The sequence below is a fragment of the Ixodes scapularis genome, unplaced genomic scaffold (genome assembly GCF_016920785.2).
Source record: "Ixodes scapularis isolate PalLabHiFi unplaced genomic scaffold, ASM1692078v2 PGA_scaffold7__128_contigs__length_106722199, whole genome shotgun sequence".
NCBI classification, from domain to species: Eukaryota; Metazoa; Arthropoda; class Arachnida; order Ixodida; family Ixodidae; genus Ixodes; species Ixodes scapularis.
Window position 1 is genome coordinate 26,408,310 of NW_024609882.1, and position 255,123 is coordinate 26,663,432.

Sequence of the window (255,123 nt, forward strand, 5' to 3'; positions counted from 1 at the left end):
AAGACAAATGTTGATTAAAAGTAACCCCTAGTATCTTAACATTATCTGTAAGTTCTATGCTTTTAAAAATATAAGATAACATTTTTGTTGTGTCTCCTTTTTTTTTCTTTTGGGAAGGGGGGGGGGGTTAAAATATAGTCGCCATAGTTTTAATGGTACTATTTCTAGCGTGTTGTCTCTAGATAAATTTTGCAACACTGTTAATGTCTCATTTACCCAGTCGTTAACGTCGCCTCCAGTCTTAGCCGAAAGAAAGAAACCAGTGTCGTCTGCTTATATAACAAACTTAGCTCGTGTATAGACGTTAGTGATACCATTAACATAAATGTTAAAAAGCAAAGGTCCTAAAATATCTTAACGAGGTTATACCGGAGACTTTTGGCCTTCTTGCTGATGAATAGCCGTTTAAATAGACATACATAGTTACGGCGATCCAAATATAATTGAAGCAACATCTTTGCTTGACCTCTAGGTCCGTAGATATTACGTTTCTTTATTAGTAGTGTATAATTTAAATAATCACAAACCTTTTTGGAATCTATAAAAATACCAAGAGCAAACGTTTCCCCGAAACTCTGTAGAATTATCTATTTTTGTACAAGTAAAGCAAGTTCTGTGGATCGAATTTTTCTGAAACCGAATCGATTATTAGTAATTATGTTATGCTTATTCACTAAATTGGAGATACGAACATGTATAGCTGTTTTCTAGATCCTTGGAAAATGCTGGCAGAGTAGAAAGGGGTCTGTAATTGCTGAAGTCGTTTTCGTTTCCCTTTTTCTACAGTACGGACATTTTAGCTATCTGCGTGAGCTGTTGAAACACCCCTTTTATGAGACACAAATTAAAATTATGAGTAAGTCAGAGAGTTATTAAGACTCCAACTTGTGCGATTCGCCACATCTGCACGGTATAAGCATCACAACTGTGACTGCAGCTGTTTTTTAACTCTATGAAAACAGTAAACACCACGGCATTAATTACTGGACAAAGAAAAATGAAGTCATTGTTTTGAAACGTCGTGTATCCACGAGCGATTTCTTTATAATAACTTCGAGATAAATCAAATAATCATTGAATTCATCTTCTACATTCACGTCAGTTAATTGCACACCAGCAAAACAAATTCCTTCGATGTAATTGCCACGTTTACCACGCTCTACAACTGAACAAATTCTTCGAGGTAGCGTCAGTGCCATTTATTGATGACTTGAAACATTCCTAATAGCACTCTCTAGCTTTCTTCGGACCTTTTTTTAAGTTGATTACGGAAAAATTGGAAAGACTGAAGGTTATTGGGATGTCTAGCCATCATAAACGTATTATAGAGTACTCTTTTTTTACGTTTATTTTTCCGAATAAGCTTTTCGTAATCCGGGGCTGACGAATACGTTCATACTTTACCCCTTTGATTCAAAATGAGAGAAAGAAGAACAATAAATCAAGCCATGCGAGTGCCGCCGGGAATTGAGAAATAAGAGGAGAATGATAATAGAGGGGGAGAAAGAGTAAAGTAAGCAAAGAAGGAATAGATAAAATGCAGAGAGGGACAGGAAAATAACGATTCTCTTTTAATTCTTTCGGAGTTCGATAGATGGCGTACCTCTCCCAAGAAGCCTCCGCAAGGACCACGCTACATTCAGTTTGCCATGAGCCATCCCAGCCGAACAAAGGCTGCGAAGTGATCACGTGACTACGCACCCTGCGCGCCGCTACGTCCCTCTGGAAGGTCACGTGATACTCACGCAGCATTGGATTGGCTTCAATGACTCGTAGCGTCTTCCCCAGTTCATGATAAGGTGGAACCTGTCGAAGTAAAATTTTGTGAACACAACAGAATCCCTAAACGACAACACCATGCAGCAGGTTTGCACCGGAAAGACTAATCACATAGGCAATTTGCAAAAAAAAAAAAAAAATTTCAAATGCTATGTGTAGGCTACACTTGTTGTCACGCACGTATCCGTGCCATTTGAAAAGCGTAGCGAAAGCTAAAAAGTGAAGGATGAAGGGATAAAATGCAGAGGTAAAGAGAGGAAAATTACGATTACGGTTTTCGTCCTCTTGATGTTCGATAGATGGCGTACGTCTCCCAAGAAGCTTCCGGGAGTAGGGCTAGTGACCTCCAAAAGACTCGAACGATTTATAAAGGAAAACGATTTACAAAGCGGTTAAAATAGTGTAGATGAGCTACAGCACACCAGTTTTGTCACCCAACCGTACTCGCGCAATGCACATGTTTTGAAAAGTGTTGAGGGAGCTAAGCTTCGTTGAACGTGTCGAAGTACGAATATGTGAACACAACAGAATCCCTAGACAACAATACCATGCAGCAGGTTTGCACCGGAAAGACTGAGCACGTACGCAATTTGCAAAAGAAATCTTTAAAACGCTATGTGTAGGCTACACTTGTTGTCACGCACATATCCGTACCATCTGAAAAGCGCAGCGGAAACTAAAAAGTGAAGTGTCAAGAAATAAAATGCAGAGGTAAGGAGAGGAAAATAACAATTACGTTTTGGTCCTCTTGATGTTCGATAGATGGCGCACGTTTCCCAAGAAGCTTCCGCGAATAGGGCTAGTGACCTATAAAAGACTCGAACAATTTATAAAAGAAAACGATTCACGAAACGGTTAAAATGGTGTAGATGAGCTACAGCACACCCGTTTTGTCACCCACCCGTATTCACGCAATCCACAGGAGTTGAAAAGTTTTGAGAACTATAAACCATTCTATGGAGCATTATGTAGACTAACTAGAGTAACTGTATATGCCCCTTTTGCGGAGCATTTAATTACTGATAATACTAATAATGATGATGATGAAGTCGTTGATGATATTAATGATGCTGATTTTCTCTGTGTATCTAGCGAGCTCAAAGAAACCTTGTGCCCTATCTAAGACCATGTCCCAGTGCCACCTCCAGGTCGGTCTCTGATGAATCACGTTGTAAATGCCGGCAGATGACCTCCTATCAAGGCTAGTCCCACACGTGCGCCTATTAAGTACGCTGTTTCCTGCCGTGCAACTAGATATTACCCCTGCTTTCACCTTCACCGATAGGGGTATATTACTTCATGGTTATTTTTCTTCCTCGCCCTAATTTATGCTTTCACCTCTACTACCTATTGCCGGGGGCAAATTAGAAAAAAAAGGAGCGGAGGTTGGAACTTCCAAGGGCCGCATGCAGGGATGATCAGTAAAAACCACGGAACGGGAGCGGAGGTTTCGATAATACCGTGTGCTTTGTCAAGGCCCAAGTCATTTAAAGAAACGTGATCAGTGGCTCTTAGCCATTGTTTGATATCTCGATCTTGTCTAAACGCGTAGTAGGAGGAAGCGAACACGAGACAAGCTCTGAGCCCCAACCACGGTGTAAGACAGTACGGCAAACCCTGAGACGCGGTCGACTAGACAAAGTCCTATTGGCGCGCGCCCGAATAGCCTCAGCCGACAACGTGTCAACCACAAAACGTGTCTCGTTCCCAATCCATCCGGACGCGCGCTCTTTCCGTTCGGAGCGTCTTGTCCAGACGCAGCCAACGCTACAAGCGCGAGCGTGTGGCCCTGAACAGTGCCTGCACTGCACGAGCGCGCGTGCTTGGCAGGAACGCTGAAAGCCCGGGGCTCGCGCTTGTACTGCGCCTGGACTAAAAGTGAAACGAAGTAAAGACCCCTTTCGGAAATACTGACGAGGGTAGAAAGTTGGGCGAGTTGGTGATTCATAATGATTAAAAAGCGCGACAGGACAACGGACACGGAAGGAGACACAGACACAGCGCTACTTACAACTGAACTTTATTTGCGGAAATACTGCCCTTTGTTGGCAGCTGTGAAATTCCTGCACAATGGCGGACTTAAACCTCAACGTCACGGCACACTGGAAAAAGAAAAACACAAAAAAAGGTGATGAGCGCAGTGGCGTGGCACTTTCGGCGCTGTTTGATTGGCTCGTCGGCTTGTAGTGTTGGCCGCGCTCCGACCTTCGCTATCTAATCGAATGACTTGCACGTTCTTCGATACAGTTGTTCCGCCATTGTGAAGGGGTTCCGACCTTCTAATAATCGGCATGTGAATTTCGAAAGGGGTTTGTACTTATAGCCTTGAAGGACGCTCGCTTGAACACTGCACCGGAGATATCTCCGCTTCAAGAGGTCTATAAAACTGTTGTTGGTGCCCTTTGAGACACGAAACTAAGGTCAATAAGGAAGCCGTGTCTAAGCAACACGCATACCGCAAGTGGAACATTCTACATACACGTTGCGCACTCAGAAAGTGACTTTAAAAACAAGCATTTCTCCAATAGAGAAGCATGGGATTGCGGGCCCGCGACAGACAGCCATTAGACGCATATCGAAGAGCCATCTGGTGGCGCCGCTTGTAGCCGAGGCGAGGTGTGGACTTTATCTGGCAGCTGCGACGCGCGCAGTGTCCTCACCAACGATCAGTGGCAGCCCTTACAAAACAAAAAAGATTTATTCACTCTATAGAAATCTTATCCACCTTTGAACTAATCTTTCAATTCTTTCTATCCAATAACGTCTTATTCATGATTGAAGACAACCCTGAGACTGGGGAAAACACGTAGGACAAACACGACGAAATCTCGATTTGATATTTCGTCGTGTTTGTCCTTCTTGTTTTCCCCAGTCTCAGGGTTCTCTTAAATCATGAACGTAAACCAGTTCGCCTGCGCCCTATCACTCATTTCAGAACGTCTTAATGACCATTTTCTATAAACTTTCTTTCAACCGAAATGTATAAAATACAATGCTATAGAATTCTATCGCCACGTCTCAATAGACTTTTGTCTCCATATTTCTATAGAATTCCTATAGATGAGACTCGATAGAATAATACGATATAGTGCCCAGCTGGAGCCGCCTTGCGGAGGCTGCTTTTTTCGACTGTGTCAAATAATTATCGCCTCTTGCAATGTTTTTTTGTAATGAAGATGCGGTCAACCAATCTTTAGAAACCACATATGGTATAAATTATTGGCGAAGAAAAGAAGCGTAGTACTTGTAATCTTTTCATCTTCTAGGGCGATCTTCGTTCAAACGGTTGCCTCTCAAGTGTATGGCGTATACAGCGGTGGAGTAGTGAACACCACGGAATTACTAGCATAACGTATGTGGCATGTGTATTTGTGATGTCTGCGTATGTGCACACGGCAAGTAGCGAGGGCATGTTTCCATGAATGCTTTGCGACAAACCTAAAATGAACGTTCAGAATTTAAAATTTTGCGAAAAGCTTTCGGATAGATATATCCGATAGATATGCTGTTGGAATCTTCATCTGTTTTCTACACAGCTTCTTTTTATATAAACTAAGTTCTACAGAAATCTACAGAAAAACCACCGAAAAGCTATAAATAGTGGATAGTAGAGTGGATACATTTTCTTTAGCGTGTATGCAGCCTCTATACACTATTCTCTATACAAATTAATCGAAACGTAATTTTTTGTAAGGGAGGCAATGAATTCGTTGGAAACTTCTCTTATCCCTTTCTACATTAGCAGAGCGAAAGCGGGAGAGGAGGTCGGCTCTTCATGGTTAGCTCTGCTAAAGTGGAAAGGGGTGGGAGAAGTTCCCCTGAACTCTTAATTTTCCACCAACTATATATAACCATGGCCCGAACTAAGAAGGATTAGAGAGCTTAGAATAAAGAGAGGGAGCAACTCAAACAATAAAGAGTGTTTGCAATTTAATAGGGGACATCTCCCGGACAACTCTTGTTTCCCGTGGGCACGCGTGCGTTGTCGCCTGGTAAGGTGGATAGCTGACAGAAAGCCTGCAAAACCAATATTTTTCTTATTGGCTCTGCAGAGACGCTTGTAGACGATCGACGCGTTTGCCTCCTCCTCGCTGCTGCGATTGCAAACACAGCTCATAAACCACGTGACTCCGATCGAACAATCTGAAACACTCAAATTTATAGATCTTTTCCACGAGGGCACCTCTATCTTGAATGCCGTCGCTTCCGGTATGGGCGAAAACATCGTTCTGCCGTCGCCACCCCGATAGAATACAATTAGGATATGGTTAAAATCGCGCACAAAGAGACGAGGACAAACGAGGAAGGAACACAGAAGACAGACAGGCGCGCACTCACAACTCTAGTATATTAAGTGAAGAAGAGAAAAATGAAGCACTATTATTTACAGGGGACAACGTCACCAGGGGGAAACAGATCATCCGCCACTGATCTCTATGACAATTGCTGGATCGCGCTTCCCCGCTTGTTCTCTGCAGCGCAAGTGAAGCCACCGGACTTCACTCGCTTGGGATACGATTTGCCGTTTTTGCTAGCCTTTGCTGCGGTTTTCCAGCGTGCTGTAGACACGTTTTCTACTCGTTCGTCGTCATTCGCCGAAGAAGTTTTTTTGAAGACTCTGTGTATTGTTGAGACTTGCCGTTGTGAACACGTGGAAAATTTTACGAAAGTGCAGTGTCGCAGGAAAAAGGCACAACACGTCGAAAGGAAGGGCTGGCGGCGTGTTCAAAGCTTCCTTGGCACGCCGAAGTGCCGTGTCTCTGTGCCTTCGCACGCTTGGATACCGACCAAGAACCGACGCCGTGTGTATGTGTTTAGCGAGTGCAATGTGCGTGAAGCTGTTCGTGCCTCTGGATCAGCGTCTTTTCCCCTCGCGGTTTAGGAACGAGCTTAATCCAGCGTCCACTAGCGACGGAAGATGGGGGGAAGGTACGTCTTTTTTTCGTCCTTAGACGATTTACACAATACCGTGCACAACAGCTCCTCATCATTGATCAGTGCTGGCTTATTATCAACCTACTTAATTGCACTTGACGTTTGAGCGCGGCTCGCCTAATTGTAATTGGTCAACGGCGCTTCAAAGATTTTCATTCTCGCCGTCTTGTACTTTTGCTTTCGAAAACCCCCCTGGCTCCACAACGTTGCCCTATTCGTGCTCCCACGGAATCTATTAGAGTAGATTTGGGACATAACCATGGTTAATATAGTACATAAGAACACGTACAGATCTCCCCCCTTTATTGATAGCAACTCACCGGAACAGCTGGACGATCCAAAACTCCGTGGCCGATATATATAAATGATCTAAAGGCATCTACGCGCGACACACGTTCAGAACTTTGGCGCGGCGTCAATTCTTGACCGGTATCCAAGCGTGCGAAGGCACAAAGATGGATCACTCGGCGTGCCAAGGAAGCTTTGATCACGCCGCGACAACGGCGACACGTTTTCGACGAGTTGTACCTTTTATACGGCTTCACGCACATTGCACTCACTAAACACATTCACACGGCGTCGGTTCTTGGTCGGTATCCAAGCGCGCGAAGGCACAGAGACACGGCACTTCGGCGTGCCAAGGAAGCTTTGAACACGCCGCCAGCCCTTCCTTTCGACGCGTTGTGCCTTTTTCCTGCGACACTGCACTTTCGTAAAATTTTCCACGTGTTCACAACGGCAAGTCTCAACAATACACCGAGTCTCAAAAACCTTCCTCGGCGAATGACGACGAACGAGTAGAAAACGTGTCTACAGCACGCTGGAAAACCGCAGCAAAAGGCTAGCAAAACGGGAAATCGTATCCCAGCGGGGTTGCGTCCGGTGGCTTCACTTGCGGGAGCGGCAAGCGCGATCCAGCAATTGTCATTGAGATCAGTGTCATCCGCAGTCAAATGATCGCAAGAAGGCAACTTCTTTTTCGCTCAAAGCTACCGACGGCTGGCTAACGCAGCGATCGGTCAGGCTCAAGATGGTGAACGCCTCGAGCACCTCGCGCGTTTGCTTTTCTTTAAAGCGGCCAATGATTGAAATAATACTTAAAAAACAAGCGACCTGGTGATGATTCATGGTAATAAAACCCGAGACTCAGGAACACAGAAGGGGACGAACAATGATTGATGTTTTTTCTAAAGATGGTGTGCACATACAGGTTTTACAGTGCACCGAAAGGTGACCTCCTACATTGGATGTTAAAGAAAGTTTATGCTCTCGTAGCCGGTCATTCAGACACCGTCCCGTCTGTCCTACATAGCACCTTCCACATGAAAGAGGAATGCTATATACAACGCCCGATGAACAGGGAACAAATGGCCGCACATGTTTTTTTATGGCACGTGTTTTTTGATAATTTTTCCGCCTTTTCACGAACCTTAGAACAAATTTGTCGCATTTTCTTAGGGGCTGATAGTACTACGGGCACACCATACCTGCTGGCCACTTGTTTTAGGTTATGCGAAATTTTGTGTAGGTATGGCATAACCACCACCCGGTTTTTTTCCACGGGGCGCCTAGTTTTTTCACCCCCTTTTACATTCTTTACCAGCGTTCCTATCACTTCGATTAAGACCTGATTCGGGAACCCTGAAGATTTTAGTCTCTCGATCTGGCCCAAGAAACTCCGATGAATGGCATGGAAACATGACTTTTTTAGGGCTGAGGTGAGGCAAGAGATAGCAATGCCTCTCTTCACCACCTTGGAGTGCGAGGATGTGTAGTGAACAATACCTTTTTTGGAACGTGGTGAGAATGCCCAGCACAAGTAATCGGCCTGCAATGAGAGGAAAAGGTCTAAGAATTGCAACGCCCCTTCGTTAGGCTTCTCAAAAGTAAAGGTGAGCCCAAAACCGCACGTATGAAAAATGTCCATAATCGTAGTAACTAAATCTTGATCCGCAGTCTTTTTGTACTGTAAAAGAAAATCATCTACATATCTGAACACGTTGGTGACAGGCGTGGACTTAATAGCTAAAGCAATGGCACGGTCGATTCTCGCAAGAAAAATATGGCTTAAGACTGGCGCGACACAAGACCCAATACACACCAGTCTAAAGCGATATTTTTCTTGCGAGAATCGACCGTGCCATTGCTTTAGCTATTAAAGGTACACTCAAGCGGTTTTTGGAGAAGCTACTTTTTGGTGCGATGGTGTTAAGGAAGTGTCAGTGAATGAGTATCTTCAGTTTTAGAAGGCAGAAACGCCTATTAATCACGCAGGAATAAAATACGTGCGGACTCTTTTCTGTACTTGCGAGGACCAATGAAATTATCGTATGTTTGAAAATTTTGGCGGTCTTTTTAAAGTTTCGCTAAAAAAACAATTTTCAGTTCATTTAAATATGTTGTGCATGATAATTTCACAAGACGTAAAATATTTCTAGTTTAGAGTACGCGATAGCGCAATTATCGTTTCACAAACAAGGGACTACGTTTTCTATTTGCCTTCCTCCGCGGGGGGTGAATTTCCCGTTCCCCAGGGATGCGCGGAAGCGCACGTATGTCCGCGCGTTGCAGGCCGGTCGTGCCGGTCGCGGGCCGGCCGGCTCCTTCTATCCGCAAACGTGGCGTCGGTGGTGATCGTCGGAATGGACGGCCTGGTGAAAGCTCATCGTTCCGCGTAAAAGCGCTATCCTTGACTGTGAATTTTCGTCGTGTTTCGCTATAATAACCCAGCACGTACTAGAGGGGAACATCCACCTACTCGTGCGGCGATGTCGTGGCGGCACTCTCAAGATAGCAGAAACGCCCGTGCCGTCGTGTTTGTTTACTTCGACTACAGTGGTGCTTTCTAAGCATTTGTGTCCTCGAACATCACCCGGATTTCTGATTTGGCGCATTCCATGCGTGTGCTCAAGTTCAAGGTATTACTGGCGCGTACCGTATAAAGGATACGAATTTTCACGCGTTTTCATCACCGGAGAAAAGTGATTAGTGCTAGCAATCCTGAACGCTCGCAACGTCTATCTGATCACGAAATCATATTTCTACGTTGCTATATCGCTGCTAAGATTACATTGTCTTTTATAATCGTAGAAAAGGCGTGTGGCGATATTTGTACTATTGCAATGTCGTGTATTAGAGTCGTGATCGTCCAAGACGGCGCTGCATCTTTTTATTTTCTTTTTTTCATTCGCTGTACCCTGCAAGCTATCAAGAAAAATAATAAAGCTTTAGACTAGAAAACTGTCTGTCTATATTCTGCTACGGCATTGAGTAGCAGTGCGTCCCCTTTTTTAGAGGGGCCGCTGACACAGCTGACGGCGGCGTACAGAAGCGGTCGCCGTGCTGACGACCCGCTGCGCTTGTTGTAGTGGTTACAGGTGTGTGTACGCGCGGCGCAGTGCGGTCGTTCCGGTTGCAACGGACGCAGTCGTAGGTACGCGCTCGTTGCACATGTCTGAACCAGCCTTCCCCCCGTTCTCCCGAGGCGAAAGTCAACGTGGCGACATCGTTTGACATCACGTACATCACGTACCAGAGGTAACGCTGCGATGTCAAACGTTGGTTTGGTTACGACTTGCCCCAACCGCAAATCGAAGAACGCCCGAAAAGGTCTGCGTTTCGTCGTCCTCGGAACCCGAACATGACTCCGAAGCGCTGCTATCGTCCACATCGCACGTCGGAGTGGCGTCATAGGAAATCATCCCCAGGTCGGCTGTCCGCCGAAGAACTTCAACCTCTAGCGGCGTCAGGTCCTCGAGCGTAGAGAACTCCGCCATGATCGAAGCTCGAATGACAAAGCGGTTCGGCCGATGCGGCTACCTCGGGATCACTGCGCGACGGAACGTCGTCCAACGCCATTGGCCCGAGATCCTTTTGATAAGCGTGCGACGACCAATAAGAGTGGTTTCGTTTTCGGATGGATCCGAGGTTTGGCGGCCTTCAATTACATTTTTATTAAAGAAATAATCACCGTATGACTATACTTTTTGGTTTTTAGGGATACTTAAGGCGTCTAAATTCAGCTGTCATTATCAAAACACGAACTCAAAGACCACTTGACTGCCCCTTTAAGTCCACGCCTGTCACCAACGTGTTCAGATATGTAGATGATTTTCTTTTACTGTACAAAAAGACTGCGGATCAAGATTTAGTTACTACGATTATGGACATTTTTCATACGTGCGGTTTTGGGCTCACCTTTACTTTTGAGAAGCCTAACGAAGGGGCGTTGCAATTCTTAGACCTTTTCCTCTCATTGCACGCCGATCACTTGTGCTGGGCATTCTCACCACGTTCCAAAAAAGGTATTGTTCACTACACATCCTCGCACTCCAAGGAGGTGAAGAGAGGCATTGCTACCTCTTGCCTCACCTCAGCCCTAAAAAATTCATGTTTCCATGCCATTCATCGGAGTTTCTTGGGCCAGATCGATAGACTAAAATCTTCAGGGTTCCCGAATCAGGTCTTAATCGAAGTGATAGGAACGCTGGTAAAGAACGTAAAAGGGGGTGAAAAAACTAGGCGCCCCGTGGAAAAAAACCGGGTGGTGGTTATGCCATACCTACACAAAATTTCGCATAACCTAAAACAAGTGGCCAGCAGGTATGGTGTGCCCGTAGTACTATCAGCCCCTAAGAAAATGCGACAAATTTGTTCTAAGGTTCGTGAAAAGGCGGAAAAATTATCAAAAAACACGTGCCATAAAAAACATGTGCGGCCATTTGTTCCCTGTTCATCGGGCGTTGTATATAGCATTCCTCTTTCATGTGGAAGGTGCTATGTAGGACAGACGGGACGGTGTCTGAATGACCGGCTACGAGAGCATAAACTTTCTTTAACATCCAATGTAGGAGGTCACCTTTCGGTGCACTGTAAAACCTGTATGTGCACACCATCTTTAGAAAAAACATCAATCATTGGCCGCTTTAAAGAAAAACAAACGCGCGAGGTGCTCGAGGCGTTCACCATCTTGAGCCTGACCGATCGCTGCGTTAGCCAGCCGTCGGTAGCTTTGAGCGAAAAAGAAGTTGCCTTCTTGCGATCATTTGACTGCGGATGATCTGTTTCCCCCTGGTGGCGTTGTCCCCTGTAAATAATAGTGCTTCATTTTTCTCTTCTTCACTTAATATACTAGAGTTGTGAGTGCGCGCCTGTCTGTGTTCTGTGTTCCTTCCTCGTTTGTCCTCGTCTCTTTGTGCGCGATTTTAACCATGTTCAACGTTTACCAACTCGCCCAACTTACTACTCTTCTACAATTAGGATATATAATCGTGTACCGTCACCTATTCTCGTTTTGCCTCCTTTCTTTTTGTTTACTATTTGCAGGATGAAATGCTTTTTTTGTTTGTTTGTTTTCGTCGCCCATACCTGGTATATCTACCAGGTGGCTGGGGACGAGAGTGAACGAATGGAGGTCTATACTGTTTCTTATTAGAGAATATTAGTAGATCGTTTAGATAACCCCAATATTGACACCCGATAACGATACGACGCGCGTGCGCAAAAGTGGCGGCGGTGTATCGGGTTTCGTTATCGGAGTCGTAGGAACAATCGACTAAAACTCTCTCTCAAGTACGTCTGCAGCCAACTTGCAGCCAAAGCTACAATTCGATGAGGCCAATCAAGCAGTGCCAACAGTATATCGTCACAGCGCTCGTCGCCTTTGTGCGTTTGCTATACGGAGCGCAAGTTCGTCTGCTTCTTGCACGGGGATTGCGATGACGTCAGAACGCCGAGTTCTTATTGGCTGGTTGAAATAATAATACTGGGTAACTCTCCAGACACCTAGCATTGAGGTCTACCCACTATCCTTTCAATGAAAGCCAATCAAAGCTCGGCGTTTTTCTGACTTCACCGCAACACCCACGCAAGAAGCAGACGACTTTACCATCGGGTAAACGTGTTTTTTGTTTTTTTTTTACTGATTTAGCTCGTGATTGCAAACGCACGACGAGCGCCGTGACGATGCACTTTTGACTGTATTGCAAAGCAAGTCTGCGCATGCGCAGTGCCGACAGCAGCGCCTTTCCTTCAATGTCGCCATTCAAAAGCGTGTGCACCGAAATGACAGGTGTGTGCACCGATCATCCAAGGACAGCCGACTCGTTACTTTCGCGAAATTATGTGTTGCGCCTTTCAGCTGGCCTCGCTAAAGCAAGCGCGCGATTAGTCTCGATGGCGAAGATTCCGCGGGCTCAAAAATGTACCCGTATTTGGAGAAACGTAGTACGCTTGATTGTAATTCTACTTACTCCAGGTGGGATTTGCAGAAATTCCAGCAGATTGGAATTTCTGATCGAGTACGTTTTATCGGCGGCCTCTGTGGTTAATTTCATGACAAAATAACTCCTAGCGCATGTTTTTTTTTGTTGTTTTACGCACCTTTATCCGTACTAGTCGTTTTACACAATATTTCCCAGACATCTTCGTTGCCAGTTCTTCCAAGAGCGACGTACATCGATCGGCATTGTTTCTTTTTGTAGAGTGGTCTTCTTAGTGACCGGCCGATCTCCATATTCTTGACATACTGCGCCACGCTCCCGGGGACAGCGAATGAATAAAAATAAATAAAATGGGGGGGGGGGGGGGGGGAACGGGGGTGCATATGTTTTAAAGAAGAAGGAAATCAATTTGCATATTGTGTTAGTTTTAAAAATGTTCTTCTAGGCTATAAGAAGCCGTAACTAGTTTCACAGAAGCAGGTCTACGTGTAATCGCCATGCAATAACGCATTTTACTGCTATCAAATATGCTACGTTGTAGTCTTTGAATAACCTGAGGTAACGTAAATGTGCAGCTTATGAAAGAAACGCTCTTTCTCCCTGTTCATCAGTCATATAAAAACAAATACTACGATCTAATGTTTGGTGACGCGTCATTATTTTTGTGACTGAACGCTTCATTTTTGTTCATTTGTCCTCCAGAATCACAAGTACCAAAATTGTTTTGCTATTTAATGCTTTAATAAGGCCCTCATAAATACAACTGATAGAGATCATCAGTGCATACAAGAGATAGCGGTTAGAAAATATTCGAAAGTAGTGCATCTCAATTGAAGACGTCGATAATCAGTGCCTCACAATGAAAGGAATAAATTTAACTGATTTTTTTAGTGGCGTCTCTTGCATGTACTGCCAATAGATCATTACGTTTTTGGACAACATGATTTTAACGAAGTTCGCTTCCATATTGCCTTTTTCTACAAATATCTGACCTCTTCGGAACCACATATACGTACACCGCCCGACACTGATAGCACGAGCGAGCGATAGGCGTTTATTTTATTTCATTATTTCACATCTAAAACTATATAATAATAAAATGAGGGTGCAGTGAAACGTACTTATCCTCTAAGCACCAGCAATTGGGTTCGAAGAATAATCAAAGCCTGTGCACTGGAATTTTGACGTCATCACAGTGAGATCGAGCGAAGACACCCCATAGGGTGCGAGTGTGGCGTCAGCGCTCGGCTGGACCTCGTGTCCAATCAACGCTCCGAAAGGTGATGACGTTCTATGGAGAAAGAGGGGAATGTTTACAGGCGTTGAGTATTCTAGTTGGCGTTGGCCAGACGCCTGGAGGCCCAGCCGTCGTGTCGTCTGTGTCTGTGTTCGAGCTGGCTGCGATGACCTCAAAATGCTCTAGTGCAAGCGTGGCTTTGCTTATTTTATACTCGTATTCAGCTCAAGAGTCCGGCGCCTCGCAGAGCGTTACTAATTTCTCCTTCCGTGTGTTGAATTGAGATATACGTACGAGTGACGGGGGACCCAAAAAGTAGCGGGAATAAACTTCTGGAGGGCGGCCGCTTTATAGCAGCGTTTATAGCGGCACTCCTTTCGAGTCAGTTTGCCGACCGGCGTCGTCTGCCAAAGTTCTGGCGGCATGTTGTAAATTTCTTCCCCAAGCGTTTCAAAACCATTGACTGTCTTTTTTTTTTTTTTGTGTGTGTGTGTGTGTGTGTGTGTGAAATGTTTGAGTTGAAGGAATTGCGTGTGGCCGTGAAATTTCGTTTCCTTTTAGAAACAACGGTGAAGGAAACTCTTGTAATGCTTCATACGCTTGCAAATGAGATGCTATGAAGAAATCGCAGATCTACGAGGGGTTTTCTCGCCTCGAGACCGGTGAACTATTGATCGACGACCAACATCATTCAGGGCAACCCTGAACCTCCTCATCTGATGAAAACATCGAAAAAATTCGGGCATTGTTCGTTCCTTCTTTGTTCCTCCCGGAGAAAATGTTAATCAGGGGCCCTAAGCTGGACGCTTGGCGAAAACGACGGCGAGAAATCTGGCGGCCGCGATTGGACAACACCACACTTGACCTTGGCGCCGGCCAATCATAGCAGGCGAATTTCTCGCCGACTTTCCGCCAAGTGTCCAGATTAGGGCCCCTGGTGTTTTACTTAAGAGTTTTGTGACGCTTGCACAACTCAGTGATGAAGAAACGCCCTGATTTCTAGGAAAGGAAAAAGACGGTGGGTTCCATCACGAGAACACCGCTCCCCCCCCCCCCCCCCCCCTCGCACCGCTTGATTTTTTTTTTTCTTTCTGCTCGACCGTATTAAAAAAGTTGAAAGAAAAACGTTCTGTGGGGATGTGAAAGAGGTCAAACAAAAAATGAGGCAAGCATTGACAGGCATTAATTTGATTGAGTTCCAGAATTGTTTCGAAAAGTGGAAAACACGTTTGGAGTCTGGACCGATGCGTTCACTCAAATGGAGCCTACTTTAAAGGTGATTAACGCAGAAAATTGAAAAAGTACATACACGACTTTGTAAAACTAAATTCCGGTCTCTTTTGGGTCCCCCCTCGTAGGTACATCTTAATTTTTTTTTTTTTTCTTTATTAAGACGTTCTTGTTTCAAACGCGAAACGCATCGTTTCTTCCTTCGACAACCAAATCTCGTGAGAACTACTTCGGTCACGAGGTAGTTCTCACGAGAACTACCTCGTGAACTATACACCACCTATACTTTTGTGGTATCAAGAACAAACTTCCTCTGTTCTTGATACCACAAAAGTATAGGTGGTGCTGGGTGAGCTGTGCCACCGTCCACAAATGTAAACCTATAGAACTAAGCACACTAAAATCACTGGCACAGGCACGTTTGTCAGAAATTAAGGAGGACACTTTTTATTTGGCTATGTACAGAATTTGCTCCGGCGCGCTTACGCAAACCGATTTGAGCCATAAAAAATAGATGTTACAATACAACACGTATCATTTAAAAAAGTCCTTGGTAATAAATGATGCACAATATCAAAAATAAACTATAAACACGCAACCAGTATATTACAAGCTGTACAGACGCGCGCTGAACCGCTGACAGACTGCATCAGGCACAACTGTACCATGGAAGCAAATCTGTCCGCGCCAACTTTGTTTTGTCCATTTCGATAAATAAGTTAATCAAAGTTGCACATCCAACGTCCAACCTCGACGAGCAGATGCGTCCAACTTTTCGGAGACAATCCTCGGTCCACGCATCAACAGCACTAACAACCTCAATTACGTTCTTTCGAATCCTTGGCGCACACTCTCAGTTGGCCTTGACCTGCTCATCCTTCCAGTGGGCGTCCGGCGAAGAACCGTCACATTTGATAACCCTAACCATGTTGGACTTGTAGGACCTGATGTAGAAGCTGAGGAACTGCACGAAGAAGATGACGCACTGGGACAGCATAAACAGGGGCAGCGAGGAGTAGGGCATGCCGAGCGTGTACACCAGACAGCAGTTCCTCACGATCATCACAATGAACTGCACCAGCTGGAACCTGGTGAGGTATTTCTTCCACCAGAGGTGCTTCTGGATGCCCGGTCCCAGGGCAGCCAGGAAGTAGTAGGCGTACATCATGACGTGGACGGTGGAGTTGAAGACTGTCTCGAAGCAGGCGATCGAGAATCCTCCGTACGTGATGTAGAAGTATGTGCAGAAAGCCACGGACACGTGGTGGAAGACGTGCAGACCGCTGACTTGGTTGAACTTCTTGCGAAGCACAAAGAAGACGGTCTCAATGCACTCCGAAAGGCGGAGCATAAGGTACCACCAGGAGACCTGGAAATAGAAGGACAAAAAACGCACCGTCATTAGTGGCAAATCTTTAATGTTTTGACCGATCAAACTTTCCGCAGTTTGAGTTTCGACCCTTTTGGTGAGAATTAAGAAATCTAGCATATGATATGCCCTCCACATGTATACATTTCAAGGATGCGTTCAGGTCTGCTTTCCGACTTCCAAACCATCTTCGACATAGTCATGGCGTACGGACACAGTCAAAATAAATGTACATTGTCGTGTCCGACGAGGTAAGAATATTGTTAAGTAGAACAAAACCAAGTTTTCACCACGTCAGGCTTCCTTTCTCTTTTTTTTTTTTTTTTTGATAGAGTTTGGTATGTCTAAACACTTCTCTTCTTTTGGTGTCAACTTTCATATTTCCTTAGACCCAGGCTGCTTCAAAATGTTTCTAAACGCAGATTAAAAATTACCTACGCCTTTCGGCTTTTCGGCCATTAAACGCGTAAACGGGAAGGTACCTGAAAGCATACTATTACTTGACATGACTGCCTTACTTAGAAGTAACACATTTACTTATCTATACCAATGAATGCCACCAAAAAGAATGCCTCTAGGCTTTTCTTTTCTTTTCTTCTTCTTCTTTTTTTAAGGGGTTTCCCAATAATTCTGAATAGAAATTGAGCAGGAGCAGTGCTTGGGTCATTTAAGGACCGAATACGTCACTACATCGAACGAGCCTCGTAATCAAGGTTAAGAAAGTCACCTGAAGCAGGAGCATGGTGGTGGGTCTCGTGGACAGGTCGGGACCCTGCAGGAAGATGTGGTAGTGTCCCGTGACGAAGGCGTAGTAGCCCACGCGCGTCGCGATGGCCAGGTTAGCCAACACCATGGCGGCGTTGTAGCACAAGATTACGTGCCGGAGGTCGAACGGCTTGGCGTTCTTCATCATCCGGGGACCCCAAATCTTGACAAAGTAGGCGTAGCACGATAGCACCGTCACCACGGCCACGGGACTTCCGATGAACACCCATCCTTCCACCCGGGGATCTCGGTCTGGCAGAAGCCAGTTGCGAGATTCCGCCACAGTCATCCTGCGAGCACAAGAAGGGACGTTTGGTCATTGGGAGAAAGAAATCACGCCCCGCCCGGTCATAAACCCCACATGCAGTGAACAGGAATTAGGAGTGCACATAAAGCCGAGGTCGGAGTTCGCTGCAGACATGATGATGACATGAAGCACGTTTGCTTCATGCATGTGCATGCTTCGAACATGTAGCGGAGAGAAAGTCGTCTGCTTCTTGCGCAGGAGTTGCGGTGACGTCATAAAGACGCTGAGTTCTGATTGGCTCTGATTGAAGGATAGTGGGTAGACCTCAAAGCAAGCTGCCTTGAGGTCTTCCCGCTATCCTCATTCAAAACCAATCACAGCTCGGCGTTCTGACATCACCCCAACTCCTGCGCAAGAAGCAGGCGAACTTGAACTCCGCATAAATACCAATGTGGCGGGACCGTTGTCCAAGAACGAAGCACGCTTCAGGCAATCTCTGCAAATTGTCTTTTGTATGATGCACTAGCAATATAATTGCGGCTTAAGGCAATAAAGGTAAAAGAGGGGAGGCGCAGACGAGCTGGTGTAAGTTTCTCTTTTTTTTCTTAAAACACCTGCCACCGAGTGGAGAGGATTGAAGCAATCATCGTTTCTGACGTTGGTTTCTGTCTTATTTTCCTCGCCGTTTCTACTTTGGTTGGTTAAAGTTTCTCCTCCCAGAAGTTGTTTTAAGAAAATAGTAAACCAATGAAGACGAGAGCTTCTGAATTAGACAACATGCCAAAATGAAGGGGTTGGGCTTCATCCCGTCAAACTCCTCGGACTTTTTTTCAGCCGACCTTTTTTTTTTTTTTTTTGTCAACATTGCTGATGGTGGAATTTACCCACAGTGTTTAACTACACCTCGCTTATAAATCAATTAATTTTTTTGTTTGCTTTGGGGGTGGGAGACTACACCTGAGGTGGGACGTGGACGCGTCCGTATTTCTTGTCTCAGAAATGAAAATACACGCATTTTAAGCACAAATAACGCTGAAACGTTTTAGTAGATCGCTCCGATACCTCAGTAACGATATACTCGATACTCCGCCGACATCTTTGCGCATGCGTGGTATCGTTATGGGGTATTGTTATCGGAGGTACCGAAGCGACCTTCTAAAACTCCCCAAAAGACTCAACCGTGTGGACTCTTTGAAGCCGCATCCGTTTATGACGTTTCCGATGAAACCGTGGCGTGATTTATGAAGATCATGAGAAGTGTACGAGTCAACATGACGCGTGGATAAAAGGCACATTCGAGTTTTAGAAACATTGTCTACTCTTCGTAGCGACTTTCCTGTTTCGTTCTGTTAGAACCGCTACATCTCGGTTGCATCGACTATCGCGCTGCCAACGTCAGAGGAACCGCGAGGGCATGCCGACAATAAAGTTATCGGCTGGGGCCCTTTTTTTGCATCAGGTACATGTACACACGATGTGTGAATACTGATTCATGGTAACGTAATACCACGATCCGCGACGCTGCTGGACCCAAAGCCTTCACATCTTCACATGAGAGACCATTACTCGAGTGTACGCACACAGGCACCTACCGTATCGCTTGCCACAAAAACAACGGTTACATTGACGCAACCTACATTCGAAGATCGAAATGACCCACCCGCAACACAGCTCGACGGAAGAGAGCCGGTTCTTCGCTTGCCTCAAACGATCGTCCTCACGATGCAATCTGGCGGAGGCATAAACCATCCGCGACATTCCAGAAGGAAATCATGCGGGGGCGGCAAAAGTGGTTGCAGGTTTTCCGGATTTGCGATTCCGATGCAAGGAGGACGAGCCACACAATCAGTCAGACCACGACGAAAGAAAAAGAAAAACATTCTTTGTTCGCGCGGGGGGAGACAGTGAGGGCCTCCCTTGGCAAACGGGAGACGGAAAACGTTTGCCGCCATGATCGCTTGTTTTGACGCCGTCTTCAAACACAAAGTCTGCGCGCTCGCTGGCCAACTCTAGAGTCCTTCATATAACCTACATCTTACTTTGACGTTACGGAGACACACATACACGCACGCGCGCCCCCTTACGCGAGTCAAGTCCGGGTTCAACGCACTCTGCCGTATGTGTGGCGCTTTGCGATTTTTATTGTGTGCGTGTTTTTTGTTTGTTTTTTACGTCTCCGCGGTGGTCTTGGGGATTCGCCTGACTTCCTATTCGACGTTCCAGCTACGCATGACAATATCTCATTTGCTGCAAAACATCCGGCGGTGTCAAGGGTGTATGCTCAGTTTGACTCACGGTACCGTCATGATATCTTGTTGCACCTTTTATTTCGTTTTTTTTTTTTACTTTGCCTAGCTTTTTATTTTACAAGTTTTATACTCGTCGAGACGTATTAAATGACAGTACCTCTTCTTTTTCATTGTAATCTGTCTTTGATTTAGAAAGCCTGACTGACCCGAGAAAGATGTTATCCTATAGCTTCTTGGTTCGTCGTTCTTAAAGCTAATTTCCAGCATAAGCTAGTTCTAAGTTATCATAGCTTCCAGGGAGGTCGGGCTCGTACACAAAGTCATTTCGGCACTTCAACCAGGTAAAAACCTCGTAAAAGCAGCGAGATCAAAAGTTCAGACCTAATATTAAAGTCAATCGTCCGAATGACAAGGCAGAAATCGGTGACGTCGCAAACCATCGCAGTGCTTGACGTCTATCGCAGCGACTAGACTATGAGCGGCTGCGACAGACTTCCCCGACTGTCGGCTCCGTGCTACATGCATATATACACCTTGGCATTGAGGAAACCGAGGAGTCCTGAATTCTGCGTCAGGGACATTTGACTTACAAAACCCGCCGCGATGATGGACGTCTCGTTCTGACGACACGTTTGCGTCGGGCGACGGCACCCCGATAACGACGCGTCTTTAGCTACAAGTAGCATACTTGACACGGCTACAAAACAACAAAAATTCCGCAGACATTGTAATTACGAAATCGATCTACAGTTCCAGGTGTTACACCTGGCACTGGCGCTACAGTTGCTAACTGCATGCGTCACCTTTCGAAATGTTGGCAAACGAAAGCCTGTCTTGTCTGTTTGTCTTCAATGTCCCTCTTTCCTTATCGTAAATGTCACTGGAACACGCCAGTGATTCATCTTAATAGGAATTTCGTTATAAAATAAAAGTCGATCACGAGATTTCTTGTAAAAAAATCGGTGATCACGAGATTATTCATATGAGCATCGTTAATTACGAGTTTCGTTATATAAAATTCGTTGATCACGAGATTCGCTATTCTAAAGTCGTTTATCACGAATTTCGTTATATAAGAGCTTCGTTGTATAAAATCGTCGATCACTAGTTTCGTCCTATTAGAATGATTGATCCCGCGTTTCGTCAGCGAAGAATCGTTGATCAATGCTCGCTTTGTCAAAAACTCCAGACAGCGTTTAAAATTCACGGCACGGATGTTTTGCACGACACACAAAAAACACATACATGAAGACAAAATTATATCTGCGAACAAGTCTCAAGCACGTTCGAAACACGTTGACTTCATCCATGCGTCTAACATACCCAAAGACAGTTTTTGTGCGACCAACCTGTCAGGACACGAGGGAAAAAAGAACACTCCCTAGACAGTACCCGAGGAATTTTTTTTTTTTTTATATACGACGTATTAGCAATCTGACCGGGGCTTAGGGTTAGCGGCTAACAAGCAACCCTCCCGAAGAAGCGCGCGAAGTAGAACGGTACCTGGCGGCCGGTCTCAGAGTTGCGTTGGAGCGGCGGCGGCGGCCCGTCGAATCCGGCACATTTAATCCGAGCGCGCAGAAAGAACGTCTCGTGTGCGTGCAGGAGGAAAAAAAAGACTGCGTCGAAAAGTCGGCTGGGCCGGGCCAGACGACCGTTTGCACGGCTCCATCCTTTCCACGCGCGGGCTCTCCGTCCAATTGTGTGTCACGGGGGGCTCGAAGGAGGCCACAGAGCGTCGATACGAATCGCATCTACGTCGAGATAGGCGCTTTCGTCCGGTGGTCCGGCGGCGTGGGCCTCGAACGTGGACTCTGGATTATAATCCGATGACTCAACGCCGTTTTTTTTTTTCTTTTTTTCCTGTATCATTTGGATCTACACCCAATCTGGCAAACGGATCAGTTCTAATCTTTAGATTAGAACGTACGCCTTCCGCGATTACAGAAGCAAATACCGTCCGGAGTGTGTGTGTTTTTTTTTTTTTTTTGATCATGTATGTGGAGATTGCTACGTCTAGGAAGACTTTCGAATTTAACGAAATGACCCGAGGGAGTTTACGAATAAGGGTGTCGTGTGTAAGCAACAAACACCGACCGCTGGCGAACTTTGCTTTCAAATTGTTTTCTTAGACACATTGGCCTCGCGCATTCATTCAATGTAATGACACCTGCGCTTACGTGGCTCCTATGTTTACGATTGGAAATGTAATGCCGCAAGGCAGAGAATAAAATAGCAATCGCAATAAAACATGTGACTTTTTTTAATGATTGATTTTGTAAAAGCATACTACTTTTTGAATGAAAATTTCCGCCTATCGGCAAGGGATGCAAGTCCAGAATAGGGTGCCTTCATGTCCCGCAAAGCAAACATGAAGGCACTCTAGTCTAGAAGGGAGAAAACGAAGAAACACTGACCGACATTTTATAAACACATTCGCCCTTTCACAGACGAATGGACGATTTCAGAAAGTCGCCGGTTGAGGAGGTTGGGGCAGGAGAATATGTGAACACGTGGTCAAGCGAGCACGGGCACTCCCTCCACGACGAAAGCAAGATCCGGCTGGGCTCCCCCAGAGTCTCTCTTGTTCCTTCTGTGGCTTATCTTTTCGCCCTCAAGTTCGCTCTGGAACGCTCCTTCCTAATCCGCGCATTGTTCACGTATTTTCATATCAGAACCTCTTGAACCGGCGACTTTATAAAACTGTCCATCGATTCAACAAAAGTTTCCGATCCGAAGACGTTGACTTCAAGCCAGATTTATGACGAACGCATACCCCTTTTTGCACGGCGCAATGAACCATTTTCGAAACCGCCGGTAGAGGAGGTTCTGGTATAAAAAGAAAATAGTGTGAGTACGTGCTCTAGCGAGCACGGGCACTCTCTCGACCAAGGAAGCTAGCTCTTGCTGGCTCCACTGACCACAAATGACCTAGATTGGGCTCCCGCAACGTCTGCGTTGTGCGCACTATGGCGCCTTTTGCCCTCAGAGTTCGTTCTAAGACTCTTCTTACCCCTCCTTCCTAATTCGCGCACTGTTTCATCCTGGTAATCTTCAAACCCCGTTTTCCGCTAGGTGGCGCCTGTTATTTCTAAAACTACTGATTTTTGCTCAAAAACGAGATGCCTCGCTTTCTTCTTCTTTTTTTATGGTGGCGTTGTCCTAGAGTGGCGTGGAACGAACTTAATCCATTATCCTAATCGCTCATCAATTCGCCATAATCTAAGTAGGTGCTGCCATCTGGGTGTCTGACTGGGTTCAAAATAAAGTGGCAAAAAATAACCCGCTTGCAAGTTTTCTCCGATTCGTTCGACGTCGGACACATCCTGTTGACTCACGGAGACACTGGGATCTCTCAAACATCGCTTTTGTCCCCATTGTAGAATATCTTGAGCCCCCAAGTCGATACAAAAAAAAAAAAACTAGCTTCCCTTTCTGCTCGGACAGCAGAAAGAGAGTGAGGGCGCGTAATCCACATACTCTCAAACCCATATTTCTGAAGAAAAAAAATTGGATTGGGCTTCCGACATCCTTTTACGAACAATAAAGTTGCTCCAGCATCGTCTCTTTCATCCGCATTCAAGTCCTACCCTCGACGTGCAAAAGGACTCTCTTTAACAAACAAGACACGGGCTTTCTTCGTCTTAAATCTCATTGTCTCAGGAGGCCGAAGGATAATTTGGCCCGAGAGGAACGCAGGCGCTTCCTGTTGTGAATGTCAAAATAGGGTCGCCCTCGGGCCGCAGACAATCGCCGCAAAATGTATGGTCTCTACAGGAGATAATAGCTGCCTTCATGGGCAAAATCTGCGCACTTGCGAGCGTCATGGGACGGAATCTTGGCCAAATATCTGACATACCATCCCATGACGAGAGAACAAAGAAAAAAAAGTTAATGAAACAAAGGAAAGCGCAAAGAATGCAATCTAAGATCAACTTGGCAAGTAGTAAACCAATCGTGATGACGAGCAATTTCTTTCGGTAGGCGCTTCCGGTAAAACTCTGCGAACCATGAGCGTGCATCTTATGTAAACCTTGTCACTTAGCCGGACAACGTTATGAAGAGAAAAGAATTGCAAACGGCTGCTTCTCCTTTCTTCGCGTTGCAAACATTTTTTTGTTGCGCGCAAACGAGGAGGAAATTTTGTCACCCTCTTGGATATTTCTCACCCGCACTTAGCGAAGGCGTTATGCGCCTTGAAGGGCGCATTATCAACAAAGAGTGTCAAGGTTGAGTGTTCGCGCTCGGAAATACAAAATACAATCAAAAGCGCTTGTCGTAGCTAGCTGTCTCGTGTAGCCTTACTCGGAAAGACACTACGAGACATCTACATCGACTGTCATTTTTCTTTTCTTCCCCGGGCCATCCTTCCAGCATCCTATGGAGTCAAGTGTCCCGCTGGAGAGGGCGACCAGTCAGGGTTAGTGGACGACCTTTCTCGCGTCCCATCCGTAAGGCTGCTTTGTCTTGTTCTGCTGTCTAACATCCCAAACCTACTCATTTCATGAAGTCAATAGGCTGGTTTTGACATCGTTAACGTTCTTGATGGCTGACTAGAACCTTGTCAAAGCTCCGTCAAGCAGCATTGGTGGTTGCCATTTCTTACATGTACACAGGGCTTGCACCCCCCCCCCCCCCCCCCCAAGCGCTCCCAAATTTGGCCGGAGCGCTGGGGTTTGCAGACAAGAATGGAAGAATGGATGTTAAGTGCATTTTAATGACAAAGTGGAGATTGAAAAACTGGTGGAAATTATCTATGGAGAACTGAATGACGTGCAACTAGGCTAGGTGGCGCAAGCAGCCGCCCGATATAATGCTCCATCCATCCATTGGAAACGAAGCGCGTGATTGGATCCAAACTCTCGCCGAACGCCGACGCAGCCTTCGCGGACTCGGAAAATTGGCGCAGCAGGTGCTTGATGGCGCGTCCTTTTGAAAAGTGTCAATTGGGGCGAGATTTAACGTCTATTTAAAACCCAGACAAACACCTTTCTTGCGTGATTATCAATCGAAGATTCCGACAAAATCATTTATTGGAAAAAACAAGATTGGTCCTTTTGACACTGATATGTGAAATCAATAAGAAAGTGTGAATATTTAAGCATACCCGCATGACTCTACTTCCATATATAGTCAGGGCACCAGGAGTTCAAGAAGTAAGGACTGTAACACTGCGCACATCTGTATGAATTCAAACATTAGTCATGAACCATCACGTACATCTTTCACCCATAAACTTTGAAACACATACGCCGCGTGTGCTAAACAATAACAGTTTCCGTGGAACCAACGTATCGTGTAGGAGAACAAGCTACGCCTAACTGGCGGCCGGAACAAAAATAGAACTCTCACAGTACCTTGCAGGCAGACTACCGGACGTTTCCTCTCTGATCCAGAAGAAAATCAGCAGGGCCACAAAGAGCACTGGGGAAACCCGGGACCAAAGCCCGATTCTTGCGAAAGAACACCGCCAAGAGCGAACTTCTCGCAGAGAGACTGCAAATGCTAGATCCGAGACCATTCTGACCAACTTTCTTTTCTCCGAGTCGCCACCAGTTCCCTTTCTCTCTAACGCTGTTCCCTTCCAGCGAAGATTGCAGAAGAAACGTCATAACAGGGCCCTGAACTAGGAAGAGACAGCGCCGTTCGGGGAGGAAGTAGAAACGCTTCAGACTGAAAGGAGAGGAGGACAACACAAAAACAATATCTGCCACTTCCTCTAGTCTGTTCCGGGCAACGCGAGCGAAGGAGTTCGGTACCTGAGGGCTTGAAACACTCGGCTTGCAAAGAAGCCAGAGGTGGACGCGACACAAGACTCAAAAAACACGGAACACTCGGTGACCGCGTCGCTCGTGACCGTCAAGACTGACAGCTGGCAAGTGTCAGATGGGACAACCCGAGTTGCTACTCCATCTTGCATCGAAGCGGCGAAGCGCGTTTATTTTGGGACGACCGGCGAAGCAGGAACGAAAGTAGGCCAGTTCCTGTGTCCGTGGAGCAGAAAGGTCCGCGAATAACCGCCGATGCCCCTTGCTTTCCCACGCTTTTTTGGAAGGCGAGAATTGACAGGCACTCTTCGATCGCACGGTGGGGAGGGGGGGGGGGGGGGGGGGGGGGGGGTCTTGTGGTACTTGTTAGTTATACTCACTGATAGGGTAAAAACGACAGGGAGGTCTTTCAGTTGTCCCAACTCCAGCCGGAGTTTCCTAGATTCTCTGGCACTGTGACATCTCGTGAGCTTTGAGGGTGCGTGCACGCGCAGTCGATGCATGACGAAAGGCAGCGAGCGCGTGCATGGGTGCCCGGCACCCGAAAGAGACGCCCTGCCGTTCTTATCCTGGCAGTGACCGTAGCCCGACGCGTCACCGGCTATGGAGCAACTCAGAGTACCGAAGGAGATGCAGCATGAAACCAACGTGTCATTCCAATGCACCTTTGAATATTCAAATCGCCACGCGTTTTTCATGTATAATAATTCGAAGCCACTTGAAATTATCGCTATGCTCATTTAAAGTAAGAAACGAATGCGCCTTTTTTTTTTTCAAATCAGTGGTGCAATCTTTCTGCGCGATTGGGTTCAAAGGAAAACAACGCGTGCGCAAGCTTCCCCGATCTCGAAAACGTCACCTAGATTCTGTTGGCTTATAGAGGCGCCGTGACCTAGATACGACTCCCCCAAAAAATCACTTTTCTCCTCATTGTGGATTATGTTTCGCCCTGAAGTTGACACAAAGAGCCATAAGGAAAATACCAAACTGATTTACTCTGGAAACCATATTTCCGAAAAATGTCCATTATCCATCCCGGAAAAATGGTTTTCCATTGAATCTTTGGCTCTAATTTGACATCAAATGATCATCATTAAGAGAGGCAATTAGTGAAAACAGTCTTCGCTCGGCGTGCAGCTGAAGCTGCCGCTTGAGCTACATGACCGAAGAGATCTAATCCGGGTGGCCACGGAAGCATGCTCATCGTTTGTTGTAGTACCTAATCTTAATTAGGTCAAAGCTTGCATGCAGTATACGGTATCTCAGAACGCAAGTAATGAGAAATACAATACTCACGTGTGTAGAGACATGGAGAAAAAACGAGCAAAGGTGACCGAATCCCTCCCGTGCGTTGCAACCAAACTGCGCCCACTCGAGCTGTCACTAATCGAAAAAGTCCTCCTTGTCGTGTCAAGTTGAGTATTCCGGTAGGCAGGCCGAACGCAGCCCGGATCGAACGCCTCGGATTCTCTTTTGAAGTCCCGGAGTGCGGTGCTCCCGCATAAAAATGCGCTCCAGGGATGGACTGCTGACGACAACACATACGTAACAGGTTTGGCGCCGAACGTCACGAGCGTCAGAGACCAAGCTGGCCGAACCTTGCAAGAAGATGAGCCGACTGCGCGGAGAGAATGAAGCCGGCCAGATAGAAAAGAAAAAAAAAAAAGGAAAGAAAGCCAAGGTCCCCTTTTTTTCTATGGGGCAGAAGAAGAAGCTGACCTTCAGACGTCCGGTTTCTCTCCCAAAGAGCGAGGTCGGCGATTATTTTTATTTATTTTTTTAGATAAAAAAAAAACTCTATACCGGCAGCTGCGGCTACCGTTCCCCTCACCTTGCCCGTATTCTGCTCAAAGACGAAAGTTTGTGGTCAAACACACACTCGCCTTGAAGTGGAGGAACGCATTCCGAGGGGCGAACCAAGGTAAAGTTCCAGGGTGTAGGGCCGATGGCTTATGATGCCAGCGAACTTTGCGTACCCGGAAAGCTGTGCGAGATACTAACGAGATGAGTTCAACATAGAGGAAAAGATATTGCCCATTTATGCCATTATGATCGTGTTAACGGTCGTAGCCGGTAACGCCCGCGGAAATTGTTCGCGCAACAACCCGGCGGTTCAGGCTTGCGGAAGACGTTTCCCGGACATTTCGTCGAACACCGTTTCATCGAAAAAGTGTACGCTTCATCGAACGCAGTTTACGCGAACTGTTGACGGCCGATTCGTCGAATTTTTCATTCCCTTTTGTTATAGTACGGCAGGTGCCTCCCCGCACGCAGGTATTTTGCCAAGTAATGACACAAATAATGACAACTCTTACGTTCCATTGCACATTTATTTTTTTTGTGACTTGAAAGTAGAGGCGCAGTGCCTTCGGGTGAGAGCGCGCAGCTTTGACATAGGACAGCAACAGGTCTAGGTTGTCGCCTTCGCACCAATAAACTGCCCTGATGAAAAACGAGTTGGGCGGGTGAGCTTGTAGCCATTCTTGGTGGAAAGCCTGAAACTGCAGACAACAAGGAAGTCTTCAAAACGTTATCTCGTAAGCTTTGGAATCGAAACCTATGTCAACTTGGAAACCAGACAAAGGGTTGTCGACTTTCCAAGCAGAAAACGACGCAGAACATAAGTAACGATTTAAGCCACACGTTCGGGAACCGAAAAGGATGTAGGCGGTAAAGTAGAAACCAGAACAGCAGTACACTTTGCAACCAGGAGGGTAGAATCGTCACGCGTGGTCATCGTTACGCAGTTGAAGTTGCGGCTTAGTTGCTGTGCCTGCCAAGCGTTTGTAATAATCGTACGGAAAGCACTATGAAACGCACTTCCATAGTTGCTGTATTCGGGCACTCAAAATAACAAAAACCTGTGCTGCTTGTATGTTTAGACGGCCATGATGCTAGCGCGCCTCATCTGGTGACTGGTCTCTTAGCTGTAGATGAGAAATTTAGCCAGTGCAGTACAACCGGTAACTTGAGGTTTTTAACGTGCACCAAACAGTAGCGATTACACGAACGCGTGCCGGTACGAAACTTATCCAGATTGGAACGGACAGGGGGTGGAGTTCGAGCCGATGAGGTTCTGCAGCGGAAGCTTTCGCTTCACGCTCCGAGCTGAGACGCGCTAGCACAATGAATATAGGTAATCCGTCGTTTTTGAAATAAATGGCGACACCTGGCAAAAAAAAAAAAAAAAACGAAGTTCGAGGATTCCGAAGGTGAAGCCGCGTCATAGAACAAACTTGGGGGCGAAGAGTTTGAGGGAGTCCAAATCTAGATCACTGCAGCTGGATTTAGCCAGCAGGATCTTTCTCTTTCGGTCTTGGGAGTGCCCGTACGGCTTACTGACATCCCAGAGCCTCCTGAACTGGCGACTTTCTCAAACTGTCCCATGACTTTTTTTTTTTCCTTTTTTTTAATTTGCTGTTTTTGAAGGCTCTGGTATGAAAGTGCGCGAGCACGTTTTCAAGCGATCGCAAGCACTCCTTCGGCCAAGGAGGCTAGACCCCGCTGGCATTACTGAACTGCACTGAACTAGATTGGGCTTCCCCAATGCCCCATGAATGCCTATTAAGGCCTAACCTTTGCTCCTCAAGCTCTTTCAAAAAAGCGTTTCTTTAGTCCCCTTCCGATGCGCGCATTGACTCATCCCCAAAATCCTCGAACCCAGTTTGCTGCCAGGTGGAGCCAGCCATTTTTAAACTGGTAAATTCCGGTTCTGCATTATATTTTTAATTCGAGCAGACAATTCGATGAAACGGCGTTTGACGGGCGTTCAATGAAACAGCGTTTGACGAAACGGCGTTCAATGAAACGCCGTTCGATGAAACGCCGTTCGATGAAACGGCGTTCGATGAAACGGTATTCAATAAAACGGCGTTCGACGAAACGGCCTTCAACAAAATGTCCGGTCCCACACCCATATGCCGCTTGCAAACAAGCGGTCATTCGCCCACACCAGGTGTGGGCGCTTCGAGTGCGCAGAAATCAAATTTGCGTGAGGCGAATTACGCTTCTGAGCGTGAGCAGCGCCATCAGAAGCGCCACCATGTGAACATATGAAGGCCCTCATTTTTTTCTACACTGTACCTGACCATAAAATTATGTATAAAAAAAAACAGCATCTACGTTTCTTTATATTTTTATCTTTTAGTTGAGGCACACTGTTTTTCTAAGATTGAACAACGCCAAAAGATGGAAATTTGACAGATTAATCAAAATTATTACTAAAAGCAAAGCGTGTTGGTGACAGTTCACCCTGAGAAAAGCAGGCCGAAGGTCGTAAAAACTGTACAAACACGCTGAAGAATGTGTATATTCGACCAGGTGAACAGGATGAAAGAACTTGTCGCCGGAGTTCCCCGCGTAGAGCTAAAATATTGAAAGATAACCGAGTCTTGGACATGGGCATGCGATCCAAGTGGATTGAAGTCGCATTAATAGTATTCAGTAATGAATTAACCTGTAGACATCTCAGCAGACGGAACACCTGCCAGAGCCAGTGGGACTTTTTTCTGCAGGTGGTCCGATATCCTCGAGGAAAACGACGCGTAAACAAAATTCATTTTTTCCATAATCAGTGAACTCCGTCCGTCGTTCATCTAACGTGCCTTCAAGCGATCTAGAAAACAGATTAGTAATGTGAAGTGTTACTGCACGAAAATAATTGATGATCCTCACATTTTTCCTATAGCAAATAAAAAAAAAAAAAAAAAAAAGAATCTTGACGAAAATATTCTCTCGAGAAGGGAAACAAGAGTTACCAAGTACAAACGCAAATCTCTATTTTGGAGGTTTGGGTTTGTCCTTTGTCCCTCTTGCTCCCCTTCTCCGGGAATTATTTTCGTCATTCTTGTCCAGCTCGCTTGCACCTTTCCATAATCATGCTGCTACAGGATCACATTCACAACTTTTGACGTTTGTATGTGAGTCTTTCAACCATCATATGAGAGCTGTTGTTTGAGGCGTCTTTAATTAGGGTTGTGGATGGGGTGCGATTGCGCCGGTCGTGGGCCTCTCGCAAAGAAGTATAGCGGGGCATCTTGTCTAATAAGAAGTTTTCCTCCGAACACAGCCTGTCGGTATACATGTTTCGCAAACCACACGTCAAGACAGGCATGTGCGACTCATGCATGGTCCCGATTGAGTTCAATGAAGAGGTCCAGACCGCTCATACCCTGCGTTTTGCATGTTGGTGCGCGCTGTAAGTCGCTCGGGGCTCTAGAACAGCCGTCTCTTCTTCGTCAGTCAATGGGTAAGAGTGATTTTAAGAAAAAAAATTCTATACCTGAAGATAACAGCCTGAAGCACGTGTGGGGAAAAGAGTTGGCTATCTCTGGCATTTCTCAAATACGTTTTCAATTCGAAGCATTCAAAACGCCTTTGTTCAGGACCGCCCAAAAGTACAGTGTGTCGCACACGCTACATACCAGCGCCTAACTGACTGTCAATGAACTGGCGGTATAACTGGGGCGGCCGCTGTCTGTGTAATGGCAACTGGCTTAATTGTCACCGCTGAGACCGGCGCTCTTGTTTCGCAGCCGCGTCCCTTGCTTCCACCTGTTCACCTTGCTGTGCACGCCATTTCCGCTCCTTCGCCGCTTTAGTGGTGCATAAAGTTCGCAAACAAAAGCCTACATAGTGTACGTGTAATCCGCTCTGCTACAGACAAAAATTCCCCGCTCTAGGGCAGTCGCCGATTGCACGCGGATTGTGAAATTGTCGACTTCACGCTCTGCTGAGGCTGCATTCAAGGCTAGAATACAACAGCGGAGCTAATCCTATAAATGCTATGCATTGAAAAAAAAAAACGAATATAGTATGAAAGTTTAAGCATGGCAAAAGAATAAGACTATGAGTAGGTATTTCTGGTACTGAAATCTCAAATATGATTTTAGCGCAAACATAGTTTACGTAAAGTACAAGCCCTCGTTTTCTGAAAGTGGTTTGTAACGATTTTCTAATGTATTCTGAAGTATGCGCCATTTTTGATTGGCCTTTGCACATGTGTTTCAGAGTTAATGAGGCAATGCACTCAAAGCTGGGACCCCGCAAACTCACTCCCCTTGAGTGCCAATCAAAGCAATATGCATGCGTACTCTCCACGTATGCAGAATCATTACCCCCCCCCCCCCCTCCCCCGCAACGCTCCTCTTCTTCAATAATGTACTCTTGATACAGTACAAAATATGTATAGGTTGATTGATAACCATAGCGTATGACAGAACAATCTAAACAAGATTTCCGCATCGTCCTAAATAGGTAAGGGCAATAGGAGTTATTATGCAGCACAGATGGGAAAGTTTCCAGAGCTACTAGGAATTCTGTATTCAGGACGAGGCAGGTACACAGTCTTTGTCGTTTCCGTTCTCCTAACTCAATTGTTGTGTCCGTTCTTGTTTATATTTTTTATCACTCTTCGATGGCATTCCTCAGATAACCGGAACCTTTTGAGTATCTCGGGTTTGGCGCCAGTCTCAAATAAACGGTTCCAGGGGGACGTAATATTGCGCAGCAAAAATTTGCCCCGACAATCCCCTGCAGTCCTCGAGGAGCGATGTCCAAGTGCACCGTGTTCATATCGTATACTGCACGACCTCAAGGATGTGCGTCTCATCCTTCTTGGGGAACCATTCTTCGCTGCTCATGCGCGCGTTATCTTTAGCAAACGGCCGCCATCTCTACGCCGAGAATGTTTCCTTCAGGGTCCACAGAGAACGCTAGAAGACGTTTAAGCCAATCCAAAGCCGTTTAACTGCCACGTGACCTTTCGAAAGGCCACAGCATCGCTCGGGAAATATATTCGATATAGTCACGTGATTTGTGCACAGCGCAGCTGGGTTAGCTGATATGGCTCGTAGTAGCGAAGACGCAGCTTCGTCTCCTACGCTATTCTTAACCTCCCTGATACCGACTTGTTTGACGGCGCCTGCAAAACAGCGGACAGTGCTTTTCTTTCCCGCAGGATCTGGTATTGGGCTGGTGCTCGTATTTTGGGTGTTTTGTTCTTTATGGAAAAGCACGAACTGCTGAACTTAGCGGGGAAGCTTATATGCTATATTTAAGGGGAAATACCATGTATTGCTGTATCGCTGAAATTTTTTAAACAGCAGCATTTCAACTGAAAAACAGTGTTGGGTTTACGAGCGTACAGAGGACCAAAACTGGTCCCGTATTGTTTTGACACCATTCAAAATCTCTACTGTTACTGGGAAGCTGTAATATACAAATTTTGGGGTTCAATTGTTTCAAATTCGCTTAGGCAATCTGTTTGTTTTTGTTTGTTTTTTGGTTGAACGTTGCGGTTTTGTTTGAAAATTACCGTTTCCTCGTTGTCCTTCTGTGATTTGGTAATACCCCGGAAATTCTTGGTATTCACGTTTATCGGTTTTGATATCAGCCTCGTTTATGTGAGCTACAGTTTCCAGATCCAGTTAGTAAAGAGAACTTCTTCTCAGTTTAAGAAAGCTGCAAACAGTAATTTCCCTGCACACCTCCTAGGGGGCGGGGGAGTGTACAACGACTCCTCTATTCTCAATGCCCCCCCCCCCCCCTCACCCTAATCCCATCCCCCTAAAGATTTAGACGACGACCCCCCGAATTTCAAGCCCTGGGGAAACGCCTGGCTGCAGGTGTTTTTTGGAGGGTCTCCTTAGTTATCAGAGACGTTTGGTAGATCGTACTTCACTTCGCTAGCGGGAGCTCGAGCCGTCACTTCCAAGCATCAATGGAGCACTTGCCCGCTAGGCCCACTTCTCCACAGCGCGTAATCTACTAAAACTCTATTAGAGAGTTTTAGTATAAGACCTTTCCAGCGGCAATCTCGTACGAAGCGATTTACAGCGTGAGTTTCTGGTTTTGAGAGTGTACGTCAGTGTTGCCCGACTGCCCTGGGCTATGGGTTTTCTCGTCAGTGGGCCTTAGCAGCCTGCGTAGACGCATTTTCGGACGCCGGTGGCGGTTAAAGTGCCTCGCTTTATTTATTATTTTTTGTTCAGTGGCGAAAATAATTTATCGAGGTCTTTAAGAAAGCATTGTACTATTTTTGAAAACAAAAACAAAACAAATGAAAGCTATTCTGGTGAGTCCGTGTGCTACAGAACAAATGCATCTGGATTGTTTGTTTTATTTTATGTTGATTGTTTTACGGCACTAAGCACTCAGCCGTGCCAATCTGCAAAGGTCGCCGTTGTCGAAAATATTTGACCACATATAGGATAGCCGAACTGCATGGGTATTCCCTACTCACAGCATGAAATTCAACGACTCTCATCAATCGAACAACATATATTGTATGAACCCCACGGTGCCGGTTATCCGAACAGGATTTAAAAAGAAAGGTCTCAAACGTTACAGCATATTCATTAATCATTATACAGTGTCGACGATAGTCAATTCACGACGATCGGACGGAATCCGGCTTGTTTTGAGGCACGTTTTAATGGAGAACTTTTTTTTTTTCTTGTTTGTTTGAACAGCACCAAAGCAAGCTCCGGACTCGACCCTGTCAGCTATTTTCCGCGAAGACCGTGAACATAATCGTGAAGATTTTCGAAGATTATCTCAACGGAAATAATCCTCGAAGGACGTCGAACGGTCCGCGTCGCGGGCTGCTTGACGTTCGCTTTCTTCGTTCGTCTTCTGCGAGGGCCGAGCACGCTACGAGCCCTGGTATTCCCTGGTCCTCACAGTGGAAGAAAAAAAAAAGGGGGTAGGTATCCTGAACAGGCAAATAAAGTAAAAACAATTTAGAAAATATTGCAGGTGGGGAGTCGCGTTGACCGGGTTTCCACAGCTCAGGCAGGTGGCAGAAATTTATGGCTGATAGGGGTCGCTCGAGTCGCAAAATGGCGTCGCCCAGCGGGCTAGTGCCGGAGTGATGGACTGCACGAGCTCCGCGCTAGTAAAGCTCTAGCTCTAGCGTACGATCTACTAAAAGTCCATATTTACAGATCCGAAGTGATATCATCGGCGAGCTCCCTTATTGTAGTACACCCCAAAGCCGAAGTCGCACTGCTTGTACATCATATACAAAAGACGCGGTCTGCAAACGTGATAACGAAATTGCCTGCGGTCACGCCTCAAGCACGTTCCAAGCATGTGTGCTTTATACGTACGTGTGGTAGGGGGTGTCCGCAGACAGTTTTTGTATTACCAATATGACGGGACAGTCGATGGATGGATAGATGGATGGATGTTAATGGCTATATACCCTTTGTAACGAACGGTAGCTGGCGCCACCTAGCCGAAGTGTAAAAATACCAACATGTGATTCTGCAGATATTTTTGTTCCCCATACGATGCATGATCAGTGTAACCACGGCTTGAAACTTCTATTGAGCTTGTAGTACGTGGCTGCGTTTCCTCTACAGGACCTCGAGGAAAAAAATAAGAAAAAGATCTATACAAAGTATTTACAAGAAATAAATATATATATTGGTTCGAGAAAGTGTTTCAGACAGTTCTTTTTTCGTGTACGCATGCGTGTGTGTAGGCGCGTGTGTGTTTGTGTATGTCTGTGTCTGTCAGTGTTTCTCTGTTTATGTCTGCCTATCTGTCTGTGTATGCTTGTCAGTGTCTGCCTGTACATTTGTTCGTTTTTGTTTTGTTTGTTTTGTTTGTTTGTTTGTTTGTTTGTCTGTCTGTTTGTGTTGATGAATCCTCGAGGATCGAAACCAGCCGTTTCTTGTTCGCCAATCAACGGGCGAGACTGCTTTTTGTTGAGAATGTAACCTCCAAGCTGTGACGTCCCATACACACTGGAGGTATGCACACATCATTGTTAAATATGCTTTGCACGTGTCCAAGCTGGAAAGCCGGAAACATAGCAACCCAGGCTCGATGTATCTATTAGACTTTTTCTTGCCATTAATATGTATAGAAGATAATCGCTCGAGATAGAACACGAACAGAAATACGTGCCGATAGTTTTTTTCTTCCTTGTTTTCAGGCAGATGTCAGTAACAGCAGCTGTTAAATCGGTAGGCCGTTCACGAAGTATGGGTGTCTTGGGACTCTCGATTGGCCGCTGGATAATCGAATTCTTAATTACCACAACTGCTCACTTTTGCGACATAGCGGAATTGAGAAACGCTTATTGACTCTTCAGCGAATGGCTCAACAAAATGTACTCGTAGCGTACGTGCAGTGTAAATTTGTCATGTGCTATCTCAGTGCCTTTCAACGTGTACTTTAGCGCGACAGTTTCCAAGCTCTTTGTGCCCTGGAAGACACGCACACAAAGTTTAGACAATCCGCTTCTGAAAAATGTGTTGTACCGCGTTATATAGTTTCACAACTAGACACTCGGAGTTCCCCTTTATATCGCCCACGCGAGGCAGCCACTATCCTTCATCCATGACTGGTTTTTGACGTGGAAGCTGTAATATTTTAAATGCATTTGTTTAGTTTCTAGCGTTGAATAATCGAACTCGGTCGAACACGTCACAACTGCTATATATGTTGGCACAAAAACAGCGTTTCTTCTGGTTGTGCACAAAGCAATACTTCAAAACATAAGGGTGATCAGTTTTTTAGAACACTAATTTTCTCAGCTATCAAGCTACCTAAAAAAGAAAAGTGAATATGTTGTCACTATGCAACACTATTTTTAACAAGGTATCTCAGGGAGGAGTACTCAGCACAATGTTATGCCTTATAGACAGGCCTCATTGCATAACCTTTCAGCATCTGTGCAATCTTCCGACCGCCGTGCAGGTTTATATATATATATATATATAAGACAGGCTACTGAAGGCCATCACTACTACCGTACAGTACAGGACCGTGGTTTGTATATATCACCAGGGAAGAAAACAGCGATGGCATTTTCCATGAAGCATACGCACAGATACGACATGCATTATCTTAAAAAGAACCCCCCATCTCATACGCCATGAACGTACATTTTTGGCCATGGGCTCTCTATCAGCCATTAATGTGGGGTCTCCATATTAAACCACTTGTGTAGCTCAGCTCGTTAATTTCTATTGTCTAAATGATGAGTGAAACAAGATGGGGATTATTTGTAGTGGCAATGATATGGCTCTATATAAAGCTCCGTTCGCCTGTGTCATGCGCCGCAGTCTGTCCGTCACGCGGAACATTTCCCGGTCTTGTTTGAAACGTCTCGAAGGCGCCCCAGCACAACCTCTTCGTGCCTGCTTAGGATCCCGAAAATGTATATCTCAACTTCTGAAACTCTGGCTAAATCACCAGCGATAGTTTCCCGCGACCATTAGGAACCCCAGAAATATTGCAAGCACATCTTCGATACAAACAGGTGTTTCTGGCAGGAAGTTTCAGAAATTCTTAAGGCTTGAATGGTTGAAAGAAAAAAAAAGGAACACTTTTTGGGAACAGATTGCCAGCCAAGGTCGACGTCTGAGATTGCGATAAACATAACATTTAGCGAAATATTTACTAACATTTTTAGTATCTTTCTCTAGTTAGTGAAAATTAACATATGATTTCAGCTAAAAAAAAAAAATTGTAGATCGTCATCAAAAACTCGTAAATCGGTTAATTTAAGGACCGGCGAGGGGGAGCGCGGGGGTACGTTTAAGTGACCGCGCTCGTGCTGGCGATGCGAAATTCGCAGACAAAATATTCTTGTCGTCCGCGTTTTCGCGTCGACGCGCTCCCCAAGTGCGTCATGTCGACCTAAAATAAACCAATTTAGAAGTTTTAAATGACGTTCAGCAAGTTTCTATTTGGAACCACACGTTTATTTTCACCAATTCAAAAGCTAATTAGTAAATTTTAAGTAATTCTTTTGCTAATTAGTTTTCTTGTTTGCTCGTTGCAACCTCTTGCTTCCGTTGTGTGTGACCGTGGTCAGTTTGTTCCTAAAAAGAAATGTTTTTTTTTATTAATTATTCTATTTTTAGGAGTTCTTGAGTCTTCGCATAAACATCCGGTATAAAATCACCGCCTGGTTGACAATGTAAAATAAGAAATACCGTCATCTAGCTTTGCTAAAATTACGACGCTTCCAGGAGTCTATTTTAAGTTCATTTCAGGCAGCAGTGATTCCGGAACATCCAACAAGGAAGTTCCCCAATAAAAACAAGCACACCAGAAATTACTACAAAAACAGCAAATCCAGCCCCTGTACTTTCTCTTATTTTTTTATGTCAATTTTATATTTATTTGGTTTATGCCTCGTTTGGTCACATCTGCACCAAACGTTCTACAATGCCCGCATATTCGAATATGGGGTATATCCAATATTCCTTTCACGGTTTCATTCATAACACTCAGTCTAGGTTCTAAGCTACCTCATCGGCTGCAAACGAACCTGCAGCTATTTGTGCAGCTGTTGTAGTACAGGTTGGTACTGGAAGCCCACGATGTTGGGTAATAATAATTGTTTGAGACCGTAAGCCTGCGCTCTCGAATGTCTTTTTTTTTTTTTTTAATTGTAGCTTTAACTTACAACTTTAATCTGTTCTCCCCTAACCTGGCGGGGCGGAGGCTAGGAGGTGTTGGCGGTGGGAGCTACGGGCTTGCCGAACGTATCAACCGCCTTCTTTTCATTACCTGGCCCCGCCCTCTGCGCGTGGGTTAGAGAGTTTAGTACTACGCGTTAAGCATGCCTGGGTATGGGCTGGAGCGTCATCACGTGGTAATCGATACACGACTGATTGGTTCAACCAGCACGTATACTTCCATTGGCCTGCTAGTTTAGGGGTGAACGGAATATAGCGCACGATGCTTTACAGGCAGTTTAGTACGCTTCAAGTCAATATACATCATCTCATTTGTTTTTCTTCTGACCGCTTCCGCATTATTGTAAATGCCTGTGCTGACAGAGTTGCTGCAGGTAGACGGCCACGAGAGCGAGGTTACTCTAGTTGTTTTTGTCTACTTGAAGCGAATCATGCGATCAGATGTACCGGTAATGAATATATTATTATCTTCGAATTATTTGGTCATAAATTTTAATTCCGGTTACCACGCGGAATATCCAAGGAACTTGAGGCAGTGTTACATCGTTTGCGGCTCGGCTTTGCGAATGTAAAATCGCACAGTTTAGAAAATGGACGAACATGAATCTGTGGGCACAACGTTGAACACGCACTCTGTTTCTGCGGTGAGTAGATCATTGAAAGAACCGCACTGAGAACTCGCCTGAGCAGGTGAACTTGAAACTTCTGTTTGGTCCTTGGACTTTTGCCACAGACGTTTACAGGGATACAGACGCTTCGCTTACCGCTCATAAAAAGGACACAGCCATAACGATCGCTTTAAGGCGCTACACTGCACTGCAATGCAAGATTACACATCCCAGCGTAACGCTTCTATATAGGTGTGCGTGTGCGTGTGTGTGTGTGTGTGTGCACGCGTGTGCGTGTGCGTGTGCGCGCGCGTGTGTGTGCGTGCGTGCGTGTGTGTGTGTGTGCGTGCGTGTATGTGTGTGTGTGTGTGTGTGTGTTCTTTAAACGGTGGTATGCTCTACCTCTACCTTCCGATCTCTGTAAGCTATTCTTGTGTATACTGTTCTATTTTCTCTATTTTTTTTCTTCTTTGTGCCGGCTTGCTGCACGCAAGCTGGCACAAAGCGCAGGTTGACCTTGTTGTTTCCAATTTGTACTTATACTCTCTCTCTCTCCCTGTATCTCTCTCTCTCTCTCTCTCACACACACTGACAAGCACACGTCCTCTTGACTGTCTAGACCAGGGGCGGCCACGCTGACCCGGTCTAAGAGCCGCAAACAAAACCACGAAACTTCCAAGAGCCGAGGGGGGAGGGTGGGGGGGGGGGGGGCAGCAAATTTTTGTTTAGAGCAATTAACAAAACTCGAACTAATTTCAATCTATCCGAGTCAAAAGCAGGCCAACTGTACGTAAAGTAGCTGTAGCACAAGACAACCAAACCGCAAACTGTCTATCGATTTAAAACGCCTTCCATTTCACCTTTTGGGGAAGTGCTCGCGTGATCGGGAGGGAGGCGGGATAGGGAAGGGGGGGGGGGGGGGGGGGGCGGTGGTAGTGGGGGAGGAAACAGCGAGCCGCACTTTAACACGCGAAGAGCCGCAGCTTGGCCACCCCTTGTCTAGACAAAGTGAAGATTAATTGAAAATTAAAGATAAATCAAAGGTATTCCCAGTGCATAGCGGGTTAGTATATATGTATCGGAACATCCGAGGGTGTACTTGGCGGCATAGGGATCTACTCAAGCATAAAAACAACACATGCACTAAAAGGTCTCAAACACTGTGTTTGAGACATTTTAGTGTGTCTGTCCTTTTTACCCGCAGTTTTGGGGTTTTTGGCATGCTTAACATTCAGAAGCTCGTTTGCGCCCTTACGTTCAGTTTGTGGATCTACATACTTCTCGTGCTGCGCTAGCAACGACTCAAAACAAGTTTCTTGTCGGGAAAGCTCAAGGTGCTATCAGCATTGTTCGAAGTTAGCTCAACATAAACTTGAAATATATATTAAGGTATTATAAAGGTCATGATTTGCGTTATATTCATATTTAATCTCCGTTCACCAATTAGTATGTCACATGTCGTAATTTGATCAAAGTCAGCTTGTAGTAGAGGGGGTTTTCCCTCTACTACGCAGCCTTCACGAGGAGTCGCGTTGCTCAGTGGGGTGAATGTTTTTACGAATATAAGAATGCTTCGAGTAGTATTGTACGTTCAGTGGTCGAAGGACTCACCTATATTTTCAGTTTTAAACAGTGTCACACCAGTTGTAGTTCTTCCCACTATAATTACAAATTTCGCGGCACCATAAAAAGTGAAAATTCACGTGCGCCCTGCTTTTACGAAATCGTTAACATCCCACCTCTTTTTCTAAAAAAAAAATGTAAATAAACAACAGTCGCAGACTAATATTAGCGCCGAGCTGTTTTGTCGGCGTCTTCTTCTGGTTTTCGGTCGTGACGTCAAGACCAGGATTTGCCTTGCCGTGATTGGCAGAATTCACTTCGCCGTGAACCGGCGATTGGGTAGACAAAGCGCAGACCGGATGGCGCGTTTCTGCTCGCGATTCAGGCGCGTCGGCGTCAAACTGACGTCATTTCCTGCGCGCGGGCGCGCGTTTTCGCGGGAGCGTTCGTTTCTAGCCGACCCAGAACAAGACGCGCGCGCCGAGGCGTCGAAGCGGCTCTCGCCCAATGAGGGTCGGTCGGACTCTCACGTGATCCTGCACGGTACGCTGTTCCGTATTCAGCACATTTCAAAGTGGTCAAAAGCATTTTTATTTTCGATATAAAAATGGAAAAGTTGTTTCTTTAGACACACAAACCCGTTTTATTGACTTATTTGTTCATTTAATCCTCCTTTCGTAGTATTTGCTTCAACATTTACATCGCGTGTTGAGAATTCTGTTATCTGGCAACGCTGATAACGCGCGCCCGGCGGTGCTTGGCTTTGTCTGCATGCGGGTGCCCCCGCGTCAGCTTCCGCGCCAGCGTTCATAGCGCGTCGCGTTTTCGCGTGCAGAAAAACGCGCCATGCGGTCTGCGCTATCAGTATACAGGAGGCTATGTTTCGACCAATCGCGATTCGACCGCAGCGACGCCTTTGGTCGCCCACGACGCTAAAAGACACTAAAAAGGCAGTTCGTGCAGAACCCCGAGAGTCTTTCCATCGTTCCCGAACTAATGAGATCAGAGCGCTAGCCGATAACGACGCCAAAGGACGAACCACGACGCAAGAGACGTGAGCCTAGCGGACAACGCCCTACATTTTTTGAGCTGTCAGTGACCAAAAGTGAGGGAAACCAAAGTATTACAAAGCTGTGTTTAAAAGGCAGATGTGCCACCTCTCAGACGAGCAAAGGCAGCAGCTCGGACCACGTGGAGCGAAAGCTCGCCCTTCAAATACCAGGGACCCAGGGTTCAGTCCTCCTTCTCACCCCTCACCGTTTCGATATGGATGAGCACCGATACCGGGGTGCGATCGTGAATCACTACTGCGTGATGCACGGTTAAGCCTGGTTCAGACAGTTGCGTTTGACTGCGTTTGACTGCGTTGCGGCTGCGAGAAACCAGGACATCCCTGCTGCTTATATCTCGTGCCAAGATGATTCCTTGAATTGGATTCCACGCTTCATACGAAGCACAGATGTTCCGATGACTCGCTTTCTGTTCTCGACGCAACGCAGTCAAACGCACTCAAACGCAAGTGTCTGAACCGGCCTTTAATGGGGGTCGTGCGACACTAAAGACCTGTTCACACGTACAGCGTAGCGCTATAAGTACCGCTGACTTCGCCTTATGCGCGTGTAGACGGAAGCGTTCACTAAATTCGTATCCCACCGTCAAAACCGTTACTCATGGCAGTGAGAGGGTCACCAATGGAATGAGCAGCTTCTTCTTAACCACTCTATTCTCGATGAGCCGATTCAAATTCGTGGTGACAAGCTGCTTTATAAAGACATTTCTTGTATAATGAGACTCAGTTATCCACGCACCGGCGAAGCAAACGCACATCTCCGCACCACCACCCCATGCGGCGTCGGTGCTTGGAGGCATTAAACTTTTCTTTTGTCTCGAAATACTTAAGAACGACAATTTCCTTATAAGAGGTACCTGGGGATACGCACGATTAAGAAGTTGATTGCATTGTCAGTGCCAAAGACTCTTATATTGGTAAGGGACGTTTTCAGTACGAAGACGCTCCACAGGGATCTCGACGGGGCTCAGAACGACCCTTTCGGAGTTTCAATGGACCGAAGTGGCTATAGTCATGGCAACAGAACCTGATCAGCCAATCGCCTTGCGAGGTTTTGGTCGTCTGTAAGTAAATGCTCGTTTGCGTCCTGTTATCAGGCAGGGAAGCTGTTTTCCCATGATTCAAACTCTGCACGAGAACCAAGAACACTCACACGCAACTCCACTGACCAAGAAGCTTCTTTGTCGCCGCGTAATTTCAAGGATAAAAGCTGTCGTTCTTTTTTTTTTTCTTTTTTTAGTCTCTCCTTCGCAAATCTTGATCACGAAGTTGTGGGGATTGCATTCTTGACGTTGTCAACAATGCGGTCCCCAGGATGTTTTCATCAAGCTTTGAGGCCCCCGTGGGGACAATATTTAAAATGCGGCTTATGCCGTGGACATGAGCGCAGCGTGAGCATTCAATTAGGACTCGTGACAATCAAGGTGCCTTGCCTCGACAAGCATTCGGGTAGTGGCCCGTGTCCAATCGCTGCAATGACGAATAACAATGTCTGGAACTCAGGGCGTGTCCTGTGCCTGGCCAACCCCAGCGCGTGGTTTTGATAACCACTGGCGGCATAGTATCGGTTCCAGGTCACGCGGCGGCTTGTTCTGGTTGCGAGTTGAGGGCATCAACGCTGGTCGTTTTTCTCGATTTTTTTCTTCCACTGCGATTGCGCGGAGGAATAAACTAACACGTGTTGCATATGTTATGGATGTCAAAGAACAATTCCAAGTTACTGAAACTACAAACATTGTTGCATCGCCCTTTTTGAAAACCTCCAGGCTAGCAGTTGTACTGCACTGGCTAAATTGCTCATTACATATTGGCGATGTGTGCGAAGAGAAGAGTCGTTGTAGTCGGCCTTCCGCAATTGGTCAAACGCTCACTATGACGTCTTTGATATGATGGTTTCTACTTTGATTAATGATGTCCAACTGTTAACCTTCGCGGTACTGGTTTAAGGACGCGATGACTGCAAGCTCCCACCGTTCCTTTAAAACACACCATCGAAATTCTCATCGACAATCGATAACCCTGGTTGTGACGTATAGGGACCATCAAAGGGAGTCACCGAAATATCTCGTCGCCAAGACAGCGGAGACACCAAACGGCCACCGGCCAAACGGCCACTGGGAGCACAAACACGCACACAACGTAATTACTTAGTACCCTGATGGACAGGCGTATACGTCCCTCCCTGCCTTGTAGAAGTCTTCCCCCGAGGTCAGCTTATCGAAAAAGCGCACCAGACTCTCACGGGTCTACACGTATATACACGTGCACGTAGAAGCGGAAGATTGCAGGTCTGGCAAATCGCCATTCTGGCAAAGAGAAATAAAAAATGGATATTTGTGTCTGCCACTGGGCGGAATGGCGTCCTTCGGCGACGAGGTTCGTGCCACCCACAGATATTAAGACGGGTGATGTTATCCGAGAACCGATTGCGCTCTCCGTCGGCCTGGTGAGCAAGCCAGCAATCTAAAGCCCGTGATTATAGAGCCGTTGTTCCAGTCAGCGATCCGAACGCCGGGAGCTATAAAATTTAATTCATGAAGCAACTGTACAATGCCGTTACACTCGTGGAACTTGCTCCTCGAGTTCGTTTTAAAGCATGGAAAGTTTTTAACGCGTTAGCATTAGAACACTCGTTTTGACGAAATCCCGGCGGCGTCTCTCGTTTGTCAGCGCCGGGGAGAGGGAGAAGGAAGGGGATAGGGTGACGCGTGCGACGCTCCCATCGGTCCAAAGCGCTGACGTCACCACGTGCGTCAACCTTTCCCTCTCGGTCCGGCGCTGACGAACTGACAGACACCGCCGGAATTTCGTTAAATCGACCCCTTTCGTTTTCGTCAAATTCACGTGCACAGCTGGCGCTGAACCAGAGAGGAGGAGGCGCTGCGCAACACCTCCTTGATAACAAAGCTGTACTTCTGAATGAGATGGCATTATCAGAGAAGGCCAACGCTGGACACGAATTGGAAATGAGCATTGCGTTAGCGCTCGGCTTCGAGTCAAGTTTAAGCCGAACGTTGATGCAATCGTCGTGTACAATATGTGCCCAGCGTTGACCTCCTCTGATGACACCATCTCATTCAACACTAAGGCTTCGTTATCCAGGAGGTGTTGCGCCGCGGCGCGGTGGAATGTGGGCGTGCTGCAGTTGTCGCTCTGCCGTTGCCGGTCGTGCTTCGCTCTGGGTTTCTGTTGTAGCGGTGCGTTGGCTGTGATGCGTGTGTGTAGTAAAAACGATGGATGAGGTTCCCTCCACGAGTAATATAAATGCGGTTCCTTCCACAAGTGCTATGGAAGTGGTTCTTTCCACGATTGATAGGATGACCGAATCCAAGGGCGTCGATGTACTCTGAGAGGAGGTACAGAAAAGGGGTGAAAACAATCACAGAAAGATTCATTGGTGGATTCTTGTGGAATCCGTTAGCATGACCCTTGGGGAACGCCACACACGTCCCCATTTGGGAAACGCTAACACTGACCCCGTAACTGGGCCAAAAAGAGGCAGCAAAAATTAGAGGAAGCAAAAAAGAAAGCCAAAATAAAAAGCCGAAAGAGAGAATGAGTCAGCGTTAGGGCATTTCCCAAAGGGGTATAGTATGTGGAGTTTCCAAGGGTCATGCTAACATATTCCTTAAGAATCTACCAAAGGATATTCCTTTTTTTTTTCTCTTAACGGCAACCCCTAATCTCAAGCTTTTCTCAGCTTGTCTTCCCGTCTGTGCATTTCCCCGCTAAAGTTAGTGGTGAAACTCACGTCACGTGACCTACTCACCAATTCGGTTTTCCCAACAAATTTAGCGGCCTGAGCACCAATTCAGTTTCCCAGTGGAATTAAGCGGACGAACTGAATACATTCCTTACACGAGGAACCTTTTTCCAGTGACCTTGTGCGCATGCGTACGCCCTCTTCCCTGGCCTTGCTTTTCCCTGTCGTCCTTTTCCAGTGCACCGTGCCGCTCGACCAACATGTTCAGCACCCATATTTGCACGGATTTCTTTTTTTTTATGAAAAACTTTTTTTTTTTTTTTTGGTATCGGTACTATAGAACATAAAAAGCAATGGAAACCGGTACAACGGCACGATCCTGTTGGCATGTTGGGCTGCCTCTCATTTGTAGTTCGCGGGCAGCTCCCCAGACGTCTCCCGTTACTCCAAAAAGGCAGAGGCTCTGGAAAAAGGTAAGGCCGCTCCCTCTATATGGAAAAGTAGCAACAGACTTTTAAGGATGCCACCTGCTATCTTGGAACTGCCAAAGAGCAAAAAATAGAGACAGAAGACTGTGCGCGGAGGAGGAGGGCAAAAAGGAGTGCCTATGCTGTCAGAGCGCAGTGGACGCTAGAAGCCTAGCTATATGTCGCCAGTCAAGCAATGCCGAAAGTGCAACAGCTCTGCTTCATGCTTCATCGTCTTTCTTTCGCATGCATATATTTTTTTTTGCGGTTCATCCAACTGAACGCAGAAGGTACGCAATGACAGTGCGCTTTTAGTCTGTGTGTTTGTGTCTGCGTGTCTAACCGTGGCTGAAACCAAGCATGGAAAGGCCGCCTGCTATCTTGAAGAGAAGTAGGCGGCGGTCGCTGCCGTCGAAAAAGCATAATATATAATGATAAAATGGTTGCGTGCCAGAAAAGGGAGATGTCGGTATACGGTTTCTTATACCGCTGTCAGACGGTCATGTTCAATTAGGCCTTCAAAAGGAACTCCTTTAAATGTCGGCGAACCAGCGCACGCCGATAAGCGGGAAATCGTGAGCTAATTTGCCGATTTTTTTTAAACGAGTTGGTTCTGAAGGCCCGGCTGACAGGAGTTTTATTCAGGTGCACTAGAAAAATATTCATTCTTGCATAGAATTGGTCTATGCAGTCAATGTACAAAAAAAACTCACTGAAGATAATATTCGAATGGAAAGCTCCTCGGATGCCTGAAACAGCGCTTCTTGAGAAAAAAAAAAAAAAAAAAGCCCTACGAGGAAACTTGCCGTAGTAAATAATGTATCGGGAGACGCTGAGTCAACAGCGCAATCAAATGGCCGCTCAACGCGCGTCGCTTCACCACACACCCTTGTGCTTCCTGTAGCCGATGCGGAACGTAAATGTCTGAACCGGAAAAGAGTTGACAATCGTGTGTGTCTACGTTGATAATATCGCTGACTGCCACCTTGGCTTCCGCCAGAGTCGGCGGGGGGAAAAAAGATCGCACGGCACGATTTGAATCCTTGACTGTATGGTATCTGCCATCCGTTGAATATACATCCGTACACCATTGCAAGAACCCTGAAAAGCGCGTCCTTAGCTAATATGAACGGCTGACCTCGAGGTTTATCAAACACCTTGGACGGTGCCGCAAGAGGGGAATAGAAAAATAATTATTTATGTATCCAAGATTTTTTTTATTATTATTCCCGGAGAAACTTGCATTAACCTTCATGCATCACTGTAAGAGATGTTCAAGTAGGAAAAAAAAAAGATTGTTGACATAAAAAAAAGGTAATAAAAAAAATTCTATTAAACGCAGCTTCGATGATGCACCAAGAATGCATGATTGTATCGTTATAAAATCAATTCCACCCAATCATGGGTCTCAAAAAGAAGGTGAAAAAGCGAAAACATCAGCCTTGTAGAAGTAGGATAGGATTTTACAGTTCAATGTAAAATGTTAGGTGTCAAACGTGTAAGGAAAATTTAACACATTTCCCTGCATAAAATAGTAAGCACCTTGACAGATTCGCCTTTGCTCTTTAGTGCTACTTCATTTTAGATGTTTTTTTTCTATATATCTACTGTCACGTCTTTAATAAGACGCTTCTTTATAACAATGACAAAAGGGATTCAAAATTTTAAAACAAGCTTTTTCGCAGGTTAATGACGTACCTGTTGTACTACTTTAACGTTGAATATGGTATATTATTATTGCGTTGTCACTCTCGTTGCTTTTTGCTTTTGCTTTTTGCTTATAAAGTTTAAGCTTGCACTCTGTTACGTGATGCGACTGGAGTAAACAATTGGAAAGGCAAGCACGTGTAGCCACTATGAACGATGTTTATTATTCAATTCAATGTAATCCACCTTAATTTGTCAATTTTACAATCGAAGGGGTTGGGGAAAAAACATTAAGATGCCGGATTTGGTGCGAACGACACTTCTATAATTAGACAATCCACGCATCATCAATCCGTCTTTGTGTTCTTTTAGTCTTACACGCGAAACGACTCGGCTTTCCGTCTATTGCCTATTTCCGACGCGCTCCAAATTCCCAAATCAACATATCGCAAGTAGTGAAAGTATGCATGTGAGCTGGTCAGGAAACATCCAAATCTAATCCCTGAGAGAAGAAGAATAACGAACAAGACGACACAAAATCGTCTATTTCATATGCAATCCGCGTTTTTACCTGTCAATCCCGCATGAGTGCAATTCTGGAGCACTAGGTCTAGGGAAACGATCTTCGTGCAAAAACTATCAAACAGACGGTCACATATGCGCAAGGCAATACGAAAAAAACAACACTTTTCTTTATTTGTTCGTCAGTAAAGCGAATAACTTCGAAGATATAGCGTCACGTGTCTGTCATTTACAATCATGTGAATTATATGCATCTAACAAAAAAGGCACCAGGCATGAGATAATGAGTGCCGAGATGTCAGTCCTACTTTATTTGCACCAATATATTATTAAAGAAATAAATATATAAAAACAAATATATAAATATTATTTGGCCTACCACTCTCGATTTTGTTTGGTGGATAAGATAAACCAGAGACCTCCGATAAAATAACCCCCCCCCCCCCCCCCTTCCCCGGCCAGAATATAAAATGTCGCGTCACGACCCCGCTTGCGCTTTTCACGAGGCTACAAGCGTCACCGATTCGACGGGGTTCATTCGCCGCGAATAAAATGTCCCGGAAACATGCGGCTGCAGCTTACGGCCGAGAAATTCTTTTGAGTTAAATCACAGATTATTTCCGACGAAAGCTTCGATCGATTGGAAACCGGTGAAGCAAAAACATGCCACAGCCTCAATGCTGTTGCCGTACAGCACGGGCTGAGCACCCCGTTGCCGCACACGCTTTTTAATTTTTTTTTTAACACCTAACGATAGAACTTTGGCGTACGTTTGATTAATTTATTGTAGGCGAGATCACCAGCAAACTTGAGCGTCAAAACTAGCAGTACTGCTCGAGAGATAGCCAGAGTACGCACCAGCGGGGGCTTCGGTACTGCTCAGGGGGCCCTAATGTGCGCATCGTGTATACTTTCCACTCCGAACTTGTTCCCAAGAAAACGGATTCGACAAATTGGCCGTCGACGAGTTGGCTTTCGACGAATTGGCCTAGAACCTCGATTCCTTTACAATGCCTTATTTGAGACATGCATTTTTTAAACTCCATCCGCTATATTTAGGGTTCAGCGTCTTGGGCTAAAACCGAATAAATCCGGTAAAGGTACGACAAATTCATTTTGGCAGTGCCACACGGCAACTCAAATGGCATTTAGCGTAAAGGTCCTCTTCGTGAACCTAAGTTCCCGCAACTCCTTTGCGGCTGTTAAAGGCGTACTCTTGTCAGCAGCGGTCTACACTAGAGAAGCGGGTTGAAATAAAACAAGGTACTGATATCTAAAATCAATGTTTTTGTACGTTTATTTTTGAAAAAGGAAACGGTGTTTCACGTATAATCTGTACAGACCTCACTTTACTAACAGTTTCCTGTACTCGCGGCCCCAGCTATCTAGCAGGCCTGGTCGTCCCGCTGCTCGTCTGCTCGCATCGTCCGCTTCGGCACTTCGGTTTTCCTCCTCTCGAGCTTCTTTACAACCATAGTTATCTAGCTTTTATTTCTCTACTTTATATTTTGACATCCTTTAATAGTATACTGCGAACTGTTTTTTGTAAATTTATATTTCTATATCTCACTCTCGCGTCGTGCGATATGTTGAAGGACGGAGGAGCGTCCACGACTATAGGAAGGGGTCGCCGCGCTTCCATTGGAGCGTTGAGGCGACCTGGGCGCTGATACGACTTAGGGAGGATTGGCTGGAGGACCTTCCACGCGTGCGAAGCAACCCAAGCGCGAGTATGACGCCGAACCGAACAGGGCAAAAGCGTAGCAGAAGCACGGAAAGGAGCGGGAGCTCCGAGCAGCTGAGTGAGCAACTGAGTGAGCAACTGAGTGAGCAACTGAGTGAGCCGAGTGAGCTGAGTGAGCAGCTGAGTGAGCGGGGACGCTCAGGGGTGCCGCTAATTGCCAGAAAACCACTTTGTTTGGGCTTAAAACGGACTTCGTTGTAATCAATCGACTCAACTCGTCATTTTATCTTTTCTAATATTTTGTTTGCTTAAGAAAAACTTTAAAACTTATTTATATCGCCAACATATTATGTTTCTGGCGTGAACGTGATTTAAGCGTTTGAACGAGATATGAGACTTCAATCGCTGAGAACATCGTCTGAATGACATTTAGTTGCGCTGTCTGGCACGATAGAACTTAAAAGTCATTTGAAAATCCTAAAGGCCTTTGGCGTAAAGGTCCTTTTAGGTCCCCGTCTGACAGAGGTATAACCGTATGACCACGCAGTTTTCAGCTTGTCTCCTAGACCGGCTCAACTTTAAACAAAAGCTCCGGGGGCGCCGGGGTCTTCTGGACGAAATCTGGATTTTTCACCTGATAGGGATTTGTGCGCCGTATTCTTTGTTCAGAGAAGAGAGTTTCATCGTGAACTGAACAATGAAAATCAAGGGCGTCCGTAAATGCCTCACATTTTGAACACCCCTATAGTATCCGTCTACAGGAGGGCATAAATACAATTATTTTATTGTCGTTTCTGTGGTCAACGCGAATTTACCACCTCTCGCAGTCGTGGAAATCAGGAAAAAACGCACTGAGGACAATGATTATAATGCAATTAAATGCAAAGGTGCAAGCGAGCTGGACAAAAATGACGAAAATAGTCTCTGGAGAAGGGGAACAGAGGGACAAAAGGCAAACAGAAATTCGCAATGCTTGCGAATTTCTGGATTTTGATATTTGTCTCTCCGACCGAAGTGGTAGTGAAGCTCGTGTTCGTCCTGTGTACAAACACGAGCACACGACAATAATGTCAGATCACGATAGGGCCCCAGTGCGTCTTGCAGAACAGGTCGCGTCGGCTGCCACAGTCAGCATCAAATAAGAAAACCAGTACCTGGTTTTCTTACTATTCATTTTAAACAAACGCTTTTAAATATTGCATTTTCGTTAGTATACTGGTTTGCGTTAATGAACCGAAAAAAAAACAACCGAACGAGAAGTGTATGAGTCTGTAAATTTTCACCGCAATAGACCGAACACTTCTGTTGGGAATAAAAACCGAAAAAAGTACGTCGAATTTCAAAATAATAAAAACCAAAAAACGCCAAACCCTAGCTATATTGTCAGTGTACTGTTTTGACGCTCTGCTGTTTTGTCGTGGTGCTGTTTTGACGCCGTTGTATTTTGTCGCTGTGCCCTCTTGACGCTGTGCTGTTTTGTCACTGTGTTGTTTTGACACTGTGCTGTTTTGACGCCATGCTGTTTTGGCGTGTGCTCTTTTGTCGCTGTGCCGTTTTGACGCTGTGCTCTTTGTCACGTGCTATTTTGACGCGTGCGGTTTTGTCACTGTGCTGTTTTGACGCTGTGCTGTTTTGACGCGTGCTGTTTCGACCGCGATGCTTTGTCGTGTGCTGTTTTGTCATGTGCTATTCTGCCATGGTGCCGTCACAACCAGGGGCCCTAATTTGAACACTTGGCGAAAACTTCGGCGAGGAGCTGTCTGCACAATTACAACATTCGGTCGCTACAAATGCAATCGTCTACCATTCGGCATTTTATGCGCACGAGAGATATTTCGAAGAATGATGAATAAAATTTTTAAAGGGAAGCTACGGAGCTTCTTGGAAAAAATGAGTTAGAAGTGAATTCTAGTGTATTTTTACCCCGTGAACCCGAATATCCAAACCATTTGCTGCGTAAGTATTGTTAAACGCGAGAAAAACGCGAAAGACAGTCGCTGTCCGTGACGTCATCGACGGCTCTTTTGGCTGCCCAAGGCTAGGGAGGCGGGGCTTCGGTCCTATTTTGAAATTGCTCGTATGGCTCTCCGGAGCGTCGCATTGAAATACAATTTTGATATCTGTTAATCTAAAGGCCAAATGAACCCGATTCAAGCGTTTTTTCTCAAATGTAGAAGTGCCCCATCTTCCCTTTAAGAGTCAGAGGGAGTCACGCTCCATATCCACATCTAAATTGCAATCAACACACGAATGGAAGACGACATTTGTCTTCAAAGAGTTCTCTCAAGACTCCAAGAAAGCGGGATCACCCTAAACGCCAAGAAGTGCGTGCTTGGTCAGGAACAAATTCAGTTAATGGGACACGTGATTGGAAGGGGCGTAAGTTACCCCGGAGAAAACCTCTCCAGTATCTTAAACATGCCTCCTCCTGAGAACACGACGGAACTCAAGAGGTCTCTCGGTATGGTTATTTTCATAGCAAGATTCATACTAAACCTGACCGACGTGATTCGACTCTTGCGAAAGCTGCTTCATATAAGAATACGGAATTCGTCTGGTAGACTCCTCAACAGTGACCGTTAGAAAGAGTGAAATTGGAACTCGCATCTTGACCAGTCCTGGCCATTTTTCTCCCCTACAAAATACAAAAGCCAGAATATTATCGGCCGATGCCTACAGCTACGGCATCGGAGCCGTGCTCATGCAGCGTCAGGGAGATGAAACCTTCCTGGCAGGGGCATAACTTTCAAGATATTTATCTAAAACGGAAAGGGGGTACTCGCCAATTGAAAAAGGAAGCACCTTGCGATTACTTGAGCTCGCAAAAAACTGAAGAACTATCATGTGGGGCTAACTTTCCACACCGAAACGGATCAGAAGCCTCTCATATAGTTATTCACCAGAAAGCCCGTGGACGACCTTACACACGGGCTTCAGCGAATGCGTCTCCGCATGATGAGGTACGTCTTCACATGGAGCATGCCTCGAAAAAAGACTTTCAGTCACTCTCTGTACACAACTTTTCAAGAATGAACACAGCATATGTATTGCCGAGGAGGTTACAGATTTTGAGCATGTTCTCGTGCAACACCGTACCGGCTCTAGATATTTGTCTAGAACAAGTGTCGGCAGCTCAAGAAATCGATCCCGTCTTGCATACCTCGAAAACATTTATTATTTGACGGCTGGTCCAAGAGCAAATCGCAAGCCCTTCTGGAATGCCTTCAAAACTGGCACTTCAAGGACGAACTCTCCTTGATGATGACATCATGAGAGCAATCGGTACCTAATACCTTTCTTGATAGGACCTTCGATACTACAATTTCTACATGAAGGGCATGAGGGCGTTGTCAAGTGCTCAAGGCAGGTTCAAGAATCGTGTAGGTGGCCTGGCATCACCAGGGACATCTCGGACATGGTCGAGCGGTGTTCAGACTGTCTACAGCAAAGACAGCACAGAAGTCAGCCGTTCACTCCGAGTCCGCTCCCAGATCATCCCGGGCAGAAAGTGACCACGGACTTCTTCGTCGAAGACAAGAAGTACCTTCCTGTCACTGATTATGCTTTTCGCTAATTTGGCCCTCCGCGAATGCCAACAACCAGAAATGGTTATTTTTAAAGCAAAATCTATAACTTTGCTAGACATGGCGTGCCTGAAACAGTCTTAACAGCCAATTGCCCCTAATTTGGATCGGTCCTTGTGACATTCAGCAAAAAATGGGGCTTTCGACAAATCACATCAAGCCCGAAATATCCCCAAAGTAACGGCGCAACAGAAACCGCTGTGAAGATAGCAAAATTGAAGTTCAAGAAGTCGGCTGACCCATATAGAGCTCTCTTGTTATACCGTGCAATACGCTGAATTCTGTATTCAGTCCGGCAGGACTCCTTTAGCCGAAAGCTTCGATCCCAGGTGCCAATCCCACCACAATTGTTTCAAAAGCACCTGACCTTTTTTTCTTGCGGCAGACTGAATGCCAATCAAAAGCCAAGCAGGAAACCGATTTCAACAGGCGTTATGGGATTAGACGTCTGTCAGAGTTCCAGCCATCACAAAAAGGCTGGATAATAGATTTAAAAAAAAAATCAGGAACAAGAGTGAGGAAGGTCGTCACGCCACACTCCTACATGAATATGCACAAAAAACGGCATCGTCAGACGAAATGCCAAGTCTTTGGCTCTTAATCGAAGCAAAAGCATTGAGGACGACGAGATATCTTATGACGGTTTACCGGACACAACTCCATACATCGGACGTCAAAATGACGAGCGTCTCGACGTCCGGGCTTTTGAACGTCGAGACACAGCTCAGTTACACCACGCGATCAGAAAGGCTGGGGAAGCCTCTGACTCACTTTGAACATTGAGGAAAAAAAAAAAAAAAAGGTTTAGTGTACCCGAATTCGAAGACGACGAAGCGAAGGCAGAGCTGGGGCTTCTTCTCGTGCGGTCTTCAGGCTGATTCATGACAGACTGTATTCATCGCTCAACCGCATATGTGCAAAGCTGAAGAAACACATCTATCGCCGCTAAACACTGGCGACTCACCAGCAGTTGAAAACGACAAGTTCGACCGTCTGTGTAAAGTTCCTGAAGGAAGCTTGTCACGCTTTGCTTAACCGCAACACCTTAGAGTCGGGGTCACACTCCTTATACATCCTGCAAAAGACAGTCTGCATACAGATTAGAACTCGAGTCATCCCGAGATTCATGCTCCTAATGTCGCATGGCAATGAGTTCAAAGAAAAACCTGGCACCCGGCATTCGAACCACAGATATTGCGGTGACTGGTGTTTGCATACTGTCTTTTGTATGATGTATGAGCAGTGTGACCCCGGCTTAAACGTTGGCGCATTACATTCTAGCCAACGTTACTAAAACACTCAGTTGAGAAACTCGCCGTCGAAACCTGGGCCGCTGGCGTCCACCGAGACCGAGCTAAATACGACAACAACGCCACTCTTTATCATTTGTCTGTACTTCGGTCACCTTGAGCTTTTAGAAAGCATGTTTTTGCGTAAAAACAAACGGAAAAGACTCTTTTTGTATGAAATTTATTGGAGTCTAGTACAAAATGAAGGGCGCGTGATGTTTTTAATATCTTTAGTTTTCAAGGTTTTGCGGCACAATTAATATCGTTTTTATAAAACCATGCCTCAGCGGTGCTTTCGGGTAGTGCGTCCCGATCAAGGTGCATTTTAACTTCGGTAGCAAGATGCGGCGCGTCCGTTGAGGAGTTGGGGGTGGCGCTCTTGTAACCTCTTCCACTGTATCTGTTTCGGCGCCAAAATGGCCGAGTAAAGCCAAAATAGAAGTAACGTGCGTTTCCACGAGTGGCCGCTGCGGGAGAAATGGCGGCGTTGTGTTCGCATTAGCTCGGTTCGCGAGGACAGATCGGGGCCATTTTTTCAGAGCAGTCTCTATGGCAGTTTCCCAACTGAGTGGTTTAGTAACGTTGATTCTGGCGTCCACGCTCATTTCCGTCAATAAAAGCAGACTATAGAACGTCATCGAGGGCATTTTGCCAATCGTGGAGGGCTAACCGCAGCGACGCGCTTCGTTGCGCACGTCGCTAAGAGACTCTCATTTTCTATAGCCCCTAGAGCGTTGTTCCGATGCGACGTCTCGCAATGACTATTCTCGGGGAAACTGCGTCATCGCAGGTTGCCCAATTGCCATCCGATAAACGCGTCACGTTTTCATCGATTCGTTTATCTTGAAATCGGTTTTCCCAGCTGAAGATGTAATCCGACTCGGACTGCGCGTTTTGTGATTAGGCCTGTTTCCCCGGGCATGGTCCTTAGACGTCTCTGGGCTGAAAACTTTCCGCCACGCTGGTGGAGAGCTTTTCCTGTGAGCAAACCGAGCCGCCAGATGACCTACTAAGAAAGCTGGCGATTAGATACAATGATTTAGAAGAAAGTCCCCCAGGCGGAGAAGATTTGCGCAAGAATAGACTCACACGAGATGGAGCGCAGTTAGCCCGCCTAGCAGGTGATTGGTGTCCGGTAAAAAAATTCCGTTCCACGCGAAGTTTTGTTAGCGGCCACCAGTCACGCAGGAGGTGCAAGTTGCTCTTAATTTTAGGTTGAAAAATTTACTTTTGCGTAAAGCCAGTGGTATTTTTGTTTTCCTTCTTTAACACTTGCCTTGACACTATTGTGCCTGTAACACGGTTGCGACTGTTCTCTTTACCGCGTCCCAAGTAGTCTCTAGATTTCCGCCTGATGACGTCATAAAAGTGTCATGCTGTCGCCTGCCGCGATCCTGGCGGTGTCACAGCAGCAGCGGTGCAAGTTGCTGACGCCTGTTCTGCTGCAGGTCGCTCTCCAGTGTGACAGCCCATGGAAGCTTCGGCAGCCAGGAGTTGGTTTAACCACCAACCTTCGACCACCAACCGCCAGGGTCGCAACATCCGACAGCATGACACTCCGGCTTCTGTGACGTCATTTGTTGCCTCTTCGGGACCACTTTTGAATATGTATGGAAGGCACATGCCAATTATTAGAAGGTCGGAACCACTGCACAATGGCGGAATAACCGCATGAAGGAAGGTGCAAGTCATTCCATAAGATAGCGAACGTCGGAGCGGGGCCAACACTACAAGCAGACGAGCCAATCAAAAAGCGTCGAATCTGCAACGTCACTGCGCTCATCACCTTTTCCTGTGGTTGTGTTTCTTTTTTTCCAGTGTGCCGTGACGTTGAGGGTTTAGTTCGCCATTGTGCAGGGACCCCACAGTTACCAAGTTCCAACATAGGGCAGTATATCGAAAGGGGTCTATGGACATAAAAAAGTGACCGAACCATAAATTTAAACAAAAACTCTTAAGATAGAATTTTTTGACAAACTTGCAAATTCAGACTGGTGAAGTTTCAAACAAAAATACACACCACTACGATAGACTTTTCTGACGAGAAGACTTGCAACTCTAAACCTCTAAAATTCAACAACAACAAAAAAAAAAGAAAGACGCTTGGACAAAATTGTTGCTAGAAAGAAATTTGTTTCAAGATGCGCGGCCAGCGCACATTGGGGTCTTCAACCCACCACAGGACAACCCAAGATGTCAACGACCGTGTCATATCTTGCCGGAACACCGCCAACACTGCAGAGTTCAAGACGACAATGTACAAGGCAATTTCACAATTGCGCACTTTTGTTTCCACAGTCAAGGCTCGTACGCCGCGATCCGCTCGAACGCGAAGTACTTCGCAAAGAATTAGTGTAAACGTTTATACGTGCCGGGGACATTGAACGACGCCATATATACACAATTGTCCCGCACGTGTCCCGACGTGGCATTCAAGGTTGTCTCGCCACTGTCTAAAGGCAGTACACATAATCTTAATCACGGTGTCTGAGACAGGCTTGACACGGCGAATCTTGTACACGCATGGTACGCTTTCGACAGGCGGTAACCTTGAATGGTTTCGAAAGAGACACCCCTCAGTGGAAAACGCTGTACTTGTTGCTGCTGTCTTTTTTTTTTTTTTTTCGCCGACTTTAAGATTAACTTTTAAAGCAAGCAAACATGCCAAATGAAGACAAAACAAAACTGCTTCCTAAGTACATCGAAGATAACAAAAAAATTCGACGAGAAAAAAAGAGAAACACAAGGTTCAATTGCGTAAACGCGTAAACATCTAATGAAGACTGTCGCCCAATCCGATTTGAACGTGCGTCATTCAGGCGTCATAAACTGGCGAAAAGAACCGCACTAGCTCTGTCTTTATCGATGTTGTTGCGATTATATCTCTTGCGAGTATGTTGGTTGGTGCTAGCAGAAAAAAAGCAACAAAAGGCAGTCTATGCATATCTTCCCAGGCACGCAATCTTAGGGTGTGGTTCCTGTCTTATTGGTTCGAAGCACTTTGACTTCAATTAGGCATAATTTGACATGTGTCGTTGTATGATGACGAAATATAATAATAAGAGAGGGTTTCCTAAAGAAAAATATATATTAATTGCATTTGCGTTTTGTTAAGTGTCTTTTCTAAGGCCCTCGAAGCCTTCCTATGCTAGACAAAAATATCTCACAAAGCCAGTTTCTTTTTTTTAATTGAGTTTTAAGGACACTGGAGCCGTCATCGCACTGAATGCACCTTTTAAACTCTACACCGCGACTTTGCCCCTCAGTGACGACGCTGAGCGGGCCACAGACAAGCGAGACCTTCAGTGTGCTACGATGAAGTGGTTGCTGTCATCTTAAGGATATTTATTATAGGGGTGATAGTTACATGTTATGTAGATTTTCATATAAATCAAGGGTCACAATATAAGAATGCTTTTTCATCTTGAAGAACAAGTGTGTAGGTACACTCGTGGGATGTCGTGCAAGCAGCTTCAACGCACGACACACACACATGCACAAAAAAAAAAGAACTCATTCCTTCGATAGGGTCTTTCAAGCTCAAATAACTCCGGCAATTAGATAACTCGAAATTCAGATCGTGAGCAGAAATTTAATATCACTTAATCAGTCATCCGGGAGATATCGTATCATTACCATGCTAAATTGCAGCGATAAAAAGGATTCGCTCGCTGAATAAAAAAGAAACGTATGTTAAGTACAGCAACATCAGCGGCAAAATCGAAGACGTAAGATGTGCGTGATTTTTATATATCCTTCTATTCAAGATCTCCCGGAAAAGGGGACTGAATGTGAATAAGAGACTCAGTAGAGAAGCATTAGCTATGTTGGGCAAATGTGTGCAAGAACGTATCATTCAACATATTTCGTACGTTTTGAAGAAAATTCGATATTTTAAGAGTGTATACCCTTCAGCGAGTGTCAGCATGGCTCGTGCTGCAGAAACTAGGGCCGTGCATTCAAGATATCGCCTTATGGGTGGTGTTGTATGGATTATAGCGTTGCGCCTACCGCTCCTGCATTGTTTTTTGAAATCCAAATTTTGGTTCACTATTCCTTTAAAGACCCTAGGCTAGCAGTGGAACTGCACTGGCTAAATTTCTCATCTGCAGCGGAGGCAACGGACGCCCATTATATGACTCTCTAACCGCGCCATCTAAACAAGCACACAACACAATTACATGTGCTTCAGATGTCAGCATCCTCTTCTCAAGCAGTTCGGGTGGAGCAGCATGCAGTATCTACAAGGGCGAGGAGGCCCGTGAACTAAAGACCATAGACAGCCGATAGAAGCTCAAGGAATCCCGTGCTTTGACTGTTCACTATTCTTCACGAACTACTTACCCCTCTAGGAACACCATGACTGGTGCAGTGCAGCGGTTCTAAAAAGCCAAATCAAAATGGTCGAATCGGTATGTTTAAGCAATAGTACCTTACACAGCCTGGAATAAACTATGGTGGCATGTACCTCTAGTCATTTAGTAGGATGCGACAGGGCAGACAGCAGCCAGGTAACGTGAAGAAATTGACTGTGAGCACTTTAATCGGGGAAAACACGCCTCATACAAAAATACCCTAAAGGAGAGGTCTGGTCAAGAAAAGAGAGTAAGGAATACGCAGACTTCTGGAGTGGCAACTATTCAACTTAAAGCAGGTGCTCTGCTACGCTCTGGGTTGACGTACTGGCACCTGCCTCTTGGAAACCGCGCAAGCTCATCCAAAGTTTCGCTTGCGCCGTAAATGCAGGATCCAGCGGCAAGATTTCGAAAAATCCCGAGGCTGGTGTCAGTCACCAACCCTGCTGACCTTGGAAGATCCAGTATTAGGAATCACGAGCGACGAGACCTTTATCGCCTCCCCTCCTTGACGCCCCAATGAAAGCAAAAAAAATACTTTAATATCTTCAAATGTTGCTTCATGTTTGTTTTTAACCAAGCCTATAGGACCTAGAGAATATATCTGTGTTAGCAAAAGCTTTTCAACGCGTAAAAGTATGTTCTAAACATGGCCATTCGACCTTCCTCTCGCCTTTTCTGAATTTGACTCACGTACCATGACGTCAGAGTCCAGAAATCATTCGGACCTGGCAATATTGGTCGCCCTGATAGATTACCGCTGAAATTAGATGCGTATGGCGCCCCAAGTGCACATCAAACAAAAAGCATCTTCCGGTGCAGCCGACCGCACTTCACTCTGCGTGCAAAAGCTACTTGATGGGCCCGGTGACCTTTTGATTCGTGACCTCATGCAGGCATGCCTCTTTCTGTTCCAGAAGTGTAACCAGATATCTCATTTTGGAGAGAAAGGGGGAGGGAATCGGGGAAGAGGGGAGGACGCGTAAGGGAGGGTAATGATTTAATGCATTCTAGTATTTTGCCTTTTTTATGAAAAAAAGTAAGTGCATGCCTCATAAAGGTTACGACCAGGTTGGTTTTTAGTGCACCTTGATTTCGAAAGCCCTTGGGTTAGCGAAGTAGAATCTAATGAGTTGCTGCAAAACTGCAGAAAGTGCACATTGTTCAATATCTACATGGCGTCTTCAAATAAAGGTTTAAAAGATGTGTCCTCAAATATAGTGATAATGAATATTTAATGTTGTGACAGTCAAAATCGTAAGTTCGAGTAACCCCAGCATAGACAACTTCCTCGTAAAGGTTCTTATTGGGCTTCAGGTTTAGACTCAGACTGGAGTGCTCAGTGACGCGCAGGTGCCAACCCCTATTGTGTGAGCGTTCCGGAGAAACGAAGCAACCAACACCACAAGAAATGTAAAGCTGCATTACCTCTCTGTGGCCGCATGCCATGGCGTTCATTTTTTTCCTTCCCGCAACGTCCAAGACTGCCCAGGAAAGGCGGTGGAGTAACGCTCTCCCGGAGCTCCATTCAGAAAACGTCCGTGAAGCATGTCCAATGCGCACACGCTGCCATTCTTTTTACGCGGAAAACGCTTTCACCTGCACGCAATGTTTTTGAGACTCGTGCTTATTCTCTAGGCGCACAGCTTCTCCGACAATGCGCTTTAAAAACGCATTATGCACGACCGAATACCAAGGTAGACGGTAAACTTTCCTGGTAGCTGTTCTTCTACAGTCAGCACTCCTGTTATTTGACGTAAGCTTGAATTGCCATAACGTCGCACACAATAAAGTGTTGCGGTTGGATTTGTCAAAAAAGCAAAAAAGAAAAGACAGCTACGGCATGCGTGCTACGGAAGACACGGTGAAAACCCAAAAAATGTTTTGTGGTAATTGTCGAGTACAGAAGGACGCGCGCAGCCTCCCGATGCATGTCCAGTCCAACTCAAAGCCACTCTGCCTTTGCCTCTTACTATTATAAATGTGTCGAAAGTTTTTCGCCTTTCGATTGTGCGTTATACGACTGCAGTGAAACCTCCGTAACTCGGACACGCAAAAATGGAAGAAAGGCTAGCGAGCGCCAATCTACAGCAAACGTTCCATGCTAGACATTATTTGTCATGGGGTAATGTGCTTTACTTTCTCCTGGGTACGCTCTCAGGAATGTCTTCATGCTTACTTCTTTACAATGCACTATAGAACAACAAGCATTGATGCTCCTATAATCAGCTTCTGACGAAAAAGATGAACGGTACAACATTTTTATGGTCACATTTAGTCAATGCGGCAGGAGCATCCAACCCATTTACCGCTGATCATTAGTGGGTAAGCTAATAATAGGAAGGTTTGTGTCTTTTTAACGCGAGAGCGTTAAGGAGCTCGTTCCGCAGAAAAGCCGGCGTCGGGGGACGGAGAGATCTTGATTGGTCGATAGGGTCATGACTTCACAGCCACGTGACCTCACGCAGGAATTTAAAACAACCCAGAACGCTCCCGTAACGTCACGAGTGGGATGAAAGGGATTCAATCGTGACATGCAATGCGAATTAAATGGTTGCCGAATGTTTCAAATGATTTCACTTCATGAATTAGTTCTTGGCGCGATTTGAACCCACGACCTTTTGCTACTAACTAGGTAAGCTACGTTTGCACGGCTTGGGGACGAGGAGGCGTTTATATGTTTTGCACTCGCGTTCAACCTTTTTTTTTATTTTCTTTTCTGATTGCATTGAGGTGCAGAATTAAAGCAGGTGATCTTCGCACAGAACTAGCAACACATAATGTTTCTATTGCAGCCAACAGAACTAAGCAAAAATACTTGCTTCGGATCGACTAATGAAAAAAAGGAAAACGAAGTAAAGCGCATTTAGACCGGTCCCGTCTGAAGATTCGAATCAGGAAAAAGGACTCCGAAAAGAAAAAGTTTCCTTCGGGTCACTACAAAGTTCTCGTCATATCCGAAACTTGCAGCGAGATTCTACAGAGACTGTCCTACGTCCAGAAGCTACCTGAGGTATCCCCCCCCCCCCCCCCCCCCCCGAACACGACAGCGTAATAACTTCTACAGAAAAATATAGAAAGACGAGTGTAAAACCTGTAGGAAATTCCCCAGTCTCCAGAAAGGCAATACAACAACGACAAAAAAGTCTCAGACATCGGCCGCGTAAACGAAATGGATAGGTAAAACAAAAGCGGTCCGCTGTTTTTCCCAGAATCGTCACCGAGACACGACAACAAAAAAACCCCGCTCTTTTAACAACCAAAACGTTATCGATATCGATGCGAGCTCGGAACAAAGAGCCGTTATAAATAATTCACGTCGTAGCTCATCCCCGCCCAAAATCGCCGGGAACTGACGAAAGCAGCCGTCTTATACTACGTCGAAACGCGATAGCGAGCCAAATCTTCTGCTAGATTTTCCTCGACGATTCCGGTTCTCTTGTCCCCCTATTAATTCAGCTTTGTGGCGACGTAACGTGTGCGAGCGCGTAAAACGTGTCCGACGACTGCATTGACAAACCGCGAAATAAATTCAGCAATTAGGTCTCTTCACTCAATCCCGGATAGTAGTTGTGTTGCAAACGAGGGTGCGATCATTCCGATAAAAATTTACTAAGAAGTGCGACTTTTGGCTTGGCGACAACCTTTGATGAGCACATTTTTCGCACCTCGTGGTTCTTATGTGACTACAATAAAAGACAACAAAGACAAGTCAATGTAGATCACCAAAACGCTCAAGTCTTTAATTGTCACCACTGCGACCTTCATGTCATGTTTTGTCTTGCTGGCACGAAAGCTGTGTCGTCTGTTTCGTCCGTAAGTACAGCGTCACAACATGACGCTGTAATACAAAGAAACCGTTGCTAGTGCCGTTGTTACGGACTAATGCGTGTGGTCTGGACGCAAGGTTAGAAGTTGTCTTATCAAAAAGGGAATATTTTTGTAAGCATTTTGTCTGCTCAATATCACATCATTCGGATTTTTTCTATCGTCTCAGCGCTGTATAGCCAATATAAAAGCGCGTAGTAAAGTTTTATAACCGGTTTCCGATTTGCTAGCAGACGACACGATGGCTTTTGCGGGTCCAGTGGTTCTTTCTGATGGAGCCAGCGACTGCGTTCAATTAAGCTGTTGACGAGCGAAGAAACTTCTATTTTCAGGGTGTAAACATTGTGAAGCCAAATCGCGCATAATGGTAACTTACAACGACGACGTGAATTGTATTAACGTCGGAGCGTAGGCCTGCACGCGTTTCAAGAAGTTATCATGGCACAAAAGTTCTTTCAGTGCAGATTTGTGTGATAGGACGAACTCTCCGTAGCAGATACGAAACGTGGTGCTTTAGCGTAGAACTACGTCTTTCTCCGCACTTGGAAGGGGATGCAAATTTGGGAAGTCGATATCACGCAAACTATATTTCGTTTCAGCTTTCGTCCGAGCGCAGCCAAAGCTACGTGTGGCCGGAGCCAATCAGACGCCGGCAATAGGTCAGGCGATCTCGCCTGCACCTTTGTATCACTCCGCTGCGCCGCCGGTCGTCCGCGCCGCCCGCGCTCGCCGAGTATTTCGTCTGCTACGGGTGTATCAACGGTATCGACTGCTACAGGCTTAAAAAGTGCCCTTTCACGTTCTGAAATTTAGTCACAGGGGATATCAGTGCGTAGGCTGGCCGCTGCCGTCTGTGTCCGAGCTTTCCACCTGTTCGGCATAGTTTTGAGATGTAAAGTACAAGGTTGCAAGGTGCCCGATGACCCGGCCGTTGGTGTTTCCTTGCATTGTCTGGATATATCAGGGCTCGAGGCGCAGTCCTTTTCACCAACTTATCGGCGTTCAATGTGATCGGCAGGTAAAGAAATGCCCTAGGTTCGCCGCGTATCAGTGAATTGTAGTGGCCCGGACGCTTTTCTTGTTTACAACGCATTCGCGGTATACGACGCGGCCGGAGTCTCCTGCCGAATTTGAAAGCAGACATTCATCACGACCTCTCATGCTAGACGCCCAAACGTGCCTTTGCGAAAGGACGTTTTGAAGGGACTCGGTGAGGAAAGCAGCGAAGCACATTATTCGGTTATTACGGTAATTACGGGAACGAAATCGCACAGAAAAACTGAGCGCTTCAGCAGTGTCGGCGGATGTACGTGCTTTCACCAAACCACGTACTAGCATTTACATATATTAATGAAACCATAAACTTCAGATATTTAATTCCTTTAGTTGCAAATAATTCTCAGCAATACATATCTGGAATATTGTGCGATGTTTACGCACAAAACAATTATTTAAAAAAAAAAAATCTTTTGCGGACTACCTTGTGGTGCGTAGGAATGCTCTTCTCAAAGTTGCGAACCGTCCTCAGCCATTGGCTGCGCTCGGACGGAAGCTGAAACGAAGTATAGGTCTCGGAAGTGACGTCACGCACGTCAAAATAAATTATGAAGGGGTGCAAAGTTGGGAAGTCGATGTCACAAAAACTTGGTCACGGAATGTCACGAAAACTTGCTCACGGAAGTGACGTCACGCACGTAAAAATGAACTTGGAAGCGGGTGCAAAGTTGGGAAGTCGATGTAATGAAAATTCGGTCACGAACGTCACCAACTTAGTTTGAACGCGGAAATAAGAAAACAAAAATTGCGGTGGCTTTGCTCGGCTATGCCAGGATATACGTAGCGTGAGCTTATGCGCACAAAATGAGAGGCGCTATCAAGCGGCTCCGGTGCAGCGTCAGACTTGGCTACTGTGCAACGGAGACGCACAGCTGGGCACGCGGCGGCGCCAGTGCGTCTGCCGCGGCTATGACGTCACTCCTCTGGAATGCGCAGACCGGCGAGGCGCGCGCGGCGGCGGCGGCTCCGGCGCGCCAGCTGTGCGCCGTGTGTCGTCACTGCTCCTCGCGCATGCGCAGCACGGCTCTTTAGGAGCCACGCGAAACTGCTCAATCTCGGCCAGTGTAGCTCACGCTACAAAAGAACATGCGAGCTCTCATGCGTGACGACGTACTCCTCGCATCGCGGTACACCAATAGGGAATTGTAGTAGACCGTTTTTCTCCTCCGCTACGGTATCCGTGAAGAAAACGCCGCAGCTGCGCGTGCGCGCCGCCAGCTTTGTCTGCATAGTTCGAGGTCTCCTGGCGGATTACGGAGCGCTATCCGGCTGCTTAGCGGGCTGCGGAAACGGTCTGCTACAATTCCCCATTGACGCGACGAACCCGCTATCGCGTCCGCCACGGAGGCACCATCGGCTCCTTTCATTGATGTGCGCTTCTTCCCGAAAAACCATCGTATCGTGTGTTTGAAATGGTCCAGTAGCGCGCCCAGATTTTCTCCGTCAACTTACGTCGCACGCAAATCCGCATATGCGGCTCGGAGATGTCGGCGCGGGGGGCTGCGAAATTGCTTCCACGTTGCTCCGATCCACGGGCATTCACTTCTTCAGCACCTGCCATCGTCATGCGGCACAAGTAGGTGGCCGTATCTCCAGCTGCCACAAACAACATATATGAGACGAGTGGACAAGGCACGGCCTCTCATTTATGTCACCCCCCTTTCATTTCTTGTGCCACCCACAGGTCCACGGAAATTTATGCAGCATAGTACACCTATGCACCGAACTTTTTTTTTTTACGTTTGTGACATGGAGTGTGTTTGATTGGCTTGATTTTCGTCATATATGCTTATGAGAGGACTGCTGAAATACGTCAGACTCGTTTGATTATAATGATGATTTTAAGATTACCTGCTTAGTTCAATTATACGTGGATAACAGTAACAATAGGTATATAGCGCGGCGTAATTCAGTTAATGTAGAGTGACATTAACAGTCTATCGTTCGCGTATTGAAATGATTTACATCTTGGCGTGTTTTCAATTGGCGAGGTTGCTCACGTTCCAAGTCGGAAAAATTGGCGACCACATGGCGTGCTTCGGCACTCAAGAATATTTCTGTGTTCCGGGGACACAAGCTGATACTCTCCGTGTCCGGTTTGTTGAAAATGCATAAGGAAGTAACAATTATCCTCTGATATCATGGCCAACAACAACAACAAAAAAAAATATTTTGTGCGTACTTGAGTAGCCTTGACCACTTCTTATTTTATCTAAAAGAAAGTGCGCGAGCTTATTTGTGATTCTCACAAACAATATATGTCTACATCCACGTTGAAAACCGTATACTATGAGGTGCTGATAGACTCGAATTTTCTATAGATATACGCTCACTGTTTCCACAATGTGCGGGTACTTTTTTTATGTACAAAAGTAGTGCATTAAAGCAGGGATCACACTGCTCGCACATCACACACACAAAAAAAAATGCACATATAATGACAAAAGCATCTGAGGACACGCCTGAAAGCGTGTTCGAATCAAATTAGTTTAATACATGCTTCAAATATGTTGGCGGACAATTTTTCTAAGACCAATATGGCAGGATTATGATACAAAAGAGCAACGCGGCTCTTATGGTATTAGCATATCTGTCCAGTCGAATATTAAATCGTCCGGATGTTGTCATTGGCTTTTTAAAGCTAATAGAAAACCTACGAAAACCTTGTTTGGCCACGTGAGGTAAAACTGCGGGTACCGAGCAAGCATATACACGTTCCGCCAAATATTAGCTAACGTGATATATGTTTGTTGCGCGGTATTACTACCCAAGCCCGAAACAAAGATCCGATGAAATCAAAACTCATTATTATTATTTTTCTTAACATGATCAATTGGTAATTTGAACAAACAACTTTTAACTTCATTCATCGGCACTCGAGATTTTTTTTTAGATGGGCTGACGTTTGTGGTCTTGTTGTTTTCTGAACGTGCTGTAGTATTTACGCGATATTTATTACTTTTATAGTGCAATTTTATATCCGTGTTTTTATTTTAGTTCATTTTGAGGGGAAAACGGGGGGGGGGGGGGGGGGGGAGCAAAATCATGCTTATGATTTTTTTTTTTTTTTTTGCCTCAGAAATGACTTTGGGTAGCTAAGGTTGACACTGCCTGTGATCTTTATTGTAACGGCTTCTGTACTGTTTTTTTTTTATTCGGAAACAAAAATATTTTTTATCAGTTAGTACGTAGTAATCAACGCGTTGAAAAAATAAATCTCAACCTTTGATGGAAATCGAATTGATCGACATGACGTGATTTGATTAGTGTCATTAATTTATAATATTGGAATATTTCTTCTGAAATTACGTGCAGGTTAGTTTGACAAAACACAAAAAAGAGATCGGCCAATTTCTTGTAGAATCCTCTATTTTTTTATTTTTTTTTTATTTAGAGGATACTACAAGCCATCGAAGGCCCAAGTAGGTGTGGGATACAACATATACATTCACACATAAAACGAAAGCAAATAACACGACATTAAAAGGTTTACAACTAACTAGCAAATATACAGGATATATTATTTTAAAAAAAAGGGGGAGGGGGGGAAAGCAAGCATCAAGCAGTATGTAATTCCATCATGCACTAATACAAAATGACCTATCCAGATGTAGTATGAAGGTTTATACAATCCTAATGTCCATGTAAAAAAGATGAAGATATTACCAATAGTAAAGATCTATAAACATTCTAGAAAGAGTTATATACATGGAGACAGGGGACGGGACAACACAGGCCCTGTCTTTACGTATATAACTCTTTTTAAACCTACATCATTACCAACGTGCTCACTAACAAGTATAAACATTTTTATGTGTGTTTGTGGTCGACGCGGGATATAGTATAATTATTAGACAGGACATTTTCTCTTCCGGGCGCACACATTGCGCTTTCAATATTATAGCTTCGCAATAATATTTAAAGTATCTTAGACAATAAATATTCAAGACATCAGAAGGTCAACCTTGAGGTCACCCAGAAGGCAAATGTAATAAGTGGAAACCAAATCTCCAAATCTTGCCTTAAACCAATCAAAAGAAAAAAGTTTATTTTCTGAGGTTTTATGCCGTACCACCTGAAGAAACGCTACAATGTTTCAATGTACACTCTTAATATTTAAATAATACCTTCAAATTCCATGTGGCCCACACCATACTTTTAAATGTAAACGGCTATTTATCCAAGTTACAGAGAAGACGCAAGCCCGAGCTGGTGAACTTTCAACATTTGAAAACATGAGACAGGAAGGACTTTCGGGGCGTATCTGCACTCAAAAAAGAAGTAAGAGACAAAGACCTAGCCTTGTTACAAACAAATAAGTCGGCGAAGTTTGGGGTATTACCGAGAGCAGTGTTTTAATCTAAGGTGCAAGAGGTGTTTGAAGGTTTATTCAAATTTAATCAACTGAACGTGGAGAAGTTGAAAAAAGAAGTAATGGGTATACTGAAGGACTGTGAATCTTTTGACATAAGGAAGTCTCTCAGAGAGAGGGCCCAGAGTTCGTTTTCAGTGAAGTCTTCCTAAAGGATCACAAGGTAGGCTTTCTATTAAGGATCGTTGTGAATGAGATGGGAACTTGCCAGGGTGCTTTTTCTAAGTTTCTGCAAAAATGTTTGGTGGCCGTTGAATTAGTAAACCCATTGGTACTGAAGAATTCTGATGAGTTTGTGGAGGTGTTGAAGGACTTTCATGATAGGCCGTGTAAATTTTGTTCGTTGGACATGTGCTACTCACTAAACCATGCAGTCAAAAATGCTTTTTTTAGCGTAAGGGAATGGTTAGAAAATAACTTATTTAGATTTCAGTCAGCGTCAGGCATTGACGTAGGATGTTTTGTTAAGTTGTTGAAGAGGTATAGTTGAGCTTGACCACGGTGGGGTATGAGGGATGCGAGTACGTACAAAAAAAAAAAAAAAGAAGGTGTTTGTATCGGCTCGGCGATCGCTCCGGTTTTGTCCGAAAATTATCTGAGGACTCTCGATTGAGACTTTGAGAAGTCTTTAAGTGGGGCGCAGAGGGGAACAGCGATCATCAAAAGGTTTCTTGGTGATATTTGGATTTGCACTTAAAATGAAATTTCTGAACGGAAAGTTGAACTCAATGTTCAACTTTGAAATCAATAGAAGACTTAAGGTTTTCGATGGAAGGGCCATGCAATAAAAGCTTACAGTTCTGGATCTTAGATTATTTCAAGAGGGTGGCCTGTGCTGGGGTTACGGGAAGGCCCAGCCGAAACCATTGTTGCCTTTTGCAAGCTGCCGCACCAAAACACTAAAAAGAGCAGTCGTAATGTCGGTGTTGCACAACGCCTTGAGAGAGTCATGTGCACATCGTTTTCAATTAGCTCTGATGAGCCAGCAGTTAAGATTAGAGATAGCGGGTTAGCCATCAAAACTAGTAGCAAAAGTTTGTTGGAGGCTGACAGATCGGATCAGTCGTAAGGAAAAAAAGGCTTACAGATCGGATCAGTGGTAAGGAACAAAAGAAGAAACAGCTGGAGGAATTCGTGGTGTTACCTTTTTTTCATGCCTTTTCTCATAATTTGAAAGTGGCGGCACATCGTTTGAGTGTTTCGGTAGTTTTTAAATTGGATTTTAAGTTAAGTATTTTGACGCTTTTTGCGAGGGTTAATGTGGGATGCGCAAAGAAAAACAGGGCAGGAGAGGTGGATTGTGAGGGAGAGATCGTTTACAGTATTCCGCTCAAATGCGGGGTGTGGGTCAAACAACGAGGTGTATTAATGACCGCAGTGCTGAGTATACGAGAGCAGTGGCATCCAACTTGCGGAATTCGAATATTGCAAGAAACGTAGGTGAATGCGACGACTGGAAGCCGCTGTGGAAAAAGACAACGATGTTAGCGAGGGAGAGCGATGCAGCTGAAATAAGCCTTATTTCAACTAATAACATAAACAGCAGAACCAACTGCATTAGTAACCCGTCAACTTTTATACACGAGCCAACAAATAGATTTCTAAGCCTTTGTAGTGTGCGTTTTGTTTGTGCGAGCCATGCTTTCCAGTTTTTTGTTTTTGTTTTTGGAAGTACGTGTTTGTTCGCAGCTGTTTTAAGGCTCTTCAAAAGTGTTTTGTTGTATTTTGTATTCATTTTCTTTTGTTTTAGAGAGAGAGGCTTCTTTGTGTGTGTGTGTGTGTGTGTGTGTGTGTGTGTGTGTGTGTGTGTGCGTGCGTGCGTGCGTGCGTGCGTGCGTGCGTGCGTGCGTGCGTGCGTGCGTGCGTGCGTGCGTGCGTGCGTGCGTGCGTGCGTGCGTGCGTGTGCGTGTGCGTGTGCGTGTGCGTGTGCGTGTGCGTGTGTGTGTGTGTGTCCCACGCTTTGTCCAGTTTCACCGGAGTTTCTGTGGAGCGGTTGTTACTTCCCGCCTGGTGTTGGCGAAAAGGTTGTGGGTTGGGGGAACTAATCGGATCGGATCGGATCCGATCCGATCCACTGGGACGGGGCGGTTTGAGATGGTCAATCCGAGTCGAGACTCTCCATGTATACACCAACTCATGTTTACAAACAAACCGGAGCGCCCCTAGCGGACGCCACCAGCGCCGCGCATGCGCGATGGGGGTGTGGGCAAGAAGCTCGCCGTCGCCCATAAACAAACCATTGGAATGAGATGTTGCCGGCGTCGGTGCGAGTCCCCGCTCTCTTTTTTCGCGTTAGAATTGTTCATTCTACGTCTCCCTGGCAGTGTCTGACTACCTGAGCGGCATCAGCGAAATTAACGAGGCTCCTTACACCGCAACACTCGGCGTGAATAATGTGACATGTGGCGATTCATTCCGCGTGGACGCCGCAGAATGGGCACTAAAGCCTGATTCACATGGTAAGGTTCTGCTCGCTACTTTCAGTCATGACGTCGCTCGGGCTGAAAAATCCTGAACTGTAGCTGAGATGTCGACGTTGATACTGAAAATCGCAATCAGGATCGGACCGAATGAATCAGGCATAACAAGTCGGTGATGGCCACGGGTAACAATTATCAACATTTCCTTATATCTACTGTTTACACCGACGCGCCACCCGAAGCAATAGGCTTCATTCAACCTTAAACGTCTTTTGAGGTCTGCACTTGTTATCGCAATTACCGACTCAACGGTTGGTCTACGGGCCGCTGTCGTTTGAACGAGCAGACGACAAGCAGAAACACTTGAGAGAGCAGACGACAGCACGAACGATGAGGCGGCCGTTTGAACGTGATGACGCACTGAACGTAGTCCGCAGGTGGTCCGTGCAACTTGACGGTTTTCCCGTGTTCATGTTGGAACAAAACAAATAAATCTGACGACCACAAGTATCCGTGAATTCAATCTAAAGTGCCTCCCGCCCAAGCAATCGTGGTCCAACGGCCTCTGTTTTTCATTTTTCACGGCCCCTATTCACGTTCTCGGACAAACCGAGCAGGCAAAAAACGCATGAAAATTAACCTTCAAACCTTTCCCGACTCTCTTGGTACAGCCCCAGTCGCGGCGTTTTGACGAGAAGGCAGGTTTTTGTCCGGTTTCTTCCAAAGTATCACAGGAAAGCACGTGCCCCATGACGGCTTCCGCCCACAGCCCCAGACCGGAAGTGCGCCCGACGCGCCTCCACTGCGCCATGACGTAACAGAGATAAGTTAAAAAAGCAATGTTTTGCACATACAACTATGAAGACTGAAAATGGGCCAGGTGTATTAATGCCTACGTTTTTCTAAAGCCATGCATTTCATCAACGGATCGAGTGCTCGAGCGACGGATTACGGGAGCTTTGCTTTGCATGCCGCTAGGCAAACCGGACACCTCGGAAACAATCTGAAGGCCACGAGGTTTGCATTGTGATCCTTCGACACGAGGTGCCGCTACTAGTCGATCCGAATCCATGTAAACGTAGTGGTTGAAGTGGATCTGAGGCGCTGCTGTCACATCCATGTAAACGTAGCCATTGATCTTGTTTACGAACTGCGGAGGGAGTTTGGGAAAGGGTGGTGTGAGAGAGTGTTTGACAGTGTGACGTCACGCGCCTGTGGGATGGTTGTATGTTGTCCCTAATAAGCGAGTCTGGGGGAATAAATGTTCGGCTGAGTTTAAAACCTGTATCTGTGTTGTCCCTCTTTTTTTTTTTTTTTTTGTCCTGCGTCTTGGGTTTTAAAATGTTGGCTATTTATTTTCTAATTGCACTGTCTAAAATAAAAGCCTCAAGCCAGGGAAAAATATTATAAACCACGTGATCATTAGAAGCTTTTTGCCGAGTTCCTAATCGAGAACGGGCTCGCAACTTTTTACGGAAATTTGCCCAATATTATTCGATAGTTACAGAACCGTATTGAATCAAAATGAAAGGAAGCCTATGCGACTAGAAGCCAAACGACGGCAGGCTACCAGTTCAACCCTTCAGCTCACACAACATTCCGTTCGTTTGCGAGCTCGGTTAAAGATAAACTGCACACGTACAATGAATTCCACTATAATTTCTAGGTCGCACCGCCGACGGCACGCTGTTCAATCGAGCTTGTCGTCGTTGGCAGGCCTTGAACCGTCGTTGATCGATAATAAACTGCTGCCTGCAGTGCTACAACTTCAGATCTGAGTACCGCATAAATGAATTCACAGTGTCGAATCTTGAAGACGCTTATTGCATTTTTTTTTTCTCTTCTTTTATGCACCGACTGCTTCGAGGAAAATGGTTGGAAATAGACCCTCCCACACTTCGCTTCCCCATAACCTTGCAAACAGGGCATTACAGCCTCGGGAGTCAACTGGAGATGGAGCTGCCGAGCACGTGACCGCTCTCCCCAAGGGGAGTGCACTCTGACGGTACGTTGTCAGATGCCTCAGCCTCAGACCTCAGAGCGACCTCAGAGCAACCTCAGAGCGACAAGGTCAGCAAAGAGATCATTTAGAACTAACGCTTATAGTCGCGTACAGAGCGCGACAAAGTTAGCGCGAACAAGCGATCGCCGGTTTTTCCAGTTTTTCTCTTTAAAACCAAGGGATGTCATCCAAGTTATTATTGCTACGGAAAGAGCTCACTTTGTTTAAGTGATAAAATTTCATGCTCGCTAATACTATTTCGAAGTAAAATGCGAAAATGCGCCGATGTCGTGTTCGCGCTAACAGTGTCGCGATGTGTACATTTTAAGAAATGCGAGCCGTACGTGGCTCGTGACGTTCACGCTCCCTGCTTTGCGATTGGTCCTTCGACGTTCCTGTCGGCCAATGCCGCACACTCACTGGCTGCGGGACTATAATTGAATACTCGTGACTCGCCACGCCCCGCAATTATAAGACTGTCCGATACTTTTCATGGCACTCTGAGGGTCCTATGACGCTACGTGCGCGGGAATGGGACCAATCAAACCACGTCGAAAGCGCCGGTCACTGGGTCTTTTTGTTGATGATTAGCTCAGCGATGATAGAACATGTATACACGAACGGAACGAACATCATGATGGCGCACTTTTGGCGCTGTCCGATTGGCGTTCGCCTTCAGAAAATGAGGCAGTTTTGAATTTTGCGTTTATGTCTGGAGGTTGCGTGAAAATGGTATACACGTCACCACTGGATGGTGACATACCCTCACTCGTGCCGCGAACACAGCTCTCGCGGTTTGTGCATGTGCAACGGTTCCGCTTTTCGCGTTTCGTCGATCCTCTTATATTAACTTACCGGAGGTGTTTTGTTCTCGATACAAGAAGAGCATGCTTCGAAATGATGTGCACATGAGCGCAGGAACCGGGTTTAATGAAACTTCCGTCATTCAGTGCAACATGAAACATACAATGAAACTTGCGAGCCCTTCCCTGCCGAAAATGGCAAACCTGCAGGTAGCCTGCTGAAGACGGGACGCGTAGACTGGGCCAAAGAAAGACGTTGGAGTCGTTCTTGAGACAATGAACTCAGTTTCTCGGACGGCGGTGCCTCACGTCACGTGACATTAGTCGACGAGAGCTGCGTCAGTTTCACTCCATCTATTGGTGGCCGACAGCGATACTGACGCGCGCAGAAACCAACAGGCTGCCGATTGCGATGAGGATAATGACAATCATCACTATTATGATAATTTAAGGCAGGTGTATCATGTCATTCAATATACCATCTCGGGTCGAAAAAGTCCTCGAGGCTTTTAAAATGGTCGTCACAAGATAACACTCCAATCTGTACTCAACTATAAAATTTAAAAAAATAAATAAATAAATAAAGAGTTTCAGCATAGGGATGCCCCTTAGAATTTATAGTTCGCCTTTGATACTAATAGGTGCGCACACTGTCCGAACAAAGTTATTCCACCGAAGTATATTATAAACAAGCGCGTTCGCATGCAAGCTTTTTGTAGACATGGGGAAGAACGTTCGAAAGTTGCATAAAGTGTGCGACGCAGCTAGCAGCTGCATGGTGCAGCTGCTTGAAAAACGAGTACGCTAGTGATAAACAAAATTTGCCTCACATGCCGAGAGATTGTAATCATGCAACCATGCTGTGCGTCTGAAATGAAGGAATGAGTTTCTCGATAAATAAAACTGTACCGTTTTCCTCCAGCTGCGAGACGACACACTAAGACAAAAGAACGCCCGTTCGTAACCTACAGTCAATGGCGCATTTACGAAAAAAGAAAACACAACTACATAAAACACATTGTACGTACGAAATATATATGTATATATGCATGTCATTTTCGTAGATCCGACACACGCAACCTTCAGATATAAAAATTAACACGTCTTCACAAGTTGTTGAGCGTTACCACGCGAGGCCTAACAGAGACTATATACAGGGTGCGGCCGTAAAAACTTTCACATTTGGCACGCCTAGCAAAAATCGAATTTCAAACATACATACGTGAAATTGGGCACATGAACGTCGTTTATTCCAAAGTTTTTTGCCTAATTTTTTCAGACGTCAACTCTGGAGTAGCGAATTATTAGAAAGATAACAAAAATGGCAGACGTGCATTTCCTATGGCCTATACCTGCCCGTTCGCCGTCTGCTATCTGGTTCGCGACGCCGCTCCCAGGTGGCGCACTGAACGCAAAAACGCGGGGAAACCCGCACGAAAGGCTGGTGTCGGGCGAGATAATCACGATAAAAAGTGATTTGAACGAAATATATGAGCGATTGTTGAAATTACCTGTTTCAAGTCAAGCTCTGACAGATCGTCATGCAAGCAAAAAGACACCATGATGCGACGAGATCATTTATTTACAGCTGCTCGTCTTGTTGACAATTGCGGGTCGCTCTCGAAGACAGCAAGCACCGCTTCAATGAGCTCCTGATTTTTCAGTAGGCTCTCACGTTCACTGACTGAATTCTTCTTTTTAAAGTCTTCTCCACTCACAAAACGATCCGCCCAACTCAAAACAGTCGGGCGTGAAGGCGGGCGTTTATGAAATGCAGTGCGAAATTTTCGTTGTGCTGTGGCCACCGAGTTCCGCTCCACGTACCGCGTGACTGCCTGGGCACACTCACTTGCCGAGTATTGCGGCATCGCAGGGCGACGCGGAAAATATTTTGACAATAACTGCAGAAGATAGTGCAACAAAAACAGTAAATAGGAACAATCAAGATGCCTCAGCAGCGGCACTCTTGATTTCAAAGTTGAGCTTTCACAGGGAACGGACCCGTCAACAGATAAGCAGACGACAAAGGAAGGCACACGTTCGTCTGCTTTAGAACATATTTTTATTAAACGAGGGCTTCCGCCAGTTTCTAAACTTCGAGAAAAAGGGCATAATCGTTCACATATTTCGGTAAGATCACTTTTTATCGTGATTATCTCGCCCGACACCAGCCTTTTGTGCGGCGCTTCCCGCGTTTTTGCGTTCAGTACGCCATCTGGGAGCGGCGTAGCGAATTAGATAGCAGACGGCGAACGGGCGGGTATTCGCGACTCCAGCAAAACGGACGCCGCCAAGCGGGAAAACCGGGAACCAGTCGGTCCAGGTCGCTCCGCGCCCCGCCACGTCTCTGATGGCTTTCGCGGACGCGTGGTGTCGGCGCGGGGGCGAGCAATGTAATTTGACGAAGGTCCGAAAATTTCTTAAGTTTGCCTGAGTGTTCATTAGTGTGGTGAAGCCTCAGTAGATTGTTTCTTTCCATCACGTGTTTGAAAGCCCGTTTACTCCACAACACACGGTCGCGTGCTTTCAATTTTTTGGATGAGGAGGAATCACGGAAAAACGTTTTGATTTCTCGTCTGTCTCTAATCACATTCAAAGTGACGACTGCTTGGTAACTGATAAATAATTTCTTTATAAGGATGTAGAACAGTGGACTGAGGTCGACAGACGAAGTGTTTCACTGGAGGGAACACCAATGTTGCAGTCAAGTGAAGGGGAAGGTTCGATAGCTGCTTTCCTTGAGTTTGGTTGTGCTCGATTAGCTTCAAGTTAATTTGAGCCACTAACGCCGGCCGGTGCGTTGGCTATTCATCTTGGCGGCTTTTCGCCGAAAAAGACCACATTGAAAGAGTTGGGCTAATTTCGCAATTACTTGATTCAGAAAACCTGCTCGCTGCATATGATTAATCAGGGAAATTATCTGCTTTCAAAAGGTGGGGGACGCTTCTCGCAAAGTTGGAAGCTGTCACGTCATTAGGATCTATCGCGCCTCCAATATTTATATTATAACCCCTGTCGAAGCCAGCAGCAATACACGTCTACATTGCTCAGGTTGACCGGCCACAAAAAATACTAATTTTATCCATTCAGGGTTCAAAGTCAAGTTCAATGCAGAGAGGTCTGAGTGAATCTCCGATGAAGACTCTCCTCAGTTTGTCCGCATTCGTCTCCGTTCTACCGGCTAGAACCATTTGGCTAAGTTTAAGTAGTATCTCTCTGTCTGTCAAATATACTTTTATTCAGCAGTTCACCTAATAGTTAGTTAACTAAGTTCATATTTCAACCCGACGAATATACTAATATCGCTTTAGGGACATAGTACGTAATATGATACATAATCCGCATATTCGTCAAAATGACTTCTCGATTGCTACTAAAACCTGAATTGAAATACGAGTATCAGCTGCTTAGTGAAGCGCCAGCGAGTTGACATGCTCCTTGGCTCAAGAAGCGCTTGCTTAATTTTCGTAGTTTTCCTGCAGCCTGTGTTCTTGACCGAGCACACGACTGGAGCTTTTTCTTGAAACGCGGACAGGCACAAAAGCTCCATTTCGCGGACAGATAAGTCGCATGGTCGAGGCACGCGAGTTAGCTAAAAATTACTCTCGGTGGAACAATTTTGTAGCCCTCGCCGCTTTCCTTAGATGATCAAAACTGATTAGAGTCTACTACCGTCTCTCCGGAGCCCATCGTTTCGGTTTTGATCGAAGTCTCCGAAACGAAAGTTTGACATGAAAAGAAAAAAAAAACATCGGCAAAACAAAACTATGCTCGGCAAGTTTATGTGCACCGGCTACACTTAACTGTCTCAGTTCAAATACCCATAAAATTGGGCATTCAACAAAATAAAATTTGTTAAATTGAATGCGCCACCCATTCAGGCCTAGCAACCGCCTGTTCTCCCGAGCCGACGCGACCTGGACTCAGCCGCCATGTTTGTTTGGTGGTGGCGCCCCCTATAGGTCGCTGGAGTCGCGAATAGGCCATAGGAAATGCACGTCTGCCATTTTTGTTATCTTTCTAATAATTCGCTACTCCAGAGTTGACGTCTGAAAAAAATCGGCAAAAAACTTTGGAATAAACGACGTTCGTGTGCCCAATTTCAGGTATGTACGTTTGAAATTCGTTTTTTGCTAGGCGTGCCAAATGTGAAAGTTTTTACGGCCGCACCCTGTATATATATATATATATATATATATATATATATATATATATATATATATATATATATATATATATATATATATGCATGTCATTTTCGTAGATCCGACAAACGCAACCTTCAGATATAAAAATTAACGCGTCTTCACAAGTTGTTGAGCGTTACAACGCGAGGCCTAACAGAGACTCGCCCCCCCCCCCCCCCCCCCCCGCTTTTTTTTCCTCCAAACTTGGGAGGGACAGACTTTGAGTTACAGGTTTACGTCATTATTATATTGCATTGAAAGCAAAACTTGACAAGTAATCATTAGAAAGCCTCATGCCCGATTAACATCGCGCGATGTTACTTGCAATTTCGCAGCGCCGATATTGAGCAGCTTCCACCACGCTCTTTTTGCTGCACGCGCAACGTGGAAACTGCGGGATCGCTAGTAAAATCAGGCCATGTGAAATAGTCATATGCGAGAGTGGAACTCCACATCTGGATATATTTACTTTACCTAGAAAAATTTTAATTAATATTTTACTAGGATACGCGGGAACCGCCAGATCAAATGCTCGGTTTGATGCATGGATTGCTGCTTCGGGCCGGGAAAAAGACACGCAAAACACGTTTTAGCGATCTTGTCAAAGGAGTATCTGTATGTGCACACGCTATTATTTTGTTCAATCCCCTGGAACCCAGCATCGGAATTTGTCGAATGCTTCTCCACGTCAAACGGAAATATTTGGTAACGAGCGTTAAAAATCGAGGGAAGAAGCCGTGCTATATATATATATATATATATATATATATACAGATCGTCAACCGTATGCGTATCTGCAAACACGCCTGAAACATTTTAGAAGCATATTTGCTTTGTACACATGTATGCATCAAACGCGTCTGTGGACAGTCTTTTTACGACCGTCGGGACGAAACCAAGTACTAAGAGGAAAACAGGGCCCGCAGACTGTCTTTAGAGATCCATCCTGATTTGAAAACGCACAACAGACGAGGACAGAGTAAGAGCACACGTACGACGGACAAGCACAGTGTACGCCCCTATTAGTATCAAACTGGATGCTGCGTTAAGGAAAGGCTTAGGGAGCACTGTGCGTCTCTTCGAGCGACTCCGTCGAACCCCCTGGCAATTCCATTGTAATAGGTGCGGCTGTTCTCCAGTGTTCGCGGTGACACAAACATTTTGCGCACGTATACACCAACTCATGTTTACAAACAAACCGGAGCGCCCCTAGCGGACGCGACCGACGCCGCGCATGCGCGATGGGGGTGTGGGCAAGAAGCTCGCCGTCGCTCATGGACAAACCATTGGAATGGGATGTTGTCGGCGTCGGTGTGAGTCCCCGCGCTCTTTTTCGCGTTGGAATTGTTGATTCTACGTCTTCCTGGCAATGTCTGACTACTTGAGCGGCCTCAGCAAAATTAACGAGGCTCGTTACACCGCAAAACTGGGCATGAATAATGTAACACACGGCGATTCATTCCGCGTGGACGCCGCAAAATGGACGCTAACGCCTGATTCACATGGTGAGGTTCTGCTCGCTATTTTCAGGCATGATGTCGCTCGGGCTGCAAAAGCCTGAACCGTAGCTGAGATGTCGACGTCGATATTGAAAATCGCAAGCAGAATCCGACCGACTGAATCAGGCATAACAAGTCGGTGATAGCCACTGATAACAATTATCAACATTTCCTTATATCTACTGTTTGCACTGGGCCTACTTACCCGAAGCAACCTTCAAACTTAAACGTCTTTTGAGGTCTGTACTTCTTGTCGCAATTACCGGGTCAACGTTTGGTCTACGGGCCGCTGTCGTTTGAACGAGCAGACGACAAGCAGAAACGTTTGACAGAGCAGACGACAGCTCGAATAGAAGGTTAAAAGGCGCGAACAAACAGGACGAAAAAAGACACACGTACGACACGGACAGGCGCCAACACAAGTGACAGCTCGAACGATGAGGCGGCCGTTCGAACGTCATGACGCACTGAACGTAGTCCGCAGGTGGTTCGTGCAACTTGACGGTTTTCCCGCGTTCATGTTGGAACAAAACGAAAAAATCTGACGACCGAAAGTATCCGTGAATTCAATCTAAAGTGCTTTCCGTCCAAGAAATCGTTGTCCGACGGCGTCTGTTTTTTTCTTTTTCACGGTCCCTGTTCACGTTTTCGGACGAACTGAGCAGGGAGAAAACGCATGAAAACTGACCTTCAAACTTTCCCGACTCTTTTAGTAAAGCCCCATCGCGGCGTTTTGACGAGAAGGCAGTTTTTTGTCCGGTTCCTTCCAAAGTGACACAGGAATGGATGTGCCCCATGGCGGCTTCCGCCCACAGCCCCAGACCGGAAGTGCGCCCGACGCGCCACTACCGCACCGTGACGTGACAGAGATGAGTTCGTGGGCAAGATCTTGGAGGCTTTCCACAAATACTTTACGAGGGGGAACACAGGACACTCCCCGCGAATACAATGGCCTCGGGGATGACAGGTTTTGCGCGCTTTGAATGGGTGGATGTGTCATGGCGTTGTGGTTTTCTCCTTTAGGATCGGATGGTGACTAGCGCCGTCTCTCGGTGCGGGATATTTTACTGCCGGCCGAACTTCTTTCAGTGTGCGCACGCTCTTCAGTCGCGGCGGCGTAGGTCGTCTGTTGAATTTAAAAACCAGCGGACACTTTATTGGTGACTCTTTTAAAGGGCGCGTATACGTACGATAAGCTCTATGTCTACGTTGTGTTATATAAACCGCACGCATGTAGCTCCATCAGCGAGTATCGAAATTTGTACGGGCGGTTTTGAAAGATGTTCTAATAAGTGTGGTCAGTCGTAATCGCACTTCAAAGCAGTACGGAGCAACTAATATTAAGGAACTATGTCGACACGAGAAGCACGTTCAGCAGGCACAGCAATATATTGTCATATACTTCACAACAAAATATTTGCTACTATATATGATTATCGCTAAGGCGCCCGAGAAGGCACTTTGAGATTAAACGACCCTATTTTCGCGAGCTCCGTATGTCGAGAATATTCCAAAGTGGTGGTTTTGGCAATGTCTGACTGGCGCAAAATTCTGATATTAGGAGTGGGGTTCTGTGTATTAGATATGAGACGATCTAATCGAGTGATCCATTTCTCAGTATTTTCGAAATGCGAATAGGTGGTGCTTGGCAGCAGCCCAAGGCAACAGAAAAAAAAAATATTCAAAAAGTTGGGAATAATTTTTATTACTTCGTGGATAGTCAACATTCTTCCTAATAGACCATGCTGGCCTTGAACAAAGTTGGTTTGGATTATATTATTATTTCCACAATGATAAAAACTCAGATTCCACCCATAAATGTCATTCGGCAATTTTGTTTTGTTGAAACAATATTTATTGAACATTGAACAAATATGTACAGCTCTGCATTCAACAAACACAGATCTCTGTTTACAGACAATAACGCTTTGAACAAATATATACAGCTCAGCATTCAACAGACACGGATCATATATATGTTTTACACACACATTTTGAATAAGGTCAGCATGAGAAACGTGACGCCGAAGGTGTTTACCTACGCGATTTGATCTTGAGGGAACCGAAAGAATGACAGGTTTTTGCACTGCAAGGTCCGGTTCTTGCAGTGGAGAACGGAGCACACTGTCCCTCCTGCCATTTTCACGGATTGTTTACAGCGGCGAACGCGTCATACTTAGTGTACTACAAAAGGACACTGTAGCGTGTCATCCGTAGGGAAGGACGCTTGCTTTTCAGATCGTTTCTCGGGGAGAGACAAGGAGGTTAGAAGTACAAGGAGGGGGCACGTTGCAATATTGGTGAAGCCTAGTCATAAAAAGTTTAAACGATGTTGTGACCAACGTGACCGTAGATCTCTCTGGCGATTGGTGCGCGTGTCATGTCACGTGTGAGGTGGATGGTTGATTGTAGAAGAATACCTTGCAGGCTTGCGCGCGTTCCGTCCGGTAGGTTTTGTCGGATGGAAGGCTAGACTGTGGGTCACGTGATCTGGTCACGTTGGCCTGATAAGTGAGGAGAGTAAGGAGGAAAATGGGAAAGAGGTGAGGCGTCAAGGGAGCATGGCTTGTGGAGGCTACGCGGCTTGCGTCATGCCCTCTCCTACCCTTCTATCCTCCTTGGGGGGAGGGATGCATACTAGCGAGTTCGTTTCACACGCACTGGCACCGTTCGAGTTATCTCCCAGAATGCACCGCACTCACGGAGTGTCGCACGGTGAACTGGCCGAACTGACCTCGAACGAACTTGCCAAATGCACCGAGTCAACACCACCTAGACAGAAGGCCTCCGCATGGTTTCCTCTTCTTCTATGAAACGTCATCACAGTCGGATCGCGTTCAGTCGGCTATTGGACCCGAGCCCGACCTTCGACGCGCTGATTGGCCACGAGCCGCAGCCGAACACTGACGCAGCACTCGTGCCCAATCTCTCGCCTCGATCGATCTGACTATTGGTGAATTCGGGTGGTCGCCTCACTCCTCTGACCTCAATTCAGCAGAGCGCCCCCTCCTCGCCGCCAGAGCTACTCGGGATCCTTTTCAGCCGATCACAACTGCTGGCTTCAGAGCGCTCCGGGATTCTCAGACCAGTCACGGAATTAAAATTCTTGGACATTGGTAATGCATTAAAGACAACACGATCTTACAGCGTACGGTGGACGATTGAGTGAAATTTACGCTCGCAACGTGATGAAATAACGGTTTTGACGTAAATTGGTTTACTCGTCGGCATGTAAAAAAAAAAAAAGGAAAACAACAGTATGCGAATTGATTTTTTCAGAACGGAACGAAAGCCAAAGCTTGGAAACAGTTGTCAACTCATCGCGTTTTCGACAGTGAACGCGCTGCGATGGCGGTCATGCGTACGACTGAGCAGGCGAATATAAAATGGTTAATAAACTGTACTTTTCTCACAGCAAAATATTGTGCAAGCATCGCAATGTGAGAGAAATCACTGTGCATTATATTCGGCTCTTCCTTTATTTTACAACACAAACCTTTGAACGCACTTTTACCAAACCTCAAAAATCTCTTGAAGCGACTACAAAATCCGGTAAAACAGCGGCGAGCTCTCCGAGCTGTTTCGTCGTCGGTTAGGCTTAGCGGATTCACCACCGTGAGATGAACGATTTTGTGAAAGTACTGGGAACACTTCACACGTCGGCTTTTCCTGTTACGGTCGCAAACGAATGTCGTTCCGTCCGTTGTAATCCTCGCACCGTCGAATGCACAAGCACTTTGTAGAACCACACATCAATCACCGTCATGCCGGACCCCGCACACCACCACAGACCACTGCCGGCCATCGTCAACAGAACCACGTGATCACCGTCCAGCTACCACGTGATGCCTGCGCCGCTCCGCACTCCGACGGCTAGAGACGGAGTGCCAGAGAGCGCTCTGAGAGGGAGAGGCGCCCTCGGAATGAACCACCCGATCAGGCGACAGCACTCTTTCAACCACTCGATTACGCGCGCTCTGGAAAGAGCGCTCGAGAGCGCGCAGAAAGAACCACGCGAATTCGCCATATGATGACGCGTGTGGAGGCCTTCTGTCTATGTGGTGTCGACCGAGTGCAGAAGAGTGATGCTGCCGCCATCTATGTTGTAGAAAGAGAACCGACCTCAAACCGGAACTAGCGCATTTCTGTTCGACGTGATAGGTGGGAATGCGATAGTGCAGTCGCTACCAACGTTAATCTATAAACGTTGGTTTCTGCAACAGTTTTTATTTGTGATGATATCAAAGAACTCGGCTGTCGTAGAAATATTTACAGACGGCGTAAAGTTTCGCAACCAACTGACTACAAAGCAGCTGGGGTTTACACTGGAGAAAACTGCTGGTGCTCTTCGCGCAGAAGCTTGATCCGTTTGAACATGGTATCATGCGTGAACCACTCAAAGGGTACGCGCGGTTTAAAACTAGTCTGTTGGAATATCCATCAAAACGTTTCGTGCAATTTTCGATTTCGTCGTTGCCGCTGGATCAGCTTTTAGCCTTGGTGAGGGCGCCGAGAACGAGAGCTTTCTCGAACTAAATACGACGGGGCAAGATAGCTGACGTAGGTAAATGTTAAACATGATGATGTTGCCCAAGCCTCTGGTAAAGTCGCTATGCTTAGCTTTCTCGGATGCTTACTGGGCAGTGACAGGGTTCTGCTGGGGGAGCTTTGTCGACAGATGTTCAATTTTTCACCCGCACACGGATGGTGATAAAGATCACGGGGGCCGCTGATGCGTTTGTTCTGAGCATTTTTTTTACGCACTGGTATATTTCAGCGTCTGTACGTCAACAGAGCGACTAAAAACTTCCATATAGAGCTCGGGTTAGCAATTCCTTCCTTCATGAAATATCAGACGCTCACAATTCAAGCTTGCGTTTGATTCCGTTGCCCGCGGGACGCGATTTCTATCAGAAAATCTACTTTTTTTTTTCCTTTCGGTTCCGCTGACCGACTTATAGCAGACGAACCCTCGTCGTCTGCTCCCGCTCTTCGCCGGAGCGATCGAGGCATGACGGGATTGCATTTTGGCGCACGCTCGATTTTCTCGGTGCAGCGAGTGCATGCACGCGTGGGGTGACGGCGCTGAAACGAACTCGAAGTGTGCAACCACTCGTGGAGTGCCGGCCGAAACGAACCCGCTCCACGCTGCGAGTGGGCACGAATGGACACGAGTGCCGTGAAACGAACACGCTACTAAGACACCCTTCCCTCGCACTGACTGAAGCTGGGTTGGCGCTTTCGAAGACAACGTCACGTGTCAGCACGTAAACATTTAAGATGATATTTAAGATGTGTAGTTTTGACAACAAGGGTGTGAAGTGCGCATGAGCGATCTGGAGGGCGGGATGCTCTTTTTTTCTGTTTTCTGAGGTTTCAATAAACATATCAGTTGCGAGTGAGCGCTTGTCCATCGTACGTGTTTTCTTTTTTACTCTGTCCTCGACTTTTGCACGTTTTCAAATCAGGACGAATAATTACCAATTACCCAATTTTTTTTCCGCTTGTGTTTTCCCCCTTTTAGGAAACCATCTTTGCACGTCCGGCGAACTGCGCATGCGCGAGCCTTCTGTTGTAGCGCATGCGCAGTTCGTACGGGAGGGCCCATCACAAAACCAACTCTCTATTTTTTCGATGTATTAGCGGTGTGGCCGCGACTTAATTAATGGCGACGTGGCTCCCGAAGTGACCGCTGTCATCACCGAGAAGTGACAAAGTTCGACTGCACGGTTGTCTCGATCAGATATCCGGGTCACCAACATGTATAGAATAACGTGCCTCTACACGAAGGAATCATCGCTTCGTGCTATGCATACGAGACAATTGCTAAGTCCGATAATACACTAATTGATCTTATCGTTGAAAGTGAACGTGGGAAACGATGAAAAAAAAGAACAGCGACATAAAAAATATGTGGCGCTGAAACTGCGCCGCAGGAAGCCGATCGGGAAAACCCGTCGCTAAATTCAAGGTTCTAAAAGAGTTTGCGATTTCGTGGGGTGAATTGCGTACCAGTTCGCACGTTGTTACCACATTGTGTCGTCCGTGATAATCGAGCAAATCATTGGACCGACGAAGAAATAGACGATGTCGAAAGCACTCGGTTAGGCGTTACTAATGCCATCGATGACGCAGAATGTGGCTTAGAGCATTGTTTCACTCAAGTGTACACCGCGGATGATGCCGTCAAGCCGCCATACACAAATGGCCCCGGAAAAAACGACCCCGGGAAAAAAGGCGCCCCATAAAACTAGCACCGGAAAGAATGGTCCCAAGTGACGAGCAGGAAATAAAATGGTCCTTAGTGGTAAAGCGAAACAAATGTTTTCTGTGAAACCCATTTCGAAATTAAAGATCATAACCTCGCAAATTTCCCCAACCCAGTAATTACATACCGGATATAAATAAAGCACCGTAATTTATTTTAATTTTTTTAATGCGAACGCGATAACTGTTTCATGGAGTGAACCGACGTCATCAGCTTTGAAGCCGCGGCACCTAAACTCCCCTGTCCCAATGGAGCGAAGTGAAGCCGCGATTTGATAGAGACGCTCCCATTGGCTGGCCCGCACCATCAAGGAACGAGGTTCCCATTGGCTCTCGCGCGGCGTAGTTCCAAAAAACGCCACCAGGGAAGCCCCTCCATCGCGGCGCAGCGCACGCAGCGGCCAGGCCGCCGGGAAAACTCCGAAGAGGCCGCACGGCCGAACTCAAAGCGGCGCGGCCACTTCAAGAGAGCGCGCGCTCGGCCGTCGGCAGCAACCTCCTCAGTAGCGAAACGTGGCCGTCCACGCCACTACGCCGCAGACGAAATAAGGGAGCGGAATTTAGTGATGAAAAGAAACAGTTAGATGCTTTTCAACGCACTGCCGTCAACGTCATGGGTGCATGCGCCAATGTTAGAATCGAATGGCATATGGTCGACAGCACGCAGGAGGCCCTCAATTACTGTTATCTCAGCACCTTGTGCTCCTCGTTGAGGTTCTTGAAACGGCGCTGCAATTCGATGAAAGCTGACTTGCTCTTCTTCTAGGTAGGAGCGCTGAGTCGGTACCGGGCCATATCTTAATAATTAAGGTCGATTCGATGGCCTTCCACACTGTAGAATGGCTCATGCCTGTGACGTACAATTTTTCCGAACCTTCTATTCCACCTGGGGCCCTCGACTCGTGAAACAAAAAGTTGGAGCCGAAAGTTCGCGAGCGCGCCAATTGGACGTCGGCGACAAAAACGCGAAGTCATCGTCGTGATTCTCCAATCGGTGCACTCCGTCTACTTCGGCCCCAACTTTGAGTTCGATGAGTTTAGGGCCCCTAGTGTGTCGAACTGTATCAAGCTGTTTAATTTCGCTCTAAAATAAACAAAACAGTCACGACATATTAAACCAGAATACGACTAGGGTGTTGGGGAAATTATCGAGGTTAAAACCTCCCATTTCCAAATGGGTTCCGCAAGAAGTAAATTTTTATTCCTTTCCCCGGGACCATTTTTTTCCTCCTCGCGACATGGGGTCATTTCTTTCCGAAGCCATTTTTTCCGCGATCGTTTTGATTTTTTTTTTTCTTTTTTTTTTGCCATTTATTTAGGAGTCCTTCTCTTCAGAGCAATTTTTTTTTCTTCCGAAACCCGTACACGTTGACAAGTAGGTGCGCGCTTCAGAACCTATTCTGGGCACCCTGGAAGAAGAAACGCCCTGCTGGTATGGTGCCTCGATCGCGTCTCCGACTGGTGTGTTTAGCGTCCTATCTCACCCATACATTAAAAGTGGTCCCCAAGTGGCAACAAATGACGTCACACAAGCCGGAGTATCATGCTGTAGCCTGTCGCGATCCTGGCGGTTGGCCGTAGAAATGCTGGCGAAAAGCACGAGCGAACGCTATAGTGTCACTGCAGGGCCGTACCCAGAAAAAAATTTCGGGGGGCGGGGGGGGGGGGGGGGGGGGGGGGGGGGGGGTTTCGGGGACAACGGCGGCCATTTTGAAAATGTCTATTGTCTTATTTTCGCCTATGAATCATGTGCATCGGTGGCATATGATGGAGAGTTATAGCAAACCGGAGAACCGGTCCCGGTTTGGTACCCGGTAGCCGACCGGCGCCACTGCGCGTGCGCAGAGGTGGAGATTAAAATCGGCTGGCTGCAAGTGCACCGACCAGGGCCGTACACAGAAAAAAATTTCGGGGGGGGGTCAGAACCCCCTAACCCCCCCCCCCCCCCCCCCCCCCCTGCTTACGGCCCTGTGTCACTGTCGTCACGGCGTCCCAGGCGTCCCAACTTGCGGCTGCTTTAGCTTCCGTGGACTGTCATAGTGGAGAGTGACCTACAACAGAACAGGCGTCTGCCATTTACATCGCAAGTGCTGAGACGTCGGCAGGATCGCGATCGGCGACAGCATGGCACTTCTGTGACGTCATCAGGCGGAAATCGAGAAACCACTTTTTTGGACGCGGTAAACGCACCAGTCAGGGACGCGTTCCAGGCACCATACTGATCGGGAGCCGTCGGGTGACTACGAAAATGTCCCACACTCCAGGCAAAAAAACGGTGGCGCCCAAAGACCGTGGCACAGCCACTGACAGGAAGATAACGGCAGGAGCTCCTTCGGTTGTTTTGCTTCCAGCGCAAGCTTCCTGCCTTCGATGATGCTGCGGCCTCTCGTGAGCTTCGAGCGTGCACGCGAAAGCACGACAGAAGGCCGCTAGTGCACACGTACACTGCACTACACTTTTAGTCCGAACACAAAGTTCCTGCTTTATCGCAGATTAATCTCTATAGATATCGGCAGGCCCCACGTATACGGCTTACATTTGTGCGCCCGAATGAGCACACTCCTTCACATCTTCGCCACCCTGTTTCGATCTGAATGAGCATCGTGTATACCGGCGTGCGATCGTGTATCTCTACTGCGTGGTGCACGTTAAAGGGGCGATGCAACAATTTTTGTACTTTGCGCAAATACGGCTTACAACGGATCCCTGACGTTAATGACCTATGAAACACGCGTTTGTTTTTTACCCCACGCAATAAAAGTCCCAGAAAAAAAATTAACAAAAAACGAGCATCTTTCACCCCCTCAACTCGCAGCCAAAACAAGCGGCCACGTGATCTGGAGCCGATTTTATGCCGCCAATGGCTGCATTTCCATAGATGCGACCGCATCGAGTCGAGATTTCACGATTTTGATTGGTAGCAGTTGGGTAGAAGAGGAAGAAGTAAGAAGACAGGCTGCGTCTGATTGGTCCCTGCTCAATTCAATGCGCTACGATCGCATTCATGGAAACGTAGCCAATGTTGATCATAGCCGCGCGCTGGGGTTGGCAAAGCACAGGACACGCGCTGAGTTCCAGACATTGTTATGGCTCGGCTACTGTCGTCGTTGCAGCGATTGGACACGGGCCACTACCCGAATGCTTCTCGAGCTATAGATTATCACGAGCCTAAATCGAGTGCCCACGCAATGCTCGGGTCCAATCTATGAACCGCATTCAAATATCGTCATTTGGTTGTACTTCAATCCCCACGTTACGTCATCAAATTTTGTAAAGGAGAGATTGAATGAAAATGATCGCTTTTGTCCTTGAAATCACACCTTAACAAAGGAGTTTCTTGGCCAGTGGCGTAGCGTGCGAGTATCCTTGACGAGTCCCACTAGTGCCAGTAAGCTCGTGCAAAGTGAAGAACATTCCAACTGAATATTGTTGCACCGCCCCTTTAAAGACCCCGAGCTAGCGGAGGTGCTGTACAGACTAAATTTCTTATCTACAGCGCCAACCAGTGTCGCCGTACCTCAAAGGCACACCGACCTTCCACTGTACAAACACAAACGTCTCTTCTTTTTTTTGTTTTTCTTAAATTGGTAGTTTTGTTGACAGCCTTTTGATTTTACAATAGAAAGAAAGCCGACGATTACTTGTTCACGCTAAAGGGTCCGTTACACTCGGACGTCGAGCGTAGCAAACGCAGCATAGCGCAGCGTACAGAGCTACCTATTGATCGCAGATAGTTCCTGATCGCCGGCCAATCAAAGGCCCACCGTTCTGCGCTACGCTACGTTCGCTGTGCTCAACGTCGGAGTAGAACACACTAAAAAAAGTCTGTGCGTCTACTTTCACGCACAACACTCGGAGAGCCAATCAGCGCAACTTACGGAGGCAGCTCAGCGAATGACGATGCCGAAACATATGTTTAGACCAAAAAAGCGCAGTCTGAGTTGTGACATTAAGCAATGCAAAACGTCACGCCTGCATTGCTTAATGTCACAACTTAGTCTGCGTTTTTTGGTCTAAACATGTTTCGGCATCGTCATTCGCTGAGCTGCCTCCGTACGTTGCGCTGATTGGCTCTCCGAGTGTTGTGCGTGAAAGTAGACGCGCAGACTTTTTTTAGAGTGAACAGAGACTTGACGGGCGTCTCGCAGGGAGCGTGCTAGAGACCGAGCATCAGAAAGAGACGCCCCGACGTTCCCATCTTGTCAGGTGGCTATCTCAGACGTGTGAGCGGAAGAGGTCAGCGGTTCGGACCCACCTATGGCTTACCCAAAAATAACTTCGAAACTTCGCGCAAAGCCTTTTTTTTTTTTCACTGTAAGTATGTCAGCGATCACGATCTGCAATGCAGGTTTTTACGCCCATTGGATGGTTACGATCCGAGGTCAGCACTGACCTTTTGGGGAGGCCGACGGCAGATCAAATCGGCGTCTGTTTTCGGAGTCCCCCCCGACCCTCGAAGCACCCAGCACGTCTTGGCGAAGTAATTCGAGATGGAAAGTTATTCTTGGAAAGGCAATCTTGACGCTACTCGAAGAAATACCCGCAGTGGTCGGCCGTCCTTCCCGCCAGATTATATCTGCTACACACGCGGCGAAAGGGGTAGAAACATTTAGATTAGACTGTCCCGTCTGTTAGTGACCCGGTGAAAGTAACATTAACATTTATCTTATTTGCGTTCCCTTAATTAGTTTCTTAGGAGTATGCCGTCACCTCGACGAGTTGCGGTTGCGGACAAGTGAGCAGTAAATATTGACGGCGAGATTCCTCGCATAAAGCCAGACAAAGCAAGGACACGAACGGAAATACTACCTCAAAACTCCAGTCGATCAGAACCGCTAATTTATTTATGTCAGTGTGCGCATGCGGAATGGGTGGCCTTGTGCACCCATTCCGCACGTGGAAAAAGCACGTGGAGCGGAAGCTCGCACTGCAGGACCAAGGGATCCTGGGTTCTATCTCCACCCCTCTTTCCACTTGAGCAAAGCGGCTGCTGAAGAGTAGGTCGCCTCCTCTCCAGTGTTCGCTCTGCTACAGTGCAAAAAGTGTGTGTGTGTGTGCATGTGTGTTAACCTGCCACCAACTATACACCTTTTCTGTGTACTGTCGTCCCCAGCCACCTAATAGGTGTATCCGGTATGGGCGGCGAAGGAATTATACAACGTTTCAACCTGCAAATAGTAAAAAAAAAAAAAAAGAGAGGGTAGGCAAAACGAGAATGGGTGACGGTTACGCTTATATCCTAAATGTCTTCTATTGGCGTGGCGACGGCAAAAAAAAAATGTTTTCGCCCATACTGGAAGTGACGACAATTCAAGATGGCGGCGCCCTTGTGAAAAAGGTCTATAGGTGAGCATCGTACCGGCACGCGGTCGTGTATCCCTGCTGCGTGGTACGCATTAAAAGCTAGCAATAGTACATACACTGGCTTAGTTCCTCGTCTACAGTAAGAACACCAGACGCCTCTTGTGGCTGGCTAACTTCCCGATGTCTAAACAAACACAGAACAAAATTGAGGTGAAGATGATGGAAGGTTGTAGATTGTGCTTGCCCATCTGTTATTGATACCGAGAAAGAAATGTTTATTTTATTTTCGATCACTTAATCAGTTTATTCTGCATGCCGTCAACTACGGTCAAGGAAAGTCCTTTGCGGAGAAAACCAACCTGCTCAGCTTCAGGCAATCACAAAGAACAGTAATTAAAGACGGTAATATTTTTCGCTTGAAACCAGTCAAGACAAGGACACAAACAAAAATGCTACTGCACAACCGAACTGGTAAGAACCGATTATTGGTTTGTATCAGTGTGTGCTTCGTACGCACAGCTGACCCTGACTACGAGGCTTCAATGTGCGTCTATTCAACCGTTGACAACTGATTATGATAGTAAGCACCGTTGTCGGAAATACTATAAACAGTAAATGACGACGCTGTCATAAAAAGCCGAGCTAGCTTACACTCTTTAAAATTTTAATAGGAATATGCTTAAAGAACTGTTTATATTTGACGTAGGGTACGGTCATGCGGGCAGTGTGCGTTTTGTGTCAGCTGCTCAATGTTGTGGGATAACCATAGCCTCCTCTATGCTCACAAAAGCACTTCGATGACGGAGCCATAGAGTGCCCGATCGCAGATTTGGAGCGCGAGGATCTGGTAGCACAGAGCATTTCTCGGGGAGCCTGTAGTCAGCGCACAGCTTTTGCAGCGGCGAGGACCCGAAACATGGTTTTCAAACCAGACGAGAAAAGAAGCGGTAGCCCGAGGAACGCGAGAAGCACGAGCGGACATTCCATCGCTCGGGGCAAGTGTATTTCGGCGTCTCGCCGCAGTGGGGCGCCCGTCACATGACTCTTGCACAGCCGTTTATACTGGGAGAGTTTGGCCTTCTTGAGGAGATTTTGATCAACGTTGATCTTGACAGACTGGCAACTACAACAGCGTAGTAAAGTATGACAACCGGGGGATGACTACTTCTGTCCGCCATTTTGTGACTCTGACTCATAGAAACCCTATGCGATTTCTTAGGAATAAACCAGACAAAGAAGTAACGCCATTTTGTGCTATCTCTAAATCCGCTGGGTCTAGCGGGCAACAAGCTCCACCCATTGGCCAAACTCTCTCAGTATAAACGATTCTGGACTCTTGTCTGCCGCTCTAGCTTTCCACTTTCGGCGGCCGCGTCTCGTGGCGATCTGCCAGGCTAGAGCCAGCCTTTGTCAGTACAGAGGAGGCTATAGATAAACACAAATAAAATCAAGTAAGAGCAACGGGTAGATTTATGTTTCATTTGGTTTCTTCCTTTATTATGTTCCATCGCAACAGCATAGTATGTTTCAACGTACCAGTAAACTTTCTTTCTAAAACTTCTTTTCTTTAGGTTCGTTCGGCATTCTGTTAAACAAGAGTGAATTCACGCAGGATGGGTCTAACTAGGGTGCCTTCATGTGCGCTTGAAGGACATTGAGGCACCCTAGGTCTAACTAACTGTTGTGTCCCTGGTGTGCTTTTTATCACATGTTCCTCTCGCCCACACCCTCCAGAAGTGTACTCTGCACGCATAATCTATCTTCGGTGCATTCCGAACACCAGTCACTTATGGCGAGGAAAGCAAGCTCCTGTCATAACGAAGTCTTAGTGGCAAAGATCCATCAGCCACTTTTGCCTCTGATGCTGTAAGTTCCTTGTATTGGGAGCAGATTCAACCGTCGCGCCATTAGCAGCTAAGCTGAGAATTAAATTTCTCGCGAGCACAGCTAGACACAATATGGATGATTTGTTTGCGTTTCTAACGCAGCGTTAGGCTGGTGCTCGTGTTCAGCGAGTAAAGCCTGGTTCAGACAGTTGCGTTTGACTGCTTTTGACGGCGTTGCGGCAAAGAGAAACCAGGACATCCCTGCTGCTTATATCGCGTGCCAAGATGATTCTGTTGAGACACAAGCTCTTGCGCCGGCATGGTTGTCCCGGCATGTGAATCCTAGAATGCACGCTGCAATAGCTCCCCCCTTTAAAAAGTCCAGAAGGGAACATGTTCAGGGAATGTTCATGATGTCTGGGCATGTGGTAGCAGAAAACGTACGCGGGAGGATCGTGGCTGTGTCGAAGCGTCGCGTGAAGAAGTGAAGTCCTGTGAGCGTGCAAAGATAGCAGTGTTGTCAAGAGATTGGGTATATGTTTCATGTGACGATTCTTGGTAGGCTGGTTTCAAGCGGTCAATGAATACAGTTTCTTGTCGGCCATTAATATCAATCGTGAAAAGTTTATCGCCACGAGTTATGACTCGATATGGGCCATCGTAAGGGTGTTGAAATGATTATTAAAATACGACGACCAACCAATCCCTAAATCAGGGGCCCAACGTTTCGAAGCCGGTTCGGCTTCTTCTTCAGGGGCGACTATGGAGGAAAGGAGCCGCAATCTTCTTTTTCCTCTATGACGGAGGCGAATGTGCATGATCCCATCTTCTTCCTCTTTGATCGTTTTTTGAAGACAATTGGTGGAGTCCGTTCACATACACAGATGGCAGTGCACCAAGAGACCTATTAATGTTTGTTGGCGTGGTCTGAATGTGCCAAGATTCAAGGAAGAGCCTCCGGCGAGGATTAGTTTCAATGTCCAGGATACGTGTGTTTAGAAAGTCAATGCGGTGGTCATTGACTTTCTAAACTGTGAAAAAAATGACCACCGCATTGACTTTCTAAACACACGTATCCTGGACATTGAAACTAATCCTCGCCGGAGGCTCTTCCTTGAATCTTGGCACATTCAGACCACGCCAACAAACATTAATAGGTCTCTTGGTGCACTGCCATCTGTGTATGTGAACGGACTCCACCAATTGTCTTCAAAAAACGATCAAAGAGGAAGAAGATGGGATCATGCACATTCGCCTCCGTCATAGAGGAAAAAGAAGATTGCGGCTCCTTTCCTCCATAGTCGCCCCTGAAGAAGAAGCCGAACCGGCTTCGAAACGTTGGGCCCCTGATTTAGGGATTGGTTGGTCGTCGTATTTTAATAATCATTTCCCCAACCAGACAGACTTCTGTCAAATGTTTACTTTTAAGGGTGTTGAAGTGGCCTTCGCAGAGCATCGCGACGAAGAAAAACGTGTGTGCATGAATGTAGATCGGCTGAGACATAGACGGTTGACCGTTGTTGGGGGCGGGGAGGGGTAGGTCGGATGGCACCTAATATGGGGTACGAAACGTCTGCAACTAGGAATATTCAACGGAATGTTCTTCGAAGGCCGATGTTCAGCGCCAGGGATTCTTCTCCGTAAGTCGCAATCGATAATTTATTAGCAGCTTGTAAAATGTAAGGAGTCTTCCTCCTAAGTTTTGAGGGCTCAAATGACACTGGTAGAACACTCACCTCGGCCCCTGTGTCAATAAGGAAACGTAATCCTGTATTACGACCGACGATGAAAAACAGGCGACTGGGTTGTAGGTTGCCACCACTATAGATGCCTCTAGTGGTGGACAAGTTCGTTTCCCGACACCGAGCAAGGTTGGTTACATCGCCGAGCGTCGTCACCGAAAGTTCTGTGATACCAGCACAAACCTTCGTTGTTCTGGCGTTGACGCCTAGGAGGGGAAGAGTATATTGGCCGTGAGGTTGAGCGGCTCTGGTGGAGGGCAGGAGGTCGGGAGACGAGAGCTGCTACTTGCGCTGTAAGCTCGGATATCTGCTGACGAAGTTCCGTAACCACAGGAGATGCCGGGTAGTCGCTGCCTGTGTGGTGTGGTCTCGTCGTCGCAGTCGTTTCTCCAAGCATCCTATCGATCGAAGATACGATGGGAAGTGCGACTTCCATGATTCTGTCGGCCAGCTGAGCCAGATCGTCAAGGCTCATGGATGGGGTGGAAACGAGTACCATGCGTACGTTTGATGGTAGCCGTTGAAGAAAAAGCTCTCGCAGCAGGGAGGTATCAAACGTTGGCAATCTATCACCCACCAACTGCTGCAGTCGTCGAAGAAGCTGGGAGGGCGTTCGGTCCCCGAGCTCTTCGGAAGTAATTAGTTGCTGGAGCCGTCTTTGCTCCGATGCGGATGTTCTTTTGATCAGTTCCGAGCGAAGCTTGTCAAAAGGCTGATCGTCTGGAGGCGAGAGGATTAAATCTCGAATTTCCATGGCCACCTCGGGAGGAAGAGACGCTACGACGTGATGGAATTTCGTAGCTTTGCTGGTGATCCGAGCGGTGACGAACTGTGATTCCACTTGCGCGAACCATACCAGAGGATCCGCTGGCCAAAATTTCGCAAGTCGAAACGTGACGGCGGCGACATTTGTGGTAGCGGTGTTCTCGAGAGCCATAGCGACGTATCACGTCCGGGTCACCAATTGTAGAGACACAAGAATTGGCCGACCGACTGTTACGATAAGAAAAGCATTTATGGAATCGCCCGTGGCCTCGCAGTCGGTCCTCGTAGCTCGAGCGCTGCGAGCCCGAGCTCTTGCGCCGGCATGGTTGTCCCGGCATGTGAATCCTAGAATGCACGCTACAATTCCTTGAATTGGATTACACGCTTCATACGAAGCACAGATGTGCCGGTGACTCGCTTTCGGTACTCGACGCAACGCAGTCAAACGCACTCAAACGCAAGTGTCTGAACCGGCCTTAAAGCACCAATTCCTAAAGCCCCTCGATGTGTTTGCGCTCGTCTTGCAAGTAGCGTCAAATGCGCGAGTGCACGAGGCCAATGTCTCGAGCGGCCCTTGGAAGCAAATGGCGGCGCAGCACTGAAATGAGCGGGCCTTGGAAGCGAATGGCGGCGGAGCACCCGCTCATGGCACGTGTCTCGAGCGCTTCCACAACAATGGTTGGCGGTACTTGTAAAAAGCGCTTTTATCAAGGGGCTTTACCAATTCCAACATCGAAGCGACCCTAGCGGCGTAATGCCGCGCAAAGCATCCTGTTAACCCGTTGGCCACTACGAGCCGGTTTCGATTGGCCGACCTAACTTCGCGTCATCTACCTCAAGACCAAATGCATTGTGTTGCACTTTCCAATATTCGACTTTCCTTAAGTCTATAATACTGTATGCGCTGCTATGGATGGAATGCTGCGGTACGTTTAATTGGGCTCTCGACGTGCCCGAGTTTGTGCACAATTACACACAGAGCGAAGATGGCGCATGCAGAAGAAAAATGTATAGTGGGCCGGTCACCCTTCTTGCATCGGCTTCTCTATGCCTATGTAAATTATCTGTGAGCCAGGAGATTCATGCTATACTCTGGGCCGATTTGCTAGAATCAGCGCCTTAGCTAATTAGAGGTTGTGTGCAAAACTCCCTGGAATCAGCGTCTTAGCAAAGACTGTGTGCAAGAGTGCCTGCCAAGCCTTGGGCGCGCGAGCTTGAGACTCGGCTTCACGTGCCATTCCAATCGTGCGCTATCTTCGGCAGTGCTTTTTTTTTTTTTTTTTCACACGCTGAATGTAGCAGGCCGGCCCTGGAGTGGTAGGCAGGCCGCTAGACAGGCATGGGACGCGTCGGGCCGATCTTCCTCGTTTTATACGACCGCTGGAGGTCCGTGTGTTTTAAACGGGGCTGTCACGAAGATGAATGGGTGCAATGCAAGCGAGCGCTGACTTTATCTTCATGCAGTGCTCAGATGCACTACTTCGTCGGGGCAATCGAAATTGAAACAATGCCCCTCCCTTCCATGGCCAAACAGCTCCCATAATGCAACGCGCGCTGTGTTGCATGCAGGTATTTTTGGAAATGATTGAGTCTTCCTCTCGATCGAGGAAGATGAAGTAAAGAATACAGATCACGGGTATGGTGTGCAAGAAGGGGGAGGTGAGACGATCGCGCCTGCGAAAGTGACTCAGTGATTCAGCATGTGGAGCTATGGTGCGTTATAGCGGGGCGGAGAGCCATCGATAAGTAGAGTACATGTATAGGCTCTCTACGGGAGCCAGACAGAGTTGCGCGTCTGTTTTCCACGTGCCGCCGCGACGCTATTCGCCGAAATCCGATCACGTGAGGAGCAGACTCAAATGCTGTGCAGGAAAGTATAGACGTTGCACGCGCCCCGGCGTACCTTTCCCTGCTTTTGAGCGCGTCACGCGCCTCGAACGCGCGGCACCGCTATTCGCCAAATTCGGTCACGTGGAGCATGCAGGCTCCAAATGCCGTGCACAAAAGACGGCGTTACGAGGACGAACGCGCAACTCTGGCTCCCGTAGGGGGCCTATACAGGAACTCTATCAATAAGTAAAGCCCCTATAAAAGGTATTCACTGGACGCCGTATTTGAGGGCGCTGCTTAGAGCGCATGCTCAGAACGAGCTCACATTATTAAGCTGCCAAGACCTTCAATCTTGATGGTGCGGAGTGCACGTTGCAAAACAACTGCGGAACCTTGCCATCAGCACGTGCTCAGCGGTCGCGCACACAGCTATGGCCGCCAGTGAATACTCACTATACAGTGCTCTACCCACTATATCTTGGAAAAAGTTGCGCCACCCACTGTTGTGAAAATGTTTGAGACACGTGCCGCGCGCCACTTCTGGGAAGAACATGGCGTCCGAAATCTAGCTCAGTGCTGTACTAGCTGTACTGTGCCGCCATGAAGTTCCCAAGGGCTGGCACGTAGCACGTGCCTCGTGCATTGACGCACCTTGCGCTACTTTTGAAACATGAAGGGGCTTTATCGATAAGTGAATAGCAGCGCCTCCCTGCACTACAAGTGAGTGAGTGAGTGATTTATTTGCACCTAAATTGGTGCGCACACGCACCAATTAAAGTACATCGAGGGGCTTCACAAATCTACCATGTATATCTTCACTGCAGCCTGTCTTCATTGCGTCGAGCTCAATGTGCCGTGCCCAATGTCATTATGGCTAACAAGCAGCGACAAAAACACAGTTTCGTCCCAGGCTGCACGACATGGGTTAAGTATCCTTGAGATCTGCAGGCAGAAACGCGACATTGTTTGGTGTCCCAAAAAAGAACTCGAAAGATTCGTAACATGGGAGCGTGCTATACTCTACGCGCCGACAAATGCTTAGAAACAAGGTTAGCAGTAAGCGAGCTGAATTTCGGAGAGATTCATTACGCGGCACATAACTATTGTGGTCAACGGGGAAGACATGTTCTTCTTCTTTAGTATTCACAGTGCGGCGGAGTGCCGTTGTGGCGCTTCTACGGGCATATCGAAGCGCGCAGTGTGCTGAACAGCTTCGACATTTTCTTTCGCTGTACGAAGCGAGTGATTGTCAAACTTCCCCTTCTAGCCCAACCTTCTAGCCCACCGAGCTCGGTGTTTTACCCAGCACCACGGGCATTGTGCCAGGTAAAACACCGGCCGAGCTCGGTGGAAAACAAGCTGGACAAAGCGCCCCCTGTAGTTCAATCTCTTCTCAATAGCGATATCACTGTCCCTCCTCACTGGCTCATTAGAGGCAGGGAGGTCAATAGAGAGTTTTAGAATAGGGGGCCCCAACGCTTTGGGTAACCCAAAGCTTTGGGGTACCCAACGCAACGACACCTCACGCAGCGTGCTTATAGAATAGGGTTTGTGACGACGCAACGCGGCACGCTCGCCTTTTTCGCATGCAGCGCCATTGTGGGCAACGAACGAACTTCTTAACAGTGAAAAATTATTAAAACGCAAAACATTTGCGCCGAAACGACACTTTATTGTGGCTTGCGGTTCAAATAATAGGGAGGGTAACACCAGTTGGGAACGGCACAGGAAGGCCCATCTGCCGACCGTCTCTGAATCAGAAGATTTACTTCTCTGGTCAACAAGAGAGTGCACGCCCTCAAATACCAGGCTATCATGTGAGCCAATGGAATTATCTGAGAACTGGACGGGCCATTCCCCGGTCACAGGCACGACGCTGGTAGGTGTAGCTTGCTTTTAGCCCATCCTGTAGCTGAAGCAGCACGACAGTTATAGAGAGTTTTATAATCGGGGGTCCCAAAGCTTTGGGGCCCCAAAGAAATAGGGGCTCAGCACTGCGCATGCGTAGAACCCAAACTCCGTTTGGTGTTTTGGGTTGGCTCGCGCCCCCAACGTGAAATTTGAGAAATAACGTGGGGCCCCCAATTGCTTGGGGCCGGGTTGTATATCGGCAAACATGGCGGCGCCCTTTTCGCTCGCTTCGGTGCAAATTCGTCATGGTCGCTGCAGTATTAGCCAATTTCGTTGCAAATGAATAGTGCAACCGGCTTTCGCTTTGCTTAATCTCGCTCAAGTCACAAAGAATGAGCGGTGGGCTCGCCCCATTTTAAAGATCGTACCTGATTCTGGCAGTTCCTAAGCCTAAACATACGTCGTAACTGTTGACATGGTGACGTATTGCTACTCTGCGGCTAAAGGCTCGTTCACACAGACCCGTTTCTTTCTTTTTCTTTTTTTTTACGTTAAGTTACGAAAAGTAACCGGGAAATCTGTGCTTCGTATTAAACTGTGCCAGCAGCAGGTCGACCCGGTCGCGGATGGCCCGCGTGGGGAAATTTCTTCCGATTGCTTCGGGGACCCTTTCGGCCATTCAAGTCCATCTCCTGGAATCCTGGAATGAGTTAGTGGCATGCACTTCGCGTAGCACATAAATGTCATCGTCGATCGAGAAGCGAACGCGCCCGGGAGCCTTCTCTTCCTCCATTTTCTTTTGGCCTTGGATCGGCCTCGACTCGTTCGGCCATCCCATTTCGGGTATAGCCGAAACAATCCAATCCGTAGCGCTCTAATTTGGCGCTTGTTCTCGTAGTAACATAGAGAGTTGAGCTAGCTTGTACATAGAAGACATACCTAAAACAGCGCACAAGCACAGGAGGAAGATAACAAAACACAGGAAGGGGCGCTGACTCCCAACTTATGTATTGTGAAAGAAAGAGAAAGAGGAAGCTTCAGATATGAAGCCCAAGTTGTTGTTTTTCTTTCTTCTTCTTTCTCATCTTTGTTTTCTTCGTGACCTTATACTGTCAGTTTTCTCCTTTTCTACTGCAACTTAGTAATTTATATGTCTTTATTCTTTCTTCTTTATACCTTGTTTGTGCGCGTGGGCTTCATGTCTGAAGCTTCCTCTTTCTCTTTCTTTCACAATACATAAGTTGGGAGTCAGCGCTCTTTCCTGTGTTCTATTTTCTTCCTCCTTTGCTTGCGCGCTGTTTTAGGTATGGCTCGTTCTCGATATTTTTGGGTGTGCGCTTTGACCATATGCAGCCGAAGATTTTGGCCTTCAACTATGCCAAGACTGAGACGAACGCGAGCGCGCATACTCTGCGGGCAGTTGCACTATTTAGATCTGAGCTGGAGCGACTTTGAAGCCTCGAAATACTTGTTTTCAAGATGCAGGTATCGTGCCACCGAGTAGCAATACGTTGCCATGTCAACGGTTACCGCGTATGTTTAGGCTTAGAAACGGCCAAAATCGGGGACGATATTTAAAATGGGGTGAGCCCACCGCTCATTCTTTGTGATTTGAGCCAGATCAAGCAAAGCGAAAGCCGGTAGCATTATTCACTGGCATTTAAATGGGCTAATACTGCAGCGACCATGACGAATTTGCTCCGAAGCGAGCAGAAAGGGCGCCGCCATGTTTGCCGACGCAACCCGACCCCAAGCGCCAACCCAAAGCCCCAAAGAGATTTTGGGTTCTGCACATGCGCAGTGGTGAGCCCCTATTTCTTTGGGGCCCCCAAGCTTTGGGGGCCCCTATTCTAAAACTCTCTAATGACTGGTGTTTCGCAAGGCAGTATGCAAACAGGCAATTAATTGAACGAGGCTATCACTGGGATTTCTGAGGATGCTATATAAGCGACAGCTTGCCAGCTATTTTTATAAATCCGGTCTTTTTTTTTTCTTTTTATATAATAGAATTTGTAAACCGCACGTCGTTTTCTTTATTTTTTTTTTAGGACATAGCAGTTGAAAAAGAAATGTTCTTTTTTTTTAAACTTTAATCAACGTGTTTAAGTGCTCTTGGCAGGCTAAAAGCAAACACATTTCTCCATTTAATAAATGCATACTGAAAGAGTTGGAAAATCTCGTTCCCTTTCAGAGAGCTACCAACAAATCAATTCTGCCCAGCGTACTAAACAACCAAACACCAACCAATTTGTTTTAGTTTTCTTTTTGTTTTGCCACAGGCTATAATCAAGCAGGTGAAGATTTTCCACGAAACGGGCTTCCAGGCCTCCAATCTTTTCTTCTCTTACGTCAGACTCGGTGTGCAAGGAAACCTCTTTGACGCACGTGCCGCGGCGACCAATCAGAAACGCAGGCAAATCCGCCGCGGGCTGGTCCTGCCCGATCGCCGATCAGGAGATGGCAGATAAACGGAGGGGAAACACGTTCATGGCGTGGGAATCTTTCTTTGTTAACTTTTTTTTTTTTTCATTTCTTCTTTATTTGTTTGTTATTGAGCTGCCCGGCAGGCAAAGTCGTCTATTTCGAGCCTGCATCCATGGCGAGGCGGTAAACATGCTGCCTAGGCAAAATGGACCTAAGCGCTGCTTTTAAACAAATCGAAAAAAGAAATCTGTTTCGCGGGCTGCGACACTGTAACTCACGACGAAGGCGCGGTTACTCGCGTCTCCAGCTCGTTGTGCTCGCCCTCCCGCGGCGGAAACGGGAAGCGCTCTAGTGAGGGTCCCCCGATTCTCTTGCTCAGCGGGCACGGCGGAACTGCTCGCGATCATCCATGGCTCGCGAAATGTCGTTTCCGAATGCAAACAACACTCCTCACTGTCCCAACGTAGTGCTGCAGCCGGTATGGGATTGTACCTTATTGGAGAGTTTGAGTATTAGTTTGCGTGCCCCACGTTGTGCACGCCATGCGCCAATCCAGGACCGCTAGCTCCGCGCACGCGTAGTGTGGAACATGGCAAGCTAACGCAAACACACAGCGCTTGCGTTCGCTCGTATACTCAATACAAAATCTCACTACTGTTTTACCGGCTTCCAACGCCAAACGAAAGGTGCTGCAGTGAGCAGACGTACAAGCTCGTGAGAGCTTTCCAGTTCGAAGGCGTTTCTTCAAACTGGAAGGGCTGATATTGGCAAAACGACGGCGCGTAAAAATGAAAGTAACTAAATGTTATGAAAAAATCAATAATCAGAAAAATGTTTTATATTATTTTGGGGCATTTGGTCTGGAAGAATATTGGCGGCGACTTGGAAGTTTTGCCGATTGTCAAAAGCCGCGACTTTGATAGCAAAATATGCTTTATTCACAAATAATGTAATTTTACATGGATTTCTCACATTAGCTAGAATGTTTTAATTGATTTTAGACTATTTTTATTTTATTACTTTGTAATTTACTTTGTAATTAAAAATGCTGCAATTGGCACCAGTGAAAATAATTAGCACACTTTTGATTGTCATACTTGTTCGCACGTTCGAAACTAGATTATAAGCAACAAATTATATTAGAGCTTAGAAAAATTACGTATTAAAATATCTGAATTTAATATTAATATTATTAATACAAATCGCGGCAATGTATGCCCCCCATTAACGCCACGATCACAAAAAAATACGCCATTTAACCATAATATAGTCTTTCCAGAAAGGTATCAATTTGTTTTCTTTTTAGCATATGAAAAATTTTGACATCATGATCAAGAAAGACAGACAGTCAAACACTGGATGCAATATAAAGTCCTATACGTCACGAGTTGCTTTATTACACACACACACCTCAGCTGTCTGACTCGGATTCCGTCTTTGGACTGTTGTAGTGAGAACAGCGTTTATTAATTTATACGTTTTTTGTTCATATTGTAGAAATTTGATTTATTCTGTTATTCTTGTGCTGGGAATAATGGTAAAGCAATTAATCATCCAAATGTCATCAAACCCATTAAAAGGCCAGCAGTTAATTATTTTGCATGACAATTATCTGAGCGAGAAAAGGCAGCGAGGACGCACAAATATCACCACTGATTTTTTCAACAACTACACTATTCTAGAATCTTTAAAGGGATACTGAAATCTTCGAAATATTTTGAAATGCCTGGAACGAACATGTATATCACAAAATAAAGTTTCCGCGGACAACTTCTTTAACTAAATAATTACGATGCGACACAAGTCTTGAGTTATGAAAGAATCCCAAATTAAGACCTATACCGAGAAATTAATTCCAAAATAGAGGTTAGTTTCGGTTCGCTCCAGAATTAAAACGTGCCTCCTGGCGTAAATATTACGCTAAACACCGTTTTTGTTTTCGGGATAAAGCGGTGACCTGCACTCAAACACCCTAGCTTCCTTGTATTAGCAGAAATAATCTGTGTCGCTCAGTGAAGCCAGCACATTAGACAGGCAGCAGCGGCACACATCTGCGAACCTCACTATAACCGCCATTTTGAAAAACGAGTGGCGCCACCTATAGTGAGTTGGAGTCGGGAATAGGTGTGAATATGTTTTGTGTGGAAATATGAATAGAAACACTCGCCTTGATCGAAAGTTATACGAACAAAAACAAAATATTTTTTTACGGGATATAACCTGTTTTCATTTAAAGGTAAAATATCGTCGTAATGGGACATTATAGCATTCGATTGGTCAAGGCAAAAAACAGCAAGGAGCAAAGTTCGAAGTATTTTCCCCACACCCATCCTTTCCTGGTTTGATTGTCGTATTTTCCGGGCTATCACGTTTTAAGCGGTCTGAATTACACAAGGATTTGTTTATCTCCAAGATCCATTCTTTTTGGCGAGACATGACGAGCTTTGTAAATGACACGAAACCGCGAACGATGTATGGTTAAGGACGTGAACGAAGAGAAAAATAACACGTTTAGGGCGGACGCCCGAAACGTTGTGTTAATGTTAATATTACGTTAATAATGTTAATGTAAATAATGATTTGTGTATTATACAAATATTTTTGTGCGCTCACAAAGTCCTTCCTCCTTTTGCCCGAGATGCCGAGGAAGTAGACGTAGACACGTAATTTGACGTAATAAGAGTTAAGAGGGATCGCATTTAAAATACAGTTATATTTAGCAAAAAATAGAAATAAATGCCTTCGTTGTTACCAAGACAAAAAGTACATAGTTTGCGATTTTAAGCTCCTTACACAAACAAGAAAAAGTGCAGAGGAGAGCTGGTAACGAAACATCATAGTCTAAACTCTAAACCATGTCTCAGCGTCTAGGTTAAAACTTCTACCTAGTTTCTTTACCAACAAACCAGGCAGCAAACCAGCACAAGTCGCTGGATGACATCCCTGTTTTAATAAACGCCTACTTCTCTCTCTCTCTATCCGCACACCATAAAAAAAAAAAAACTTTGAAGGCTGCGTGTGGCCCGCACATGCACCGCATGTTGTGTACCCACTGAACTTGTGCTATATTCTTCATGAACCATGATCAGTGAATCACTGATTAATGTGTCCCTTGCGAGACCTTGAGCTCGTCCATATAAATAGCTCACGGCTTTGTGCGAACAAAAAAAAAAAGAAGAAAACAGTAAAATATGCAACGGCGAAATCCAAGGACGACTAAACGGCTGTCCTCATAGAGGCGGTATTTTCTTGACCAGTGTCGATCCGGCACGATCCGCTGCAGGGCCGAAGAAATGAGAGTACGCGGAGCAGGGAAGATATAGGTCTTGACCCGGCGGTAAGGTTCCCAACAAAAACTCCGGCGAAACATTTATTTGTACTTGTCTTCACGGTGTTTTTTTGCTTGTCCGATGGTGCCAGTCTTTGCCGAGGTCTCGAGAAAACGGTTCTACACGACGCGACGAAATTAATACAAACAAGCCGTCGAATACATGGAGCTGAATGACTTCAATTACCGAGAACGGGTCCCATTTTCCCACTGAAGTTTTCGGAAAATCACTTACATTAACTTTTGAATAAGATAACGTTTCGTTCTAAAACTTTGACATCTTAGAGCTACATTTAAGTGGAGAATGAGCGCTCGGCAATGCGTAATTTACTTTTCCTGCAAAAAAAAAACACACAAGAAAACAAGAATTTTTATTTCCACACACACTTGCGACTTCCTAGGACCGAATGCCTTAAAACCTATTAAAATCGCTTGCGACCGGAGAGCACTAGAAAACACTAGAGAGCCTGTATTACAGAGGGTTATTACCTGTAATACAGGCTCGATCGGGGTAAAAGCGAGTAGGCAGGCGAGCTGGTCAAGGATAAACGCGGTAATTCTGGAGTGAGGCGACAGAAAAGGGGACGGACAAACACGAAGCTCCGAAAAGTAGTTTTGTGTCCGTCCGTCTTCAAGTTTTTGTCCCCTCGTTTCAGGGTTACCACGTCAATCGAGGTCACGTGGTTTATGGGCCGCATTTGCAATACGAGCTGCGAGGAGGTCACCAAAGCGTTGATCGTCTGCAAACGCCTCCACTTTTCCTCCTGCATTCCTCCTCGCCACGTGAAAACGCAGCGTTTGCGCACTTGCGACCGATCGCCACACGAGGTGTCCGCCATTGAATTGCAAACGCTCCCCGATGTTTTCAGGTGAGCTGTTTAAAATCTAGGCCGCTCTAGGGAACACACTGGCAAGCTAGCGCGGAGACCCTGGAACTGCATTTCACTATAGAGCGAATGTTTTCGCGGCATTTGCAAGGTCAAATGTACGTACTATACCTAGGAGAAATGGTCGTTTATAACGTTGACAAAAAGCTTTTCAAAACCAAGAAAAGAAAAGCGAAAAAAAAACCCAAAAAACATAGGACTGCCAAGTATTCTACGGCTACCCGATGGGTGGCGCCAGTGCATTCTCTCCTCGTAAGAGATTTTAAGATGTTTGATGGCACACGGTCTTAAGAAGTCCCATGTGTGTGAACGGGTCCTTATAGTAGTACACCTCTGCGGGGCTCCAACCCAAGTGGTTAATTTCAGCGCTCGTCGATACCATGTGTCTTTGTAAAATGTAAAAAAAAAAAAAAGAACCGGTGTCATGTTTATGCTACCAGTGTCGAGCAGTGTATACCTCCCTCGTCATCGTCGGGTTCGATAAAACTCTCTACGAGAGCGTGGTGGAGACATGTGTGTTCAAGAGCGCATAGAAAACCACGGTGCAGGAGTGCAACCAGAGCATCTCGGCCCCTGCTGCCACGTCTCAACTCGCGCGGTGTAAGCACGTGCAATGGACCATTGTCTGGATTCTCGGTTAGAGCCTAGGTTAGAGTATTTTCGGTACGAAGATGCCTGGGCGTGGCATGAGCGAACGCGAACATTTCTTCGAGTGACGATACTAGATTCTGTTGGCTTCATTCACATGCTACGGTGACCTACAGATTGAGCTCTGGAGAGATCGCTTTACGCTACTTGTGCCTTGGCGTTCTCCACCCAAGTTATACATGCCTTGCACCTACGTCACATGATGACGTCGAACACCGGTATCCACCATGCTGGTGGTTGACTCGACAGCCCTTCGCAGCGAGAGCAATGGTACACTGCGCCGCGCTCGGCTGTAGCGATTACTGCTTATCCTGACGATCGTCCAATCGTTTCGTCAGCAAGTCCCGCGAGACAGAGTAGCCGTGAAGTTTGCGAAAGTACGAGCAGTAGGAAGGGGATGCAGCCGCGGATTACCGAGTTTGCGGGACGCATTTCGTAACCACGAGCGACGGCACTTTTCTACCGTTGTTTACGTTCACACACGCCTTTGCATTGGCTGTTGCCCGTTCGTGGTGTAGATGGCCTTTGTACTTCATTACACTACGCCGTTTCCACGCTTCGAGCGCACCTTAGGGGCTCCCGGGCCGAGTACGGGTGATTGTCGCAAAGCGAGCCCGGCCAGACGGCGATCGGTCGGCGGCGGCCCCCGTGTGCAAGCTCGCCGAGACGCCGCCGCCGCCGCGAGTCATCGGTTTGTGCCATCCGCGAGAACGGTAATCTTTGCAAGGAGCGAAAGTATGCAGGCGAGCCGGTTAGGAAACATCATAATATAAACCCTCCATTATTTTACTTGCCCTTGTCTCAGGGTTTAAATTATGACGGTAGCCTTGCGTTGTTTACCAGTATATTTCGCAAAATCGTAACAATTTTTCTACAAGCAACTCTTAGAGCCGCTCGTCAAATGTTGAAGCACGCGATTCAGCTTTTCTTTTTTTCTTTTTTTTTCTTTTTTTTTTTTTTCGCGACACGACAGTTTTTATGTTTTAAAACTGCATCGGCGGCATATCGAAACTTTCTGCTCGTAGCGCGATCGCACCAATGCCGAAACATTCTGCACGTACTGGCTAAACGTCATCATCGTAAGCTCGGCACGTTTTTCCAAGTTTACATGTAACATAACTGGTACCTTTTTTTTGAAAATATGGTGCATGTCAGCGCATGTCCGGGCACTTAGCGGCATCCTACGCTTTGGTAAGCGCATCCGCGCGGTGTGAAGTCAACCACCAATATGGTGCGGGGCCCCGTTCTTCCCTAGCATGACGTCACTTGCAAGGCATGTATACTCCTGTTCCAGATTAGGGAGTTTTAGGGAACCGTTTTTACACATCCAATGCGGTACGGTGAGCTCTCCGGTACGATCTGCGCGTGTGCGAGTCCTCTGCGGTAGCATGTGGCAGCTCGTATCAGAGGGCCTATCGCACCGTATGGGATGTGCAAAAACGGTTCCCTAAAACTCCATGGTATCGCAGCAGACGCTACGATAACATGGAGCCAATCAAGCAGCACCAAAAGTGCATCGTCACGGCACTGGTCGTCTTTTTGCGTCTGCTACTCCCGGCTAACAAATCGAGGATGGATGGATGAATGGATGGGTGGATGCTAACGGCTGCACCTTTTATAACGGGCGGTAGCTTGCGCCACCGCACAGCAAAAAAAAAAAAAAAAAAGCGCAGAGTTGCGGGGAATTTACCGTGCGTGATTGGTCTAGCCGGAGATAGCAGAGGCACGGAGACGACAAGCGCCGTGGTGATGCATTTTTTGGCGCTGAGGTCGGACGGTACAACGAAGCTTCCCCCCTCGCTTTCTGCGCCTTTTGTTTCCCCAGGTTCCCTATCAAGATGGTCCTCCGACAGGGGGCGCTGTTGTTCTTCGGAAAGAAGAGGATTTGCCACTTTCCGACAGAACTTTTGGAGACTTTGTTCGTTGATTCCTCGGTAGGAACCTCGAGGAAACACGCGACGCCATTAGGAAGGGTAAGGCGGAAGCCACTTGGTGTGAACTTGAGGGCGAAAAAGATAAGTCACAATATGGAAGAAAAAAAAAACGATGTTTCCGGAGCGCCGTGGCGAGCCAAAAAGGGTCTGCATCTCGTTGTCACGCCAAGAAAAAAAGCGCAAGGGAGAAAAAGAAGTAATTTTCGGGGTTATACACACGTGCACGTCTTGATGAAATAACATCTATGTTAATCTAAAATGAACCAACATTTAATTCACCACGTATAAAGGGGTAAATTAATAATAATCCGCGAAAAGCCGGACTTTTTTTTTTTTTTACTGCGTTTTTTTAGAATTCGGAATATGGTGAATCGCCAGCCTATCAGAGCTATCTTCACGTGCACAGCGCGATATACTGTTAGCGGGAACACGACTTTGGCGCTTTTTGCGTTTTAGTCTCGAAATCAGGCATAAAAATGCACAGCCTAGCTCACTACTCCAACGGAGAACTTTCCATCACAATGGTACATAGTTTTGATGACGGTTCTTTAATGAAAGCAAACCAGAAAAAAAACCGGCGATGCCTTGTTCTCACTAACAGTGTCACGGAGTGTATACATATTGTACGCACTCTGCGTGCACAGCACACCAGTCCGCCGGCATAACCGGACGGATAGATGGATGCAAGGGCGTACCAACCGGGGGGGAGGGGCGCTCGCCCCCCCCCCTTAGTTCTAAGAGGGGGGGGGGGGGGGGCAAGGCATGTGTTTTGCCCCCCCCCCCCTGAAACAGCCTCCACTGGGCAGGGCAAACACTGGCCGGCAGCGCCCAAGGGATACCAAGCTAGGGCACCGCCCCCCGGCCATGGGGGGTCTGGCTTGCCCCCCCCCCCCCCCCCCCGCCCACTCAAGAGCAAGTTGGTACGCCACTGGATGGATGCATCCAGCTAAAACGTTATAAATGAGCGATAAATTACGTTACTCAATTATATTTTTTTTAACACACAACATTTTCTTTATATTTATAATATTAAGGTTAGGCCTTTTCACTAATTTCCACCAGGGGGTGTGTGTCGCATTGAGCAAACACGAAACCCGAGAAGTCCCCTGGGAAGCCATTCAATGTGAAAACTTTTAGATTCTAGTTGATCAAGTCCCACGTCGTTCGAATGCCTTATTCTAGGGATCTAATTCAAACCGGGATTAATAAAAACCCACTCAAAAAGACAAGGAAGCGTGGACCAAGACATCGACTGATTGCACTAGAGAGCCCAGCAGACGTCCGACAGTCGGGACAAGCATCAAACTTCCGATGGCTTCCGTTGCGCCAGGCTTGGAAAGCATAAAGGTAGGAAGAAGATACCGGCTCAAGCCATTATCATTAGGAGCTCAGAACGCTTAGAAGAAATAAAGCGAGTATAATAAAAAGGGGTGCACATACACCGTTTTGAATTTCGTTCTGCCCTCTCTGTGTACTAAAACTACAAAGTGTTAAACCAACTTCAACTTCGTCCTCGCCTCCTGGGTAATCTCACGTGCCGTACATCCGAACGTCACAGTGCGTAAAGCGTACGGAGGGGGCGCCACATATTTCCGGAAAGGTCTATTGAAGAATCTTAGATTAAATTGCGATTTAGTGGAGAAGGGCAAAGGCTCTCTTATCGCCGCTAAGCACAAGCATTCATCTACCATTCTCCACAATCAAAAGTTATCATCCAAGGGACGGATAGATGGATGGATGAATCCGGCTGATCCCTTTGGATCGGGCGGTAGCTTACGCCACCTAGCCATTTTGTTTTACCATTTAAGCTTCCGGACATTTTCCGGATGGAGACGTCCCCTAGCGGCGGACGTACAAACTTATTTCGGAGGAACTTCTTTACTGACCTCCAAGCCAGCTATGCCTACCTGAAGAGCAGCCGACGAAAGTGTCGTCTGCTATGCCACCTGTACCCGTCTCTTCCGAAGCACATGCGAGCCACCGCCGCTAGAGGGAATAAAAGCTCACGCATGCGCATTGCGCTTTCTCTGTCACAATGAGCTAGTTTGATGCGCGCAGCTGTGCAGACGGGCACGAAAGTAAGTAGAACGCAGGATTACCTTTTGTTCGAAACGTAGGTCCTCGGCTGCGACGAGAGTACGAGTGTCGTTTTCGCATGTGTGCTCAACACTTAAACCTACCCAACACCTGTAAAAAAAAAAAAAAAAAAAAAAAAGTAAAAAACACGTGCGCCAAGATTTATTTTTGCAAAAAATAAAAACGGGTAGCCAGACGGTCGTGTCACGATCGTCGGAAAATATGATGCATTGTTCAGTCGTTGCAGAAGCGGTAGGCTAATTAGCCATGGCATTGCGCGACTGCCAATCTGGGGTCTCGAACGCGGATGGCGCAGTCCCGACAATCTGCATACCTTCCAGTTGCACCACGAACGTTTGCACCATGTGCTGCGATCGCTGAGGTGTCATTTATAAATGGCATAGCAAGTCAGAAAGAGTAAGAACGGGGAAAAAAAGAGCTTCGAAGCGAGCATTGTTACCCTGACTTGTTATTGGGTGATTTCAGATAAGATCGACCAAAGGGTGGCTGGTCGACATTTTTAAATCAACTGATGTTTTTTATATGCTATTGTCTAGTGTCTGGTATGAACGAATCCACACTTAGTTTTGACTAGAAAAAAAAAATTGGGGACAGGAAAAATCGTAAGGCATGAAGAGGTGGACAGTGGCATTAACACGCACTGATGGAGGGGGCACGTTTGAGAGTGAATAACTAAAACGATAACATTAGGAGAATTTTAATACTTTTTAGACGCAAACTATGGGTACAGCTTGCTTGTAATATAAAATATTATTATGTATTTAAATTATATTTAGATTTCTAAAAAGTGCCCAGCATGCCTGCTCGAACGACAAAAGGCAAAATTTGGAGGCCTGTATCTCATGAAATATTTTAATATTTATTATATAATTTGCAGATAGTATTCTAATTATACATGTATTTTATATAAAAATTAAATGAGGTATCTGAGTGATACAATAGTTGAGATACATTTAGGCAAACATGAGTAAAAAATCAAACAACAAAAAAATCCAAAGCCAATAATAAAAAAGAAACACCACCTTCGATATTTCTTCTTTTTTTTTTTAAATTTGGGTAGCCTGTTATACTCGATTTCGGCATTCATGTTTATTAAAACATGTTGCATTATTTTATTGAGAAAGAAGAAGCAGCTCCCCAAAATAGGGGTCCTTTTCCAAAGCCTCACTTAGCAGTGCCCTATACAAGAAGTGACTCTAAGTTCCAGCTTCATGCAACGAACACACATCTTTTATATACTTTTTATCCGGGTGAGGTTATTGATAACCAGAAAACTCGTTCACACAATAAAATTGAGGAGAAACTACTGTGTACGAAGAGCTATCATATTACGAACTAGCCACTGGGAACAATGCTCACTTTACTTTCCTATGGCACTATATGCGACTCTCCCTTACCCGCTATCTCCATCTCTCTTTCTTATATATATCCCTGACTTATATCCAGAATAAAACCATATTCAAGCATTCCCTTTCTGCGTGATAGTGGTTTGTGGCTAGCAACAATCATTTCCTCGCGAAGATCACGATTATGGCGCAATGGTTGACGGAAGTAGCAGGCGACACTCGTCGCTAGTTTTGGCCAAACGGCCGATACAATCTTTTTTTCGCATTTCTCCGCTCGGTGTCAAGATGAGGGGGTTCGCTTCAACCAGCAAATTTGATGCCCAAGGACTGCTCATTTGAATGCAGGGACATTCAAAACCTACTATTTTACTTGGTGATAGCTTATATTCTTTATCTGATCACCATATGAGAATTTCCGAAACGTTATCCTCGCGTGGGATAAAATATCTCGGCTTGCCACGATCCATTCGTACACCGAGAGTATCGAAGCTCTTACAGTCCGGCGCGGTGACACCGCTCACCTGAAGTGGTTTGTCCCCGAAAATACATAACTAACCTAAATAATTTTAATATTCTATCTTTAGTTTTGTTTGTGGAAGTGAAGTTGTTTCTTTTATTTTAAATATAAATTATACCGAATAGTAAAACTTCGCATTGCATCATCTTTTCTCGAATCATATAGTCTCTAATATGATACCTCTTCGTACGCTGCATGTAAAATGCTGTATATAGTTTCTCCTCACTTTTAGTATGTGATCAAATGCTCTAGTTGTCAGTGACCTCATCTGAATAAAAATATATGATGTGTGTTTGTTTCTTGAAACTGGAACTCAGAGTCGCTTCCCGTATAGGGCGCTGCTAAGTGTAGGCTTTTAAGAAGGACCCTAATCTGGGGAGTTGTGTCTTTTCTCTCAGTAAAACGATGCAACATGTTTATAATATAAATGAATGCCGAAATAGAGTATGACAGGCTACCAAAATTTAAAAAAAATATTGAAAATGGTGTTTTTTTTTAATTTGCATCGGAATTTCTCGTTTTTTATTTTTCCCATGTTTGCCTAAATATATCCCGGCTATCGCATCACTCGAATACCTTATTTACTTTTTTTAAATAATAGCCATATATAATCAGAATACTACCTGCAAATTATATGATAATTATTAAATTATTTCATGAGGTACAGGCCTCCAAAGTTTGCCATTTGTCGTTCGAGCAGGCATGTCTGGTAATTTTTAAAAAAATAAATAAAATTTAAATAAATATTATGACTTTATATTACAAACAAGCTGTACCCATAGATTGCGTCTAAAAAGTATTAAAATTTCCCTAATGTTATCGTTTTAGTAATTCACTCTCAAACGTGCCCCCTCCATCAGTGCGCGTTAATGCCACTGTCCACCTCTTCATGCCTTACGATTTTTCCTGTCCCAAAATTTTTTTTCTGGTCAAAATTAAGTGTGGATTCATTTATACTAGACACTAGACAATAGCATATAAAAATATCAGTTGATTTAAAAATGTCGACCAGCCACCCTTTGGTCGATCTTATCTGAAATCACCCTATTATCGGGTGAAATACCATGGAGCCTCACAGAACCGTGACTTAAAGGGGAGGATTCTTTTATTGGTTTTTAATTTGCACCGAACCTGAGAATTTCGCTCTATTTTAAAATTTGTAAGCAAATTAAAATTATAAAAACAAGTAAAAAATAACCTCCTTCGTGACGTCTTTGGTCGCTTGAGTAGCCGTGAACTAGAGGAGGGGTAGTGAGCTCAGCGAGCGCTCATCGCTGCCGCACTCTGTGTCGAGGGCTCGAGAGGGCGCTGCTAAAGCATATTCTGGATAGGCTGTATGAAGCAGCAGCCAGGGCGGCTCGCATTGCATTTGCTGCGCGATTAAACACTAATTCGGCATGACACTTCATCGGCCACAAACGACAGCAAACACGGGATAAAGATCAGTTCAGTACGGGAGCCACTTCGTGCTGCCATACCGCCAAACGGCCAAACCACAAGCCAAACCTGCTCGCCGAAGGACTTTAGAACGCTCAGAACCGGTCGGATCCTCGAGCCCGTGTATACGACCGCAGCGCCACCGCGTGATTGCGGGACCTTTCTACGCCCGTCGCTCGTTGGTGCCTGATCCCACAACACATTTCTAGTTTACCATTTTTTTAGACCACCTGAGACTGGGTGGAAGGAACACGACGACGTCTCAACTCACTAAAAAAATGGTAAACTTACACCAACTCGCCTGCGCCCTAGCTGTTTTTTTTTTTCACATTTCTAGTATGCGCCGCCTTTTCCACCACTTGGTGGCGAGTATCGACGGGTCATATTTTGTTTCTTTTCTGATCTAAAATACAGAAAAAAAAACTTTTATAAATAATTGAAACGGTACGCGCCACTTATATTTTGTTTTTCGACTAAAAAGAAGCTTTTACCGGCTCTGACCAGTAGTAAGCCCAGGACTAAAGACTTCACATATCGCGCGCTTTTGGCACCGCGGGGTCGCCCCCGTAGGTGGAGGATGTCGTCCGGTTAAAATATGTAAAATACGACGCACTGATATTTAGTTACTCTCTTCGTGCGGCTTGCCCGAACACCAAGAGACGTGACACCGCAAAAAAAAAGGTAGACGCTTAAATGTGATTGTAGGGCCCCTTTAACCGAAGAAATGACGTTGAATAACAAAAGTAAATTATAAGCATAGCTCAATTTATAAATATTACTTGCGGACTGGTTGTAAGCGGGGAGTGTACTTGTGAAATGAGTTTCTTCGTGTTTCGCTCTATGTTTTGTCTTTTGTGTAGCCTATTTGAAGGGGCGGTGCATGCAATGATTTTCCAACTTTCAATTAACTGCGGGGATTAGTCTGTGTCACCTAAAGGATGAAGAGCCAAAAAGGTTTTGTGTTGCGTACGTTAATATATATATATATATATAACTAATTAAAATTTGGAGTACCCCTCCAATCTCACAGCGTCTTTCGAGTGACGTTATTCGGAGCACCACCTGATTTCTCGTTGAGTTCTGTCTTCAGGGTCCCTGTCTCTCCGCGCCTGTAGAATCTTCGAGGATTAGCATTGCCGAAGGCAGCGGCGTGCGACCGAGACAAGAGACGGTTTTGCCACTGGTCTGACCGCGAGTGTAGCAGAAGGAGGGGGACGGGATTTGTTTAATTTTGTTGAGTTTTGTGTACTACCAATGATGGGGCACCGTTGTTCCCGTAACGGCTACACAAAGCTGAAAAAAAAAAAAAAATTATACGCAGCAGAGTTGCAGTATTTCGAGAGAAGGTGACGCGTTTTCTCTCACTTGTGCCAAATTAAACAATATAAAAAATACAAGCTGCAAAATATTGCAACGTTAAAAGCGAGGTCGTCTTCAGTCCCTATAAATGAGATTCAACAGACCTATTGCTAAATTACCCAAGCATCAAGAAGCATGCAGGGAAAGTAGTCACACGCGCTGCGTGTGCTGGCGCTGGCGGTAGCATCTTTTTAAAGCAGAATTCTGAAACAAGTGACAGTTCGCACGGGCGATCCGCAAACGCCTTTTTGCTATGATTTCTTTAAAAATATATTTAATACAGGTAAAACGAGCGAGCGCATCGCGTGTAACTGCGTTCCCTGCATGCTTCTTGATGCTTGGGTAATTCAGCGATAGGTCTGTTCACGGAAGGGCCCTCGAAATGATATACGTCTTAATAATACTGCCCAAAGTAGTGCTTTAACTCAAATTGGTTCTCTGGATTACATCAGTCCTTTTCAAGGGCCGCAGGTTCATTCACATGACCGCATGATTCATCCGGCCAGGCCAGCGCAAGAACTTGTGTGCGCTTGTCTGCTTTTATATCTGTTCCCAGTCTTTTTTTTATTATTTTTTTTTTTAGAAAGAGAATTTAAGTAGATTGTACGCTGCAGAAAGTGTGCCCGGCGGACGCATGCTCAATCCATGCTTCGATGCGATGGCTAGCAAAGCGTAGCTCTACTTCTTTTTTTTTTTTTTTTTTTTTCCTTTTTTTTTCTAGAAGAGAATGAAACCGTTCTGATGAGTATGTATGACTTATCAATTTTAGAACATAAAATGTGTTTCTTTTTTTTTATTATTTTGCATAGTCGCATTTAGTTGTCCGGATTTTGTCCTACTGTAAGCCATACTTGGGTAGTAATTTGAATACAGAAATTAAATTACTGTAATTTAATTACTTTTTGGTAATTCGTAATTGCAATAAATTACTTTTGGCTAAAAGGAATTATACTTGTAGCTTAATTACTTTCTAGCGTCAGTAATTGCAAAAATTTCAGGCACAATGACAATTACTTTAGCAAGACATTGCGGCGCCGACGGAACCTCACTGAAAGCCTCAGCGCTCGCACAAGTGGCCTAGCGCTCGGTGACGTATACTCTCGCACATAGACACGCACACAGATACTTGTTGCTTGCAGCTTTGTTGCTTGCACTACCTGCTGAGAGAAAATCCTCTTTGGAACCTACCTCAACGGCGCCATTTGGAGCCGTGTGCGTTGCGAGCAGAAAACAATAGCATTAACATGCCAAAATATTGAGAGGAAAAAAATAGAGTTTCAGCTTTCAGCTGAGGGTGAAAATTTTAATTGTCTATGATTTTTTATTTTTTTTTATTTTTTGCCAGTTGTTTTACGTTTCTCTTTCAGTACTGTAGCATATTTGTTTTGCATTATTTTCAAGTTTATTTCCTGTTAGTTTTACTTCGGATATTATTTTCATAAACCTTTTGGAGACTGATCTCGCACCTGTGAATATTGTCACCATTGATTCGGGAGCCCCGATTCGGTTCTTATATATTTCTGAGCCATTCGAATTTCAACTCAATGTAAATAATTTACAATAACATGATGTTTGTATGTGAATGTGGCCGTATTAGCCCGTGTGGATTGTCGTATATTAACACTATTGAAATCTTCAGACATGACTAATTGTCGCATTTTTATTAGCCTGGCTAACAAAAGTGTGCCAACCCAATTATTTTCTTTAGCGATCTGGCGTCTTCGAGGATATGTGTTTATGATTATTTCTTGAAAATAGAAGAACTGAGGACTTCAGTGCCCCTAACTGTCAAGTTCTATCATTAATTTAACGAAATTCATAAAAGGAAAGTACAATACGTTACATTTTGCAGCGATGCTTAGGCCTCCTCAAACATTGGGGCAAGGAATCAGCAAATGCGTCGCATTCTGTACAGCTCGTTTAAAGTTATATATTGCCCAAGTCGCTGGGCCATATATTTAATAGTATAATTGTATATTCTGGTTAAACTAATTTTGTAGCAAGTAACTGTAATTGTAATTACATTACATTTTGGACGTAATTTATCCATGTAAATGCTGTAAGCAGGGAGCACATATGCCGCACAAACGAGCATCGGCCCTTGTCACGTGACCAGAAAGACGAGGGATAATCCGGCCACCAGCCATGATCCCGTTGCATCTGATTACGTCACAATCCGTACTTTCTTTCGTTATACACAAATATTCGTGATATCTCACACTAGAATCGTACAGTAAGGAAGGGTATACAGCATTAAAATTCCGCCCTCGCTCCGATTAATGTAATCATTCGTTGCTTTTCACTTTCTTTTTTTTCTTCGCTTTTATTTTGTTTTGCTCTTCCGGTACATGGTTTTCGGAAAATCCGCTCCTGCTTACCTTGCCGGGGGGATTCCGTTCTTTTTCGTCCTACTTAGGTATTCGTTCCTCCAAGGAACTCTATTCTCCCCGCGCAAAGCAGGAAACGCGACGTACCGCACGCGATTCGAATGATTAAAAAGCTGTTTCCTCCGCCAAGTTCGTATGCCGCACACACGTTGCAACTGTGTGCATATTTTCGCGTGGATTATCAATCATCCATTCCTGACTGATTGATTAGGACGCATGGCGAATCCACAACAACTTCCTGGGTCGACCACCCCCTCGCCCGAGTTACAGGGCTGACGATTCAGGGATGCCTCGTAATATGGGGCTTCTCACTTGGAAGCGCTTTCACGTGGCTAGAAGTTGGCGAGGAACTTGTCAGAAAGCACAGGGTCAAGCTGGCTTTAGGTTAATCGCGTCTGGGAGGAAAACGACCAAAGCAATTTTCTTTCTGGTGTGTAAGAGACTTCATGATGTGTATCTGCTTCAAAAGATGTGTGGTATTAAAAAAAAAACTAATATTTATAGTAAGTTACGAAGATACTTTACGCCATAAAACAAACAAACAGAAGTCATAAAAGGCGTCAGAGTTACATGTAAGAAAGCTGCGCACATTTTTTAAACAGTCTCGTTGGGGCACTTGTGTCGACAAATTAATTTTACGCGACAAAAATTTAGAGCAATATTGACGGCGCGAGATTTATTTTAAATTATGGGCGCAAAGTTCATGACATCACGGAATGGTCATACACTCTTTCACCCTCAACGAGATGGACCAACAACAACAAGAAGCTCCTGGTGGTGTTGGATGGACATACACTGTCACCACCTCAGCGTGGTGGCCAATCCGACCCAGCTCTCCTCCACGCGCCCGAAATGCCGAGAGAGAAAACAAGTGGAAAGGAGGTGACCACCGGCTCAGCACCGGCTAAGTCGCGTCTCGCGCCGACAGTATTGCTCTATTTTTATTTTTTATTTGTTCGCATAAATTTCTTTTTTTGACACTTGTGTCCCAATGAGACAGTTAAAGAAAAAAATGTTTAGGGGCTTTTTAAAGATTAAATAATAAAAGAATGTAATGCTGGCTAGATATAATAAAAAGGTAATTCATTTTATTTCGACCAGATTTTAAAAAAGGGGCGGGGGGGGGGGGGGGGGGGGTCGTTGTGAATTAAGGGGGGTGCTTCAGAAAAACAAGGAAAGGGGGGGGGGGGGGGGATTCACTGGGTACGGCAATTTTCACCAAATGAACGTTTTGTGCTGCTTTTTGCAAACATTTCCCCTAATTTCAATTACCGTACCACCGTCACCACCGAAACGCACATTCACCTCCTTCCGTTTAAACATAGACCACGGGGAAAGAAATGAAGATATAAAATCGCTCCCTCGGGCAAAAGACGCCTTCGTGCGCCGTTGGAAGCTGGTCGAACTTCCCAAACGAACGAAAAACCAAAACCAAAGACACGGCACTTCCGATGAGAGAAGGAACGTGCGTGCACTGCTTTAATCGCACGCGCTCCCGTGCATTTGACTGCGTCGACTTTACAGAAAGTTGTTATCCTAACACAAAAGGAAGAGACCACAGCTGCATTATTAGGAACGGCTGCAGATTGCAGGGCTGAAGATTGCGTATGCTGCAGATAGCGGGCCGTGCGGGCGCGTGCTCAATCCATGCTCGAAGTGGCGGCACGAGCTCCCACAGGTAACGCAAATCTCTTGCGTGCAATCTACGGTTCCTGGTGGTCCATTTGTCTGTGTGTGAACTTAGTGAACTGCGAATGAGTAGAGCGCGTAGGGGCTAGCGCATGCGGAGCGGCTGGCCATTTTTGAAATTCGCGGGTCAAGAAGACCCAATGTTGACTACCAAGGTGTTGAGGCTAGCTAAACTCCTAAATGCGAGGAATGCGAGGTGGAGCAAATGTAAGCAAGCAAGCAAGCACTATACTGATAGAAAATACTAAAATTTTACTAGGTACTAATTTTTATTGAACAAACTTAAGCTATTTTATACTTTATTAATTGACGACGCAGCAGCTAACGGGCTAACGGTACTTGATATGATAATATGCATTCTGGAATCCAAGACAAGCACGGTATGGTTGCCCCTTTTGCCTGTGTTTACAAACAAGTCGCACATTTTTATTTGTACATCTTGCGATCCGATGCACGGTAAACAAGTCACGCAATGAACAACAGCAGGCCGTTTTTCCACAGGTACGGAGAGTCAAATGCTACCTTGCTACAATTTTTCTTTTAGTGTAAACAGCTTTCACAAACTATCGTTTCGGTAACAACTGTTGTCGGTTACGGGCTATCTTTGACAATCTTCTTGCAGGTTGGTTCACCTTGATTTAAAAGGTGCAGCTTTCAAGGTATCTTTCTACGAGCAGGTAAGGTCATCATATAATATTTTAGCTGCATGGGTAAAGTGTGATTTGTGTGTGCTGTTGCTCTCTTCCAAACTCAGTTACTTCCATTCCTGAGAAACATCGGAGCAACCGGTGTCCTCATCGAGTACGAGGACACTTTTCCCTACGCCGGCGACCTCGCCGATCTCAAGCACCCAGAAGCCTACTCGCAGGAATGCATCCTGCACATACAGCAGATCGCCAAGCTCTCCGATCTCATAGTTGTGCCTCTTGTACAGACTTTCGGCCACTTGGAAGTGAGTTGAGTGTGTTCTTTCGCCTTGTGTTGTAAGCTTGTTTCTCTCGGCCAGGGGGCGCCGGTTTCGTTATTTTTGTTTTGTTTCACAAGTATATCAACCTGGTGAGGCACAACGGAAACGCGACCCAAGAATGTCCGATTTTGCTCGCCAGGGGCACTGCTCAAAAATTCAGAGCTCTCGGCCTATGTACAAAACGTGGGAGTAAGCGACTGATTAACACTAGAACTGTCCAAGACTGAAAACTTCGTTTCTCATTAATTATTGTGAATGTAAGAGTGAAATTATTTCATCCGCACTGTGCATCACAAAGTTAGACCCGAGGCATTAATTGTGCAACACCATTAGCAAATTAAAAAATTAAAAATTAAAAAAAAAAGGTTGGGGGGGCATTTAAGCAGTTCCTGCGAGTTATGAATACGAAAGCATGCCACCGGTGACGTATTGCTTCCGCTCTCGTGAAGTGGCCGCACCGCGCTGAGCTCCACCGTGCTGCATCTCCGGAGTCTGCCAATGCCGGCTTTGCAGGCTCCACAGCCAGCCGCTTTCTTTTACCAGCGGCCGGGCCACAGCGCCACCATGAAGAGGGCTTTTCTGGTGGCGTTCCTTGGAAATACGCTGCGTGAGAGCCAATGGGAGCCTCGTTCCTTGAAACTATGAATCGCGTGAGCCAGTGGGAGCCTATCCATCAGGTTTCTGCTACAGATGACTCCATTGGGGCAGGGAAAGGTGCTATTTGGCGCGGCGTCAAAAGCTGATGACGTCGGCTCGCTCCATCGGGCCCCGTTTAATGCTTTTTCGCATTAAAAAGAGCAGTGGATAAGTGTTTAGATTTCATAACACAGATAGTTTGGATGGTATTCTTTTAACCATTTGAGTAAGATCCAAACAAACTGGCAATTAGCACATTGAGCCATGTGTACCTCCTCCTTTTTCTTCAAACTTTTTTGTTTCATTTTTCAGTTTGTCCTGAAGCTCCAAAAGTTTCTCGAGTTCCGAGAGATTTCACGGTATCCAAACGTCCTCTGCCCATGCCATCCAAGTAAGTGCACTCAAATAAAACTGTGGTCGCTACCACGTCTTACGTTGTTCCAACTACCTTTTATGCCAGAGTCGCTATCTCTCGTGGAAGAGATGGTTTCGCAAGTCATCCAAGCTCACAGCGACGTACAATGGTTCCATCTGGGTGCCGACGAGGCAAGTCTTTCGATCGCCGCGCACCCTCCACAAGACGGCAGTAAAAACACAACTTTGGATTCCTTCGCCCGTAGGTCTGGCACCTCGGCCAGTGCAACCGCTGCAGGACCGTGATGGCCGAAGAACAGTGGAGCAAGGACCACCTGTTCGTCGACTACGTTGCCAAGCTGGTGAGGACATTGCAGAAGAGGTACCCCAACGTCCGCTTCATCATTTGGGACGATATGATGCGCGAAATGGATCCCCAAGTCATTACAGGTTTGTGTGGTTTCTTTATGTAGTCACTGACAAGATGACAATGACGGGGCATCTCTTTCGAATGACCGGTTTCCAGCACGCGCTCTTTGCCTTCTGCTACGCTTTGGCTGTGCATGCTTGCTCAAGGCTCTGGAGATGCCAAACACAATTGAAGGTAGGAAGATCACGCTGAAGACAGGACTACTGAAGGACTTCCATGCTGTTCTCGTCCTGTTAGTAACTAGAGGTAAAGGGTAATCTAGCTCCTCATCTGCTGGACATCCTATTGAAGCTCTGTGTGGGATTATCAAGTTGTTTGCTTGTTGCCGTTGTGCAGTTCTGCAGTTAACCCTTTCACTGCCAAAGATGAGCCTCACTTGTCCGGCGACGTGATTTTTTTTTTGGTGGTTTTGAGCAAGCTGGGAGCACGAGAACACAGCCGGCTACACTTAATTTCGCGGTACACTACCAGTATAGCCAGGGCTATCTGTCATCATGCCAAGAGTTGTACAGCAGTTAAAGAATTAAGAAATATTGGGGAGTTTTAGAGTAATATGTGCAATTTCGGCGCGCACTATGCAAGAGTGATTTAGAATAGTGTTTCTCTGCCGCAATGCGAAAACACAGAAATCCTAGCATCTCGCGCTGGCAACGCCGCATGAGACGATAGCAATCTTTATTTCACACGGGAAATGCTGTAACTTGAGAGGAAAAAAAAAAAAACGAGCTTTTTGGTTTAGAATAACTTTTTAGATTTGTTTAAATATGAGAATGCAACGCGAGCAGTCGACCGGTCGTGTCCACTTGCGTCACCTCGGCAAGAGGAGTGGTCCCGTGTGTTCACCATCGTACAACGCAAGCAGCCAGCAATCGTTGCCCACTTTGCTGGGTCTTCCAAACTGTTTGTGACCTGCACCTCCCGTAGGAGTGCAATGTCATCGTGTATTAAAAATCACGGTCGAGAGGATGTTGCCAACGTCGCGCTCACGACAACCGCCAAAGCGGTCGCAGACGCGGTCCTGGGAGCCGCCGTTTTACAGCAAAGCTGTTAAGGGCTAGGTCCCACACTATCATGTTTGTGGACAAGCGGCGTGCCGACACAAAATTCGAGCCAGTTCACTGTCACCCTCACTCTCGCACGACGAGTAAAGCCGCCCATTGTGTTCTGTGCCGTCTCTCCCACAACGCTGTCGGTGACGAAGCCCAGCCGGTCTATTGTGCTGTCACGCAGCTTCACCCTCTTCCCCGGCGTCCGCATCAGGAACCACCGGCATTCGTGCCATCGAGCACGCCCCGTGATTGGCGCGGCCCTACTAGAATAAAACGTCATTGTCTCACCTACCAAGCGTGTGTGTCCTGTGTCCCGTGAAGTCATATTGCGCTATCGCTCTTATCAGTTGCCCTTTGGACTCACGATGGGTCGGCCGCATGCCGTTTGTTCGGAGGAAGAAGAGCGAGAGTGCAAGGAGGCGGCGACGTGTGCAGCAGCGTGAATGGTTGCACAAACGCCACGAAGCCGCTATCGCCTCAAGTTCCACTGCGTCGAGTGGTTCCGAATCCCCTGCGAAAGAAGAGCAGATCGCTCACCTGGAACGCCACCGAGAACAGAAGTGGCAATGTGATTGGCGCTGACGGGCCAATGCCACGCGCCGACGGGCCAATGCCACGGACGACGATCGTGCCACGGAAGCCATGCGCAAGCGCGAGGCCTGGCGATGGCAAGACGCCACGCCGACTGAACGGTCTTATAAATACTTCAATCCCACCATAGTACAGCTTCGCTGGTCTTCCATCTTCACCGAAGTGGAAAGGCTGAAAGCTCTTCTACTCTCTCATCTTGGCTTTAGCCAACTCTTCGCGCATCACAAATCCTCCTTGGAGGAACGCAAAGACTCTTTGCATATACACGCTCAATTTCCAAGAAATAGCGCACACAAAGCCCAAAATGCGGTTAGCGTTCAGTGCATGCACGGTGACAACAATGCTATTCTTTGCATACGCATTTGTGCACCCTATTCTAAAACTCTTTGCTGCCACTTCATTGTGCACAAGTAGTAAAACCAAATTTTAAAAAGTTCATTCAAATCATCAACTGTCGCTCCAGTATTCTTCTCTTATATTTCTCCAGGGTCTGGATTGAACACCCTTGTGGAGCCGATGGTCTGGCACTACTTCCCTCAATCAGAGTTCAGACTCAAACAAAGTAAGTTGTTTAAAGGGATACTTCAACGAAATTAGAAATATTCCCGTCGTGTTCAAAAATAGGTTGAATATGATCCAGAATATCCGTAAATGACAATCGCACGTTTGTATTTCGAGCCTGGTGGCTGTATTTTTCGTTATAAACGGCCCACTCTAGCAAGCGCTCAGAGAAGGCCCAGCGGAGACCACGTGACATCCAACGCAATCGTGACGTAGGTCGTCTCAGGACGAGCAAAGCTACGGCGAGGCTGACGTCGAGAGGATGGCCTAGTCATTCCAGTCACCAAAGCGGCTGCTTTTGTACGAATTTTGAGCGTCGGGTTAATGTTCTGTAATCTTGTAGGGGAGACAATAGCGACTTCTGCGACACACAAAAGGCATTCTTGGGAAGAGGGGTGTTCCTCCTGCCCTCTTCTCTCGTCGTGGCCGGAGGCGAGACAATTTCCATCACTAGCTGTCAAGGTTTCTAGACAAGCATTACAAGCGAGGCGTTAGCGACATCCACCAGGTGATCTTTGCTAATCGTTTAATTTGTTTTAAAATTCCTTTTCGTGACTTTTTTTACCAAGATATTGGTATGTTCGACGTGATGCTGCTCCTTTGAACACATATAGACCAAAAAATGAGCGCCAAAATTTCGTTGTAGTATCCCTTTAAAGTAGCTTTGTATGTCAGGAAACAGAAGTAAATGCACTGTAACTGCAATTAAGCATTCATGGTGCAAAAATATCTCCCCGGCGGCAGACTGTTCTACCGATGCTCATGCTGTCCGATTGGTTTCAGATCTGTGGGACAAATACCTGGCGATGTTCCCGAATATCTGGATCACCAGTGCGTTCAAAGGAGCCACGAAGATTAATCAGATGCTCACACCAGCTTCGTTCCACATCAGCAACCACGAAGCATGGAACTGCGTCCTCATGGAAAACGTACAGCATGCAAGCTCTTTCAGGGGCATTGCCCTCTCCGGATGGCAAAGGTAAGTCTTTACATAAGTCTTTTATGGTGTGTATTATTATACTGAATGCTGTTTCATTGAACATTATTTAAAATGCGATGTCCTCGCAAATGCACTGAATTCTTCCTATGCTTTGTGGAAGCAGATTCGACAGGCTAGCCGTATTACCACCGGTATCAGTAAACCAGTGAGTAGATAACTTTGCTCGCAGGTATTATGCTCTTCGAAGTGCACATGGCCAAGGCTCGTAAGTCAGTAATTCTCGTAGTGCAATTAGCACTACGGTGAACCAAATCTGAGGGGTTCGAGCATCGTCACGAAAAACCATGCAGCAATAACATAATCACTGCACTGTCACAGCATAGTGGATCTCATCCGACATTTCCCTTCTTTTGAAGCTCTCTTGGCCGGTACACAAAGGTTTGCTTGCTAAGCAATTTTCACTAAAACTTGGTTCCATAAAACATTCCAGGCAGAACTTCATTCAACAAATTGGCTCTCGTCATAACAAGCTTGTTGCTTTGCAGCGACTCTTTGTAATCTCAAGCCCATGCTTTCCGATAGCAAACAACTTGCAAACTTCAGCAAGTTGACCACCCCCCCCCCGCAATTTTGATGTGGTTGCTCCAGGCCTGAATAACCTTTCCACCCTTGAAGGTTTGACCACTTTACGATGTTGTGCGAGCTCCTGCCAGTGGCCCTCCCGTGTCTGGCTCTGTGCCTCAAGACCGTCATAGAAAGATCAGGCAAGTCATGCAATCCAGCTTGGGCTTTGGAAGAGCTTCCTCTTTCGATTGAGCAAGTAGGCTTTGTGAATGAGGAGCACTAATTATATAGCAGTGTCCAGTATGTGGCCTTTTCGTTATTTTTTTTAGGCCTGACAGCAGAGGCCTGCAACGACGTTGCGCAGGCCATTGGCCACTATGGAAGCATACCGTTGGACGTTTACCCAAGGTACCATCATTTACCGTTCATCTGCAACTCCCCGACTGTTCTTGTAAAATTGAAGGGCTGGGGTCCCAAAATTAGTGCATTCCTCAACGTTGACTCCGAGATAGGACACCTAAATTATCAAGGACAGCGTCATTTACCCAGTGTAGAAGAACGAGTAGGTTTAGCCAAATGGAAACCTTTTGATTGGCATAACCCTGGAACGCATCACATTCTTCCTTCCAACTTTATTTTATCGGAAAGAGAGACCATAATCTATTCGAGGGAACTGAATGACGTTTCCTCAGAATAAAGGTGTCAATTTTTTTTTAATTTCCTTGAGATAAAAACATTAATTTTTCGCTGTAAAATAACAATTCAATAAATTTAGCGGTACTTTTTTACCCAAAAATTTGTGTGAATGAAACAAAACTTTCTCAGTCAAATTTAACAGAATAAGCTTTTTATAAAATTTTTACTCATGTAAACTTTTACTTATATACCTTCTGAAACATGACTAAGGAAGCCATTGATGGGCAAAATACAGTACACACCTTTCCAAAAGACGCTCCTAGGCCGCCGCCACGTTGCAGACAATGATGCAGCTGGTGCGACTCTCATGCCTCCGATCAACTAAAGATTTTCTGCCACTTTTTGACCCTGGAAACCTGTTGAGCACGATTCTCGACCCGTATTTTGCAGTTTTGCACTCAGTTTTCTGGCCTCTTTTGAATGTTTCCACTCAAATTTTCTTATGCACGCTGCGCATCCTTTTTGTGTCATCTTCAACTGTGCCTGCCATTCAAGTGTTTCTGTTCGACATTTTTCACGGGAAACGAAGGAGGGCAGGAGGGGCAGGACGTCGAACGGCCCTCGACACTATCTTTCAAAGAACGACGACTGTTCTCTGCCCTTCCGGAGATAATCCGCGTAGAGTCCTTTTCAGTCGTCACCTGAAATAGTCGTTCGGGTGGGGGTTGGGGTCGGGCAAGTCGGCAACAGAGGATCGGGTCTGTTCCTTTGCTTTGGTGTGAAAAAATTAAGTTCTCCCAAAATGTGCCCCAAAATGAAGTCCTTTTGGATTCCATCTGATCGTCAAGATGCGACTGTTGTCGACACTGCGGTGCCGTGTCATTTGAGGTCATTCTCAAATATATCCTTTTCAGATAATGCTGCACAGTTAAAAACAGTCGTAATCCCGAATTAAAAGATATTGACCGGAGTTGCTCTTTAAGAAGGTTGTTCTTATAACTCGGATCAGAGCAATCCCGTCGGGAACGCATTTAAAAAGGATACGGGCCATGAGTCCGATGACTGTGCTTTTCCTACCGTTTCAGGCCTCGTGCCGTGCCCCCGGCACCCAACTTTCCCGGGGGCAACCTTTACGTTTCGGTCTTGCACCTGGCCAACGTCATGGCAGAGCTGGAGCAGGTTCTTGCAAATCCGAGGCAAGTTTGCGGCACAAACTCCGGTCGTAGTCCCGTCGTGGTGCCTGCAGTGTCGCTCTGGCTGGCATAGTTTACCGCGTCCCCAAAAGTGGTCCCTCAATTCCCGCCCCGACGACGTCGTAGAAGTGTCCTGCCGACGTCGGCCGTAATCCCGGCGGTGGCGGGTGCAGCAGACGCTCATTCCGCTGCGGGTCGTTCTCCAGCTTGGCGTTCCACGGAAGCTCCGGCAGCCGGGAGTTGGGACGCCACGATGGCGGAGACGCTTTCGTCTGCTCACAGTGTTTTGACGGAATTTGTACGACCGATTGCCAGGATGGCGGCGTCCGACGACGTGACACGCCAGCTTCTGCGACGTCGTCCGTCGTAACTTCGGAACCGCTTTTGATGTACGCACGGAACAGTATGCTAAACGCAATGGCTATGCTAAATCTGGCTGGCCTAACGTAATATCCCCAAGGATAGCCCGAGAGATAGCCAAGCTAATATCGAGAGTGAATCGGGTGAAGGTAAGAAGTGGGCTAGCTTTCAATGTACAACTAAAAAAAGTTTTTAAAAAACGCTATTTTTAGATAATGTTTTTCTGCCAAACCTGTTCATCGCAGCAACGAAGCAAAGACAACTGTACTTCCCAGTCGGCAATGTTCGCTTTTATTCCGCCACAGCTACCTAGCCGCATTTACGCCGAGTTTATCGTTGATCCGAACACTACAATTACCGGGAGTGGGCTATTTTTCGGTGTTTAAAAGGAAATAGCAAATCAAGCTAAAAATAGGGAGCGGGTAATCTTTGGGGGGTGGGGCACCTCTCAGGATACTACGGTACTCAAGCCAAGGTTTCGAGTCAAATCCTCTCTTCCCCGTTTCTAGCGTCCAAGGCGGGTTCCACGAGTACCTGGTGGCCCACAATCGGACGAACCCACTGCACGTGGACCAGTTCATCAACACCGCACGAAAGTATGTGGACTTTCACAAGCGCGTCCAACAAGAATAGTGTCGTGCGTGTTGCCTAGGGAGTGGTTGCCGCCTTTTGCGGTGTGAAACCGAAGTTGGTTAATGTTTTAGCGAGTAACGCCTGCTATCTTAAGGTGCAGCTAAGAAAGTGTTTAATTGTAAGCACTAGAGTCACTGATATAATGAGAAAAGCAGGGTGTCAATTGATGAAAAGAAGCTTGCGCTGGAGATGAGGTGACTGAAGGGCCTCCATGCTGTTCTCCAAACTAAAAAAATAAAAAAAATATTTAATTGCCATTTTTTTTTGGCGTGCAGTCATCTTGGGGCAACAGGGTTGCCAACTGCAAGACTGCCCGCAAAGTCTCCGCCGAATAATCACCCCAACGTTTCTTCTTCCAATTGGCAGGCTGCTGGTGAATGTGGAAGCACTGTACAGGGACATCACCAAGGAGCTTTCGGAGATATATCACCAGGGCACTGTGGAGGAGTGGCTGTCCACGTACGTCAGTCCCTGCCGCGAGAAACTCAAGAAGCTCGTGAGCGACGCCGACCTGCAAATTGCAGTCAACGTGCCGGTGTGATAGACGCATTGGCGAGCGCCACCCACGTCCCGGCACCGTGACACGGATGTGCACGTTCAACACGACATGCCGTGCCCCTTAAACTGTGGTCGTCTCCCCCTGCAAAGCGACGTTCGCTTGTCCGAGAACCTGCCGCAAAAATTATAACCTCGCGCGACGGTGGTAGTGAAAACAGCATTTTTTCCGCTTGGGGTGAAAATCGGGTCGGTTTGAGTCGTTAAGAATGGCTTCCTTCGTAATGTAATACTGTTGAGAAGCCACCATATTTGTAAAAAAGTTGCCATGTGCAAAGGGCTAGCCTGCCTAGTAAACTACCCATCAAACATAAAACTTTTGCCAAACACAAGGGTTTGTAAAGTTCTGCCATAGCTTGTCTCATTGTAGCTACCCTCTTCTTTTAGTTAAACGTAACTTGTGCATGCCATGGGATAGTGTTTCTCTGCTGGCTAGAGGTGGGCACCCACTACTTTTGAAGTAGTCGGAATTACCGAACTACTTTTAAAGCAATTATGAAAGTACCTGCATAGTTTGTTAGCTGTAATGTGGTTCAAAGGACAACCTGCAGTTTTCACTCCAGGCTCCTCCCTTTCTGTGACCGAGCGACCCAAATTCAAGAAAGCTCCATCGAGTCTCCCAAAATGTTGCTTTTGCATCTGTCTTGCCTCCTTCTCCCGTTGCGGAACATAAATGGGGAGAAAGCAAAAAATGTTTAGCCTTGCTGAAGAGAAGTCAGTCAGGGTTATTTATAGTACCGTACTTCAAAAGTAGATGCCTGTCTCTGCTACTGGGATCGCCTGTGGCAATGCAACTGCTGTGCAGAAAAAGCCAAGTCACTAGTCACTAGTGAGAAATATGTCATTTGTCATTAAAAATAAAAGAAGCTGAAGCGTGCAAAGAATGTTATGTTTGCAAGGTTCTTGTAGGCAAGCACAAGTTAATCCTCTGCGCTCGGGCATTTGCGTTAAGAGTTCCAGCTTATTCTCAAAAACGAGCTACCCCAAAATGAGCAGAAATTCGCAGAACTACAAAGGTACACGACATAAAGCCAACGCCTAAATCGAGAGAAACATGCTGCGGGTTTACGACAGTGAAGCAACTTTAGAACACGGCTTTCTTTCTGTTTCCACATAATATCCATTTTTTGTGACTGACATCTCTGTTTACTTGTGCTTGCCTGGTATGTATGTATTACTACCACCGGCTGCAATTAAATAAATTAAACGTGTACAGTCCACGCTCGCGACTCGTATGTTTGTACGTCAACCAAGGGAACAAGTCGTACGCAGCAGCAGAAATTTATGCATGAATAACCATACAACTGCCAGCGTCGCATACATCAGTAACAGGTAAAAAAAGAAAAAGTACAGTTGTTGAGAATTTGGTATATCATGTCCTTCTGTCAGTTGGATATTGTCGTCCCTGGTGTCATCACTTTCATGCGGATGGCAATTCATGGTTACGGAACGTGCAGTTGCTTCGATGCATAAAAACGGCATAAGAAAGAGCACTTCGAATAATAAATAAGCGAACGAGCAAACCACAACCGAATGCCTCTTCCCCTTCCACAACGATTTGAGTAACACATTCAATTTGTTGCTCGTGAAACAATTGGGAGACGGGGTCGCAGTGAAAAGACCCAGGGCGAACTGAACAACTTTGCAACTGCCGCCTCCTCGTTGCTGCGGCCCCAAAACTTCGACGACCATGTGACGAGGGTCAAGGCATCATTCGTGTCTTTGACATCTGTTCGTTGTGGTCCGGGCAAAAGGAGGGAGTTCAGATTTTGACCACTTCCGCAGTTGTGTCGTTGACGATGCTACCGGAGTAAGAGCCCTTGTCGACCGGCCTGACGATGACGCGCGCAAAGGATCCTCCCACCAGTCCCTTAACCATGTGCTCCGGGTTAATGCAGACGCATCCGTTGACATCCTAAGAAAAACAGAAAAAACAAGTCAAGCGCATGCACGCACAAACGGGCCCAGTCTCAGCGCGGTGGGCCAAGCTATCCAATCCCAAAAAGCATGCGGTATGTCGATGGTTGAGTGGTACTGCTTAGTGCCTCGGGGCATTGCCACTGTAATATAGTTAGTGCGTACAAATCGCCCTCACTGGGCAGAATTACTAATACAGCGCCATGCCTAATTCTTATCACAAGTAAAGTCCCTCGTTTCAAATTGAAGCGCCGATGTAGAACACACCTGCCACACTCACAGAAATCGGCGATTGCAAGCTCACAAAAAGGAAACCACCTTAAAACCAGCCGAGTTCACTTTGTCATTCTTTCGGAACCGCAAGGCGGAAATTCTGATTTGTAACAAAACAGAACGGAAAAATAGTGTGCCTAGATTTGATAGGGTAACCGTTCGATGGCCACGTTTGAATTACAAACTGCAAGAAGGTGACGAAAAGAAGAAAGCACGAAAGCGTCGACGGGGCAGGCGCCGTCGCTCTTCCGTTTGCTCGCCTTCTTTCCACGTGACTGCACAACACATGTGCACTTACGACCAATCTGTGTAGGAGCCGTCTCCGTGGCTTCAGTTTGGCTTGCTTCCTCTTTTAAGTCTAGACTCTCTAAAACAGGATAGAGAAACGGAGGAATGGATGCATAGCGGCAGTTGGACAGTGAGTTGCGCCACCTAACCACGTGTTTTTTTTCTTACTTCAGATTATATTGTTTAAGCCTGTTTACTCAGATTTCACAGCTATCTGTTTAGTTATATAAAATCAAATCCCAAGTGTCATTTTTCTCCCTTAAAATTGAGACCAAGTATCGCAAAATGCCCCTTTTCTGAAATATATAAATATAAAAAAAAAGGACAAGTCGCAGTATTAGTTCATGCTTTTAAAGAGAAAAAAAGGCACACATGGCTGTAAGCTTGGGTTTTTTGTGACGCTTAGGGTAGATTGATTATGTTTGCGCCATAAAATATGATCTTTAGTGCCCAACGTCTATCAGCAGCTACTTTTTCTTTTTTTCACCGTAATTTTTATACATTTGAGCTTTTGTTCTGTATGAGATGCATATTCTGCACCAGGTGCATACTCTAGCTGCACATATAATTATCTCCTTCACAGCACACTTTGAAAAAATCCTACAAATAAAATCACTATTCGGCATTCAAATCGATATTTGGCTTCTGTTTTTTAATTTGATTCGGTGTTCGATTCGACAACCACTATTCGGTATTCGCACACCCCTAGTGTTTTTGTAATTCTGATATGAAAATTGCCAAAAAAGCAAAATTTAACGTACAAAAAAAAATTATTCCCAGGCACATTGGATTTGGATACTTTGAGAGTGAATCGAGCGACACAGTAATGATTCTGTGATTGGTTTCCACTTGCATTGAAAAATTCCAGCACGTTAATCTTGTAATGACAATACGGTGGGTACAAACCCTAAGTAGTTGTATGAAGAAATCAAAGCTAAAAACAGCACTGGCAAAACGGCTATTTTACAAAATCCAAATAGCACAAAATTCCTTTAGGAAATCTTTGGGTGCCCCTGAAAAACTCGGCTGCTGTGCAACGTGGAACAGCATCTGTTATTTTTTTTCCTAATGTGCCCATATTAGTAACCCCCTCGCCCTATGCTGGCCCTCACCTTTTTGTGGGTGGGCTATCTGGCTCCCACACTCAAATGAGTTTGAGACCCCTGATCTGCATTATTACTCAAAAGGCCCACTCAACTGGAGCATGGTACTATTATGACCCATTTAAGCAGTCCATTTAAAATCCTACCATGTTACTCAAGTAGTCCGTGAGCATCGTAAGGTTTCGCAACAATACTGCAGCTCCCGGAAGAACAAGCGCCAGTAACTAGAATGTGCGAATAGTAATTCAAATCGAATAGCACTGCACCATTTGTAACCTTCACAGTGCTAGGAAAAGCCAGGGCATAACAACTCTCTTTACAGCATTGAAGCTATGGATGACACAGCGCAATCTGATCCAAAGAACGATTTGCGCACCTTATCAATGACATGATTGGTCTCAACCACTGCCGAATTCATAGACGAGACCGAACCTGGAGTTCCACATAAAACCTTTCTTTCCTCGCAAGTTGCGTTTGAATTCACCTTGATGAAATGGCGAAGCCCGGAGGGCAGCACAAGCAAGTGTGGCGTGACTTCAAGGCACCCGCTACTCTCCAACGAACTGATGTCGACATTGACGCTTTCGGACGGCGGATAGAGTGGATAAAAACTGCAGAGAAAAAAAAAACATGCAATGAAAGTTGGCACAATAAAATTCTCTTACCAACAAACTAGCTTAAGCATGCAACCGCATCTCACCTGTGCTGCGTCAAGACGTGCTTCGCAAGCCGGGAAAGTCGGTCTGACGAGCCAGGCGGACTACAATCAAAGGGGGAGGGGGGAAACATGAAGCGCAGAAAGATTGAATTGCACGCAGCCACAGTAATGCGCGAGAAAAGAATCTCATAGAAGGATAGAAACCAGGGTTGCCAGGTGTTTCTACTCTGACCCGCCAAATTTCAACGAGATATAGCCCAAAAATAGCCAAGTAAACAAAATTGAAGAAAAAAAAACACTGACCTTTTGAAACGTTTATTTTAAACACTAGACACATACTATGTTTTTATGCATCAAATAGAAATTCATGCCACTATTTCTTGCAGCACTGTTCTTTGCCCCACAATCCCAGTTTAACATACAAAATGTTCTTCAGTGTTTCCATCGACATCCTGTTTCGCAAGTCCGTCTTTGTGAGGGTGACCTGACTGTCGCTTTTGGTAACGTAAGCAGTGATACGGCCAGTTGCAATAGCAATGGAAACATGTTGTGTGCTCTGCAACGGTACCGAAATGCCCCATAAATGGCGTTCCTTGGATGTTCGGCAAACTTTCTGAAACGCCTGTACAAGCACATGACAACATACCTTTCACTGTATTAATGGGATGCTTAGTATCGGGGCATGGTGATCAGAATGACGTCACGGGAAAACTATGCAGAATTAAACACAAACTACAGGTTACGCATTACAACAGACAACCTAAAGAATGCGCAGAACAGGTGCTGTTGGGGCCTCAAGGAATTGCACCGTCACTGGTTGAGATGGAGGATCCATCTCAACCAGTGAAACGTGTCCGAATGCAAGCACACGCTTGCATTCGGACAAGATTCGGGGGTAAACAATTGCACAAAGAGCAGACGAATTTGCTTGCTGTCGCATACTTATCATGATTAACAGACTGAAGCGTCAAATGTTTACATAACTTACTCTAAAAATACCATTCTTGAACCTATAAACCCAAGTGCTTTGAGGCATTTTCGTATGCCCAGGTCAGAAATAGCCCAAACTAGCCAAATAGCCAACTACCATTTTTCCCCGCCAACTACAAATAAAACTAGCCCAATTTGGCTATTTATAGCCCAACCTGGCAACCCTGATAGAAACAGACAGATACCGCGTCGATAGGTAACCTATCGACGCGACAAACATGCTGGGTTACAGCGACAATTCGGGTCGTCATGAGTAAAGGCCGGTTCACAAATTTGCATTTCAGTGCGATCGACTGCGTGACGACGACTCAGAATCGCCTACGACGAGGGGCCAGTGGTGCCATCTACTGGGCTGCACAGGAAACAATTCCGGCCTGCACATTACAAGACCGAAGATGTTTCACCGCTGGGCACTCCAAAACACTGCGAGATCAACGGCGTATCGACATTGGGCAAAGTGGATAGAGGTGGGCAGAGACTCGAAATCTACAGGTGAGGTAGGTGGGGGCGACGTACAAGGACAGCTCCTCCTTGCCCATGTGCAGCAGAATGTCCACCCCCGTGACTCCGACGACCACGCCATTGATGTCGAGCACGCACGGGTCGGGGACGCAGTGTATCCTCTGCGCAGAAAAATCGAGCGTGACTCTCGGCCGCTTTCCGTGTGGGGACGTCAGTTTTGGGTATGGTCCGCCAAAGTGAACGACGGCGTGTTTGGAAAGTCGCGTCCCCACGTCGCGTACGTCGGCGCTACATGCACCGTGGTCGGTTGCAGGTTAAGAAAAATGAGACAGGTCCCTCGCACAAAGCTACACCTTTACTTTTGGCAGCCGTCACGTCAATATCGTTACCATACAGGGCATTTCTTTTTTTCTTTTTTTTTTAAGCTTCCAGTTTTGTATGGAGAGGGCCGAGCAAGTTGCACTGATGCGGCCTGCGCAGGTGAGTTATACGACCAGGGGGACATAGTATAGGTGGCTAATTGTAACGATAAGCTGGCTAATTAACTAAAGGATGTTAATTAATGTTTTAATAATTAGAAATAAACATGATTCCAATTAGAGACTTGCTGAGCGTCATTGAAAACCATGAAATTAGTCAATTTTAGAAAGACTTGGAGCGTGTGGGAACCACAGTAAGGCGCCAAGAACCACTTACACAACAGGTGCGAGGCTACCTGTGCGATAACTTGCCAGCGCAATTTTCATGTCGCTTGTCATACATGTTTTCTCGTTGCCAGCTTTGTGCCCATTGCACAAGCGATAACTTCAGCATGCTAACGTGCTTCCCACGCACTCATTTTCTTCCTAAAAATTAACAGATTTAGTGGTTTTCGATGACACTCATCAAGTTTCTAATTGGAAGCATATATTTATTTATACTCATTAAACTAGCTAATAACCAATTTTAGTTAATTATCCGACATATTGTGACAATTAGCCCCTTTATAGACCAGTGTCTGCTCTGATCCATGGGCGCCACCATGTTTGTTTATGCTGACGCCACGACACAGAAGGTGGGCTGCACTTTTTGCAAGACTCCATTTTTTTAGAAACCTTCGCACATAATTATAGTGCAAGAATGTCAGAAATGCGTAGTTACGACGCTCCAAGAACAACACCGATGCCAAGAGTGCTGTTAAAAGCAAAATTCTTGTTTTATTATTTTCCATTTTTGTCGCTGGGGGCTAGGATTCCGGACACTGGTTTATAACATGTCCCCCTGGCCGCATAGCTTGTCTGCACAGTTCGCATTAGAGTAGCGTTCATGGATTTTTTTTTTAAACAAATCTGTAAAGCCTAGAAATAAAGAAACACTTCTAATAAGTTGTGAATGCAAAAGCATGAATGTCATTCTTCCGCTCCCTTAGTTTGTCTGCGGCTTACTGGCGTGAACGGCCACGTTTCGCCACTGCCGAAGTAGCGGCCGACGACTGAGCGCGTGCTCTCGTGAAATGGCCGCACCGCGCTGCGCTGAGCTCAGCCGTACAGCCTCTCTGGAGTCCGCCCGAGCGGGCTGTGCGGACAAGCCCGCACTGCCTCATCTCTTGCCGGCGGCCTGGCTGCTGCGTGCACTGCGCCACCATGGGAGAGGGCTTATCTGGTGGCGTTTTATTTAACAACGCCGTGCGAGAGCCAATGGGAGTCTCGTTCCTTGATGAGCCGCGCCATCAACTTTGGCGCAGCTTCAAAGTTGATGACGTCAGTTCACTCCATGGGACAGTTAATGCTTTTGCATTGAAAACTACCATATCACTGAGCAAATATGTTACACGTGAAACGTTCCGGTATCGCTCCGGAATGTTACCGAGCCCAGCGCCCACGTTCACGGTGCTCATCAAATAGCTTAACACATGTCATGTGAACTTTATAGCAGTTCTTAAAATAAAATACTAACGCCAGCCCCCTTTTTGTTTCTCACTCCACCTCGACTACTTTTTTTGGTCACGTGACCTCTCCCGTCAGCCAATCATCATCGAGCTTTGCGGCTTCACGTTTATCTCACCTTCACTTTTGCGCTTTATCAAAATCTGAACACCCGCCTGACTAGACGAAGAATGTTTCACAATAAAACATCCTGTATAATGAACCATACCTATCAGTAGTAAGACCCAACGCAGCTTTTAGTGTCATCTTTCATTCTCTTTAACTTGCCAGACCATCCTTAGACCAAAATGGATGTAGTGTATCCTTTTTACGGTAAATAAAGACAGTTTAACATTAATTTCAGCACTTTGTTTTAAGCAAAGAAAGTAATGAACAGAGATTAAATTAACATAAATGCGGCAAACAAAAAGCCACAGACCTTGTGGGTCTTTTCCAGTCTGAAGGGCGGCGTCGGAAACACGTTTTCGTGATGAACGTCCCTGTGTGACGGCACCAGTACCACTTGTGTTCTTGTTCTGCATAGAGAAAGTACATAAGTATGAATCAAATTTCACACTGTTTTTATTATAACACAGTCGTCGTACGCTTTTCATTTATCTTCGGGCACTCCACCAAAAGTTGAATTGGCGTTGAAAGTTACTTTTAGGAGGCGAAACGTTTTCTTGGAAACCACATGGCGCTCTGGTTTCACTGATTTCGTAGTGGAGTTCAAAGCTCAAGTGAATTGAGAAAATGAAAAACCCAGTTTAATTCCATATTGCAAGTGTTTAATGATGTGCAATTTTTTAGGATTGGAATAAGATTATCCGCAGGTCCATGCATGTGAAGGAGCCAAGCAAACGACAGCTTCCGGATAAATTTATTTTACAAAAATCTGATCTGTACCAGAATCTGGGTGTATGAAACGCCCAGATTCTGGGCGTTTCATACACCCAGACCCAGATTCCATTGGTGGGATCAATAAAATGATCTCACCAAATGGCAGCAGAGATGCCTTGCTCCTACACACTATACACCTTTTACACAAGGGTGCAGCCATCTTGAATGTGGTCACTTCTAGTATGCATTAAAACATTGCTTTGATCTCTCCACGCTGCTGGAAGGTGTTCACGAAAAATGCATGATTGTCACAGATTCTTGTTTTGCCTCACCTATATTTTCTCGCATATTCCAAGTTGAAATGTTTTATTATTTTTTCGTCCCGCATACCAGATACGGAAGCCACGTGACTGAGAATGAAAGGAACCGAAAAACGTCTATATCTGTGATTTGTAGCCTTTCGTGGAGCACCACAGTGATGTCTCGTTAGCATGAACCCTGTTAACACGGATACGACGCTGTATAGACAATACTTTTGTGGACAATCTCGGTAAACATGAGGTTTTGTCTAGTTATTATGAATGACTCACATTATGGGCTTTTTTGGAGGAAACAGACGTCTTTATATTAACGAAACAGGACTCTATTAAAGCCGTCTATCGAGTAATATACTTGTATCGGGCATTAAATATTGCTGTAGTAACAGTACACTCAGCCTGCGGCAGCGTTAAGAGAAAATTTAGCTAGCCACCATTTGGGCATTAACAAGTGTTTGGCGGTGGGTTTAGAAACCAGCAAGGGCAGATTTATTGGGGGGGGGGGGCAACCAGTTGTTCTAAGCTCCCGAAGGTCAACTTTGTTTTAATAAAATCATTGATATACATCAGCCAAAAGTTTAGTTTCTTTTGACATAGCAAATATTGGGTCAACAAAATAGATCTGAGCAATGTTTCAACTGTAATGTCATATCTCAGCAGACTCCACTCCCCCCCCCACGCCAGCCGAAATCTGCCCCCGGGAACCGGGCATAAAAAAAACATGCGATCTCACCCTTCCAAGATGTTTGCCAGGGCATCTATCTGCTTCTGGAAGATGGTCTCGTACAGGTCAGGCAAATTCCCTTTCTAAGAAATAAATTAAAAATATTACAAAAAGGGAAAGGGGTGCTTGAACCTAGCCAACACTTTGTGGGCGCTGCTTCGAACTTTTAGAACACTTTGCACTTCAACTCGACGTACCTGAATAAGCTCGTGGTTGCAGTCCACAAACGGCCCAATCTGACGGAATGAAAGAAAGAAATATGGACATTAGGCAACGTTTGCAGGCCAAGTAGGTGAAAACCTAATCGACGGCACCATGCGGTAAAATAGAGCCCACCACTGTGTCGTCCGCCTTGCATGCATTATCGAGATAATAAATTACTGTGGTCACTGACACGATGAGAAGGGAACTGTCTCAGTTGTCCCACCTCTAGCATGAGCTTGCTACCTTCGAAGCACAGAAGAATGCAACTAGCGCATGATGGAGACACCCTGCAGTTCTGTACAGCGATTAGTGCCCCCAATTAAAAAGCATTTGGTCAGAAACACTTATTCGCAACTCCAGCAAAACGGACGGCACCACGTGGAAAAACCGAGAACCAGCCAGAACAGGTCGCTTTGCGCCTCTCTGCATCTCTGGCGGCTTTCGCGGACACGTGTTGTTGGTGCGGTGGCCAACAATGTGATTTGACGAAGGTCCGAATATTTCTTAAGTTTGCCTGAGTGTTCATTAGTGTGGTGAAGCCTCAGTAGATTGCAGGGTGGCGAGATGCGGCCGAGCGAATAAGGAAATGGTCGTTCCCAAGCAAGCCCAAAAAAAGTGGCGCGACCTTTGTGAAGAAGCCCAAAACAAGCGAAAGTTCAATGAATGTACACATTCTTGAAAACCGTTTATTAATAATAAAATGAGAAAGAGAACTGGCTCAAATACGAAGGCGAACTCGCTCAAATACGAAGTCAGCGTGCCATGCCACTATCCGCCGTATAGTGGCATGGCACGCTGAGTAGCATGCTACAGCTTGAGCTCCAGTTCTGGCATCGTTCTTGGAGGCGACAACTTGGTGAAGCCCATGGTAGTGAAACGTGCACTGGAAAGTGGCCGAGAGTTCCTCATGTGTTTTTCTGTTGCTATGTGCTGAACGAGGTCAGCATGATCAGCACGGATCTCGCACTTGCGGTACTTGCACGCTGCTTTTTTATCGTATCCGGTGTCTGGTCGTAGCCAGTCCTTAAGCTGCGTTTCCTTTTCTTACTTTTTACAATATCTTTTGCCATACTTCGACCACTTCGAAGCCATTTTGCACAAAATACAATGCAACTAGGAGTGTCGCGAACCGGCCGAGGTTCGAGTTCGACCAGGTTCGACTTTTTCGACCTTTTAGTGGAAATTTCGACGAACCTTGTATTGAGGTTCGACTCATGTGCGCATGCGCGACAGGCTGGCCAGTTGGCTTCAGATTGAATGGTGATGGCCAAGGAATGAATTAAGGGCAGCGCTGATTAGTTATTTCAGTTAATACACTGCAAAAAAATTAAGTTATTACCTTTCTCAGTGATTAGAATTTGTTTCTTTTAATTGCAACTGTTCATGAAATAAAATAACCTTTGCATAAAAAAAAAAGTTCTCCAAACCTAGATATGCTTGCATCAAGGTCTGGCCACACTGTCCACAAAGTCGAACCGGTCGAATCTGGTTAAAAGTTCGAAGGTTTGTCGAACCGGTTCGACCCAGTCGAACCTTGGAAAGTTCGGCCTAAAAATCCGGTTCGACAAAAGTTTGCGACACCCCTAATGGCAACTAGACACGACAACCGCAACTACCGACTGGCAAGATGGGCAAGGTGCCTAAACATTTGTGAATGGATAGTAATAGTTTTGTACTTTGTGACGGACGGTAGCTTGCGCCACCTAACCGCTACGCCAAACGGTCATGTTGTTTGTCACTTTTTTGACGACAAATGCGCTGTCAGTGAGCACGACGAGCACTAAAATAACAATATTTGCAGGAAAACCCGAATAAGCCCAAAAACCGCAACAAGCGACTGGAAAAATCTACCAGCGACTCGACGAAAAAAGAAGCCCAAATCCGCTTATAATAAGCGGAACTGGCCACCCTGGTAGATTGTTTCCTTCCATCACATGTTTGAAAGCCCGTTTACTCCACAACATACGGTCGCGTGCTTTAGATTTCTTGGATGGGGACGAATCACGGAAAAACGTTTTGATTTCTTGTCTGTCTCAAATCAGATTCAAAGTGACGACTACGTGGTAACTGATAAGTGGTTTCTTTATAAGGATGTAGAACAGTGGACTGAGGACGACAGACGAGGTGTTTCACTGAAGGGAACACCAATGTTGCAGTCAAATGAATGAGAAACTTCGATAGCTGCTTTTCTTGAGTTTGGTTGTGTTCGATTAGCTTCAAGGTTGAGCCACCCATGCCAGTCGGTGCGTTGGCTATTCGTCTTGGCTGCTTTTCACTGAAAAAGCCTCTGGACCACACCAAAGGAGTTGGGCTGATTTTGCAATTACTTGATTCTGGAAAACCTGCTTGCTGCATACGATTAATGATGGAAATTGTTTGCTTGCAAAAGGAGGGGCATGCGTCTAGCAAAGTTAGAAGCTGTCACACAATTATGATTTATCGCGCCTCCCAATATTTATATTATACCCCGTCAAAGCCAGCAGCAATATACGTCTACGTTGCTCAGGTTGTTTGGCCACAAAACATACTCAATTTCTCCGTTCAGGATTTGAAGTCAAGTTCAATGCAGAGAGGTTCAGCGTGAATCTCCACTGAAGACTCTCTTCAGTTTGTCCGCATTCATCTCCGTGCTGCCGGCTAGAACCATTTGGCTGAATCTAGGTAGTATCTCCCTGTCTGTCAAATATACTTTTATTCAGCAGTTCACCTAATAGCTAGTCAACTAAGCTCATATTTCAACCTGAAGAATATAGTAATAGTATCGCTGGGGTGGCACATAGTATGTAATATAATACATAACCCGCATATTTGTCAAAATAAATTCTCGATTGCTACTAAAACCTGAATTGAAATACGTACGAGTATCAGCTGCTTAGTGGGGCGCCACCGGGTTAACATGCTCCTTGGCTCAACAAGCGGTTGCTTCATTTTCGTAATTTTCCTGCAGCCTGTGTTGTTGACCGAGCAGACGACTGGAGCTGTTTCTTAAACGCGGAAATGCACAAAAGCTAGATTTCACGGACAGATAAGTTGTATGGTCAAGGCAGGCGAGTTAGCTGAAAATTACTCTCAGTGAAACGATTCTGTAGACCTCGCCGCTTGCCTTAGCTGATCAAAACTGATTAGAGTCTATTACCGTCTCTCCGGAGCCCATAGCTTCGGTTTTGAAGAAAATCTCCAAAACAAAAGTTTGACGTGAAAAGAACAAAAAGCACCGGGAAAACAAAACTATTTTCTGCAAGTTTAAGTGTACCGGCTACACCTAACTGTCGCAGTTCAAATACCTATAAAATAGGGCATTAAACAAAAGAAAATCTGTTAAACTGAATGCGCAGTTCAGGCGCCGACACGACCTGTTCCCAGCCACCATGTTTGTTTGGTGGTGGCGCCCCCTATAGGTCGCTGGAGTTGCGAATAGCATAGGGCAACAGCTGCTGAACATTTCTTTGTCTCCTATGTTATGTAGTGCGAAAGGCTTTATTTGTGACAAAGATATTTTGTCTTTTTCTTTTCTTTGTAGGTATATTTTGGAGGAGGAAAAAATAGATACTCGTTGCCTCGCCGGTAATGGGAAGACCCGCAATTTGAATCCTGGCCCAGTCCAATTTTTGTTTTTAAGGCGACTTTTTTACCTCTATTCACATCTGATCGGTACAGTCCATTCATCCGCATATTTTAACTCTTTCCTTCCCAGAAGCCATGACCCACAATACATCTTTGATACATAATACAGTGGAATCTCATTAATTCAAACTCTTATATTTCGAACTCGCGGATAATTCAAACTAACATGCAGGTCCCATCCTACGTGTTTCTAGAAAGGAAACTCCCAATAATTCAATCTTTGCATTATTCAAACAAAGCTTTGGTCCCCCTCAGATTTAAATTAACGAGATTCGACTGCAATACATTCATGATACATAATAAAAAACCCACCATAATGCAGACGTGAGGTTGGTGTTCCGCCAAGTAAGCAGTGAAGTCAGTCAAGGGTTCAAAGCTCAATGTATCCGAAGTTGTGTACGGACCACAAGCGACCACCAAGTGCAGAGGGCCTGAAGGATATTTGCACAAAAAACTGACATGTGAATATCGTCTTCCATTAAAAATGGCTACTCCCACATTTTTGTGCAGAAATGATACAATTTGTAACTAACAAACATTGTAACACAGTCCAGTGACCAAGTCAGCTTTCGGCACAAGCCAGTGGTTTTACATTGTTAGTGTGTGGTTAATCTCAAAGGAAGCATCAAATTCCCAGGATAAATGGCCATGTGGTAAATCCACATCGAATCAGTGGAACATTTTGAAAAAAAGATAAATAAATACATTTGCTTTACCTTCGAGTTGTGGTGCTCCGCTTGGGAACGGAAGCATTTTTCCCTGCACGGAAGGATGATGGCCGCCAGAAAAAAAAAAAACATTTAGAAAAACGTTTTAAGAGCTTAAAGGGACACTGACAATCCCCAAAAAATCATTTACCCTTTCCCAAAAAAACACTAGATTATGATGTCAAGACAATACCTGAAATGTCTCATGCTCTGCGCCAACCCCTGTTTACAAACAAACCGGATGCCCCTAGCGGCACACCACCGGCAACGTGCACGCGCGATGGGGTGTGGGTAAGAAGCACCGCATCATGCATCAACAAATTATTGGAATGTGATGTCAGCGTCAGTGTGAGTCCCGGTGCTCTTTTTCGCGTTCGAATTGTCGATCCTATGTTTTCCTAGCAACGTCTTACCACTTTACTGACATTGCGTAACTAATGTGACCTGTGGCAATTCATTTTGCATGAACGCCGCAGAATGGATGTAAAGCCCGATTCACATGATCAGATTCTGCTCGCTATTTTCAGTTGCAACATCACTGGGGTTGCAAAAGCGTGGACAGTAGCTGCAATTATCGAAGTTGATACCAAAGATTGCAAGCGGAAACCAAGCGAATCACGCATAACATGTCGGGGATGGCCACTGGTAACAATGATCAACATCTCCCTATATCTAGTGTTTACATCAAGCCTACTTAGCCCAAAAACCTTCAGACTCAAAAGTCTTTTGAGGCCCGCACTTACTTCTTATCGCAATTATCGGGTCATTGTTTGGTCTACGGGCTGCTGCTGTTTGAACGATCAGGGGACAAATTTAGCAAGCAGACGAATTTGAAAGAGCAGATCACACTTTGAACGATCCCACGGCCGTTTGAACATGAAGACACACTGAGCCCGGGCAGTCCGGACGATTTGACAATTTTCTCGGATTCGTGTTGGAACAAAACAGATAACTCTGACAACCACAAGTATCAGTGAATTCAACCCAAGGTGATTCCTGCATAAGCAATCGCGGTTCGACGGTGTCTGGTTTTTCCTTTCTACGGCACCTAATCTCGTTCTCGGACAAACCAGGTAGGCAGAAAACACATGAAAACTGATCTTCACACCTTTCCGGCCCTTTTGGTACAGCCCCAGTCATGGCTCTTTGACAAGAAGTCAGGTTTGAGTTTGGTTCATTCCAAAACAATGCGGAAACGCCTGTCCCGCATGGCGACTTCCGCCCACACTCCCAGATCGGAAGTGCACACGAAGGAAGCGCCACCATCGCAGCGTGACATAATGGAGTTGAGTTGGTGTACAGAGTTGGGTATTTGCCGGGAAGACCTAAGTCTATCCGAACTCAAAAGACCAGAGCCGGAGCACTTCAGCGTTGGAGAGCATGGACAACACGATCAGTTTCTTCAAATTAATTAAATATAGGCATTTCAGTGGACATAAAACCTACAACAAATGGATTCTACTTTGTACTTTTGGTAATAAACATACCTGCAACCTCAAAAATATTTCATGCACCATGTGGTACGTCACTATAGAAGAGGCAGTAAGAGCAGACCCGAATGCTAGATTCTTTAATGGAAGTTTTCAGGCAAACAAGGCCAGATCTCGAGCTGCAAATCTCTTGTCTGGGTATTTAGACAGTTTTAGATTGCGTGATTACTTTGTGAGGCGTGATTACTTTGTGAGGGTTCTTTAAAGATGGGGCAGTTGCCGAAAGGACCTACCTCAAGCAGTTCTTCCAGCACCAGATTCTGTCCATTGGCATTGGCACCCTTGGCCACGATTACCTGCAATGGTCGCATGCGTACCAACTCCTAAAGTTAAAATTTCCAAAGAATTTTGGATTATAATTGGGCCAAAACGAATTAATGGTTCTTAAACGACAAACAGCACTTAAAAACAATATTGTGGGTTATGCAATAGTTTTGTTATCTCTCTTCTAGCTCTGCTAATCGAATAGGAGGGAACTGTTGCATTTGGGTTTTGTGAACTGACATATGTTACTATGCAATAACTGCAGAAACCATCTGAATTTTCCAAAAGGAATACAAGAAAAGGACGCCAACTGGGGTTATCACAGCCGATTGCCTTGAATTACCAAGGCTCCAGATATTAACTAACAAAGGATTGTACCGTAGTGCGGTCGTGTATCACTACTGCGTGGTGCACGTTAAAGACCCCAGGCTAGCGGCTGCACTGCACTGGCAAAATTGGTCATCTACAGCGTGTGACGTGTCGCAACTTTGAAATGGCTGAACATGGTTAAAATTGCGCACCACTACACGCTGTATAAATATCCACACAACCCCAATTATTATTAAAGCGTACAAAACCATAAAATAACTAATCAGTAAAACATATATTGCTACATTAGGCCAGAATGTATGCAAGATGGCATAAAAATGACCTTATAACCCTGAAGAGAGAATAAACAAGAAACGACTGGCAACAGAAACCTCAATTTCGAGATTTCTGTTGTGGGTCATTTTTTCAATGTCACCACTTGTGACATTAAAACATTTACAGAAAGCTACAAAAATATACAGTGTTGTGCAAAGCACATCTAAGGAGTTCTCTAAGTACAAAGTAAATGAGAGGGGATGTGCTTCAAGTAAAGTCTTAAATACACTGGGCACGATGTACTTGAAGTACAGTGCTATAAATAGAATGTACTTTCAAAGGGAAGTACAAGTACCTTTTAACACAATCTCTTATGATACCCTTTCATTCCCCTATACAGTGATATTTGAACTGGTAGAAATTGCCCCAGGGGTAATCGGAAGCACATCGCTTATTTACGTAAATGGCAGCGAATATTGGATAAAGTCAAGTGGCCACAGAGTAGTTATTTTCGGAAATGGTGCCAAATTCAGGAATCCCTACGACTTCTGAATTTGGCGCCGCTCGCATTGATTTCTTGCCCCCAAGGGAGTTAAACGTATTAGGAGAAAGCATGACGTCGGCCCCGTAGCTTCCACAAGCAATTCTCTCGTGGATGAGTGTCCTCTCCTTAATGAAAAAAACAGTGAGTGTGCAGGCAAACTTGTGATAATGAATCATAATGTGACACCTGAGACTGTGGTGCGGAAAAATTAAGGAACATTCAAGTCAAAGAAAAAAGACAACAGAGGAGAATGTCTCAAAACATAGAGACTTTCTCCTTTGTTGCCTTCTTCTTTGATTTGAAAGTTTTAGTTTTCCCGCACCACAGTTTCAGGTGTCACAGGTGTCACAGAGAATGTACTCCAAGTAAAGTACAGGTTTTCTAAAGCTACTTGAATTAGTATTTTAAGTACAATGTACTTATACTTCTGAACACTGGAAATATAGCAGACCAAATTGCAGCAAGGTCACTATGTTCAAAACTCTTCCCTAGAATTCACTCTTCTAAGGTTTTATTGTGCACCTATTTGAGAAAATGTGGGCCAAGACAGATTAAAAAAAGGCGGTAATATAACTGCTGCCTACCTGTCCGGGGAACACCGAAAACTGCTTGAGCCTGGACAAATTGAGCTTGACCGAGTGTCCGTAGCTGCTCTTGGAGCCTTCAAGGATCAGCGAGTTTGCATTTATCTTCCCCGAGCTGTCGCACAGGACTCTCCCCGTCACAAAACTACCCTCCTGCAAACAAAATTTGCGAAGTGTTGGCAAGATACACACCAACGTTCGTTGGTAAAAAAATCGAAAAACCAGACATGCATTTTCAGCACTTATATATTGATGTTAAACAGAGTTGAAAGTCTCATCATTGTTTCTGAAATAATGATATATCTTGCATGATTCAATTGTGCGACCAACGTTTCAGAGGCACTAAGGAGATAGTGAAGTTCGCGAAAATCGAGTCATCACAAAAATGAAGACATTGACAGTATGTAATCAAAGTTCCTCCGCCACTTAAAAATATAAATATGCGCAAAGCCACCGTTAGCAATAATGCCAATGAAGCACCACTGGGGATAATGACCTCCTGTGAGCCAAAGAGCAACAAGGGACCTGTAGCTCCCAAGACACAGCCGAGCTCTATCGACGTGAGGGTTAAACTCGGCGCGGACGACCACTACGGGAGACAAACGTGCTGTTTCTTACAAATGGCACGATTAATGCGAAATACATACAGGTCTAGGACACAACACCTCCGAAACGTACAGCGGACTCTTGCTAATTCAAACGTTCTTATTTCAAACTTGCGGATAATTCGAACTAACATGCAGGCCCCGTCCTATGCGTTTCTAAAAAGGAAACTCCCGGTAATTCAAGCTTTGCATTATTCAAAAAAATTTTGGTCCCCCTCAAGTTCAAATTAACGAAATTCCACTGTAGTATTATAGCCATAAAACATAACGTAAAAAATCTCTTCAGTGACCCATAAAAAAAAAAAAAAAGCTAGTCACTGTTGGCCTTAGGAACGCAGGGCACGGCTCATCACGTTCGCACGTCTCGCCTCGTGATTCGTTCCTCGATGTCCCCGTCAACTAATGACGCAATCCGATAAGCTGCGGAGCGACGACAAGACGCTCGGGACTTGCCCCACCCTGCGCTTCTTAAGCCGTCGGTTACTATGGGAACCGTTTTCGAGTTACACTGCTCAAGCTACGCCGCTGCGGCCTGCCCTCACCATGACGACGCTCTTGATGTCTTCAAAAGGCCTGTCCTCCATGTCGTCGAGATACAGGCTGGGAATCCGCTCGGCATAGTCGATCAGGGCGTCGGCTTTCTCTATCAAATTCTCAAACATGTACGAGCTGGAAACCCCAGCACCGAGTGGCCTGACCGAGACGGTGGCACCGTCGGTGCAGTGCCAGTCGGCGGGCTCTCCTTCCTGGTTCCGCAAGCGCGCAACGACGTCGCCGGCGTTGGCTCGCGAGGCGTACTTTGCCGCCACACTGAGTCTGGAGAATGAGGACAAACCAAAACAGGTGAAGATGCAAGGGTGACGAGGTAGGAAGCCTTTTGTAGTTCTAAAACCCGGGATATGAGCACAGTGAAAGATATATATATAGGCGAAAGCGCATAGCACGACAAACGCTGCGACGCGATCGACCGGATAAAGTTCTGTCGGCATGCACCCGAGTAGCCTCGGCCAACAGCATGTCCGCCGTCCAGATGACGCAACTGTGAAAAAAAAGAATGGGGAAAAAAAAGTGTCTCATTCCTATGGCGCTTGGGTGCACACTGTTTCCGCTCAAAGCATCTGCTCTGGCCTTGACGGACGCTGGCTCGAACATTGCGCTAGAGATTTCTCCACTTCAATGTATTCATAAAACTGTTGTTGCTCCCACTGAGGCACAAAACTGGAGTCAATGACGAAGCGGTGTCTAAGCAACATGCGTTACACAAGTGCCAAGTTCTATGTGACATGGCGCACCCATATAACGACTTTAAAACCAAGCGCGTCTCCCGTAGAAAAGCAAGAGAAACCGTGCCAGAGACAGGCTGCCATTAGCCGCATGTCGAGGAGCCATCTGATCGGACTGCCTACAACCAAGGCGAGGAGAGGATTTTAATCTGGCTGCTGCGACGCCCGCGGTGTCCATGCCTATATATATCTTGCATCGTGGATGTGAGTAAGGACAACGACGAAAAAATCGACAGCTGCACGGGAACATTTATTCGAATACAGACCCGCACTGTTTTTGTTTTTAGTCTTGTCTTTTTTGTTACAGATTTGTTTTTTGTTTTTTTTTTAAGCACAGCTCTTAAGTGCTTGTTTTCGGCTTGAGCAACGTCATCGTCGGCGTAACCGTGCGGTGCATTATGAGATGCGTGACGTCACTGATGACGTCATCAATGACGATGACGATACCAATGACGTTAGCAGTGACGTCATCAGTGACAATGATGATGTTGATGATGTCATCAGTAGTAATGACGATGACGTCATGAGTGACGATAACGATGACGTCACACATGACGGCATCACAACGACGATGACGTCACGGTCATCGTCACAAGATTTTACCAGCGTCACGTGACCCCCGTGACGTCCGAGCGGCGTCGCCCTCGGCTCTGAGCGGCATCGCCCTCGTGAGCCGAGAGTGACGCCGCTCGGAGGGAGGGGTAACTCACAGGATGAGGAGGTGAGGAGGGGTATACCAAATACTTTACTAGGGGGAATACATTCCACTCCTATCAAATACAATAGCCCCGGCACGGACAGGTTTTCTGGGCTTAGCGAGAGCCACCTATTGTCGGGGAGGTCTCGGCTGTGGGGCGATAAATGATGATTATGATGATGGTTGTTCTACATACCAAATTCATTGTTGTAGAAATGCTCGAGACACGTGCCGCGCACCACTTCTAGGAAGAACATGGCATCTAAAATCTAGCTCAGTGCTGTGCCAAATACTTGGCTGCGCTGTGCCGCCATGATCTTCCCAAAGGTTGCACGTTGCACGTGCATCGTGCATTGACGCACCTTGTACTACTTTTGAAACATAGAGAGGCTTTAGGTGGAATCGGAGACGACACCGCCGCGGCCACCGCGAACATCCATGTGCACATGCGCGTGGACTGACGCGGACATCCCCTCCGTCAGGGCTGGATTTGGCGCTGTAGGCGTTCTGTCTAATGCAAATGAGCGGAGTGGAATGCATTTCCCCTAGTAAAGTATTTGGGTATACTTTCCCCTTAGTACTTTTCCCTCCTTCTCCTCCTCAAGAGCTGCGCTCTAATTCGGCGTTACAGGGAGTTGTAAACGGCTTTCATTTTAGAGCGCAGCTCTTAGTTTCCAGCTTGAGCGGCTTTCATTTTAGAGCGCAGCTCCGTTTCCAGCTTGAGCGGCGTCGCCGTCGCCGTTGGCATAACCGCGCAGTGCATTATGGGTAAATTGCCCGCTAAATCTAGCAGAAAAATTTCCCCGCTAGATCTAGCGGAAAAATTTAAATCTAGCAGAAAAATTTCCCTCCTAAATGTAGCAGAAAAATTTCCCCGCTAAAGCTAGCGGAAAAATTTCCCCGCTAAATCTAGCGCAAAAGTTTACCCGCTAAATCTAGCGGAGAAGTTCCCCCGCTAGATCTAGCGGAAAAATTTCCCCGCTAAATCTAGCAGAAAAATTCCCCCGCTATATCTAGCGGAAAAGTTTACCCTCTAAATCTAGCGGAAAAGTTTCCCCGCTAGATCTAGCGGAAAAGATTCCCCGCTAAATCTAGCGGAAAAGTTTACTCGCTAAATCTAGCGGAAAAGTTACCCCGCTAAATCTAGCGGAAAAAATTCCCCGCTAAATCTAGCGAAAAAATTTCCCCGCTAAATCTAGCAGAAAAATTTCCCCGCTAAATCTAGCGGAAAAGTTTACCCGCTAAATCTAGCGGGAAAAGTTACCCCGCTAAATCTAGCGGAAAAGATTCCCTGTTAAATCTAGCAGAAAAATTTCCCCGCTAAATGTAGCGGAAAAATTTCTTTGGGGCGGGGGGTCACGTGACCCCCGCTAGGTCACGTGACATCCCCCAGGTAACGTGACCTCCTCCCCAAGGTCACGTGACCTCGGGGGGGGGGGGGGGGGGGGGGTGTCACGTGACCCCCCACTAGGACCCCCCCCCCCCCCCCAAGAACACATGACCCTCAGTACCCTTCCCTCCTCCTTCTCAAGAGCTGCGCTCTAATTCAGCGTTACAGGGAGTTGTAAACGGCTTTCACTTTTTTTCTTTTTTTTAAATTGGACATCAACTGCCATTGAGACCAAGAAAGGTAGACCTGAAATAGCAGCGAGCATAATTACTGAGCCCATCGCACTACCCAGACGCTTACCCATATCAGCCGCTGCTCTCAGCACGGTTGATATGCTCTAGACACGCATGCACTGGTGAGACGCGGCACAGAGGCATGCGGTAGACACGATAATCAAGTGATCTCATCAGGCATACAAGACCCTGGTTCTGACTAACCACAGTAGCCACCCTCCTACAATTTGTACAATTTGGTCATGTTTTCTCGACTTTTAACTCCTGCCAACGCCGACATAGTCTGGAAATTTAGACGATGTCAGCAGTCAACCTGCCAGCGCATTAACCGACCAGCACGGTTCACGAGCAATCTCAATATCTTGTTTCACCTCAATTTAAAGCGCGGTCGCCGCCACGAGCCTGTGAGACCAACCAGCGTCAAAGCGTGACATCACGGCATTCGTCCATCTTCCTGCACATGTTCTTTCATTGACTAAACCACTCAAGTGCAGCAAATGTCTCGTGACTTGCGCTTTTAGGATGTGTCTGTGGTTGTATTTGTTCGAGCCTTCCACTGTGCTCTGACCTAAATAAAACAAACTTCAAAATGAGAAGCTGTGAAATACATATTTGTACCATTCTCCTTTCCTCCTACTTCTCTAAATATTAGGATCAGCCAATAATAAAATGCTTTAATTTTTTGCTCTGACGCGTGGACTGACGCGTCTCGGCCATCTCCGCGCAGGTGCGTCGCAATTCTTAGCAAAACTGGCACTCTGGCGCAAGATGTAGCAGACTTTCGTTCATGGTCAATTAGGCACAAATGGCGCAGTACTTCCACTACTGCTCAGTGCTCTGAGGGCCATCTGCTGTTTTCGTGACAAACAAGATGCCAAAGTACTCACACTTTGGGAGAAAATGATGCCGGCGAAAACAAGGGCGAGGCGCCGGCAACAGCACCAGAGATCCGCCGGGCACTTGGCACCTCTGGTGTTCGTTTCCGCTTTTGCTGTTGATTAATGCAAGCAGAGCAATCAATCAAAATCATTATGATGCCGTCTATAACGGATTCAGGTTGAGTGACTAACCTGTTGGTTCCCTCCATAGCCATCCAAGATGTCATCTTCAGCCCCGTTGCTTCTACGAGAGACAAAAGAAATGCCACGCCGAGAAAGCTTGCACATCTGCGCCAAAGGTTAGCAGCCAATGTTCTGATGATACTGGCGTCTTCAGAAATTTTTCAAGGCTCTCTTACTATTCTTGACGGCAAGAAAAAGAATGACTTGTCGTCGTTACTCACTTCTTTTACCAGCATGTTATTTATTTTGTCACTTATTTTTAGAAACACAGAAAGTAACAGTCGCTATCACTCTAGCAAGCATTAATGAAGTCCTCTTCGCTTAAGCATACTACATCTTACTACAGGCATCATACATATGCCTCTAAGCCAGTGGTCCTCAAATGGAGATCCGCAGATCCTTTGGGGTCCCTGAAGGCCTTCTTGGGGTCACTGCAGCCTTAGACCATGAGTCGAGTCGAACACTAAAACTTTTTTTTTATCGATGCTGGCTGCCCCACAAAGCTAAATAGACAAAACCATGTGCACTGCGTGGGCAGGGTTGATTTTTCTCTGTTTCAGGACTGAAAAGCTGGTTTGCACGCATTTTGTTTCCTTTATTTTTCCTTTTGTCATTGCAATCATCCAATGCCGCCCCCTGCCCTCCCGGGCAGATGGGATCCCCCTTCAATTTGACCAATCCAGAAGGGGTCCAAAACATCTGCGGTTGAGAAGCACTGCTCTAAACCATCGTCAGATTAAGAAATTCCTCTTGTTTCTGAATCACTACAAGATGTTGCTGCTCACACTACGCAAACATCCCTTGATCACCCTGACCACGGGCACCAGCAATGTGGAGGCGGCTTACGCATTGGCAGTGAAGATTCTCGGCACAGGCTTTTTGGAGACTGGAGTTCTCGATGTTCTGGATGCACTCTTTGCCAATTCCTGAGGCGGGAGTAAGAAAGTTGACAGAGCCGCTTCACACCCGACAAATTAATGACAATACGGAGAGCTGAGGCTTCAATCAAGGTGCCGCTAACTGTAACGATAAGATTAATATTTTCTCGAGCTTCACCTGGGACAGGTGTGTGCCCAGTACCGGCCCGTTTAGAACTCAACGATCAGAGATGGACCCATATATCCTGTGTGCGTCAGTGGTATTAAGAAACTTCAACTTTGTTCAGTTGTAAGAATTGAAAATACCGGCCAAGTCACGCAAGCCGTTGCCCGATTCTGAGGACTCAGCCGTTCCTGGTACATCGACGAAAATGAGTGTTTAAAAAAAACAAATAGGAGATAAGTGGTATGCTCATGTGTTAGGGTGCTTTATAAAGGTAGATCTCCATTAAACAACGATAGATTGTGTAATAGGGCAATGTAACAGCGATCACAGTAGGAAAAAGACATATCTGAAGTTCTTTATGGACCGGCAGTGGGGTACTATTGACCCCACTGGCGATCCATAAAGGTCCGTACCTCTAGTTCCATTTGTTCCAGCAACTCCACCGTCATGTCGGCAACGTCGGCGTTCCTCTTCAATGTGTACGCGACCCAGGCCGACGTGATCGCCTCTGCACCTTGTCCGTACACCATGCATAACTCGCGCACTGCATGTCATAAAAGTCGATCATTAGCCCACTCACGATCACGGTGTAATACCGCAAGGAATTATGTACACTTACGTTTCTTCAGGCATTCGGGCGTTACACTGTCCGCACCAAAGATCTCCAACTCGGAAAGAAACGCAGAGTCTTCGATGAAATCCATCGTAAAATAATTTCCAACACCAATTCAGAACCCTCCCATACGCACCCAGAGACCCCCAGTTCCCGCCGAATGAGAGATAAGGTGGCTTGGCTCGGCTGATGTTGTCTAAACTAGGATTAAAAAAAAAAAAAAAACTGGCTAGCTTGTTAGCTTCTTTTAATATTGAAATATTTGAAGGCATTATATTTGAAACAAACCGCTTAGTTTTTTTTTTTATTTAACAGTATTTTTCGGCTTTGGTTTTTTTTTTTTTCGACTTCAACTGACTTCGACTTTCAGTGTCACGTGACGTGAGTAAACTTCGCAACGTGCTGAAATTTCGTTGAAAATTGAGGAAGTTGATCGAGCAGTAACTGAGGGGATGTTCACGGTGTTCCAGCGATCACAAGTATGTCAACACTTTTTTCTGAGACATTATTATCCAACGGACCTCTTATTCACCGACTGATACAAGCGTTGAATCGTAACGATGTCTGGAAATCTCTGGGGAGCGTCATTCCAAGCTCGTGCCTCAGTAGCACGTACGCTCCGACGTCAGCGGACGATCTCGTCTTGGCGCTTCAGAACAGTTTTGTCCGCACATCGGAACTGATACGGTGGCTCGAACTTGTGGACGCAATCGACGCCTTGTTACTTCTAAAGCCAAGCGAACCGGTGGCGATCACTCTACAACCAGAACCGTACCTCCAGCTAGAAAACGGAGAAGAATCCGTTTTGCGGTTGACATGTCGCGCCTCGTCGTTTCCGCCGCCCAAGTACGAGTGGTACTTCAACGGCAAGCCTCTAAGCAGTCGAATTCAAGCTGGGCCCGTTCTCGAACTGTTCAATCTGACGACAGATCACTCGGGAACTTACAAGTGCCGAGCTTGGAACGCGTGTGGCTCCGAGTCGTTCTCCAACGACTGTCAGGTCGTGGTGACTCCGTGTCGGCGTAAACTCGTAAACAATCCACCGACCCTCTACGCAACCGACAAAGTCGCGCTGCTCATCAGTAACGCGAACTACGAACACGATGAAAAACTTTTTCTGACCGAGAATGACGTCGAGAGCCTGGCAAAGTCCTTGGCGGCGCTAAACTTTCGTATCCTCGCCTTCAAGGATTTGGGCAAGCGGGACATCATCAACGCCGTCCGAACCTTCTGCTACTTTCTGCAGAACGGCACGTACAGCCTGTTTTACTACGCGGGCCACGGTTTCAAGTGTTGCGGGAAAGACTACATTCAGTCCATCGACTGCTCGAACGAGTGTTCGGTCGAGGACTGTGTCTGCTTTCAAGATGTAATCGCTTGCATCAAGTCGACGCCGTCGAGTTTCAACCTGATCATGTGGGACGCGTGCCGCGACTGTAGGGAAACATCGCTGGATTCGAGAACTTCCATCGTCCAAACGGATCCCCCGCATGGAAGTCTTCGTGCCCGGCGTAGCTCCGTTGTGGTCTACGCCACGTCCCCGTACAATTCCGCGGTTGAGGTGAAGGGACACCAAAACGGACTGTTCATGGAACATCTCAAGAGACACGTCGGGCGGACTGTTCCCGTGCACAAAGCGATACGCTGCACCCTTCGCGACTTCGAAAGTCACGCGTTGTCCGACTGGCAGATTCCTGTGGTCAAGTACGACATCGCGGGGGACCATTCCCTCTGCGACGCCATCTTGGACGGACCTGGCTACCGCGGCAACGAGGTTTTGTGGAACTTTGTCAGTACGCTGCCTCCGGACGAAGAGTTCCGCGTGACAGAGACCGGACTCCGTCTTCGCGTGACTTTTTCTTGCGATCGTGAAGTTTTCTGTAATTCCATGCTGGTGACGGCTTCCTTGTTGCCCCCCGTGCCTAGTATACACATTGACTTGCAGACCCTCGTGTGCGACGGTGCCCGTGCGGTGAACCTGTCTACAGCCGTCTTACGAGTCTCTAATCTCCAAACACTGGTGTCACCGTTGCGGCTCAGCGTGGTACTGAGGGACTGGGAGTCTAAGAATGTGGTTTACCTGAGGAACTTGCACTGTGGTCACCCGTTGGTTGCAGCCTGGAAGCTTCGCAATTCCGGTTAGAGATAGCCTGTACCATAGCGCGAGGGCTGTAAAGGACTGAAACCTCGGCAAAGGAAGAGGGATATGCATTCTACCTTCAAAAATCAATGGTTTGGATTGTCACCATGGACGTAGTAGCAGCGTAGCCAGCAACAGCATGTCATTTCTAAAATGAATTTCGTGCCATGGAACTTATCTTGCCCACCATGGAGCCTCATTATGGCGAGTGAGTTTATGGCAGTTGTAGGCCGTTTGAATGCAGTGACCTGGCACGTAGCCAGGGAGGGGGGGGGCGGGGGCGGTAGGCACCCATGGGGCCGCCCTTCCCCCGAAACCTTCTATTTTGCTGGGGCCTCCACTCCCCCCTCCCCCTCATACAGCATTTTGTCATGGGCGCCCCCCCCTCCCCCCCTCCAAACAAAATCCTGGATATGTGCCTGGCAGTGACTAGTTTTTTTGCTGTTTTTTAACTGACATTTAGTAGTATCTAACAAGAGTTTGTTAACATTCTAAACAAGAGCAGTAATTAGACAAATGCTCTCAATCATTTGCTAAAATATTTTTTTTTTTTAATCGTGTGTGTTCCTAGTCTTTATGCGATGCCTTGACAATGGTGCCTAAACTACACAATAAAATAAATTATATTCCACACTTTCATTTCATACAGATTAAAGCTTTGTGCTGTCTTGTAGGTTTTTTGTTTCCTGTCGGTTACAGCCATCTTTTATTATGTCTCGGTGTTCCATAACCAGGATGAATGATGGTATGGTTTTAAAATGTTTTAGTAGCTAGGATACTTTTAAATCAAAGCACCACATCCTTTAGTGGTGTCTTCTTTTCTAAATAAAAACTTTAGGTTCACTCAAAAATTTCTCAATTCTTTTGCCTCATTACAAGTTTGACTTGAGTAAACTGCTGCTGTTATGATGGCCAGCATTCCTCATTCTATGATGTTTTCTTGATATACATATCTGTAGGCCATTGGTATTTTCTGCGAGTATTTATTAGCAACATCCCACGCAATTTTTTTTTTTTTTTTTATTTGTTGTGCCCTTTAAGCAACTCGTAAGGATAACAGGAGTGGGCACCGAAAACCAAAACAAGTGTAGCGATGCACCAAAAAAAAAAATAGTATGGAATGCTGTTGGTCCACGGTTAGTCAGTCTCCAAGATATGCATACTGCACGGAAGTAACTGACAAGTGCACACAGCACCGACATCCCCAATGTCAGCAACTCAATAGACATTAACTTTTTCAATGAACGGATGTCCAGCGCCCTGCAGCCTGCTTCCACAGGTGTTCTCCAGCCATTCGACGCTTCAGTGGAAAATGCTAACTGGAGCCAGGCTGCGGTGAAAGTGGACAGGGTTGAAGGGCCCAACCTTCTCGTCGTACGCACTTCTCCAGTTCGAGGAATCAAAGTAGCCATACCGAACTACCTTCCGACGCTCCGCCGCCGTGAAAGCGGGGTTAACTGTGCTCTGACGCATTATGTGCCATATGGGAACCGAATCGAGCTCCTGCTTGGGCCTTGCTTTCATGCTCTTGAGCTTTAGCTCTCGGGCAGTGGGTTTCTGTAGTCGAACAACGTCCGACTTTCCCCCCGTCGCCTTGGCCCGTCGTCGTCGCCTGTAGAGGTAGATGAACCACCGTACGAAGATCTCCAGAATCTCGAAGATGACCAGGAACGAGAGTCCCAAATACATCCCCATGAATCCGCCAACATTGCTCAGGGTTGTGGCGTCCTGGAAATAAATTAAATACGTGCATTGTCCTCAGCCTGAAATTATGACACTCGGAAAACAAAAATAAATCAAAAGTTATCGAATGGGACTGACCAAAGCGATAGAATATTTAATGCGCGTCAGCAAAAGTGGCGCCAAGCCGCCGTGGTTGGCCAGGTTGGCACGGCACATGCGCAGCGCGGACATTCTTGGGATGGATCATTGCTAAGCTATTTCACCGCGAGGAGAGGCGAAAAGGCAGTTGTGCATTGTTTCATGCTCGGGAGGTGCACAGTAAAACACTTTCCAACTCACACTTAGCTCCGGAACCTTGGTGATGTTTTCCACAATTATTGACTCCAGGTATATGACCACTTTTACGAGGGCCCTTGGAAAATCGGGTACGGACAGCCACAATCGTGGATAAAAGATATAGCATTAGTATTATCATTAAATAAATAATTACGCGCGCTTCCTTTTTTTTTTCTTTTTTTTTTTTTTTAACAGTTAAAGTAACGTTACCTGTCATGCAGCTCGTTTTTATTTTCCCCAGGTCGCTAGAAGAAAAAAAAGAAAAAAAGATTTCGTAACTTTCGGAGTCACCGAAGGAAAACAACTTACCAGTCTTTGAGCCCATCCAGTGCGCGAAATGGATGTCTTGTAAATTTCCTGGCTGTTTTGTTTGATATGGAGAGAAGGAGCCAGATAGCGAAGTTGTGACGCGTGCAAGAGCAGGTGAAGTGTGTCTCACCTGCACTTGAGAGGACAGTCGCATCTTTTGAGGCTGCGGTACGATGAATCGGTGAGGATCGTGCTGGAGCAGTTTTTTTCTGGAATGCCACGTCATCATCATCATCATTATTGTTGTTGTTGCACGTGTGTTCATTCATACGTGTGGTTTCCTAACGAGTAACGTACCTATCGAAATAAGTAGCGTAAGTATGTTACCCGTTACTGTTTTGAAAAAAGAACGTGTTACCGCCAAGACTGATTGCAACGAGCTCAGAGACTCTTCAGACTTGGGATAGTTATTTTCATGAGGCCACTGCAGCATTAGATTCAGTCACACAAGCCCTGGATGACTTTGGCAGACCTGAGTTGTGACGTGGATATGCTAGATTTTTTTTAAAATTGTTATTGTTATTATTGTTATTTTTGAGAATGCTACCAGCTCCACTCAAGGAGCTATTGTACGAGTGACTACAAACTAGAAGAATGAGGAGGGGGGAAAAAACGGGAAAGGCAGTGGCACACCAACAGAAAAACTACCTAAAGTACCGAAAGAACTTCATAGCCTCCACAAAGTGTTAAAAAGTCGTTGTAATGGGGTTCGCCAACACGCTGTGAGCTCGTTCTGTGCATGTGCTCCAAACCTCGCCCCCAAATATGGCGTCCAGTGAATACCCGTTCTAAAATTGCGTATTTGGCTCGTCCCAAACGCAGAGGGGCACGCCAATCAAATGGCGACATAAATAACGCGCGATGACGAGGCAACCAATTGGGTGCTATCATTGGTTGAGGTCGGGGAAAAACAAAGGCACGTGGGCGTGTTTAGGGAGTAAACAAACGCACGAGGCGCGCTAGGAGTAGAGGAACGTTCATACCGTATAAACAATCATTCCTGGCTTCGCGATAACTTGAGTTCCTCTTACCTGATGCGCCGTTTTTTTTTTTTTTTTTTTTTTTCTTTTTTTTTTTTCCGACTTTAGTTCTAATAAACGAGACTTCAGTCTTCGTGTGCTTCTTCCCGTAAAGATGTCCAATGTAGAAAATAGTCGTCTTTGAACCTGAAGTCTTTTAATTTCCGGTGATGGTGATACTTAATGCCTGAACAAATTTGCCGTATCTCGAGAAATGTTAGATTAATATTTTGCCGCCATGCAGGGGCTCCGGAAGTATATCTGATGTGTGGGGGTGACGTCTGGGGTCTCATGTCGCATTGTGTATTCCACCTCTCTCTCGATCTCTTTATATATATATATATATATATATATATATATATATATATATATATATATAAAGGGCGGTGGGGTCGGTCGGAACAGCTTTGAGTATGGGGGCATGCCCCCCCCCCCCCCCCCGCCCCTCCCCTGGTATCGAACCTGTGGGGGCGACTGCCCCTCTGGCCCCCCGGTTCCGGAGCCCCTGCCGCCATATCTTAAAAGCAAAGCATAGAAATAGTTCCCAGAACTAAATTACATGGACCTTCGTTATTACATACGCGATTGGTATCACCAGGCCGAAGAGTGGGTTATGTGATTACAATTTCGCTCGAGACTTCTTGCAAGTTCTGAATTATCGTGATGTAAAGAACGTAATTGTTTTTATACGTTTATTTTAGCCTGTTTTTGTTTTGTTTGTGTGTTGTTTTTATTTTGTAAAAAAATACTAAACTGATTTTAAAAAAAGAAGTGGACATAACAGAACATGCAGCCGAGCTGATGAACTTCCAGCGTCTAAAAAAACCGAGATTGAGGAACAAAACGAAAAATAGGGAGAAAGGGAGGGGGGTCTGCATTTTATGTATTAAAAAGGAGTGGGAATGGGCTGTCTCTGGCATTTCCCAAGGGCGTTCCAAGTGCATCCTCTTTGGGCGTACTGTATAGGAGGCCACTCAAGGGCAGATTGTGAGGGATTGGTGAATACAGAGTAGAAAGCCCGCACAGTGTAACGTGACGTCACTGTCAAAGAGTCACGTGGCTAGCTCATGAAGTCACTGTTGCGTGACGTCTTCGAGGCTACTGTCCACGGACGCAAAATCCGTGAGGTTGACCCTAATGCCATGCATCGAAGAATTCAGTGCAAACATGCGTGCTTACGTTTGGTTGATTTGCACTGGTCCGCAGTCATATTTGGAAATGGCGGTAGCTCTTCGCTCACGCAGCCACAGTCCTGCTCGATGGCGCGTTGGGAGCACATCATGAAGCACAACTAAAACGAGAAAGATCCACGCATCGCATCCGTTGTAAAAGTGCGCTAAATTAGAGTAGGAAACGTTCCCCTTTTCGAGGAAAGTCACACTTCAAAAACAAGTCTGGCCACCGTGGGTTGTAAACGCTTTGTTGGGTCACCGGTTTGACAACCTTGGGTGTGCCTTAGCAAGGCTCGGCCTTCGATCGTCGACCAACGGACGACCTACTCACAGCAGCAGCGAAATGGCGGCGCCCAGAGGCCGACTTACAAATGTATAGATAGACCATTCCAACAGCTCGCCTCCCGAGTGCTGTCATGTTTGTTCGCTGGGCTGTGGGAGCCCCAGTGACTCGGCATTTCATAGACATAAAACTGCAGGGACAATGAACAGGCTAAAAACGTCGCGCGCATTGGTCCTACGGAGATGGCAGTTTAATTAGGGTGCCTGGCGCGTCCCCGACCAACACCACCTAGAGTAATCAAAGCCTGCGCAGTAGAGGTGTGACGTCATCACAGTGAGATCGAGCGAAGACAGAGATTGGATACGAGGGTTGTGTCAGTGCTCGACTGGGCCTCGTGTCCAATCAACGCGTCTAAAGACGCTCGGCATCGCGCTCGCGGGTCCAATTGATGACGTCCCACGGAGTGGGGCGTTCGGAGGCCTTCATTATTCCATGGTCTGTTGCAACTCAAGAAGAGCGGGAGGCGGAGTCCTTCCCACTTTCCAGATTAGCAGAGCAAATGCTGGAGAGGAGGAGAGCAGACTCCAGCGATCCTGGCGGTGTTGCAGCAGCGGCAATGCGTGTGGCAGACATCTGCTAATTCTGCTGCACCGTATACGTGACTCTCCATGTGGATGATCCACGAAAGGTTCAGCATTGGGACCTCGCAGCGACAGTGGCGTTCGCAAGCACTTGGGGCATTTATTGCGTCAACCGCCAGGATCGCGACATCTGACAACATGACGTGCCGGTCCCCGTGACCTCATATGTTGCCACATGGGGGCCAGTTTTGATGTGTGGGCGGGATGGGACGCTAAACACACCAGTCGGAGACGCGTTCCGGGCACTTTGTAGTTTAATGTCATCCTCTAGATGTGTTCCGAAGATCTCAGCGGTTAGTCTATCGCGTCTAAGCCGCGCCCACCCTGTATAGATAGATATATCAATCTTTGCACGGCAACGGTCGTACCTGTTGGAAGTAGGTATTGTCAGGTCCCAAGTAGGCTCTCCACATCTCTGGCCACTCCTTGACGCAGCGGTCCTTGTAAGGTGCTGGCAGTCTCTCCATCATCCGCTGTGCATTTTTTTTTTTGTAAAGATATTTATTTGTAGGCGTCGTTTCGGCTTTTTGACGCTTTCTTTTGAATCGGATTTAGCATTAAGAAAGAAATCGGCGTTCACTTCAACGCAGTAAATTCAGGATTAACACAAAACCATAACATCGGTTAAAAAAAAGAAAAAGATACTGCAAGTAGCAGTACACAAAGCAAATTTACGCGAGAGAATGTGCTCGAGCACAAAACACTTGACTGCTTTCTGAAAGCGCATTCCCGGTGTTCAATCGAAACTTTGGTCTCGCCAAATATTGAGGGTTGCGAGTGGTCTATTGGTCTATAGGTTACGAGATGTCGCCGCAGATTATCCAGTCCTCTCAGGGAAGACGTACGTTCGACGCATGTCCTGAACTATTGAGTCTGACGGATTCATCGTAATAGTAGAGCTTATGAATATTCAGCACATTATATTTTTTAGCAGGTTTTCTGCGTGCAAAAGATGCAGTGCATCGGCGTCCTCTTTTTAATGTGTTCGCTGGAACCAAATATTACTCTCTTTAGAAGAAACGGGCTGTCACTCCCTTTGCACGCGACTGCCTCGGGCCCTCACCATCTCGATGCCAATGTAGGTGGTCATGTACGGCGCCAGGTACATGCCGTCCTCGTTGGGATCTGGCCGCACGCCGCGCCTGTGCACCATCACGATCATGCCCATCTCCAGACTGGAGCGAAGGTACTCGTCCTTCTCAATGTCCATTACCAGAGTCAGCCCTGGAGGTCAAAAGAATGCCAGAGACGTCGATCCCCGGATCAGGTCGCGGTGTTGCGCTCCATGATTCCAGTCCTCTTACTCTTAAACATGAGGCTATGTATAAACAAACGCCTACGAATCTCTATTCTCGCAAGGCCCCAGGAGATACCACCAAGGCCCCTTGATGAAAGGGAAAAGCTTGTCTTATAATCATTCGGAGAAACCCGGCGATCGCAGTTGTGCGCGCATTACGCGTGCACAGGGCCAGCCCTATGGGGGTGGGCGACCTGGGCATCAAAAGGGGGCGCTGCCGCGCCCCCCCCCCCTTTTTTTTTTTTATTTGTTTCTGCTTTTCAGTTTATTTGGACACGGCGCCCGTCACGACGCTATATACCCGATCGCCGTTCGTTTTTGGAATGTGGTTATCGTCTGACAAAACGCACGCGTTTGGCCACTACTCAGATGTTTGCTAACAACGTGATGTCGTACTATAGTAGATAGGGGCGTGTAAAAGGGAATGGGGGGGGGGGGGGGGGGCGCCACGGCCGGAGTTTGCCCAGGGCGCTCGATGGCGGAGGGCCGGCCCTGCACTTGCGTTATGATTTATTATTATGCATGCTTAGAGCCCTGCACAGATAATGTTCTGGTCATCCACATCCACAAACTATCCTCATCCGATCCGCATCCGCATACTTTGTATCCGAATCCAAACAGCCTCCGCAAAATTCGGAATTGAAATCCGCCCCGCAATCCGCCCACCAGTGTTACATCATGAAATCAAAGGTACATTTAAATTAAAAAAAGAATGGCGTTTGGGTGGTACTTTTCACACCGTTTGCTTATCTCTGTACAAAGAACTCTCGAGTCAAAATACGGTGAAAGTAATTTTATCGTAATTATTCTGGTTTATCGTATTTATATCATAAGCGATTATCCTTCCAGAGACACTTCGAGTTACCGGAGAGATGATCGCAGTTGAGATCGTCTTGGGAGTCTCGATACTCTGCCCAAAAGGTGCGAACACAAGAAACTTTTTTTTTTCTTTTAAGTCATACAATTTTTTTTTTTTTTGACGACACGTATATTCTATTTAAAAAAAAAAAAAAAAAAAAACTTGAAGGGAAAATTAATCGCTGTAAACTTAAACAATGTTTTGAGTACTCACCTCCGACTTCTATCGTTGGCGCGTTCAGTGCCGCATATCTCGGCATCGCCGCACTGGCGGATGCCATAATGCGGGGCAAGAAACGTTCCCAAGGAGTCGTAAAACGCCATCCGCCCGGCACACAAGAACACGAGACGTACCTTAAGTCGGATAGCCAGCACTCTGGAGCACACAACCAGCAGACCCAACGCGGGAACGGCCCCCGAAGAGCACTTTCGCCAAAGTTTCTGATTACTCAGTATTATGGCCGCGGAACCTGACGCTCGGTAGATCGCGCTGCATTATTCACAGTGGCGCTACCCACGACAAAACAGATGAGAACGGATTGGCGTCTCATTCAGACGTCCGGCCTGTAGCACGTGCTCGCTGCCTTCCACCGTGCTTTGGCTGCGCGTGCACGCTCGAGGGCCGAGGCTCACGAGACGCCGAAGCGCTATCGAAGGCATGGTCGCTGACAAGCTGAGAACGGCAGAGGGGAGCTACAGTTGTTCCCGCCTCCAGCGCGAGCTTCCCGCCTTCGACACCGCTTGGACATCTCGTACACGTGCCCAGCGCGCGCGCGGAGCCGAAGCACGGCGGAAGGCACAGAGCGCGTGCTGGAGGCCGGGCGCTCGAAAGACGCGGCCCGCCGTTCTTGCTCTGTCAGTGAGTATAGTGAGCGGTCGCTGGAGGTGGGACAACTGAAACTATTCTTTGTCGTTCTCATCCTGCCAGTGACTGCAGTCTAAAGTCGTCCTCCTCTAAAACCAGAATAATGGCATAACAACTCTTGTTGTTTTTTTTGTTGTTTTTTTGTGTTTTTTTTTAAATTTAATCAGCTTTGAAAGGCGTACTTCAATCTCATACACACACCACGCATAAAAGATGGTAGGATAACCACTGGGAACTATTGGCTTGTAAGTTAATTGTAATGAAATAAGATTAGCCGGCCAGATTGTCAGCAACCTGGTCAAACTCACCGTCCACTGGAAGGTTGCTGGCGGAGTACGAGATCTTGGTGGCGTTGTACTTCTTGCAGAAGATGCAGTAGCAGACGCCAAACCTTTCATTTAACTCAGCGTCGTACCAGCTGCCACAAAAAGGTAAGCCAACGTAAGGATACTAAAATAAGAACTTACCATGGATTTCTGACCCTTTTGTGTACACTCGAACTTGTACAAGCACACTCATCAACATTGAAGGGTGTTATAGCACAGACAGAGGCTCATATAATTTAATAATAAGAACTAGCAGCGAAACTTGACCACAACTTTGGTCACAGATGAGAACCTCCCAAAGTTTGAAGGTTCTCGCAAACTTCCCGAAGTAGAAGTTCCGAAATTTTCGGTCCTCACTAACGTTCCAGGCTTTCACAATGTTCGCAACTTTCGAAGTTCGTGAAAGTTCGCGTTTGACGGTATCAAACTTCTGTAAAGTTGAAGTTCGAAAAAAGTTGAAAATTTCAAACTTTCTTCGAGTTTGTGTTTGCGAATTTCCGAGCCTTCTAATCTCATGGAGGTTAAAATCCTACACATTCAATTTGTTTTCCCACAAATTTATTAATAAAGATACTATAGCGATCTCCCGACTCAACGCTGCAGCGAATCCGGCGAAGTCATCGCTGCTACAAGCATTGTAGTCTGGTGAATTCTCTTAGATCTTCAGTCTTTTACCATGAAATGACTCGAGAGGCCCAAGAAGCCGACGACGACGACGAAGGGAACAAGGAGCGGAGGCGACAACGAGGAAGAAAAAAAAACAAAAAAAACAAAGGACTGATTGAGATAATGGTATAATTTGTAGACCCCTACATACAACGGCGGTCCTACCTTATGATTATATGATTACTTTGATTTTTGTCGATCGGACATAATTGAGCCAGCGCGGTGCGAGCGTGGTCGCCAGTAATTTGCAACAGCTGTTTGGTTTTCAAGACAGCTAAAACGGGTGCTGATTGAAGCATAATTTGGAGGCTAAACCTCGTAGTAGTTTTTCATTTATGTTTTAATCGTTCGAAGCCTACTCGTTTCCCCGTAACTTTGTAAACAGCGGAAGCTACGGCGGCTCCAGCGAACCAACCAGGGCGTCGGAGTGGTGGACGTGACAACGTAAATCCGAGTGCACGATAAATTTGCAAGAAGCCGCCACGTGCGTCGCTGACCCGTGAGGTTAGACGCCCTAAAGCAGCGCCACCGCACTGGCATGCACCAGAGTATAAAAGGCTCTGGCATGCACGTGAGAAAGTAGAGACGCAGGACAAACTCCTCTTACAAAGCCCTCCACCCTTTCCATTTTAGCTGGGCAAACGCTCGAGAGAAGGCGAGTGGGGAAGAGGAAACCACCAATCATGACGAGCAGGGAGATAAAGGCAGAAAGCCTTCTGCATTTCTCATACCCTGCGCGCTGTTTACAGGAAGCCTCTTTGAATGGACACGCTCCATTTTCGCCGCTCCGACAGCGTGCTCCCCCCCCCCCCCCCCCCCCTCTCGCCTTTTTTTTTTCTCTGTTTCACATTTTGACCGCCAGGCCGCAACTGTTTGCGTTGCAGACTGCGGTGGCGCTTTCTCTGGAGTGACAACTAAGTTTCTCGGCAGCACTCACCCGTCGTCCAGGCAGTTGTCTCCTTTCACGGTGCAATTGAGCACCATGTCTTGTTTAGTGTGCACCAGCGAGTTCAGAGTGTCGTTGAGGTACCGCGCACGGTTCAGGTACGGGTACAGTATGTCTCTCGTGAAGTTTCTGGCCGCGTCGGCGTCCTTTAAATAAAAAAAGGCAAAAAAAAAAAAAAAGCGGCAAACGAAGTTGAGTCAGATTGATTGAATGGGATGCTGTCTCCCCCCGATAAGGGGTATTCACACGAGGGAGAAATCCCGGGGATTTCTCCCCGGCACGCGCGCATCACGAGATGAAAACGCGAGGCTTTTGCACATCGCAAAGCCTGACGTTTTCGTCGTGGGATGCGCGTGCGAGGGAGAAATCCCCGGGATTTCTCCCTCGTGTGAATACCCCTATAGAAACGATTTGGCCGGTGCATACACGACCGCTTACAACTTAATAGCCTGCGTCTATTGCCATTCGCACGAGGCGAAGTGTCTGCTCATGTGCCGCGTGTCGACGGCAATTAAAGCCCCTTCGTGTTTCAAAAGTAGCGCAAAGTTTGTCGATGCACGAGACACGTGCAACGTGCAACACTTGGGAAGGTCATGGCGGCACAGCGCAGCATTGAGCTAGATTTCAGACGCCATGAATTTCCCAGAAGCGGCGCGCGGCACGTGCCTCGAGCATTTCAACAATGAATGGCGCCACTTTTCCCAGGATAGAGGGTCTTTAGACGGCAATGCCACTGCAGCGCCAGCCCTCGTGTTCAATTCATGCTCAAAATGCGTGCCCGAACCGAGAAAAAAAAAAAAAGTTTTCGGCATTTGTTGCGTGAAGTAGTTCTTACAAGATTTGGTTGTCGAAGGAAGAAACGATGCTTTTGGCATTGTAAACGTACTGTATCTTGATAAAATAACGTAAAGCTAACCTAAGATGTACCTACATATATCTTAACTCAGCGCACCAAAGGAAAGACTAGTAACGTTCCGCAAAAAAAAAAAAAAAAACACTTTTTTTTTTATTAGTACGGTGTTTGAAGGCTCTGTCTTTGTTCCGTCGCTCTAATTAACTCACGCGTGCTGTAGCTTTTTTTTTTTTTTTTTTTTTTTTGTACAAGGTTACGTGGACACGTCTGCTCGATTCTGGTTTCTGCTTTGCAGTGACAATGCGAGTAGGGTGACCACCCCACCCGCGACGCGCGGGACTGTCCCGCATTGAAGGCTCGTGTCCCGCGTCCCGCGAGAAATTCCCAAATCTTCAAAGTGTCCCGCATTTCACACTGTCGTAAAATTCACTCTGGGACTGCATGGTGCTGCCGAACCACGGGGCACGTAATCGTGCGAATCGCAATGGTACGCTATTTTCTATCCAAGCATTGTGGGGAGTGACCGTCGTTTTTGCAGGAGATCCGACGCGGATGCTCCGTTGTGCATCTCCCCTTGATGGCTAAATATTGTAAGAAAAATTGCTCGCCAAAAGTTTAAATATAAAATATTGTAATTATTTTCAAATTGCTCTATCAATGTGAAAGGGTTGCCGTGAGTTTTGTTTTTAATGAAGACAGCCAACGCAAAGCAAAAAGTCTGCAACTCACAACGGTCGAAAAAGAACATAATGTTAAACTTTTGTGTAGGACCATGTTAATAAAAGTAAAGGCCCGTTCACACTCTTGCAACCGAATACGACCGAGAGAGACAAGACCGGTTTTTAAGCCTGTTGCGACGTCTTAGGACCAGCTCCGCTCCAGCGCATCCGGTCCTAAGAGGTCGCAAGAAGCTTATAAACCGGTCTGGTCTCTCTCGGTCGTACTCGGTTGCAAGAGTGTGAACGGGCCTTAAGGCGCGTTCACACTCTTGCAACCGAGTACGACCGAGAAAGACTTCTTGGGACCGGATGCACTGAGCGGAGCTGGTCCTAAGAGATCGCAAGAGGCTTAAAAACCGGTTTGGTCTCTCTCGGTCGCACTCGGTTGCAAGAGTGTGAACGGGCCTTTAAGTGTTGACAAGAAACAATAATAAAAAAAAAGATTTACTGTTTCTTATTTCCATTTGATGCACTGAATTCTGCCACAGTCGATTTTTATTTTTTCAACTTCGACACATTTAATAACCATATTTGGCATAAACCAATATATCACTGGGAGTGAAAATTATTTAAGCTTAATTGCTGCAATACAATTAGCAGGTGTATAAACAGCCCAGGATATTCAACGTTTTAACAGAGGTTCGGTTCGTAGTGTGCGTGTTAATAAATTTCCTCCACCCTCCGGCCCCTCGTGTCCCGCATTTCGCTAGCAAAAAGGATGTCACCCTAAGTGCGAGTGCTCGCACGGTTGGTATTTCTACGCCACCTATTGGAGGCCAGCGTGGGGCACGCGTTGGACGCAAGGGCTGCGTCTGTGTTCAGCTGGAAGTCGTGTTCTCGCTAACTGAACAGCGCGCCGGCCTCCCACAGGTGACGTCAGGAAAATCCAGCACAACGGCCTTGTTATCTGGGAGTTGTTTTGTCAGGCCCCAATCAGAACCGTGTGTTCTGAGAGAATTTGAACAATGAGCGGAGCCTCTGACCCGCTAGAACAAGCCGACGTCGCGGTAAGGCTAGGGTTGTGCGAAATTTAGAATAGCAGTCTCGAGTAATACGCTATTCGATAGTCGCTTCGAGATGAACCGCCATATTCTTACTTTTCGAAGTGTTGGCCGTGGCGGCGGGTTAGCCCCCTGGAGGGCGCTTCCGAGTCACCGAGCACGTTTGCACTGCGGGAAGGGAAGCAAGGTGGAGCGCAAGTTCGTCTGCTTCTTGTACATGGGTTGCGATAATGTCAGGTGACGCCGAGTTCTTATTGGCTGATTGAAAAAAAAAATAGTGGGTAGACCTCGAGGCATCTAGCATTGAGATCTACCCACTATCCTTTCAATCAAAGCAAATCAGTGCTCGGTGTCGTTCTGACGTCACCGTCCCTCCTGCGCAAGAAGACGACGACTTGCCTTCCCCATAACCGGGGAAGTCGCGGGCTCCGCGGATATTGCTTCCCCGCAGTGCACAGGTGCTCGGTGAGGAACGCACTCAACGGGGTAGGGTGTGTTAGATGTATGGTGCGTTATGTCTTGACAATCCGTGTTCATCGTTTATGCTTGTTATATTTTATGTCAAATTGGAAATTTAAGAAGGAATATTTGCATATTGCAATCATATTTAGAAATCCTCTCGGATAGGATAGCTGCGCCAAATCCGTCGCTTACATGCCACAGTCAATTAATATAGTTATTACTAACTGAGCGTAGAAATGAACAAATAGAAGAAACTATCTTATATTCGATTTGAAAATATTCGACCAAAACCACCATTCATTTCGAACTTGCTTCGAACTCAAAATCCACTATTCGCACATGCCTAGTGATAACACATCATGGCATGTTATCTTTTATTGGGAGATGGTCATGATTTGTTATGCGTCAGCAACACAAGATGGCGGGGAAACATTGTCGCGGCTACTTTTTGCGTGGTCGCGGAAAAGACACATGACGACTTTCTTTTTTATATATTATCTGCGGACGTGGCCCTGACCCGGCAACTCAACAGCCCGTGTGGCCGACTTGAAGCCTGAAGGCTACGCGGCCGTCTCCGTTGGGAACCAAGGGTCGAGGGCCTTCAAGAGTCCTCGTGTCCGGGCGTAAGCCTAACACACCGAGCTCCATTTTGAGCTCCCAGCCCCTCGCTCTCTCGGGACGCAGGGAACCCCGTTCGGGGCCATGGAGGTAAGCTTACTTCCAGTTTGGAGGGACACCCCCTAACGATGACCAAAACCGAAACACGCTATTAGACGTAAAGGACGGCTCATTTGGCGCCAACAGCTGTTTTAATTCACCTGTGGGGGCGTTCCTTCCGGCTTCGCTTGTCGCCTCTTCTCTCTACCTCCATGTTCGGGGTCTCGATTACCTTGTGGTGAACCGCCAGCAAACTAATAATTTATTTTCTTGCAACAATAACATTTCTTAGGTTGTCACACTCCCAGCAACTGGTTGGCAGGTTAGGGCGTCTATAAAAATTGCTCAACTCTCCCAGGGTATACGACTCTGCCCCCGATTTCTTATTACCTCTTTAATTTGAAAGCGGCCGGGCACATTTACGAGCTCGTAAAATTATATATATATAAAGAAACCTGTCGGGAGTGAGTCGCGGTGCGAACTTACCATAGGACCCTTCTGCTCGCAAAGCTCCTTGTAAGGGGATTCCTCTTGCTGGGTCGCACAGAAGACCGAAGCCTTCATCGGATTCAGGTTGCAGAATGTCACGGCAGGCAGAATCAGGGTGGCGCCTTCCGACATGGATATCGACACGATATCTCGGTACTCAAAGTGGTTTTGGAGTGTTTTGCCTGCGTGATGGACATAAACACACGTGTCAGCGATGTATAAGCGACCCAGGCAGTCGCCTCTGATCAGGACATTTGGAGGTGCGTGAAAAACATCCTCGCGTGTTCCTGACGCAGGGGCATCACTAGGGGTGTGCAGCTGGGCAGTGAAGGGTGGGGGTGTCGCGGCGAGCCACGATAGGCAGGGGGGTTGCCGCGGTGTGAAGTTAGTTTTTAACGCTCCGTATGACAAGGGAGTTTTGCTCCTCCACTAAGCCCTCCGCAACGAAGATGTCACTACTGCGCCTGCGTGCCGATGTCATTGACTGAAAAGTTCCGGATTTCGTAGTGGGTTGCGGAGAGCATTGCGGGACGGCGAAAACCATCTACGAAAACTCCCTATCGCGCGCTCCGTCGCAACCGGCCGATGGGGCCAATCAAGCAGCCTCAAAAGAGAAACTTTAGGGCGTTTGCTGACTTTCTGCGTGCATGTTAGTGTTGCCTCCGGTTAAACCAGCCAACCCCGGTGAATCACTCTGAACGTGAGCAGAGCTTTTAGTCTGTACGTCTCTGTATGCGTTTCTTGTGAGCTTTTACTGCGCTGACTTTTACAACCGCTTCGCGAACGCGTCAATCGGTCACTGTGCGCTTCCATTGCAACCTTGGATTGGTCCTGGACCGTGATTGGCGTCAGAGTCCGGACCACGGTGGAAATAAAGAGGTGTATATTACGGCGCCGCCTCGTTATGGAGCAAATGTGGCGAAGATTCGCTCGCATTTTCGACAAACACCCGTGAGATGGCGCAACATGTTTAGGGAGAATCTTATATGGGCACTAGGGGGCTGATGAGAGCTAAAGTCACTGGAATCAGTGTCTTTAATGGGAAGCACTCGAGGAGCCGTCCTTATATTCGCGCAGGTGTTTATAAGGCCGCGCAGCGCGCGACCGCGCTTTTCCGAATTGGCCCCTAAACCGAAAGTACCCCTGGCGGGAAATGCGCGAAGCCCTAGCAAACTTTTGCCACCTTGACTGGCCTTAGTCAGACATATCTCTCCTCTTCCACCGTGGCCCGGACAGTGACGAAACAAAATATGAAGATCGATTAAATGTTGGTTTCAGTGCATCGCGGTATTCAGGTAGCTAGCTTCACCGATGCTGAAAATGGTGAGGACAAGGAAGACCACGTAGACGGTGCAGAAAATCCAGAAGCGCCATCGGTTCTCGATGATCACGAGCCGGTCGATGCCTGTCGTGGACTCGGCGAACAGTTCCTTCAGCTTGGCCAGAGGCTCTTTCTCCCGAGATTTGAGGCGGCACATGTGGGCCGCCTGCCGGAACCGCTGGAGAAGCTGACGCCGACGCTGGAGGTCCTTGATGTGACTGCGGAGACAAAGATCTGCCTAGCGATCATCCCACGCAACAACTGTGTTGCATATTATTATTATTTTTTTTTTTTTTTATTTCAGACAGAAAAGTGTGAAGCAAAAGCAGACAAATTTGTTTCTGACGGGACCCTCCACCTAGAATAATCACTGGAAACCTCCTCTTCGTACTCCATGGAACGTCATGGGAGTCTGATGACGCCAACTCAACAATCGGACCCGAGCTGAACGCCGAGAGTCTTCCGACGCGTTGATTAGACACGAGGCTCAGCCGAACGCTGACGCAACACTCGTGTCCAATCGGCGTCTTCGCTCGATCTCACTCTGATGACGTTAGTGCACAGGCTTCGAATATGGCCCGTGGTCGGGAGGATGGACGACTCCCCAACACTAGAGCACGGACCAAGTTTTTGTCTGTCACTTTAGGAACCGGGTACCATTTAAGCACACACAGACGGGGTTGGAGATTACCACAAATAATAGCAGGGGGTGTTAACAATGAAGACTATAACGGTAAATATCTATCCACAACTTCCACTTGCCTTTCGGACGTCCAGATGTCGTGAATGCCCCTTCGCGGCGCAATCACGTTGCCATAAAACCAGCCCGCGTCGGAACGTGGGTACGCCATATCGAAATGAATCAGGGGACCCCGAGTTCCGCGAACTCTTTAGTTTCACACGCTCACGCCAGCCACGCTCGATACCGCCAGCTCCCCGATCGGCCGGCGTGACCGCGAACCGCGGTCGCTGTTGATCGATATGCAGGCGTCAACGGTCAAAACTTTAACGACCTCTGGCATTGAGCTCGTAGAGCCGATTGAAACCAATGCGGTTATTGATTGCTCGTACCCGCAACTGTGGCGACGCGCCCGTTAAGGCGCACAGCAACCGCTCGATGCAAAGAGCACCCTACAACTCTAATTTCTATAATTCAGCGTTTATTTATCTTTTTTTTTTTTTTTGCAGGGGATTGAGCGCTTATCGTTGTTCGTTCAGGCTTTTCTTTTTTAAACGACTTTACCGCGCAAAGCCAGGCAAACATCACAAGTTAGTTGGTTGCTTGAGCCCCTTTGCGGTATACTTCGGGTTCTGTCAAGGCGGCGTAAATTTTCAGTGAACAATATTATAAGCAATTAGAAAATAACAATAACATTGGCAACGTCACCGTCTGAACCCAACTCAAAAAAGCGCGCTTGGAGAAGTGTGTACTGATATATAGATCGATACATGAACGTTCGTCTATCCGGTTAAGGCGGTAACTTGCGCCACGTAGCGCCACTTACCTCGTCGCACCCCGCACCTCTCGAATGTTGAAGAATGCATTGTCCAGGTTTCAGCACGATTCCGGTGCGAGGTGCAGTCCTCTGATTACATGTTTTGTTCAACTCAAGAATTGTTTTATGATCAGAGCTGTAATCAACGAGTTTTAATGCCCATATAAGTTTGGCGAATTCAGCAAAGTCGTCCATAAACATTGTGCAGGAAAAGAGAAACAGGAAGCAAGTTCGCGTAAATTTCCCATTTTCATCAAACCAGCTGTTTCATTCATTGCTCGGCAAGTGGCTCGGCAACGACACTTCTACTTCAACTTGCTCTTTAGGTTAGTACAAGAGGTGGTTAATTTGACACCTTTTTATTTGTAAATGGTATACTTAACGCCGGTAATCTGTGGCAGATGCCAAGGCTACGGGGAAAAGCCAGAGTTTTTCCTGTACTACGTTCTGGCTACTCCAATAATTAATTCTTATTTGTTTCCTTGTTCGAGGGGTGCTCCCGGGAAACTGTAAGGTGTTACCATCAATTTCCAGGTTTTAATAGCTGATCTCGCTGACTGCCTGTTACTTACTTCGTGTTAGTTACTTTTCCCTCTATCTCCCACTGAACTCAATAGTTGTCTCGTATAGGTGGTATTCACTGGACGCCATATTTGAGGCGACTGCTCACAACGCATGCTCAAGAGGAGTTTCCCGTTAGCTTTCCGGCAACCACAAGAGCGGAAGGAGAAACACTCTTCTCGAATCCCGGGGAAAAGCTCACCGGAGAAAAGCTCACCGCAAAACCGGCGGATGCGGAGAAAAGCTCACCGATTTTTTCTTTTCATATGGAGGCTGTTGGATCATGCGTAACATATATCAATTTATGATCATTAAAAATTATCAAAGAATATGTCCTTTTTGTAATATTTGTTAAGCTTATTGGGTATATTGCTCCCAAAATAATAATAGCGGGAGAGTGTTTTCTGTGGTTCACTCTCTAAGCAACGAAAGCGTAACTGAAAACTTTATGAACTTGGAGAACAGGAGCAAGTTCGAAAACTTAATGATGTCTGCCTAAAACCTAAAAATCAAAACTGTAAATATCGAAAATCCGAAAGTGCATGAGCAACAACGCGGCACCTGAAATTCTCTATGAAACTTTTGTTAACCTTTGAAAACAGGATAAAACAGTCATAGAATATCAAAGCTTTTTTCTTCCACAGAGATGCACATACGTTTTCTAGCCGTTCGTGCTGGTATTTCGACACGTTGCCTTTTTGTGATTGTGCCCTTCTATGGTGAGTCACCCATGACCTTCGGAGCTGCACACTGTCACCGTTGTTACTCGTGACCTATATAAGAAGTAGTCTCCTGTAAGGTAGCGAACAGGGCGAGTTGGCAAACTTTATACACGATGAAAATCGCTCAAATGACAACGACGGAGTGAAGATAACAAACACGACAGGACGGAGTTGTTCTCGCAACTAAAAGTTTCTTAGTAAAATTAACAGAAAAAAAAACAGTAGCCATCAGCTGTCAATAAATTGTTTTTTACCGGTCTGCTATGTTCTGATTTTATACTTGCGGCTTCATTAATAAACATAATGGGTGATTACTAATTTCCGAAGAATTAGTATATATGCCCAATGAACTTCAATAATATTACAAAAAAGATGACATATTGTGTTAGCGAATTGTGTTAAATTGGCACGTTTGATGCAGAATCCGCCTGGTTAAAAAAGCCGGTGAGCTTTTCTCCGCATCCGCTCAAAGGCCGGTGAGCTTTTCTCCGCATCTGCCGGTTTTGCGGTGAGCTTTTCTCCGGTGAGCTTTTCTCCGCCGCCCCTCTTCTCACCGTGGCTTTCCTTTTGTGTGTCCTAGACTTCCCCAGACATCACTATTCTCCCTCTAGAAGATTATATAAGATCAACCTGTCACTCAAAATTCGTACAAAAGCAGCTTTCCCTTCTCTCCTCAGTAGAAATGCGAAAGCAGCAGCGACCTTAGCTATGGCTGCCAGTGAATACCACCTATACAGTTCTTGATCAACGGCAACTTTCACTCCACATGTATTCCAGGTCCCCAAGCCATCCCCCACTTTCCACATCATAGACACTTCATGTAAGAGGATCACTGACCCGATGGAGCCCAGCGAAATCTGGATTGATGTGCCGTTCGGCAGGCTAGCGGCTAAGGTGTGGGGCTCGCCCTCAGGCAAGCCAGTGCTAGCACTCCATGGCTGGTTGGACAGTGCTGCCACCTTTGACACCCTCGCACCCCTCCTGAACCCTAGCCTGAAGATTGTTGCACTCGACCTTTCCGGCCACGGCAAATCTTCACACAGACCCAAGGGCTCGCATTACAACTACTTGGAGTATGTTGTAGATGTACGGAGGGTAGTGCACCATTTCCAGTGGGACCGCTTCTCCATCTTGGGCCACAGCATGGGGGCCTCTGTGGGACTCCTGTTTGCTGGCTTCTTCCCCAGACGTGTAGAGTCCCTAGTGACCCTTGATGTGATCATCCCAATGGTGACCCCTGATGCCCATCTTCCTTCTGTCATAGCAGGCGGTATCGTCAAATTCCTTAAGCTAGAAGCCCGGATGGGCAGCCCACCCACATACAGCCAGGAAGAACTACTAGAACGCTTGGAGGCAGCAAACCCTGGGCTCTTGAGTGAACGCTCCAAAAGACTTCTCCTTGCCAGGGGAGCTGAGGCTGTACCGGGTGGCGGCTACCAGCTGAGAAGGGATGTCAGAGCCAAGACCAGCCGGACTTTCGGGCTGCCATTAAGCGTACAGGAAGAGATGATGTCTGGCTACACTGGAGACATACTGATTTTTAGGTCCACAGATAATATCCTCACTCAGGGCTTGAAGCCCCTCGAGCAGAAGTTCCGAGAGTTGTACAAAAAGTGCTGCGGACGGTTTGAGTATGTGGAGTTGCAGGGAGGACACTACGTGCACCTGAATCATCCAGAGCTTCTGGCCCCCACCATTAACAGGTTCCTTTGTGCCCCATCGAGGGCAAAACTTTAAAGGTCTTGAGATGTTTGTACTACTGCCCTTTCAACCAGATTGTGGATTGAGACAAGTTCCATGGCAAGCAGACAACACTGCATGAAGATCAAAGCATTGTCTTATTTTTACTCGTAGAGAGGAACAAAAGTAGTGCATGCATAAATCAATCTTGCTGCTATCAAGGTCCACATGCTACTTTTTGCAAGCACGAAAATGTTGAATAAACGCTCAACAATTATTTTTAGGATCTCAGAATGCTTTCTTTGACAGCTTACGAGGTCACACAAAATGCAGGAGCTCACTTCAGCATGTTGAACCGTACCGCACGCACACATTTTACATCTTGTACTTCAACTTTCCAGCCCTGGAGAAGAGACTTGCCCATCCACTTGTGTATACTTGTCTGCACCTCAAGGCAGTGCACCGCATTCCGAGCCAAACAGTTATGCATGGCAAAGTCTAACATACTTACAGTACTGATACGGTTAAGCACTTAATGCGGAGCGCAAGTTTGTCCGCTTGTTTTGCAGGGGTTGTGGTGATGTCAGAACGCCGAGCTCCGATTGGTTATGATTGAAGGATAGTGGGTAGACCTCAAGGCAGCTAGCTTTGGGGTCTACCCGTTATCCTTTAATCGGAGCTTGGTGTTCTGCAACACCACAACCCCTGCAAAACAAGCAGAGGAACTTGCGCTCTGCATAACAGTGCGATGGCAACACCTTAAGTTGTCTGTTCACGATGAGAAACGTAACTGGGCACCAACGGCAACATTGGTCTCCAAGGGGAAGCTAGCAATTCATCCTTGTGCCACAAATAAAACGCCCCCACCGCTTCTTGGCAGGCACCTATCATGCCCACGGAATGGAAAGAAGCCCAGTTCGCGGTGCCCTACGGTCACCTGGCTGCCAAACTCTGGGGGGACCAGTCTCTGGCGCGCACCAATGTCCTGGCTCTCCACGGATGGAGAAACAATGCGGGCACGTTCGACACGCTCGTCCCTCTACTCTCCTCAGGTCTGGATGCTCTGCTTGCAGACGGCACCCGCATCGAATGCATGCTGGCGCTCTTGCACACTCCTGCACTCTTTTGGGAAGGGCCGCTTGTGCAAATTGTGCAAGCGGGACGCGCATCGCGCAGGGACATGCATTTCGGTGATGGGATTCGGCAGTTGTCCGAGCATCTTTGGTGTGTCCCCAAACTTTGAGGACTGCTGTGGTCGCTGACAAGATGAGAAAGGCAGGACATGCCTCTCGGATGCTTGGCGTCCAACGTGCGCTCGCTGCCTTTCGCAGTGCTTTAGCCGTGCGCGCACGCTGGAGGCTGTCAAGACGCTGAAATGTTGTCGAAGGTTGGACGCTAACGCTGCAGGCGGGACAACTGAAGACCTTGCCTGCCATTCTCCTCCTGCCAGTGACCATAGTCATGTTATGCTATGCTTCGTTTTCGCTGTTGCACTTTCTTCAGCATGTGGCCCCACAAAAAAACAGGTGCAGTATTGAAACGTTCCAAGGCCACACAACTGCCAAAACGGCACATTACGGAACGGGATTAAATTCTCAAAATGCGTGTTACAATGTGAAACGTTTTGCCTGTGTAAGCGGCCTCTTGACCAGACTTGTTTGCAGGAATGTTAACTTTTTTCTGCACATGTGCTTGCAGCTTTTGTACAGATTTTGCCATCTCTCAACCTTTTACCTGCTTTGGTGCGGTCTTCGGTGTTGCGACGTGTTTTATCAGTACTGTTGCAATTTTTCTTCGTGTTTACCCCTTCCCTTCTCAAGCCATTTTTGCTCATCTTGTATTTTCTAAAATATACCTGCAACATGAGTCTCATCATAATGCTAAAGGGATTCTCTCCTTTAGCAGCACTCTACTATGGGCACAAACAGCATTAAGGACGAGAAGAAGCAGACAGGACGGACGCTGACTGGCAACTGATGTTATAATACTCAAGAATAAGAAAGAAGAGCAAGAAAAACGTAAGTGGGAGATATAAACGAGGAATACGACAAAGGACCTGCGAATCTGGAGTAAAAATTACTATAGACAAGGGAAGATAAACGTTACTATACTTAATGTAAAAGAAGGATATGAAGAATGAACTGGCAAACAAGTAAAAGAACTGAAATAAATAAAGAAGATGGTTCATCTCTATATAGCTTTATGAACAGAGGTTCAGATAGAACAATTTCTAGTATAATAATAATAATACCTTTATTTGGCCCTGGAGAGCCGTGGCACCACGGAAAGGCAACAGCCCGTACCACGGAAACCCGCGGTGCCGCGTCTAATGAACACTATGATGCGATGAGTATATATACATACATGCGAAATGACGACGAGATAAATTGCTGTTATTGCGGAGGATTTGCAAATGTCCAGATTTCGTTGAGGCGGGTCAGCAGCGAGCCATGGGGATCTGGCATGCTGTTCGATCGGTGCATGTAGCACAAAGGAGTCCCAGGAGCACCATGCTCATGGGACTTCTTTGTGCTACATACACCAGTTCTTTGACCGAAGTGCTTGGGCGAAGCATCAGGCACCAAAGAGGTAGCCCAGTCAAAGTGGAGAGTTGCCTCCTCCGAAGTACTGAGGCCCAGGGCTCGGATTGAGGCACCGCCGTCGCCCGGTGTATCATTCTCTGAACGTCGTCGTTTCGCCCACAATGTCACGGAAGGGGCACAGACACATGCATCTTTTTTGGATAGTATAGATTTTGCTTCATATAGTTCTCTTGAGTACTTGTCGTGGAGCGGCTTAAGGATTTGAGCGTCTGCAAACAAGGGGTGCCCATTTGCAACCTCGAATGAAAAAAAAAAAAATGGAGACTGTAAAAGCACCTCTTTCTTTGCAGACACTCAAGTCCTGAAGCGGTTCCACGACATGCGCTCGAGAGTACTATTTAAAGGACACACATGTCGGTGCCCTTTCTGTGACATTATCAGAAAAGGAATTGTTGTAGAAATGAACCTCCTTTATTTTTATTTGTTCTTTTACCCATTCGCCAGTTCATTTCTGAAGCTCTTTGTCATTCCTTTCTTTTACATGAAATATAGTAACTTTTTAGCTTATATTTATTTATAGTAATTTTTTATTAGATTCGCAGCTGCTTAGTCTTCTTTTTTATTTGCTTCTTTTTATATCTCCCACTTACATTTTTCTTTCTCCTCTTACTCTTGCGTATTAAAACGTCAGTTGCTAGACAGCGTCCGCCCTGTCCACTTGTTCTGCTAGCGTTATGTCCATAGTGTTTCTAGCCTAACAGTTCATTTTGTTGCACCGTCCAAGTAGCATTCTCAACATGACAGCAGCCCACCTGATGTCCATGTTGAAGAGTAGGAAAATTTAAACATTAATCCCATAGTCTGGGTGATCATATCGCTTTATTTTTGAAACTTGAATATACTAATTTAGTTACTAAAGAAGAAAACTTGGAGGACGGTTAAAGGGACACTGACAGAATATTTATGGTCGTCAAGGTTTTTACTTGGTACATGACATACGAGAGCCGAACTGCCCAGAACACAATTTGCGGCTCGAAATTTTTCTTTCCGCCCGAAAACCGCCGATCAAGAACTGGCTGGTTGGAGTCGCGCTCACTCTCTTCTCCGTGGTCACGTGCTGCTTTCTATGGTTTAGACACGACCACCAAATATAATCGAAGTCGTGGGTCATTGATGGCACACACTCAATATTAAAAATACAAAGGAAATATGATACCAATCATTTGAGACATGCGGCGACATTTTATTTGCCTTACACTACACGTTTTTTAATCACTTTCATTTCATGCTTGACGTTGAGTTTCACGTGAAGGTTGTTTGAAATTCTCGTGCGAGGTCTTGTGGCTGCAACGTCTTGACCCCATTGACCAATCCGGATTTTTCCCGATTGGTCCCACTATCCCCAGTCATGCCACCGTCTCTGGCGTTTCTGCAACACAAGCTCCTTAAAGCTATCGCATTAAAAAAGGTTGCACAGGAGCTGACAGCAGCATGAGGTCCAATTATAATCATTCCTAATTTGGTGGCTATAACTACATCAGATGCATTCCGTTCAGGGAGGGGACTGTACATGGCATGTAGCTTGCCAGTCAGACGGTCAATGTAGCCTGCTCATATTCTACGATCTCCTCAGTTTTACGTATCAATGGGTTGCAGCGGACTCTACAAGCCATCGGAGCCAGTTCAGCACTGCTTGAGAGTTCCGTGCCCTTCCAAAGGGGCATAGAGTAGTGGTGCAAAACTATCGATGATATCGATAGTCGCCAAAAATCTGACTATCGATAGTACTATTGATAGTCAACTATAGAAAAACTACCGATAGTTGAAAATCGGAAATTGTTAATCGACTATCTGACAACTATCGATAGTCGACTATCGTAAACCTATCGATAGCACTGCCGACGGTTTACTATCGATAGTTTTGCGACACAAGTAGTTTGCATCGCTCCCTTTTTTTTTGTCTATTTCTTAAATGGGACACCAACTAGCCCAAGCACTTACCATCCAAACTTTGGTTCAGCTTTCAGTGATAACGAAGACGGGAGTTTGGGCGAAGAGAGGAGGAAGGGAGGCGAGCAGCGGTGCGGCAACTGTGTTTGCTCTAGTGATGCAAAACTATCGATAGTCGCCAGAAATCTGACTATCGATAGTAAAAAAACTATCAACAATACCATCGATAGTCGACCACCGAAAAACTATCGATAGCCGACTATAAAAAAACTATCAATAGTACTATCGATAGTCGACTGTCGATAGTTCTGCAACACTATCGATTGTTTTGGAAAAACTATGGATAGTCAATTTATCGACAGTTTTGTATCACTATAGCGTAGAGACATGCAGGGCACAAAGCTATGCGATATGTTCAAAGCACTGGATTAGCTAAGATGGCTCATTGCGTCCACTGCAGTCCATCAAAACGAGAAACTGAGTATTCGCAACTCCAGCACGCTGCTCGTCCTCTCGTGGTAAACGAAGAACCAAAGGGGCGGGGATGGCAGCAGAGACAGTTGCAGGGACTGTCGGCCTTGGTGCTGCTGTTACTGCACGGTTCTGGTCAGCGTGTTCATGCATCATGCAGTTTTAGCAAAAAAGGCGAGTGCGTTCAAATAAGAATTGTTGCATTCAGCTTCACATCTCTTAAAAATCAAGAAGTTTGTTCTTAACGCAGCACGTCAACACTACCGTCACCTGTGATATGCTCCCGCCCCGACTGCTTCGTATTTGTAGCCAAATAAATTTTGGCACACGGACCAGCGTCGGCGGGCGGGCGCTAGGGAAATCCTGGAGAATCAATCCCCCTTTCTTCCGCTATCTATGCAAAGTGCAGGTTCATCTGCTTCTTATGCAGGGGTTCTGGTGACATCAGAACGCCGCGTTTCGATTGAAGGATAGTGTGAAGACCTTAAAGGGCAACTCCGCTCAATTCCAAAAAATTTAGGCTTGCACGCGATTCAAATTCACAAAGCACTACTAAACAACTCTACGTCTTCGGATTCGCGATATGTGGAATATTATTTGTGTAATCCTAATTTAAACATCAGCTGATACCGAAACAGATACTTCGGTTGCGTCAGACAAAATTGGTCTCGGGTCGTCAAAGTCATGGCCACGTCACGTCGAACCACGTGATCTTGTGACGTTCGGGAGGGAGCGAAGGACGGGACACGCGACGTGGGCAGGTCGCTTCGCATGGCGTGGACGGTGATGGCCCGGGAAAGAGGGAGAAGGGGAGAAGACGAAAGAGGAGAAGGGGAGCGGAGAAACAGACCGATAAGCGCGCAGGGCAGTGCAAACTAGCGCATCCGCGTTACGGTGATCACGTGAACGCCCGGTCAGCCAACACCGGGAGGAGAAACTCATGACGTCATCGTTCAATCTCGCTCTAAGAAGTAAAAACAAACAAAATGTGAGAATGACGTAGTCATGCCTCTGACGCAGTGGCTCAACGTTTGCCGCTCAAACTTCGTCGCATTGACTGCACTGACGATTGCGCCTCACGTCGCACGCTAGAGTTGGCAGATTTCGGTGACTTGGCTCACTTGAAGGTTTGCTGGCTAGTTTATTAAATATATAGACTGAATTAGAGCGTAATATTTCACATGGGGTCTTCCTATGTGATACTGAAGAGGGCTACATAGTTTTCTAAATATCAAAAATGAAGCGGAGTTGCCTTTTAAGGCAGCTTGCTTTAAGGTCTACCCACTGTTCTCCAATCAGAGCTCAGTGTTCCGACATCACCAGAACCCCTGCAAAACAAGCAGACAAACTTGCGCTCTGCATAAGGTGTTGGAGCTGTGAATAGAGCAGGGGTGGCCAAACTGCGGCTCGCAAGCCACACACTCTTGGCTGGTTCAAATGCGACTCGAGGCCTCACAGGGAAGTGAGGCCCCCTTCCCCTTACAGGATCAGAAAAAAGAATATAAAATAAAAAGCTTTAGTTTTGGCACCCTCATTCCTGCTTGTTTCATGAGCAGGGATGCACAATAAGAAAAACTATTGAGCAGTTGTTACTCCAAGAGCAAATCTTTCTGCCAGAGATGAAAAATTGAAAGAAAAGCTGCCACGCCCCCTTTGTAATGCGGTTCTTCACTTAGAGGGCAACTCTGCTTCAATTTTGTTTTTGAAAAAAACACTGCAGTCCCTTTTTGCCCCTTTCTGTTCGTTTTTACTTCGGGCAAGCGTAATGGGAGGTGTCGTTGCGAATGTCGTCACGCGCCTGCACAGCGCGCTTCTTGGGAGCCGTTTGGCCATCCTGCCATTACCATTGTTTTCCCCGAGTCACAACCGCTGTCGTCGTTTTACTGTCACCGTTTGTGATTATTGTATCTCGGAGTTTCATGCACACTACATGCGCAAACTGTTGTCGCAGTTGTGCAGATGTCATTGAATGTCGTAGACACCAAAACGTGTTGAAGAGTGAGGTGCAGATGACAATTGTGCCTGGCTCACGCCTGCCCCGCGCCCGCCCCAACGGTGGCCCACCGGCCCACCCCCGTCCCGCTAGTCGTTGCACAAAGGATCACATGACATCTCTTACCATGTGATGGACATGTTTTTGGCAGCCCGAAGCCAGTGTTGCCGGACGGAGCTGAAGTTTCGGTTTTTGCTCATGCTGAAAGGTTTAACTACTATATTAAATTTTTCGCAAAGCAAATGACGTAGTGCCTTTTATTAGTGCTTTTTAATGTAAAATTGCTGATTATCTTGATATTTTTGGAATTGAGCGGAGTTGCCCTTTAAAATGGTTCTTTATGGCTGGCCGTTGACATCACACGGAGAGCCAGCTTGGTCATCGTATGCCTTCGTGTTTGTCCTTGGAATGTGGCAACTACTAAAACTAGACGATTGGCAGCAAGACCACCACTGCCGAGACGCCGACGGTTGCGTAAAGACGTCCTCAAAGTTAGCCGTGCCGTTTACACCCTACCAGATCTCTACGTGGTTGCTGTGGACCTTTCCGGCCACGGCCTGTCTTCTCACCGGCCCGCGGGCTGCAGCTACAGCTACCACGAGTACGTCATGGATGTGTGCCGCCTGGTGCACCACCTGGGCTGGCGTTCTTTCGCCATCCTGGGCCATAGCTTCGGCTGCACCGTGGGCATGATGTATGCGGCCCTGTTCCCGGACCGCGTATCCGCCATCGTCGCGTTGGACCTCTACGCACCACTCCACTTGCCCGATGACAGGGTCGCCGAAGACAGCGCCAAGTGCTACGAGGGTTACCTCCGCCTCGAAGCAAAGCTGGGTGACCCGCCGGTCTATACCGAGGCGGAGCTGATGCAGCGGCTAGACGAGGCGACGCTTCGCACGCTCACCGAGGACTCGATGCGGATCCTGCTGAAGAGGGAGACGGCGCCGTGCGGATCGGGGACCCTCCGGGTCACGACGGACCCACTGACCAAGGTCATCAGCACGGTCCAGCTGACGCGGGACTACCAGAGCGTCCTGGTGGGGCGGTTCCGTGGGGACCTGCTCGTGCTGACCGCGTCCCAGGTGGACGGGCGCATCATGCGCGAGAGCATGGGCCACTTCTTCGAGCTGTACCGGCGGTGCTGCCGCCGGTTTGAGCACGCCGAGGTAGAGGGGAACCACTACGTGCACCTTAATCAGCCGGAGAAGGTGGCTCCACTCGTCGAAGCCTTCCTCGGCAGCCTACCGGAGGAGGGCTCTTCATAATTCCGAAACTGCCGCTACCGCTGCTGCTGCATGTTGATGCCGCTTGTGTCGCCCTTTGTCGAATGACGGCACTGCACAATTTCATGGTTGTTTGCCTCTATAATAAAACAAAGTGCTGGCGCTACCCTACTTTTTGTTTCTTCTATTGGGGCAAGCACCACGACTCAACTGCACGGCGTACCAGTGATCCAGTGCTGCCAACCTCAGAGGCCACTTCCCCAAATTATACCCGAAAATTCCCTAGATTTTTGGATGCCTTTGTTCACGAAAATGTTGAGATTAGTTATATTTCAGCTTGAAATAGATGTCGGTAATTCAAAGACCATTTAAAATTTAAAATTTTTTTGCTGGGGCCTTTTACATATTAACATTTGATAATAATCATGCACGTACAGACAACCGAAAATGACTCGCAACGGACTATTTTCATGGGAAAATTAACAAATGGCACCTTGCGCATTCGTCAACACCCGGCTTTAGTTCCTTTAGAAGTTTCTACGGACAGGGAGCATGGCATCTTGGTGTGCCAATCAAAATCAAATTTTTGGGGATTTACGTGCCACAAACAACACCGGGCAAACTTGGTGTTCCAATAATTACTACAAACTTTTTGTATAAATATCCCACAGCTTTAAAAACCTCTTGTGGAATGTCACAAAGAAACGATTTGCACTTTGCACACATTTTTAGAAACAAATACACCTCCCCAGAAAAAAAAAAAAAATCCCTAGGTTTGAACAATTTTCTCCTAAACCACGGGTCTCAAACAAACATGTGGGCCGCATTCGACCCGCTGGGGTACAACCCGCAGGCAACCGGCTGCGAACACCCGCTCCCACGTCTCAAGCACTAGAAATGGCATGCTCTATAAATATTTCATGTTGCCGAATCATTTCTGCTGGACGCGTAGCACTGCTCTTATAACATATTACATATGTTAAACTATTTTGGTTTTCATTTGCCTCGTGTTTCGTTTTAATCTTTGCTTCCGAGCTTTCTTCGCACAAGGACGGACCTCGGCTGCACGAGCTCTAGCTCAGCGGGGGAAAAATAGACAAACCTACAAGTTCGAGATTCTCGCCTTCAAATATTATCACCATTACAATACAAGCTTTTTTTTCCTCCAAACTTAATAAAGCAAAAACTTTTATGAAAAGATTTTTTTGGGACATGTTGAGCTGGAATAATTCCCGAGTAAATTGAGCAACGCGAACGGTAGCGTGCTTGCTCTCTTGTTCTATTAAAAATGGCAGCACATTGATGGGATGGTGCCATTTTAATTCGTGGAATTATATCAGGCAAGGGCCCATATTAGTTCAATACACAAATCAAAGCTAAAGATGTTACTGCCAAACTGAGAGTTTACAAAAAGCAGAGAGCACAAGGTCCCATTAAATCTCTTGACCCCCTCCCTTCCTTGCGTTGGCCCTCAACCTTTCTGGAGTGGGCTATCTGTCCCCCCCACTCGAATGAGTTTGAGACCGCTGTCCTGAACAGTGTCCAAAATCCCCAGATATAAGTCACCAGCATGTCACCCTAGGACTGGCAGTATTGGGTTTTGTGAAACTACTGCTTAGCACCATATTTTCCAGGCTATAGTCCGCACCTTGTATATAGTCTGCAGGGGCAAACTGGGGGTCAAAAATAAAAGTTCTTGCTTAGATAATCTGCATGCCGCGCATAGTCTGCACCTAGTGCTTAGTAGACACGAAAATATACTCCTACACGGCACACCTTGACAAGTGTCTGCTTTCTTAGCTCACGAAGAAGTTTGTATTATACATAAATCATCACTAACAAACTATTTCATTCCCAAAATCCGCCACGTCTCGTCATAACGTACGATCTTGTAAAACAATATTCCTGTATAGTCCGGACGCACAGATTGTCCGCACAGCTTAAAATTTCAACCTTTAAACATGTATAGTCCGCGGACTATAGCCAGGAAAATACGGTATATTGAAAATATTGCGTGAAGTTCAATTTTCTGTCTCAATGCAAGCCCTAGAACCCTGCCATTCGCGACTTCCGTGAATTCGGCTACACCCGGTGGGTAGAACGCAAAGCTATCACGGCAGCTTCGCTCGCCAGCTTTCTTGAGCGGATCGAATATTTGCAGAACCCGACGGTCTAAACGTAGAGTTGTTAAAGCAAACTCACAAACACGGTGGAAATCCTTTGGGCTCCGAGAATAATAAATGAAACGAAATGAAAGTCGCCAGTTCTCTGCCCGATTTCAACAAGGCCCGATTCCAAAGGCTACAAGTACAAGCAGCTAGTTTCGAATGGTGCTCCCACTGCAGTATCGTTTGTGCGGTTGAGGCCCACGGTACGCAGAGCTTGCGTTCGTAGTGCTTGTGGTTAGTCCATGTTAAGGTGAGACAACGTATAGACCAGCATGTTACCAAATACCACAGCAATGTCGTTGCGGTATCGTGCGCCAAGATCGGTGTCAATGTAAGGTTACACTACTTGAGTCTGTTCCTAACTGGCACCCCATGCAGCTGCTTGGGCAGACTGCTCTAGCACACCAATAGCACTTGGTTGTTAAAATGGAGCAGGCTGCCAAAGGCAAAAGGAACTGAGACACATCCTCCGGAGTCTCTTTATATCTTAGCTCGTGCTCGGCGAGCCTACTGCTTTTTGGGCTGCAGAAGGCTTGGGCTGTGGAAGGCTTGCGCAGCAAGCCCTTTGCCCTCTGCTTCCTGTTGTGCCGGCATGCGTTGGCGACCGTGACGACGGTGCAACACCTCAGAGCAGCGGGAATCCCACGGGCGATCCCATGGCACCCTGGGGCACTCCCTGCTGCGGAGTTGCACCAGGCGCACTGCTGGAAAGAAACGCCGTTTTGACACTGTCTCAAGAGGCTGGTGTTCGAGCAACCCTTACCCGGGAAACTGGGCGGGTGGTAGGGACGCCGGATCGTGGTTTCCTTCCGACGGCACGCCATAGACCTGCGGGAAGAGAACGCCGCAAGTATCCTGACTGCACCCGTTTGACCCAGAGCAGCTGACGACGCCGTTGTCGGAAGAAAATGGGCATGGAGATTCTCTGGCACACAAATGTACTGTAGAAAGTTAGGCTATAATAGTTGAAACACAGTTCTGACACTTGATAAGTTGGGCTAGTTGATACATAGTAGTTCTGACGTTGGCTTCTCGACAATTCACGAGAAATAACAAAGGGGTGTTTGGCTCTAACTGATGGGAAAGAACCGAAAAGAGAGTAACGCTACATCCATGAAACCAAGGGTTATGTTTGTTATTTTTTTGGCAGGTGACAGAATCGCCGAGGCCATCGACAATTGCAGATTACAAAATCTTTGTGTTGTGGCCAGTGGTCCTGCCGCGTTTTATACAAGCTCCCAAAACATTTTAGCCGCATCATTTCGTTCGTCAAAAGTCACAACATTCAGCCTTTAAGCCTTTGTCGTGCTAAGACCAAATGGCAATACTTGGCTAAAACCAACTTACACCGCCGACTGCGGTTGGCCAGCGAATATGCGCAAAGGAAATGCTTGTACTACCGGGTTCCGATTTGATTTTTTGTCCCTGGTGTGCCGGTACTTCAGATGACTGCACAAAACACTCTTATAGGCGACTGGAAGCAGGGCTTTAAAATTTAAGGCAGAACACTACGCGAGAATGTCGACTTCTGAACCGCTCACTCAATCAGAGTGAAATTTGCAGGTGTTGTTTGTAGCCATATAGAAATAGGGCATGCAAAGTTTCAGCCCTGTGAACTAATTTTATGAGGTACCATATTCGCAGAATAAAGTAAAGCATAGCTTGGCATGAAATATGCTCAATTAATCTATCATTGAAAATTATGTTGATAACCACATATTTTTCTGGTAGAATGCATACTAGAATATCTGTTGCCGATTACTACGAAAAGAAATCTCACAAAATATGCATTTCCCAACCAAAAAGAATTATTGAAAATACATTTTTTCCCTACATTTAACAAGTTTTGCAAAATACAGTTTTTCATACTAAGGGAACATGAAAATGCAAACTCGTAAGTTTGTAGTAACCGGCACCAAAAACGTTTGGTATATAGAGGCCGCAAAAATTAAGTCGCGATAGTTTCATACAGAAACGATAGATTTATTAAGTAAAATTTATGCCAAAAAGTGCAACGGAGCAAGACGCGTTCAAAGGGCTCAAACCTCCACCTTTTCTTTGGCGTCGGTGGACCGAAAATGCTGTATAAAAATATAACTATGCAGTGTAAACAAATAAAACTTTCTGGGAATACTCTAGATGTTGGCAGACGTAGATATGGCATTTTCATAAATCAAATTCTTTTGCAGAAATATTTTTTTTCTGGGTAGTGTTAAGCTTAAAGTGCTTTCGCGCGGCGAGCTCGCCACGGTGGCAATTTTTCAAACGCGACTCCGATGCGTTGAACTTCAAACACGTCTCTCTTCGGCAATTTACACGCTACGGTTGCTGACAGAATAAGAATGGTGGCGAGCTCTTTTTGAATGCCCGGCGTCCAGCACGCTCTCCACACCTTCCGCACGCACCATTCCGGCCCCGTCGGCGACCACAGCATTCAGTTTGGGTCTAAGTGCTACCCACCATGGGAGGACCGGGGGCGGGTGGCGCCGGTGTCCGCATCAGTCCGTGGTACAGTGCCAGGGCCTCTGCCAGCTGCCGGCTGGCAGCAGTCAGCGAGGCGTGTCGGCGGTCAATGCGCTCGAGCTCCTGCTCGATCAGCGGGCCCATGCCTGCGCAGCGCTCTGCACGCGCAACCACGTAAGACACATCGGTCATGAGTGGTCTTCGGGACTACGGCAGAATCTAGTGTTGAGAAGTATACTTCAAGTACGTTGTGCTTGAAGTACCACTTCAAGGAGGTTTAGAATACTGATGGTATGCATTTTACTTGAAGTACATTCCCAGAGTAGGGTATGTACTTGCACTTAACAAAATTTAAATCCTTCATTCTTGCCTATCCAAATACCTAATAGTTCCTTCTTGCCTCTTTTTTTCTTGATCCCGTGGTCAACCACGGGATGACAACTGTGGAAATAAACTGTCTAAAGCTTCAGCTAGACTTGTATACATTTTTTGGAGTATTCTTTTCTGGTACTTTCTGCGGAAAGTGCAGCTCCCGACTTAAAAGCACATTCCCTGAATTTGATTTTGCTGAATCTGTACCACAATATTATGCTTTGTCAACTCTGAAGTTACTTGACTTTATCCCATATATTCGCCGCCATTTCTGTAAATAACTGAAACACCCCTACTACCCCTGAAACAATGCATAACAGTTATATATTAAAAAAAAAAAAAATTTAAGGGAATGAGAGAACATCACGAAAGCTTGCGTTAAAAAGTACTTGGGCTTTACTTTGAAAGTACACAGTATTAATAGTTAGGGAGACTTTTTTTTTTTGTGCGTTACCACAACTTTGTTTTTACAAAGCAATTACTGGAAGAAAAAAAAAAAAAAGGAGCTGGCAAGCAAAGATAGCAATTAGACATTCAATGGATTCAGTAGTGGCCATTGATAAGTCAAAGTTCTAGCCTACCCTCAAGAGCCAGCAAGTCTGGTGGGTCTGGCTGTCCACTGGCAGGGTCCGTTTCGTGAAGCCGCTGCAGGGTGTCGTCAATCTGGGCCTGCAGTAAAGGAGTAACACTCAGCCGTGGCCATATTTGCTATTTCTGTGTTTATGGTACTGCTTACCCTAAGACCCATGCTTAAAAGGTTCCAGCCAGAGTCCTATACACTGAAAGACTGAAAAGTCTACTAGAACGAGCAGACTTCACATTGCCACACTATGGAGGTATTTATTTTCTCTTGGTCACACCACTCTGCGTGCACTAGTACAAACTCGCAATGAGAAGTTGTTTTATAAACACAATTTTTTGTACTCTGACATTTTGTTATTCCCGAAATTCGCCACTGTATCCAAGCACCAGTAATTCTTTAGTGATCTCTAGAAACAGAACCTATCTATTTTTTTAGTTGGTTTTAAACAAAATCATGCTTTCCCATACACCAGAGAACTGGCAATCGAGTGCACAGGTTTGCAGTGCCTCTCCTAGATGGCGCCCGTCGTGGCACTGGATTTTGGCGGTGGTCCCTTTTAAGACATAATATTGGAAGTATCGAAAGTTCACTTTTGACAAAAGGAGTGAATTCAAGATTATATACTTTTAGGAGACTGTAGCAGAAAAGTAAGTTTGAGCTGTTGACTCTGTGTGTGCAGTAGTGTCATGATCCTCCTTGTGTGCATGCTTGAGTTTTAAGGCAATCTTCCATTCATACTGTTCGCAACTGCCGGTAGCCAGTGGCAAATCAAATAAGAGGGAGAGGGCACATGGGACCTAAAGAGGAAAGACAAGGAAACTGAAAGATAAAACAAAGCTTGGGATGGTATGACTTTGTGAGAAGTGAACGCAAGCAAACGAGCTGGTTAGGAAACAATCTAACGCCCCAAGACTAAGAAGTTGGTACCGTAGAATACCGCGCATCTGCCCATTCCCACTAAGCGCCCATACCCAATTCTGTAAGATCTGAAAAAATATGCATAGTACATTGATTTGCAAAATTGATGACCGGACAAGCACGCATCCCCCATTTTTTCGCGATTGTCTCTAAATTTTAAGTGGCCGCTTGCCCGGTATTTTATGGCAAGTTCTTGTGGTCTTGACGGAGATTATCTTTCCGGGTGCTTGGCGGCGGATGCTCATTGTCAGACGTGTGTCTAGTGTTGTAGGGATTTAGCCTGTCGAGCCAAGTCTGGTCAAATCTTTGCGACGTCATGTTCTGCTTTCTTGATCTTTTCTTGTTTTAGTGTGGTCAAATAAACTCGGCTATTTTTGAGATTTTGTGTTGTGTTGTTTGATTTCTTATTCATTCTAGTCCCATCGTTTCAAGTTATGATGACTTTCTCCACTCTGCAATAGAGCAGCACTGTTGTGCAGTCGAACCCCGCAATAACAAAACCGCCGGAGAAGAAAACTTTTTTCATTCCCGCGAGAGTTTTGTTTTTGCACAAAATGGGCAAGTTAGCACACCTATTACTTTCCATGATGCTGTCCTTGGATTTCAGAATCATAGAAAGTGAGCTGCACGGGATACTGAACTCCTCCGCAATATCCGACTTCTTTCCGCCTTTCGCAGCTTCGGCGATGATCGCAAACTTCTCCTGAAGCGTCTAAAACTTGCGCTTTTTAACAAGAGGCGGCATCTTTCCGACAGGCCGAACAAAAGGTAGTAAAGAAGGCGCAAGCGATCTCTGCGTGCATGCGGCAGACGGCGAAATGACAGCGGGCAGCCGGCGGTGTCGTCACGCGAAATGTCACATGCCTACGTAGTTGCCAACAGATGGGCCAGAAAAGAAGACAAAATCTCATTGCTATTATTATTATTATTATACCGAATGTAAACAGCAATGACCACGCCGATGCTTGTCAGAAACGCATGTGCCCGACTTGTCGGATGAGTGTGCTGCTCCACTTTTCATACTTCTGGGTTCTCAACTGGTTCATGTGCCAAAAAAAAGTTGCAGCTCACTACCTCAAACTTCTGTAAGTGTGGGACTGCTCTTTTAAAAAAAAAGGCTCGAGGTACACCTAAGCACTTCTTATTAGTTCTGAATGCAAAAGCACGCACGCCACTCTTCGCTCCCTTCTTTCATCTGCGGCTAACAACGCGCTGACCTTGGGCGTGGAACGGTGGAGCCGCTGCCTCGCGGACATGCAGCGCCATCGGGTGAGCGATCGTTCAAACTGATGCGCAGCGGCCAATGGGAGCCTCGTCGAGGCGCGCCAGCCAATAGGACCGAAGCCGAAGATTCATCAGCTTTACTTTGCTCCTTTGGGATCGGGGAAGCTAGGTGCCATGTCTAGGCTTTTCGCGTGGTCTCATAGCTGGGAGCTGGCTACACTTGGAGAAAGGATTTAGGGTGCCGTTTTCCCGCTTCAAACTGATGATGTCGGCTAGCTCCATGAGAACCAGTTAATGCTATCGCATTAAAACCCTTCGCTATTGAGAGGGTGCTAATGCATTGAACTCTATGGACGTTCGCCGGAGCGCCAGATTTCTTCATTGCCGCGAGAACTTTGTTCTGGAGGGCTTTCGTTATTGAGGGGTTAAACTGTACACACTTCGTCAGTTCTCGAGAATATCTTTTTGGAGCCGACGTCGTGCGGCAAAGCCCCTAAACGAAGACAGGCTAGCTCAATTTAAGTGAAGGTTTATTGTCGCTTTTCTCAATTAGAGGTCATATGCTACTCAATATTTTGCCATCACAAGTTAGTTCAAGATACTGCAAGTAGTTAAGTTAAAATAAAAGTGAAAGATGGAGTTATTTAAATATTGACATGCAATTTCGCTACTTTTAGAGTTTCTGCATTAATAACAGAACTACAATAATGACTACTGTAAAATCCCGTAAGGACGCCCACCCAAAATGAAGAGATAAATGGTGAAAATCATGGGGTAGGGCTATCTTTGGAGATGCCAAAGCAAAACTTTATCAAAAATAAGTGATAAGCGCCGGACCATCGGCTACAAACCGCGTGACGCGGGAACCGATACCGCAGATCACGGACACGGCAAATTCGTGTTTCACGATACGATAAACACGCGGGAATTTGCTACAAACTCCTGCGTCACGGGAAAGAATACCGCAAGTGGCCGACGCAGCAGATTCGCGTTTCACCGTGCGAAGGACTCGCGCAGAAACTCGCCAAGAACTCGCATCTCAAGGGAACGGATACCGCATATCGCGGACGCAGCAGATTCAAGTTTCATGGAAACCCATGCGGAAACCCGCTACAATCTTGCCTGTCACGGAAACAAATACCGCAGATTGCGGACGCAACAGAATCGCATTTCATGGTGCAATATACATGCGGGAACAACTCGCACGTGTTACAGCTAAAAATCTAAATCACGCACGCAGGTCGCGGACAAAAACACTGGAATCCGCTAGGAACTCGGGAACAGATACCGCAAATTGCGAACGCAGCAGCGGGAAGAACTCACGTGTTACGCGAACCGATATCGCGCGCAGATCGCAGACAAAAACACGGGAACCCGCTATGAACTTGCTTCTCGGACACACCGGTACCGCCGATCGCGCCGTTCCCGTCTGACATCGCTTGACGTCCAACGGAAATCGGGGGTGGGCGATGTTTCGGAATTTTTATGTTACAGATATTTAGCCAAAAAAAACGGGATGCCCGACCTCTCGGGGGAGGGCGTCCTTACGGGATTTTACAATAAGCAAATATTTTTTGTATATTCGTAAGCTGGACTTTAAGAAGCACATTTTGTTATATTTTTGCAACGTTTTGCATACAGTTGTTTGTTGGTAAATAATTTGTGGAAGCGTCTCTAAAACGTGTTTCCTTATGTGTTTCGTAATACTTTTTGCATAAAATTATAATTTGAATTTTTAATATTTAGTGCGCATGTTGTAAATTGTCCATAAAAACATGAAAAAAATGTTAACTATGTCCCCGCTTCAGTGTGACATTGGTGGCTGTGCAAATTACCATAGTGAAACCTCGACCCCCCCCCCCCAAGTCCACGCCTCAAACTTCTAAATTTTATATATCGGGGAGAAATCTAGCTACGGCGTTCACACATAGCTGGATGTTCCTCCAAAGAACATGGCTTTCGTATATATTTCGTACAGAAATGTAAGAAATATGACTCGGACAGTCATTGTATGATCTGACGTGCAAAACCCTGTGCAACATTATAATTGAAACTTTTGCTCTCAACAGACTATTTCAAGAGCTTATTCATCAATCTTAACTACTTCAATGGGCAAAATACAAAAATAGTAGCCTGACTCGTTCCAAACAATGAACAAACCTGTTTCTTTGGCTTCGCTTCCCTAAAATGCACCAAACTATTTTTGAACCATGGCTCGAGCGACGCGGAACGCCCTGTACATGCGCAAGGGGATGTGGGCCAACAAACACTGGACCCGTGCACTTGCCGGTTTTTGTTTGTTTGTTTTGTTTTTGTCTCGAGATGCAAACGACCAGAAACAAAAGTTCACTCACAGGGTCCACACAGAGGGGTTCTGCTGGGGGGGCCTCCTCCTGTGGGGCAGGTGCCTGAGGCTCTGGGGGTGGCCCCGCTTTAAAACAACACAGAAAAAGTATGCACCACTGTATCTCACTGGGTTCCACAGTTTGTCGCAGGTTGAGGACGGAAGGACGAACTCTGCCCACAAGGCCCTCCACTCTTTTCAATGTAGCACAGTGAACGCTGCAGAGGAGGTGAGAGCAGGGTCATGGTGAGCAGAGCAGGGGAAAATTTAGGAAAGGGGGGACCACCACCGCCACCACCACCTCCTCCTCCTCCTCCTCCTCCTTCCCCCTTCCTCTCCCTCTCTCTCTCTCTCCCCCCAAGCCTGATCCATAAATCCGCCCCTGGAGCAGACGGCTTAGTGAGAGAGGTTAGCCCTGCTATTTTTACCGTGCAACAAATTATATAGAGCTATTTAGACAGAAAGGGGCCATAGGTACCACAGTTGCCTCTAACTGCGAGGCACTAAAGAAACGAGTTTTGACCCTCTTCTGCTGCAGGAGAACCGTCTGAAACACATAACTCTGTCCTCGGTTGATAGAGGAATTGATTTTTCACAACTGATAGGCATCGTAGGGGAAGCGTTGAAAGATAATCAGCAGCGACGGCACGAGACAGCCAATTGGACCATCGAAAAAGCTAACACCGAGATTATGAAGCAGTGTCCCGTGATAGCATTGTAAACAAATGAAGTGGTAACGACAGCAAAAAAATATGTTTGCAAGAAAGGAGTCGTTGCAAATGCAGAGGTGCTGCCGCTGCTATTGTCATGCCGGAAGTCTTAACGGAAGACGTGACATTGTTCCTGAAATTCGAGTCTGGAATGTTGTGCATAGTAAAGGGCTGTCCAGACAGGACACTTCAGAAATCGTGAGGCAACACTAATTCGTAAAAAATTGTGGAAGTTGAAGCGTTCGGCAGTTTGGCAGTCTGAGGTCTGTTTGAACGCCACTCAGCAAACATCCCGATTTTCCTCCTCGCTTCCTCCGCATTTCGGTGATCTCGGTGCTCGTCAGACTTGACGTCACATGCCACCGGCCAATGCTGTCCATCTGTTTTGCTAAGCCCTCATATACTTGGCATGTTCCAAAATTTACCCCATCTTACTCCAGGGTAAGGGTTTTGTACCTTTGCATTCGAAAACCTACCCATGCCCAGCGTCGCTCTGTCTGTGTTACCACGTGACACGACCCACCAGAGTAGCTCGGATCTATTCGGGTAAGATTTTAAACCCCACAGCCCTTCCCTTTCCCGTTTTCGGGACCTGAAGAGCAGCAGAGGCTTTGAGCGAATGACCGACAGCCAACAAAGCTCATGAGTGGCTGTTTGGACCCACGTGACGAGCATGCTCAAAGCCCCCATGGCGGACACGGGCAAAATTTGATAGAACTTTTTCCCTGGCAAACAAAAAAAAGGTCGGAAGCGGAACGCTGCGCGACTTATGTCAGAATCCTGTCGCCTCACGATTTCTGACGCATCCTGTTTGGACGAGCCTTAAGAGGCGAGCTGTAATACCTAGGACTGGGCATCAATCAAACATTTGAACCCGATTGATCGCTACCCTTTAGTCGACTCATTAATTGATTCATCGGTTTCATTCATGCTAATAGTTTAAAAAAAAGTCAAAATAACATTTTTTTTGCCTTTGCTGAATTTGCAATAAATGGTGCAATGTACAATTTCAGATTTTAGATAAACCTTGTGTGTGGTTGAGAACAGCCGTAAGACACCCACACTCGCAAATTATTACTTCAGCCGTCAATGTTCTCCAGCCATAGCGAACTCTTGATTGTTTGCAATAGTCTCTGCTGTGCTAAACGAACACTCGCACGGCATTGTGGTGGCTGGGGCACTTACGACCTTCTTCACCTTGTTTGGAGTTACTAATGTCGCCCCTACAGTTTACTTCAGGTGATGTACTGCATAGCTAAAGTATTAAATTTTACTGTTTTTGTTCGTCCAAATTTAACCAGGTAACCGGTTAAAAAAAATTATAAAGTATTAATAGGTTAGTCGGCAAGGTAATCAATCAGGTAGAAAGAATTAGAGTAAACCTCCTCACCTTCCTCCAAGTCTGCACTGACGAAGTTTGCGGGGAACAAGCCCTCTCCACGGTGGTTCGAACCCTTCCACCAGTTGGGGTCACTGCAACGTGCATGCGTGTTCAAAGGAACAAACTGTGTCACATTGCGAACCACAGTTGCACCAGAACAAACTGTGCAACAACAAGCTTTCTAGGTTTCATCATTAATCTTGTTTCATTATTCTGTATGCCTAAAGGATGCGAGGGAATTTATTTTGCCTTTCTCGACATGAGCTCCTTGGGGGCTGTACGCCAGCATTACAGTGCCATGTGCAAAATGAAAAGTTGATGCAACTTCTAGGAAAATCTTTTGAGCATATAGTTTTTGTGATCACACTGAAATAGCGTAAATTATTTTTGCATGCCATTAACTTCCTACTTATAGCATATATTGCTACGTTCCATTTCTTACCTACTAGTGTAGACCGCTGCTGCTTGCACGAACCTGTCTGGATTTAGTCTTCACCATTCACACACTCTTATACAAATGAGAAGCTACATGATGCCACAGACTCCTGCCAGTTGCTTTGAGAGCATTGTACACTAAAAAAAAGTGTAATATACCAGCACAAAGAAACTTGCATGTGTTCAAATTCATTCTAACCTGTCACATGTTTTCAGAACATGTTAACTGGCATAATCAGTTTTACATACAACTCCAAAATGAAACATTACTTTTCAAGTTAAATAGAATGCACCACAAAGAAACATTTAATTAATTTTGTCTGCAATCCTTCCGATTTAAAATCATTCCCATTTGTCAATGCAACACAGACACAGTGAGCTTACGAGTACACTGGCATGCAAAGGTTTGTGAGGCCCTATTCTTTCTCAAAGGATGCGACGAACTACAGTCACTCATAGGATGAGAACTGCATTGAAGGTAGGAGGCTCACGCTGGCAACGGGACAACCGAAAGACCTCCCTGCCGTTCTCGTTCTGCAAGGGACTATGGACTAGGGTACAAAGGAAGCACAGCAGCCCTGGGGCGTCTGCTTGCTGTCAGTACACGCCGAACAGCGCGGCCACTTCTACGAGGGTACGGGGACGCGAGCAAGCGCAAACAGAATTACCCCAGTGTCAATTTGTTTTTGCCAGTGTAGCTTGCTAAAAAGCGAAGGGACTCGCCTGTCGTCCAGAACGAGCAGCAGCTCTCCAGCCTTGAAGGTCAGCTCGTTGTCTTCGGCCGCCTCGAAGTCATACAACGCCCGTACCTTGCGCGGTTCTCTCGCTGCCGCCACGGGAGCTTCGAACCCGGAAGCGTCCGGAGACGAAGCACGTGGATACAGGCTCTTGGCGGGGGACTCGCGCAGAGACAGCTCAATGGCTGCACAAATAAATGCAAATGCAAAAGGTGGAGCCAATGCACTTCCTGAGGTCGTGCTGCACGCTTCAGGGTGCTATCCACACATTCCAGGAACGAAATTACCCCTAGTATACTCTGAAAAAAATTACTAGGCAGGGTTATCGGGGCACGAGCCTGTCCTCCGCTTTTCTTTACATGAATCTACATGGGGAAATAAGTTTTGGAGGTTTGCACGCTGAACCCGGAGGGTATCTTGGCTTGCGCTAGCAAAGGACAGGGGATTGGTCTGAACCAAAGCAACTGAATACACAATCTCAGAGTATAGGCACTCGATTCCCCAATTTTCTTGTGGGAGCCGCGATTTTGGCAACCAGTGCATAGTGGGCGAAATGGGCGATCGTTATGATGAGAAAACGCGACTTCTCGAGTTGTACATAAGGTGTCGGGAAGCGCAGGCAATATGGTTCTGCTCTGTAGCGGACTGTTCCAAGATTTTTGGAGGACGGAAAACCACTTCCAGTGATTTCAGATGAGGATTCTGGTAACTGGAAACATTGATTTAAAGTGTGAAGATGGCCATGAAGCGTATCTTCATGGCCATCTTCACACTATGAAGCGTATCTTATTTAGGGTCTCTTTGGCCAGGAATACAACATGCTTTTTCCTTCACTCCGAGTACATTTAATCGAAGTTCCTCTAACTTTACTTGGAGTACAAAATATACCAGCAACTTTGTACTTCACTTGCTATTTCTCGGCCACACCGAGAAACACCAAACAAAGCCAGTGCTGCACGAGTACCGCTGTACCGCTAAAGGCTTTGGATTAGTGACTTCATGGATAACTTGTGAAAAAAACAAAAGCATAGCAGAGGCAAAAATCTAAAATCTGCAAATGGATGGAGTGTCCCAGGAGCACCGAAGCACAGCAAACAAAGCGCTCTGCGGTATTTGTCATTCTTTCACTAGTCCGTCATTTTTTAGTGCTCTTATTCACTTTGTAGCACCTATTTAGCTGCACCAAGGTCGATATCGAGCCCGTCGGAGTGCATCATACATGGTGAAAATTCAACAGCACTCAAAAATAAAGACCCACACACAACTGTCAGCATGGCACATAGTGTCGTGCGAGTGCCTTTATTTAGTCTGTTTTTTAATTGCTGCTGTATTTTCATCTTCACCATGCCAGCACATGCTGGCCTGTCTCCATTACGTTGAGGGCAAAGCGGCTCTTTCACATGCAACAGGGTCAACGCAACGGAAATAGGGTACACTCTGTACGCCCCAAGAAAACTACTAAACCTAGGTGAAAAAAAATATATTGTTTTCCTACCTGGTTTTTGTTTAAAAAAAAATGTTTGTAGGAAAAATATATATATATATTTTTTTTTTGCCCAATATTTATGTTACATTTTGAATTTTTCGCTTAGCAGGCAAAACAGAATCTGTACCCCTGTGGGATGATGATAGCGTTTGTACCCACCGAGAGTTTACTCTGAAATCCAACTAACCAGGTAGAACCAAAAATATTTTTTTCTAGGTTTAGTGTATTTTTAAGCTGGCAAAGCAGTGGAAACAGCCTGCTCGCTGGACCACTCAACTGCCCCCCTTTCATCACCTGACCCCCCCCCACTGCACGTGCATATGGGCAGGGGCGTGATCGTGCGGCAAAGATGGGCGTGTGACTGGTTCAGCGAGCACGTCAGCTTCCACTGCACTGCCAGCTTGGGGGTGAACGGAGTGTGGGGTCGAGCTCACCTCTGGCAAGGTCTTGTTCTTCCTGGTGTTGTCTTCCGGCGGCCGGAGGCGCTCCGTCGGGCTGAGATGTTTCCTGAGCCTACAGCAAAGCGTGCACCTTGAGAACAACGCTCGTTCGGGAACACCCCCTCGAAGGCTCACCTGCCCCTCGAGGCCACCAAAGTCCACGCCGTCCCCCCGCAGCTTTGAGTACAGCGACGGAATGAGGCTGCACAGAACGCATACAGACTTGAACTCGATGCACGCACAATACACACAGACATTGGCATCAAACACCATATCCGCACAAGCTTGCATCGCGAAAGGTCTTCAAAACGCAGACACTTCACTCCGACATCAACAGTTCCATAGGCACTTGTGTTGTGTATTTAATAGAGAGGCTCATGGTACCCCGATGACACGTCCGTGGGTCTACAGTGCTCATTTAGCTTGTATCTATTTTCACATATTATTTTCGCTTCCTCTACTTATTTTTTGCAATGCGTACACCACTGAGAACAAGAGCTGTTTGTGGGCCCCGCAAACAGAACAATAAGCAGAATACAGCCACGTGCTTTCACCCATATTTACACCCATTTAACGTCGCCTTTTCATACGAAGAGTCCAAGCCTATATTCTTTTCTGTGTGGCACACAAAGAACCAATTGCCGTAATTTACAGAACGAGAAGAGTAAACGGTGAGGCACGGAAGTGACTGTACGGAAGTGGTGCCAAATCGCAAACTGGTGCCAGTAGTGTTGTGGTGAATGCTCGTAGAGTCACATTTCAAAAAGAAATGTACGGCGGTATCAAAGAATTCATTGCTGATGTGACTATTATTCTCAATACTAGTATGTACATGCTTCGCAACATACCTCAGCTGGGGATCCTTTGCAAAGTCCTCCTGTGCCCACTTGCGGAGCAAGCCCTTCATTTTTTCCACAACGCGGGGATGACCCTGAAATCGGACAACAAACATTAGAGCATAGACGTCATCAAAGACAACAAATCTTTACAATCTTATTATTAATGTCTTGGCAACCCTGTCCTTGCCCACACACTAATGATCCCAGATTAAGCCACAAAACACTGCTGCCACTAAGACGTTCCATCCTGCGCTTGCCCACTTGCCTGCGTATGCTCAGTCGCCTCTGTCACCTGCTACGGCTGGTTCTATTGGGGAGGGGATCGAACAGTCACGCCACTAGCGGCATGCTGCAGCTCTGTGGACAACAAACCTCATTTTGTTGTTTGTTGTTGATCAGAGAAATCGAAGATGACGATTCGAAGGCCGCTCCTTGTGCGTCCAAAGCACTGATCAAAGCGAAGCGCTCGTGCCCAGACCATGCTAGGCGAAGTTCAATTTCTTTGTTTTGCTGTGTTAGTAAACACCGTGCTGTGTGGACAACAAGCTCAGCAAAGCGCCCCCTATAGTGCGATCTCCTGCCCAATAGACCTGTTTACTGTTTACAAAAACAAGCTGTTTCTTGGCCCCCCCCCCCTCCCCCCTCCCTCTTCCCCTTCTTCTCAAGAGACTTCCGGTCATTCTGTTTCGGCACGCTTTCTGAGCCAGCTGATGTAAACATTTCTAGGACAATCAAGTTTTACAGAAATCATAAAGTTGGGGTTCTAGCAAGGACCTTCTGCTGGGCTATAAAACAGATAAAAGCCAACTGGTTGTCTTACAAGAGTATTAAAAAATCTCCAACAAATCTATTGCTAACCGGTCCTTTAGCTAATCACCTGGAGATCTGGTCATAAAATATTTCATGAACTTTGCAAGAAGCAGCGCTATGGTGGGGGTTGTTCGTCCTCTGATTTGACCAGATGTTGGCGGGGACGTGAATTGCCAACAGCGCCTCCTGGCGCTTTCAATAAAAGAGTCTATAGACCTTTTCTACGCAGGTGCCGCCATCTTGAACCGCAGAACTTCCGGTATGTGGGGGAAAACATTGTTTTGAGCTTGCCACATAAAGCTCACGGTGTAATTGCGACCAATACCATTCCTGTCTTGCCTTTTCTATATATTTTACTTGTTCCAGGTTGTAATGCCTTTCTTTTTTTTTCAACCTACATACCGGATTTGTCGACTACGTGGCTGGAGACAAGGGTAAATGAAAAAGGTCTATGCAGCCAGTTCTTGGTTGCATAGACCTTGGCTGTTATGGTGCGCGCCACAGATGGCACTGCTGGCTTTGCAAGAGGACTTGTGCATTAACGGCACACCTCATTTTATCACAGATGTCCTCGTATTCACGAATCAACGATCTTGCATGCCAGTTTTGTGACCCTGGTCAAGTTAAGAGAGGCACACCTTTGAAGCTTAAAAGAACAAGAATGTTGATTGTCTACCAGAAACAGGCACCTGCGTGGGTTTCAAGAACAAACTTGTTGACCAAAGGACTGATCTATGAATCTACAAAGCATTAGTGGTATTGATCGCCGTGCCATGTCTCACCTTGGAAAGCAGTTTCTTGCACTCGGATTCAAACTCCCGGGAACACACCTCCAGGTGGAAGATCTTGCCGCAGTTCTTCACGCATGCATCCAGTAGCTGCATGTAGCACACATTCATATTCATGCTGAGCTCATTAACTGCTAGGTATATTAATTTATTTCAGTAGCCTCAAGGCCCAAAGGTGTTATATAAGGGAGTGGGACAAACCAAAATAGTATACAATCAGGAATATACAAACACTATAAGCCAAGTACTAAAAACATAAAAACATTTTTAAAAATTTAAAGAAGTTATGAAATTAGAGTTATAATATTAATGTAAGTAAGCGATCACCACATTTATAAATAAATCATAGGATGGTATGTTTACTAAATGTGCAGCAAGGTGGTTCCACTCTCAGAGCATGTTCTGGGGAGGAAGGAGTTGTAATAAGCTGGAGTGACGAAATGAGAAATTCCAACTTTATATCGATATGCACGGTGAAGTGAAAGCTGGATTTAATACAAGTTTGTCTTTCAGTCAAGTATTGGAATGATAAATATTATGGAAAAGACACAGACGAGATATATTTCGGCATAATGAAAGGGGAGGAGTGACAAATTAGTGATAAATTAGTTTTCATAGTCGAGACACTAGCTGTGGGATGAGAGTGAATATAAAACGGCTGCCGAACTTCTGTCGGGCCTCAAGGTCAGCCACGCGAGCTGCGAGACCTGGATCCCAGATCGCTGCAGCATGGTCAAGTTTGGAATAGACAAGAGTTTTAATTAGAAGTTTTGAAGCTAGGTTGGGCTAATTTAAAATTTCTCCTCGAGTAACCAAGCATAGAATTAGTGTTAGTGATAACGTGATCGGTATGCGTTTTCCATGACATGTTAAAAGTGATGTTAACACCAAGGTACTTGTAGCAGGTTACAGAATCAAGAGCAATATCAGAAATTGAGTAAATGAAAAAGATTCTACGAGAAATTTTCATAACTTTACATTTGTTAGTATTAAGAGACATTTGTCACAAGTCACACCGTTCAACTACAGCTTGCAAGTTATTACGAAGGAGTACAATGTTAGTATAATTAGTAAATTTACGATAAATTATGCAATCATCAGCAAAGGGGCCGATAAATGAAGACACACACAATGGCAAGTCATTTACGGAAATTTAAAAAAAGTAAGGGCCCTAAAATAGGCCCTTATGGAACATGAAAGGTGTCAAGTTGCCGAGAAGAATTCACATTGTCAGCAGTAACAAACTGAGAATGATTAGTTAAAAAACATGTAATCCAGGACAGCACATTAGTATCATGGTTAAGTTGACCGAGTTCAAAAAGTAAATGTTTATAAAGAACTTTATTGAAGGCTTTGCAAAAATTGAACAAGAAGCAGTCAATCTGGGATCCATGGTCAAGTATGGAGAGCAGATTATAGTGAAGGTTAGTATTAGAGTTTCACAAGAAAGGGACTTACGAAAGTCATGTTGCGAAAGGGGGAAAAGGAAGAATGAGAGTCCAAGTAGTCAATCAAATGAGCAAACATTATGTGCTCTAAAAGTTTGCTAGGTGTGCTGATCAAGGAAATGTGGCGGTAGAGTATGCAGACTTTAGGTTTCGTCCGAATGTGTTGATCACGAGAGATATGATGCTTTAGTTTCTTAATGCCATAGTATTTTCACAACCCTAAATAAAAAGATATAAAACATTCCAGCCTCAAAGCATAATATAGAACAGGAAGTCTCAAACTTTTCCCCCTCAAGGAATGCCCATCTCTCTTGAATGGCAGCCAAGGAACCCAACATGAACTCGGCATTGATGCACTAAAGCACTGCAGAAGCCTACAGACCTTGTAAAGATAAAGGCACATACTGCAAACAATGTAATTTTTGCGAGAAAAAATTTTTGCGAATCACCTAGAATTTGTAAAAAATAGTTCCCACAAACAATTTTTGGTAAAATGTGAACCCATTGGAATCTGTAATGAGATCCCACCGCGTCGCGAAAATTAAAACCTGCGGATTATTTCAAAACTTTAGCTTTTATATAAATCGTGTAATATTGAGCCGGAAAAAAATATGTCATTTACAGTACCTAGTTATGCATCCAATAGATGGCTCAGACCTTCTGAAATACTGCTCAGACTGGGAGAACACTTTACTTGAGGGCAGGAACAGCCGAGGAAACTTAAAAGCTCGGGCAACGCCCTCAGTTTTTAGGAACCCGGTTTGAGAACCCATAGAAAGGACAGATATCGCCCCTGTGCAGAAGCACTCGTTAACGGGTTGTTACAGAAATATGTGGAAGTTGGGCCGGGTTGAATGACATTCCCTGAAAAATACAAGCTGGCAAGAGTCCAAAAGGTTTGTTGAAATTTCCCAGATCGCCTACACTTTCAATGACGCAAATTGCATCAACTATTTTCTGCTACACTGTCAAAGCTTACGTAGCTTACGCAATGCTGCATCCCTGCACTCCTGCGGGAACATGCGACTTGGTCTTGCATCTCATTCGTATGCACTCGTGCAACTAGCTTTATGTAAGCTATGCTAGTCTTGACAATGTAGCACAAAACATCTGACGCTGAGCACAGTGAGGAAGTCAGGTCAGAGAGAAGACGCGGGCGCATCTCCACTTACCACGAGAGCCTGCAGCGCCACCTGTGGAATGGTGTGGTTCATGCGGCGCGTGATGCATTGCAGACAGTCACGGGGTCCTCCCGGGACCGTGCCCACTCGGTCACAGATGTCCAAGATGAGGGCCCAGTCCTCGGATGTGTTCCGCTCGCTGGTCGCTTTGTCTGCATCGTCATGCAGAGAGAGCCGGAGTTTTCCGAATCAAGAGTGGGCTGTGATAAACAACAGCCATCTTGCTCTTTTCTGTTGCTCAGTAAACTAAAACTGTCTTTAAAAAAAACAGCCTTGACTGGGGATATCAACATACTCAATGCTGGATGGATGGATGCTCATGTCTGTACCCTTTATGGCAAGCAGTAGCTTGCACCACTTAGCCTAGAAACCAAAAGTATGATTTCTCCCGTTGCTCTTCTAAGCCAATTTGCTTCCCCTCTGTATTTTTGTAACTATCACCAGGCAGTGTGGGGTCTCGCCAGGATGACTTGGGGGATTGGACAAAAAAAAACAACTAAAATACCCCCCCCCCCCCCCCCCTGGCGAAGGAGTCGTTTTTCTCTGGTCAAACCCATTCGGCGTTACCCCAACACTGGGCCCACCGGGAAAAAGGGTAGAGAATCTTGGCCGAAGCAATGCAAGAAAGAGTTAAATTTTTCTTTGTCCTGACTGTCCCCAGCTGTGCAAGTTTTACTTGATTCAATTTTCCCTGGATAATTTCCGACAATCTTCAAACATCCTCTTTGTAATCATAATCCTTTGCTCCTCATCCTTCTATCCTCGCCAGCAAAACCCAGCGCCCCTGCCAGATCCATTACCCCTTCAGGAAGGGCAGGGCAAAGCCCCATACAGTTCAAAACCAAATGCTATATTGTCTCGTCCTCAATATGGCATACAGCAAATAATGTGTCTATCTCTTGAAATTTATCCCTATACATCTTTTTTCTTAAAGCTTTCGTTCTCGCCTCAAACAGCGAAGAACTTCCAGATCGTTCCTACCTTACAACAGGGTTGCATCTCCGCAGAAAGACCACCGGCCCAGCGTACTCAAGCCTTGCTGTGCGACACTACTTCAACTCTACAAAACGTTTCAAGGCAGACACTGCAAAGCCTACAAGCTACCAGTCTGTGCTCTTGCCGCAACAAAGTGCACCGTGCTCGCTTCTCGGTTTCATGCCCTTGTATTTCAATGTCACTAATCGCAATGGGTTCCCTAACGAATGTGTAGGATGTGGGACATACTTTATACAGACAGTCAACTACAGTCTATTTCACCTAACGGTGGACAGCATCGGACGCTACTAACAGAGAGAAATCTGTTTTAGTATAGTTATTGTTATTTGATATTAAGTTAGGTTAGCGTCAGAATACACTGTAAAACTAAATAAACGCATATGAAGCCTTACTTCGACACTCATCGGCAGAGACATATACCGACAACAACAAACGCCGACGAGAAAGCAGGCGATTTCGTTTTCCAAGACCTCGGGCGAGCGAAGGACAAGGATGAACGCCTAGCAAACACACACGCACGCAGATATGACTCACCGTCACTGCTCTCGAAAACACCGCTCAAACAGAACGAAAATGATTAGGAGAAACGATATGTTTAGAGTACTCATGCGTCACACGTGCACCAGATTGGGTGCTTGTTGCGTCGAGGAAGTTTTGATAGCATGACGCATGAACCAAGCTGTCGTGTGACCGCTAGCATTGCACTTACCGCAATGATACTACGGTCACAGTGAGCACATTCCGTGTGCCTAGATAAGAATGCCGAACTTCGAGGACCATTTACGGTGACAGTGGCTGTCGGGTCAAGTAAATGAAAGAAACGAGGAATTCACGAGTCTCACCAACGTCTTGTTGGAAAGGCGAGTTGTTTCCTAAGAAAGGCATGGTCGTGCGGGTCTGCGTCGCTTTCAATTGAACATAATATTACCGCCGGTGAGGGCTGTGTTGTGGAACTCGGTGTAATTGACACAAATCTGCGTCCGATGACCGATAGCTTCTTCTTCACCGCCTCCCACTATTCGATGTTGATCTTGAGGGCAGCCACCTGACTTGCCCTGGCTCCTGGCTGCTTCGACGACTCATTCAACCTGACGTCACTGGTTTATACATATAAAAATGGACATATGCAAGGTGATGCAAGGGGATTGTGCTACTTGAATGTAGATGGCGCTTAACTCCCTCCAATTGCATACGGGGGTTAACCCAACAGTTAATCGCGCTTCTGATAGAGGGCGCCTCATGCGCGGCGACTGCGGGCGACTGGAAGCCGAGGCGCTCGTTTGAAAAACATCAGGTTCTTTATAAATTTGACTGTTTAGATAAATCGGATAAATAAGATTTGTTGTTAACATCGAAATCTTGGGAGGTGACCCTTTAAAAAAAAAAATTACAGACGCAAAAATTAACTCGTATCGCCGAATGCTCATTCTCCGACCAAATGTATTGTATACATGCCTTGCAAGTGACGTCACCCTAGGGAACATCTAGGGAAGGACGGGGCCCCGCACCATACTGGTGGTTGACTTCACGCCGCGCGGATGCGCTTACCAAGGCGTAGGATGCTGCTAACGGCCCGGGCATGCGTTAACATGCACCATATTTTCAACAAAGGTACTGTGAACTTAGAAAAACGTGTTGAGCTCACGATGATGACGTTTATCCAGTACGTGCGGAAGTTTTCGGCTTAGGTGCGATTGCGCTTCGAGCAGAAAGTTTCGAAATGCCGCCGGCGAAGTTTTGACGCAAAGTGATATGCCGTGTCGCCAAAAAAAGAAAAAAGCTTAATTGCGCGCTTCATAATTTGACGAGCGGCTCTAGGAGTCGCTCGTAGAAAAATTGTTACGATTTTGCGAAATACTGGTAAACAACGCCATGTTACTCTCATAATCTTAACCCTGGGACAGGGATAAATCAAATAACGGACAAGAAACTCTCATTGTCTTAGGGTTTATATTATTATGTTTCCTAACTGGCTCGCCTGCATACTTTCGCTCCTTGCAAAGGTTATCGTATGGCGGACGGCACAAACCGATGACCCGGCGGCTCGGCGAGCTTGCACATGGGGACCACCGATCGCCGTCGGGCCGGGCTCGCGGCGCAATTCTCGCCCGGATTCGGCCGGGAGCCCTGAAGGTGCGCTCGAAGCGCGAAAACGGCGTTATGCAACGAAGGTCAAAGGCTATATACACCACGAACGAGCAAAAGCCGATACAAAGGCGTGCGCGAACGTAAACAACGGTAGAAAAGTGTCGCCGTTCGCCACTATGAAACGCGTCCCGCAAACTCGATAATCCGCGGCCGCATCTTTTTCCTGCCGCTCGTAGTTTCTCTAACTTGACGTCTACTCTGTCTCGTGGTGCATGATGCCGAAACGATCGGACGATCGTCGGGATACGGGGTAATTACTAAAGCCGAGCGCGGCGCAGTTTACCATTGCTCTCGCTGCGAAGGGCCGTCGAGTCAACCACCAGCATGGTAGATACCGGTGTTCGACGTCATGATGTGACGTAGGTGCAAGGCATGTATTGTATTGTATCGCATTGCAGGGTGATTTCAGATAAGATCGACCAAAGGGAGGCTGGCCGACATTTTTAAATCAACTGATGCTTTTACATGCTATTGTCTAGTGTCTGGTATAAACGAATCCAAACTTAGTTTTGACCAGAAAAAAAATTTGGGACAGGAAAAATCGTAAGGCATGAAGAGGTGGATAGTTGTATTAACGCGCACTGATGGGCACGTTTGAGAGTGAATAAGAAAAACGATAAGATTAGGAGAATTTTAATAATTTTTTGACGCAAACTATAGGTACAGCTTGCTTGTAATATAAAGCAATAATATTTATTTAAATTTTATTTTTTTATCTAAAAATTGGCCAAACATGCCTGCTCGAACAACAAGTGGCAAAATTTGGAGGCCTGTATGTCATGAAGTACTTTAATCATTATTATATAATTTGCAGATAGTATTCTACTTATATATGGCTATTATTTAAAACAAACAAATAAGGTATCCGAGTGATACGATAGTCAGGATATATTTAGGCAAACATGAAAAAAAGTCGAACAACAAAAAATTCCGATGCGAATAAAAAAGGAAAAAAAAAAACACCACCTTCGATTTTTTTTTTTAATTTGGGCACCCTGTTGTACTCTATTTCGGCATTCATTTCTATTAAAAACATGTTGCATTATTTTATTGAGAAAGAAGAAACAACTCCCCAAAGTAAGGTCCTTTCTCAAAGCCTACACTTAGCAGTGCCCTATACAATAAGCAGGGATGGGCAAAATACATGCAAATATGTATCGAAATACAAATACAAAATACTTCGTCAAAAATGTATTTAATTACAAATCTAATTACATTTCCAAAAAAAAAAAAAAAAAAAGCATTTAAGTAAAAGATACAAATACAACCAAATGTATTTGGTCTCCTCCAAATACTTTTCCAAATACATTCCTCAAAAATTGCGTCAGCGGCTTCAGGGCACCTGCAACGGGTTTCTGGGTATCTCATTTTAATTTTGCATCTCACACTCGGGAGTTAGTGTGCGAGGCTCTAGTAACGTAAAAGAAATATGATCACACACACACACACACACAAAAAAAAATGTAATCAGCTTGGACGTAATCGGTGAAAAAAGTACAGAGCTTCAATCAGGTTTTTTTGTCGATTGCACTTTGGTATAGACCAACAAAGAACCGAGACGACCAAGACGCGCAGCATTCACTACAGAATTTTTTATTGTTGCAAGTCGCACCAGTTAGGAAAATCTGGACGACCCGCGCATTTAGAATGTTCCAGGCAAAAATATGGATGGAAATCAGGCTGAAAAGCATCCCAAGTTGTCACAGGCACTTATTTAGCCAGTCTGCCTGTGAACGTCGAGTTCGTCACTATTCTTGCCCTGGACCAGCGCCGTAATCACAAAGTCACTGAACGCTTGTGCTTGATTGAGAGACACTGTATTCGGTGCAGAACGTAGTTTTCTTCCTGCACTGGACAGTGACAATGAATTTGAGGGATGTATTTTCGTCCACAAAACTGTATTTAATTACAATTGTATTTGAAATACCCGCGTATTAGTATTTAAATACACACGTCAAATACATTACCCAATTTGTAATTAAATACAAATGCAAAATACACAAAATATTTGAAATACGTATTTCAAATACTTGTATTTAATATACTGCCCATCCCTGACAATAAGTAATTAAACATGAGGAAGATACACAGAAAGGGGGACGGACAACGAAGACTTCCAACTAGCAACAACATTTATTGACCCGAAGTTTGCATATATAGGTGAAGGAGGGGAGGGTGAAAGACGCTACACTGGAAAGTGGAGAAGCGATGAGAGAGGGCGTAGAGACAGGGAAGTGAAGGACGATTCCGTGGGGTTGACATCTAATCGCTTGGAGCCGCGGAAACGAGGGACGTCAGCTCTGGCCCCAGGAAGTTTATCTCCCTCCTGGATAAGCCTATGGACGGGGACCCGAAGTTGTTGTGACTGTGGTGCATGGCGAAGGACATGCACCACAGTCACCACAGATTATTTTCATAATTACTGTCCAGCTCGCTTGCACCTTTGCATTTAATTGCATTATAATCACTGCATGATCTCTCGTCCGTATCTTGAGGCATGACCTCATATCCTTGTGGTCGAGGGAAGGCCGGCCGAACAGGGTTCGCTGCACTAAGAGGTGTGTTTGGCAATCAGATGGTAACTAATCTCCGAAGTGTCGGAGGCGGCTTTCTTGATCTCGTTTGCATGTTCCCTCACTCGTTTGCATGTTCCATGCACCACAGTCACAACAACTTCGGGTCCCCGTCCATAGGCTTATCCAGGAGGGAGATAAACTTCCTGGGGCCAGAGCTGACGTCCCTCGTTTCCGCGGCTCCAAGCGATTAGATGTCAACCCCACGGAATCGTCCTTCACTTCCCTGGCTCTACGCCCTCTCCCATCGCTTTCCCACTTTCCAGTGTAGCGTCTTTCACCCTTCCCCTCCTTCACCTATATATGCAAACTTCGGGTCAATAAATGTTGTTGCTAGCTGGAAGTCTTTGTTGTCCGTCCCCCTCTCTGTGTATCTTCCTCATATTTAATTACTGTTACCAAAACGCTCGTTTTGTACTTTATACAATAAGTTACTCTGAGTTCCAGTTTCATGAAACTAACACACATATTTTATTTTTATTCAAATGAGGCCATTGATAACTGTAGAAATTGTTCACACACTAAAATTGAGGAGAAACTACTGTGTACAAAGAGCTATCATATTACGAACTAGTGATCCGAGAAAAGATCCTGCAGCCATCGGCCACTGGGAACTTTGTTTACTTTATTTTCCTACGACACTATATGCTCCTCCCTATCTCTCCTATATCCCTGACTTATATTTCGAATCAAAACATATTCACGCATTCCCTTTTTGCGTGATTGTGTTCTGTGGATAGCAACAATCATTTCCTCTCCAAGATCACGGTTATGGCGCAATAGTTGACGGAAGCAGCAGGCGACACTCGTCTCTAGTTCTGGCAAAACGGCCGATACAATCTTTTTTCGCCTTTCCCCGCTCGCTGTCAAGGATGAGGGGGTTCGCTTTAACCAGCAAAATATGGCCGCCGATGCCTGTTTACTGAGCAGTCGTGCTTGTCGCCATCCCACTCGCTGGCTTCGCGGGCGATAATATCGGGCACAAAGAGGCACACCGAAAGAGAGCAGAACCCCTATATACTCGAGCCCCGCCTAAAAACAATAGAGCGTAAACACTGCGCCATGTTAACCTAGGAAAGGTTAACATGGCGACAGTGTTTATGTTTTAGGTAAGGAAAAGCATGGCGCGTGGTATCAGCCGGATCCTTACACAAGGTGCAAGGTGAGCCCTGAGAACCTGTCTGCTGCCCCAAAGTACTTCACGAAAGACGAGCTACAATGTTCGCGCCAAGGTCCCAACCAGAGGGACGTGATCTCTGTCATGCTCGGCGGGGAGAAAACGTTCGTGCCAAAGCGCTTCCTGACACGTTCAATCCGAGAGGCCTTTCGTGTATACAAAGAAAAGCATTCGGCGTTGGGCTAACGAAACTTTATTCCTTGGGCCCTAGATAGGTGAAATGTTTTCCACACCTTGGAAAATTATTACCTTTGTCTTGCCTAGGACGACCGCCACATTTTGGTGTTGCTACTACCACCTCCGACTCATCTCGTGGCAGTTCTTATCACTGTTTGCTGCAGGTAAGAGTAGTCAGCTATTTTTTTTTTTTTTTTGTTCGGATTCGGGCATTTGAAAATTTTTTCTTTTCTTCGTGTGTGTGGTTTTCGTGCCTTTCCGAGAGAAAATTGAGGGTGTACTTAAAGTAAATAAATTAAAGTAAAACACACGACGCTTGCGTGTTTTTGTTTTGTGACTTTTTTGTGCGCGGTTTTTCTCGTGTCTAAATAAAACATTCATTCAATTTTAGTTTTAGGCAAACATATTTATACATTTGTCGAAGTTCGGCCTTCGGCAATTAGTGCTGGCGGTCATGGGAGTCGACTGTGGTGCTGAGTCGCTACTCACCTGCTACAGTAGTTGTACATCTTGACTAAGATTTGTTAGTCACCTGAGTAAATTAGGGTGACACGTTTAAACATGGCGGGAAATACAAAGTGCTTGCTGAGCTACGATTACGGCCTGCCATGTGACAATTTTAGTTAATGGTGTAGTCAGTCAACAGTTAAAGTGGTACTAGTCACGTCAGGTGAATATGGCTAATGCTGTTCAAAGTTGGCATCAGTGGACCATCAAATGCTCCAAATACGCCTTAGGAAAACCAAATAGTTCTTCAGGGTTTCAATAAATTGGAGACAATAGGTTTCAATTTCATATCAGATAGTTTCCAAATTTCTTTGGTTCCAGGCTGGCAGTGCAATCTACTCGGTGGCTGTCATCTCAAACCTACTTAATCCTGGTGTGACCTGGCAGTGGAGGCGACACACTTCGAAGCCGCGTCGCCTGCTGAGGCAGTCCTGGCTGCTGAGGCAGCCAGGACTGCCCCTACTTCATTTTTAACTTTGAGTACTATCATAAGTTCAGCCGCACATTTACAAGTTATGCTCGAATACTTGGTCTGCAACGCTCAAAGTTGTTTCAACTTGTGATAATTTATATGCCATTGTGTTCATGCAAAGGTCCAATAAAACATAATCATTTATTTTCAGAACAAGTACTGTGCTTGCCCATAAGTGGTATAGAGAAGAACATTTCTTTTATTAGCGTATGGAGTGATACAAATAGTGAGATACCCGTTTATCTTAAGGTAAAATTTGTTTGATTTTATTTCACATAAGCAGTAATAAAAATGCGTGGGTTCTTTCCTCATTAGTGCAGAGCTGTCCCCAAAAGAAACGCTGCTGGCCTTTTCATTGTGCAAAATGCAGGACGGACTTGCCACCAAATTAGGGTAAAGAGAGCGACCAAAGTGTGCACTGTTTCCGACTAAAAGGGTTATATTCGCCTTCGAAATGAGGTAAAACAGGCCCTTGAAGCGTGCACAATTAACATTAAAAAAGGGTTAAAGTTAACCCTATAGGGAGAAGAAAACATCTCCAAAAGGGTCAAATTTGTTCCTAAAACCGGCCTCCAAAAGGAGTCGATGATGTCCCCGAAAAGTGGGAAAGTGACTCCCAAAGGGATTCAAAATTGTCCCTAAAATGATGGGGAACAAAGAAAATATGGTCCTGTCCTGTCTATTTTCTGTCTTTCCTGCGTTTTGGTGTTTCTTCTCGACGTCCTGTCTATTTTCTGTCTCTTCTACGTTTTGATGTTTCTTCTCTACCCCACTATCGCGTCAATTCCACATGGATGGAAAACAACCCCCAAAATGGGTTAAGTTGCCTCTAAAAAGGAGAAAACACAACCAACAAAACGGAGTCAAAGTTGCCCCTATAGAAGGGGGAAAACGCTCCCAAAAAGAGTTAAAAGGTCCTCCTAAAAAAAAGAAAAAAAAAATATCCCCAAAAGGGGTTAAAGTTGCTACTAAAAAGAGGGAAAAAACAGCCCCCAAAAGGGGATAAAGTAACCTCCTAAGGGTGGCATCGTTGCACTCACTGCTAGGGTGCAGCGTTGCACCCTATAATAGGTAAGTGGTAATGTTACTTCCGAAAGTGCGACAAGTCTGTTACCTCCCTAACGAAGTAGTACTACACCTTTTTTTTTCCCCTTTTTTTAATAGTGTACCCTGCTCCGCGACGTAGACTCCGAGGTCTTTTGGTTGGGCGAGGAAGAGTTTCCCCGGCGGTGGTCTTTCCGCTCGTTCGGCGGGTCGGTGGTCGCATTCACTTGTTTCTCGCGCCTCTCGCACAGGTATGAAAGGCGCGGGGGAGGGAAATGCGGACGCTGGTCGGCCGAACGCCACACCTGGAGCGCTGTCTTTTATTAGGTAAAGGAGTGGGTACTCCTGTGTGCTTTCGAGATGTAAGGTGCGACCACGGTTGGTTCGCTATGTTATGTTAGTTTGTTACTTCCGCCCCTGTATCTTTGTAGCGTGCATGCTTTTATTGTCTACACGTTTCCCCGGTGTGTTTTGTCTTACAGTGTACGGTGCCGGTAATTTTTTTTTATCAGCCAGTCACTTTGCGAGGTTTTGTCGTTTGCATGTTAGTACCGTATTTTATGGGATATAGTCCGCACGCAGTGTATAATCTGCAAGGGCAAATTTGGGGTCAAAAATAGAAGTTTTTGCTTGGATAGTCCGCACAAGGTGCATACTCCGCATTTGGCGCTTTAATCGACACGAAAATCTTCTCACACACGGAACACCATGACAAATGTCTGCTTTCTTAGCGCACGAAGAAGCTTGTATTGTGCATAAATCATCATGAACATACTCTTTCATTCACAAGTTCCGTCACGTGTGGTTGTAGTGATTATGTTTAGCGATGTCTTTCATTCAGAGATGGCACCACCTACATTGCGCCGATTGCACGTGTAACGTGTTGTAGAAAACCGCGGGCCGCGTGGCGGCAAGACATGATTCGGTCACCAAAAATATGATAAATAAATCTGCTCGAGGCGCTCGCTTCAGATCTGCCCTCGTCACCGTCGAGATCGGTTGCCTGTCTTCTCGTTCTCATCGACAGGTTCTCGCCCGGAGCCGGCCGACACCTTCCATGTAAGCGCGCATCTAGTGAGGTCCAAGGCGTGCAAGGCTTGTTTGACCCCACACGTATCTTTTGGAAAGATAGCACCGGGGAATTACAAAATGGCGACGAGGATGGGATATTAGAATGCACATGCCCATCTATGCCTACTTGGCAACGACTCAATCAGCATTGACTAATATCGCGGCAGCGATTCCGCCACCTCCAGTTTTCTTGGCCGTTCCCGGCACACCTGTACAGGCCTGGCCGGCGTGGAAGGAGGCCTTTCTTTCGTATCTCCACGCTACCGGTATCCACAGGAAGATGTCTCAGCAAATCAAGGAACGGATTCAACATTGTACGGTATGTAACTCAACTGACAAAACTGCAAAGAGAGCACCTGCACCATTGCAACCAGTGGAGTTTCCCAAACAACCGTGGGAGAAGCTGGGGCTGGATATTGTGGGACCGGTCGAACACGCACCTCCAAGTCAACATTTCTTTCACGTACTAATAGATTATCACTCAAAATGGCCGGAAGTGCAACCGGTGGCATTAGTAACTTCAACAGCCAAGCACCTTCCCTACTGCTTCATGGGCGGACCCATAGGTCCAAGTTAGAGATTCAAAGGATATCGACCCCCGAAGCTCCGGTTGTCTCTACTAGCCGGACTCATCTTCAGGCGAAAGTGCATAGTTACCAGCAGAAAATGAAGTCGTACTCGGACTCTCGAAGGGCTGTTCGGTGGCCGAGGTTCGTCGCTGGCCAGGCAGTCCGGATTTTTCGACCACAAGAATAAATTACAAACCAAGTATTCAACGCCACAAGTTATTCAAACTCAAGTGGGCCCGGCCACTTACAAATTCGCTGACGGGCGAATATGGAACGCCGACAAATTAACAAGAGCATTCACTCCACCAGAGCAGCAGGATCCAGATCTTTCCTGGGATGATGAAGATGAAAACGAACCTGCTCCGATAAGAGACCATTCTCCGTTGGGCGACCCTACTGTCACGGCTCCACCCGATCCTGTCTGCAGTCCAGCTACAACTAGGGCTAGTTGCAGTTCCGAACTTGCTGTGCCAGGTCCATCATCGCAGGTGCCTTCGTCTAACCCTCAATTGAGCAGTCCTGTGTTTCCAAGTCTTGAGGTTCAAGATCCTCTTCAACCGTTCAACCCGATGGCGACCAGCAGCCCCGCTGTATCTAATCCTGGAACACCTTCCTCCGTCTCTCCCCTTGAAGAGAGCGCGAACGGTAGCAGTACTCACCCCCGCGTCCCGGAAGTAACCGTGACTGCGCCAACTCAACTCCACAGTCGGCCAGTACGTCAAAGAAGACTTCCACAGCGGCTGAAGGACTACGTGCTTTCATTTTATGGAAACAGTAATCTGTTTTCTCCTCTGGCAATTACCATGTGCAATGAACTAAAGCGACTTTTTCTGATTTTTTTAAATGTCACCTCTTACGAACTGAACTGTTTTGCACTGTCATGGGACTTTCCGCGAGGTTGTGCCTGAACTGAACAGTGTTGTACCCAGCTTAATGTAGCAACAATGCCTTTTTTTTTTCTTTTTTTTTTTGTCTAGTGCATCATAGACAATTTATTAAGTGTGTCGTTTTTGAATAGTTGGAATTGTCTGTGTTGCTGCTGCACTGGTGTTTTTTTATGGATGGGAGATTGATGAATTATTCATATACGCTCTAAAAAAAATTAATTTTTTTATATACTATGTGCCGGTATTTTTGTTACTATGAATCTGTAAATATGTCATTTCCCTTTTACGTTTCTTTTCTATAAGGGGAGGAGAATGTAGTGATTATGTTTAGCGATGTCTTTCATTCAGAGATGGCACCACCTACATTGCGCCGATTGCACGTGTCACGTGTTCTAGAAAACCACGGGCCGCGTGGCGGCAAGACATGATTCGGTCACCAAAAATATGATAAATAAATCTGCTCGAGGCGCTCGCCTCAGATCTGCCCTCGTCACCGCCGAGATCGGTTGCCTATCTTCTCGTTCTCATCGGCAGGTTCTCGCCCGGAGCCGGCCGACACCTTCCATGTAAGCGCGCATATAGTGAGGTCCAACGCGTGCAAGGCTTGTTTGACCCCACACGTATCTTTTGGAAAGATGGCACCGGGGAATTACAAAAGTGGTCCTAATGAACGATATTGAAAAACAAAAGTCCTGTATAGTCCGCACGCGTAGACTGTCCGCACAGCCTAAATTTTCAACTATTAAACATGTATAGTCTGCGGAGTATAGCTTGGCAAATACGGTATATGTTTATGCCCGGCTAGCAGGCAGAGAAGGCAATGGAGCTACATTAACATTCTTAGGATTCACTATGGTGGCTGGAAGGGGAAGAGTGACGGGCGTCGTATGGGCGCAATGATAAGGAGGGGCGCGATACGCGATGCAAATTTGGAGAGAGCCTAGATTGTAGAGAGGGCCCATCTGAAACCATTGGGTGCCTTTGCAATTTAAAGGCGGACGCCACCGGCCAAGATTGGTCGCAAGCGCGCAAACGCTGCGTTTTCGTGTGGCGAGGATGAAAGCAGGCGGAATGGCTGAAACGCTAGCAGACGAACGAAGCGTTCGTCACCTCCTCGCAGCTCTTATTGCAAACGCGGCCCATACACCACATGATCCCGATCGAGAAGTTGGAAAATCTCTGTAATGTAGGACCTCTCAAAGATGTTTGTCACCTGCTAGCTGCAGTGGCCCTAGCGGTCCCCAAAACATTTCTTCGCGGAGTTTTCACCGCGGAATTCAGGCTCACTACCCATTTAACGGGTGAAACGTGCGCAATTCATGTAGTTGCAGAAATTCGAGTCAAAATTCAAAGAAGCTATGCGACCTTTCAACACACGCGAGGCCCGCCGCGCGTGTTTGCGATGAATACTTTCGCCACCACTAGGGGCGCAGCAGTCTGCAGGCGAGTCGTTTTTAACGCAACTCTGTGCAACCCTTTGCTCCCGCCCTTCAAACTTCCACTTCCAGCCACCATAGATCCACTGACTTTAGTTTACAAATCCACAGCCCAGCGCGCGCACGTTCGTCGCTTCGCAAAGCGAGCAAAGCATGCGCAATACGCACGAATGGAGATCGCGGCGGAAGCTACGTCCTCGTTGGACCAGTCATACGCCTTTCTTTCGCTACGTCATCACGCTTCCGGCCATATACCCACGGGCGGAGAGCCGGGTCAGGTGATAAGAGGGGGGTGGATAATTGGTTCAGCGGGCACGTGCAGCTCCCACCGTAGAGTCTCAGCTTAATTAAAGGTTAACGGGATATAGAAGACCCCTTTGGAAAGGTCTACACTTCCATTATTCAACCTTTGCCCTTCTGGAAAGTTCCAGCCCGTTCTCGGTTGTTATCGTGTGTGACAACAGAGAACGGATCGGAACATTCCCGAACGTACCGCGTGCATAAGATCAGTGTTCCATCGCAGACGCCAGATTCTCGATACGTCCTGTTTTAGTTTGTAGGCACAAGTTTGCCTCCTTAGATATTTATGTTCAGCTTTACGCTCATCTAACATTTTGCAATCAAGTGAATTATAAAATAAAGATTATGTATTAAAGAGGGAAAAAAGCGAGCTTTACTACTAATCACAACATTGTACAAATGCACACCTTCGTAAAGTTCTTCGTTTAGTTAAGTGCACACGCACATCTCATCATTATTTTTAAACAAAATCGAAGCATGCCGAATATAGTAATATAGAAAAGTGCCCCGAACGAACGTCTACACGAACAGAACGTATTCGCAGGTAGAGCAACACAAATAACACCGAATTTACTCTATTGGAGGTGACTTTTACAGTAGGTTTCATTTAATGAAATGTGTTATGTATTCTTTTCGATTTCTTCCACTCGCTCAGTAGTCGTTTTGAATGTACGCACTCACGTTCCCACGAAATCGGGACGCGAGGCTTCATTGAGAAGGAATGGCGGGATGAAGGAGGTGCACCTTTAAAACACGACTGGCCCGGCCAAAACGGGAGATCTGGTCATCCTACTATAAACGCAGTATAGAAGGTCCGAACCACTGCACAATGGCGGAGCAACCGACACCGCTGAACACGCAAATTTAAAGCTAAAAGAAAGAAAAACACAAACGCGCAGTCTAAAGCTGCAAGTTCGCGGTACGGTGCGGTGCATGCCTGCGCTTGATTGGTATGGAATATATATATTTTTTTATATTTCTTTCAATTCTGACTAGTGATGATGATGACACTTCTGTCCGGCTACCACCAGTCATTGCCACCGTGATCATACTGCGCGAATGCGTTGTGTGGTACCGTGTTCGGCAGCTCATTTCAAATAAATCGACCAAAGCGTCACATCATATGTCCACACTTTTTTTCTTTTTTTTTTTGCAGGGGCTTATTTGTGTTTCTTGAAGTGCACATTGGTAAAAACTTCAACACCATCCAGAGAGACAGAAATAAGAGATGAATATAATTATATTTCTTAATCACAGTCGACACTTGAAGCAACATAAAAAGCTATTAACAAAAGATTCATGGAGGCACAGGAGGCAACCCATTGTCGAAGATTGCGAAGATTCTACCTGAAGTTGCAATTGAGAAAAGCCGAGCGGACTAGAGCTATGTGGGGGACTGTATTTGGCACTATAGAGACGGCCATTTTTCGCGGCTTTCAGGAAATTTCGAAGACAGCCGAATCTTCTCGTGTGTCAGCTCCTCGTGCCCGACGTGAATTGGTTCTGTGCGGCAGCATCACGATTGATTCAGTTGGCACTGTTCTAAACTTATTCATATCGCGCACTCTGGGCACCGTGTGAGCCATCAGCCATGAATCATCAGCAATTGGAGTATCGAGATGAGTGCGCTCTGCCTGTAAGTAATCTGTGCTTTCTGGTATTATCGGGTGGCTCTATAGGCGCCGAAAGGCATCCCACAATTTTATACCACATCATGCGCGAACATGGCACACGTCCGCATCGCTTAGGAACGAGCTAGAACACACAAAAGCAGCACTGAGGTTGTCAACTTGCAATGCCCTATATTTGTGTTTGCAAAGAGTTTACTCTGCTTGTTGTTTTGTCCCCAACCCCAGCCTCAGGGTTTTTAGCCAGAGCGTCTAGTTACAATGTTGCTTCGGGGCCTTGTAGCCTTTGCTTTAGGGCGAGATGGAACGTAGCGCGAATCCTCTTCACTCGACAGTGCTCGGACATGCAAGGCACAGCCAAGCGTGTCTGCCGGATCCCAGGACACCTTTCGTCCTCCACTTTGCAATAATTATATTAGCCCAGTATTATTATCCCATAGGGAAGAGAAATTACAAAAAGAAATACGCAAGTTACCGAATGATTGCACTGTACGGTTGCACCTCGGGGACGACAGTAGGGCGCCGGCTAGAGAAATTTCAACGACTTCCGAATACCCCGTCGTTCCAAATTATTTTTGCATCCAGACGCTTCTGTGGTTTCAAAATTAACGTGAGGATTGTGGCATGCATCCTGAGACCAGGGTGGAAGGACGACGTTGAATGGAGTGGAATAAAAGAAGGCGTCTGATATTTTGTTTGCTCTGCTCGTTGTTTTGCCTCCAACCCCAGCCTGAGGGTTTTAAGCCAGAGCGTCTAGTTACAACTGTTGCTTCGGGGGCAATCAGGACAGCTAGCTTTACGTTCTTTCGCAGATTAAGAAGCATCCTATTTCACGGTACTGTTCTCCCATATTTCCGCTAGTGATTCAAATTTTCGCAGGGACACCGCACCGTAGTCGCATATATTTTACAAGCCCAGCTGCCAAGTACAGTTGAAACATCGGCTCTGGGACATCGCTTTTGGGACATCGCTTTCTGGGACATCGCTTTCTGGGACATCGCTTTCTGGGACATCGCTTTCTGGGACATCGCTTTCTGGGACATCGCTTTCTGGGACATCGCTTTCTGGAACATCGCTTTCTGGAACGTCGCTTTCTGGAACGTCGCTTTCTGGAACGTCGCTTTCTGGAACGTCGCTTTCTGGAACGTCGCTTTCTGGAACGTCGCTTTCTGGAACGTCGCTTTCTGGAACGTCGCTTTCTGGAACGTCGCTTTCTGGAACGTCGCTTTCTGGAACGTCGCTTTCTGGAACGTCGCTTTCTGGAACGTCGCTTTCTGGAACGTCGCTTTCTGGAACGTCGCTTTCTGGAACATCGCTTTCTGGAACATCGCTTTCTAGAACATCGCTTTCTAGAACATCGCTTTCTAGAACATCGCTTTCTAGAACATCGCTTTCTAGAACATCGCTTTCTGGAACATCGCTTTCTGGAACATCGCTTCTGGAACATCGCTTCTGGAACATCGCTTCTGGGACATCGCTTCTGGGACATCGCTTCTGGGACATCGCTTCTGGGACATCGCTTCTGGGACATCGCTTCTGGGACATCGCTTCTTCCCCGAGATATCACTTCCGGGATATCACTTCCGGGATATCACTTCCGGGATATCACCTCAGTGGCATGACCTCTGGGTCATGACCTCTGGGTTATGACCTCTGGGTTATGACCTCTGGGACATGACCTTTGGGGCATCACGTCTGGTGCATCACGTCAGGGGTATCTTGTCTGGAGCATAGCGCATGGAGCATCACTTTTCTGCAGTCACCGTTGTGCAGCCATTTCTGTGGTGCTAAGCTAACACACCTACTGCATGGCCTTAGCTGCCGAACCAATTTGAAACAGCATCCTTCTTGGGGCATCATTGATGGAGGATCGCTATGAAGCAGTGAATCGCGGCACCATTCTTGCAGTAGTATCACTCTTTGGGCAACACAGTGATTGCGTGAGCCATGGGCATGACCATTGAAGCTAACACCCTCGCTCAAACGTGCTACCTCGAGTTAACACTCTTGACGTAGCATCCTTGAGGCTTGCCTCTTGAAGCACCACTGCGGAGTGTTTGAGTCCCTGTACTTAAAATTCCACAAAGGACAGATACGTGAACTACTATTGTCCAAAATTGAGTATGTCCACTAGGCAGTCCTGGACTTGGTCACGGGTATAGCCCCACATTTTTCGTTCGTGGGGGGCACGCCACACGCGAGCAGGCGTAGCAGGCGGCCACTGCACAAAGCGTAGAGACGCAGACGTACGATGCCACAGTGCCCGTGGCATAAATGGTGTAGCCCATGAACATCGAGAGCAGCACTTGCGCCAGGTACTCGGCAGTGTCCAGCACCGCCAGGCACTGACCTACGCCAGGTTGGTGCTTGGCTCCCTGGAAGTAATCCTGGAAGTATAAAAAAAAGTAAAAAAAAAAAAAAGAAAAAGGCCAGGACATGATTGTTGTGCGCCAGAGAAAATATTAAAACGTCTAGTTCAGAATAAGAAGCCCATTGTATACGCCAAAAAGTCTGCGTGTGCGTGTGTGTGTGTATATATATATATAAGCGTTCGGCAAAACATAGTTTATTTTTGCGCCAAAAATATTTTTATTGAGGTAACTTATGCAAAACATAGTTTATTTTTGCGCCAAAAATGTTTTTATTGAGGTTACTATTTATATATATATATAAGTAACCTCAATAAAAAATTTTTTGGCGCAAAAATAAACTATGTTTTGCCGAACGCTTATTCACCTATCAAATGTAGCACTAGCGGTATAAGCTCTCTATGCAGTGGTACGGGTTGTCGCGATCCTGACGTTTGACGTAGAATCGCATGCGGAGAACACGGGTGGTTACTGGCGCAATAAAACCTAGAAGACAAGGCCTGCTCATGACGTCGTCGTTAGTGGAGCCCCGATCCGTCCCGAGCGGCAGACGCTCTGAAGCTCGAGAAGAATCGCCACAAGGCGGCAGGCACGTCCATCTTGGCGCAGAGCCGTTTATTGAGAGAGTTTGGCCATACATTAGTTTGAATAGGCGAGCGTCTCGGGGCCAACCACAGTCCTCGAAACAGCCCCTAGCGGTGGTCGTGAGCTCTAGATTTGTGACACGACTAATTTAAGCCGTTTTAGCGTCGCTAGAGTGATACGGTTTAACTCTCGGTGACTGAAAACTTTGTGCATGTGACGTTTTAGTCACGCCAATATTCAAGTGTAGAATAAATGAACGCGTGCTCCAAACCAGGGCCGGCTTGCTAGAAACAGCGTCTCAGCTGAGACGGGGAAAGAAAGCACTGCCATAGCCAGCGAACGAGCCGAGCGGGACTCCGCGTCTCAAGACGCTCGCGCGCCCCACCCTTTGCCCTGTCTTCTTTCAGCCAGTCTCGGGACGCTGTTCTAGCAAGCCGGCTCAGAGCGAACAAACATCAGCAGTGCAGACAAAGGCATGGGCACGAGCGCGTGGCTTTGGAAAGTGCCTCCTATGCACGGTCTCTCGTACAAACAAAAGCGTTTTGCTGAGCTAGGCTCACGCGCCTGTACCTTTGTCTTCACTGCCGACAATTGTGAGATGGAGTAGAGAGGTCGGGATTGAACGCTTCTATTTCACGCTTTAAATGTCGTTTGCAATATTCTGACGTCGCGGTTTCCTGATTGGTCGACGCTGTGTCACAAATTTAGTTTACGCTCTAAGCGTGGGGGGAATATTCGGCGCTGGCGGCAGCCTTTGCTCCGCCTATTGGCCAAACTCTCCCAATACACGGCTCTGTCTTGGCGTCACCGCGTGCTTGCGACGCAAGCCTATAGATGTATGTTAACGTACGCTATGTTCAACTGGCGCTATGATTTCTACGCGATTTACGGGGTGCAAATTGAAGCAGCCAGGAACCAGCCTACATTCGTCAAAGTAAAAGGGTCTATATGTTCCTTCATAAAGGGAGAAGCGATCTTGCCCCCTATGTTCCTTAACGGCATGTTTTTAGCTTCCTCGGCTTGATAAATCCAGATTTCTTAGGCCTCAGTCACACTGCATGCTCGCACATCATACGAAGAACATACATGTTTGCTGCAGGCATGAAGACATCATTTTCAGCGGACACGCCTCAAAGCATGTTTGCTTCGTATGCACATGCATGCCCTTCGAACATGTCTGCAGGAAGTTTGTGTGCAACCAGTGTGGCAGGACGGTCACACAGGTTGTACACTTGTTGGACAAGGAGGAAACATGTCTCAGAGACGGTGCCCGCAGACAGTATGATGTATTTGCAGTAGAGGGACCGCGGCCTTAAGTCGGGGTTGCACTCATACGTCGAGAAAAAGACAGTATGCAGACACTAGTCACCGCAATATGTGCGGTTCGAATGCCGCGTGCCAAGTTTCCTCCTTGAACTCATGGCAAGGCGGCATTCGAAGCACGGATCTCGCGGCGACTTGCGTTCGAGTCTGTATGCAGGCCGTCTCTTTCGTATGATGTATACAAGCAGTGTGACCCTCGGCTCTAGAGTGGGCAGCCGCAAATGGTGGGGACGCGACTAAAGGTGTAATAAACCAACGAGAGTATAGTTGGAGACGTCCTATATCACCGTATAGTTCTAATACACGAGTATGTGGCCCTTTGTCACTCAGCCGCAGCCTGTATTCTGCGTATTATAGCGAGCGTGATTAATCTGAACTGCCAGCTGTTGAGCGGAACGTCGCCCGCGTGATACGCTTTTCACGGGTATAAGAGCCTGACCGGTCGGTTTCCTCGCACCCAAAGAAAGATGCAAAGAAACGACCTGCTTGCTGTGAAAGCTCTAGCGTATGCACTTGTCGTTCCCGGACTAAAGCAGTGAATTTCTTTTCCACGAGACTGCTAAAAGACTCTTTTTTTCTTTTCTTCTGTGGCGTCCGCAGGGCACATACGAAAAGACGCGGAGGCTTGACCGTTTCAATAGCTCGGTCGAGAAATATGAACTGTACGCATTGAATGGTCAGAGAGGAGCTCTTCTTTCTCAAAGCGACGTCTTCTTCCGACAAATCTCGAACGCACCCATGGAGATACCTAAAGCCCCTTGATGTGTTTCTGTTTGTCTCGCAAGTAGTGCCAAACGCGCCCGCCAGTGGACGAGGTCCGTGCATCGCGCGGGTCTTGGAAGCAGCGAATGGCGGCGGAACACTCGCCCGAGGCACAGAACCCAGGACCCTGAGTTCAATCCCAACGCCTGCCCGTTTCGATCTGGATGAGCATCGTACCGATGTACGGTCGTGCATCACTGCTGCGTGATGCACGTTAAAAACCCCAGGCTAGCGATTGAACTGCACTGGCTAAATATGTCATCTGCAGCTGGGAGACTCATCACCCGTTGAGGCAGACCAAGTTCTATAGGTTGTTTAAACATACACAGAACCCAATTTTCTTTTTTTTTTTTTAAAGCTGAGTGAAGAACACAGCTGAATATCGTTGCATCACCTCTTTAATGTTGTGGAGTTTTTTTTTTTTTTTAAGTAACGACAGCCAACGCAAATGACAAAGCACATTTTGCGAAAAAAGAGAAGACGTCTTCTAGTCTACCATAGATCAAGAAGTTCTGAACAATACACTTAATCGTTTGGCCAGTTGGTGCGAGCAATGGAAGATGTTAATAAATTATGACAAAACTGTTCATCTTTGTATCACAAATAAGAAACACCCTCTAAAATTTAAATATATTGCCGAAGAAGTGCTAATCAATGAAGTGTCCGAATATAAATACTTAGGAGTAACATTAAGTATAAAGGTGGTCCAAGTATATATCGATAACATATGTTTAAACACTCGCCGAAAGCTTGGCCTACTAAAAATAAAACTCTACGAGGCACCAAATGAACTAAGAAAACTTGCTTATTTGACAGTCGTCCAACTCGCGATAGAATATGCTAGCATAGTATGGGATCCCCACACCGAGGCAGATATAGGACATCTCGACAAGATACAAAACTTAGCACCGAGGTTTATTTACAGACGGTTTAACAGACTCGATTTCACAACAAACATGTTACGGCTGTCCAACCTTCCCACTCTTACTCAACGACGAAAAGTAGCTCGGTTTTAAGTTATATCTCACAACTTGACACGCGCTCGACAAGGCATCGTCATTCACTCGCCTTAAATTTTTTCTCTGGAACCATCAAAGATTGGAATAAACCAAACGAGGCCTTAGAAACTGAGATCACTTTTCTGTCGTGTCTTTCAAACCAGCACTGTCATCACATTACACCCTATTTGCTCTGGCTGCTTTTGTTGATTTCATTTTTTATTTTCCGAAGTTTAAAGTTTATCGTGTTTTTCTCTAAGAGGCAGTCTGGCCCCTAACTTCACTTTCTGTTGTTTATGTGCGCATATCTATAATCCCGGTTACAAACTGTTGTTTATGTCGTATCAGAAATTGTATTAGCCAAACTTATATACGTACGCGTTGTGTTCCTGTGTCTTCCTGTTTGTATTACTATTGTATTTGTTGTGTGTGCTATCTCTCCTCTTTGGGCCCGTGTAAGACCTGCAGTATTTGTAAAGAAGAAAAAAAATTAGCGGCTATACGTGGCTATTTTTTTTTCTCTGGAACCTGCGTCGCCACGGAAGTCGGAGCTGAAAGAATGCCGCTACCTGTTAGAGCGAAGACGTGGACCTTTTAACTAGAAACGTTAGGGACACCGAAAACACAAAATAATCGCTCTGTGGTGCCCAGAAAAGGTAATCTCTCCTGAACCAAATCAACGAGCAAACTAACCGGTCACTCGCCAACGGTTTTCCGTATCGTGTCAGGCAGTTTCGTTCTGCTTTTCTTTTTTTCTCTGTCCCTCCAGTAAAGAGAAATAAATGAACTTCTAACCTTAAACTTGAATCTTCTGCTTCACGTCGTCGAATGAGCGACTCTGATATCTAGTGTACGTTTGTACGCGGTACGGGATAGGAGTTTGCGGTTGTATGTCTTTATAATTCACTGGCTAAACCAAATCGAGATTAAAAAATAGAGATATAATGGTTTGCTTGGGACCTCGTTCATACTGAAGGGACAACCGACATCAAACACTGAATCCAGACACGACAGATACATCATATTGCCAGCAACTTTTTTACGCTGAAAAGTCACCAACATGCCAGAAAAGAACAAGTTTGTGAGCATGCGGCACTGTTCAACAGGACTTTACCTGTCCAACAGGATTGTGTATGAAAACGTGCAGTTTTTTGTTTCATTTTGTACACTTAAACTGACCAATATTTCATGGTATTGCTCAAGACGTTTTATTTATCTATCAATATGGTAATAACAGGCACATGGGAAAAGTGAGGCATGTTCAATTCGGGATGCACTGAAATACCCTTACCCGGAAAAAAAATTAGGTTCCCGGAGGGACCACATGCGGGATGCCCACGTAGGCCCGCTCTGGGCCCCACAAGGAGGGCCCATGTGGGCTGCCACGGACGCCCCCTGTGGGCCCCACGAGGAGGGCCCAAGTGGGCTGCCCAAATAGACCTTCTGAGGGTTCACGAGGGCAGCCCAGGTGGGCTGCTTAGGTTCGCCCTACTTGGACCCGAGCTGCGAAACCGACGTGGAACTCTCGTGGCCCCCCTTTTGGAGCCCAGGATATGCAGCACAATTTTAAAAGTTACAGATCTGTTTAAAAAAAGAAAAAACCGTTATAGCTATACGAATGCGGCTTCTGCAGATGAGTTATACGGCAAGGGGGGGCGTAATATAGGATGCGAATCATCAATATAAGTCTGCTAATTAACTAAAATGTGTTAACTAACTGTTTAATTAGTGAAGACAAACATACGGTTCCGATTAGAAACTGGAGCCTCATCGAGAGGAAGACGTGGAGCACGTGGGAAGCACGGTGGAGCGCTAAAGTTACCACTCATGCAGCAGGAGCAAGCTCAACTTACTACCGGCACGATAACGCGCCCGCGTAGTGTCTTATCCGCGTTTTCTCGCCGCTAGCCTTGTGCTTGTTGCACGAGTGAGAACTTTAGCGCACTACTGTGCTTCACATCCGCTCAGTCTTTCTAAAAGTAACCTATTAGGTGGTTTTCGCTGCAGCAAGTTTCTGATTGGAACCATGTTTATCTTCACGGTACAAAAAGTTAATTAACCAATTGTAGTTATTTATTTGATTTACCGTGCCAATTTGCTCCCCATGCCCCTCTGGCCGTAAAAGTAACTCACCCGCACAGACTAGATTAGTGTAGATTTCACGGATTTTTTTAAAACATTTGTAAAGCCTAAAAAACACCATGTATATGTGGAAACATTCGTTACCTCAATTGACAATGTTTCTTTGTTCCCACCATATTGTCAAATCTCCGACTGTGATCTAGTTACGTTTTTATGTCTTGCGATTCATATGTCGACAGCCGCCATTCTTGTTTAGTATACCTCGGGGTCGGAGTCGACGAGAGTCCCTTTCAATAAAAGACCCCGTTTTGGAGTAATCGCCTTCTGCGCACTGCCATTTTTGTCTCTGGGCTGTGGAACGCGTTCTGAGCATGCGCAGTTGCTGTTTTCCGCGTAATATCAGACGCCGCGCGTGCGTCCCCAGCAGTGAGTTGACAGTTTTGATAAACGACGGGAAGAGACGACTTGGGAGCACCCACCTGCTTGTTGGCGCAGTAGAAGCAGGCCAGGACATACGGGATGGAGTCGAGCGCCGCAGACGCCAGTCCCGTGACGGCGCTGAGCGTGAGCAGCGCCCCGACGTTGGTGAAGAGCAGCAGACCGGGCAGGGCAAGCGCGAAGCTGCCCATGGCCGTGTACAAGCCGACACGCTGCCCGAATCGTGCCGTGAGCCGCCATTGGAAGCACAGCGAATACACCGACGCTGCAGGCACAAAACGGCAAAGCGCTATAGTTTAGGCATGCTACTGACAAAGGGCTGGGAGTTCAGAACAGGGCGAAATCACTCCTTTCCCCAACCCCCCTTTTTGACCATAAATCACACTACCAGGAGCTGCCATCAAACGAAATATGGACGATGTGGCAGTAGCTGACTGCATGCGCCTTTTCCGGAGGTTACAAGATTCGGTCACAATCTTACGAATGCTTTTTCGTGACATCACGTAATTCTCGAGTCTGCATGTGCAGTCACAAATGCTTTAAAGCCAGACATTTTGACGGTGGTGGGAATGACGTTTGCAAACTCCTCCGGTCTTATATTGATCATGATGTAGAATACCCCAGACTCGTAAAAGCTGGGAAACTTGGTCGAAGAAAAAGGACAGGGAAAAAGAACGACTCAAAAGACGGGAAAAGAACGTAGAACGTCTTGACGTTCTTTTCCCCTTTCTTTTTTCTTCGACCAAGTTTCCCAGCTTTTACCACAGTCTCGGGTATTCTACGTCATGATCAACTTCCACCAGCTCGCCTGCGCACTCACTGTTTTTTTCTTCTTACATTATCGTTTAGAATTTGCACTGGAATCGACCTAAAGGCGAGGCTACGTTTTTGACTAGTAGATTTCATCTGCTTCCAGTCCAGGGGTTTCCCCAGGAATAGAAATCAGGGGGGGAGTGTCTAAATGTTTTTGGGGGGGGTGAAAAGGGGGGGGGGGGGCATTGCGAATATAGGAGTCGTTGTGAATTAAGGGGGTGCCTTCGGAAAAACGAGGGGGGGTCCTAACCCCCCCTAGGGGGGTCTAGGGAAATCCCTGTTCCAGTCAGCCTCGCAGAATGCATCAAAAAGGTGCATCTACCTTTCCAGAAGGTAAAATAATTCTTATCACAGTTACGCCATGCAGGTAAATATCAGAACGCTCGAGCACAGTTTCTCAGAAGTACTATGTTTGCATAGGCGTTTTCAAGGTACAAAACAAATTTCATGGTTCCAAAACTCACAAGCGACGCAGTGCACCAGGAGACCCCAGGATCCAGCGCGCACCCCTCGATCGTAGAGGAGTCTGTCAGCAGGACTGGCAGTCTGCTCAGGCCTACCGTGGAACAAGACCTGCACGCACGATAACCGCAAACTTAGTTACCGTCACTCTTAACCAATCACTTCAAACCCGCAAGAAAAGGCATACCTCTCCTGCGAAGTCCGTGAAGTAGACGTAATGGGACATGACGGCCATCCAGGCGAGAAGTTGAAACACAAACAACGTCCGTAGCGGACCTGGGACACTGGTCAGGACGTCTAGACGCAGGCAAGACGCCAGCCACGACGGGAAGGTGATAAACACATTGCAAAAGGCGTTGCACACAAACAGCAAAGCCGCCGACAGAGCTGTCCGTACCACATCCTTGGTGCTCATCTTGTGCCAGTGGGTCTTGCGAAGATGTTGTACCAGACCATTCGGATGGCGGCCTGGACTCTCTTGAGATTTCTTTCGCACAGGAACGTCCGGCGTCGAGCACAGTCCGCCATTCGCGTCACACGCACCAACCACCAACAGACGGTCCATCGGGCACTCGACCAGCACATCGTGATCATTCGCCTGGCTGAGCACAACGTACTCGTCAGTCCTCGCGGCCGGTTTCTCGCCCGCTACCAGCAGGTTCAGCGCGAGACAGGCCGTGAACACGGAGAGAAGTAACAGGAACACGGCCCTTTCCTGCCCCGCCTGTCCGAGCGCCGTGTTGGTCCAGTCGAGCCCACTGAGCAGGTAGCCCAACACGCCGCCCAGCGACAACGCGAACGAGTACACGGCGAAGCCGAAGTCCACGTCGGGCACGAGGTCGCACACGAGCGCTTGGCACGGGTTGAGCAGCGCTTGTGAGGCGAAGTCCAGGAGTACCGTAGACGTCGCCAGGATGGCCCGGTGGGCGTTGGCTCCCATCACGTTGCGTAGGGACTCGCCGTAGGCGACGCCCGCAAGAGACAGCGCTAGCAGGGCGCCGATGCCCAGGAGGAAAGGCCTACGCCGTCCCAGCCGACTCGTGCAGGCATCGCTCCAGGCGCCTACCAGTGGCACACCCAGGACGCAGAGGAGCGGCCCTAGGCCTAGCACGGCGGCTCGGGCCTGCTCAGAGAATTCGGCCCTTCGTAGCAGTGGTGGCAGGTACACGAAGCATCCGCAAGCGCAGAGGTGAGCGCCGAACGCCACGAGGTTGAGGCTCAGCGTCCAGCAGAGGCGACGACCCGCCACTGGCCCCATGGCCTCCTGGCCGGTCGCCCTGAGCCGGAAAAAAGAGACAATGAGTCGGTCTTCTGCTGCAGACGAAAGAAGAAAGTGAGATTTGCGCCAGCAAACTCCTTTCCCACAGGAAGACAATCAGTGCCGATTATGTTTGACGGGCCGTCATCCGGTTGACCTCCTTCGACCTTTCTGTTCGTACGGAGCGGCGCGAAGAGTACTTGGCGAGGAGTTCCGTCTCCCGAGACGCGTCGCCGACGGATGACGAAGCGTGCCGTCAACACGGCCCAACGCTCGAGCTAGGCGGCTTTGGAGGACGCACATGTGTCTTGGAGGGGGCAGGATTTACGAGCACGACGCAAAACGCGGGCACAGCTCTCGCTCCGGCGTTTCTCGAAAAAGGGGGAGGGGGGGGGGGGGGGGGGGGGGGGGGGGGGGCGACATATATGGCAGATTGCCCGCGCATTCGCGATGCCGCGCGCGTGCGCACGTGTCTGTACCGCTATGTCACGCTGTATAAGACGTCGTCATCGTCGGGGCGCAGTCAACGGGGCGTGACATGAACCTCGAGTTTACGCAGCTTCCGAGACTATGCTGATCAGCCAAGGCCGCGGCGCAGAGTCGTGAAAACTCCGGGCAGAGTGCCACCGTATAATGTTTGTTGCGAATCAGGCACTGAGGTAGCGGCATAAGGTGCAGACGGCATCATCTTACTTTCTTTTTCCGCGGGGCATACGTGGGCCCACTCCTCAGTGAACCCCCACGCGCCATCCTAGCCAATCGAGCGCTGTGAACGTACCACGTGACAACTCCGACAGGTTGCTGCGCCCCTTCTGCAGGTCACGTGATCCTCACAGAACATTGGATTGGCTCTGGTGACTCGTCGCGCCTGCTGCGGTTTATCGAGTGGTAAAACAGTACGATACCTTCTTCTCCTGGGTAGCGTGAACCATGAGTTTAAAGCCGCGGCGACACTGCTAATACAACACACAAATAACTAGGCTATAGGTGGCGCAAGCTACCGCCCGTTAAAAAGGGTACAGCCGTTAGCATCCATCTCTCCATGGTGTTCACTGCAGACATATATGCCAGAATTGTCCGAAGACACACCTCATACATGCACCGGCACGAGACAACAGATTCTGTCACACCGGTTTGAACTTGTGCGAGACGTGTACGCAGACCCGTATGTTTATGAGCATGCGTATAGGGTATACAGCCCCTTCACAATTTGAGTATACCTCTTATTTGTATTATGACATCCTCAGATGTGCGCTTTCATCTAAACAGACGCCACAATTGCGAGGGTTCTACGAGGACACGCATGTATGAGCGTGCGTGCGTGTGGGGTATACAACCCCCCACGATTTAAATATACCTCTTATTTTAATTATGATATCAGCAGATCTCTGCTTTCATCTCAACAGACGCAAAAAGTGCGAGGATTCTACGAGGTCTCGGCACAGCTGTATAGCCCATAGAAAAACGTATACACACGTTAGCGTCGTTTTGATTATGATTCTTTGGTGTCGAGCACACATCAAATCCGGCATTTCCAGTGATGGTCAAAAATACACACACCAAAAGGTTCAAACTATACCAGTTTGGATTTCACGCAGCAGCGTGCGTAGTTTGGAGAAGGCAAAGTGTTCTTGTTGTGTTGTTGTTTACTATACGCTTGTTTTCAGGGTGTACGTATAGACCCTTGAAAAAATCGCCTTCTTACCGCTGCCACCTCTGTCTATAGACTAGTGTCCGATATCCTAGCCCCCAGCGATAAAAATGGAAATAATAATCTCAAACGCAGGCTCTTGTAAAGAGGGGGGGGGGGGGGGGGGGCTGCGCATAAAACACTATTTTTGCTTTTTACAACACTCTTGGCGTCGGAGCGGTTCTTGGAGCTTCGTGACTGTGCATTTCTTACGTTCTTGCACTATACTTCGTTTCACCTTATGTCCGAGCGCGGACGATGTTATCAGCCGAAGGGCGAATCAAACAGCGCAAAAAGCGCAACGTCATGGCGTGCTCTCTGCGCTTGATGGGACTAGCCGGCAGAGGAGCACGCACAGAGGGACGGCGAATACCGGCTATTCCTATCAACTGCAGAGAGCACACCATGACGTTTGCCTTTTTCGCTGTTTGATTGGCCCTTCGGCTCATAATATCGGCCGCGCTCGGACCTAGGCTGAAGCGAAATATACGATATGGGCAAAGGTTTCTAAAAGAAACTGAGCCTTTCAAAAAACGCAGCCCCCCTTCTGTGTCATGACGTCAGCATAAACGAACATGGCGGCGCCCATGGAACAGAGCAGACACTGGTCTATACTGGGCTGCGGAACGCCTTATGAGCATGCGGCGCATGCGTCCACAGCTCAGTGACTCAACATTTTTCTCCCGCGTGATAAGTGACGCAAAGGTCTATATGATGTTACAAACGAAGCAAAGCTAACCTTTGGTGAGTGTACTCTTGGTAACAGTCCGTCGAAACGTTCCCGTTAGAGCCAGCAAACAAAAGAAAAAAGAAAACGCAGGAACATGCTGCACACACCTCGCGTAATCGATTTAGCCGGTGATAACAAACGTAGAAACAAGTGCCATGACGATGCAATAGTGGCACCACTCGGACTTAATAATGTCAGATTGAACTCCCTCGCGAGGTCACCAGTTTGATAAGCGGGGTATACGAACCTAAGACACGCGAGCCCCTTTCTTCGGTAGTCGTATGACCTGTCATGTTTGCAAACGGAAAGCGTCCATTGTTTGTTTTGACAATCGGCCCGATAGCAACAGGAAAGGGGCGAAATCCGATATCGCGTCGAGGCATAGGAGGCTTCCGTCACTCCGTCGATTGACGTCGATGTATTGTCGTCCGGTTTTCACAAACGAACGCCTTTCAGCGTTTTGCGGAACACCTGCTAAGAAACGGAGCGAGCGTTCCGTCCAACAGCGCGGCATACATCGACTAGCGCGGCAAAGGCGTCCAGCTGTTTCGAAACGGGTTGGGACCGATATAACATTTAACGCGGCTGCTCCGCGACTCCCAATGACGAAAAAAGACATTTCAATCGCATCGCTGCAATGTTAACTTCATAGAAAAATCCGTGCAGCCTCATGTTTCTCTTTTTAATGCGAACGGATTAACTATATTAACAATCCCATGGAGCGGCGCCGGCGGCGTCTCTAACCGCAAATAAGCGCGAAAATACACTTTCTCCCATTGGTCGAGCAAAACGGCTCCTAGGCAGGGCTGGGCAGAGATTCTCCAAAAAGTGTTCGGGGAGAAACATTCTGAGATACATGTGTTTGAATGCCCAAATACAGATACTGAGATACATTTGACATTTATGCAACGGGATATCCCTGAAATACTTATGCAGAACGGCGAAAAAGTATTCCGGAATACAGATACAGATACTTATAGAAATACATATGTTCCCAAATGGTGCCACGTGGTGAGGGTGTAGTTCGTGGCGAATGAGGATGTCATTAGGATGTCATTTAAGCAAATTATTGAATATTCAGTAAGCCTAGATAGGTAAAATAAAAGTTATCTGGCGGTTTGTTTAATATTTCCAGGATTATTCAATCTTTTTTATTTGTGTGTTGTGTGCGTATATTTTCCACCCGTTTTGTATCGCGTGAAGTAGCATTTTTTTCCCTGTACCCCTCAGTGCTGTTGTGCCTATGTAGGGGGTCGAGGGCATTGTCAAGCTGTATTTCACAGCTTTTGTCCTCGAGCTCAACCATCAATGTAGATGTAAATAAACGAATTCTTCTTCTTCTTCTTATTATTATTATTTTTGCTTGTGCCCCTCTTTTTGCGTCCTTTTATGCATTACCCCTTACCTCGAAGTCTTTATTTAATATTAACGCCTCTAAAAAATCATGTCACCTCCGTTGAACCACATCGTTACAGAACGTTAAAGACTGTGTACCATGCTTGACATGGTACGCAGTCTTTAACGCTGTACGTCTGCCCGAAATTAACCCTGTTTTGCCATGAGGGCGCATCTCAAATTGTCGTCTTATATCATCTGAGTCACCCATAGTGTGAGGAGATTGGACAACAGGGCCGTACTTTTCTCCACTCAACTTCTTTAACAGCGTTCGCTCTGCTAAATCGGAAAGAGTGGAAGGCTTTGTGAAAGGAACTGATTTTGTTATTCTTTACCGTAGCCTTTTTTAAACCAAAGTTTTTTGTTTATGTCGGTGAATGAGCTGGATCGTGTTGTAGAGCGGGTTCATATTATAAATTCTGAAGCAACTTGCACCAGACAAATTTTTTTTTATCTTTTAGTTTTATCGAAAAAACGGCGACAAATGTAACGAGATACCTAAGTCAGGCAAAGTATCGCGATATAAGCGATACGTTGTAAATGTATTTCACTACTGAGATACAAATACATTTTTTCAAATGTATCTCGATACAGAGATACAGATACTCGAAAGTATCTCTAAGATACTAGGGAGTTTTAGTAGATCGTTTTCAAAGGCCCGCTACCGCAACGGGCGCGCGCTTCAGAGCACGCATCAGAGCGGCCGCGCGAGCTCCCGCTACGAATAGCGTGACCAGAAAACACGATCTACTAAAACTCTCTACTATTGCGATACATTTGTATCGCGATACTGCCGCAGCCCTGCTCCTAGGTAGCCATTGGCGGCCGCTTCACGAGAGCGCGCGCTCGACCGCAACTGTCGTGTCAGGCGTTGCCAGAAAAGGGGAGGGGGGCTGCGGCCGCTTCACGAGGGCGCGCGCTCCACCGCAGCTGTCGTGTGAGGCGTTGCCGGAAAAGGGGGGGGGGGGGGGGGGGGGGGGGGGCTGCGACCGTTTTACGAGCGTGCGCGCTCGGCCGCCGGCCGCAACCTCGACAGTAGCGAAACGTTGCCGTCCACGCCACTGCACCGTAGATGAAGTAAGAGAGCGGAAGAACGACATTCATGCTTTCGCATTCACAACTCAGTCATAAGAAGTGCTTAGGTGTCCTCGGAATATTCGTCTATTCCCTTTCCTTTGGAACTGCAAGTGTTTGAACTGAGCACATGACGTTACCTGGATTAAAAAAAAAATACTAAAGAAAAACAACATGTCTTTATGAGCCGACGTCTACCTAAGCCCGATTCTCATCAATTTAAAATTTCAGATTGTGGGCACTTGTAACATATATTTCAGTAAAAAAACAAAAAAAAAAAACAAAAAAAAACTTGTCAGTGTGAATAACCACAGTACCACTAGCGTCACAATCTCACGGTATAAAGAACATATATAATCCCAAGAAGCAAGTTTTGGCGGAACATTTTGTGTCTAAGTGCGTCCTGTGTGTTTACTTTTGTCATATTATCAGCGAAAAAACATACACAAATAATAACAACACGAGGGAAAGGAACGAGGTATGTAGTACACATACAAAACGTTATTTTTCGTCTTGCTCCCCCGAATTGTTGGCCCTCGTGTGTGTGTATGTGTGTGAGCGTGTGTGCACGCGTGTGTGCGTGTGTGTGTGCGTGCGTGCGTGCGTGCGTGTGTGTTTTGCGCTGTTAAGAGATTTGAAGTATGTACCAACTAGCTCAACTCTTACGATACTACAGAGTTTACTTGGTTTGGGTTTTATTCTCTTCAAAGATATTGAGCCGTTAGCTCCCCCAAATAGCACTCCATATGTTGACGAATAAAATAGTATTAAATTCGTCTTATTAGGGGCGAAGCTCCTTAGGGGCTAGACATGTCCGTATGTCGATCCGCTCGCCGTCAGGTGCACGTCCTCCTGCTCGTGAGCTCACGTGCTCACGAGCACGTGAGCACGTGCTCCCGTGCTCGTGTAGGGCTAAAAAAAACAACCGCATCTCCACGTGGTGAATGATGTTGATTGGGGCGAAGCTCTGGTGGTGCTTGTCTGCGTAGACGCTGAGCCGCAGCATGCCGAGCCTTCCGTTCGTTTTCATCCATGTCAGAAAGAGAATCTGTGGTATGGAACGTGGTTATATACACATTTGAGCATTTGACCGTAGCGTGACATGGATGAAAACGAACGAAAGGCTCGGCATGCTGCGGCTCAGCGTCTACGCAGACAAGCACCACCAGAGCTTCGCCCCAATCAACATCATTCACCACGTGGAGATGCGGTTGTTTTTTTTATAATTCTTGACGTTTTTATAATTCGTACTGGGGACAACCGAGAAGGGCTTAAGTATCGTTATCGCTATGCGTAGCTTCTTTAGTGGATCCAATCTGATCATTGGGCGCGGAGCGAGAAACTAACACCCGTCTGATATAGACGCTTTCAGGCAGCTGTGCATGGATGCCGCCATAACCGACCTTCAGTCTTTGTTCCCTCTTATTCCGTTCGCTCAACTACATCATTACCAGAGCAGGACAGGTTATTGTCATTTTGAGTGTTACTGTGTCCTTCTCCCCAGCATAGGTCCTTGTGGAGACTCCTCAATTCCCGCTTCAGTGCCTTGGCATCTTGGTAAGACAAGGGAAGGTCGGCTATGGCGGCTCAATCTGGCGCGCGCTGAAAGCGTCTATATACAGGGCCCTTCGTTTTTCTTTTTTTTTTTTTTAGAAATCTGAGGGTAAAAATCGGGCGCTTTGTTCCAAGCCGGTAATCGGAGGCCGGCTTTTTAAATAAATTTAGTGGTAATCCGGACTTTTCAGGTCACATTTTTAGATATATCAATATGTTTAAGAATACACAGCATTCATCGGTTTAAATCCTTTTTTTTTTTCACAATCAATACATAAAGTGCACGAATAAAAAAATTCAACTCATTGAACTTTTTTTTTGTTTGTTTCATAAATCCTTGTTGCCTACATAATCGTGACTGGAAGGAAGCGCCGAAAGACGGGGACAAAAGAAGTAGGTAACGACGACACGTGGAGCTGTCGTCGTTACCTACTTCTTTTACCTACTACAACTAGCCCAACTTAACATTCTGTTGCCTACGTAATCATCTGCATGCTCAGTATCCCTGTCTCTATCTTAGACCTGTACGGTCTTAACATCACAGCTTGCGCATCATTTGCAATGCACAGCAATATATCACTTCAGTTCGACCGACAGGACCAAACTATCATCCACTTGTTCATACCAAATACAGAGTTATGAGATTAGTTCCTCAAGCTCTTTGTAAATTCCCCCACCCCTCTCCGTTTTTCGTGCTGGTTGAAACGAAAGCGGAGAAGAGTAAAGGATACTTCACAATGGGCATAAAAGGGGACATTTCAGGGCTCGATGTATGTCGCTGAAGTTCACTGAAGCGAACAAAATCTAGGTTTGTTTCCGAGGTCTGGAGAGATAGCGCCCATGTTTATTATACTCCTTGTTTCCTAGAAAACATATTTTCGGAGCAGAGCAAGTTGGAAAACGATTAATTAAACTTTCGAATTCGGGGAAAAGATCGGCTTTAACCCGATTTTCAAGAAACGAGTCCAAAACATAAATGCAAAAAAAAAAAAAAAAAAAAAAAAAAAAAAAAAAATTAAGTTTTTTTTTGGGGGGGGGGGGGGGGGGGGGGGATAACGTTTCTTGGCATTTTCGAGGAAGGGAGGAAGGCGTGTGCACTGCTTTGATCGGCGCAAAAAATGGGAGATGACACGCGTGCCCGTGCCTTTGACTGCATTGCCAAAAAAAGTTGTCTGAACCATAGCGCGTGCGCGCGCGCGTGAATTCAAACGCACGTACGAATGACAGCGGAAAACCGCACGAAGTTCGAAACAAAGGAAAATAATTCCACGCCAATTTTTGAGAGATAAAATGCATCTCAACCTTACAAATAAAGTCGGTAGACACAGAGCATGCAGCAGAAGGACGTGTACTCGCATATTTCGTTTCTTACAACCATAAATTTGTTATCATTTTTAATTATTGACAATTAAATAGCGGGACACTCAATTTAACAGGGCGTAAAAGTCCGCTAACAATAGCGGCCGCGTGACTTTTCGTTTTTGGGACGCTTTTTTGTAACGTTACGTTCATCTCATAGAAGCCACACCTATATTTTGTCGGAAAACGTGTTTCTTCATGAAAGGCCAGGCCTATTGGCGACGAGATGTTCCGGTGGCGCCCTCTTGCGGTTTATACCCGTGACGTCACGGCCAGGATTATCAATTGCGACCATCCAATTAAATATGGTGCGTAAGAAAAAAAAAAAAGGGAATCGCGGTGGAGATTTGGAGTTACTGCATTCTTCAACCAAACAGCGTCAAAGTTCACAGCATGATATGACTCTTATAGAGGATATTCATTGGAAGCCATATTTAAGAGCGATGTTTAGAGCGCATGCTCAGACCTTGCTAGTTTACATTAATGGGCAGCCAAGAATGGAAATCTTGATGGTGTGGAATGCACGCTGTAAAAGAACTGTGAAAGCTCGCTGTCAGCACGCGCTCATCACTGGCGCACACACCTATGCAGGGGCGGATCCAAGGGGGGGGGGGGGGGGGGGCGACGGGGGCGGCCGCCCCCCCCCCCCAAACAAGGTCGACCCCTCCCCCTCTACAAAGGGCAATTCGACATGAGTGGACCTCCCGGATACATGAAAAAATCGGAGAATAATATCATTAAAAATCCCCCCCCCCAAAAAAAAAAAAAAAAAAAAAAAAAACGAACGGAGTCCTGGATTCGCCCCTGCACCTATGGCGGCCACAAGTCAGCTTCGATAAAAACAAAATAAACTCTACTGAAAAAAAAAAAAAATTTTTTTTGCGGCCTTTTTATTTTGTTGAAGAAAGAAGACCAGCGGAGCTGTACTATGGTGGGAGTGAAGTAATGGCCGACCGCAAATCGGCAAGCCAGAGTGAAAAGGCTAGAAAGGTTGCCGCCATCAACAGGGACTCCGGAAGTAGATTTTGAGTGGGAGGGCTGAAGTCAAGCATTTTGTTTTTATATATTTTTATATAAGAGAAAAGGGCTGGAGCCGAATTTTGTTATTTTATTTTTACTTATTGTTTATTAAAATAATAAAGTATTATTTGCATGAAGCTCCTTACTTAGCATGTGCAATCACTTTTCCTTCCTGCTTTAAAGCAACAGTAGGGAGTTTTAGTGGCTCGTACGCAAGAGCCTGGCGTAATTGCGGGTCGGAAATGCACACGCGTAGAACGCAATAGATTGCGTTTTGCATATGCAGCTTCCGATCCTCAGAGCCTTTACGTACGATCCACTAAAACTCTCTAATATCGCGAAAACGCTTATGCATAGTGCTTCAGACAATTTCAAAATCCCTAACAAAGATACACAGCATTGCAAAATTGAGTTTGTAGAGAGTCACGTTTATTATTCTTCAAATGTTCATCCAGAAAGACATCCACGCTATGAAATAAATGAGTAAGCCAAAAAAATTACATACTGTAAACGACTTATTTTTCGTGAGTTCAATATATTTCGCGATTCGGGTCAAAACTGAAGTTTGGAATAATGCGCGGGTTCTCATTTTCGCGACGGGGTGGAATCTCAATATAGATTTTAATGTGTTTACATTTTACCGAAATTGTTTGCGGTACCTATTTTTCGCGAATTGCAGGCGATTCGAGAAATTCGCGAAAATTAGGTCCTCGTGAAAATTAAGTCTTTTAAGCTTTACAGTATATGCAATGACATCTTAATACCTATCTAGAAAATGCGCACAAAAGCGTGATGAAGGAAACAGATACATATATAGGCCCCAAGGCCATGTGTGTTGATCGTTTCAAGGAAGACCAAAGATAGCCGTTCGCTCAGCAGTCCTGGAGACAAATTCCTTGATGCTGTCGTCCAGGTTGAGCCGGTAAAAGTAAAAGCTGCGCAGAGAGTCGGGCCAGATCAAAATCGCATGCATGCACTCCTAGGGCCTCTTTCAGATCATCTGTTGTGAACTGTCTTCCCCCGGCGGCGTTATTCAAGGTGCTCTCTAGTTTTACTAGCTGCTTCCTACCAGGCTGTTCAAACCGCCATTGAGTGTCGCTCATAATGCAGTCAACAGCCGCCAAGTACTCCTTCCGTAACGCTGCCTTGCAATCAAGTAGAACTGGCGGAGAAGGTTTGTAGCTCATTTCAAACCTTTTTGGCAGTTTTGTCGGCCTTGCGCTGCGAGGGTCCTTCAAACCTAGTCACATTGCAGTTGAGCTCGTGCAGTCCTACAGCTTTTCAAACGCGACTTCAGATCGCAGACGGGACATTGCCTCGCAGAGAATCTCTGCAGCCTCTTTGATACCTGCGGCGTGAAACGTTGAACGTTGCAGTAGTCTTGCAAATTCTTCGCATACCGAACAAAGCTATAGAAATGTTTATTCCTAGCAGCGTTTCAAACCTTTCCAAAAGCCTCTATAACCTTTCAAAATGGCCCTGCTGTTGTCTGCAATCGAAAATTCTCCTTGTAGCAGCTCGTTCAGTGTCTCCTGAACTCTAGCATAGTTTTCAGCGAACCTTTTCATTGACTTCACACTCCGACAGTCTACCTTGTTGGGCAAAGCGTAAGAAGGTTATTTGGCGTTGATCCGGCCTCTTCCGCTGCCTCGCTGACTGGAGGAATTACAATAGATGAATAAATAGCTTGGCGGTTATTCGAAGTCGGAGTGGGGAGGCTCAGCCCCATCCTGAAAAATCTTGAGTGGGCTCTGGCCCCCCCAGCCCCCCCGGTTCCGGAGTCTCTGGCCATCAATAAGCGACGGCGGCAACCACACAACAGGCAAGCCGGTTGTCTGGTTGCCGCCATCACTCGTAGATGGTGGTAGCTGTCCAGAGTTCTGTGTCATCAGGTCATTTGAGGACGCTGAGCTCCGCTGTAAAAAATCGTTCTTGAAAGGGTCTTCGACGCCAAAAAAACTCTTTCAGCTCGTGAAGAACGTTTTTGCCTCACGCACTATTGCCTCTGGCGTGCTAAAAAGGCAAATGGCCAATAAAAAACTCCTTCGCATAAAAAAAAAAAGGGAGCTTAAAAGAACTTATATATATATATTTTTTTTTTTCACGAAAGGCCCTTTCAGCCCCGGGGGAGTGGGGGGAGGGGGGTTGCTTAAAGGGGTGCTATAACGAAATTTCCGCGCGCTCTTCTTGGTTTAGGCGTGTTCAAGGGAGCTGTACCACATCTATCGTTAAAAAAGGCACGAAAATGAATTTTAAAACGGATTAAAGGGGCACTCAAGTGCTTTTTGGAGAAGCTTGTTTTTGGAAGCATATTGTTTGTTGGGCTTCAGTCAATAAAAATGACCAGTTCTAAATGGCAAGGCGCCCTAGTAAACTCACAGCAATAGAAATACACAGGCACTAGATCCTCTTGCGGGGTCCATCCCGTGTCTCCACCACCTCCATAGAATTCGACCAATAGAAATAGCGAACTGCGAAAAGATTGCTAAAGTTATTATTATTGCTCTTTTTAGGCACATGCACATTATGTTTTGACAACAACGTCAAATCTTTGGCTGTAGGTGACGTAATACAGCTATTATTGTTTGAAAAAGAAGCGGTGCAACGATGTTCAATTGGAATGTTTTTCACTTTACACGAGCTTACTGACACTAGTGGGACTCAAGGATACTCGCACGCAACGCCACTAGCCAAGAAACTCCTTTGTTACGGTGTATTTTCAAGGACAAAAACGACCATTTTCATTCAATCTCTCTTTTGCAAAATTTGATGACGTAACGTGGGGATCGCAGTACACCCATATGACGATATTTGAATGCGGCACATAGATTGGACCCGAGCATTGCGTGAGCACTCGATTTGGGCTCGTTATAATCGATAGCTCGACAGCCATTCGGGTAGTGGCCCGTGTCCCATCGCTGCAACAACGACAATAGCCGAGCCATAACAATGTCTGGAAGTCAGCGCGTGACCTGTGCTTTGCCAACCCCAGCGCGTGACTATGATCAGCATTGGCGGCATATAATCGGCTCCAGATCACGTGGCCGCTTGTCCTGGCTGCGAGTTGAGGGGGTGAACGCTGCTAATTTTTCTTTAATTTTTTTCTGGGACTTCTATTGCATGGGGTGAAAAACGAACCTGTGTTTCATAAATGATTAACCTCAGGGGTCCCTTCTAAGCGGTATTTGCACAAAGTACAAAAATTGTTGCATCGCCCCTTTAAATAATGAGGAAAAGGCACCAGGTGGATGTCGCTAAAACCTCGTTTGTAATGTCATGGTCTCCGGGTTTTTTTCTCGTGGTAATGTCCGTCTAGGAACATTGATGGGTATCGACGATGCCTTTCGCCTAGAACTATAACCTCACTGGTGTCCCATGCGTGAAAGCATGTGCAGCGTGCGCGTGAACGTGTTGCCTTGGCAAGCTTGTCATTGCACGCACTTGCCCGCACGAGCAAAGACATGGCGGCGGCCAGATGACCTGCTTGCAGTCGTCTTGTCGACGTCAGCCTCGCCGCAGCTTTGCTCGTCCCGAGACAGGCTCCAGGCGGGTAGGCTTCCTACCCGCCCGGACAGTGGGAGGCCCAGAATTCAAATCCTGGCTCCGCCGTTTATTCTGACTCCCGGTGGGTTCGTAAAACTTTAATTCATTCGATCAAATAGGATTCATTCATCTGCCTATTTTCGATTATTTCCTCTTCGGAATATATATTTATATATATATAAAGAAACGCGAAGAGGGGAGTATATGCAACGGCAGTTCTAAGCCGCGACATCGCTGTCGTAATGCACCCGTCGTGATATCGGTTTCGCAAACTCCATCCTGACACCAACGTCCGTTCCATCTAACCATGGACTGCAGTAGACGCTACGAGTCATCCCAGCCAATCCCGTTCTCCAAAAGCATCACGTGATTATGCCACCCTGCACGTCGCTGTAGCTTTCCCCAAAAGTCCCGTGACGTCCTCTTGTAGCGCTCTCCGCGGTTCATCGTATGGTGCCATAAGGTCGATAGCTCGTCTAGTTGGCATTCACCACTGCATACCGAGAGAAAATAGCGCAAACACAAAGACTGGAAGAAGAACGCGACGGGACACAGCGCTATACTATAACTTGTCCCGCTTTTCCTCCTATCTTTGTGTCTGCAGGGTCTATTTGACCTCAGTATGTTTACGTCAAATTGTGAAACGGAGTACGGAATGCGTATAATGCGCGTGCTTACCGATACATATCGGGAAGTATACGCGCAAAGCACGCGCGTGCTTACCGATGCAGATCCGGAAAACTCGAGACCTCAGGCGCGCAGATGAGGGCAGTATATAGACAATGCTGCGCGCACGGACGTACGCCGTAACAGACGTATACAACTCTTTGTTGTATGCGTCTGTTTTCGTCCCGAATTTTGTGTTTATTGTTTCCGATTGTTTCAGTATATTTACCAACACGCTCGTTTTTAATGTCACTCGTATAGTTGCTCTTTTTTAGACGCACGGTGTTATTCTACGCGATCGAGGTCGGGAACGCGGGTGAACCTTGCGTCTTTGAGACTTCATGCCGCAAGATAGAAGCAAGTGTTTCTGCGACGCACGTATGATATAAAATTGAACGACGGCGCACGGAAAAGCAAGTAGCATTTTTAAACAAAAATGCATACAAAAAAAAAAAAAGTGAATGTTCTTTTTTTTTTTTTTTATGAGAAATACAATTTTTGGCGTTGACAAATAATGGAAGGACAAATTATCTGTAATTCACCTTTTATGTTCAAAACAGCCATCGTTCCTCTTGATGGCCTCAGTAGCGACCTTTTGCTGAATTAAACCCAAGCATCGTGGAGAATTCTAGGGCGGCCTTGGGTGGCGGAGAGAAGCTCACCGGAGAAAAGCTCACCGCAAAACCGGCTGATGCGGAGAAAAGCTCACCGGCCTTTGAGCGAATGCGGAGAAAAGCTCACCGATTTTTTTAATCCTTTCTTAGGTTAGCGGGTTGTGCGTCACGCGTGGCAATTTAACACATTTAGAATTCGTCCCTTCACCAAAAATAATTGTTCTCTTGTTTGTAATATTCTTGAAGTTCATCATAAGACATAATTATTAATTCCTCTAAAATTATTATTCACCAATTTTGTATATTAATGACGCCGCAAATATAAAATCAGAACATCGGACACCCGTAAAAAAGACAATTTACAGCTTGACAGTGCGCCGCCGGTACACCTTTGTCAGATAAAGGTTTTTTTGCGAGCTACTATAAATAGCGGTGTGTGAACCGTTCCGAAGATTCTGTGGTGCTTGATACATAAGTAGGTGTTTGTTGATGTAATCAGTGTCGGCTAAGCTGTTTCTTTTCTGTTATTTTCACTAATAGAACTTTATTTGCGAAGAACAGCTTCGTCCTGTCATGTTTGTTGTCTTCACTCCGTCTTCGCCGTTTGAGCGGTTTCCATCATGTATAATGTTTACCAAGTCAGACTAGTTCTTTATAGGTCAGGAGTAACAACGGTGAGAGTGTGTAGCACTGAAGGTCATGGATGGCTCGTCGTAGAAGGGCGCTCTCACACAAAGGCAACGTGTGGAAACATCAGCACGAGCGGCTAGAAAACGTGCATTTCCGTGGAAGAAAGAAACTTTGATATCCTAGTGATCGTCCATCCTGTTTTCAAAGGTTAACAAAAGCTTCAAAGAAAAATTCAGGGACCGCGTCTTTGCGAATGCACTTTCAGATTTTCGGCATTTACAGTTTTGCTGTTTACGTTTTAGGCAGACACTATTAAGTTTTCGAGCTTTTTTCTATTCTTCAAGTTCATAAAGTTTTCAGTTAGGCTTCCGTTGCCTAAAGAGTAAACCACAGAAAACACTCGCCCGCAATTATTAATTTGGGAGCAATATACCCAATACATTTTTAAAAAAATATTACAAAAAAGGACGTTTTCTTTTTTACAAAGCTGACGAATTTTCATGATAATAAATTGATATATGCCATGCATGATCCAACAACCTCCATATGAAAAGAAAGAAAAAAAATTGGTGAGCTCTTTTCTGCATACACTCAATGGCCGGTGTGCTTTTTTCCGGTGGGCTTCTCTCCGATGAGCATTTCTCGGGTGAGCTTTTCTCCTGCGAGCTTTTCTCCGGGATCCTCGGCTAACCTCACCTGTATAAAAGACTCGAAGTACATAACCAAAATAAAACGTCGACAAAACGCACGTGCGAAGTACCATTTGTTTTAGGTGCTCGCTTCAGAACTGCTATGCTGCAGATGCCAGCAGGTGCAACGCTTACACTCGTAGCATGATCCATCATGCTCGGATATCGAAAGTTCAAAAACTTCATTGTTTCAATGTCCGAGTCCCACCAGAGCGCCAAACAGAAGCAACCAACCCCAATGACCTCGAACACGTGCAACATGCGCGCGATGATATCTTTGGCCCAATCGCTCGTTCTTACTTCTCGAGCTCCGAGAAATTGCAAGCCTGCCAAGGATATATCAAATACTTTACGAGGGGGAATACATTCTACTCCTCTCAAATACAATAGCCTCGGCGCTGACAGGTTTTCTGGGCTTGGCGAGAGCCTTCTACCGTCGGGGAGGTCTCGGCTGTCGATGATATTGATGTTCTACATACCAAATTCATTGTTGTGGGAATACGCGAGACACGTGCCGCGCGCCACTTCTAAGAATAACATGGCGTCTAAACTCTAGCTCAGTGCTGCGCTAAATACTTTGCTGCGCTGTGCCGCCATCTTCCCAAGGGTCGCACGTTCCACGTGCCTCGTGCATCGATGCACCTTGCGCTACTTTTGAAACATGAAGGGGCTTTAGGTGGAATCGGAGACGACACCGCCGCGGCCGCCGCGAACATTCACGTGCACTTGCGCGTGGACTGACGCGGACCTCCACTCCGTCAGGGCTGGATTCGGCGCTGTATATATAGGCGCTCTGTCTAATGCAAATGAGTAGAGTGGAATGTATTCCCCCTAGTAAAGTATTTGGGTATACCTTGTGTGCATGCTGTACGTGTTTGAGATCTATCAATCTCGGTTGTTTCTGCTTGTCGCTGGGGCTCGTGCATAACAAGATTCAAAGGTAATGTGGATAGCAAACATTCGCGCTTTTCTCAGTTTATATTTATATAGGGGGTATTCACTGGCGGCCATAGCTGTGTGCGCGAATGCTGAGCGCGTGCTGATGGCGAGCTTCCACAGTTCTTGTGCAACGTGCATTCTGCACCATCAAAAGTGCCGGTCTTAGCAGCCTATTGATGTGAGCTCGTTCTGAGCATGCGCTCTAAACAGCACTCATAAATATGGCGTCTAGTGAATACTCCCTATAGACCGACACGCGGGCTTGACGTCACGGAGCTGCGGCGGCGCTGCGATCGCGCCGGGGCCGGGTGGTGTGGGCAGAAGGGCGCACGTTTTGCATGGGCGTCATAGCATTTCAGCATGCCTCAAAGCTGCGTACCTGTTAATTGCATCGAAAGTTACAGCAAAAGTAGCGGAGTGAGTTTCCACAAGTTCCCGGTGGAATCTGAAAGGCGCAGAAGGTGGATAATATCCTTGGATCGAAAAGAATGGTCGCCTCGCGAGTCGCGAGGACGACCGTTTGTGCGGCAAGCGCTTTCTTGAAGGCAAGCGTGGCTTCCATTTCTGTATCCGTCCCGAGGCTTGCCTATGTGCAGGGAAACCGCCGTCTGATCGAGACCTCCTAGATTTTATTCCGACTGTGTTCGCGCTCAAAGCACTGGCCAAGCGCTCGCCGGTGCGCTCGCTACGCCCATGATATATAGGGAGTATTCACTGGCGGCCATAGCTGTGTACGCGACTGCTGAGCGCGTGCTGATGGCGAGCTTCCACAGTTCTTGTGCAACGTGCATTCTGCACCATCAAAAGTGCCGGTCTTAGTAGCCTATTGATGTGAGCTCGTTCTGAGCATGCGCTCTAAACAGCACTCACAAATATGGCGTCCAGTGAATACTCCCTATACCAAGCGGAAGGAGACCGGCGACAAAACGGACATAGCGTTACAGCTTGTCGTGCCTTGTCGTCATGAGGGTAAGAAAAACATGATACCTTGACTGGAAGGACGCTTTGTGTATTTAATCAATTAATGAATACACTTCAGCAGACCTACAGTCTGGTGATCCCGCCGCCGGCAGCGCGGAAACAGCATCGAGAGACTTGTACGCCTGCACCGTGTCGTCCGTGAACTGGCTTTGCGAAATAACTAAATAGGCGACGACGTGAGCCATTGGCGTTCGGTGGCAGAAACTTCACGTCAGAACTCCAGCAAGTCTTGTTTATGGCGTACGGATCGTCGAAGGCAACGCCACCAACGCACGGTATGTCTCGATACCGCTGCCATTTAGGCTCGGGTAGCGAGCTCGAATAGTCGGGCATAACATACGACATACGTTGGCAGGAAACACGACGCAGAAATTAATCTAGAAGCGTCTCTACAACACCAACACTGAGCGCACGCCACACAACGCAATGGCGAAAGCACGGAGAGCCTGGCCGCTTCTGCCCACATAGCTTCTGCGCATGCGCGGCCTTCCGGCCGTGTCGGTAAACAGAACCGCGTTGTATGTCTGTCTATACAAAAAAAAAATAAGTAATTCTCTTATAGCTGTGCTTATGTCATGGACGCTCGTTTCAAGGATAAGCCTAATTTTCTTATTTTTTAGAAATAGTCGCCCGAGGACTGTAAGCACTTACCGTAACGAGTAATGAACTTCCCATAAAAAGCTTATTAAAAAACAATAAACACGTAAACTTTACCGTTGTGGGATTGATTTTCAGTTTTGTGACCTGCTTCAATCTCGTGCTTTTATTTGGGATAGACGTGCCAAAATAAAAGCATGCTCCTTTGTTCCTAACCAAAAATGTCTCGCGGCAATCTTTTTTTTTTTTTTTTTTTCGAGGAAACTTTATTTTGTAAGATACCTGCTCTAAGCAGGCACTTAACACAAACAGATGGGGACAGTTCGCTGTCTTTTGAAACGCGAAGTTAGGAATGACAGCGCGCCACTGCCTTCGGATAAAGGCCCGTCCACACGGTTTGCTCACTTGGCGTTGTGTCACGGACGTCTGATTACTCCGTGAGTCTCCCGAACATCCGTGCTTCGTATGAAGCGTGGCGACATGTCCAAGCAGTAGCTTTGCACGCGATATACGAAGAACGGGATTCGGACAAAATGGTCCCGGACAAAATGGTCCCGAACAAAATGGCCCCAGTCAAAATGGCCCCAGTCAAAATGGTCCCGGACAAAATGGTCCCCAACAAAATAGTCCCGGACACAGTGGTCCCGGACAAAAAATTCCCGAGCAAAATGGTCCGGACAAAATGGTCCCGGACAAAATGGTTCCGGACGAAATGGTCTTGGACAAAATGGTCCAGAACAAAATGGTCCCGGACAAAATAGTCCAGGACAAAATGGTCTCGAACAGAATGGTCCCAGTCAAAATAGTCCCGGACAAAAAGGTCCCAAACGCAAACCCGGACAAAATGGTCCCAAGCAAATTATGAGACATAGTTTGCTCGTTTTTCGGAGGTTTAGTCGATTTTTACACTTGCTGCAAACTGGACTTGGAGAAAAAAATGTTTCGCTCAATACTTAAGATATAAAACGCCAATCATATTAAAGTTTACATATTCAAATCAAAAGAGATTGCATGCCAGTAGCTGAACCAAAGAAGAAGGGAAAAGTATGCTACAGAAACAATATACAAGTACATAGTATATAAAATAATGTCTCTATAATATTTGTTATCATCAACGCGAGAAGAAAGACTTTGCTTCATAACACGCCATCACAAAAAATATATTTCAGGTCGGTCTGCCTTTGGGAACGGCGACACTTGTTTACGCTGTAGACCAGAAAATTTTGCCAGTGCAGTACCACCCTTGGGATCTTTAACGTGCGTCACGCAGCAGCGATACACGACTGCACGCACGCCATCAGAAATATGTAGTATGTGCATGATAATGTCTGAATCATCACCTGCATACGTTTTTTTGCAGCGCCATTAAGCTAATTCGAAAGTATGGGACATACTGTAGAATTTTCTTACAGTTTGTTTCTGCGCCTACACTACGTTTTACTAAAGTCACAGTGCAGCCGCCGCTACGAGCTCATAGGACCAATAAAGCAGTCCTGAAAACGAAACGTAGGAATGGGTTTGTCGACTTTTTTGTGCATGTTATTACCGGCTAGTCCAATCAATCGCAGAGTGCATCGCGACCTTGCGGTTTTAGTGTGCGCGTGTGTATTTGTGTAGTGTGCACAAACGTTTCAGCTTCCCTCTCCCTCCTGTGAAACCTACAGGGTCATATCTTTCGCTCTTATAAAAACACAAGTCCTCTATCTCAGAAGCACAATAGTAGTGTCTAGGCTCAAAACCGGAACAGCGCTTTCGTCGTCAACCAGAAGTACATTGACCCGTTGTACCGAACGTTGTACTAACCCGTTGTACTGAACGAACCCTGACGAGATAACTGCAAACTCTTTTAACATTTAAAAAAGAGCGTGTTGGTAAATATACTCAAACAACCGGAAAGAATAAACTTGAAAACAGGACGAAAACTGACGCATACAACTCCCTTTTGTCAATATAACTCTAAAAAAAAAAAAAAAAAAAAAATCGGATGTGTTGTTTTAGGATTACTAGCCTTGTTCCCCGACAAAACTTTATTCGTAAAAGACTGTGTTTTTTTTTATTTGCCATTGCGACCTTAAAACTCGTAGTGCTTGTGATTGTATTTATGAGTGTGTGACGGGTTAATCTTTTTTTTTTTTACGTACTTAAAATGTTTCATAATCTAGCAAAAAGTAAAATAAGGGTATTGATATTTATCATGTTATATTGGACGTTTTGCCTAATCCCCAACATAAAAAAACCTGCTATTACAAAGTTTTAGAATAGGTGGCCTCAACGCTTCGGGTCTCCCGAGCAGTTTTGGGCGTCGCACTGCGCAAGCGCGGAAGTTATCCGCATGTGCATGCGACGCCGTCCAAGTTGATCGGGTGACCTGTCAAAACGACCGTCGGGGCCCCCTACTCTATATAAACGCCCTATTGTAAGTTGACGTTAGACTGAATGGTGGTGCTCTAATAACACAAAATGTGACTTTATCAGAAAAGGCGCGTTCGGAAACGTTGTCTCTCTCCGACGCCGGATTGACAGGTCGCGAACCTTGGCGTTCAAAAACCTCACTCCCTCGCGTCCAGAGTTTGTCTGCCTACGCAGAGTACACTCCAGCCGACCCAACAACAGACTACATAGCAAATTCGAGTCACGGACAAGGTAATAACGACAGGGCGTCTCTTTCGAGTTTGTACGCGCTCGCTGCCTTCCGCCGTGCTTTGGAACGCGCGTGCAGGCTCGAAGCCCACGAGACGCCGAGTGTTATCGAAGCTATTGGAGTAGAAACTTAGGGAAAGGAGGCGACGAGAGCTGTGGGCACGTCGGAGCGCCGAGCTCGTGGTTGAAACGATTACACTCTTAGAAGTAGGAAGTGTAGCACTTAGACTCCTCGTGCTATATATGGCATACATGGGTAAATTACTTTCAAAATGTAACTTAATTACAATTATTTTGCTCCAAAAGTAGTTTAACTACATTTGCAATTACTAATATGCGAAAGTAATTCATTACAATTACAAATTACTTTTTGAAAGTAGGGCAATTACTTTACAATTAGTACTTATTTCAGAGAACTACCCACCTTGGGCCATATAACTTTAAACGAGTTATATGGCCGCTGTATAAATGTCACGTTATTGTACTTTTATTAAATTTGTTAAATGAATTATAGAACTTAACAGTTTGGAGTAATGAACTCCTGCATTTTTATATTCTTAATAAATAAAATTAATTATTTTGCATTTTTATTTTATTTTAAAACAAGCTCTTGACAGTCTAAAACCGCGGTTTGTAAAGTTTTGGAATTTCGTCCAATCAGGTTGAGAAACTGTTGAACGGGTTAGAAGGTTGGAGCAAACGGTAAATAATGAAAATTTCTGCAAAAAGATAGACGAGGATTGGGAGAAGGAAGAGCAGTGTATAGCAACAACGGTTGGAAACAAGGTGGTGTGAATCGTGTTAAAGAGACCTCTTCGACTCGACGTTAGAGTGGCACAACTTACTGTACGTGGTACTAACAGACGAGCTAGAGAGGAGGAACGTGAAGAACTCATAAAGAAAAGAGAATAACTTCATGAACAATAAAAAAACCCAACCTTGACTGAAATATGTAAGCGATTATGCTAGCGACGAAGACGCGTAAGGAGAACCTCGAACCTCCCCGCCTCGACCGGATGATGTGATCGGAGCCCAACCAGCTCGACTTCGAACCCCGATGCCCCCTGATGGGAACGAGAAATAAGAGAGACGCCTAAGAGCAACAGGGAGCGAACGAGACGAAGAGAGAGATTTCAACTGCGACAGGAACGAAAACCGACGTGAATGTAGCCCTCATTCATCAAATTATTTCTCAATGTTTTCATTAATTCGTTTTAAAGTCTACGAAAGCGTTCATTCCTTTCTATTCCAGCCTCTCTTTTCCATTCCTCCTTTCCCTCCTTTTGAGCAAGTTAGGATACACTTACTGCCCCGTCGCTTTGGCTGTACTGTCGTCCCCCCGTGGTCAGGGGAGGAAAACCGCTGGCGCCACAAAATTTTGCAAAGTAATTGTAATTGTGCCTGAAATTTTGCAATTACTGACGCTAGAAAGTAATTAAATTACAATTCATTTTAGTCAAAAGTAAATAATTACAATTACAAATTACCAGGAAAAGTAATAAAATTACAGTAATTCAATTACTGTAATTGAATTACTACCCAAGTATGATATATGACACCCCAAAGCTACAATTCAACGTGCAGTCTAGTGACGTCAAAATAGGACGAGGGGTGTCGAACTTACACCCCTCGCCCTATAAATAACACCCCAAAAACTAAAATTCACCATTCAGTCCACTGACGTCGAATATAGGACGAGGGGTGTTCAGAACTTGCACCCCTCGTCCTATAAATAACATTCACAAAACTACAATTCAACCTTCGCTCTATTGACGTCGAAGCGACGAAACCAACTTTCACGAGCGGGTTGATAGTCTAGTGATACAGCTTACGAAAATAGCCAATGTATACTACAGAAAAACACTCAAGGTTTTTTTGACCCTGCTGCTAAAACCTCAGATTTTTTTTTTAGTAATTAACATCAGTCTTTTTTTTTTACGAACATTAGTAAGTTATATCACAGTGATATGAAGACACTTGTAAAAGTTGGCATCGTCAGTTCGACGTCAGTAGACTGAACATCGAAATGTAGTTTTGGGGGTGTTATACCGGATCAAAAGACAAACACAAATCTCCAAACACAGCAAGATGACTGGTGCGCGACCGAAAAAATCCGCCTAGTCCGGGTATCGAACCCGGGACCTCTCCGGATTATTTTCGTCATTCTTGTCCAGTTTGCTTAGACCTTTGCATTTAATTGCATTATAATCATACCGAGTGTTTTATTTTAATTCGAACAGATTTATTATAAGACATTCGTGAAAGACGCACTAATACGGTTTGTGCAGGTGAGTTCTACGGCCAGGGGGACATCATATAGGAGGCTAATCATTGCGATAAGTCGGATAATTAACAAAACTTCTTTGATTAACTTCTTAATTAGTGAAAAAATATTATATGGTCCCAATTAGAAACTTACTGAGCGTCACCGAAAACCACTATATCCGTCAATTTCAGAACGACTGGAAGCACGTGGGAAACTTGGGGGCGCACCGAAGTTACCACTCGTGCTGCAGGCGCAAAGCGAGCAGTGGCAAAACGTGGATGATAAGATTAATCATCCACGTTTTGCGTTGATAAAAGGTGGATGAAATCGGACTCCGTCCGATTTCATCGTCCACCGTCACTCACCAAATGTCTACTTTACCATTGGCCATTGACGACTGGAAATCACTGTCTGACGTAATTGTTTCCTTATCTGATACTAAGAAATTTTCTGCAGCCATTAGCTTATTTTTTCTAAACCATAACTAGATTACAGCGTGTTTTTGTAGATAAAGTTTTTTACTTTTTTTTTAAGTGTTCACTCCCTCGTGTAATGCCCCCTGGGCCTTCAAGGAATAATAAATGATGATGATGATGATCATCGCATCCATCCGAGTCACACTAATTGTTCCAACCAGAGCTCGCGGTGTTCCGACGTCCCCGAGCGCTCTCGCCTCCTCCTCTCCCTCAGTTGCTACCCGTATACTCCGATTCAGGCTAAGTCGGACCGCAGCCCACGCTACGACCCGATAAAGCCAGACACGCAACACAAAAAAAAAGAAAAAAAGTGCATTGTCACGGCGCCTATTATTTGTGTGCGTTTGCCGTCAACGGTTAAACCAATCATTCGCAGCAAATGCCGCGTGATCCCGCGATCTTTTTTTCTTTCTGTGTGTGATTAGCTTAGCCGGGGATAGCCATAGCAAGCGCACAAAGAAGACAAGCAGCGTGACGATGCACTTTTTGGCGCTGCCTGAATGGCACCTCCATCGAATTGTAGCCTCTATGCCGTTCTCATTTCGTCGGTGACTCTATGCGCGGAGCGCAAGCTCGTCTGCTTCTTTTTGCAGGGATTGTGGTAACGTCAGAACGACGCCGAGCTGTGATTGGCTCTGACTGAAGTGCAATGGGTAGACCTCGAAGCAAGCTGCCTTGAGGTCTACCCACTAACCTTCTATCAGAGCCAATCACAGCTCGGCGTTCTGACGTCTTCAAAACCCCAACAAAAAAGAAGCAGACGAATTTGCGCTCCGTATAGAGAACGCGTATACACGGAGATGTGATAGCTGACCTTTCGGACTCCGTAGCATCGTCGTCTTGTCCCAGCTCCATGCTGGTGGCGCCCGTCGTGACCGCCTCCAATCCCCAAGCGCGGTGGTCTGTGGACGTCGGCCTTTCATGCAGCACTCATCTGTGGTCAGCGCGCCGCCGCGCGCCACCACGACTGGGAGTTTCCCGCTGGACGCCTTGCCGGGTTTTCTTCCCTTCGACGCAGACGGAATGCGATGCGCCGACGCGCGATCTCGCGCCCGAGGGCAGGCATGCAGGCAGTCTTCGAGAGCCGTCGCCGGTCGCTTCCACGCGACCGGACCCGACTGGAGCACGTAGTCAAACGTGCCCCTATGGTACAGCCCGCTCACCCCTAAGGTGACAGCGCGGTGCGAGTTACGAGCTCGTTGGAGCCAGTCACGTCTATCTTTCGTCACGTGATCAGGCTCCCTCTAATGACGCGGGACCAATCCCTCACGTTTGGTCAGATTGGTCCTATGTTACTGATGTGTTCATTTTGCGCCGATTATGCGGTACGTTGGAAAGTGTCGATTGATTTCGTTGTAATAATCACACACTGCGCGACACTGTTAACACAAACAAGACTTCAGTGCATTTTTTTCCCCGCATTTTACATTTTGATGAGATATTGGCGAGCACAAAATTTTGCCGCTTAGGTTAGTGTCTCAAATGAACGCTTCCGACCACGCTACTAGTTTTGATTATGAGACAAACTTTTTATTTATTTTTTTTTATTTTAAGGTTTGCGATAACTGCAGTTCGTTTTCAACTGCATATACGACATGTTGAAAATTATCTCGTGTTTGTTTGGTATTCATGTCTACCTTTACACTCTTGTGGCAGCTCTGAAATGGCTATTATGGTATCATTATATCAATAAACGAAAAACACGCTAAGAGAGCGGGGTCAGGTGATGAAAGAGGGGAAGCTGATTGGTCCGGCGAGAGCGCAGCTTCCACAGCAGTGTCAGCTTCAGGGTGGACGGAGCGCAGGAGCCAGCAACACGTGCTCCCCTGGTTGGTGGCGCTACCTCGCGCCGGTCGGTCCCGCTTCCCAAAGATGACTCCGATCGGAAGTGGTTGTACCAGACGTTTGCCCAGACGGTCTCGCGAACGCCCCACTCGAACGCGGTGCGCGGGAGCGTTCGGTGTTTACTCTGATTGTGCGACGCTGACAATCGCGAGGAAACCTGCCTTCGCGTAATCGGTGTCCCGTTTCGTCGAAGGCAGTATCGAGCTGAGTAAACAATAGGCCTATTTCTTACGGCCAGGGGGCGCTGTAGCGGACGCGCGACCACAAAAGAGGTACCTCCGCTAGCGCAACTGCAATCAATGTTGACGTGAAGCGGCATCCTTACAGCGTCCCATCATGCTCGATCCGTGTGTGTGTGTGTGTCGAGACTAGTACTTGAGACAAGTTCGGCTGATGTCAGACCGCCAAACTCTTAAAAGCTAAATAAGAAAAAATAAAAGTAATAAAGAAATTGTGGGTAGACTTTAAGGAATCTAGCATTAAGGTCTACTCACTATTATTTCAAACAAAGCCAATCAGAGCTCGGCTTTGTTGTGACGTCATCGCAACCCCTGTACAAGAAGCAGACGACTTGCTCTCCACATTTGCTCGACGCGCGGGACCAAAAACGTCGCTCTAGTGGGCCTTCCACTTCCACGACTGGCCAAGCGCTCACTCTGACCTTTTGAGTATGATGTTGAGTATCATTCATTGTTGCAAATTAGACTAATGTAAGACTCCAGACTTTGACGGTGTTGATTTGAGGACGAGGTGACTATACAAGCTTTCACCGTGCTTTTTACACACGTGCACCATCGAAATTGTCGCCAACATAGAGTTATTATAACGTATACGCTAGAGCTTCAACTGGCGCTAGTGTGCTGTCGCGAATTGAATCAGACAGCAACCAGTCAGAAATTGACCTCCGGTAATGCATTTT

General features: G+C 46.3%; 8 protein-coding genes across 13 annotated transcripts; 3 read left to right on the forward strand and 5 right to left on the reverse strand.

Moving 5' to 3' along the window:
• Positions 1-15,826: 15,826 nt before the first annotated feature.
• Positions 15,827-27,305, reverse strand: LOC8043789 (elongation of very long chain fatty acids protein 7). Its single transcript, XM_042286173.1, has 3 exons — positions 27,097-27,305; positions 17,499-17,826; positions 15,827-16,771 (listed from the first exon to the last, which is right to left on the reverse strand). The coding sequence occupies exons 1-3, from the start codon at positions 27,108-27,110 to the stop codon at positions 16,256-16,258; spliced, it is 858 nt and encodes a 285-aa protein (XP_042142107.1). The 5' UTR covers positions 27,111-27,305; the 3' UTR covers positions 15,827-16,255.
• Positions 27,306-118,895: 91,590 nt separating this feature from the next.
• LOC8026474 (hexosaminidase D) lies at positions 118,896-129,226 on the forward strand. Its single transcript, XM_029969513.3, has 13 exons — positions 118,896-119,040; positions 119,162-119,216; positions 119,294-119,491; positions 120,455-120,533; positions 120,603-120,688; positions 120,763-120,946; positions 123,054-123,128; positions 123,911-124,106; positions 124,743-124,831; positions 124,961-125,039; positions 126,353-126,463; positions 127,330-127,416; positions 127,820-129,226. The coding sequence occupies exons 1-13, from the start codon at positions 119,012-119,014 to the stop codon at positions 127,992-127,994; spliced, it is 1,443 nt and encodes a 480-aa protein (XP_029825373.2). The 5' UTR covers positions 118,896-119,011; the 3' UTR covers positions 127,995-129,226.
• LOC8026473 (DNA polymerase alpha subunit B) lies at positions 127,681-152,637 on the reverse strand. Its single transcript, XM_029969511.4, has 17 exons — positions 152,419-152,637; positions 152,213-152,343; positions 151,602-151,681; positions 150,765-150,816; positions 150,582-150,685; positions 146,634-146,907; positions 145,487-145,639; positions 143,743-143,805; positions 142,029-142,071; positions 141,625-141,743; positions 137,682-137,720; positions 137,494-137,567; positions 136,043-136,139; positions 133,754-133,860; positions 132,290-132,349; positions 132,074-132,200; positions 127,681-129,923 (listed from the first exon to the last, which is right to left on the reverse strand). The coding sequence occupies exons 1-17, from the start codon at positions 152,501-152,503 to the stop codon at positions 129,771-129,773; spliced, it is 1,761 nt and encodes a 586-aa protein (XP_029825371.3). The 5' UTR covers positions 152,504-152,637; the 3' UTR covers positions 127,681-129,770.
• A 132-nt stretch (positions 152,638-152,769) lies between these two features.
• LOC8026467 (mucosa-associated lymphoid tissue lymphoma translocation protein 1) lies at positions 152,770-155,395 on the forward strand. The gene has a single exon (XM_029969512.3). It carries the CDS (start codon positions 152,894-152,896, stop codon positions 154,553-154,555), a length of 1,662 nt encoding a protein of 553 aa, XP_029825372.2. The 5' UTR covers positions 152,770-152,893; the 3' UTR covers positions 154,556-155,395.
• Positions 155,396-155,435: 40 nt separating this feature from the next.
• On the reverse strand, positions 155,436-171,520 carry LOC8026468 (acid-sensing ion channel 4-A). The gene is made up of 13 exons (XM_040207880.3): positions 171,218-171,520; positions 170,444-170,673; positions 169,132-169,316; positions 164,945-165,099; positions 163,324-163,433; positions 161,059-161,219; positions 160,364-160,468; positions 159,079-159,190; positions 157,011-157,089; positions 156,881-156,932; positions 156,782-156,816; positions 156,575-156,647; positions 155,436-156,280 (listed from the first exon to the last, which is right to left on the reverse strand). The coding sequence occupies exons 1-13, from the start codon at positions 171,304-171,306 to the stop codon at positions 155,855-155,857; spliced, it is 1,812 nt and encodes a 603-aa protein (XP_040063814.2). The 5' UTR covers positions 171,307-171,520; the 3' UTR covers positions 155,436-155,854.
• A 484-nt stretch (positions 171,521-172,004) lies between these two features.
• LOC8026470 (serine hydrolase-like protein) lies at positions 172,005-183,260 on the forward strand. Of its 2 annotated transcripts, XM_029973668.4 has the most exons (3): positions 172,005-172,277; positions 175,795-175,966; positions 182,391-183,260. In XM_029973668.4, exons 2-3 carry the CDS (start codon positions 175,804-175,806, stop codon positions 183,134-183,136), a joined length of 909 nt encoding a protein of 302 aa, XP_029829528.2. In that variant the 5' UTR covers positions 172,005-172,277; positions 175,795-175,803; the 3' UTR covers positions 183,137-183,260. The 2 variants fall into 2 exon arrangements, with proteins under 2 accessions (XP_029829528.2, XP_029829529.1); XM_029973669.4 differs by lacking the exons at positions 175,795-175,966; positions 182,391-183,260 and adding an exon at positions 174,012-175,200.
• Positions 183,261-185,727: 2,467 nt separating this feature from the next.
• Positions 185,728-205,566, reverse strand: LOC8026471 (signal transducing adapter molecule 1). Of its 3 annotated transcripts, none has more exons than XM_029973666.4 (13): positions 205,260-205,566; positions 203,413-203,573; positions 200,787-200,882; positions 199,204-199,286; positions 198,491-198,557; positions 198,350-198,428; positions 196,416-196,614; positions 195,267-195,349; positions 193,177-193,253; positions 188,679-188,766; positions 187,723-187,883; positions 186,026-186,090; positions 185,728-185,963 (listed from the first exon to the last, which is right to left on the reverse strand). In XM_029973666.4, the coding sequence occupies exons 1-13, from the start codon at positions 205,300-205,302 to the stop codon at positions 185,888-185,890; spliced, it is 1,278 nt and encodes a 425-aa protein (XP_029829526.2). In that variant the 5' UTR covers positions 205,303-205,566; the 3' UTR covers positions 185,728-185,887. The 3 variants fall into 3 exon arrangements, with proteins under 3 accessions (XP_029829526.2, XP_029829525.2, XP_029829527.2); XM_029973665.4 differs by having other exon boundaries at positions 185,728-185,966; positions 205,260-205,525; XM_029973667.4 differs by lacking the exon at positions 205,260-205,566 and adding an exon at positions 204,952-205,073 and having other exon boundaries at positions 185,728-185,966.
• Positions 205,567-219,960: 14,394 nt separating this feature from the next.
• LOC8043525 (solute carrier family 45 member 3) lies at positions 219,961-229,870 on the reverse strand. 3 transcript variants are annotated; one of them, XM_042286555.1, is made up of 5 exons: positions 229,604-229,846; positions 228,426-229,515; positions 228,241-228,349; positions 227,005-227,228; positions 219,982-220,793 (listed from the first exon to the last, which is right to left on the reverse strand). In XM_042286555.1, the coding sequence occupies exons 2-5, from the start codon at positions 229,494-229,496 to the stop codon at positions 220,557-220,559; spliced, it is 1,641 nt and encodes a 546-aa protein (XP_042142489.1). In that variant the 5' UTR covers positions 229,497-229,515; positions 229,604-229,846; the 3' UTR covers positions 219,982-220,556. The 3 variants fall into 3 exon arrangements, 2 of the variants coding, with proteins under 2 accessions (XP_029829524.3, XP_042142489.1); XR_006076644.1 differs by adding an exon at positions 224,822-224,905 and having other exon boundaries at positions 220,710-220,793; positions 228,426-229,846; XM_029973664.4 differs by having other exon boundaries at positions 219,961-220,793; positions 228,426-229,870.
• Between the last annotated feature and the right edge of the window lie 25,253 nt (positions 229,871-255,123).

What these genes read in the sequence shown, in the direction of transcription:
- LOC8043789 (XM_042286173.1), bottom strand. An exon ending in CCACCATGCTCCTGCTTCAG is followed by an intron (nt 16,772 to 17,498) that starts GTGACTTTCTTA and finishes TTCTATTTCCAG; the next exon opens with GTCTCCTGGTGGTACCTTAT.
- LOC8043525 (XM_029973664.4), bottom strand. Translation starts at nt 229,496, where the DNA reads ATGGGGCCAGTGGCGGGTCGTCGCCTCTGCTGGACGCTGAGCCTCAAC. An exon ending in TCACGGACTTCGCAGGAGAG is followed by an intron (nt 228,350 to 228,425) that starts GTATGCCTTTTC and finishes TCGTGCGTGCAG; the next exon opens with GTCTTGTTCCACGGTAGGCC. An exon ending in TCTACTGCGCCAACAAGCAG is followed by an intron (nt 220,794 to 227,004) that starts GTGGGTGCTCCC and finishes TTATACTTCCAG; the next exon opens with GATTACTTCCAGGGAGCCAA.
- LOC8026467 (XM_029969512.3), top strand. Translation starts at nt 152,894, where the DNA reads ATGTCAACACTTTTTTCTGAGACATTATTATCCAACGGACCTCTTATT.
- LOC8026471 (XM_029973665.4), bottom strand. Translation starts at nt 205,302, where the DNA reads ATGCCTTTCTTAGGAAACAACTCGCCTTTCCAACAAGACGTTG. An exon ending in TGGCGCTGCAGGCTCTCGTG is followed by an intron (nt 200,883 to 203,412) that starts GTAAGTGGAGAT and finishes TGCTACATGCAG; the next exon opens with CTACTGGATGCATGCGTGAA. An exon ending in AGACTTGCTGGCTCTTGAGG is followed by an intron (nt 187,884 to 188,678) that starts GTAGGCTAGAAC and finishes TTGCGCGTGCAG; the next exon opens with AGCGCTGCGCAGGCATGGGC.
- LOC8026474 (XM_029969513.3), top strand. Translation starts at nt 119,012, where the DNA reads ATGAACAACAGCAGGCCGTTTTTCCACAG. An exon ending in GACCGTCATAGAAAGATCAG is followed by an intron (nt 124,832 to 124,960) that starts GCAAGTCATGCA and finishes TATTTTTTTTAG; the next exon opens with GCCTGACAGCAGAGGCCTGC. An exon ending in CCGTTGGACGTTTACCCAAG is followed by an intron (nt 125,040 to 126,352) that starts GTACCATCATTT and finishes CTACCGTTTCAG; the next exon opens with GCCTCGTGCCGTGCCCCCGG.
- LOC8026473 (XM_029969511.4), bottom strand. Translation starts at nt 152,503, where the DNA reads ATGGATTTCATCGAAGACTCTGCGTTTCTTTCCGAGTTGGAGATCTTT. An exon ending in AACCTCACGTCTGCATTATG is followed by an intron (nt 137,721 to 141,624) that starts GTGGGTTTTTTA and finishes TCATTCCGTCAG; the next exon opens with ATTGGGCCGTTTGTGGACTG. An exon ending in GACTGGAAAAGACCCACAAG is followed by an intron (nt 133,861 to 136,042) that starts GTCTGTGGCTTT and finishes TTTTCTGCGCAG; the next exon opens with AGGATACACTGCGTCCCCGA.
- LOC8026470 (XM_029973668.4), top strand. Translation starts at nt 175,804, where the DNA reads ATGCCCACGGAATGGAAAGAAGCCCAGTTCGCGGTGCCCTACGGTCAC. An exon ending in CGTCCCTCTACTCTCCTCAG is followed by an intron (nt 175,967 to 182,390) that starts GTCTGGATGCTC and finishes ACACCCTACCAG; the next exon opens with ATCTCTACGTGGTTGCTGTG.
- LOC8026468 (XM_040207880.3), bottom strand. Translation starts at nt 171,306, where the DNA reads ATGGCGTACCCACGTTCCGACGCGGGCTGGTTTTATGGCAACGTGATT. An exon ending in CCAGTGCAAATCAACCAAAC is followed by an intron (nt 157,090 to 159,078) that starts GTAAGCACGCAT and finishes GTGGCATTCCAG; the next exon opens with AAAAAAACTGCTCCAGCACG. An exon ending in AAAAACGAGCTGCATGACAG is followed by an intron (nt 156,648 to 156,781) that starts GTAACGTTACTT and finishes CGATTTTCCAAG; the next exon opens with GGCCCTCGTAAAAGTGGTCA.